The sequence below is a fragment of the Calliopsis andreniformis genome, chromosome 5, assembly GCF_051401765.1.
Source record: "Calliopsis andreniformis isolate RMS-2024a chromosome 5, iyCalAndr_principal, whole genome shotgun sequence".
NCBI lineage: Eukaryota > Metazoa > Arthropoda > Insecta > Hymenoptera > Andrenidae > Calliopsis > Calliopsis andreniformis.
In genome coordinates this window covers 2,912,892-3,173,372 of record NC_135066.1, presented here as the reverse complement: position 1 = coordinate 3,173,372, position 260,481 = coordinate 2,912,892, and the positions used below count along the sequence as shown (strand labels likewise).

The following is a 260,481-nucleotide window of genomic DNA, read 5'->3' as shown; positions in this document are numbered from 1 at the left end:
ATTGGCAAACCTCATGAATGCAGCCAGGGGACTAAATCTTCCAAACGGTGGTGACTCTTTTAAACCTTGCGCTAGTTGTCGCTCCCTTGTCACGGAAAGATGACAAATATACGCCCGTTGATTCTCGAGGCTTCCCAGAACGCCTCTCCTGTTCGCTTAAAATAAAGAAACCACCTTTTGAAAGGTCGCGTGTCCTCGAACCGCTTCGAGACTCTTGGCGACCCAGATCCTTTTCTGTTTCTCTTTTTCCAAGGAATTCCCGAGATCTTTCTAGCTCTCTCTAACTCTCCAGAGCTTTGCCATGCTCTAGCAAGATCTTCCAAGCTCTTCTGAGTTCTTTCAAGATCCTTCTAAGTTCTCTCAAGCTTCCTAAAGTTCTCCTAAGATTTCTGAGGCGCAAGCAAGCTCTTCCAAGCTCTATCAAGCTATACCTAACTATTCCAACTGCCTCCAAGGTATCCCGCCATATTCCAAGCTCCTGCAAGCTCTCTAAAGCTCCTTCCAAGCTCTTTTGAAGCTTCTCCAAGGTCCTCCAAACTCTGTCAAACTCTCTTAAGCTCCCTCAAGTTCTTCCAAGCCCTCCGAAGCTCTGCAAAATTTTATAAATCTCTGTAAACCTCTGTAAAACTCTCCCAAGTCCTTCGAAGTTCGTAAAACCTCTTGTCGACGCGGCTCCTCTCAAGCAACAATGTTAATTCGTGACGCTGAGGATTATTTCTCTTCTGAACGTTTCCACCGCCTCGTTTTCATCGCGTGCTCGTTAAAAAGTTTTCGTCGGACCCGCGACCGGCTCGCGTCGGCTCGAGAGCCACGGTTTATTTTTACGTGCGGGATGCCTGCGAGGATTCCGTGGGAGCTCCTCTTCGTTTGGCCCCTGGTAGTCGGCCAATTCGCCGATTTCCTCGTCGTAGAAAAGAGCCTTTTTTCGCACGGTCGCCAAACTGACCCCTTCGCGACTTATTCCACCATTGATTCTGCAGATTCTTCAGCCTTTGCTTCTTGATCGCCAAAGAGCATCGACTAGTGTATAGTCTACAGTCTATACACCTTAGCTTGACATATTTCTTCGAGGGGATTGTCAAACGTGCTCCTTCACATCTGTTTTGCGTTTAACCTGCGCAGCTTTCTTGGATCCCTCAGCACTTTTGAGCGCCGAGCACTCAATTCACATTCACTGAGGTATGGAGAACATGAAGCAGGGCAACTGAGTGTGTCTAGCGTGGATTTGATTTGAGCTGGTTTATTTGGTGGTTCGTTCGTTTTCGGGAGCACTAGGATTTAGACAGTACAGCGAAAGTCCCTCGTTGAATGACAAATGGCTCCCGATCGTCGTTGATTCGCGATAATCGTCAGCGACGGGCCCTATTTGTCTTCTGAAGGCGGTTCAGCGTGGCAACTGTTTCCACCTCGTCACTTTCACCGATCCTCACCAACCACCGCCGACCATCTATTTTCACGCCGGTGCACTGCACTCTATGTCAGACCACGCCGTTTCGCGGAAGACGATGAATTAGGGGAACTCGAAGAGAAATACGGCGTGCGCGCAGCCCCGATCACCTGTTCGCTTCTTTCCCCGACACTCTTCCCGTCTCCACACAAACAGGAGATTCTAGAATTTCACCAGCCTCGTCGATTCACCGCCGAAATTCGTCACTAGAAAAACTGTCCAATAGAGGCTCCCAAATATCACGCAGAGACCAGTGCACCTTTCCTACCAACTCCTTTTCTCTTCAGCGTCGTTCGTCGTTCACTGCCGAGCATGATCGCCGCGACGTCATTCGATCGATGGGGAATAGTAGCGAGGAAGAAGCGAGGAAGAAGCGAGGAATCGAGCTCCACGTTTTCTCGGCTGTTTGTTTCGAGTCGTTCGTCGTGGCTATTCCGCGGATCACTGGCACGAGGACCGAGTCGGGAGGCGCGTCATGTCGCGCACGATTCCCACCGAAATGCGTATTGCGATACGCGGCGAACGCCAGACTACTCGATGTACGAAGTGGCTAAGAGCCGTTTGCGCGACGAGTCTCTCGGCTCCCCGCGACCAGAAATAGCTACCCTTCTTACACTTCTCCAATACATCTTTAGAAACCGGAGTACGCGGGCCTCGGGCCTCTGACGAGGAGAGCACGAAGGGTGTTCGAGAGTGAAGGGCTGAGGTGTCTTTTAATGTTATTAACTCGCTAGGATCGATAGATTTCTATATCCCTTTAGAATCGGTAGATTTCCATATACCTTTAGGAAGATGTTGGTTATAGGTAATCTAGTATTTTAGTTCTGAGCAAGTAGGTAAATTGAATGGGTGAGTTGGAGAAGACTGTAAGTCTGAAAACTATATTTTGAGATATTTGATCACAGTGGGTGGTTCTATGGATTTTATTATATGGTTTTGGGGCTATTTGAGAATGGGTAATTTTGGACTCGCACTGTTCTCTCGCTCGGTGATTCGATTAATATATTTCTGTATCCTAGAGCCATCGTGTATTAAGTCGCACTGAAAACAAGAGGACTTAATACACTTTTTTTAATGATCCACAGAAAAAATGTTAAGCTGAAATAATTGAAGCCTCTTGTAGAATTTACAAACCTACTCTAACAATCCTACTCTCACTGCAATCAAACTATCTTTGCTAAGTTTTATAGGTATATAACAGATCCTACCAAAGTCCACCCTGCTTAAATCTACATAAAAGACTTCTGCAAGATCTCTATGACCATTTTTCCTTTGTAAGTGGTCACTGTAGTATCGACTTGTGCATGCTTGCCAAGGAATGCAGAGACTTAATTCATGAATAAAGACTACAATCCCTCTAACAATGCATAATACGAAACTACCTTAGCCAATTACAAAAGTATTTTAACGAAATGCTAGAAATACCAAGAAAACTGTCACGAACGTGTCTAGGTTTATTTTCAGGGCATCAAAGAAACGGCACGCAAGCCAGCGCATATTATCGACAGTTCCACAGACGGTTGCATCAATTATTGAACAAACAACGAGGAAAAGGGCAATGTTGACGCCGGTGTCTATTTAAAGCGATCCGATTGTTGCCACAAACGCCTACCGCAGGCCCAATTTCTTTCTTTAGGTCCAGTTGCGTCATTATTTGATATAAATCGCGCTGCTTTCTGGCCTATACGCGTGGGAAACTATTCTCGACCCAGTTCAACCACGATATGAAACACCGAGGCCGATTCCAATCCTCTGAAATTTCGCGAAGCAGCACACTCCACATGCAAACTCCAAAAGAAAGAGAAAATCAGAAATAAATAGGGGATCTGGTATTGTCAGGGTAAGTGTCATCGTGGACACTTTAGTTTATTTATCCGGGTGTCTATCGAGTGACACAAGTGATAGAGTGCGCGATAAATCTGCCGCGCGAGCGTGGCACTGCGCGCAATTTGCGAAAGATGAATAAGACACCTGTTACCATTTTTCAGTCATGCACGGGGGTGACGATCGGATTCGTATTCTCTGTTCACAAAATGCCAGTAAATTTCAACGCCCGCGAATGCCACGAGGTGCCAACAGATGGAACACTTTCTGCTCGCGATGCATTGTAAAATCATAATTGTTCTCGAGTCGGAATTGATACTTTGCCATTGACGCCATGAAGACGCGAATTTCCTGAATTTCTATTAGCTACCTCTGTGAAAAAGAAGCTGATAAAATTACTGGATTTTTTTGCTTCAAAATTTAAGTACTAATTGGAGTAGATAAATCGTGCGAAGCTATTTGGTTCAAAATGTGAACTGATTCCCATTCATTAAGAGACTCAAATCTGTGCTTATAAGTGAACAGATTCTTTAAATGCCTTTTCCTGCTTCTGAAAGTACAAATTCTGTATTTTAGATCTTAATTAAGACATTAACTCGAATTTTCTCCAAAATATGGTATAGCTCGTTTTGTTTTAGACTCTCGGAAATATAGCCTATGGTTTCTGGGGAAAGAGCAGGAGAATCTGCCTACAAATACTTGCATATAATGTACAAATGAGAAGAGATTCTGGAATGAAATTTGTTGCTACTAAATTACACCTTGATTTCCCCCATTACACGCAGGTTAACTCAACCGATGCAGCGTGGAGTAGGAAATATTGTACATGGTTACGGCGAAGAGAGTGACGGCGAAATGTTGAAATAGAAGCGCCACGACAATGTGCACCGTCGAATAGATATTTGGTTCGTTTCGGTTGTTAATTTTCTGACGACTTGCCGAGTGCTGTGACGTTGCCAGCCACCACTGCATCGTGAATAATAATGTTTATGCCGAAAAACGAGCAGAACGTGCCTCTCTTGGTCGCCAGCACCCATTAGACTAACTTCAAATTAAGCAGAACGATCAGAATCCGCGAATAACGATATTCAGCAGCACGTAGAGTCTTTCAGAAAGGAATTTACGATATGAAACATTTTTCTTTATTTTTTAATCCCAGATTAACCATCCATGCAGAGTGTTCGATTTTAAGGAGCGATTTTACAAGTCAAAATGGAACAAAAATCGAGAATAACATGATTGGGTTTGAGACTTCATTATTGAAGGCACCTAAAGTGCCTTTGAAATGTGTCTGACTTGGAGACTTGTTCTACTTCTGGCGTACATCAGCTCAGATGCAGCGCTGCTAGTGAAACAAGACAGTAGAATATGTCTATTCATTGTCAGACACCTCTTATGTACATTTTAGGTGTTCCTTCAGCAATTAGTACCTCGGATACGAAGTCACGAGGCTGATTTCAGTAAAATCACTCTCTAAAATTTCTGACACTTGTCAAATATCTTGTATATAAAGAGGACTAACACTGATGAATATTTAAAGACGTTTCTAAGCTGCTTCATCGATGGTTCAATAATCCTCTTTAACCTATTCTCCACTCGAACGATTTACGAGAATAGTTCGACTTATGACCATACAATAACTGCGAGACGATTCCAAGGCTGATGTTGATTTATTGTGAATGTTTCTGTCATCGAGTTTTGGCCCGTTCCGTGACACTAATTTATGATAGTGACAAGAACTATTCGCTTGAAGCCACCCTGAGTAAGAACTCACTCGATCCACATTTCAGCTTTTGTAAATTTCATTAAACGAAGATGTCTTGTACCGCGGAAGATTCAGGGCGTCGTAAAGTGTATTTCCAACAGCGTTGAGGAGAGAAAAACGACATCGAGCAGCGCAGCGTTGTTTCCACTGCCGACAGTGGGTTTCCCGAGGTTTTTAACTTGCGAAACGCCCAGCTGACAGCGCGCTATTTCACGAAAGTTCAGTTTCCGCTTCGAGATGCACGCGGCCTCGATTGGCACTTTGACACGCTCCCTTAATCTATGATCTTTGACGGTTTGCCAGACCCTGAAATCGGTCGGTGGAGGAAACTTTCAACGTGTCAACGCCACCCCTGCGACTCGCGACGATCGAGGCATCGATAATATTTCGGAACGTGGAATTCTTCGCTCATAAATCGCTCTTTTATGACAGCTGAAGGAAATCGTGTGATTTAGACTCGCTTTAAATCATCTCACGATGTCCCCCCCCGCGCTGACGATAAATTAATTAAGCCGTCTCGGCTCGGTAGTAGGATGGTTTGATAGAATTATTCAACGTTAAGTGAAATATAAATCGAGTCACCTTGAAAACGGTTGCAGCATGGCAGATGCAATTATAGATGGAATGCTATTTCTACGGTTTTATTTACACGCCTGCATGTAGCACTGTGCACTCGTACTTTGTACAAGACACCGACTTAACCAGTGATTTACGATTAAAGAAAGCCAATTCTAAACATAACCGAGCATCGTTGCTCTGACGATTGCGATGTTTGGAGATATGTATGTGCAGTGGCTCGATCGCTGAGACTTGGGAGTGGTGGACCTTGGTGGCTTAATCTCTCGTGACAGCGAGTAGGTAAATAGAGGAATATTTTTCTCTGATTGAGGACGATCGTTTTGGTTGAAATTTGGAAGGGTTTTTGGAGGAAACACTCTCGAAAATGTATGAAGACATTTTGCTAAAATTGAACTTGTGTGAAGTTAAGAGATTTCGTCTCGGAGCTTGAGAATTCTGACTCTCTAGAATACTCTAGAATTCTGAGATTTATAAACAAGTAGATTCAAGACTGATAAACTCGTACCTTTCATCTTAGAATTCTTATGAATAATATCAATAATCTGGGATTACTCTCAAATGCATATTAATGCCTCTCAGCTTGAAGAAGTCGATACAGTTCCAATAACAAAGATTCTCAAGTCAATGCGTACCTACTTGAAGCTTTCAATTTACAGAGATCAATATCTAGCTAGGGTCAAGGAACTCGTGTCTAGCGACCTCTAAGTCGAAGAATCTTCATTCCCCATTCAGGAATGTTATCAACTATTTTTGAATGATATAAAACATTACAGATTTCCCAGAAGATTGTTGAGAGCAACATGCTCACTTGTCATTCTTAAAACTCTACATTGCACCCACACGAGCACGAGACCACACGAGTACAGTTTGTTTTGATATGCAAGGATGCATTAATATCATTCTCGTAGGGGTGCTTTACATTGTTTTCACGGAGCACAATGTACACAGTGTACTTAAGTTCTGCTTCTCGTCAGGCGTCAGTAGTATTAGTAAATGTCTAACACTTTCTCCGACAGTCTGGCGTTCAACTATCACTGGTACGATTCTACTGGTTTGATGTACTGCCAAAACCTTTCAAATACGAACCAGCTGATCTTCGATTTTCAATTGTGATCGAACAGATTGAGAAGTCAAGAGACATGAAGAGACATATACTACACATCTCGATTTTGAAAGAAGGGTGATATATCAGGCTTTGTCATCTCACTTCAGATTTACAGACAAGTGTCATTAAGGGAATGAGAAGAGTGTAATAGACCACCGATAGAGAACTACAATTAACGAACTACATTTAATTAGAGAGCTACCGAAAATACTAAAATTGGACATTAAGAAGACGCTCCAAATTCCCCCTCCTATTAGCTCCATTAATTGTCTTCCCACTACGATCTACAATTCCCTCTCCACAAATATCGACCTCCCTCTGGGTACCTTCCTCCCCAACATCCATCCATCGAGCCCGCGTTCCTCCACTTTCGAATCTTTTGTGAACCCGATAGCAAATCTCGGCTCTATTCTCGTTAGAACTGTATCACACTAAACTTCACAGCACCACGGTTTCTTCTGATCGTGGCCAGCGGCTGGACCAAAGAATTCCAGACATTTTGCAATTAATTAAAGCCTAATTAAAGGTGGAACCGAGACGTTTCGGGCTCGAGTGGCATGCGCGGCGTCGGGTGGTCGCGACGGACGCTAACAGAGGCCTAACTTCCAGGAAGCGTGAAACACCGACAGTATGCGCCTCGATATAAATCATGTCAGCCGCGGGGGGAGCCAGAGGCTGGCTAAAGAGAAAAAGAATCTCGGCCGGTAGTGAATTAGGGGGTGAGAGAGCCAGGCGAAAGGGAGCGCGGTCGCTAGAGGGGGAGCAGAGGGAGCGTGGACGATCAGCGAGAAGAATGAGAGACGTGTTCGTGCATTGCGGGAGTAGTTGGAATGGCGGTGAGTTCTTGGTTGTCTTCAGGCTTTGGCATCGAACCAGATATTCTATCTACCTTCTAGCGGTGCGCCTTGGTTTTAGTTTAATTTAGATGGTGGTATCGTGACGTAACGTATTTAACGTGGAGGCATATACGTCTAGTTAGTTGCCGTTTAGCCAATTACTCAAAAACGTTTGATGCTTTCGCCCTTTAGCCGCGGCTACTCCCTTTGACCGCGGTAATGAGCGAGAAACACCGACAGAGCGTTTCTTATGGGACGCACGAGCGCTAATAATTCTTCTTGGGATTGTTCTACTTCGTTCGAGCGCTTTCGGCGATATTTTTGAGCGATCCAAGGTTCGATTAAAAGCTTAGAGTTTCTATGAAGGAAATTTTGGGATGAACTCACCCTGCCTGATGATGTGACTCCCTCTCTTCTGGTGACTCGAGTTATTTCCGTTTGAGATTCTGTAAAAAGATTGATAGAGTTAGAATTGAAAGTAATAGAGTAGAATAAAATTAGGGTTTAGTATAATGGAAAAGAGGAAGATTAGGGTGTGTTTGAATGACTTGCCTTGTTTCGTTTTGGATGTGACCGAAATGTTGGAAGCCATTGTTCTGAATTCCACATTACACCATTATTCTGTAACAGAGAGGCAAGAAAACTATGTAAACTTTAGTTTTATAGAAATGTAGACGTTTAAAAAGATAGAAGTCTGATACTCTATTAGAATTCGTTTTGTGAAATCGAACACAGTTCAAATTTTCAAACTCGTGCTTCAGCAACACTACCGCCATCTCAAGATAACCGACGCTGGCAGGAATATCGAATTTCAGTAAAGTGGTAAACTCTTTTTCGGCCAGTTGGTAAGTTATCGACTTCAAAACGTGGGAAACCACTTCAAATCATCTCTTCGCAAGATCTCCCTCAAGCTATACTCAATTTTAATGCAATTTTTCCCCTTCACTTGAAATCTAGTCAAAAGAATACACAAGCTCCAAAGACCTTCAATTTTTAGCTCAGAATCGAAAGAAAAATTTGAATTGAGGCCCCTGTCTCACGCAACCCTCCTTTGCGTTCTTTTTCCCTCAAATTATTACAAAACAATAACACAGTTCACGCGACATGGATGTCGATCCTTCTTTCCCCTGTCTACTTTAAGAATATTCGAAGGAACCTCTTTTCTACGAACTCGATCGATTTCGTGGTATAGATAAATCGAACGTTACACGTAGATGGTCAAAGTGGCGTCGGTGGATCAACCTTTAGTTTAAGCGAAATCTATTTCCGACACGCGGCACCCGTATTCGTTCGTCCGATTGGCTGGCCTGCAGGCACCGCGCGGGGTTGGCCGCATTTTCTTGTATTTCGCCTCTAATCGGGTCACTTCCGCCATTGATTTCGACGCAGAGATCCACGCGGCCCTACCGTGAAGTCGCGAACAAATAAATGCTGCGCCTGGCAACGCCAGATTCCACGGTGCACGATCGCTGCCCTCCAACGACGCGAGTCGGGAAGTATTGTCAGAACCACCGCGATAAACACCCTGGAACCCTCTGTCTTTGATGCCTTTCAATGAAAATATACTGTGCTGGCTCAATAGACTCGGTAATCTTCACTATAAAGTAGACCTGGCTAATGGGCTGGCGAGTAGATCTAACCACGAAGTCTGACTTGCAGATCTAAACTGTATGTCTGACTAGTAGATCTAAACAGTAAGGGTAAGTGGTAAATCTAAACAGTAAGTCTGGTCAGTAGATTGAACTGGTAGGACTGACTAGTAGATTTCACTCACAGGTCTGACAAGTAAATTTGGTCAGCAGGTTTGATTAGTAGATTTGGCCAGCAAGTCTGACTAGTACATGTGACTAATAGATTTGAGTAGTAGATTTGACTAACATGTCTGACTAGTAGATCTGGCCAATCTGGTAGACCTGAGATTCTATTACAAAGAAATATTTCTATATATGTACAGAGGTACTCGTCAAAGATTCCGTCACAAAATTCCATAAGAGAGTGCTAAATAAAATAATTACAATCCTGAAAAGTTTAGAACATAAATTGCATCGAGCTCTACTATTCATTGCATCTGAAAATTTTCTTCACTCATGGCTCCTAAAATACCGACCTTAAATTAAAATACCAAGTTAAAATACCTAAAATACCTGTCCTTCAGACACAAGGAATTTTCACTTACAGAAACTCACGAAACTAATCTCCAAGTGTCTCTTCAATAACTCTAAAAAAGAATACCAATTGTGTCCCACTGAAGAGAAAATGATTTCAGTCTCAGACTTGGCAGAGCGCGGGCTTTCTTCCCCGCAGGCGCGCTCGTTTAGTCATCTTTCCGCGGACCTAAAAACTTGGCCTTCGTACGACTGGACCCTGATTTGATTCACTGGACGCTCCCCCGACTCCGCGGCCGGAAACTGTGCCAGTAAAATGGCACGGCTATTTTACGAGGCGCCTTGCGGCGGCGTAACACGGAATTTCATTTCGGACTCGCGGTGCATTTATTAGAAGAGCCGACTGTGACGTCGTCCCCGCTGCAAAGGGCGGGTCAACTCGACTGCAACCTTGTCTCCTTCCCCAAATAACGCGTCACTCTCGATGGAACGCGAAAACGCGTACTCTGGTCGTCGCGGCTGAGCCTCGATCGTAGAACCTTCTCCACTTGTTTGTGAAACTAATGCACCGTTTACTTTGTAATTAGAGGAGGAGACGGTTCCTCTCCAGGATGTGGGAATCATCGAGGGACCTAACAGCGTTTGCAGCAGTCCAAGGAGAATCAGTCGCGTGATGCAGGGTGATTAATCACAGAAGCACCGAGAGGGTGATAATCACGGGAAGATTTGTAGCAGGCCTTGCGCTTCCGCATGGCAAGTTGACAGCATTCCATACCTGTCAACCAACGACAGCTCGACCGCCAGAGGAGGGACACCTTCCCTCGGTATACACTCACGGTTCACTGGCGACGAACTCATAGCGAGGGGAACGATTCTGAACCTCACTTTTAACTAGGGGAAAAGGGAGCAGAAAGGCTTGAGAGAGAAACTCGTGCAGACAATTCAGATGTACAGGATTTCCTCGATATAGACTCACTGGCTCGAAGAGTTTATAACGTGGAGTAAGTCTATTGAGATTAACTCACATTTATGGTGTCCTACTTTGTCTTTGGTCTTTTCAAGAATTGTGAGTGACAGTGCAGGAAAATAGACTTCCTCCACTTTTACGAATTTCAAAGTGCAGGAAATTTAATTAACGAGGCTATAAGGAGGAAATACTGTAATGATTATGACCTCGAAATCTTCTCTTCAGAGAAGAAATACTATGTCCACATATTTTTCTCTCCTGGTACGTGACTGAAGACACACCATCAATCTTCCCTTCGGCTAGCTTCTATGGCTTCTATCAAACAAGTAATCACTGTAAAAATTCTTCATGATCTCTCCTCGAGAATATTATAAAAAGAACTTCCTTGCATTTTATAAATCCTGACAGATTATCAATCTCCCCCTCATCCAGCCCCTTCCACGGACCTTCAAACAACCACAGTAAAGCTTCTTCAAATCCTCTCTTCAATGCTTCTATGGACTACCAAACAAGTCACCACTGCAAAGACTCTTCAAGTTCCCTCCTCGAGAGAGAAAAAACAGCTTCCTTCGATAAAAAGTCCCGCACGCAGCCGTGACTGAAGGCACACCGTCCACGTAACCGCCTCCTATTTTTTCGGCGTCACATCGCTGTCCCGCGCGAGGAGACAGCTCGCGCACGTCGCGTCCCGAAATAATCAGCCGCGAAATTGACGGCGAGGCATCAGCCAAGGGCAAGATGCGCCGATCTCACGGGGAACCCCTCAGGGTTGGTCTCTCACCGTTCAGCTAGCGGGAGGCCGATCGAAACGGTCGAGTGAACCAGGCGGTGTTCGATTCGATCGTTCGATCCACCGAACGAAGCCCAGCGCGACGTTCGAATGCCGCCTGAATGCGTTCGACACTTGCACAACACTCACGAAAATAGCACGACTGAAGAGCTGACACGGTGACGGCGAGCGGAAGAGGAGAGAACGAACGAGCGAAAAGAAGCTTTGGCCAGCGAGAGAAAGAACGAGAGAGAGAGAGAGAGAGAGAGAGAGAGAGAGAGAGAGAGAGAGAGAGAGATGTGCAGAGATAGAGGTAGAGAGACACAGAGACTCACCTTCAGGAAAATCCACAGATCTCTGCTCTCGATGAATCTGTCAGCGTTTCTTCAGGTGGCTCTCGCGGTTGCTATTCACTCTGAGCACGATCGGCGGATCGACCACTGGATTAGATCGTTTCACCACTTTGCGCTCGGAATCCCCGAATAAATCCCCCGAGGCGGTGAGGAAGCCAGCCGGCGGCTATCTCGAGACTGCTACCAATGCCAGCGGCAACGCGTCCCGACACCCTCCACGCCGCCTCTTCTTCTTCTTCCTCACCGACGTCTTCGCGGTCCTCTTCATCGCCGTCGACGTCGTCCCTTTCCTATCCTCGCTTCTTTCGCCCGCGCCACCGCTGCTCGGTGCACCAGCGTCGCTCTGCATCCTTCTGTTTATCCCCCGTTTCTTGGTATCGTTTGGCGATGACGACGCGCTGGGAACAACGCACCTGTTAATGGAAGCAACCCAAGCGAGTCAATTTTCGGGGATCCCCGTTCGGGGCGACGACACGACTGCTGGGAGAGGAAATTACCTGACAGTTTGTGGTAGAGGGGTGAAAGAGGGACAGGAAGGGAGAAGGGTCGTTTTGGGAGGAGTATTTATGATTCTAGGGGTGCTGGGGTGGGGTATGATAGGGATAGAGGAAGTGGGGTGTTGTAAGATTGAGAGGAAGGATTAGGGTATTGTAGACTTATTTTTTTATCTGTTAGTTAAAGTAGTATTTTAAAGTTTACGTAGTTCAGGTTAAGTAAGTAAACTATTTCATTTGAAGGGCACAGAAGCCGCGACCTTTAGCATTCTTCTTCACCTTTGCTCTCGCGCCAAGGGTTACTCAGGCAATTACCGTGAGATCGTTGCACAATTGTGAATTATCGAGACCATTAAGGCAATTGAAGCCCTGCTTCCGCAATAAATATTCAGCCTCCTTATCGGTCTCAGAATTCATTTCTGATAGGTTCTCGTTCCTATTCCCGCACCAAAGAGGCGACGCCTGTACGCGCGCCAAGGTTCAATTAAACAATCACAAAACGGTCGATTACGCAATCGAGAGGCATCGATCGTTTAAAAATACCATCGATTTCACAATGATAAATCTTGACGTGGTTCCTGTTCAATCGCAGACCGATTACCTTACGACGGTTCCTAAACAGCGCATACTGTTCGTAAACAGAATTGCTTCGCAGTGACCAGCACCTTGTCATCGACGTGGTGTGCACGGAATTCGTTCTATTGCATTGGCGCATCTCCTGTTGAATGCAATGACCTATCGTTACAATAAAAAGATTTCTCTTCTCTCACAATTTTTTTAATGCAATGATTTAGAGATTGAGAAAGTTGTCGATCTTTGAGCTACTGTAACTTTGCGAAAAAAAATCGTACGGCAGTGAGCCTGGAGTCATTTTAAAGGGCAAAGCCTCTACTTTTGCATCCCTGAATTGAACTTCTCCGAAAAAAATTCTCCAGTTCATGACGCGCTGAGAAAGAGAGGGTGGATTTTTCCCGAATGTTTTCCAACTTCAGATGTCTCTCAGGAACTTGATAAATTTTTTTGGCGACTTCTCTTCAGGGGAAATTAGAGATAGAACCCTCCTCTTTCGAACGAGACCTTAGCGAGCGATCTGCGATTTTTTTTCGCTGAGTTATCGCACTCTGAGTGAAAAGTGGGCCGCAGGCCTCGAAATTGCACGGTGATCCAGAGATAAAAAAATTGCCAATCTTTGAGCTGCTGTAACTTTGCGAAAAAAAATCGCACAGCAGTGAGCTTGGACTCATTTTAAAGGCCAAAGCCTCTACTTTTGCACCCCTGAATTGAACTAGTCCGAAAAAAATTCTCTACTCCATGTCACGCTGAGAAAAAGAAGGTGGTTTTTCTGCCAATGTTTTCCAACTTCAGACGACTCTCAGGAGGTGGATAAATTTTTTTCAGAACTATCTTTGCAGCAGATTTCAAGTCTGAAGTCTCCTCTTTCCAACGAGACTTTAAAAATTAATGTACGATTTTTTTTCGCCGAGTTATCGTACTTTAAATACAAAGTAGTTCGCTAGCATCAGAAGACTGCAATGATCCAAAGATCAAAAAAATTGCCAATCTTTAGGCTATTGTAACTTTGCGAAAAAAAATCGTAAATCAGTGAGCCTGGACTCATTCTAAAGGCCAAACCCTCTACTTTTTTATCCCTAAACAGAACTTTTCCAAAGATACCTTTACACTCCAATATACAATGAAAAAATGAAGGTAACTTTTTTCCCTATAAACTTTCCTAAGAGGATTTCCCAAACATAGAAGTCGCAGTAAAAAAATCCCTATCTTTATTAAAAAAATATCCCCCAATTCCTCCCTCCTTTTCCCCCAGTTCAGCTAGCCAAAGATTTCACAGCAAAAAAGTTCAGTGGTCCAGAAGACAGAGTCGAAGTCACGTTCTGGTGCACTCGCAAACATCGTCCCCTCGGTCCGTAGAATCGGTTGTACTTTGGCTGGTTCTAATAATAATCAATGCCTACGTGTCTCCAGGGATTTCTCTCGCCGCTCCACGCCGATATGTACCTAGTCTGTTCGCGATGCCTTGTAGCGACCATAATTTCTGCGGCAGCTAGCCACCCGTGACTCGTCCTTTTTGCCGCTGCTCAACAGCCGGCTTCTGTCCGACACGGCGCCGATGGTACTTCGACGGATCGTTGGGAGAGTCTATTTGTGTTCTGACTTGGTTTTAATACCTACACCAAGCGCCTCGAACGCCGATGTACCTTTACGACCGACGAAATATGTCTCGATAACCGTGCTGTTTTCCCTTCGACGACCCTGGCCCTTCTGCTTCGGTTAGCTTCAAGGGAAATTACTCATTTTAGGCGCAGTCAGCTGACACAGTCCATGAACTGATGTAGATACAGGGTGATCAGGTTAATTAGAAAGCCTCTGAATGTTGGCAGCATTTATTGCAAAAGCTGTCAGCATTCTAAGTGCGTCTGACAGACATTAGAGGGTTTTCAGATGAACTGATCACCCTGCATGTATTATAGGAGATGAAACAAAGTCGGGTATTTACTTGAAGATGGTGTTGGAATTTTGAGTTGAGTTTTTGATGAATTTCTTGATTTTTTATGTTTGTAGTAAGAGGATTGAAGCTTCTCTTTACTGAAGAGAACTCTGGTTATTCAGATTTATATATTGCTATAGGAAGGAGTAGTCTTTTTACTTTGGCTTATCATCTGTGGTCATTGTTACCCTATTATCATATTTTATTTTTGTCTACGAACGTTCTGACTCTTCTAGGTTCTACTGGTATGAATAATGAAAGCTGAGCTGCAGATGTGTCCTACTGTTCTCTGTACCATGCTTCAGTCGCACAGTCTATGTTATAAAAGTCCCAAGTCCCTCATATTCCCTCTATCAAAGGAATATTTCCCCTGGTTTGCATTTCTTCCGCAAGAATGGCCCTTCCATCCACAACTTTACTGGCAGTAAAGATAGGTACCAGACGACCCATCAAGTCCTGCGTTGTCCCATCCACCCGCAGCCGTGAAATACGACAGGCACTTTGTACATAGTCCTCCGTCAAGGTGCGTTCGAAATCATTTCCTGTTTCCATTACAAGGAGTTTTCTACGAGCACAAAGTGCCCGCCTCCGATCTAATTTAACTCTTCGAGCGTCTTTATGGATCCGCTTTATGGAACCCGCAAAAAGGGCCTCACCGAGGCTCATGAAATGCTTAATCGATGGTAAGAGAATGCTCGCTGGTACAACTGTGCCGAAAACACCTCACCTCGGCCCACATTATCCCCGACAGCCGAGCGAGGGAGCTGAAAAACAAGTAGCCAGCTGAAAAACAAGTAGCCAACGACGCAACAGACGACTATAAGTTCATTTCCGTGTTATTAATGCAGAGTGGCCGCGTGTAGGACATTCATACGTAATATCTGACTAATTGAGGCCGACGCGTGTACTTGGCGATGGTCCAAGTCACTTTGATCACACCAGAGATCGACTCTGTGCATTGGGCACGTAGGGTGGATACGTGTGTAGGTATATATGTACGTGGGCATGGACGGATGCGATGTGATCGTGTTAACATACTCGATTTCGTGAATCCAAGTATTGGATACGTGTTTTCCAGGAGGAACAAGCTGGATGGTTTCTTCGTTGCATTCTGAAGCCTTCAAAGAGCACTTGTGTGGCGCCTCGCTTCGCAGAAGAGGTGAAAGAGGGTTTGAGACAGGTTCCTCTTCATCGAATTGCAGAAAGAAGACCTTACAGCAGACGCGAGCTGTAATTGAATGATTTCGCAGGTGGTTAATAAAGTTAATCATTAATCAAATAATCAGAGCTTAATTTAATCTACACTTGATGCTTTGTTATTGTAACACATGGATACTTCAGATTTTAGAAGAAATTTTAAAGAAGATTAATGAAAGCAGTTATTCTAGTTGTTCTAAGTTATCCTAGTTTGTCCTAATTATGTTATGACTATTTGAATATTTGAAAATTTGAAAATTTGAATATTTGAATATTTGAATATTTGAAAATTTGAATATTTGAACTCATTTGCCCCGATTATTCCAGCTATCCTAAGTTATAGTAATTCAACTTCCATATCCTTCCTACCCATCCTAAACATCAATCGTCAAATTGATTACATTGTACTCATAATCGTGAATCCCTAATGAGACCACGTTCCCTCCAATTCTATTGTACCTGACGTGTCAGGTGTGAACTAGGGTTTACTAATGGCTGGAGACAAAAGTTGGTCGTCGAGAAACGAGCATCGATCCACGCTCGAGCGCCTTTTGTATACGTTCGCCGGGGATATGTCAACGTGTGGGAAGAATTCTTCGCAGAGATCTGTGTTCGGTGTACTCGATTAACAAGGTTGCTTCGACGAGACGACAGCGTTAGGCACCGAAGGGAGAGTAATTGAGATGAACGTATGCAGAGACGAGTGAGGAAGTTGGAAGACCTAGCAGCTTGATTCAATGGCACCAGCGCCGATTCGTCGATCGATTCACCTCGTGGAGGAATGCTGCTAAGTTTATTCAGGTGAACGAAGCCCGCAAACTCGAGCTTCGAAATCCTAAAATGGAACTTATGTTGTCGTTAACCAAACAGATTGACCATGATCGTGCTACTAGTCAGCGCAGTCTGCATTGAAGTCAACGCTGAGAAACTGTCCCTCGTTTCGTCAGAAGAAGACAAATCTTTGGCCAAAGTACCTCCTGATAGTAGTGCTTTCAATAAAGAGGACTCTGAACATAATCCCGAGGACTCTCCCCTGCAGAAACGACAATTATCCAAGAATAGTGGACACTTTGACCAACGTGAATCGCAAAGACATAATTTTGGCCTGATTGAGAGTAGGGTTCCTCGATCTGGCGATGGAAACCTGGCGGAAAAAATGGCTAAAGAGGCTCTCAAGTCCCCGAAGATGCAGCAGACGATGCACAAGCTCACCCATGGGTCAGGGTCTAAGAAAAATTTGTACGCTACCGTAAAATTACCAGCATCTGCGAAAACTGGCGCAAAGTTAACTGGCGAAGAGAGGAAACATGGCAAGTCAGTGAGACTCAAGGGACGAAAGAAGAAAAAAAGAAAAAGGTAGGAAAAAGACACTGCTGAAAGAAATTATGGCATAGAAAAGTTTTGGATGAAAATTGGCCAACTTTGGCTGACGATAACTCCGCGAAAAATCGTCGCAGGATGATGATCTTTTTTTTAAATTAAAGCTTGAAATCTTTACTTTAAAGAGCTATGTATTGATTTTAGGTTCAATGGACCCATATCACTGTAACTCCTTAAAACTGAGGGCATGTTTGTCGTATTGAAAATTGCAAAGTTTAATACGATGTAGGGAGATGGTAAAATTTTTTCCAGGAATTCGGTTTCCAGTGACGTAAAGTTTGAACCTTCCTCTTTAATTTAAAAAAAAGATGAAGTCCCTGCGATTTTTTTTCGCGAAGTTACAATACTTTAAAGTAACCCTTGCATTTTGAAAACCCAGCGCTTCCCTATAAAAAGGCAAAAATGCAAGGGTTACTTTAAAGTGCTGTAACTTTGCGAAAAAAAATCGCAGGGACTTGCTCTTTTTTTTAAATTAAAGGGGAAGGTTCTAATTTTATGCCACTGTTAACGATATCCCTCGAAAAAATTCTAGCAAGTCGGTGCATGCCATCAAACTCTGGAATTTTCAGTATGACAAACATGTCCTCAGATTTAGGAGGTTACAGTAGTAAAGGTCCACTAAACTTAAAATCCAGACATAGTATCATAAACTACAGACTTCAAGCTTCAATGTAAAATAAAGATCATGATTCTACGATGATTTTTCGCGGAGTTATTCTCACTCAAAGTTGACCAATTTTTGCCCCAAATCTTGCTTCCTATTCCTATAACGTTCCTATTCCTATTCCTATCTTCAGACGAAATATTTTACCTTTAGGCACCATCGACGCTACAGAAACCAACACGATGGGTCGAAGAGGGGATCTTCCAAGGTAGGTAAGCTTCGTTCTGCCCTCTTCAACAATTTCTACCCCTACCTCGCGCACCAAATTCTACTACGCATTAGATAAACGTTTGAAAACAATTCCTTTACTCAGAGACCGCTGAGTAGCAGAAGAACCACTAACATATCCGCGAGGAAAGAGAATTCGATCAGTAAGCGTAATCAAGCCGTGACCGATCACAAATCGCGCAGCAAACCATCGGTATCGAAATCGAACGAGAAAATCACCGCTGTCAAAATAGACGACAGCGATTACGTTGACTTTTCCTCGCCACTGAATACAGAATCCACGATTCTGTCGACGAAATCGCATAGACAGAAAAGTTCTGTGAAATCGCACAACGATGAGAACCTGGTCGAGCGTTTAATGAGAACCACTACCAAAGACCCATCGAAGAAACATCCTGGAGACCAGGGGATCGAGTATTCTGATTACTATAGCGAGGACGATGTCCTCCAGGACATCGCTGCGAACAAAATTCCTCTGGGAGTCGTCGAGACAGGGAACCCTAATGATCGTTTTGCGCGTGGAATCGTGAATTCTACGTCTCTTCGTGATGATTATCGGATCGATAGAAATGTTCAGCCTTATTACCAGGATTACGATTCCCGTGGCAAAGATATTAGGTATACCGATGATTCTCTCGATAATTTTCAGAACTATCCTTCCATTGAACGTTTCTCGGGATTAAATCGGAATTCTCGACTTCACGGGCCAGACGAGATCAGTTATGAAGCGAACCGTGGGTATTTGGACGACGGAAGTGAAAATTTGGAAGCAGTGTATCCTGTCAGTACCGAAGTGATCCTGGAGCCACAAATGCCTGAACAAATTCCTGATGATACTGGTGTGCAGAGCAATCTGGATGTGCCTGATCTTAATAATGTAGACAGTGAAAATGAAATGAGAAGTTTTGATTCGAAGGAGCCTGATCAGTTCAGTCGTTTGAGTCAATACGAGACGCAGCAGGAATATCTGGGAAACTCTGATAATAATGATCCACGGAATTTCAATCTGGGAGATACGAGTCTTCAATTGGAGAACCTGAGGGTTCCTCAAAATGGAAATCCTGTTATGGAAGTGCCACAATTTTCTAATAGTTTTGATACTTCAGAGATGCAGAATCCTTACAATTATCGACAAGGGGGGACGAATCAGCACTTTGACCAGAATATGGCGAATCCATCTCAAGTGGGGAGTATAAGGCCTTCGAGTATGGAAGAAGAGGACTCTCAGAGTCAGCCACAGTTGAACAATTTTCCTACGCAAGTGAAGAATAACTACCATAATAATCAAAATAATGCAGCTTCGTTGAATGTTGCCAATGCAATGAATCTACCTTTGGGAAAAGTCCTGGAGTCTTTAGGGATCAATGTTAACACAGATTCAATGAATTCAGTGAATCAGAATTCAAATTCTGAGGAAAAACTTAAACCTGCTACTGCTTCGAACAGTCTTCTCCATCCGGTGGAAAAAACTAGTGTAGCTCTAGCTTCTAAGACGCTCAATCGACCAGTGGAACATATTTTGAGTCCAAATTATCTTAAGAAGGATCCCAGAGAGGAGTTAAATAGAGATGACGACGAGAGTAACATAAGAGGATCCGATTCCCAACCGCTGAGAATGAAAAACGACAATCTGAATTTTAGAGAGGGACACATCAGGAGGCAGTCTGGTCAAAACGGGTTCCAGAGCAATAATTTACTACCTTTCACGAACGATGACAATAATGCAGCCCACAACGTGAATATATCGATAGCGATGCACGACACTAAGGAGGTCGCCAGTCAAATACTTGACACGATAATGGAGGAGCTGGAAGAGCTAAAGTTCGATCACGCGAAGAACAACAAGAGAGAAGGTACAGTTTTCTTATTATGTCAGTCCTGCAGAGGCAATGAATTATAGAACGTGAACTGACGTTCCTCGGCACGCAGTCTTGGCTACCCCTTGATATGTGAAACAAGCGATATTTTTAGGCTTACCTTGCCGTTTGTCAGGGTCCTGGTCAACAGCACAGGCGGGGATGAAGCTGGATATGAAGGTCGTGAATCATTCTATAATCGTGACGCTTTCGGATTTCACCTCCCCACGCTTTCACGAAAGCCTGCTCAACGGAACGTGGAACATTTCCGGTCACGCCCCCTTCAAACGTGGCTCACCCTTCACTCTGATCGCCACTGATAACACCACGAACTCGCTGGCAGTGTTTGTCGGTACGAGACCTGAGTTAGAAACAATTGTAATCTCGGTACCATTTTTTCTTGTTCATTATGTAAACTGAAACATCTGAGAATTTCAAAGACTGAAAGTTGGATTTTTGAAAATTTGAAAATTTGAAAATTTGAAAATTTGAATATTTGAATATTTGAAAATTTGAATATTTGAAAATTTGAATATTTGAATATTTGAATATTTGAATATTTGAAAATTCAAATATCTGAGAATTTAAATATTTCACATTTTAAATACTTGAAAATGTGAGAATTCTGACTATTATAGAGTACCTTTGCATCAATGTTCCTACTGACTGACTAACTTATGCTAATTCGCAGGTGCCTGCAGAGTGTGCCAGGGCATCGACACTATAGCAGGGGTTTGGTCTGTGGCCCGAAAGCCAAAGGACTGCAGAGACTTCCAGGTAGCCACCAGCGTCTTCAACGACATATTCCGTAAAACGAAACTGTCCACTCTGAAGGAGAAGCAACATACTGCAAACACAGGGGAAAATGCGACAGCGAAGAGTGAGAAGAAAAGAAGTTAAAAGCAATTTGTCGTCAATTTTCCGTATGACGCGGAAAAAGACTTGAAAGACTGAAAATTGAGAAGACAGGTTTGGACTCGAGAGGTGAAACTACGGTGATGAAACTTACGCAGATTTTGCATTTAGATTTACCGATTTCCGATTTGTACCCCGAGATATAAAACGATGTAAGGCATTCGCAGCGAACTATAGAATATTTTGTATTACGATATAAGTAGTTTCTAATAAACTCAATGTTTTATACCATGTAACTTTGAACCAATATATTTCACATCAAAAGTGATGCTCTTTTGATCGGACAATTTTTACAATGTGGACAAGACACACGGACGATACAATGTGAATTTTTTTACACACTCGCGTCGCGAGTTGCTAAACGTTCGCGTATAGTATCAGCACCAGTCACGGAGATCTGCAATATTTCATTCACATTAAATACAGTTTACTCTTATATGGTAGAGATTATTGAGCTACCTTCAAGAAACCAATCTGCTCCGTCTCATCTGGGGTGTATATTGGTAACGATACGACTCTGTCACTGTCCCCTAATGCGTATTCTCTTATATTAAAGTGAGCATACCTAAGATTATTTATAGTACCCAATTACACCATCGGTAATTCGAAGTCTCAATGATATGCAAAATCACTTTCCTCTTACCCAACTTCCACGCACTCTTTCGTATCAGTGTCTTCAGGAAGAGGCTCGCAAACGACGATAAATTTGATGGTCGGACTGCCTGAATCGTGGAGCATCGAGCGTAGGATATTATCTTGCACTGAATGCATCAATGGGTCTACTCGAAACTCTACAATCGAATATTACATTTCACTCAAGAAACTCTCGAAAAGTCCATAAGACAAGACTGATATACTTTTTCGAAAATTGTACGTCAGTTTCTGATTAGGTGGCTGAGGCTTCCTCAACGAGATAGTTTCCATATCAGCCCCACAATAACCAAGAAACGAGAATTCAATGTAGAGAAGCTGTATCTCCTTATTCTCCATAACAGAGCTCTTTGGGTACAGAACCATATTCATGATTTCGATGACTATCGTGTCCCTCTCGTGTTCCTGAAATAAGCAGAAGCGTTCTGGAGTCTCGATTCCAAATGCCAGTAGGCTTCATTGAAATTGAAATTTATACTTCTTCGGTCACAGCTCCAGTATCGTTGCTGTGCTCGCCATCCTCAGCCGCGGTTTCTGTAATTCATTATCATAAATAATCCATGGATCAGACTTATTCAAAGGCTAAATAATCTGTGTACTAGAAAAAGTGATGAAACTTCGTCGTTTGAACTCCTTCCAATTTTTCTCCGAGAACACAGTGGACAAATCGTTGATCGATTCGTCAGAATCGCCCTGATCTGCAGTTTCCTCTTTCTGTATACCATCGTAAGAGGTAAACAAATATTTTAAAGTAAAGTATTCGATCATAATTCACCCTTACGTCTGTGATAACAGCATTGAACTCTTTCACACTCGATGTCTCATTGTCAGCCTGAACTTCGTCATCTTTTTCATCTTCGTCCACATCCAACACTCTCACTTGCACGCTAATCGAAGACACGTCTTTTAATCAAAAGACTTGTTAAAAGTTGCATTGAGTTTCATAAATACGAAGGTGATAATTAAAGAGTGACATAGGACTACCTGTTAGGAGCCTTTTCATCGCCAGTTTTAAGAATCCCCTTCCTTTTCGACTCCTGCTTCGTGTCTTGGGACCCAGGCTGATCTGAATTATTATCAGATTTATCAGAATCGGTGGTGTCCCTTCTCTTCAGATCGTTTTCGTGTTTAGAAAGTTGCGGGCCACTGCCTATTTCATCGGATGCCTCACCTTCACGTGACGTATGTACATCGATAAAGTTTCCTCTGTCTCCTTATACTTATAGCTCTTACATCTTAGAAGCTCTTACTTATCCTAGCTACAAAGGGCTCAGATTCGTACTGAGGTAGTTGATCCTTGGACTTTTCGTGCACGATAAGCTCATCTGATCTGTCTTTCAACACCAACAGATCATCTTCAATCGACGAAATGCCGACCCTTTTCGTTGGTCTATCTGTGACCTCGACCTCTGTAGAGCCCTCTGCAGGAATTTCTGCAGGGGTTTCCACAGGGCTCTCCACGACAGCCTCTGCAGTGGTTTCCACAGCAGCTTCCACAGAAGATTTCTCAGGGAACTCAACAATAGAGTCTCCAGGGCCCTCTGTTTGCAGCTGCAAACCGCGTTTCTGCTTGAACTCTTCGACCTTCTCAATGTTACAGCTCAGTCTGACCCACAGGGACAATTGCCCAAAATTGCTCCCCAATGAACATGGCAGCACGCTGTTCACTGGAGCTATATAATGCAATTTATTCTGAGGATAATCCAGCATGTCCTTAATGGATAGCTTCCCAGTAGCAACTGTGTAATCGTCGCAGGTATCACGGTTCACGTTCACTTGGAACTTGACGAACTCTAGGAGAACGTAGTTGAAGAAGGAGAAGAGGTCTGGGATTCGGTAAACGAAAGAGGAGTTGAAGTTGAGTTTTGGACACTTGAGCGTGGGTGTGCTGGTTGACTCTTGGTTCCAGATGTTCCAGCTTATGTAGAGGGATACGTTGCCAATATCGTTCTCTTGGAAGAGAATCTGCTTTGCCTAGTATTTGATAGATTGTTTTATTAATTTTATTCGGTAAATACAGACCTGAATTAAAGGGGGGTTGGGGGTACTAAAGTAAATTTCTGCGAATACTTAAGAGAACATTTATCTTTGATTTCTTAATGGTTTGTTAGTGGAGCTTTGGAGTTTACTTTGGTCCAAGGATTAGAAATAGTTATGCTTTATAAAATTCTCCAACAAAACAAGGAATAGTTTAGTATAGTATCAAACACCCTCATTATTGCCCAGTCCCAGGCCTCGCGAATCCTTAATTCGACCCTGCGTAAATATAACAGTGGTAGAAATATTCTTATGATACTAACAGACGTTGAGAGTTGCAGAGATATGATGTGAAGCTCCATGAGACCCTGACCATCAGTAATCACCAACGGAAACGAATCAGATATGGCGCTGGCGGAGTCGATGCACTCATTAGGGCAATTCAGGCTACAGAAGGATTCTATCTTCCGTGTTTCAAGCATTCTTAGCTCCTTGCTCGCGCGGTATCGTATCCTGTTTGCATTTTTCGCGTGATCCACTATCTCCTTCAGCTAAATATTAAGTTTTATGTTTCAGTCTTTCAACAGTTAAAGCAGAACTAATCTTACTGGCATTTCAGGAGAGTCGTTCAGTGAACAGCTGTTGTCTAGAAGCTCCCTGCACTTGTCCAGCTGCTTCAAGTACTCGTGCAATTCTGACAATGCCTTATTATCGTTGTTCGAGTCGTTGTTCTCTGAGTTCCTGTTTGACTCTGGAGATCTGTATGGTCCTTTTGAGTTTTCGTTCTGCAACCTACTTTAAGACAGTCTATATGAATTTACAACCTGCCCAGTTTCTCGAAATTGTCCTCTTTAGGAGCAACGATGATCGTTACCGTGTCATGTACATCGTTCCAGCAGTCTTCGAGCAATTTTGATTGTTCGATTTGAATAGATCATTCTGAAGAGAGTGTTCGATGTTCTGAGAAGTCTTCGTTACAGGTGCTTCATATGCAAATGGTTTCACGGAGTCTTTGCCACAGCACTGTCCATCGCAACTCGAATTAAAATTACAAGTTATTAGATCGTCACAGGTGCAGTTTTCATTATTGCTGAATTTTGTGGCTTGATTGCGTCGCCTGTGAGCGGAGACAATGTTTCTCTTCAACTTCTCTTGACGCTGTCTACTGTAGACATTCGAACAGTACCTTCTAGTACTGCAACCACCTCGAGCTTTATTGTTTTCATTCAGAATGACTGTCTTCAGAGGATGATTCACAATGTGTTGATTTTTCACTCGACCATTTTCTATATTATTGTTATTGACGTCTTGCGTGAACTGGTGCTCACTTATTGGCTTTGGGCGATATAGATTGATAGCTTCAGGGGGCATTGAACACTCAGGAGGGCACCCTCGGAAAATGTTAAACAAAAAAGACAACATTTTACTGAAATTGGTCAGCTGGATGTCCACAGGCTGATCAGGCTTTGCATTTTTATCGCTCATTTGCTGCTGACGCATGGACGTGAATAGTGGGACTTCTTGAGGCACTCGATTATGTGATTCTACATCGCTGTAACATAATCTAACGATAATTCCTAATAATAGTATTCCAAGATTTTATAAAACTGTTTAGAAGGACAAAAAGCCGAAATTTTTTGGAGACCTTAAGTTCCAATGGTTGTTATTATTACAACATCGAAATATATTACAAAATACAATAATTACCACGCAAAGTAATATTAATACATACTTTAAGCTGAACAAATTCAAGCATTTTATTATCTAATTACTCTAAACCTTATCTAAATCTTATTGAAACCCTCACTAAGCTCGCGGGTTCCGTATGAATCTGGAAGCTCCAAGATTCTAACACTATCGCTGCTCATCTCCTCCGGAAGAACAATATTAATTTCGATAAACCAAGTATGTACTAAGCCACGTTATGTTCGTTAAACTCATTAAGTTCCCATCATTGGATATCAATTACAAGCTGACTACTATGCGCACAGATACTTCGTCGAAACTAGGCAACCGATAATCAAACAGTTTTCGTCAAAGACTAGAGTCACCAAAGAGCAGTTTTTCAAGGGAGACCACTTGCCTGTGTCTCTGGTTTAAATCCATGATGCCTTTGTAATCACTGATAGCTACATCGTGAGCAAATCTACTGGTCTCCACAGGCGTATTAATCTGCGCTTGTTCCAACAGCTTCAACATCTTTTCGGGTGTCAGAGGAGTCTCTGCTTTCGCCTGCTCAACGTTCTGCTGAGGAATGGGTTCTTTGGTCTCTTTCTCTTTAACAGGTGTCATAACAGGTGACATTACCGACGTCCCTTGCTCTTTCGTGTTCCTAGAACCTAATGGAATTGCGTACTCCGTTTGCACAGCACTGTTCATTAATTTCCCAATGTCTCTTGTCACGATCACTCTGTCCTCTGCGAGCAATACCGTCTCGTTCTCCCCGCAACACTTCATGCATCTCAGCACTTGGGTGGCAGTGTCTTCGTACAATTCATCCTTGTCAATCTTAGGCGGAGTCTTCTTACCAGTCTGCTTCATCTGCGTTCCCTTCGACGAGTCCTGTTTCTCTGTCTGAGTCTGGAAAGACTGAGAAACAATGAGAACATTATTTCCTTCTGGTCCTGAACAATACACTTTAATCTTTATTTTAAATTTAGGAAAAAATTCATTCTCGTCGCATCAAAAATTGCAAAGTTTGTCGGGATGTACAGACTTGGAAAAATTTTTTTCAGGAATTCGGTTTGCAGTAGCCTAAGGCTCAAGCCTTCCCCTTTAATTGAAAAAAAAGATGAAATCGCTGCGATTTTTTTTCACAAAGTTACAACACTTTAAAGTAACCCTTGCATTTTGAAAACCTAGCACTTTCCTATAAAAAGGCAAAAATGCACGAGTTACTTTAAAATGCTGTAACTTTGCGAAAAAAAATCGAAGTGACTTCACCTTGCTTTTAAATTAAAGGGGGAGGTTTCAACTTCACGTTGCTGCAAACAGTACCCTCCAAAATAATTAACACGGTTAAAAAAAAATTACTAACTGACCGTTAACTGTACCGTTAAAGTGTCTATATTCTTCTGGAGTTCCTGAAGCTTCCCCATCAGCTGTTCATTAGAGCTCTGCAGTGCCACGATGTTCGCCTGTTCAGTATTCACAGCGGTCCTCAAGGTTTCCTGATCGTGCTGCTGTTCCGTGACCTTTTTCTTCAGCTCCATGTTCTCCAGCTCGACCTTACCGTACTTGGAACTGAGAGCAACCAACTCGTTGTTATGTTGTTGCAGGATCTTCATCTCGTTCATCAGGTCCTGTATCTGCTCGTCCTTTTCCCTCAACGACAGCTGGGACTCTCTCGCCTTCAGCATCTCTTCGTCGAGTTCTGACGCTCGTTTCCTCTCCGCAAGCAGGGCTGCCGACATCTCTCTATGGTCCCTAATCAAGTAACTGTGACAATATCTTTGCTGGTAGAAACGTTTGACAGTGCGAGGAATTTCTTCAGCAAGGTGTAGGATAATGCACAAGGTGAATTTATTTATATAAAGACGCTTGCATCCTTTGCTCAAGCGCTTTCAAGTATTTCAGAGCGCGAAGCTTGAAACAGAGGGAGGGGAAACAAAGATACCATTGCAAGAAGCGAAAAATGTGCGGTGCAATGAGCGAATAGAGCCTGTCGAGTGGTGGGTCGGTGCAGAAGGAACGCGTGAGGGACGTCGAGCATACTTGGTCGTCTCCTCGAGCTTCCTCTTCAGATCGTTGATTTGCACATTCAACGAGTCGTTCGTGTTCTGAGCGGCTATTAGTTTATCGTTCAACTGCTTCATTTGTCGCCAGACTCTTATGTACTCGACGTTGTCGGCGACTTTCCCCCTCTGGTTCGTTACGGCGCAAAGCGACAACTCTTTCTCTAACTCCAATATCCGAGATGCCATTTCCTTCTTCTGCGCCTCCAGTTCCTATTCACGATACCGTTAGGGAGTCTAGACTATTACAGTAATTAGTGGCTCAATTAAACTATGAATGAATACCTATTATAATCGCTATTATAATCACTAATTACATGGACCCAAACGTTGTCAATCTTTGAACTTGTATAACATCAAGAAAAAAAATAGTACAGCAGTGAGCTTGCACTCATTTTAAAGGGCAAAGCCTCTACTTTCATACTCCTGAATTGAACTTTTCCGAAAAAAATTCTCCACTCCATGACACGCCGTGAAAGAGAGGGTGGTTTTTCCCCGAATGTTTTCCAACTTCAGATGACTCTCAGGAACTTGATAAATTTTTTTAGCGACTTCTCTTCAGGGGAAATTAAAGACAGAACCCTCCTCTTTCGAACGAGACCTTAGCGATCGATCCGCGATTTTTTTTGGCTGAGTTATCGCACTCTGAGTGAAAAGTGGGCTGCAGGCCTCGAAATCGCACGGTGATCCAGAGATAAAAAAAATTGCCAATCTTTGAGCTGCTGTAACTTTGCCAAAAAAAATCGGACGGTAGTGAGCTTGGACTCATTTTAAAGGGCAAAGCCTCTACTTTTTCATCCCTGAACTGAATTTGACCGAAGGTCTTTTTCTAGTTGGATACAGGTCATAGAAGTGAAGGTTGTGTTTTTCCTTCAAAATTTTCTTAGAGGAATTTTTAACACTACAATAATTAGCACTCTTACCCTATTTTATTCTTCACATTACCTCGATTTTAACAAGACTGCTTCGCTCATTGTCTTCATTGATATCCCGAACGATGCAGTGGCAAGACGATACCTTAGTACGGCTGCTCTCACTTCGACACGTTCTAAAACAAAGATCACACGTCTCGTCAATTTATCGCGATACACTCACTATGAATCATAGATCGTCTTGAATCACTTGTAACACGACACCATTGCACTCACATGCGTCCAGACGACGGTCTCGCCTGTGGGTTCCGACTCCTCGACGACGATCTACTGCTTATCGTATGACTCAACAGCTGATTTCTCAGCACCGCGATTTTATCTTTCAGCTGGAAAATCGACTGTCTTACACGACTCGCCCGTGCCAACTAAACTCGCTACTCGAACGATTTCGAAAGTAAATATTATTGACCCTCGACTGACAGTGTGGAAGGAAGGCAATTCATATTCTTTTTCTAAAGTCATCTACCTGAACGTAAGTAGTTTTCTCAATGGAGTTTATCCTGTTAATTGAGGGTTATGGATATTTACTTCCTTCCTCGAGGCAACTTCGTAATATTCTATAACTTCGTCGACTACCTTGGAATTTTCGAGTTCAAGGGCAATTAGCCTCTTCTTATCATCATAAATATCCAAGGCGACGGAACATGCCCTTGGATTCGCGGTCACTCTCATCAGCTTCGTCGCCAGCCGTTTGATCTTATCCTCCTGACAGTTATACAGTTTCTTCAAGTTGCTCGCTTCTTCGAGCAACCGTAAATACTTGTCCTCCAACTCGTAACGATCAAGCTTGTACACTAAATGCCGCTCCCTGGGGTCTTCAAACCGAGAGTGATACAATAAAATACCTCATCTACTTCCCAACATATTGGTGTCAAATAGCAGAATCTGATATGCCATAATTTTTTAATTCTTCAGTATAGCTAGGTAAACTAAGAAATAATTCAATTTGTCAATGAATCGACAGTTTGCTTTACTCTTAAAGTACGTGATATAGAGGTATCGTTCTTTGCAAACTGATAGGTCTGGGTTAGGTACACGTGGAAGAATAGGTATCTCGATTTTGAAAAATTAGAAACACATAATGTATCAAATTCTGCCATCTAACTATAGACTTATCATAAAACTATAAAGAACGTATATTTAAGGAAACAAACCTATACTACTGCGACAAGTTTCCGCGCAAAATGAGTCATCCTTCACTGGCAAAATATCTCGGTTTGGATCGTCCGCCATATTTTCAAAATCCCGCTAGATTACCTACACGTAACCATTAAAAATGAAACTAAGATCTTAACTTCAACTTCAATTGCATAGTATCTAATTTCATGCTTACTTGAAATATTTCCGATCGCTAATCATCAAAATGAATGAATTAGAAATAGATGAGCAGGTGAAAGATAAAATCTGATAAAAGTGTTACGATTTCGAAATGAAAGGAGCGGTTAGATTGCCATATATGGAAGTCCGTGTGTCTCGGGCGCGAATGCGCGGTACGCTGCGCCTGGAACTCGAACCCTTTTTTTGCTCTCGTTTCGGGAGGCTATTTGAATTTTGGCGGGCGAACCAAGTATCCGGCGGCGATCTTTCAATCGAGAGGAAAATGCCTCGCCGCGGTCGGGCGGACCGACAGAAATATCCTGATAAAACGCGATATCGGCCAGAACCACGCCTGCTGTGGGCGCACACCAGAAACCACGAAGCAGGGTTATGCTCGACAAGGCTCGTTGAACACAGTGGCTGTCTCGAACCCGATCGAGATTCGCCTCTGATCATCTTCACATTTCTGTCTCTCTGTAACCTCCCTTTTTCCTCATTTTCCTTTCAATAAAATACTACATAAATTATTAAATACGTTCAACCTCAATTTAACGACAAACATAATATCTATGGTGACAGTATATATCTATATACAGGGTAGCCCAATATTTTCCTACAAAATTGTGTCAGTATGTCTGATAAATAAGCCAGAGGGAAACCCATGAGATCTTGTATCTTCAGTCACAGCAAATTTGTGAGCAATCTAAAATCTCTTCTGCATATAATTCATAACTTCCTATGATTGATAAATCCTGTATTATCATGAGATAGCATTAGAATGTAGGATCTTCAAAACGAATTCTCCATGCAATCAGTAAACCTAAGTGCGAGAAAGTACCCAAACGTGGTTATGGAACTAGCCTGAAATAGAGAACCATTTCTCCAAAAAGCATAAGCCTGACGCGTACTTAAAGAGTATAATTACTTTCTGGTGAAAGTAGGGAGAATACTCCCATGGAGGGCATCGCGAATTACGTGTACTGTTTGTGATGCGTCACCGGGTATATGGGGCAGTGCTTCGATACGCCGGTACAACCTGCACTGCACTAACCTTGGCTTGACATCGCGGAGTGTGCGTGCCAGTGGGAAAGGTAAGATGGCGGCGGACGGAGATGTGATTTCCGATCAAGAAAAAGTACGAATAGTTTCGGACTTTATACTGCACTCGCCGCCGGGCGAATTCAACGAGGTTTTCAATGACGTGAGGGTCTTGTTGAACAATGACAACCTGTTGAAGGAGGGTGCGTCCGGGGCATTTGCTCAATACAACAAGGATCAGCTCACGCCTGTTAAGGTACATCAATCGACCTTCTCTGGGGAAACACTTCCACGTTTTTTCATGATAGTAGCCACGGTGCCGCTCGATATTTGTGGTGATCGTGGATCGCGCTGTACCAGGTACCCGCGCGATCGAATTTCAACGTCTAGTCGCGTTCCTAATTGGGCGACACGCGTCCGGGACTTCGACAGGTGACGTTGACTTTACAGTGAAATTGGAGCGCGATAATGTTCATCTGGCTGCTGTGATTGTTTACCTAAAACATCGTCGAGTCGGTACACGGCGGCCACTGCGTGGATATCCTCGTGTAATTTTCAACGGGACCGTGTGCCCCTGCGGGGTTAATTTTAGTCATGGTTCGGGCTCAGTTTTCACTGAAAATCCTCGGGATCGATTTTCAGTTTTCCTTCCCTGTCGTGATTATGACCGTGGTTTGTCAATTTTTGAACGATATCTGTCGTGAAATTGCGATTAAGGGGTTTTAGTTAAGGTTAGATATTGATTTAGTATGAGGAGATTCTAGGGTAGAGTTGTTTAGAATAGATTAGCACGAATTCGAAACCTCTATTTATTAGTCTCTTCTGTTTGACTTCAGATCGAAGGGAGCGAATACTCTGCACTCATAACAGAACACAATGACTTAGGTGGGCAGAGGTTTTACGATGCTCGTAGTAAGCAAAGTTTTAAGTATGATCATCTTAGAAAGGAGGCACAGGATTATGAACCTTATGAGCCAGATCCTGTTGCCGAGCCTTGGAGAGCAGCTCTTCAGGATGAAATAACAACTTACACTGAAAGTCATTATAGATATGGTGAATGTTCAGTTTTCGGGAAAAGTCAAGGAGGTATTTACATTTTTTTGTTCAAGTAGAATCTAATCTGCTATTTTAAAAGAAGAATGGCAAATAGTAAATAGCGTTTCTCTTCCTATAGGTAATATTACATTAACAGCTTGCATAGAAGATCATCAGTTTCAACCTAAAAATTTTTGGAACGGTCGTTGGCGTTCTGTATGGACTGTAAGTTTTAGTCCAGGTTCTGGAAATGCGGAATTAAGAGGTAGCCTTAAAGTACAAGTTCATTACTATGAAGATGGAAATGTACAACTGGTCAGTAGCAAAGAAGTAAAAGAAAACTTACCAATTTCAAATGAAAAGCAAACAGCGAAGGAATTAATACGACTTGTTGAGGAATCAGAAAATGATTATCAGACTGCTATTTCAGAAAATTATCAAACAATGTCTGACACAACCTTTAAAGCCTTGCGAAGGCAATTACCTGTTATGCGAACGAAAATTGACTGGAACAAAATTGTATCGTACAGTATTGGCAAAGAGCTTAAAAGTCAATAGAAATAGATTTTTTTATATAATATTAAGAGAAATAATTAAAAAGCGCATTTTGCTGCATGGGTGAAGTCTGGAGGTGTGATGTGCATGGGAGCAAATGTAACAGTGCTATATAAAGTTTGGTTGACTAAAACTCATGCATGCCACTCAAGGTTCCTCTGGACCCCTTAATATATCTTGTTGCAAAAACAAAAGCAATAAAGAACAGGATATCTTCGTAATAATTAATTGCTAAAAAAAGGAAAAAACTTGAATTATTATATAATATCTTTTTGACTTATTTTTACAGGTCCTATACTAACGATTTCTAACTGCTCAAAATGTATACTTACTCTTGTATTTTATTTTTAATGAATTTTATCAGCAAATGCTTTGATATAACACTTATTTCACAACAGGATTTATATGCTGTTTAAAACAATTCACTATATTATAAACAACGTCCATTAATTTACAGTATTGGACATAATATTGGTTTACGAATTAGATTTGAATTATTAGATAAATGTTAACATTTGCTTATAAAATTAGTAGTATTTGATAATTTATACAATTGGGGTAACGGGGATCCTTGGTTTTACTTTTTGTAAGCATTTTAATTAGAATTATATTTAGTAAATCAAACAATTTAAAATCTATAACTAATAGCCAAAATCAAATGTGAATTGAAAACCTAGAGTGGAATACTGAATTCATTAATGCATTTAGTAGATTCATTCAAAGCTTATCAATTATACAGTAATTTACAGTAGTAGTATGAAATAAATATGAATTATCTAATTTATATCTTCATAAATCTGTGCAATAATTGATACATTCTTTGGTGGATTACATTTTCTGTATTTAGGCATAGTGAATAGTTAAATAAATTACTGGCTTATTGATAATTTGGATGAATATACCGTTCTACTCCACAAATTCTCTACTATGCAATTTATTACGTTCACAGTTTGGAGTTGAATCTTTATACTAGAAAGAGAAATGCCCTTGTTTTAAATCATATTGATATTGTGGTGTTAACAGTCAAAGTATAGTGTGATGAAAAATGTTGCACAGTGGGAAAGAAATTGCTGTCTTAACATGTGCATGTTCGGTCAGCCTAATGAAATCATCGAGTTAACATACTTGAATCAGTGATGATTGAAATTTCAACAAATTAGTTGCACAATAATACAATCTTTTCTAACACTTAAGCCATGTAACATCTAAAAAGCACAATAACACATTTCGTATATCTTTAAATGAATATTACCATACTGGTTTCATGCTATATATAAATATAATAGCATGCTGGGGCCACAGGTGATGTCAAAATATGTAATATCAAACAGAATAGTTATGTCTATCTTTGATTCACAATTTGGCACAGAATGCCATTACGTGTTCATACCGTTTAGTACACAAAATATACAAAGAAGAACTCAATTCTTAACAAATATCAGTGGGCAAGGCCTACTATTTTTGTCCAACTTTATATTTCATAAAGTATAAATTTATACATTTTTGTTAAGATGTATTGTTTTATGATAAGTATGTCTATTATGCAGATACGTTGCAAAGTTTAATAATACTGAATAAAATAAATGTTAATCATTGCAACTTGATTTCTGTGTTAACCATATTATAGTCATATGGATCATTTGTATCGAGTAACGATATTCGAAGATCTTTTGGTGCTATCGCTTACCACACATTACACAACCAGACATGTACGCGGAAACGGAAACTAACAAAGTACATAATGCATTGTACATTGTAGAATGTAGCCTATAGCCTGCTGGAGCCTTAATCTGTTCACTTTACGTTGAGGGGGTATTATGTACATATGTTATTTGAATGAATGAATGCGATGAAGCACACTACCATTTGACTTTTCAGACTTTAGGATTCGAAACGTGTTTATAATATTATTCATATTTTGTAAGTTACATCGTAATTCAAAAAATTTTATTTAACTATGCCATTTGATAAACTTTTTGGAGATATTTGTCAAAAAAAAAGCAAGAAATACGCGAAAACAATTTAAATATAAGACTATAAAATCGTTTCATTAGTTGTGGAAAGGAAAATAAAAAGAAGTTGAAAGAAATGTGCAGGGATACGGATACAAAGAATTAGTATACTAAATATCGCAATAATGAAATTTTATATGTAAATATGAATGTGCATATTATTTGAATATTGTAATTTGTGTTACGTATGTAAATTACAAATGAAGCGTTGAAGTTTCGAATCTTATCAAACTTTACAGAAAATAGTTGCCTATGATAATAAAAAAAAATTAGGTATTACCTACAATCGAATGTATCGTAAAATAAAAAAAACGCATGTCCTTATGTAAAAACTTAAACACAGAATACATTTATCAGTTAAATTATGTATTATTAAATGTTATGATTGATTAAATAAAGTGACATGACACTTTATACTTTGACTATCAATTTCATTCCATATCATAAGTAATCAGCACTGTTATATAATACAAGATAAGTGAAAAGAAGAAACCATACAAAATTACCTTGTAAATTTCATTTCCATTAAATAAGAATAACTCTAATACCTTACCCTTGAAATCCAAATAGAAAAAAGTGATAAAAAGCATGAATATACAACTCAACTACCTTTCAAGATTACGTGCTCCAATTTGCCTTGTTAATTGCACAACCTCTATACTCAATGTAAACAATCGCAGTGCACATGTGCTGCAGCGCATCTATAAAACATTGCTTGCTACGTGATTCAACAATTCTAAATGCTTACCTTGCTTCGTCACACTATAAACTTTCGAAGCGCTAAACATGAGCATGGAAAATGATTCATCTATACGTATAATTAAGAGACTACTCTCGGAATGATTCCACAAATTTTGACATTCACAGCCATGTTTGTTTACCAATGCAGTGGTTGCTAACGCGCCACGGTTTGTCAGTCACGTGACACCGCTGCTGTTCATACTTTATATTCAGGAGGGAAATGATCTCCCCCCACTCTGCCTCTTACTACTGTGCACATGAATGATAGTCGATGTTATGTTTTCTCGTGTGCATTTTACACAAGCGTAATATAGTACAGAGAGGGGATGAAACGAAGTGAGGGGTATCAATGGTGGACAACACTTGAAACAAGATCACATGACGTAGTAGCTTGATTGAGAGAGTTGACGTAATGCGTTGTGGTTGTACGCGAGTACGAACCGGGTCATAATTTCCATTTTAAGATCAATTACTTTTAATTGTTAAGTGAACGTACTGTGATACTTTTCCTACAATGGCTCTGATGCCGAAGGAATCCGCGAAATTAATAGCAAGGTTGTCTAAAAATGTTTCCATCGAAGAAGAAGGCATCAAAAACCTTGCTTGTATGGTAAGTAATTTTGGACTTCCAAATTTATTTGCTTTTTCTTTCTTTTTTAATTACAATTTATCATCTATAAATTTGCTGTTGGTTTGGAATTGTTCCATGGTTATATCGAGTAGAAAGTGGAAGAGATTATGACTAAACGTGGTTTGTTTTCTTTACAGATTTTAGTTGGCCTGAAGGATCACACTGTGAGTGTGAATAATTTTTCTCAATGTCAATTTCATCCCTCTTCTGAGGACCCAAGGGCTGTGGATTGGATATTTGTCTTAGATACATTGAATTATTCTTTTTGGAGTAAGAAGGAATCTTTGAAATGGACTGTAAATGGTCATACTGGATACTTTGCATTATGCGCTGCTATTAAGAGGGCTATAGATGTAAGTTTATGCTCATAATTTTGTTTGTAGTTGAGTAGAATAGATATTACCCCTAGGTTTGTTCAGAAATCTTGAATAGCGATGCTATGTTGTAATTGCTCGTATGTCTTTAATTGCTTCACATCTACACTTTTCTTTGGACTCAACAGATTCATCAGAAACTTCAGAAACTTTTGCAGCTGATTCTGATTCCTCTACTGTTTCCTCAAACTTTTCTTCAGATTCATCTCTTTGCTTCTTCCTTCTCTTTTTTCTTCCACCCTTCCTCTTTCTTTTTTTACCACCTTTTCGCGCTACATCTGCTTTCTTTTTCCTTGAACCTTTGCCTACCTTGAATCTTATATCCTTGGATGATTTTGTACTTACACCTTTATCCATTTTGGTTTTATCCCTGAGTCTCTAAAAAATTCCTTAGCATGATACTCTATTTTCTAAGGACCTCAACCATTACCTAAGAGCTTCCAACTCTGATAAGATATGCATGATTATTTTACCTTATCTGACATTGTTTGAGCTGAAGACATATCCATTTTAGATAGAGAACTCCTTTTATCATCTTTTCTTGCTGATATTGCAAATTGGTTCTACCATATGAATTTATGATCGTTTGTAACATGTTTATGGAAGTAAAAAAACAAATAAAAAATTTGTTGAATACGAATATAAAACATAAAAAATACCATGTCACTATCATGCAGGAATGTTTTACAGCAAATTCGTTCCTTGCTCCCTGCAGCACGTCGAGCCAAGTAACACTTTATATACATTTTCATATCTTTCAGAAGTCCTACAAAATTTTTTGTACGTATTAATATACTGCTCTGAATTTTTAATTATTTCGTACACACATACTTTCCATTCTTTCTGTTTCTTTATTTACTTTTTCATTATACGATTCTATAAACTTTTTACGTTGATCTTCTATACACTGCAGTAAAAATTGTTCCTTTTCGATTTGTTTCTTCTGAAATTCCTGCCTTTCTTGCCATCTATAATACGAATAATTATTATAAGGGGAGATTACACATTTTGCTATTTTTTAATATACTTTTGTTCTACTGTTCTTCGCTTTTCTTCTCGTTCCTGTGTCAGTCGCATCTCCAGTTTCTTTTTACGTATCTGTTCCTTTCTCCTCCAGTCCAACAAAGTCTGAATAATTTTATCCCGTTCAATTTCCGCAGCAGCTTTTTGCTTCTGCCGAATCTCTTCAGCACGTGCCTTAATTTGAATACGCTGCAAAAGTTGAGCTTCCCTTTTCCTCTGTATCAATGCCTGCAATCTTTCTTCTATTTTTCGTTGCTTGTCCTTCTGTTGCTGAAGCCTCAGTGTCTCAGCCATTTCTCGACTTCTGATAATCGATCTCCTCTTCTCCAACAACTTTTCCCTTTCCTTCAATCTGATAGAATTTCATGCGTTATTTTACATACATAAATCAATAAATATTCTCGACATTACTTTCTCACTTCCTTGTCCGCCTGTTCCTGTGCATACTGAATAGCTCTCTCCTCGGCGGACCATTTCTCCCTTCTATACAATTCCTTTTTTATACTGTCACAATGCAGTCTTCGTAAATACTTCCTGTACATGTTATAATCCCGCAGAGAACACTTTGCATCTAGATTCTTCGTGATCAGGCCAGCTTTTATCAAATTTCGAAGGTTATTCGGCCTGGAGAAGTAAGGAACTAAATGCTTATCGTGGAGGGAGTTGTATGTAAATTCGATTTCGTAGCAATAGGGATCGCTCAAGTTGAACTCTGCATCCTCTGCAGGGATCCATAATCTCTTCCCAACTTTACGACGAGTGAAGTTGTAAGCTCCTTCTGGTCCCGGTACCATTGGAATTTTCGATTCTAACGGCATTTCCTTCCATCGTGGAAGCCCAAAATTTGGTATCGCACCTTTTGGTTTAGGAATAGTTTCGGCGAGCTTGTCCAAAGCTCTGATTCCATAAAAAGTGTAATAAGAGCACGAGAATAAGATTCTTATCTTTTAGGCGAAGAATACTCACGTAGGTCTTCTCAAACTAACAATATCAATTGCATGTTTATCGCACGATGCCGATGTCATCGTAGCGACTACGAAGAGATGCCTTCCCGTAAACGTTCTTTGAGAAATTTGTTCGCTGATGACATTTTTAGAAGTGGTTAGATTGAAATTTCACGTGATATGCCGCTACGTTACTTCTCGCCTATGTCTAGCTTTCTTTTGTCCACGAATCACACATTTGCCTGCCTGTGCTCCGTATATATATATTTCTTTTCATTCACGTCGAACAGGAGGGGAAACCTATAGTCGACCCCAAGTATTATGCTCACATAACGAGAAGCGACGCTGAACAAATTTTTCGTGGCGATAATCACGCTAATATCCCACTTTTAGACGAAAGAGTGAAGTCCTTGCGAGAGGCTGGAAAGATTTTGTTAGAAAAATACCAAGGTACTTGCTTCAAATCGCTTCCTGAGACCCTTATGTACACGTATCACGTTTTGAGAATCTGGTGCAGAACTTTACTAACGTTTGCAAAGTTCAAGAGAACTTCCAGAACTTCCAGAGAATCTAATTGAATCTGTAAAGTTGTACACTAGAGAACAAAGTGCTTTGTAAATACGCGTTCTAACACATTTTTGGGGCCCAGTGTTCAATTTGCTAGATATTATTTAGTAACAAAATAGATTAGTGAAGCTTGTCGAATCGTAGGTACTTTTGTGGAGTGCATTAAATCGTGCTCAGGCTCCGCTGAGAAATTGCTCAAACTTATCGTGAACGAGTTCGAATCGTACCAAGATGAAGCAGATTATGAAGGCCACAGAGGTAAGTTAATTAATTTATGCCTGAATTCAGTCGTGGGAAGAGTATTATGGAATCAGGAATATCTCTGCTTGTAGTGAGCTTCTATAAAAGAGCTCAAATCCTGGTGGGAGATATCTGGGCTTGCTTCAAAGGACAAGACATAGGTGCATTCCACGATATAGACTACATCACGATGTTCGCTGACTATCGCATTCCTCAAGTTCTTGTGCATTTTGGTGCAATACGTTATAGTAATCCACTTCTTAGCAGACTTCAGTGTGGTAAGTCTCTGATTAAATTTTTTGCTTGAGAGATAGACGAACTGTTGCCTAATTCTCCAGCTCTATGGGAGCTAGGACTTTAAACTAGCTTTAATCCAAATTTCTTGCTGTAGAGGATTCTCTTGGCTCTGTTTCTTAAAAAAAGTTCTTCCAAAAGATTCTTCCAAAAAAAATCTTCTAAAAATGTTCTAATTAATTCCCATAGTTCTGGAAGCATAAAGTATGTGACAGTAAAATCAGCCTGCAGCTCAAGAAACAGTAGTATTAGCGTGTGATATGATATTTGCAGATGTAGAATTAGAAAATGGTAGCGACGATGAGATAGAGATTCGTGGTTGCTCCATAGAGGCTGTGGAGCGAGTGAAGGACGAAGTTAGAACGTTGATCGAACGCTATTCTCACTTGCAATTAAATAAAGCCGACGTGAACTCTATAATGATTGATCACTTCCTATGGGACTATCGGCGAGAACACGCTGCTGAGCTTGAACAGATACCATTCCACAAAACCAGATGCATATATTACTGAGTGCATCGTGTTCCCATCGCTGTCGAACTTATCGAAACGCTTTGGGAAGCTTTGGGAACAGCTTAAGGAGACTTCTGACGATTATGTTAGTTCCTAAGGATGTGTATGTCTGTTTAATACAATAATGTGTACTGTGATCACGTTTCACTAGATGAAGTATTTTTATGATCAACTCGAAGCACTGATTTCGTGATGCACTGATGTAATCTCGAATGCTCGAATAAAATGGAACATTTTTACGAAGGATACCCATTTTTTTCATTTATGATCCTTTATCCTTTTTCTGCTTTCTGTTTTGCGATTTTAAGTAGCAGATTTTAAGTTACGATTTTTATTAGACTGAGGGAGTAGTCTTCTATGTTATACAATATATTTGTATAATATCGTCATCGCACAGTTTTAGTATACAGGGGGCTTTAAATTGATACAAATTTTATTATTTTATAGAAGGACAGCTCCTCGTTGACCATCGAACTATTATATGTATATACATTGATATCAAGTTTGGATATTAATAAATAATAAATAATAGTTACGGTATACAGGAATATTACGAGTTCCTCACATATGTATCTCGAAAGGGATTCACACAAATTACCATAAATTTCATTCGCCAGAAATTTATGCAAATTTCTACGAATCCTTATGTACACGATTTCAACGACTCAGCTATATTTACACTCGATTGCAAACCGCGCGTCGAATTTCGTAGAATGTTTTCGATAAGAAGAAAGTCAGAGTAGAATTTAATTAAAATTCTGTGGCGTCGAAAATAATTCTTCTTTGGCTAATAAGTTTGCATTTGGCACGAACGCAATCACGTTGAGTATAATTGCTCTTCACCTTTTCCGATGCACTAGAGAACGAAAGTTCATCGACTATTCATTGAGCTCCATGTTGTTAATGACTAATTGACTGTGTTTACATGGCGTTGAACATTCTTGCTCTCAGCAAGGATGGCAACTCGTCCACTGATCAATTTCCCAGATAATTGCCTCAATTAATAAAAATTCTTTTACATCCTACACATTGCAAATAAATTTTTTTTCTATATTCTCTCCACGCGATATTTTAATTCGAATCTCAATTGACTCTTAAACTTATCTTAATTCTACTCTAAGTTTCTCCTGCGCTTCCTCTCACAAGACTTTCATAAGTCAATTGCAATTTTCCTGGGCAGTCTGCTTAGAGCCATTCAACTCTTCTTTTGCATCTGTTCCCAGAATATTATATTCGACTTCAGTTTCCCAGGCAAAATCACATTCGTATCGTCTTCAATCTTCGCCTGCACGATTTCTGCTGGATTCTCCGGTATCTTGCCCTGTTCCATGGCTACGTGGCTAGCTGGTGGAGAAGCCACTTTGTTCGGGATCTGCCTCAGACCCTCCCGAAACTGTTTCGAAAGCGACCTGGCAGTCAAACTGTGCATCTGCCTTGGCGTTTCGACTATTTGTATCTCTGGCGTCGAGGACCGCTCTTTATTAACATTGCTCGACTTGGTTACCTAAGAAAAAAACAGCTGAATTAGTCTGAAATCCTCAAAATATACTATTTAAAAAAATTGTGGCATAGAAAAATTTTGGACAAAAATTGAGCAACTTTTACTGATGGTAGCTCCGCCAAAAATCATCGTCGGATCATGATCTTTTTTATAAATTAAAGCTTGAACTTTCTACTTTGAGATAGCGTGTCTCGATTTTGATTTTAATTTTAATGCACCTCTGCAACCTTTTAAATGTAAAGGCATGTTCGTTACATTGAAAATTTCAAAGTTTGTCGGGATGCAGGGAGATGATACAATTTTTTCCAGAAATTTGGTTTACAGTTACATAAAATTGGAACCTTCCCCTTCAATTTAAAAAAAAGATGAAGTCGCTGCGATTTTTTTTCGCAAAGTTACAGTACTTTAAAGTAAACCTTCCATTTTGAAAACTTAGCATTTCCCTCTAAACAGGCAAAAATGCAAGGGTTATTTTAAAGTGCTGTAACTTTGCGAAAAAAAATCGCAGCGACTTCATCTTTTTTTTAAATTAAAGGGGAAAGTTCGAATTTTAGGTCACTGTAAACCGTATTTGCGAAAAAAATTTTTTGAAGTCGGCACATGCGGTCAAACTTTGCAATTTTTCACGTAACAAACATGCCCTCAGATTTAAGGGGATGCAGTGGTAAGGGTGCATTGAACCTAAAATCGAGACGCAGTATCTTAAAGTAAAGATTTCAGGCTGTAATGTAAAAGAAAAATCATAATCCAACGACGATTTTTTGCAGAGTTATCATCAGTCAAAGTTGAGCAATTTTTGCCCAAAAATTTGTCTGTGTCACAATTTTTTTGATCGGTACACAATAGTCCCAAGAATATTAAAAAAGAAGAGTACTCTACACATCTCTCATCACCTGTTCTCATTTTACCTTGGAAACAGGTGCAGCTGCAGGTTCGGGCTGCTTGCTGAACGCCTCAGCAAGCCTCCTAACCGAAGGCATGGGAAGTACCTGATCTAAACCACTATCATTCGAAGCCCTCTTATCCCCATTAACCATCGGCTGTTCCCTCTCAAACGAAATATCCGTCTCGTTCCCCGACTCATCGACAGAGGAATCACTGCTCCTAATGTTACACTTTTCTATACTATAATTATTAGCGATATTCCTGACAGACCCATTCTTGATCACTCCCAATTCACCATACGAGCTCTGACTGTTACTCTCAATCTCGTCGTCCTCCAGGTTGCTACTTGCATTCGAGTAACACCTGGCGATATTTGGCACCGATTTGGCGGACTTCAAGCCGAAACTGTTATAAGTCTCGTCCTCGAATTTATTCAGAGCCTCTGTACTTTGCGTCAAGTTGTTGTCTCCAGAGGCTCGTGTCTCGATCGTTTTATGATCCTCTTCGTAATCGTGGTTGCGACGTAGGTTAGACTTATTTGTCACCCTCAAGTTCCTAGGTTTGAACTCGTTATCGTTTACAATGCTGTTGAGATGGATATTCGATTGTGTTCGTCGAATACCACCATCATAGCCAAACGACTTCAAATCTAGTTTATTCACCACCCTGGGGGTTGAAGTCTTCGCGCTATTGGTGTTCAAGAAGAACTCGTTCTCGAACCCATACGCCTTCAAGTCGATCCTCTTGATTTTTCTTTGACTGTCATTGGAATTCGCTTTCTTCGTTTCTATGGTATCGTAGTTCTCCTGTCTGTTCAGTTTTGCGTTGATCTCGTTCTTGCTGTTCTTCCTCTCGTTCTCCAGGATCTCCTCCATCCTCTGCTCCTCCCATGCCTTCTGGTTTTCGTTCCTCCCTCTCTCGAGATCAATCGAGCTCTCCCTGGACCTGGCAGGCGATTGGTACTTCGTGTCCAAGTTATTGTTCCTTTGCCACCTGGCCACCTTTGACTTCACGTCGTTGCTGCGGTTCAGGAGGAACTCGGTCTCTTTGTACTGGGTCTCCTCCTGGAACAAAAAACAGTTCCCATGGAGTTAGATATTGAGATATGGTCAGTCTGGATACACGACGCCTCTTTTTTAGTTTTGGATAGGGTTAGTAGGGTCAGTTTCACAGCCAATTAGTTCCATGCATGTTTAAGCGAAATATATTCGAATATTCGAGCAATTCTGAATATTAGGTATGCATGTAGGGTACATACTAGATTCAAGTTCGAAGTTGTTAGCGATACACAGACACCTGACTGAGCAAGATAAGAGCAAATGGTGAAATTTTTAAGCATATTCTCCAAGATATCATATATTATTGGACTATATAATTTGTTAATCGCCATTAGAGATGATCCTGTAGGGGATCCCGAAAATATTGGGTATCTGCTCGGGATGAGTCGGGGAGAAATTGGATCTTCAGAATTTTGCAATTCCTCAGAATCTGCAGAAAATTGAATCTCGATAATTTCGGGATTTTCCAAAATCATTAAAAAATTGGATCTTAAGAATAGTGGAATTCCTCAGAATTTTAGGGTTCTCTAGAATATAAAGAACTCTAATCACCTTTGAAGACTACTAATTCGAAATAAAATATTATTAAAGAATTTTTGAGATCTCACTTTTGGGAACCCAACCCAATCCCATAAAAAATTCTTGACTCAACTGAACCCGATATTTTCAGATCCTCCCACACCTCTTGTCACCATGCATCGAATCGTAAACAGTACTTACCAGTTGTGGTACCGATTCTCGCAGGGTTCATGCAATGTGCACTGAACGTTCGATCACGCTTCGACAGCGTTTATTACGATCTACTGGTACTGTGTAAACCTACATATAAGAGTCGTTTATCTTTTTGTACAAGGCTGATATTACTCGTGCATGTATCTACAAGAAAGAGTCAAGGAAATTGATTGACAGTTTCTGCAAGGATGGCGGCGTAACCTTGGCTTAGCTACGATCCTCCTTCAACGTGTTAAAAAGTAATCGAAGAGCAGTATAAGTTCTACTAGGATTAAAATAGGAACGAAAACCTACACCACTAGAGTGTCATGCACTTCGTATAGAATCGAATTATTTAGGAACAAATATATATTTAAAAACTTATAGCATACATTCCCTTGGGTGCTCCAAGCAGAGCACACCACTTACTTCATTCCCTAACTCTTTTATATAACACTAGATCTATTTTAATTTCCCATAAAAAATAAATATAAGGAACTTCGTCAACAATATGGCACTGCATTCTTAGGAAACAAATTGCAGACTTTCAGTCCCACTATTTCTGAAAAATTAGTCTTCAATCAAACTATATAATTCACTTCTATCGTTCACCATATCGTAACGTCGCTCAAACTTCTCACTCCAATCTTTTTGCTCGAGCTTGGCTCAACGCTTTTCTGTTTCTTCTTCTTCTGGTTCACTCGAAGATCCTGCAGAGTTTCAAAGGTCCTCTGGACAACTTCAGGTACTATTGGCGGCTCCAGCTTCAGGCTTTCATTGTCATCAGAGAAACGATGATTGTTCTGCATTTTGGTTCTCTTAGAACTATCATCGAACACCCTTCTTCTGGATGTGTTGAGAAAATACATGGAATCGTCTGAACGTTGTCGCGATTTTACTTTCTTCGAGGCATCCTTGAGGAACTTTTTCATTATCATTTTGTCAGGCACGTAGATGTCCTCGTCTTGCCAGTCGTCGTCAGAGGATGATTGATAGGATGAAAAATGCATGAATCTCGATCGTCCTTCGAAGGATTCAGTTATCTGTTCCTGTTTGCAGTCTGTGTCGAAGAGTTTCGTAGTCTGTCCATTCTGTCTGTCAGTTTGTCCAGCAGGTCGCAGGTCAAAATTTTTATACGACGTGTCTTTTACTTGAAAATTGTCTGTAGCGAGTATTTTATTACTATTTCGCGATACAGTGCCATTCCTAGGAGACCTCGTGCCCTTATTTTTATTATTTCTGCATGAAGACGTCAGTTTAGCTCTCCTGTAAGTGGGTATCCCTTTTCCATCGATCTTCTTGCTTCTTTTTATTCCTCCAAATGTCTGAAACTTCAGCTGACTAAAGTCTGTGTTCTCAAGGTTCAAGAATTCCTCAGAGATCTCAGGCTTTAAGTTATCATCGTCAGAGTCAGTCGGAGACTTCCAGTCGAAGACCTTTATTCCGCCAAAGGTGTGGTACTTGCACCCATTGAAGCCCCAGTACCTTCTACCATTGGACGAAGGTATCTGACTCTCCTTCGTCTCATTGTCCCAGTCATTGATCCACAATCTTCGATAGCGTTCCTGTCTGCTGTCTTCTGTATCGATGGAGTACATCCCTGAATCGCGGTCTGGGTTACTTTTCTCTGACAAAGGAACACTTTCAGGCTCGAACAGGGGATTGAAGACCACTTTCTCAGTAGAGTCACTCAACACAAAAGGCTCCTGTGATATTTCCTTCCTCGTCAAATTCGGGTCATCAATTTGCAGAGATTCGATTATCCTCTCACTACCGAAACACTCAGTTCCACCGTTTCTGTCTCTGAAATCATCTCTGTTCGTTACTTCCCCATTTCCCACCTTTTCAACGATCACGTCACTCTCATCAAACAATAGTCTCTCGTCGCAGGTGTCAGGGCTCTCGACGCGATCGTTAGTCTTTTCAGGAGAGCTGTTCTGTTCTTTATCATCGAGATCCATGCGCAGAAGAGGGTTGATCGCGAAGTGAGGACTGGAGTATGGATCGCGATAGGTCCATCTAGAAAGGCTGCCGCGCAGAGAAGCCGCCTCGAACTTGTCGAGCTGGAAACTCACCTGTTGTTCCTGGTCGGCACCCGTGGAGCTCGATCGTTGGGACAACGAGCTGCTGGGTCTGCTGCAGGTGGACGCAGCCGATCTTCGCCCTTTCTCGTTGCTCGACCCTCTCGAGTTGTTGATGTAGTAGTCCCTGCCGAACCTGGATGGTTCGCCAAGTCGTTAGATAAGTGTCAGAGACGAAACATTTTGCATTGGGCTGCTTGGAAAATAAGTGCTTATTTTTTTTTAATCGTATGAACCACGAAATTTTAATCCCTTGCTATTCTTTGACGAGGCAGCGAAGGTGATGGCAATACGAAAGAAAATTGTACGGGAAAGGGTTAAGTATCTCACTAGTAGACTGGATTTTGAGGAAACTAACTGAGAATATATATTTCTTATTAAGTGTTTTCTGAGCAGCCCAATATAATTGAAAGGGAAAGTGGTACCTTTTAATGTCCGGTTCTTGAGGCGTCAGAACCACTTCCAAATCCGCCCCGTTGCTCTTTGGCAATTCGGTGTGAATTCTGAGAAAGAAAATTAATTATACAAGGTGATCAATTTAACTGGAAACCCTCTAATGGGCGTTGGCAATATTTGCAACCTAACAGCATTTAGAATAAATGCTGCCAACACTTGGAGGGTTTCCAGACAAACTGATCACCCTGTAGTGAAGACTTTGGGTGTAAATGGTCTTTTAAGTGTATCTGAGGGTTGCAAGAACCCTTACCCAGGAATGTCGGACGATCTTCTCGAGTACTGTCTCTCCCACAGCCTCTTCTGGATGTTCTCCTCGCTGTAAGGGTTGTTCTCGATCGGCGGAGCATTTTCCCACTTTTTGTGCTCGCGCTCGGCGATTGTGCCTGGTCCAAGAAGAAATGACGAGATTGGAAAAAAAAGAAAATCTTAACCCACACAGTAGAAGTTCTTCATTAACAGAGTCTCAATTATTCACAGTTCCTTTTATCCAGAATTCCTACTATTTAGTCATAATGACAGCAAGTGTACTACAGAAGAGAGATATACCTGTTTCTACTGGTCCAGTAAAAGTGACAAGTATTGAAACAGAGAAGATAGTTAAGAAAAATGGAATTAGAATGTTTGATCACCTGGTCTCGGAGGAGTAGCAAGCTGAACCTCTTCCTCCGACTTCCCGTTCCGCAGGGACTGCTGGAAAGCCGACTCAGCCTTGGCGAGCGCCACAGCCTCTCGGCACTTGCTGCACAGTGGAATGTTGAAGATGAGTTATAATATCATTGGCGGAAAAGAAAGTCCCTTGGAACGTTCGGCAGAGACGTTAGCGTTGACGTTACGAAACGAACGTTGCTTCGAAACTTCCGGTAGAAAAACAACCGAAGAGGTTGCTGAAGGCGCGTTTTCATTGCGCCGAGAAATTCTGATTAGCGTTCGTCTCGTGCGTTCAACAGATTATGCGGTAAATCAATTCAAAGTTCACCAAAAAGATACTAATTCACCCACGATTTCGCCCCTCTATTCAGAAGGTCCATACAATATTCAAACTCTTTTCTTAGTATATTTTAAGATACTCTATCTTTAAGCTGCTATAACTTTGTGAAAAACAATCGTGCTGTCCTGACCCATGTGTGGGTCATGTAGCTCTGGCTCTCTTAAACTACACTAGAAATCAGTTTCCCGAGTAAATTTGTTCTCTTACCTTTCCCCAGTCTTGTCACCATTCATTATCCCATTTTCTAGCACACTAACATCAGTTTTCGTCAAACTGTCCAAGTGTCTTTGGATCGCGATGTCGTAGTGCTCGGTGTACTCGCTTTCCTGCTGAATGTCCTCAGCTAAAGAAAAAACAGAGCACATTTTTAGTGAAATTTTTCCAGTAGATCATGCTGCAGGAACGTACCATGAAAGTCATTCTTCTGCTGAATAGATTCGACTTCCTCTTTGGAGGAATCCACGTCTATGGATTCTTCATTCACCGCCATCAGCTTTATCTTAGCGCATTCCAAGGAGTTCAGGACACGCTGCTCCTTCAAGGTGTTCATGTCTGCGTCGTTTTCACTCTCGATGCAATCAGTCACGGAAATCCTAGTCGGCGTGGAAGTAGGCGTCTTTGGCACGTTTGAAACGTTTTCCGCCAGCGATGGGACCAATGGCGATTCTATCGCGTCAGAGGAATTTGATGAATCAGGTTCCACCTCAGCAGGTTTTACCTGCTCTAACCGATGCACATTAGTCGAGTCGTGAGCTACATTTTCTGTGTCTTCTTCGAATCCTGTGTCGTTGATTTGTTCTTCCGCTTCGATTTTCATCGAGTCTTCATTGATTACACTTCTTGCCACCGAAACTGGTTTTTCTTGTTCTACTTCAACTTTCTCGGACTTCTCTGTGGATTCTTTTCTGAAGATATGGATAGTCGAGTTTTCGATTTCTTTGGCTTCCTCGACTTCAGTCCCTATTTTTTGCTCCCTGTCTTCTTCTTGAGCCTCCGTACAGGTCTTATAATCTTTCTTTTTGGTTTCTTCATTTTCTTTCTCCTGAATACTAGGGACAGTTTTCTCCATGTCTTCAGTCTCTTGATTGATCATGCAGATGCCATTAGAGACTCCTTCCACGTGATTCTGTTTCATAGAAGTGACGTGGTGTGCTTCGAAACAGTTCTTCATGTCATTCTCGAATTCTCCTTCCTTAGGAGATCGTGGCACGACGTTGCTGATGGCTTCCATTAGCTCCTTTTCAATTTCTTCGTCAGATTGTGCTGAAGAACACTCAGAGAGGTCTGAGGTGTCCTCTGCATCTTTGTCGCCTATCAGAGCCTTGAAGTCAGCGCTGGGGTTCGGTACCAACATGGCGACGGAGTCAGCCTGAGTCTGGACCCTCTTCTTTTGGAACAACCAGTTCTCTTCCCATGATTCGATGGGGGAAACGAGGCCTATGTGAGGTGTTGGCGTGTCTGGCTCATCCTGACTATCTTCTGAGGATTCCTGCGAAGCTGGACATAAACCATTTCCATAGAATTTTTAAAATAATTCGCAAGACTCTGGACTAAAATTTAATCACTCTTATATCTTCCTCAATTCTTAAAAGATTCCTAAAATAGTAGCTCTCTTCAAAATTAGCCAATTAATTTTTTCTTAATGGAAGAGGATTTCAAGAAATATTAATAACATCGAAGACCTCGTAAAACTCAAAGTTACAACACATAAGACGACCTAATCTTCATCCAATTAGACTGATTACGAGGCCCTGACGACAGCTTGTAGTACAACCATCAAGTTACGTCAATAATAACATCAGGAGTCAACTGATCGTGATTGCTAATTGGACGTGTGTTTAGTGTCTGTAATTGGCCGTCAATAAAAAATGTATCTATCCAAGGTCCTTTCACACTTACACCGTGATCCTCCTTTAAATCCAAAGACATCCTTGTACACAAATTAACTAACATAAGCGCGATTTCAACAACTGGTTTCCAATTAGGTGTAATAGGAGCTTATTAAGTGGCGAACACTTACGATCGATGATATCCATTCCGAGTTCTGGAAATGGCACTCGATGAGCGTTCCTAATAGCAAGAGCATCGTTATCCCTGGGATCTTCGTCAGATGCATACGTTGTCGTCACTTCCTCTATTTGTTCCTCTATCTGAAACGATAAAACATTCCACTTGACGCCCATGAATTCCAGGAAACAGAAATCGATAGAATCTTTTCTCTTCTATTTTCCCTATCGCTATGCATATTTCCATAAGTGGGGCAGTAATCTTAGTACCAATATCAGTATCAATTCTCCACCTTGTTAGCCTATCATTTCACTCAGATTCCTCTGAAATTGTTTTATTGCTACAATAAACATACGTCCTTGAACTCATATTTAATACATGTAACTAAAAGACAGAATGACGTATACATATATGCACACTTAATAATAAGTTCTATTTTAAAAAAAAAACTCGACCTGTGCCTCAATATTAATCATATCAGAATAGGAGAAAGAATAAGGAAAAATAAAAAATTTGAAAATAGTAATAAAAATACGTGAACCCTGCAATTTCACTTTATGACAACAGATATTCAACAGTTTCAACACCCTTTGAAGAAGATAGACATAAAGATCTCCCTAGGTCTCATCCAGTTCCCATATTCAGCTTATCAAACTCCAGAATAACCTTCGCTTCGTTTCACGCATTCCTCCGCGCCTAAATGATCCAGATCAAGCCGAGGCCTCAAACCAGAACAATTCCCATCCCCCCCATGAATTCCTCGATCCTCCCCGTCGCAAGAAAACGATCAACTTAAAGAATTACCCACCGTGAGGGACAACGACTCCGGTTGGTTTCTGAGATGCCTGCGACAGGACGCGCTGCAGACGCTGTTGCACTCTTCCTGGGACAAAGGCTCCAGACTGCTGCATCCTTCTTCGACGCTGTCGTCGAAACCTGGCTCGCTCTCGCCTGAAAAAGGACAGGGGAGAGGTAATCGCCTTTCACCCTCCTCGCTTTCCTAAATCGCGATTCATCGTCGCAAAAAGACTGATTGTCGCTTACTCAACGCGCTTTTGCTCGCCGACACCGGTTTCCCATGGAGAACGTTGCTATTACCATCCACCTGTTCCTTTTGGAACTTCTCGATGACCTAGAAAATCCAGTGCGTACGCTCATCGATTTGCCCAACGTCGAGGCGCGACGCCTCGAATTCCGCGAGCCTCGAGGACGATCCTCGAGACAGGTGGAACCGATCGTGAGAGGAATTAGGATTTTTAACCTTGTTGAGGATCGCTGTGGCTAGAAGGTCCTCGTAGCTGTTCTCCGCGATGTCCTTTCTTTCAGGGAGCCTTCCTGTCTCGCTGGGACTTCCGGCGAGGCTTGGCAGCTTCTTTGCTTCCTCCACTGCGCGCTCGACGATCTCGCGGAGCGCTGTGTGGGCCATTGTTGGTGAGTCCTCGCTGGGGGCGTCTGGAAATTTCGATAATGGGAGGGGAATAATTTAGAGGGTTTGGGAGATGCTTTTTGGGGTGCAGTGATGTGTTGATATAAGCTGGTGACGTACTGGGTGAGCAATTTAACTGGAAACCCTAATGAGTGTTGATAACACTTAGAAGGCTAACAGCATTTACAATGAACGCTGTTAACACTCAGAGGGTGTCCAGTTAAACTGATCACCCTTGTAGAATTAGGGGATGGTGTGAGAAACTTGGCTAGGTAAAGTGGAAAAATAGTTCCAAGAAAATATGCTGCTTAATTATGAAGAAAAGCAGTATCTACTAAAAATATTCCTACCACCCAGAATAAAGATTTCTGGATCCGCCCCTGTGAGAGTATTTCAGTAAATCACTGAAGGAATGGTCTCTCGACCTTGAATAATCAGTAGACACTGCCCTCACTCTCCTAGCTATAGAAAAATGAATCGATGCTTCATTCTTCTTTTTCCCCACCATCTAAAGAAACGCCAATGATTAATAGCGAAAGCAAAGAATCCTGTCACTTCTTCCATCTTTCCAAGAATCTACCCAATGCCACATCTCCTACAGCTTCTTTGTGGAAGATCAAGCGACACTTGTCGCAGGGGTAGGTAATCGGCATCCTCCATTCTCAGAAAGATTCTAATTCCAACTTTCATAAAGAGCCTTCCTCTACGCCAAGGTAATTCCAGATAACAGCTGGAGAAGGAACGAAGTTCCTTGAAGAGGTCAACAAGCGCGATGGGAAAATCGGTAGCCCACGGCGCACTTTCTTCGAAGCGGTAGTCAGAGCATCGATAATGGACCGAACGAGCTCGCTCGAACGCGTCAGGGTAATTTCACCAGACACGGCCTTGTCGACCATTCCTCGTCCTTCTTTTTCCTCGATTCCCTTCGCGCAATAGTCGAGTGAAATTCGACGGGACGACCTGGTGAACTCTTTCCGCGGGAAACTCGAAGCCTCGAGATGGACTGTTGACTAACATACGCTCGTGGAAATTCTCTGGTGCACCTGTCTGCCGCTGAGCTGGCTTAAATGGCTAAGCTAATGGCTGGTCTCTTGCGTGGTCGTGAGCAATAACTCTCGAGATTGAAGTTTCTTGGAACCCTGACGCTTATGGCTGCCGGTGAAACTTTATTTGTGGTAAAAATGGCGAAAACATGGGAGACGACTGCAGTCTGTTCTAATGAATCGTTGTGAAATAGGAATTGAGGGACTTGTAACAAAACCAAGACTTGAACATTTTTTTTTGAAAGGAGTAAAAAATACTATAGCTTTGAAAACCAGAGGGGAAGAACTCGATGAGTTCATTTTTGTTGATTGTCTGTTTTTTGTAGAATCTAGAATCTTGTGTTTCATAGTTTCAGAGTTATTAATTGTTGAGAAAGTGCCTAAAGTATAAATTAAATGTGTCTGACTTGAGGCTTGTTCTACTGACTTCGTGTGTCTGACTCGACTGATGCACGCCGACAGTAGAATACGTCCCAAGTCAGACACGTACCACTCGAATCTTAAGCGTTCTCTCAGCAATTAATCACTCTGAAACGAAGACTCAAACACAGTTTCATTATCCTTAATTTTCATCCTATTTTGGCATGTAAAATCACCTTTTCAAATTTCTGACTCCAGTTGTCAAGCACCCTGTATAAAAAGTGATCCACTGAAAACATATTCTTATAATTCCAAAATTTGATAAGGCTTCTTCTTACGAGCCACTCGCTTACAGTGAGAGTTTCCAATGCTTTTAATATAGTTAATGCAATTTACTACCCAAAAGCTTTTGATCCAAGAAAACTGAATTAGGGATCCCGAAATTAGTGAAAGGGTTTTGTCGAAGATGCTCTGAGCGTTACAAGGCTTCTAACATGGACTCTAGAATTAGTTCTCAAATAGAACAAAGGGACCACCTACTTCCATTGTCATCTCAATTCAGTAATCGAGCGATTCGTCTTTCTATTACTTCAATACAGATCTATTAAAATTCCATCTGACTTTATCGGTATCGAAATCCCCGCTAAATTTAGAACGTATGCTAATTCGCATACCTCTGTTCGATTAGAAAGACGACTTTTCGCCGCGTCCATGTACCAAACGCAGAGATTCTATCTATCGATGGGCTTTCTAACCCTGATCTCCCGCTAGAAGGTGAAGGTCGCCTACATTTATTTCCTCCTCGCTGTCACCATTCGACTAGCTATCTCTATGGCTATCCATTAGTCACAGGAAACACGACTGTTTCCTGATTAATTAATCCCCTTTTAATTATCGACATTGTTCGTGCTCTGAACTGATGTTTTCATTCCTAATGGATCCTCGATGGATTTATGGATATCGTTGAGTTCAGAGGAGCGTGAAGTTCTGACAGAACACGTGACACTGCGACACTCTGCTAATTTGCATTTGAATTCCTCTACATGTCTTCTACTTTAGCAAAAATGTTACTTCGCTAACAGTAGGTTAATCATTTTTATGCAAATTCACATTTGCATGAGCAAGACTAAAAAAATGAAACTTAAATACAGGTCTTATACATTTTAAAATGGATATAAATATTTAGATTCTGCATATTTTTGCAAACTTAAGTTTCCCATAAGTGCATACGAATCTAGAGTCCAGTTATCATCATTATTATTAATATCCACAAGCAAAAGGACTTCCAAGTAAAGATGGATGACCTCTCGGTCATTTTTTACTGTATCCACGTCGCATAGTAATGACCTTCACCTTTTTTCCCACTTTCGATTAATCGTGTATTCATAAACTGACGCAAACGGCCGACGCTGCTTAGCTTCGTAATGAGTCGCGTAAGAAGCGGCAGTAATGGATTTGTACTTGAAAGTATGCTCGTTCGAAGATTATTACATCGATAATCGATTATAAATATTTATAACTGTCGATGAAACACGTACTTTAGGAATGCTTGATTTTCTTCCCCCTAGACTTTCTAAAAATAAATAACCCGCTGCCTACATTTCGAAACCGAGCGAGCAACATCGCCAGCGAAATGCCTTGCTCTTAATTTCAACGCAATCACGCGAAGTCGAGCTAATGACCGACGAATTAAAACAAGCGCGCCCGCTCGACTTGACCCGCGGACGTAAACCTTCTGACGTAACAAAATTATAGTGATTATCGAGTTGCCCGCGTAATAGTCGCAGCGGAAAGGCTTCCTCTTCATTTGACAGCCCTGGTATTCTCGCGGTCGACTCGAAGAAAGGGTCTCAAAGATTAATTTAATAAAAAAAAAGACACACAGTGAACCTTATAGTTAGGCTCCACGAATGTGGTCGCTGATGAAATTACAAGTGACGTGTACTGTCTGATAGTTTCTTAAAATCCTCTAAGACGTAGGCAATCAGTGCACACCTGTTTTCATACAGTGATAAGCCGTTGTCTTTACTGATAAGATAGGTAACGTAGAGTCAGGCAGAGATTGTGCTGGAATATATAATTTTGTTGGACTTTGCCAGATTGCTAATACCGAATGAAGTATAATATAAATCATTGCGATAGATTCGATATTTATGTAATTGTTAGAAAAAGGTACTCGAGATGTTTCAAGATAATTGTTTTTCTATTTTTAGTGAAATCGATAGATCTTAATTAACTTCAACATTGAGGAAACAGTGAAGCTTCAGGGTTGTACCAAGGTAAAGATAAAGAATGAGTGAATTGTGAAGCAACCAAGCAAGAAAAATCGCACAGCACGATGATTCGCGATAATCTTGGAGCACTATTCGAGTCGAATAGTGTTATCGCAATGGCAGCTGTGTCGTTATTCCTTCGATCCGATTACAATCGAATAATCGAATTGGTGCGACAATAATGCACCGATTGTCGAGCGTGCGAGAAACCACGGAGAAACTTTACACGAACGATACAACGAACGATTATAAACATTGTGTCGATGTAGATAAACAAGATGTACAGGGTGGTTCAAAATTGGAGGTCGATTGAGCAGAGGTAGATAGAAACCAGAAATAGAAAAATCTTTCATCTAACAGACAGTTGTCGATTTTTTCCTAGGCTTCAAAAAATGGTCAATGCCTCAAAAAATGGCCAGTGTCTCAAAAGATGGTCGATACCTCAAAAGATCTACTATCATTATAAATATAACAAGAATAATTTCTTTGGTCTGAATCCAATTGCAGGTTCAAAAAGAAAAGATCAGAATCCTAAAGAAACGAGGATCAGTGACAATGATAGAATGTCTCGTTTCGAGACTCGTTTTTCTCGAAACGCGACCAACTATTATTACGAGGTATCCTGTGAAGCCGTAAAAGGAGATGGCGTGGATAAAAGAGGAGGGAAACGATGGCAGTGGCGAGATCTTCTCGCGACAGATTATTACGGTGCAATGCGGGCAACCGTGCCAGGGACGCACAAATAGTTCACCAGTGACAATTTGCAATAATCGCGATGAATCTGTGCCGATGACAGTGCTTTCACGTTGCTATCTGGTTCAAGATTTTGTAACGCTTCTGCTCTGTCGATATCGTTATCAACAATGCAGGAAGACGCTTCTTAAAGCCTCTTGAAGCGCCTTCCAATGGATAGTACTTCTCTAGAACCTCCAGCTGAGGTGATTGAGTATTGTCTCTGAAGAGAAATCTTCAGATTTATGGAAATAAGATCTTGACTTTCGACTTATTGAGATTCGATGACTATGAATTTTACATGCTAAAGGAATTTTTAATGTTACGTAGTGAACCTAAGTTAGTGTTATAGAAAGTGAAAATAGTTAATCCTACAGCTTCAGGATATTTAATAAATCGGTCCCAATTTCCTTGAGACTACGATCGATTATATTTACCATCTTTCTTAATGATCAGAACGTAGACGAAATAGGCGACGATCAGGCCGCCGATCAACGTCAGCATTTCACCGATGAATTCCAGCAACATTTATCAATCGTTTCACATCGTACCCTGGCTAGTTGACAATTCTGTTCATTCACACTTTCCACTGTTCAGCGTGCTGCGGGTTCGCTCTCACGAGCAGCATCTCGTCACTTCTTCTCTCGGTCCATTGGTCCAGTCTTTTCGATTATTAATTACGCCACAGAATCTATCCATCCTGTTCGGTTCCCTCTGTGAAAGTTTCAGACATTCTTTCAGTTTCTCTGACCTTTTTTTCGCACTTTCGACCACGTTACCGATAGCTCGCGAATTATCTCTCGTATGTTAATGAAATCCTTTTGTCGTTTTAGGCACGGAGGAAGTGTCGACGCGGAAACCTCGAACGATCATCGCGAACGCTTCTCACTCGCGTCGTTTAGAGATGCTTCCTAACTTTCTCGTTTTCTCATGATCGGTTAATGCTGGAAGATTTCAGGTATTCTCAGCGGTTACCGGTGGCCAATTTCTGCTTATTGAGGAAAAAATTGCCGCTCTGTGCGGCGAATTCGACGGCGAACACGGAAATCATCTCTTGATCACGAAAATTTCGATATCGATTGCTACTTTCTTTCATCGTGATTGCTCTCGCCTGACATTAATCAGTGAAAATCACATCTTCTTCCCTATATCATTATAAATAATCATTCTTGTAATGATCTGTCTCTTAACAGTTTTCTTGTACAAAGAATCTTTCAGATTTCTACACAAACATTCTCTCAATATTGTATGATTGAATAGTCATATCAAAAATTGCAATAAAAATTAAGATACATGGGAAACAGTAAGTATACCTAGTTCAGACTTTAAAGCCTCGCGAATTTTCTCGCCGTCTTAATCAACTTTAATCTACTTCATTAACAGATCCATATTTGACAAACCGATGGACTCCACAAAACAGAAATATCTATTTAAATTTACTTTGAACATAAGGAATGAAGCATTAATGAACTGCTTTGGGTCTAAAATGTTAAAAAATTGAGAAACTGATACCGAGCTAAACACTGATATTAAAACAAGTGAAAAGTCTCGACGAACTTTGTCACACCTTTGGCCATCGTACACCTCTGTACGAGGCCAAGAATGTGTGCAACACACGCGCCTGCCAGTTCGTGCAGACGAACGCACACGAGGCAGCGCGAACGGCCTTTAAACCCTCATTTGAATAGTCGTCCGACAACGGTCCTCTGAACTTTGAAGTTCCACGCACACGACGGTCCGTTTTTTACGAGAAATCGTGAAAGAGAATAAATTATTGGCCGCGATTGTCGTCACTCGATAATGCCCTACAATTTGTCGCGTAATAAGATCACTTTTTCCAACTTATGGGTTTCGTAATCGGTATTTAATAGTTCTTGAATATCTAATTTTACAACGTTTACTCCACTTCCTGACAAACTCCCTCCACTGTCAACGAGTTTTTGCCCCGATAACGCGCTAACGAATTCGCTGGCGATTTCCGTCTCTATATCTCGAGGTTTTTCGTCCCTCGGAACCCGTAGAAAATCACCGTCTCCTTTTTTCCCCGACTACCGCGAAATCCCACCGCGACTCTTAACGCTGGCAATCGTTATAATCGCCGCGACCGGTTGCACAACGATCGTTTTGATATTTCAGCCGCGGGTCGAGGAGAGACACGATTTTAATATTCCCTGGTTCGGCGAGGCAAAAGAACCGCTACGAAACCTGGACCAACCTGATTAGCGATTAAAAAGTTGTAATCAGAGAGAGAGCTGCCTCAACTTTTTTCCCTCCGAGCCAATTGGGGACCCATAACGAAAACAACCCTTGTTAATTTTTGCCTTTTTCCAGGGAGCAAAGGATACTCGTTTTTTATGGGACAGGTTCCACTATGTTGTGAATCTCATTTCTGAACACTAAAATTTCTTTACAAAATAAATTTCAATAACCTGTGTCAGGTTTGACACAGGTGGTTCTTGTTATGCCGGGTCCACGCTGCAAACAACTGTTTGCGAACACTTCGCGAGCAGCGAGCAAGCAGCTTACGAACGAAAACAATATCGTGTCCACAGTGGAGCTTGCGAACAGTTCGCGAGCTCTGGTGATTTCCAACTTTGATGTATCACTTCTCGAGCGAACAGTGTTTGCTGTTCACTGAGCAGCTCGCTTTTTACTGTTCACACAAACGTCTACGCTAATGACGAACACAGTTCGCGAGCTGTTCGCGAGCAGCTCGCCAACAGCAGTGCACACTCGGCATCATGAGCTTCTCACGTGGATTATCGTCTACACGAATTCTCTATTCGCAGTGGAGAACTCGGGTGCAACTGCTCCCTGGCGCCACAGAAGATTGCACTCGCGTTACGTCACGAGTGCACAGTGTTTACATCGACCAGGTCGATCGGAAGCGGGGAGGTTCGGTGACGAGCCAAATGAGGCAATTAAAGGCAACGTGAACGTGAGAAGGCTATATTGATCCTTGGAGAGTATCTCGCTCTTTCGTTTCCTCTTTCGCGCTATCTTATCTCCCAAGGGCGCGATTAACCGACAATTAGCCGACTCGATATGTAATTACGAGAATTCATTCTACACGAAGCGAACAGATGATTTTCCATCGCGATACCACCGGCCCGAGCGGAAACATCATCGAGCGTTAATTCAATTTCGCGATGGTCGTCGAGGTTTCCCATTTTCCTCAGCGTGTCGCTGTTACGAGATAAGAGGATTTCATTGCGAACCTTTCTATAGATTGTCCTTATTATTAGATTTTCTCGGTAGCTTTCTGCGCGTTCACTTCGATGTCACTTGTCACCGATCGTCGACTGCTAGGATGTGTTTTCGTTGGAGACGTAGCGTGGATGTATCCTTCGATGTTGCATGCCGAGGAGATTGGGCGTGCGTGTCTGGCTACTCGACAGGTTCGCTCGGTTATCGCGGAAAACACGAATCGGTCCTGGAACCAGCAAAATCGCCGACACACCGTGCGTGTGTAATCGCAGGCTTGCGCCGCTCGCGACTGAGCGTTTGCCAAAGCGGCCTGATACGCGAGCTACGTACCCCACATACGCCGCTGTAAGGCTTCCTTTTAGTGGGGGATACTTTTGCAAGGGAACCTACATTTTCTGAAATCGTCGGATGTCTTTCAGACGTTCACTCGTTGCACGACGAGACGCTTCGTGAAAACACTCTGAACCGTCTCGTCACTCTTGACGAGCTCAAAATGCAGATAATATTCCTGTGCTTATGCGAGGATATTGATTTCAATGTTAGGCTTCAGGGATTGCTTAGACGTTCACTTCGATTGGTACATTCTTTTCTTTGTATGCTTCTGCAAGCTGATTTTAGTATGCTTGGATGTCACTTTTTGATGAAACTTGTTGGTTGAAGACTTGGGTGTACTTTGTATAGTATTATGCAGTTGTTTTCGGTATAATGTGAAGAGTTGGTTAGATGTGGGGTGTCAGTTGAATAGGTGTTAGTGTTCGATGAAGAATATTGAATGTTTGGTGCCAAATTTTTGATATTCGGTACCATAGGTTGGATGTTAGGTGTCGAAAGTTGGATATTAGGTATTAGAGATCATGTGTCAGGTGTCAGAGGTCGGACGTTCAGTGTTCAAGGTCGGATGTTCGGTGTTAAAGGTCACAAGTCGGATGTTCAATGTGAAAGGTTAAACGTCCCACACTAGAGGTCGGACGTGTGGTGCCAGAAGCTGAATATGAGAATCGAGTATTGAATTTTACGAATTAAACATAGGATGTTCTGTCTCCAATATTGGATGATAGGTGTCGAACATTAATCACTCGATGTCTCACGAAAAAACAGACGCAGAACTTGAATTTTTCCAAGAACTACGCCGTTCATTTTGATGTAACTTTCCTCCGTTATCAACGAATATAAATGTAATCAGGAACATGAAGTTTTTTGTCATAAAGTGGTCTGACACGACTTATCACTTATTATGAAATTGTAAGTTTAACCAGGACAGATTATGAATCGTGTGACCAACTATAGAAAATCTTCTTTATCGAACCGAGTGGAGAATTTCCATCAGAATAGTGCAAGCAATCTGTTTTCACAAGTCTGACGTAACAAGTAATTAAAATAGTTGTCTTTTGATAAATCTTGGTACAGATCATTGACACAGAGTGATTTGTACTCGAGAATAAGCTTCTAACAGAAAGTATTAGAGGCCTCTCTGGAATCAATTTCCATTTGAATCACATATCTATATTTGAACAAGCAAAATAAGCGACACATTGTATGCAAAGTGTCGTCAAATTTATGTATAATAAATATTTATTGAGAAAAGTGGAGTCATGAGTGCAATTTCGTCACGTGAACTTCTTCATGAATTCACTATTTCCATACTCAAGGATCACTTTCCATGTACACCTTATCACAACTACAATTGCTGGTCTAGTTTAATTAAAAGATAACACATGAAAAGTAGTAATCATAATCATCAGAAATAAAACAACAGCAAAAAGTCGTGCCATTTGCAAGCTTATCGCAAAGTAGTTTGTCGTACAAAGCTAAAATCGAAGGTTACACACAAATTGCGCAATTCTACTCGAGTTCTGAACAAAATTAAAGCAACTAAAAACTGAACTCGTTCTGAATCATGGAAAATTTCGTTGCTCCGAGTAAATCTTCCGAACAAATACAGGATGAGCGTGGAATTAAGTTCAACCACGGTCGCTGAATATTAATCGCGAAGAGTTCCAAGGCAAAGGATGAAAAATAATTTTTCCACGATACGTAAAGATAAAATAAGCTTTCCTCTAGATCTCGACTGACTCATTTCTTACGCAACACAGCTATACAACGAATCCTACTTAAAGATTATTGTCCTTAGATTGTTTCATCTTCCATTGTTCAGAGCACGAATCAGAGTCTCGTCCTTCGACAAGGAAATCGCGAATGATTCATTTCGCAAATGGGGATATCACAAGGATAATAAAGTGAAGCTATTACGTGGAACTTAAATCATTACGAACGTCAATTCATTTTCAACGTAATGGCGCAAGTCCCGTTTTACAGGTACTTAAAGAAATTAGGACAGCTTCATCCCAACGACACATTGTTCAACCAGCTCCTCCAAATTCATGCAAAGTGTATGCAAAAGAAATACGCAAGTACACCCGTGAATACAGTGTATTTAACGCGACAATTGCTTTTACATGCAAATACGCGTCTTTCACGTCGGTCTCACGTGGCCCACAATTTGTTTGACTCTTCTGTACGTCGCCCTCGGGTCAGATACGACTGAGAAAGTACTTTGCAACGATACAATAAAACCAGAATGATATGCTTAAATGTATCAAGATTAATGCGAAAATTGGCCATTAAAAGTGTACCAATCTTTCCTTCTCCAATGAATCATGTCCGCCCAGATGGTTCTCTTTCTTTCACGGTTCTTCCCGACTTACAAGTCATCCTGCTCGACCCGAATCTTTCTTCATCGAAAGGGGGAAGAAAAATCTGAACGAATTTATACCGATGAAATTGCAATTTCGGCGGTCCAGGAACCCAAATAAAATTGCGTGAAAGTTTCTCCTGTCTTTTTTTCAAAATATCCTATCATTTATTAACTCTCATGGTTTCTACGTTAAAATTTCCCTCGTTTATCACTCTGTTCCCATTATTACGTGACTATAATAGTGACATTACTTCGTGCAGTCAGAAGACACTTCACTTCGCATTTATCCAGTTTTATGAGAATCGTAAAGTCGTAAACTTTCGAAAAACAATGTGTACGTTCCTATTAACTTCTAAGAAGATCCCTTCCCGTGAGAAACAGGATCGAAGAGAGACTGCTAGTGACAATGATTTCTATGCCGCTTATGTAAGCCGCGAGGCTAGGACGTTCGGATTTAATTGAATTGCTAGGGGGGAGAATGGCAAGATGAAGTCCATTAGGGACACTTCCCGATTAGGTGGCCACAATTAATGTTTCTCGCCGCTAAGTGTCGGCGTCTCGACGTAGTGATTGAAGGATCGATGTTATTTTGAAAGCAATAATGTGCCAGGTCATTAGCAATTATGGTAGCGAAGCGATGCTTGGGGAATATGAATCTCTGGAGTTCCCTAGAGGCTTAATGATTGTAATTTTTGTGCATAAAATTGTGAAGCTTGTTAGCACTCTGCAATACTTATTACACGTTCAGGTAGAATATTTGGAAATTACTTTTATACGCGGAACAATTTATATTCTGGTCACTTTCTCGAGGAGAGCGCCTGAAGAATGCAACCTGCATTACGTAGTGCCATTAAGAGTTTAGAAGAGTCTACCAAACTGAGTTGCGTGGAATTCGAAGTCTGCAGGAGTAATTTGGAACTTTCGAATTTTATTTGTAACATGATCATTATTTAGAAAGTTAATATGAGAGCTTGAATATATTTTGAGGGAACTTCGCGCAATGAAATACGTGGAATAAGTCTAGCCTTCACAGTTCTCATTCATGCATATTAAGATGTGGATACGATAAGATGTGCAGTGTATGCAGAGATAAGACAGAGGGATTAGTGCAATACTGTCGTGGAAGAAGAAAAGATGACTTACTTGTCAGAGATAGTTGCAGAGCCACTGCCAAACGAGTCAGGGCATCGACCAAGGGCACAATATACCTTCCCAAAAGCTTGTCATCTGTTAATTAGCGTTAGTCGAGTATTCAATGGACGCAATTAAATTTTGCATTATCACGATTGCTTCTTCGACATTTTCATTCAAATTTCTTGAAAAACTAGAACTATAGCCTGCTCCATTTTGCGTCACAAATGGAAATACGATTCATAAGAAATGAAGTAAGTAAAGGAAATGAAAGGGTCAACCAAGGTCACTATAAAGTCACCATGCATAGACATTTCCAGTTCGACTTTGTTTTTCTAGCTCAGAATTTGCATCTCTAGCTGTATGTATACCTCTATGTATACACTCCAAAGGTCAAGACTCTTCTTATTCCACGCGACCTTGTATCCAGGCGCCAGAGGTCGACCTCTGACCTTCAAACGTCCTCGAACGTTTCATTCACAGAATTCCCCCATGAAATCTTAATGGCTCTCACGACCTCTTTCACTTCCCCTCCCAATCCAAGGTACTGCCCGAGTCACATTTATTGATAGCCTCAATTTTAACATCCCGCGTACATAGTAATTATGCAGCCTGCAACTCTTCTTTCAAAAAGTCCCGTCCGAGGATATTTTGCGGCGCGCAGAGCAGCCAAGCGTCAAAGAAGCAATCGAGATAGTCGAGAGAGTTAATTGGCGAGGAGGTAACATTGCGTTTTACAAGTGGTTGCAGAAAAAGTAATCGAGAGGCTCGAGAGTTAATTGTTAAGTAGGTAAGAGATACGCGGCTGCTAGGCATATTGCTGGCGCAATCGAGAAAGGAATTCGAGACTCTCTCGGCACGTTGGTTTCCATGTTCGAAGACGTTCGAGCCTCTTCAGCAGATGGCAGCATTCGCTAGTGCGTGAGCGATTAACTCTGACCACCTTTGCAGTTTCGATTTTTTTTTATAGAAAAAGATTTTGAGAAGCAGAGAAGTTCTGAGAACCAGACTAATCTAAGTTCATTTTTTCCGAAATTAAGTTTTATACAGAATCTTATCAGAATAATAGACATTTATTTAAGTTACGTTATAGGTAAAAAGATTTAATGGTATAAACCACTTCTACATTTTGTAAAATAACAAGAAAGGACTTGAGTTAGATTGACTCTCAGGTACAGAATTCTACTCCTGCGCAGGAGAAACTTGAACGCAATTGTTTCCTTTCTCGATTGACTTGAAACTCGAAGTCAACGAAAGTAGTTCTATACTTCCATAGCAAAATACCAGAAGTCTCTCATGTCTTATTTTTCTTTTCAAAATATTGATACTCGAAAATTTGCACCCCTATTCTGTTTTATGGTCTTGTATTTTTGATATTCTCAATTCTTGGAGAACCAGTAGATTTCAACAGAGATGCAAATTGAAAATTGTTGAAAATATAATTTCTGTTATTTTGCCTTGCAGTCACAGAAGTTGAAGAATCCTCAACTTAATCTCGAAATACAAAGTTAAAGTAAAATACTAACAGATCAAGAAGTCGTACATTTTAACTTACATGCCGGATGATCGTACAATCGATTGATCGGCGTGTCGTCCACGTTGCCAATTAAACCCACCACTATGTTCTCAACAAAGTCTCGAACTGTTTCCATCGTGTTCTTTTCGTCGGCCGAAGCCACTCCTGAACTGGCTGTTGCATTTTCCACTCCTGGAACCAAGATCAATTCCCCTTAATCATCTCTGAATAAAACATCTATAGTCGCTACGCAAAGGAGAGACTAAATACAACATAAATAGAAGCAATTATACATAACAGCGTGCAATTGCTCATAATTGCTCCATCTATCTATCTACAAACCACCTATCCACTTTTATCATTCAAACGATACATCTATTCCTTTCAACACTTTCTCAATAAAAAATCGAAGAATCCCCCGTGCAATAAATTCACAAAAGTATATTCCGTTAGGAGATACATTCGATCCCGACCGAAGTTGTATATCAGAAAAGCAGGACGAACGGACACGCCATAAAGCAGCTGTTCGTACTTTGTCATTTTAAAGTGGGTCATCGGATATCGGCGACATTAGCGTAACTTTTACCTTATCAACACAGTGCGCGAACGTCCTCGGCGAAAACGTCCCCGATAAGGTAGAAAAGAAAGACACTTTCTATCGATCAAACGCAAACCTACACAATCTTCAAAAACCCAACAATCACCAAGGCTTTTTCACTTTCGTCGCGTCATCGTGTCAACATCCTTGCTATTACAGGAACCCTTCCTCCTTTTCCCAGCAATTAAACCAATTACCATTGTACCATGCGGAGCATGGCATAAAGTCCGAGGAGAGAGAAGAACTTACTCATTCATGCAGCAAAAACTTTCGCTCCTGGTGTACGTTCGTTGGAGCTCGAGCTACGGAGCGGTCCGCGTCTCATCTTTTTCGAAACTCCGCGCCAAAAAGGTCGAGCAGTCGAATTCGCGAGGTCGAGTCTCGGAGCGACACGTCGCGATGCACCGCGATCGCGAATCCCTGTACAACTGACACGGCCGAGCGCTTTCTAAACGAAAGTATCGACAACCATTAAAGATCTACCACCGTAGTCCTTTTTTCCATCGTCTTTGTAACCGCATTCTCTTAGCGAGTACCGCAAGACCGGTATATTTATCAGTTATCACGCTGCTCCTCGAGCCACGCGTTGCTCTTCGCTCGAGGATTCGCTGGCTCCACCTCCCACCTCCCACAGGTGTTAAACCTGTTGGCTAAGCGGCGGGGAATCGCGATTAGGGATCTGTCTCTTCCCCGAATTTGCGAGTTCAGTGATTTACTGTTACCGAGGGGTTTCTTGTGAGGATTATTGGAAATATTTGTGAGAAGGACGTTCCTTTTTTTATGGTAATTTCTGTTCAGAGTTATTATCCCTTCCTGACTTCTTTATTCGTAGTGGAGAGATGCTTGTACGAGGTCTCTGTGTTCCTGGATCAGCGAATACTGAAGACACTCTGGGAATCTCTTCGAGAATCTTGACCCCTTTCTTCGCGGAATATATTAAATTATTAACTTTTTAGGTATTCTGATATCAGTCTTATCGGGATTACCAGCTTCTTCTTCTTGTCTTGAGGCAAATTGCTGGATTTTTTATAATAACAGGTTTATCTAAGGATCCTTCGAGAATATTCAATATTTTGGAAATGAAGCGAAACTGAAGTCCTCTTCAATCCTTCTCTCTAAGACTCTGAGTTATTTAAATCTCTTATTTCTGAATTTTCTCCCAGCTCGTGATCCAGCATTGAGTACTTCAGTCCTCCAAAGTCCCAGATCGCTATTATCTCTTGAGGATCAAGATCACTCCTTTCTCCAACTTCGACACACTTCTCCCCGATAGGTAATCAAGTCTCCTCCGCAATTTCATGAAACTCTCGTGGAATCCCGTGATTATCGCGACTATGTTCCACCCGTCTGGCAGCTTTTTGTCCACATCAAGCAGATTTCAGGCCTTGTAAACTAGCCCCGATGTTTTTTGCCGATGTTCGTTTTCAGACTTGATTAGGTATCGCAACTTTCGCGCGTTTCTCGCGCGCTCCCGACGTCCTTGCCGGTTATTTCCCATTACCGAGCACGCGAGCCAGTCGTTGCACGAAATCGACGGCTATTCCGCGGAAAATCTCGAACGTCACGGCGTTCGATTGCGTAAAAGTCGTAACAGGATCAAATCAGGGCAAACATGCTCGACGAATTGAGTTTGCCGTTAGATACCGAGTCCAATCAGATTTCTTCGTTCCGCTTTTCAAATTTTTTTATTTTCCCGCCACTGTGCTCCCCCGTGGATTTCCTATTGCAGGATATATTGCTTAGGCTTAGAATGAAGCTTATTCTTTGCTAATGATCGATGCAGCCTGTTTGACATTCACGTTGCGACACAATTTATTATACCGATTTTTCTGTAGCTATAGTTCAAAACAACAGGAGTCACGTTTGAATCAATTCAATCAGATAAATAATAAAAAAGATTTGGAATCATATATGATTTTAGTTTCGAAATAACTGATTATTCATAGGTACCTCTAATATTAAAAGTGATGTAGGTATTATAAATGCTGTGACTCCGCTAAACCACTTAAGAATTCAAGAAGATTCCTCCTTGAAGAAACAAGATTATAAAAAATACCTAAGTCCATGACAGAAAATTAAAATTTACAGCTTCTAACGCCAGTGTTTCAAAAATATAGGTGTGTAACTTATACATAAAATATACATAGATATGTGACTTATGCTGTTTTGCCTCACATCCACAGATTTAATCCAGCCTCGTAATAGCGGGAAGTGACGCGTCGGAACTGTGAAAAGGTGTCGTTCGCGATGATGGAAGCGACTAGCCCGATGAGAACAGAGATCCCTCCGCGGATAGAAGTAACGGAGCGAAGACGTCGAGAGAGAGGAGAGAAAGAAGTAACCGAGAGGTGCGCGATGTTACTCCCATGAGTACTGGAGCAGAACTGAGGTTCGCCACCTCTGGGGCCTCGGGAGACAATAAGAGCGAGCAGCGTGAGGGAGTTCCGTTTCCAAGGGGACCGAAAACCGATCGGAATTCGGGCCCCAGGGGACTTCTAATCGATTCCACCGACGTCCCGCGATCACGGCCGCCGTTACGATTCTCCTTTTCCTTCTGATGCTACGCGATGGAAAATACGGAATCGTCTTTACATTCTTCGACGTTCCGAGAGAGACGTTGACCTGATGCAACTCCTTTTTTACGCGACTCAGAGATCTCGCGCTTTGGTCGTGCCCCAGAGATCCAACCTGAGCGGAATTACATGAAGAGGATTGCTTCTTGGGGAGAATGGAAGCTTTATGAATGAGGAGACGGTTATGAATGCTCTGTGCAAGTATTGAGATAGCGTGGGCAATCGGTATTAGGGGGTCGTTGAGATACCAGTGCACTGCTGAGCTAACGTTTTAAAGAAAATTCAAGAGTTTGAGAAGTTGGGAATTTAGGAATTATAGAACTTGAAGTTTCGAGAATTCGAAAATTTTCGACTTTGGGAATTTGAAAATTTGAAAATTCGAAAATTCGAAAATTTGAAAATTTGAAAATTTGAAAATTCGAAAATTTGAGAATTTGAAAATTTAAAAATTTTCAAATACTTAAATTTGGGCTTATCAAAAATTACGCATTACATCTTAAAATCTCATCAACAATTAAATCCTCGAATTCAGTGGACCTTGTTTTAATTCCGAGGGACCTTCCATCAGATTTTAAATTCATCCTCAGGATCTGCTTTCCTGAAATTCTGCCGAGCGGAATGCAGCGGGCGCCGAGAGAACTCCGCTCGTTTCCTAGAAGAAATAACGAGCGAGGATCCTCTGGGCCGCGAAAAACGAAGAACAGGGGCAGAAGTGTTCGGCACGATGCCGTCTGACCATGTTTGGCGAAAGAACTGAGCCTTGGAATAGGCCGTGGTTAATACATATAAACGGAGAAACCGACGTGCAAAGAATGCATCTGGAGTAGCGTCGCCAAGTCTTTTCAAATCATCCATAATTCTTCTATCAACAGGACGCAGTTTAATTAAACTTCCGCTAATTAGCGTTCGAATGGAGATTAATCAAAAAGGAATCCTGACACGTGGCAACAAATTTTTCTGCAACAATTTTCCTTATCAACTTTAACAAACTCTTCGCTATACTAGAAAGATAATAAACATGTAAAATTAAAAAACAATTTAAGAAAATAAAATCTATAAAAAAAGGAATCCAAGAATATTAATTTCTAGATACCCTAATCTCTGCTTTCAATTTTTCTCATCTCTACTGTCTCATAATCTCCCAATTTTTTTCCTCTGTTTCTGAATTCTCAAGCATATTTCACTCCAAAAATTCCCAGCACAGAGCAAGTAGCAGGATGTACCGAAAAAACAGTTATTCAAGCCTCATTGAGTTCCTTCGCGAGTTCAAGTTCCTGTAGTTCATCTTTTCGGCACAGATGACCCGCGTGACGGGTTCACTGGTCGACCGAATAAAACGAATCGTAGATCCTGTTAGGACGCGCGCATTTTTCGGCTCTCGCGAAGAAAAGCTAGTTTCCACGAGCACACCAAATAGTCTTGAATATCTGCTCAGATCACAGCTCGTTCTTGATCAAACGCTCAGATACGATTCACGCGGAAAGATCGTAGGCCTGGCCAGCGAACAATGAGCATTGCGGAGAATCCACCGTGAGATACTTTTCGACCCGTTCTTATTGTTACTCTTCCGTTACGCGACTTTTCTGCCGAGGAACAAGGACGGTCGTTCTCCGCAACATGAGATGGCACAATGAGCGCCGTCATTCAAATTGAATCAGCGTCAATTAACATTTCACCGACGACTTTCTCGGCCCTGCTATCCAGGCTAACTTTGCTTCCCCTTTTCTGGGGAAATTTCCCTAATTCTCATGTGATGTTTACTCGCGGCTCTGTTTGAAAGATTTGACGAGTGTCGAAGTTAGTTTCTTGTTGAAGTTAGTTTCTCTGCCTCGCCTAACTAGGCCTTCAAGAAGAATGCCTATTATCTACAGGATTACTGTCGATCGAAATTTCCATCCGAGACGCTTCTTTAGAAATAATCGGAAGGGAGATCCGAGATAGGTGTTTATTGTCTCGAAGGATTTGCAACAATAAGCTGCTTCAAAGTTTTACCTAAGACTTCGACGTCCCTTGGGACACTCGATTTCCGAGCTGGTGCTCGTGGAAACTCGCTTGAATTTCTCGCTGGGAGCGCTCGAATCTCTTGCAGCGATGCAATTAATTCGTTTTCTCTGTATGCACGTCGTGCATCGATTCGTCGATCGTTCACCGCGCCCACAGACTCCCACCTGCAAATCAATTCTTTTAAAGGGACGAACAATTGACCGTGACACGACGCTAAACCGCGTTCTTGTGTCGCGACGAGCATGGACAATCCTTTCTCTGTCGGTTCCTTCCAAGGGACTGCATTAGAGAGGAACTCGTAGGAATGCTCCACCCTGCACCGCCTCGAAACTGCATTATTTATAAGGGATCGCGGATCGTGGACATCGAATTGATTTTCACGACATGAGAAACATTTTCCCTCTCTCTAGGTTGCAATTTTTTTAATTGTGTCGGGAACGGCTGGTTTCTCCTTTCGAAGGAAAATTAATAGTAGTGTTTTAAAAATAATATTAGGATCTATGTACATAAGTATGTGCCGCAGGACAATGTTGCAGCCTTATAAAATATGAATTTTGTTCTGTATCAAGCTTAACATTATTTTCTCAGTACTATACTCTGTTTAGAAAAATGTTTCTAAGCTTTAAAATCGAAAGAGTGCAGGAAATAATATGACTGAATTTTTCCGCGTTGAAAAATTGATATTCCAACAATATTTTCCTGGAAATTGGTAGTCTGATGGCGCTAGAAATACTTTTACATTCGATTTACCATTTGCATGCCTACATAACACGGATCGAACACGTTTCCAGATAATCGTAACAACGTTCATCGTCGATGTTCCCATCAACAGAGAAAGTGTCCAAAGAAATACGTGTAACGAATACTAAATACTATCCACACATGAGTATTCAGTTTTCCTTCTACCCCTATTTCGCGATTTTACGAATGCTGGAAATTTCGAAAACTAGCGAGACAAACCTGCCACGTAGACTCGTGATTTAGCCGTATTGAAGTATCGGTGTAGATCTTGTTCGTCGATCGGTCCACCGGAAGTCCCGAGGCCGTTCTTGCTTAACCAGTACCTGAAAGCAGTTTTTCGTCAGAAAGATTGCTGGGATCTTCCGTGGTTACGATGGGATTGTGCTTTCTATAGTAAAATAGCTGGAGAGAGCTTTTGAAGGATTAAAGAACTGCTCGAAAGTTGTGCAAGGTGCAAACGTATCATCGTGGGAACCTTTGCTGACGGCAGAAGAGACAATGCCAAGCGTTATCTGTCGTGTCCCAACGTGCGCAGCCTTTCCTACAGGATCTTGCGCCGCAATCGTTGCACCGCACTCCGCGTCCGACGAAAAACGGTTTCAAGCAACAAGCGCAACGATTTTCCTCGAAGGGAATCTGCTTCGCCTCCTGCTTCGAGTCTCCAGCCTTCCTGCAAGGTGAGGTACGCGTTAATGCGATGATAATAATTGTTTGAAGATGGAAGAGATACAGGATATATTATTCAATAGTTCATTGTGATTTTATTCTGCTGCTTACTTACTAATGGGTATGTAATGCTCACTTATTCGCGGGATCCATACATTTAGTTTTCAAAGATTGTCTGATTATTTTTTAACGACTGCTAGATTACTAGTCAGAAACTGCTCAGGAGGTAATGGTGAGTAGTTGAGTAATTCGCGTATTTATTTGAAATTAGTCACTAGTCATAAGATGTTTGAGAGTAGTTGAGTAGTAAGTGGGTTACCTATTTCGAGACTACTCAGACTTTAAAAATTGTCAGTTGTAATAGCAGAGTAGTGGAGTCGTTCGCCAATTGCTTATAAATTACTCACTACTTACTTATTACTCAATGACTATTTATTTACTACTTATTTATTACTCAGTAACTACTCATTACTCGTTTATTAGTCAGTGACTACTCACATATTATTCAAGAATGACTCACAACTCATGCACTACTCAGAAATTATCCACTACTCACATGCTACTCAGACTACTCAATACTATTTTGCTACTCAGGGACAATTATTTTACTCTCATCAATCATCTACTACAAACTACTCACTACTTCATTTACTATTTTCTGCTCATTCCTTTCTGCTCACTGCTTCCTATTTACCACTCACTACTTATCACAATTTTCCATTCAATAGCCCGACCTCACCGCTACCCATTCAACATATTTCATTTTTTCCCACGTCAGTGTACAATAAATCCATTGATTTAAATTTCACTATCACGCCAATTAACAGCGACTGCAGTAAATCAATTCAGGAAACAATAAAATACAACTCTGAGGGCAATGCAAGTCAATGGTACCAAGTTCCACAGCGAGCCAGGAAGTAATTATTCGCACGGGTAACGATCAAGGAGTGACACGAAAGAGTACAGTTCATTCAATCGTCGAAAGAACTCACTTTATTGGTCCCTTGGATCACAGTACAGTGATCGATAGTTTGACCCGACGATACACAACGTGAAGAGGTACATTATATACAGATGGTAATTGTCAAGATACGCGTGCATGATTCACGTATTAAATACGCCCACGTTCTGGAGCGATTAATTCCTACTCGCCTAAAGCGAGAAGAAGTTAAGCGCTGCACGCACGGTAACTACTGTAACCGAGAGCGTGCAGCGTGTCGTTGCGTAATAACGGGTTTAAATTAAATATACTTTCGAAATCCTTTCTTGTATCAAAAGCCAGGTAACTTTCCTCGGCGACGCGACGATTGCGCAACAGGCGCTATTAGAAAACGTTTTCACGCTTAGCTGATGATGCATCGAAATCAAAATCCCATCGAACGCGAGCTTGGGCGACCTGTTTAGACGAGACTTGTAAATACTCCGTGCCTGTACGCTCGATTCGGCGATAATCCAAATTTCGTTTCGCAACGTGTGTAAAAGACAAAATAAAACGACAACAGCGCAGCGCAGCTCGCCTCAAACAGGGCCAATATTTTCCTCTGAAGTCACTTGCATAAATGTCAATAATTCCCCTTATTTCCGGTGCAATTGCAAAACGGCGAGGCTGCCCATCCTTGACACGGCGACTTTTGTTCGATCTTCCTCTCCTACACGCCCCGCACACTCGTTCATCAATTATTCATACGTGAATTCGATACATTACATTGACAACAGCTGCATTTGACTCTATTTTTAGTAACGAAATCGCTCGAATTCTATTTCAGTAAGTGAGAACAAAAGTGGGACTCATTTTTGTGGGTTCTATGTTAATAATTATTTCGTCTCTTATTTTTGTTGTATGTTACTTATCGTAGGATTTTCGTGGATAATTGACTTGAACTAGATTAATTTTCGTTTTCGATTAATCGGATGATGAACAGCGATTTTTGTAGAATGTTTGAGAAAATTAACAGTGATCGATAGTGAAAAAAATACATTTTCTGCAGATAATAAATAATATAATAATTATTGTTAATGTTGCTAATTAAAGATTGAGTTAAGGAAGTACCTACAGTCTTTCAACTATCCTGAACAATAGGTGCTATGACTATCAGTCACGCTTCTCTAATTCAAACCTAATCTACGCGACAGATCAAATTAATATTCTCAAAGTTCCACTTCCTATCGCTCACTATTCATCTATATCTTCTCGAAATCGTCCCCAATAATTAAGGAGCCTCTCAAGCATTTGAATACGAATAGCCAAGGCTACAAAACGTCCAATTTAAATCCAACTCGCACAGCATATAAATCGATCAAACTCCAATTACAATCACTGTCGACAAAGCCCCTCAATTAACCCTAATAGTCACCTAAAAATTTCGCTAAAAACACACAGTCTTCACAAAATGGTAACGAGATCTAGGTTCAGTCCTCTCGATCGAAGAAGGTGGCAGCAGCCCTTATCCCCGTGTGGCTGTCCTCGTCCCTCTCCATATCTGTGGTAACCACCTTGACCACCACGACCTCGATGGTAATCAACAGGAAGAGGACCATAAAGGTGGCCATGTTGTACTTCTCCTGGCCACTGACCACCTTCTCGCCCTCCACCAGCAGCGTGGAGATCACGGTCGAAACGTACGCCAACATGCTGACCCTTTTCACTTTCGATCCCCTGAACGCCCTCTTCATTCACCTCGATCTTCCCCTCGCGAGCCCACAGCGAGAAACGTTGTCCCTGTCTTCAAAGATGAAAAAATAATTGCGAACTTCCGTGGAGCACGCGATCCATCGCTGAAGTCGCTGTTAATTAAGTGGAAAACTCGTGGGAGGTTTCTTTTCTTCTCTCAAACAACCGCTACAGCTTCTTTATTCCTCTGGTTTATTTTAGGACTTTATTTCGTAGGTTCGTGTACAGCAAGTCTCGTTCTGCCCAGCCTCCGACTTCCGTTTCGCGGGTCAAACGGAAGTCAAGAAGATTCAGCGCTAACGAGCCGATGAATCGTTCAATCAGCCGAGCATCTCGAACCAGAACTGGAATCACGAGTCTATTCGTCAGAGGTCTATCGTAACACGACTACGTTTGGAACGTTTGTCCACGGTTCCGCTGTCGGCTCGGTTTTCTCTGGTATATCAATCAGCCTGATTCCTGACATCTTTCTCTGGGAGTCTATCAACCAATCTCATTAAACGTTTCTCTGTCTGGCTCGTCGTTAGCGAATTAGGTCACGGAAGTGTTACGCGAATAATTTGTCTATCCTTAAACCGTTTTAGGTTTCACTAATTTATTAAAATCCTTCTTTGATCGTAGAACAGCTCCAGGTGTATCCTCGCCAATCTCTCCTCGCCGCAACGAATTCGTTTCTCCGTATCCTGGCTCTTTTTAATGATCTTTTTGCGAGGCACTTTCAAAAGCAGCCGTGCAGTGTCCTCACGTGCGTCCCCTTTTTGTGTCTCGCTTCTCTTTCACCCACGCCTGACACTCCAGTCCTTCTCTCTCCGACAATTAAGCACCGAATGAAGCTGATTGGTTACAGAGTCTACTGGAACTAGTCTTGAACGTAGAACGACTTATCCAGTTACTATGTAGAGTTTTGCTAATTGAGTATATATTCGGTCAAAGGGTCACTGGGTTAAATTCTACCGCCCCACTACTATCATCTGGTTCCAGAGGACAGATGAAGACTTAGGTATACTAGGGAATGAAAATTAACTTTCGAAGTTCCAAACCAGAGTACTGTGGCCTCCTCGAAATTAGAATTTCCAGAAAAGTACTTCCCAAAGAAACTTTGCAAAGGTTTCCAAAATTCAAAGCTATCTTCCTCTCAGATACCAACAAACTCGAACTCCCATAGATAACTTCCTCACAGTATCCAATCGAAAACTCCTTCCAGCGTCTCTGTAATCACACAAGTTGCCCGAAGCACCACCACTGTCGATCCCAGGATCGACCTTTCTAGAACGGAATGTAAGCTCTCCGAAATCGCCTCAAGAAACTCTTCCCAATAACAGCTTCTCTTTGCACTATATTCCTCACGAAAACCTTCACCTGGCCTGGAGAACGTCTACGCCAGGTTACTTCAGTCTCGAACACTCTCCTAGGACCAAGGCGAGCTAGGTCACTAGGTTTTCTTCTCTTGGGAACGTGAAAGGACCTCGAGGGGGCCGATTTTCACCAAGGATCACTGACTATGGTACAGTCCTCTCAGGATGACCCTTCATAGACCATTTCCGCGGACGCCATGGTCTCGGTGGCGGTGTACGTTCCTTTGTGTCGGACTGCCGGTTTGAAAGTGACAGTGGACTGGTTGGTTGGGGAAACTCGGCGTTATGCACACGAGAGCCTCTCGATGGTAGGAGATTTCTGTCCAGGCCTGAGCCACGAGTATTTCTCTGGGACGAGGTTGAGCGCCACTGACCATCAATTAATATGGACTTTCACTGGATTTCGTCCGTGCTGTTTTGCCTGTACGCGACAGGGAAAAATGAAACGAAGGTTCGAACGCCTTGAGACCTCTTCGCCGATTGACGAAATTCCCGCCCGTGGGACCGTTGTTATAGGTCGAAATCGAAAATGGCGCGCAATGATGTAATGTCGAAAGCAAGACGCAATTGTTACGTGGTCTCAACCTTTCACGTGCTCGGCTTGGATCGAGGATTCTCCTTCTATGAGAGCCACTAGAGTTGTTTTCCTATTCATTTGGGCCAAATTTTGAGAACTGGAGAAGCTTATTTTTGGTACAAGAATTTATAGTGAAGAAGAAGGTTTTTTTATTAGAGAATTTTTTAGATAAGTTGATCTCGGTTATTTCTTGAATTTCTTCTGCCTTCTATTTTTCGAATACTGTTCTGGTATCTCAGAATTTGTCGAATTTCTGACTCCTCAAATTTTTCTACATTTCCTTTACTTCTCTTCCCACACGAATTTTCTTTTATTTGACCCTTGACCCATCCCATTAATCGCCTCTGGAATACAGTAGATACGATGCTTGTTCGATCTACTTAATCTATTGGAGCATAACCAAGGCATGAATGATTCGGACAGTACTTGTTACAACTCAATTAAACTGTGATCACACCTTGGACCAGCCACCCAGCGTAAATACAGTGTTAATGCTCCTAGTGTCTGGCTTCCCTCAAGTATTTACCTCGGTTGCGTGCTGGATGACGTTTTAACTTTGCAAGATCTTTGGCTATGACTGGCAAATTAATTATTCCCAAATGCTTAGCTGGTTCGATAAGAGTTTACGTCACTTTTCATAGATTCCTCTAAATGTCAGACGTTTTAAAGCGTCGTCCATGGTAGGACTATACCAAAATACTGCGTCGAATATATCTGCTTTCGCAGAATTGTCGATTATGTTGTAAGAAACATTAACACCTAATATAATTTGTTTTCGATCCTTTTAGCAACTACCCCTCACGCCATACGTGTTAAAAGGAAATCTACTTAAAATACTCAAGAAGTTGAAATCCTTCCAACTTCATCTTGCCTTGAAGTATAAACTGTTTGCTGTATATGTGACGTGAATTCTCTTGAATTTTAAGTAACTTGTCTTATGTGGACACAAACTTAATATAAAGCTCCTTCAACACAAGTGACTTGATTTCAACAAAATTGTCTAATCTGAACGAGCCCTAAATTCCTAAATCATTCATAGCAGAGTCTCCAGCAAAGACAAATGAAAATATCTCCTAGGGCGGTAGAACTGTTCCTCGCTTCCTACAACTTCGCGTCCATTTCGCGCTCCGAAGTCCTGTAACAAGTTTAGCAGGCCAACTGAGCACACGAGGACGTCTGGGCACGACGAGCCGTCGCTCCGAGAATTAGAAGATGCAAATCTAATTAGCGCTCGCGAGTTCCTGGCTAGTTTCGAAAACAGCGCGCCGTAACTCGCAAGATTGCGCGCCTCGTCCCGTGAGAACGTTCCAATTACGAGCCGATAGCGTCGACTGTGAATAATAACGCGTGTCGCGTTCACGTCGACCCCGTGTGCACAGGAAATTGATCCGTCTCCGCATTTCGTTTCGCGCAGTGTCGCGATTCCGCGTTTCCATTAGCATTATCGTAAATTCTGCCCGCTGAGCATTCAGCTCTCGGCTGACCTCGCGAATCCGCAGCTCTTTTCCTCGTTAACGCTCAGCTCGAGACTTACTACTGTTATTAATATCCCGAGCATAGTGGCGTAAGACGGTTTTGTAATTGAAAACGGGTGTAATGTCTTGGAAAGCAGTTGCTTACAAATAACGAAAATGCAGAATAACAGCGCTGTTTTAGATTCGCCTTATCTTGTCTCTGTGCTTTTAATTCTGTGATTTCAAGGGAAACCTCGGAGTTGAACCTCAGGTTTATAACCAGGATTTGAGGCTCCGAGGGAAAAGTTTCTTTCAGTAAAAATGCAAATATTATCTCGTAGATTTTAGGTGAGATAGAAATTCAAATTTGTGGAAAATATTGTTAAATGGAAATTAGGGTCTACCTCAGTGTTTGTTTTAGTTTCCTTCGTGCTAGACTGCTGCTAGCCAGCACTTGGGAAGAAGGATGTAAACGGTTCGAATAATTATGGACAGATTGCTAGATAACCGGTTTTGAGAGTGAAATCATAGGGGCAAATCAGGTTGAAATTATCGAACGGTGTGGCAAAGTCTGCCAGATGCTGTGTGAGCTACTGTCAACGTTTCATAAGTCCACGTGCTGCTGTAATCCAGTTACATAACGATCGTGTAATTTCAGCTGTCTCTCTCGAAGTTCCTCTGTTACATAATAAACACGCTCGCGGGTTGAACGAAAGGCCACCTTTCGAAGTGCCAAGAGCCTCAAGAAATTGTCAAGAATCGATTGAGAGCTTTACTCGAATCGTCAGGGACTCCTGACAAAGAGGCTTTCGAAGTGGCGAATTCCTAAGTATATATTGAACGTGAAAGTTGAAAGCGCGCGCTTGTACCTATAATTCACCTAGTGCTTTCGTGTAGGCGGAATTGCGATGCTAATGATCGCCACGATTATCAGCAATTTATTGGCCCACTTGTTCTCTCGAGTGTTTACACGACTTCGGTCAACTTTCCATAGACATATGGTCTATTCGTCCCTTTGAGTGCTCGTGCATGTCGTTTTCTTTGACCACAAGAGTATTGAATCATTGCTGGTATGATCATTGTCAAGTGCAAATGGTTCTCAATTCAAATTTACAAATTGAAATATACATATTCAAATATTCAAATATACAAACTTGTTAATTTTTAAATATTTTCATTTCTCAGCCTCTGCTACTCTGCCCCTCTCATCTACTAAATGAATAAATGCATTAATCTACCGAGAAAAAAGCAAAATCTAACACAAACACAGACCCCAAAAAGTCTACCTGTAATCACATTTCACTATCCAAAACTCAGCAAAAAAAATACAAATTGTTCCACATGAAACCATTCGTCAAGCGAAAGTCCGACAATCTTACAGCCGCCTCTCCTATTGAAACCTCGAACAGAATTGCTTCGTGATTAGGAATAACCAAGCTCCAGACGACTGACTCCACGACGACCACCTAACCGTAATTAACATTCTCAGCTCGGCGAACCGTTGAAATCACGAACCAGGGTTTAAAGCTCAGCATGCGGTCCCGATTCACGGATGTTCAATCGGCGCGCCGATTCCTCCTATCACGGGAACCGTTAACCTCGATCTTCTTGCGATCGATAGAAAGTACGGGCGGGTTCTGGCGGCAGATCGAAACTGGTCGAACTGTTCGGCGTGCTTTCAGCAAGCGAGTACGATTCTTACCGTTTCTCGCGCTTTCTGCGACAGAGGATGGTCCTCAAGAGAAAAATCTTGATCAGCCGCCTCGCCTCGGCCGCTTTCATGAAGAAGGAAGTCCCAGCTGCTCCTATCTACGTTCTCTCATACAGCACAATGGTCTTCAGGTCACAAAACCTCACAAAGGGAAGCTCATATGCAACTCAACACTTGATCTTATACATGTACCTCAGAATCACTGCTTATCAGGACGTGTCAATACTACAGTCAGGTGAGAAATGGAATATTTTCTCCTTGGCTGTTATTTGTTCCTCTGAGGTAATAAGATGCTAGAAAAGTCTCAGTCCTCTTGCTTAATATTCCAATATGGCAGAAGTTTCGGAGGATGTTTCTCGAGAACAGATCACTTCTTTCTTCGTCAGAAAGAAAACAGCGTTGCAACGACAACACGAGAGGCAGAATACCCCGACTGACTGACTATCCGCGACACGGAGCATCTCAACAATGAAGGGGGCCCGTTGTTCGGCTCCCCCGTACGGTTCCTCCTCTGCTTCCGGTCCCCCTACGCGCCGTTCGAACCTATTGTTTAATATGGTTTGATACGGCCATTGTGTAACGACGTTTTACCATTAACGACACCCGTGCCCCGTGGCCTAAGCTCGCGCATCCCAATGCTCCTCTGTTGTCTCCTCGGCGTCTTTCCACCTCGTCGTCTGCCTCGTCGCCTCCTCGTCCCACCTGGGTAACCGAAGCTGTTCAGCCGACGCGACGTCCGAGCCACGCATGACTAATCGTCCACCACACACGCTTCCGGTCTTGCTCACGGATTCAGGGACCGCTTTTGACCTCACGTGCGCGAGCGAGTTGCACGTGGACACACCTGTCTGTTGGCTGGACTACGTGCCGAGGGACCAGTGGAAGTCTAGCCTGTGTTGTTGGGGGCTTTCGGGAGATTTCTTCGTGGGGGATCTGGAGGAAGGTGTTGATGGGGATTGAAAAGGTGTTGTAGGGATTTAGAGGGTAATGGGATACTTCTTTACTTGAGGATTCCTTGGGTGTTTGTAGATGTGATTTTAATGGTGATTCTTGGGTATAGGTGGGGTGAATATTTAGTGATTATTGGGACTCTTTTTGGTTTGCAGATCTCTTGGACTTTTATGGAGCTATTGTAGTGGCGATTCTTAGATAGAGGAGTTGTAGGTGTTTAGTGATTACTGAAACTCTTCTTGATTTGAGGATTTCTTGGGTATGGTTGTAATAGCGATTCTTGGATCTAGGTGTGGTAAGTATCCAATGATTACTGAGGTCCTCCTTGGCTTGAGGATTTCTTGGATCTTTAGTAATATCATTGTAATGGTGATTCTTGGATCTAGGCGATTCTTAGAGAACTGTGAGAATCGGTGCTGTTCAGATTTAATTTCTCTTCTTTATAATCAAGATAAATTAAATTATTTATCTAATATGTCTGAAGTGCTGGAAGTTCTTGGGAAGTTTCTCGACGTAGGAGTTAGTAGATGATCATTATAACATCCCTATCTGATGATCATTGTATAATGCTTGTAGAATTCTTCTTCAAGAGTCTTTTATCTTCAAGACACTTTATCTGTCTTTCAAGCTTCAGGTTTTTTATGAACTTCAAGCTTTTAGAATGTGAAAATAAAATTGAATCCTTGAACCATGGTTCCAAGTGCAGCTTTTAGATGTATACAGCATTTCTTCTCCAATTATTCCAGTCTCCAGTATTATTTTTCTATTCTCTAAAAAATGCACAAATATTCTGAGCCTGGAATTTGACTTCTCTTCCTTGGAGTTCCACTTCTCTATTCAATTCACTGTCCTTACGTCACATTTTAGCTAATCCTTACAAGGACCTCCCAAGGCAACAATATGATTAGGCCTGACCTATTCTAAATTCCCATCGCCTCTCAAGACCATTTACCCATATTACGTCAAGGAAGCGGAAAGTTATCTAACTGTTGTCGTAACGGCCGTCAAATTTCAACGAACCTCCCCCGTTCGCAGGAACATTACAATTCCTGCGTGGGCGTAGGCTACATCGGCCGCATTCATAAACACCTTCATATTTCATATCCCAATCGTCATGGTAATTCCCTTCTTGCGTCCTCCAGCACGCTCACGTGCGCGGCTTTTGTGTCGCTAGTGCGTCGTTCGATGTGGTTTTTTCGTACGAACGGTTTCTAATTGTTCGCGATGTGTGTCACAGGAACGAGAACGAGGATCGTGAGAGCGTCACGATGCCATTGGAAAATGACGGCGCTCGCTGGTAAATGTGCATGTACGTTGATGGAACCTTTGCGCGCTCTGATCCCATCGATTTCCCGCGTTAATTGCGAGATTCCACCTCTGCGATTATCCCGTTGCCAGCTGTAGTACCCATTTACGCGTACTGGTTGCGTCATGCGAATGAAACCGAGTTGTAATCTCCGAATTAGTGCTTCGATGATCCCAATTTGGACACAATATATCATAAATGCTAATACCACCCCTTGGGAAAAGTTTTCGATCAAACGCAACAATATGAAGCTACTAAAAAATATCCTAAGTAGTTTTGGAAATGTAAAATGCTACTGTATGAATATAAAACATGAGAATATTAGATGGGTTTGGTACAATAGTATTTTACATTTTCAAAAAGTACAATATTTTTAAATAAATTCGCCCTGTTGCTCTTGATCAGAATGGTTGTACCCGAAGTAGGATTATCTTTTATTTAAATATTTTAATTGAAGTAGAGAAAGCGTAACATGAAGATGAGTATTTATTCGCAGAATTTTCCATTTTCCGTAATATTTAATACGGAGCAATATACTGACACGTATTATTTAATGCAAGGCATGGTTTAATGTAGACCTGTTCCAGCTTGATGGGCATTTACCGTGTATCGAATGCAAATTATCGTGATTATTAACGGTACCAGAGATTCCCGCTTCCGTTCATAACACTCCGACGCATTTCCATCGTTTTGCTCGGGTTCCAACATCTGCGACCCGTCAGCCCATGAAATCGCAGTGTTTCGCACTTCATCGCAAGAACTGGTCCGTCCACTCGCATCCTATTGTCCATTCAGAATGACAGGTAATATTTCTCGCTTCCACATTCTTCTACTATCAACCTTCAACCTCCAGGTTCTTGATTTTTTTACAGAATTTTATTATAGCTGGTCACGACTTGTTTCATATTTGCTAAGTTACTAATGTTTGGAAGTTCCACTGTGAAAGTAGAAAGGGCTAGAAGTAGACAGACAAGGGAAATTAGTGTCCTCAAAGACAGGGATCTCTGTGATAAAATTTCAGGCAAATTTTTACTCCTATCTCGTGGTTATAGTCACTCTTTGTCGTAGTACCAATATTGGAAGAGATCATTGTGACAGTAGAAAGGGCCAGTCGCAGTCAGACAAGTGAAATTGGTGACGTCAAGATCAGAGGTCTCTGCGGTGAATTTTCGATCCACTTGTTCACCAATATCATGATATATTTCATTCTTTGTTATAGTGCCAGCATTTGGAGACACCACTGTGCAAGTAGAAAGGGCCAGCAGTGGCCAGACAAGGATAATTAATGACCTCAAGAATACAGAACTCTATGATGAAATTTCGATTCATCTGTTCACCCATTTCGTGATTTATTCCATTCTATGTCACGTTACGAGCATCTGGGGAAACTGCAGTACAAGTAGAAAGTGCAAATAGTATCCAGACAAAGAAAATTAATTACTTCCTAGGCAGAATTCCCTACCACGATATTGAGATTCATCTTTTTACTGATTTCACAATTTATTCCATTCCCTGCCACAATACCAACACTTGGAGACGCCACAGCGCGAGTGGAAACGGCAAGTGGTAGTCGGACAAGGGAAATTAATTACCTCGAAGACAAAGCTCTCAACGAGAAAATTTCGTTTCACCCTCTCACCTCATATTTACACAAAGACCCTCCCTTTCATCTCACTGACGAATTGCACCGCGAGCAGGGCTCCTATTATTACTCCTCCCTCTATAATTTAATGATACTCCATTTGTCAAGGAAACAAGCGCCTGACGGCAGCAAACCCTCCCGACAGATTTGTCTCGTGAATAATAAAACTCTGTACTGGCCTTTTATCGCGGCGTTATCGTCGGTCGATGAATTATTGAAGAATGCCAACGGGACGCAGGTCGATCGGAAGTATTTTCGCGTCATTTATTCCGAGTGCACCAGGGTCACAGACGCTCCCCTCCACCTCGAGGATATATTCTCTCCGCGGGATTCTCGCGCTCGGCGGAGTTCACATTCGTTAAGAAATTACTTTTTCATCTGGGTCAACTTACGTCGAAACAATGTATGCTCGTTATCTCGGGACACGGGCACCTGATATCGATCTGGACTGAATTATTAAGCCGAGCGGAGACGAGAAACAAAAGGGACCGCGAATTACACTGAAGCTAGACGATTTCGAAGTTCCCGCCGCTGAATTGGTCACACGTAACGCTGTTACGAAACACGCGTAACACTGGAGCGCGATTCTCGATTCATCATTCAGGGGGATTAGTCTGGGAATTCAGTCTTTCTATTTCGATTGCTGCCTCTATGGCCTGCACGTGGATAGCTTTGTCACAATTACGTGGTTGATGAAAATTGGAATTTAATCATCGCTTGTCTCTCAGATATTCCTAACTCAATTTGTCCCTTGGTGTCGAATTGACATTCTAGCGAAGAATTAGTATAATATTGGTATAATATTGATGCATAAATTGATGCAACAAAGTGATAATTATCACTTCGTAAAGAGCAATTAGGTATCTGGGAGCTGAAGGTGAAGAGGAAACTTATCATATAAGAAAATTCTAATGAGAATTGTAAAACGGTTCGAAGCTTCCAGTTGGGAGTATAGAAAGGAAGGAAATGAACTGTTTATCATGTCTATTTTCAAGTTCAAGAAATGACTAATGTATAATTACCCAATACGAGTAACTCCACCTGCCGCTAGGCTGATTCGAAGAAAATTTTGTTCTCTGACTCAGTGTATTTACGTATCGTCTTCTGATACAGTATTCCAAGGAAAATAGAGTAAACGATGTACGAATGTAAATAGTGCCCAGTTTCACAACTTTAGCCTAGTCTATACCAAACGTTGACTATACACGTATCGAGGACTGTTGGGATGGCTGAGAGACCCGTGAGTACTGTTTAATGAATTCGCTAATTATTAACTCTTAAAAGAGCTATATAACTGAACAATTTGCGACAATCGATTGGAAAAGCTTTAGTTTAAATGACAGAGTCGACCTTCTATAATAATGGAAGCACTGACATTGCAAAGATTCCTGTGTGCCGTTTCGTTTCGCGTTTCACGATCTCCAACCCTTTCGAGGGTTCCCAGATTTTTACCATCGTCGTATCAAGGGAAATCACCGAAACGTAATTCAGTCGGTGCTCAAGACAAAAAGGAGAATATCGAACGACACCCGCCAGACTGGTTGGATCGAGAGAGAATAAATAAAAGCAAGCCCTGCATACCGAACTTCGTTTCTTGCACGTGTGCGTATGTCGTAAGCGAATATGTTCCTTCATGGACACATGTATGCGCAAAGTGTTATGAAAAATTAAAATCATCTTTTTCTATCTTCTACATATGACGCTTACTTTGTGCATGAAAATTTTCTTAAAATATCTTTAACATTTATTTTTGGGCATGTCTTGTTTACTGTTCAAATATCTGTGGTAGACGAGTACAATTAAATTAATTTCTGTCACATAAAATAGTATAAATTGTAGCTACTTCTGCATTGAATTCTTATTAAAAAGGTATTGTTTTTTGTTTAGCAAAAGTCAAATGAACTTTGATCTTTCTTACAACTACTCTGAAAAGTGCCTGACTTAGGACTCTGTCTACTGACTTCGCTACGACTGATATAACTAGTGCCCTCTGCCAGTAGAATAAGTCCCAAGTCAGACACATTTCACGCGAATTTGAATCTACTTTGCAAGAGTTCATATCTCTATAGAATCGTTCCTAAAAATGTCTGACACTTGTTGTCGAACACCCTGTATAAATATGCGTGAAAATGCGCGCGTGTGCACGCATAGCTCGCGGGTCATAACGGCCAAGGATTCTTCCGGAGGCCTTTGCCCGGACTACTTTGGCCACGGACTTGAAATGACGCGTGAACCTCGTTCCGTGGCCGCGCGAGTACCGAAGACATTCCAACGAGATCGTTAAGAAACCAGGTAGGCTTCGCTCTCTGCTATCGACGTATCGGTATCAGTGCCAAGAGAGATCTAAAAGGACGATATCGACGCTTGCCTCTAATCGCGCAGTAGATTGTTATTCGCGAAAGTCACTGCGATAATTCATGTTTACGTATTGGAGTGTTTGGACACAGTCGAAGGTGGTTTTGTTGTTATTTTTTTGGCAAATTTTAAGTCGATATTATGAGGATCTAAAATATTCAAATTTCATCATTATTTATACTTTGCTAATGAATAATGCATCTGCTTTAAATTGTTGTTTTAAATAATGAGAATTCAAGGTGAAGGTCTGGGTGACTCTCACGTGACTCTAAATACTATTTAGTAAACAGAGTCGTATGTTCGCGTTTTTAAGGGTTACCTCTATAAGGTCATAGGTCTATACTCTTTATCTCTGTCTCTCAGATAATCCCAAACGTTATCAGAATTCTGTCGAAACAACAAAAAACAACAATCACGTTTATTTACTCCCTCGGTAACCAATGAATCGTAGCTATCTCGAGTCTTTCTCCCATTGTTTTCAATTATATATCACTATCATATAAAAAAATCGCCAATACCATCGAGATTACGCCACACATAAAGCTACCGTAGCCGCCAGGAAATAAGCAATCGCTTTCTGGTTTCTGTCAACGAGGCCATAGTAATTTGAACGTTGACTCGCGATAACAAGCCTCACCGTCGATAACTTTAATTCGTCTAAATCCCATCTGGAACGAATACCAACCCAACAGTAGTTAGAAAGCACTCCCGACTTATTACACGTCAGGGACAAGAAACAGTCTTGAAAGAAGTCGCTGAAGCGTCGACAAGACGAAGAAATCGAATCGATTAAAATCCCAAAGCGATTAGGCGCGATTTCTAAATTTCACAGGCTCGAGAGACTCAGCCAGCCGATTGTTACAATTTCTAATCGCGCGAGGAGACGCAAGAAAAGCAAGAACGTTCGGCAAGAAGTCCTCGAAGAGGCTGGCGGCCGCGAGACACTTAAAGCTCATCGCAAACAAACAGCGTGTGCTCGTATCTACGTCACGCATCGTTAACACGTATCCGCGATATCGCCACGAAAGCGAAGCGTTTTCCCGCGACGACTAAAATGAAAAATCCTGCAGAACCTCGACGACCAACGATGACAGATGCAAATTAATAAGAGAGACACGATTTACGCTCCATCGACCTACTCCCATGATCTCAATTTTCCCCGACGATCTACCCCCTCCCTTCTCCCAGGCAAACAGGAAAATTAATGAGGAAGGTCCTCGAGAAATTGCTCGTCACTCACCCTCTGCGGATGCTGGCGAAGATAAGAAAGCAGATCCCAGAAGCGACTCCAGCAGCCACTAGGCTCATGCCAGGTGACACCATCATTCTTCAGCTCGACGAACACCTTCGAACCGAATCAATCCTCTAGTCACTGAAAACACTGCCTTTGGACGAGGCGTTTAATTGCTGATGGATCGGCTGGCCTGTTCCTGTTTACCGATCCCTTCCACTTCCATGGCTCCCTCTCAGACCAGAAGGGTTGCCCAAGGGAGGGTCGAGCTTAAGAGCTTTCAGGAAATTCGATTCCTGCTTTTTCCACGAAGCGTACTCGCAAGAGGACTTCGGACACTCGCTGTCAAGACACTGGCTACGCTGATGACTAGCTTGATCGATGCCTCGCGGACGATACGCTGGTTATCTGATACGGTCGATAACGAACCCTCGAACAAATTCTGGGTGGAGATTGATGCTGGAACAGGGCATCACGAGTCTCAGAGAAGTTTCAGTGGCCTTTGGACTTTTGATGAGGGGAAGGTTTTTCTACGATGATGGAATTGGTTGAGAACTGCTCGAGACTAGGTGGAAGGAGTTGCTCTTCATGTTTTTGGTAAACACTTTTCTTGGAACTTATCAAATTGAGAGTTGTTTTGGGTTAGGTTTGAGGATTCTTGATCTTCTTTATGTTGGTCCAGTTATCACTGTGGGAGGGCAAGAAGCAGGTATTAATTTTAGTTACTTGCTTTGAGATTTTTCTTGCAACTAGAAAAGTCCTTCAAAATGTCAAGAATTGGGAAAGTTTCGAAGCTATTTTGAACCAAAGAAAAAGTCACAAACTGGAGAGTTATTACAAGATAGGTCTTTAATTCTTCAAATTCTCCCTTTGGTTCAGTCCAAGTTCAGTTCAAGACAAGTAACTAAGCTTAAGTCCCTCTCAGAGTAAAAATCTCAGAAAAAGCTCGAAAGCTTCGAGGCTTCCAGTGTGAGAGAAATTTTGGATCAGCTGGAACGGCGAGGCACTTTCACGCACTTTTCCCAGTCGAAATTTGGAAGTGGTCAGTCGAGAGGCACGGTGGTTACCGTTAGGGAAATGGTAACTAGTATATCCCAGGAGATGTGAACGGACCGCACGATAAGATTGAACTGAAGCAAAGCTAAGGTCTCCGCGTGTAGACACGCGTGCACCTTCTCGAGATCCTCGCGTTCTAACTATCGCGATGGTGCACGTCACACACATGTTGCTTCATTTTGTTTTGGATCGTTTAGAAAATGCCACGCTTCAACGACTCGCTGGTGAACCACTTTAATCGTCTGAATTCAGCACTGTTAAGTATTCTGTACTGTAATATTACTATTTAAATGAAATATACGTGTTCTCGAAGAAGTTGATAGTCACGTTAGAATAATGGATGGTAATATTTCAGTTCAGTGCAGTAATAAAAGGTTCGAAGTATCATGATTTGAGACTCTGAAGATTTATAGAAGAATTTTGAGCATGGAAGAGTGAAACTGAAGAATGCTCGAATATCAGCGAGGTTCTCTGAGAAACTGCGAAGACTTACATAATAGCAAATAAGGAATGTCTAAAATGATGACAAGAATTGAGGCTGAAGTTTGAAATATCGATCTGGGATTATTTTGTAACAGCTGTTCTCTCTTGCAGAGGAAATACCTTGAAATATTTATTCTTAAAATGGAATACATTATTTGTCAATGACATGAAATAATTAATAGCAACCTAGGAAATGAAATACGCGAGAGAAATCCTAGTTAATAACGTGAGAAGAAAAAGAGGGGTAAAAAGAGAATTATCTTTTTTCGTGAACTCGAGTGCATCGATTAAAATTATAATGCAGGACAATAGATAAAAGAGCTTGAGAAAACGACAGAGGCACAGTAAAAACTGCAATAAGTTATGTAACTTTTTATCTGGCTCGTTGCATCAGAGTCGTCTTGGCCCATACTGATTGCAAATGAAGTAAAAATGATTAGTGTATCTAATACAGCACTAGGCGCACTGAGAAGGAGACAAGAAGTTTCCTTGAAATCCATTATTCTATAGAATCTGAAACTTTGTATCCTAGATTTCACTAATCATCATAAAAACAAGGTTCGACAAAAATATATCTCTCAACAACGATTAAGATATAAGTATACACATGTACCTTTAAGATTGCACGTCTCATTTCTTTGTAGTGTAATTACTACTGCACTTATTAATGTACGATAGAAATCAACACATTGATAACCTGTGTGATTAGCACTTATTTGCAGATTAGAAGTGGATTCACTTGTTGCTCTGAATATTCAAATACCTATCATGTATATTATCTCTTTCGAAAGATAATGCAAATATTCGTCGATGTTCTGCACGCCTGCGAGATGAGTGCACGAGCTGCATTTCGTTTCCTAAGTTGCCTATAACACAGGCGCGCCAGACTAACACTGTCGGTAACCACTGATTAAGTACAGACTGTCATGGAACGGGACACATCTACTTCGCGACGCAAGAAGACGGCAGAGATCTGAGAAAAGAATTCTTCTGACTACAATTTTAACATTATATTAAGCTCTTAAATTATTCTATTCTTTAATCGTTGAACAGTGTCTATTATCTGTGTTATTTAATTTTAAATGATGTAGACTCGTACGTCGTATCACCATGTTGCAAGTGACACTTATCGTAATTGTACTAAACACAATGTTGAGCGCTGTGAAAAATATATACTTCAGTAATGTATCATGAAACAAATTGGTAAAGTGTAAAATACCAATTTACGCGAAGATTGCTGCTATTTTGCTTTCACAGAATTTATGCTATATTTTTATATCAATTTTCGTGGATATCAGCTACGGTAGACATTAAAATATAGCTAGTGATCAAGGACCAAAAAAACAAATTATCATACGCCACGTAGGCTGAAGGTTAATAGATATTTCACGAAGGTTAAGAAATTTAGAGGCTATCGAACAATGGCGACGAAGGACGGTATTTTGCCCATGCATGAGCACTCTCATTATCATATCAAGCACGTTCGAACTGATCACCGGACGTCACCCTAATAAACAGACGTGTTTTAATAGCGTCCGCTACAGATTTGATCCCTGAAACCACTGAAATTTTGATATTTTAGCGCATATCATGTCGAAAATTTAGAACTGTGATAGGATCTTAAAAACTAGTTACAAAATCAGACTTGCTTCCTTCAGAACATTATCAAACAAAAGGTTATTTCGAGTTTTGTAGATTAGTGCTGACCCAGGCGGTAAGAAGTTTAAGTAGAATCGACCAGTCGTGGTCAGACGCCACTTAATTGACTCCAGAGGGTACTAAATGTATACCGACTTGCATACTGACTTCAGATGCTACTCAATCCTCATGCAAGATAAGACTAGCATACATGTTTACAGGTGTCACGTTAAAACCATTGAATTGTGAAGAAATCTAGGACACATCCTATCACTATTAAATCCTAGCGATTAAATTGTTTCCACGAGTTTATACTAAACACTCGAAATTTCTTATCTAGTGAGCTCAGTTTAGTTGAATCGCAAGTATATTTAATATGGAACACAAATAAACAGAGATAACTATTATTTTTAAGAAAAGCAAAGATAACGTAACAACTGGAGCGAACATATAATCATGACTCAATTTAAACTATTCCTCTCTGGCAAAAGTTGAATGCCTCTGATGACACAGAAATTTCCTTCGAATCTTTTGCCGACATTCCTCCTTCCTTCCTCCAGCCGTCTGTCTCCCATGCTAATGGACTCAATTCCCCCTATATAATGAAGTACAGTTAAGCACGAATAACTAAGAAACAGTGATCCTTGCCCAACAAAAGTGTTGATACATGGAAATTCGTCACCACCGATACAGCGTCACCAAAGTTCGCGATACACTAAGTAATCTTAAGCTCGCATATCAGCCGCTCCGCGCGTGCTCATTTCAGTCATTGTAAACACGTTTCCACTAGTAAAATTAATATTCCAGTTTGACGCTGCTTCACTGACAAGCGCGCCGGTACGAGCATCGAATACACTGTCTCTGTCTTTGGCTATCGACGCCCACTAAAAATCAAGAATCAGAAATTCCACGTGACGTCTTGCTGAACGAAATCCTCTGTCTTCGCAGAGGTTACGGTTCAAATCCAGTAGAAATCCAGAGACGCAAAGTCTCGTCGAGATTCATTCTGAAAAGTGGTCAGCGAACTTAAGGAAACTTTCTCGAATAAATACCTCTGCGAAGGCTAACAAAGTAGTTGTGACGCGATAGTATTACGGAATAGATTGTGTAAGATTCGAAGAGCTGCTCGATAGATAGGGAGATTCAGTAATCGAACATGAACGGAATTCGACACCTTCCAGAAGAATCGAATGGCCTTTTATTCCCCAATCAAATTGCTCATCGGCCACTATCTCAGGTATGGATACTTTTCCTTTTTATTACGTACTGTATTGATTAGATAACACCTCGTGCAAATAGTAGCGAAAACAGTTTACCTATTGTATTCGAGTTTTATCAATGATAGCCGAGGGCAACTGGGGGGAGTGCTTCCCTAAGGGAATTGTTTTGGGGAACAGCTAAACCCTTTTATGTGTACTCAAGGACCTCTTACGGAGATAAGAGCATTCTTGTTTAAAGGAACTCTGGTACTCACTAATTACAGTGAGATTAATGAATATTCAATTATCATTCTTAATCATTTTGGTCGTTGACCTGTCTAAAATTATGCCCAAAAGATTGCAGAAACTCATTTGCTTTGCAAGAAGTCTGTTTTGTATGCTTTCTACTCAAGCCTTATTAATACATTAAGCACATATGGATATTATTAATTCATTCATTTCTTCGAACTTGTTACTCACCATATCTTGTCTCATTGATAATGCCATCTCATTTTTTAGCCTTCTGTGCCTAATGCTTATAGTAGCAGACAAATCAAAGTTTAAAAATCAAAGACAAAATTTAATTAAAAAGAAACTATGAATTGTTTATATTGTAGTGGATGAAGAGATATCCCTAAGTCTCAAATCGCATGAGTGTCACAAATATAAGATAAAACATCTAGTATGGAAATTATTAACACTAAAACATAGAAATTTTCTATGTTTTCTTCACCCTTTAATAAATTCCTAACGCTACCACATACTAAGTAAATAAATAAGACCTATTCATCAATTTCAATACTCTCAAAAAATCCATAAAACTCCAATACCCCCGCAAAATGATCCCTAACTGGTACAAACATCCCCAGGCATCAAATATTAAGACAAAGGGGATGACGTTCCAATTCTTACACTTTTGATCGGGAGAGAAGCTCCAGGGAGATAAGAAGATCCGACGCATCGGGCTTCTTTTGAAATCGTCGGACGTGGGATCAAGTGTGCCGCTCGTTTAATATTTATGGGACTTGTTATGCGCACCCGCGGACAAACGTTGCATAACTTATGTTAGTCCCGCGTTAGAAGCTCGCGCGCTTCTCGGTGAACGTCATAATTTATATCGTGCAATACACCGCGCGCGGAGATAATGTCAATAATGCTGGATCGCCACTAAACGTTTTATCAATGACACGACTTATCGGTACGCTGTTTGACTTCGCGTTTAGCGAGACGAATCGGTCTGCTTCGTGCCTTAGTTAGTATAGGTTGCGTCGACAGCGAAGAATGCGATCATCTCCTAAACGATTCGAGGAAAACTTCGTCTTTTCATACCTATAACAATAGGAAAATGTGAAGATTTGTTAAACTCTTTTTGAAGTTTTGAGTTAAGATAGGAATTTTAACAAATTTTCTTAATCCTCTTAATCGATCGGCAATGTGTTAAAAAGGAGTCATGTGATTTTAATTAAAGATCCAAGACGGGTGTAATTACTGGAACCATTAGGATTTGTTTATCCCTAGAATTGGTTAGTGTCTGGAGTAGATGAGTTAATGAGATTTCTGGCACGTTCTCGATCGACGTGAGCTGATTCTTTTCGTTATCTCATCGATGATATAACTTTGATTCGACGAAATCGGTGTCTCGGGCAATCGCCTCAGGATTTCAGACGACTAAACGCCGATAACACGAGGACCTGCACAGTTTAGACAAAATTCGTAAATAAGCGACTCCTAGTGGAAAATTCTTCACGAATGGCCACTTGTCCCTTATCTACGCCTCTCGAAATAGCTAGGCTAGCTATTACGTGGAAATCATTGGAAAACGATTCAACTCAACTTCCATGGATCCATATAAATCTTTGGTATCGTTACAGCAAGTTGCCAGATAGAAAATCGATCGTAACGGAGCCCTAGATTACTCTAGCTACTGTTTATTTTTAATGAAAAAACTTCTTCAAATTTTTAATTAATTAAAGTTCGATACAGGGAATTACAACGGCAGGAGAAACTTGTTTTCGTGGTCTAGTTGCTCTTGCTTCGAATTAATAAGAGTATAATACAAAAATGCCTCTCTTTTGAATATGTAAGATTTTTCTACTCGTAAAAAATAAGTTATTACTGGAAAGCATTATACTTAATGTTACTAGACTGCAGGTGTTTATGCATTTATGGCAAATTTAAGTACCAGATGAATTTAAGTACCAAATTGAAGTTTTAAATTAAAAATGTAAAATAGAGAAACTTCTGCTTAGCTTCCATTCAACTAGCTGTGGTAATAAAAATAAAAATTCACATGAACGTCCACATTAACATCTAAAAGAAGAAATGAATATTTTCTTTTATCAATATAAATTCTCACAAGTAGAATCATCCATACCCCAAATTTTACAATAAACATTTTACTTCCCGCCACTAGCTCCGGTGTAGCAATAATTATATAGGTCCTATAACTGCTGATAGGAGATCCGCTGCCAATAAAATCGGATTTGGGAGCTTAAATCGCGATATTCTCAGAAGATCCTGTTTGCTCGGAGCAGTATCACGCTCCAAACACGAACACAGGTAATCGGTACGTCGTCATTTTGTACACCTTTCGGCAAACAGTTGCTGCACGTTACTTTTTCACCGACAAAGTCGAAGCACGATAATGGCTGACGTCAAGTCCAAGCGAACGCGCTTTATGACCGCGAGAGATTTAGTGCTACATCGGATCCTTAATCCGATCATTAGATCGAGACGTTGTTGAACAAAAGAGACCTGTCTGTGGAGCGATATTTGTGTTTAGTCGTGGGAGATTAAGAATATATGATGAGTTTATTACTTTCTCTAATTGGCTGTCTCTAGAGACAAGGAGAATCGTCGCGCCTTTGGTCAGACATGGTTCCTTGAAGGAACGTTGTAGAAGAGGCGAGAGTCTTCCAGAAATTCAAAGAATCTTTCAGAATTTCTAAATGCAGTCTCAAGATTTTTATTGTATTAATAGAAGAGGTTATTCCTGCCTTCGAATAGTATCGATGTCAGCAGCTGAGTAACTTCAGGTTTAATAGTTGATGAGATGAATAGTTAATGGAGATAAAGTATGCAGGTTGGAAAACTATTCTGGATCGACCTTAGCAAAGAAAAAGAGAAGTTGAAGCTAAAGGTTAAATAAGTGGTCCATCGGAAGTTCCATTCCATCTGTGATGGTCTTAGAGTAGGTCGAGAAACTATTATTATACAGTGTTACTATCTTGGAAACGCCTTTTTTTCTGTTTGCAATATTAACACTGTTTCTCGCTCTATGTATCTACTCGTGTCGCCACAGAAGAGCCTGAGTATCCTATTGATCGAAAGGGTACCTATAAATCATTCCCAGAAATCCTGCAGGACATGGCTGACTTCCCAGAGCAGGGAAGTCAAACTTGCATGAATCTCAATCACATGGAAATCTTCGTTTCTCAGTGAACGATGGAGAAAATACACCATCGATCATTCCAGTGAAAGAGGAAGAGCCAGAAAAGTAATTCCCTAAGATACCTAGACATACTAAAATCATCACTATTTCAGTATAAATAATGAAATAAAATAAGTTCAGTCTAGCAAAAACAAGACTGTGGCCACCCAACCAACTGTGGCAACCACTTTCAAAACTCATCATCCCTTCAGAAGTAGATCCAAACCCACCCGAATTCATATCATTCTCTCACCAACTCCCTCTCAATTTTATCTCAAGAGAAGTCTCAAACGATCTAAATTAAAAGGTTGAGTTGAGATCTCATCCAACCCAAAGGTCCTCAAAGACGAATCAGTTTCGCTTCCAAAGGACCCAGCCTCCTTCAAAGCAGAAAGCCAGGAACTGTCGAAATCACAGATGGACCGAAACATGGTCAGGCCATCAGGAAAATTAGAAGGAAGCGAATGTGTCGCGTTTGTTATCGCGTGGCTCGTAATCGGGTGGCGGGCTCCAGCACATCGGAAGTCTCGCGCAGAAGCAATAGAGCGGCTCGGACGATGCGCGAGACAAGCTGCTATCAGACGAAGGACGTAGGTGGTGCGAGCCGCGCCGAATCCATCGGATTTAGTTAATGTCCAGCGCTCCGTGGACTCGGATGTCGCACAGCCTCGGCCGAACCATGACACAGGAGCTTCTGCGACGCTGAACCCTCTGAGAGTCCCTGCATCGTCCACCTGCTGCTTCGTTCCTTCAATCGAGACCCATATAGGCACTGCGACTGATCGATACATCGTGGTTCAGACGTACTGAGAAAACAGCAAACCTCGTGGAACATTCCCTCCTCGTGGACACGATCTCCCATACGGAAACTTCCTCAGCGTCCGAGTTTCGAATCCACTTAGACTCTCTGCAGGGCAGAGATCGGCTGTTCTTGGGATCGATAGATCGCTCGAAAGATATCGATTTAACGTTTTAGTACGACTGAGCGAGTCGTTTGGAGGAATTTTTTCTCGCGCCTGATTCAATTAGCGACGGTGTTTTGATCGTTCGACCGGCGTAGATCAGTCACGCGATCCACGTGGACTCGCTGGGACTCCGCGTCGCGGTTCCTGCTTGGAACAGGAGGATTGTGGGATTCGTGTAAACGTCAGCTGACTGAGAAGTTTGGTGAACGATAAGGCAGCGGTTTTATGGTACACGCTGAAGCGGAAGCGGTCGGGGCGAGTGGCTCTTTTGTCGATTGCTGGATCGAAGTTGCTGGTCACTTTGAAGGTAAGTTATATTTTTCTTCTTTTATTTTTCAAGCTGAAATTAGAGTATTTTTTGGGACTATGAACGTTGTTAGAAGACCCTTGTTTTAATGGGAAATGGAGAATATTGGAAAATATTCAATTGTGATCGGAAGAACAATTGAATATTCTCTATTGAGAAAAAATTACATCTTTTTTTATTGCATTTCTTATATGGCACGCTTTGTTCGTTCTACTTGCATAACAACCAATTAGTGGCACACGGAACTGGTTTGAAAACTATCGACACATCTAAGTTGATACTGGAACTACCAATGATTAATTTGTATCTAATAATAAATATAGAACATTATAAAGTAGAATAATTTTTAGAAGAAATTCCAAAGAATAGCCACACAATAAAACTCCCCTCTAGAATATTATTTCTAAATTTAAGAAAAAGGAGATCAAATTATACTCACGTCCCTGAATAGAATATCTCGCGAGAAATCTACCATTTATCAATTCTGTTCACGTCATCGAAAACCCGTAAGTTGCTCCTGAAATCCATTTCCAGGGATTGTGATCCACAGAGTCCCAAGACACACTAAATTTTCCCGACGATTTATGTATCGTATAGGGCACGATTCATCGAGCTCTAAAATTTTTCCATTCAGCAGAGCCTTAGCTCCACACTCGCTCGAGTAGGTCGATATTTCTTTTCGTAGTGGACCTGTGGCTTTGATATGCACAGAGCAAAGTAGTCAAGTGTTCCTCCGGGGTCTCTTGAAAGATCTGAGAGTTTGATAAAGCCCAATATCAGTAGGAACCACGTTGGTTTCCGTAATAATACGATTGAAGGTTCTCTCGACAGATCAAAATCTAAAGCTTCTCCCAACTCGCGCTGCGAATTCAGCGGCGATAGATAAAACAGAGAGGAAGACGTATCTCTGTATTCATGTCGGACGCGTAAACGCTTCCTCCAACCCTATGGTCCTTGACCTTAAAACCTCGAATTCCAGGCGTCTCTCGCGTTAAATTCACGATCTTCCATCGATTTCCTATAAATTCGTCGCGGCTTGGGAAAGCTCGACCTTTTGAAAAATCCTTCGGTCCAGGGACGCGGGTGTCTTTCCTGCATTACCACGCCGCGCTCGACGTGATGGAAATGTTGGGGAACGTATAGAAGAAAAGAATACTTCTTTTTCTGTCGTTTCGTGAGTAACAGACTACTTTGTCAGTACTACGTTTAACACCTATCTGTGTTACACGCGCGATGAAGCACGTCGTTATCGCCGACGGAATTGCATTTTTATCAATTATCGTCCAGTGGTTAATATTTTTACTCTAGTACCCGGAAACTTCGCTTAAATAAACCTATTTCGCAAATTTCTGGAAGAGAATTATCGAAATCACGAGAAAGAAAATATCCGTATTAGTAACATTATTAGTCACTAATTTGCATTTATTTGTCAACTTTTATGAAAATTATATCAAATAAAAAAGTTTCTCTAGATAATTACCATGCTTTGTATTTCAGTAGAATTAAAAAAATATTATTAGAAAGATAATTATCTGTAATTATTTAACTGTCTTTAGCAATTAGAGAAATTTGCTTGATTGAATAACACTTCAAGAAGTACATAATTGAAGAGTAATTCATATCTCATTTCTACTAGTTCTCGCGTTAATGAATTGGTCATTATACGATAATCATTAATCTCTCTGTGCCTTCACGTATATAAGATAACCCCACGTCAAGTTTCTCTTCAAACTACTCAATATTGATTTTTCTATTCCAATCAGTCAGTGATTAAGATCTTTATCTGTATTCAAAAATTCAGTTCATTATATCACACACAGTTTTGTACGTGAATTATTTATTGGCAAAGGTGGGCGGCGCCCTCAGCCATCAAATTTCCCCTAACAAGTCAGGTGAAGATGATGTTCGAATAGCTGTATCAGAATAGTTCCCTCGAGGCTAGATATTCTCGAGAGCCTACGACACAGATCTAATAAGCGAAAAATATTGACTTCCATGTCATTTATATAAATCAGCTGAGCGGAAGGCGAGCTGTCATATAGAAATACATTCGAAATCAGATAAACCGTTTCCCGTCTAAAGATAAGAATAAAATTCTGTAGGACAGAAATTCGCGACCAGACACTTTAGTAACGTATTCAAATGAAACACTATGGTATTTTAAAATTCGAGAATTTCAAAATTTGGAACTTTAAAGATCTGTAATTTTAAAAATTTGAAGATTTATAGAATTGAAAATTTAGACATTTTGGCGGTTGAAAATTAAAAATTTTGAAATTTTGAAAATTTGAATATTTTAGCAGTTGCAAAAATTTTAAAAAATTTGAAAATTTGAATATCCTGACAGTTGAAAAGTTTTGAAAATTTGGAAAAACCGCGACAGTTGAGAGTTAAAAATTTTCAAAATTCAAAAATATAAAAGTTTGAAAATTCAAACACTTTGACAATTAATATCCCACAATTTCCTATTCATGAACGTAAAGGAAAAGCGAGATACAGAGGGTCAATCACAACCACCTAATCAGAATATTCAACAAGTCTTCCCCGCGTATTTCAAACCTTCCTCCGAAAAACCTGGCTCCGTTTCCAGTTTCACACAAAAAGAAAACACTTTAACCTTTCTCGAGAGTGCTCAACGAACCTCCTAGACATATTGTGTCAGCTGATGCAGGCCGAACTCATTACGGACGCCTTCGAAGAGGAGCGTTGAAACCGCGCGCCACTAATTGGTACTGAAAACCGAGCAAAATCATGAAAATTTTCGTAGCTCGGTTTATCACATTCAGATTCAGGACTCGAATGAGGGGAAACTTAAATATAAATGTCAACAAATGAAATGGGGAACAAGTGAGGAAGCCAATTGCCATCGTCTGCTCGTAATCGAGTCGTCGGGGACGCCAAATGGCGTTATTCGTGGCGAATGCGTTAACCCTGAAGACCCTTAAAGCTAACTGCTTTCACGCTATGTCTAACTGAGTGAAAATCCCTTTTCAGGCGGCCAGTTCGACTGGAAGCTAACATTTTGAAGAGGAACATTCCAAAGACGAAGGGCAGCTGAGGAAGAGGGATCCTCAAAAGCTCGAAACAGATTTCGGCTGGACGCTTTAGCGTTAGCCAGTCCTCGAGTGGATTATGGAACAAGGGCAAGATCTGAAAATGGTGAAAGCTTCGGCAGAGTACGTTAAGGCCGTGGAAAGCGGCGTTCAACCAACTCAGGTGACTAAGAAGCACTTGCTCCTGAAGGAAAACATTTTCTGTTGATTCTGTTCGACAATTACTGTTGTCTTAAATGACAAGTACTCTTGTGTTTGTTCTTCTCCTAGAATAACATTAATAAAGTACTTTTAAAACAAAACTGTTTAGTCCTTTTGGGTGGAAAAACCTTGAGTATTGCTTATTTGAATCATGAATTCAACTGGGATACTTAAGTGAGAATAAAGGTGGCTTTGAAGAAACGAGTTTCTAATGGAAAGAAGAAACCATTAGTTTCGCTCCGACCTTCTAAAATACTTTAATCACATTATTCTTATCTCACTTCGTTATAGAAGTATAGGAGAGATTTTCTTCGAAATGTCGAAGGAAATGAACGCTGGTTTTATTCCAATGAAATAACTCTCTTCGAAAATTAGTGTCTAGTTTCACATATTGAAATTGAGAGGACAGAGATTCCAGGACACTTAATTTTCAGAGATCCCAAATTTAGGAATTCCAATAAAACCTAAAGGAAGTTACATTCGATATAAATTTTACTTTGAGTTTTCCATTGCAGGTAGTCGAAACGAAAGTTTACAAGAGGCGATGGCTGATCCTGATGATCTTCGTATTCTACAGCGCCAGTAACGCGATGCAATGGATCCAGTACAGTATTATCGCGAATATCGTGACGTCTTATTACAATGTGAGCAGCTTTACAGTGGACTTGACCAGCATGATATTCATGATAACTTACATCCCGTTCATATTCCCAGCGAGTTATCTGCTCGACAGATTCGTAAGTACAAAGCACTTAATATTTTCACGCTACTTAATTCCACTAAACTTCACTTATCTATGACCATTCTAAAACAACACAATATTTTTTAACCCCCCAACATTGGAGCAAAAAGAACACTTTTGGATGGAAAAGCACTATGCAAAAGGAAATGAAAATTACAACCCTAGAAAGCTTGTGTTTTCTGACTGAAATAATTCGTATACATTTCCTAATCAATGAAAAATTGTGTAAAAGAATTTTCCTAAGTAGACCTGTAGTATAGTCCATATTTGATATACTTAAACCCAAGTTCGAAAACTTATCGCAATCACTGTTATTTACACGTCAACAATTGGTCAAACTCCAGCAATAAATAACTCGAACTAACTAATTAATCTCAATCCGTGTCTAATCTAATCGACTGTTACATCAAAGTCAGCTGTGTATCACGAGTACAAAAACTGTTGCATCTCTCGCGCTGGATGATCATCGATAAAAGGCACAGACAAAAAATGCAATGAAAGGTATCAATAGGAAGACAGATTGTGTTTGATATTGCAGGTGATTCATGAAGTAGACACTTGAACGCAGGTTAAAAATGGAAAACCTTTCAGAGATTTTATTTCAACCCTTTCCTTTTCATCGTGCCCCTCACAAGCGCAGCTTTAATCGCTCGATTTATTCTCGCTATACTTGAGGAAAGTTTCGTCATTTCAAGACGTTCATCCACAGGTAAACTTGTTTACGAGATTAGTGGATTGGGACGCTGCACTTGAATTTCGCGCTGATATTCTATCCAGCGATAAACTGATTATAAATTATGTAAAAAGCAGCTGTGTTCGATACTTCAACTTACGAAAGATTCGAAAAGAAAAGCAGATACAATTTACACCTGTAAAGATTAATTATATTTTTCTAAAATTCACGTAATCAAGAGTACCAAGTTTGATAAAAATATCCTCTATAGCTACTACTGACGCAGGCTACCTAGTTTCAGGGACCTCAATGCTCTTCAAGTTCCCCTATCTTTACTATAATACTATAATATAAAAAACACCAAATTTCCCTTCCCGAATGAACACATTTCCAAATCAGAAGTACTTTCCACAATTCCTACCTCATACTTTAACTTCAAACGCCAAAAATACCAAGGTTCCCAGAATCTTTTTCAGACTTCAAAAAAATGGTCTCATGGACCAACTCGTCGTTCCCAACCAACCACACGAAATCCCAAAATTATGCAAGAAATTTGTTTCCAGGGGCTCAGGGTCGCAGCACTCGCAGGAGCAATCGGCACAACGCTCGGCTCCTGGATCAAAGTGTTCAGCGTCCACCCAGACCTCTTCTGGGTCACGTTCGTCGGTCAGACAGTGGTGGCTGTGAGTCAAACCTTCATCCTATCGGTACCAGCCCGATTAGCTGCTGTTTGGTTCGGCCCGGACCAGGTCAGCAGCGCGTGCAGCATCGGCGTTTTTGGAAATCAGGTCAGTCGCTGCTTCATCCGAGACTTTTCAATGAGCTTTCTAGTGGCACGCCTGTGTGTCGTCGTTTCACGTGTTATGGCTTTGCATATCGCCAGATGCACGGAATTAAACGAATTCCGAATGGAGAACCATCGTGACAGCCACTGTACACGCAAGTGTTCTAGGGCGACGCGATCATTCATGTGAAGTGAATGGACAAGATCAACACCAGCTCGAGGACTATTTATTTTTATTTCTACTGTGCCTTCGTTCCATTTTCTTATCGTGGGTCGCAAATCATCGTGACAAGTTTATTAGTAGATTGATTGAATATTGTACCGAGCCTCTTGAGGACTATGAAAGATATCGAGATTTTGAAAAAAGTTAAAAAATTTGTAAAAAGCTTCTCGAATCAAAATCGATTGATCGTTTTGAGTACAGCTTCTTAGAAATTTATATACATCTATCTTAAAAATTTTCTTTATCTTAGATTTCCTATTAGAAGAATTTCTCTTTAGCTTCAGAATAAGATCGAGTCGCGTTGTTTCTCGTGTATACTAATGAATGAGTGAGTAAACGAATTCTGACATCCCTGTTGACAGTATTAACGAGTGAAACGGGTCGTAAATGAGACTCGAGTGCACACTACCTGTTGGCTGGCACGATCAAATTCTAATTCGAGGGACAGTCTCCGTCACGAGTTAAGTTGTTACATTATTAGGTGGGAAATCGAGCCGAACTGTGCACCCACGTTTAATTCCGCTACAGTGATGGGGATCGGACCCCTTCCCGCAAATTAAACTGCCATATTTCATAGACCATGCCGCAGGTCCACCCTATTCGCCAGTATCTTTTCATTGAGATGCAAATTCAACTTGATTATTTTATTCCAAGTTTCCCGTTTAAAAACAAGCACAGGAAATTTCACTTTTTATGGTCACAAAAAAGTTTGAAGTTTAGACATTATCAAATTATAGAGTCTATATATCCTTTTCTGAATTACTAATAAAATTGGTTGTCATGAGATCCTCACGTCGAGCTGATTTAGATGTAGCCAAACGAAGGATCCAATTTGAGTGACCACCATTTGAATATTTTATGCGACACTCGGAGCATCAAATGAATGTGAACGATCATTGGCCTTGTCAATCGTATGCTCCTCGTGTCATAGAACTTTGTCCATGGTTCTCGCAAGCTTTCGAGAGCGGAACTCTCGTTGGAATCGACCGTGATGGGCTGAAAAGAATAATGATCTCTTGCTTCCTTGAAACAAGTTAATGGACCAACAGAGCGAGTCTGGCTGGCAGTAGCTCCAGGAAGAATTCAGATTAACATATACCTGAAGCTAATTTAAAAAACTTTTCAATCTCTTCGATATCCCATCAAAATATAGTACTTATTGATTTTTCATAAATGTTATTAGAAGTTCGAGAAAAGAATATTGTCCTAGATCTCATTTCATTATCTGAAGTACATGTTTGCAACTATTTGCAGTTGGGTATAGCAATTGGTTTCCTCTTCCCTCCGATGCTGGTAACAAGTAGCGACGATCCCAAAATGATGATCCCAGTCATTGGAAGAGGCTTGCAAGTTATGTTTTATATCGTGGCCACTTTCACTACGATCATTCTGGTCCTCATTCTCCTCTGTACGTAAAACAATCTTAAGTTCAATCTCGATACTTTAGCTAATCAGTTCCATCTAATTTATAGGGATATTTTGTTGCAGTTTTCAAGGCTGAACCGCCATTACCTCCAAGCCCAGCCCAGGCGGTGCAAAGAGAAGCTGAGGATACAGAAAATTTCTTCCAGTCTGTGAAGAAACTGATGACAAACGTTGGCTACTTGTTGCTTCTACTGAGTTACGGTATCAACGTCGGTATCTTCTATGCTATCAGTACACTTCTCAATAATATTGTCCTTCAATACTTCCCAGTGAGTAGTTTTCACCTTTTTCTATAATTAAAATCATTGATCTATGAGGAATAGCTCAATTTTAAAATATTCTTAATTTTGTCATCCTCTCTGTGCAAAAGGGTCACGAGAAAGATGCTGGAAGAATTGGTTTGACGATCGTTTGCGCTGGAATGTTAGGTTCTGTACTCTGTGGCATCGTGCTGGATAAAACGCACAAGTTTAAGTAAGTGAAATCTCCTCTTCTTGAGATAAACCTACGATAAGGCAACACGACATAAGCCACATATCTGGAGCCCAGAAATCAGTAAACTTAATACACTTTGACTCTGGGGTCCAAACATGTGTTTCCAATTTCCAAATTTCAGAATCCTAACTTTTTCTTATTTCCATCTTATATTATATTCACTTTTTAAAGAGAAAATTCCCTTCAACTCAATCTATTTATTTCCAAAATATAAAGTCTCTCTTATAGCCTTCAATATGCCTACTACTTGTTTGCCTCAGCCACAGCTATCTCTAAGCTACATTCTCACATACTCTCCCACACTTTTACAGAGAGACAACGCTGGGGGTGTATCTCTTCTCTTTCCTCGGCATGATCATCTTCACGTTCACTCTGGATACCAGTTACATAAGCGTCGTTTATATAACAGCTGGTATATTAGGGTAAGTATACAGCTCAAAATAATTCCTCCCTTTTTTATCTCCCTCGTAAACTGTCTTCTAAATTTCTAATTGTCCATCATCTGCAGATTCTTCATGACTGGTTACCTCCCAGTGGGCTTCGAGTTTGCTGCAGAACTGACATACCCAGAACCAGAGGGAACGTCTGCTGGTCTGCTGAACGCTGTCTGCCAAATATTCGGCATCACCTTCACGACCCTCTACGGCTTCTTGTTCCACAGTTGGGGCGACTTTTGGGCGAACATTGTCCTCTGCGTCACCCTTGCCTTCGGCGCATTCCTGACGACTATCATTCCTAACGACCTTCGAAGACAGAACGCCAAGTTTTAAGCTTCATTCTTCTCATCTTGGATTCGAAGGTCGAAGTAAAGGATATCACATGGTTCCACTTATCCTCTTCAGGAAGGATCAAAATTTTAGAGAATGGATCCCAAGAGATTTTAACGTTCAATTGCTATACATTCCGAGATCGTCGCGGTATTCTGCTAAACCGAGGATTTCGAGTTCCATTCTGCAGCATCATCAGTATTATTGTCTCTTTTAACTCTGATGAAGCTATTATACTTAACAAGATTGGTAGAGATGTTTTCGAAGATGATTATTGCGATTTGAAGCCCTCACACGATGGGAATTACGATGAAAAGACCTCGCGAGTACAAGGTAACACGTGATGAAAGAGTTAGATGATATTTTAGATAGTCTTTCGTAGAGAGAGGAACAGAAACGGTGATATTGACAATAATAATATTTGTAGCGTCTAAGTTCTTTCAGAGAAGTTCGGGATGCTGTGCATCCGAACGATTATTCTCGTTACAAGTACGTTTTGATTGAACAAGTAGAATAGTTCTTCGTGTTGAATGGTTGATTAGCTAAAGTGCTTTGAGGAGAGTCTGGCGAAGCAGAGATTGCTGTGCCTGAAGATTACGAGTCATATCAGGAAAACGTTCGTGCTTCCCCAATTTGGTTTATCGACCATGCATTCTATTCGATGTACAAACTTGTTGTGTATTGTGTGGAGATTTATAGAGTTTATAGAGTAATGTTACAGATGATGAATGTAATATGTAAATTCAATGACGTGCTTCTCTTGGTCGTAATCATTGCGATGGAAATTGATATTTTTAATTCGATGACGCGTAGTGATGGAGATAAATTGTTTATTTATGATAAGGTTGATGCAAACTCGGCAAATTTTTTTTAAGTATTTGAGAATTAGAAATTTAGAGATTCTCCTTTTTTTAATTTTGAGAACCTGTAGCTTTCAGAGTCGTAGAAATTTAAATCTTTCGCGATTAAAACAGTTTATAAAATATGATAAGAGACCAAGAATCGGAATCAACGAGTTCAAAGTTCCAGCTGAACTACTGTGTGCCATAGAATTACAATACTCTTCTGTCTGTGTCTCTAAAGAGACGGATCATATTTCCCTGAACAATTTTCGATAATCTGATGGCCTAGAAACATGTAAAATATGCGAGATATTGAAAATTCCGATATTACAGCGCGCCTCCAATAACCCAGCAATTTAATTTACGAGCCTATCAACTAGCGTGTCGATTAAACTTTGTTAACGTAAAACCGGGGAGAAAAACGATAATCGTATTAAATATACACGAAGACCAATTTAGTGAAGTTAATAAGCATAAACTTTCGACCGATTATTCGTTCAAATTTTGATAATTCATAGACTTTGCTTCGAGATTGCGGATTACGATATCACCATTCGACTGCCGACGATTTCAACTTCCCAATAACTTTTATTATTTTACACATTCTTCCTTTTTCAAAGAACAAATAATAGTATCGATAATATTCGCGCACGAAACGAGTATTAGCTACACTCATGATCGAAAATCGTAAAGGAGTTAGTCAATTAATTGTTACGAATACTTCCATAGTCGACGATGTTGAACAATTTAAATATTTATTAGATACGTGTATAGATGTATCTGTATATATTTTCAAAGAATCGAACATATATATTTCTATATACGACGTAGAGGTATGTTCTTCGTGAACAATAATTGGACAACAGGAAAAGGTACAATTGCAAAAGTATTCGATTGTTACCGAAATGACAGTTATTCTATTTTTATGCAACATAAAGATTATATCACGTTGTCTGTTGATGCACGTTGAATTTTTATTGTGAAATAATCTGCGATAGAAGAGACCATCGAAGATCTTTTCTTTCGACAACAAAATTTTAGAGTACTGAATAGAAGTCACTGTAAGATTCAAGAATTTATCGTAGAAATGATAATCGCAGATTGTATTGTAATATATTTTAATTAATTTGCTGTATCAGCAATTTGTTACTCGAATTTGTTCGTATCTGTGTATTTTATTGAATAACGCATAATTTACAGCACAAACTGATGATTCTATTTAATTCGTTCGAATGTGACTTTCGCTTTCTTCTTATCTTCACTGAAGCCGTACTTTTTTACACGAGACACTTTGATTAGAGCATCTTTTTTTAATTATTCATGCCGAAAAGGAAGAATAAAGCGAAAATCCAAGTCGAACGATTTTTAGCTACGACGAATCCATTGGTCTTCCGCTCTTTTTGATTGTATATTTTTTGAACAATATATTTGTCTTATTATTTGTTCCTCGTTTTGTAAATAAATTGTTAAGAATCTAAAATGTTTATCGTTTTCCTTGGAATGTAAGAGAGAAAATATTTTTAGCGCCCTAAACAGGAAACGCGCGACAAACAGAGAATGAAAGTATCTGTGATCGTTGACAATATCCGCAATTTTAATTAATATCTGACTGTGTAAAACGATAAGAAGCTTCGAAGATATAAAGATTTACGATTGTCTGTATATTATTAGCATGTAGCCTTGTCGGAAATGAATGGAGAAATAAAGAAATTGATAAATATTTCCGATAAAAATTAAACACTACACTTTTCTTAAAATACCCTCTCATTCTTCTTTCTCCAATATAGTATCCTAATATAAAATTTTATTTCCGATCTTTTAAGGTCACTTAACGCCACTTAACGAGGTCTCTTTTCTAATAACAGCAATAGAAGACTATGAGTAGATAAGTAGTATCAAGTGCCTTCCTTTCCAAACGTATTTCCCTAATGAAAAATTTTGTGGCACATGTAAGAGAAAACCATGAAGTCGTAAGAAGGTTTACTATAATCTAAGGTACTCTAATATTCTCGTATTTTCCTGCATAGGAAGTGAATGCAGTAATAAGAGAATATGAATGGTGGAGAGGTTTCGTGCGACTTCCTACGCTGTTATACGTTCCTAGTTAGAAAATTCACTTTTCGCCGCTTGAAGAGCGCTCGACGGAACCTGTCGTAATGATAGAGTTGGAAAATACAATAATCAGAGAGAATCCCAACGAATTTCTGTGGAGACATGCTCTCCTAATAGTAAAGTTCATTTTACAACGTTTGAGAACGCCCTACCAAGCTTTACCATCGATGAAGTATAGCCACCGACACAGACGAGACGGTCTGAAATACCGACTTCTCGGAAAACCACTGGTTTTCAAGCGCCCTCTGTGATTTATGAGTGGCGGATGAAGTCCCAATATACGAAATGTCCCACTAAGCTACCCTCCTTATTCATGCCTATCATTTTAAGCAATAAGCGAAAATGCTATTTACAAGAAATATATTGTTGCAACAAAATACTGACAACAAAAAAATCTAATCACTGACCAAGCTGTTCACACTGGTCAGAGTGCTTCAAAGTACCCTATGGTAGTTCACGATAATCCAGGAAGATCATCCAAAGAATCGCCAGGACGATCCGCGCCCTTCGGAGCCTCCAGAGTGAGTGACCAGAACAGGAGAAACCAATGACTCAATTGCGAGATTAATCGAAGCAAAAATATTTGAGAAAACATTAATATTTCCCATTAAATAATTACTGCAATAACAATTACTACTAACTGTATTGTTAATAACAATCGCAAACAGTGATCGATGCAAGTTATTAACATTTATAATTGTTAGTTAAAGAAATATTAAGAAATTTTCGAGAATTGCGAGATTAATCGAACGAAGAATAATGTACGAAATATTAATAATTTCCACATTCGTTAATAAACAATTACAAATATTAATAATTTCCACAAGTGCACGCTGTGTGTGATTGTTATTAACAATATGTGTACCAGAAATTGTTGCTGAGATGATTATTTTATGCAAAATATCAATTTATCGCTAAATATTGGTGGTTAGATCGGTCTTTAAATTCTAATCAACCGAAGAACTTCTCTGATTGGTTCCTCATCTTCCTCGAGACAGTATAAATACCCCTGCAGGAGCAGGAGTAGCTCAGTTTCCGCGGGTCCTCCGGCGGGAACGGACCTCCTCGGGATCCTGGAGGGACTCCTGGGCCTTGGACCTACCTGGACCTCGGGTCACCCTGGACCCCTGGACACCCCTGACCAGTGGTCAGCTGACCGATGACCAGTGGTCATCTTGGGCAACCGGTGAGTTTCTGCACAAATTTTGAATTTATTTTTCTGTTAGCCCTATTTTGCTAACAGAAGATTTTATTGCCCCCTTTCTTCTGCTTCTCTTATTTTCGTGTACTATTCCCTTCTTTTCTACTTCCCCCTACTTTCATCAATATCAATCAAATATTTTCGTCAATATTTAACTATTATTTTAAACCCACACATGGTTTAAATAACCATCGAATCAATATATTAAAAAACGAATTCGATTAATATTTCGAATTCTTATACTTGTTTTCTATTCATGACTTTAGTTTACTAGTTTTAAGTTTAGACTTTAAGATTTTTGTAAAAGAAGATGGAAGAGACTCCTTCAATCCTTTATATATTACAGTTGATACCTTGTTCTGGTTTTTGCGATCATTAATATGCTTCTGTTATTCGTTCCTTCTTTCATTGCTGCAAGTTTCTCTATTCTCTTGTGAATTTCATCACTGGTTACGATTATCATTCCTGTTTCATTCACATGAAGAACATTCATCGAACGAAGACATCGTATCCCCCGAGGGATTTCAAACATCATATCCCCCGAGGGATTTCTGACATCATATCCCTCGAGGGATTTCAGACATCATATCCCCCGAGGGATTTCAGACATCATATCCCCCGTGGGATTTCAGACATCATATCCCCCGTGGGATTCCAGACATCGCATCCCCCGAGGGATTTCAATTCGATTTCTAATTTTTAATACTTCAAGATACAAGTGAACATCGAATGTAAGTACTGAAAGAAGAATTCAATCAAATGCCAACGTCGTTCAATTTTGTTTTCTGTTTAAAAATGTTTTCTCTTGATTCGGGGTTCGGATTGTTTCGTCGATTCCTTCTCATTTGTGTGATATTCCTAAAACGATTCAATCAGTCATTCAATTATATTTCCTCCTATTTCTTGTAAAGGAATTGTTCATTCTCTTCGAGGGTTATGGATCGTTCGATCTATCCTCTATCATTCGGTAAAATGCTGTTCAGTACCCCTTCCTGATCCTAATATTTATCGCTTTTGCGACCCTTTAATTTTAGTATTATCTACGATTTAGGTGAACATATCTACATCAAATGAAGACATAGCAACCGCCGAGGGACTTTATTGCTTCTAATTTGTAAACTTTTGTCTATACTGTCTTGTCGTTGGGGAGACACCCCCGTTATTAATATATTTCTCATGATTTTCTTTTAATTCTACGCTGGCTTACGCTGTCCTTCTTATCCAAATATTACTCAGCGAACGAAGAAATTGCATCCACCGAGGGATTCCATCGCTACTTCTTTTAAACTCTCTTAAGATTTAGACTTTAAGATTTTTGTAAACGGAGATCGATGGAACTTTGATTCCATCTATCTCCCTGTGGATCTCCAGCACAGCAACCTCCTCGCGGTGAGACTCGGGCCGGTTCTGTCCGGGCCAATCGCTGTGCCATCGCTGGGGTATTCTTGGGGAGGCTCCCCCAATAATTGATATATGCTTCTCTCTGTATTTTTAACCTGAAGATTGAAGAATGAAGACGTCGCATCCGCCGAGGGATATATCAGTTCTAGTATATAAGCTTTAATCGCTTAGACTTTAAGGCTATCTTTAAGATCGTATTTTTAAGACTACAGAAGACATCTCATCCGCCGAGGGATTCAGCACCTTTGGTTCGTAAAGTTCTGTCTTTACTCTTTATTGTTCATATGAACGAAGACGTCGCATCCGCCGAGGGATTCACCGCTTCTAGTATATAAGTCCCAATCGCTTAGAATATATTTGAAACCCTACTTCTAAGTTCCTATTGTAAATTCATTGTAACACTGCCAAGTTGTCATTTCTTAACTCTCTTTGCTCGGTAACTTCCTCCTCACCTTCTGTGAGGAGGTCATCTGCTTCCCTTAGTAGAAGCAAATGTCCAACTGTGGAATCGGCGGTCGACGGAGCTTGCTCTTCTTCCCTTGGGGGTTTGTACTAGCGAGAGACGATGTGGACACCGAATGGTGTGTGGTATGACACACTTGCAGGTGGAAACCCCACAGTTCAATCAGGCAACTGATTGGACTGTGAGGTGCCAGTCGCCTTCTCTTAGTACCCGCCTTCAAGGTGGAAGGACTCGCACCACCGATCGTCTATTTCATGGTTGCCTTACGCGGTAGACTCTAAATATTCCCAATCTCCATTCTATGATTACTTGGCACTTCTCTACTTTAAGTTCCACGGCAAAGGCGTGAATGGAACCTGGCTTCCATCCATGTCTTTGCCTCTCTAGCGTAAAATTACTGTGCAATTGTCGAGTTGTCATTTCTTAACTTCTTTTCTTGAAATTTGTTCCTCATCTTTGGTGAGGAAGTCACCTCTGCTTCTCTTGGTAGAAGCATGTGACCAACCGTGGAATCGTCGGTCGGTGGAGTGTGTTCTCCTCTTGGGGGTCTGTACTAGGAGCGACGCGACGGACACAGTAGGGTGTGTGGAAAGACACACTCGACTGTGGAAACTACACGTTTCCGCCTTTTGCACATTCTCTTTACCAGCCTGTCGGAATTAGGTCTACTTCGGTAGCTCCTATGTGGCAGCAGGGAGCAATGGACAATTGACTGAATCATGTAGTGCCGTGCGCCTCTCCGACCTACCGGCCTTCAAGGTGGTAGAGCTCACACCATCGCTCGTCTATTTCACGGTTGCATTAGCGGTAGAGTCTAACTTAACCAACCCCTTCCTAATGATAACTCGACAATTTCCTACTCTAAGGTCGAAGCTAAAGGCATGCATGGAACTTGGCTTCCATTCATGTCTTTGGCTTGTTAGTTTAAGATTTTTGTAAAGGGAGATCGATAGAACTTTGATTCCATCTATCTCCCTGTGGGTCTCCCACACAGCAACCTCCTCGTGGTGAGACCTGGGCGGCTTGGTCCGTGCCAATGGCTGTGTATCATGTATTAGATATAAGAATAGCTACGTAGGAGTGTGAATTAATTTCTACGATGTCTAGAACATCTGTGGTTGCTTAATTGCTCTTGGGGGGGGCTTCTCTAAACATTTGTTTCTGTCTCTTGATCTCTGGATACTCTCGTGTTTTTCCAGTCATTGATATACTTCTATTATTCGTTCCTTCACTCTTTGCTGCACGTCTCTATATTTTCTTATTAATTTCATCGCTGGTTCTAATTATCATTCCTATTTCATTCACATGAAGATCATTCATCGAACGAAAACATGGTACCCCCGAGGGATTTCATTTGTATTTATAATTTTTAATATTTCAGGGTTCAGGTGAACATCGAAGAAGAATTCAATCAACGTTGTTCCGTTTTGGTTTCTGTCTAAATATGTTCTGTCTTGACTCGGAGTACGGATTGTTCTGTCAATCCTTTCTCATTTCTGTAATTTCTATATGGGTCTCCAGCACAGCAACCTCCTCGTGGTGAGACCCGGGCCGGTTCTGTCCGGGCCAATGGCTGTGCCATCGTTGGGGTATTTTCGGGGAGGCTCCCCCAAACGTTCATATTAACTTGAAAATTGAAGAACGAAGACGTCGCATCCGCCGAGGGATTCACCGCTTCTAGTATATAAGTCGCAATCGTTTAGAATATTCTTAAGACCCTATTTGTAAGTTTCCATTGTAAACTCATTGTAACACAGCCAAGTTGTCATTTCTTACCTCTTTTTGCTCGGTTACTTCCTCCTCACCTTCTGTGAGGAGGTCACCTGCTTCTTTTATTAGAAGCAAACGTCCAACTGTGGAATCGGCGGTCGATGGAGCTTGTTCTTCTTCCCTTGGGGGTTTGTACTAGCGAGAGACGATGTGGACACCGAATGGTGTGTGGTATGACACACTTGCAGGTGGAAACCCCACACTTCAATCAGGTAACTGATTGGGCTGTGAGGTGCCAGTCGCCTTCTCCTAGTACCCGCCTTCAAGGTGGAAGGACTCGCACCACCAATTGTCTATTTCATGGTTGCCTTACGCGGTAGATTCTAAATATTCTCAATCTCCACTCAATGATTACTTGGCACTTCTCTACTTTAATACCAAGGCAATGGCGTGTATGGAACTTGGCTTCCATCCATGTCTTTGCCTTTCTAGTTTAAAATCACTGTACAATTGTCGAGTTGTCATTTCTTAACTTTTTTTCTTGAAATTTGTTCCTCATCTTTGGTGAGGAAGTCACCGCTGCTTCTCTTGGTAGAAGCATGTGACCAACCGTGGAATCGTCGGTCGGTGGAGTGTGCTCTCCTCTTGGGGGTCTGTACTAGGAGCGACGCCACGGACACAGTAGGGTGTGTGGAAAGACACACTCGACTGTGGAAACTACACGTTTCCGCCTTTTGCACATTCTCTTTACCAGCCTGTCGGAATTAGGTCTACTTCGGTAGCTCCTATGTGGCAGCAGGGAGCAATGGACAATTGACTGAATCATGTAGTGCCGTGCGCCTCTCCGACCTACCGGCCTTCAAGGTGGTAGATCTCACACCATCGCCCGTCTATTTCACGGTTGCATTAGCTGTAGAGTCTTATTTAATCAAACCCTTCGTAATGATAACTCGACAGTTTCCTACTTTAAGATACACGCCGAAGGTATGCATGGAACTTAGCTTCCATTCATGTCTTTGACTTGTTAGTTTAAGATTTTTGTAAAGGGAGATCGATGGAACTTTGGTTCCGTCTATCTCCCTGTGGGTCTCCCGCACAGCAACCTCCTCGTGGTGAGACCTGGGTCGGCTCTGTCCGTGCTAATGGCTGTGGATCTTGTATTAGATCTAAGGGTCCTTAGGTAGGGATATGTATCAATTTTTTCGTTCTCTTGAACGTCCATGGTTTCTTTATTATTCTTGGGAAGACTCCCTTAATGATTTATGTATTTCTTTTGACCTCTGGTTCTGCTCTTCTTCTTGGAGAGGCTCCATCATTCATTTACCTCTTGTTGATTTCATCACTAATAACACTTATCATCACTTGAAGATCATTCATCGAACGAAGACATTACATCCCCCGAGGGATTTTATTTGCATTTCTAATTTGTAGCATTTCAGGGTTTAGGTGAACGTCGAATTAAACTGTGAAAAGAAGAATTCTATCAATGCCAACGTCGTTCAATTCTGTTTTCTGTTTAAAATGTTGTCTCTTGACTCTGGGTTTGGATTGTTCCGTCGATTCTTTCTTATTTCTATGATCTCCATATGGGTCTCCAGCACAGCAACCTCCTCGTGGTGAGACCCGGGCCGGTTCTGTCCGGGCCAATGGCTGTGCCATCGTTGGGGTATTTTTGGGGAGGCTCCCCCAAACGTTCATATTAACTTGAAGATTGAAGAACGAAGACGTCGCATCCGCCGAGGGATTCACCGCTTCTAGTATATAAGTCGCAATCGCTTAGAATATTATTAAGATCCTATTTCTAAGTTTCCATTGTAAACTCATTGTAACACAGCCAAGTTGTCATTTCTTAACTCTCTTTGCTCGGCTACTTCCTCCTCACCTTCTGTGAGGAGGTCATATGCTTCTCTTAGTAGAAGCAAACATCCAACTGTGGAATCGGCGGTCGACGGAGCTTGCTCTTCTTCCCTTGGGGGTTTGTACTAGCGAGAGACGATGTGGACACCGAATGGTGTGTGGTATGACACACTTGCAGGTGGAAACCCCACAGTTCAATCAGGCAACTGATTGGACTGTGAGGTGCCAGTCGCCTTCTCTTAGTACCCGCCTTCAAGGTGGAAGGACTCGCACCACCGATCGTCTATTTCATGGTTGCCTTACGCGGTAGACTTTAACTATTCCCAATCTTTCCTCAATGATTACTTGGCACTTCCCTACTTTAAGGTCCAAACTAGAGATATGGATGGAACTTGATTTCCATCCATGTCTTTGGTTTACTAGTACAAACTATAGACTTTAAGATTTTAATTTAAGATCGTATCCTTAAGACTACAGAAGACATCTCATCCGCCGAGGGATTCAGCACCTTTGGTTCGTAAAGTTCTGTCTTTACTCTTTATTGTTCATATGAACGAAGATGTCGCATCCGCCGAGGGATTCACCGCTTCTAGTATATAAGTCCCAATCGCTTAGAATATATTTGAAACCCTACTTCTAAGTTCGTATTGTAAAGTCATTGTAACACTGCCAAGTTATCATTTCTTAACTCTCTTTGCTCGGTTACTTCCTCCTCACCTTCTGTGAGGAGGTCATCTGCTTCCCTTAGTAGAAGCAAATGTCCAACTGTGGAATCGGCGGTCGATGGAGCTTGCTCTTCTTCCCTTGGGGGTTTGTACTAGCGAGAGACGATGTGGACACCGAATGGTGTGTGGTATGACACACTTGCAGGTGGAAACCCCACAGTTCAATCAGGCAACTGATTGGACTGTGAGGTGCCAGTCGCCTTCTCTTAGTACCCGCCTTCAAGGTGGAAGGACTCGCACCACCGATCGTCTATTTCATGGTTGCCTTACGCGGTAGATTCTAAATATTACCAATCTCTACTCAATGATTACTTGGCTCATCTCTACTATAAGATCCAAGCTGAAGGTGTGGATGGAACCTGACTTCCATTCATGCCTTTGGCTTGTTAGTTTAAGATTTTTGTAAAGGGAGATCGATGGAACTTTGGTTCGATCTATCTCCCTATGGGTCTCCATTCGCAGTAACCTCCACGTGGTGAGACCCGGGCAATCGGTTTTGTCCGAGCTAATGACTGCGACTTAGTTATAAGATAGTAGTAAGAAAGATGTATGAGTTTTCCTTTTTGGTTAAAAGCAGGGTACGAATTTTCTATATATGGCGACTTTAGTTGTTGACCTGTGTCAGATCCACAAGCCATCGCCATATTCCAGAATACAGTATCGCTGGACAACTTTCAGATGTAACGTCAATTTATCCGTGGGATAGTAGAATTGTCTGATTGTTAAGTATTTGAAATTTTTTTGATTGAAAATTGTTAATTAGGAAACTCAGGCTAATTAGAAAAATAAAAATTTTAAGTTTTATGTGAATTTTGTCGACCACATGGCTTTCTACATTTACTTTATCAATTTGTTATTGACTTATTAGGGCACCCTCTATTTAATTTAGCATCGGTATTATAATTGAATTATAATTCTTATATTCTTATACATACTCGAATTGGAATCACCAACTCGTAAGTGTTACTAGAAATTGTAGTAAAATAATATGGTACTTACATTATTCCCCTCGTTCCATCGCCAGAATTCTCCAATAGTGGAATCAGTCATCATTGTTTCCATAAGTGTCAACGGGCTTGTATATCACTGACTCTACTCGCGTCATTAGAACAACAGAAACTCGCGGTGCTCAACAAGTTTTTTATAATACGTCAAAAACACTGACTCTAATATCATATGTGTCTAAAATAAGAACGAACACTACACCACAAGAGCTATTATGCTCTGCCAAAAAAAGAAAGACTGTTCTTCCATGAAACAAACCTAAACTCTACGACCGCATTGCTCCCAGTCACAAAATAACTAATAATAAAAATTTCTCCATGAAAACTGAGTAACTCAGTCAATAGAAAGTCTAAAACAGAATAGAAATACGAAGAGATTTAAAACGTTATACGTTAAACGTTAATAAATATAAAACGTTGTATGAACTCGAGATATATTAAAAGAAAATAGTGAGAAATTTACCTTTGTGAAAGTCTAACAGGACAAGAGCTACACACATCTAACCTTGAGCACGCCAGGAACAAAGTAACATTGCGCGCAATCTGAGAACAAACATGGCTGCCGAATTCGACTTCAATGGCGGGACAGGGAGCATATTTAAATGCGAAATTGATATTGCAGTGTGCAGCGTTCTTTCAGAAATTTAAATTATAGTCTATTCTGATACACGAAATGCATTAATATAATTGTTGATCTCTAGGACCAATTAAACAATTACATAAATGCTTCGTAAATTTCTCGCGCCAAATCTATTTTCGCGCCTGCGCAGTGACACCGCGCTTGCTATGAGAAGCTCTCGCTTCCTACTCCGAATTCTGGAAGCTGCGCGCGCAGTTCCTTTCGAACGAAGTGACGCCGGAGTACAGAGCTCTCTGCAAAGGTAAGCTTCTCGCTATTTTCTTTAGTATTATTGCGAAATTTATCGAATAGTTGTATAATCAGCAAATATATAAGATCCTCTCGTATTGGTATGCAATAAAGTTACATGTGTCTCTCAATATGTCCTTCAATTATATATAATATTCGTGTCTTGTTTTTTAATGGTTACAATACAACAATAGACCAGAAATAAATGACTATTATTCTTAACTTTCTTTTGTGATTTTATTGTATTGTGCATTTTGCAGAGCCTTGCGAGGTTCTAATGACGTGAGTAGAGTCAGTGTTGTACGCGCCTACTGATGCTTATAGAAGCAATGTTGACTGATTACGCTATCTTCTGGCGCCGGAACGAGAAAAATAATGTAAGTATCGTTTTATTTTATTAGAATTTTAGCTTAAATTTATGAATTAGTGTTTTGAATTTGAATATTTGGAAAGTGATTTTCTAGTTTGTTTATTTATTTTATTTCTTTGATTTCAGGCCCAGCAGACACCCCCTGGGTAATTCGTCGAGCTGCCTTCATCCCGTGGGTGTTAAGGTAATGCATGTTTATGGTTTCTCCAATTACTCAATTGTATTTTGGTAGTTCTCAGATGTGTGTGACAGTGTATACATATTGAACTCACACTTCTTAAAAATTAAATACACTTTATATATTTTCATATTGATTACATTTTATGTATATATATAATTTCTTTCGTCATATAGTAAATGACATACATAAGGAAACTAGTAGCTTCATTCTAATAATAAACAGTAACTAGACTCACATTCATGACCGTAATACAACATTCATACATTATTTACGACATCATAATGTCACACCAATTTTGTCTCTCAGTATTATGATATTATAATATTATAGTGGTACGTATACATTATTACATAATCTAATATTTATACGAAAAACTAGTCCTTCGCTGTATAATTTTATGAACAGATAACAAAGTTACTTTTTCCATCTGCATTCACACGTGAATCTCATTGATGACTAGTATCGTAAAGAAATTGAAAATTTTCAGTACGTATATATGATAGTATCATAATAGTACACTGCCACTGGCATCATTAACAAAAAAAAAAAACATGCAACTCGTATAGCTTCTATTTTTCATATGCAAAATCAATATAAATCTGAAACACTGATTTATGAATAATAATAAGAAAACAAAATTCTTATAAAATTCATTAGCTGCGTATATTTACTATTATTTTATATATAACAGTAAATATTTAGGAATAAGCACAACAGAATATAACTCGAATATTTACACAGTAGCTTATTCTAATACAAAAACAATTGTTCTTCGGCTTGCATCGAATGAAAAATAATGCACTGAGATCCAGAAGTCATCATAAATATATGTATATACGTATATAGATAGATATTACTCCTTTCATTCTGCAAATCTCTACATCGATTATAATTCATGTTATATATACACAACAATAATGAGAAAATATTTTTCATATCGGGCATGTCAATCTTCATTATCTTGATCGTGAGGTTTACTTTAGGCTAGTCGAACTGTTTTCTATTACATGGTCCATGTGTTCCACAACTAAAGCGAAAATATCGTGTTTGTAATTAAATTCGTATCATTTTACTGGTTTAAGTACAGAACGTAAAAATTCTTCTTTTTTTGTACAAATACCTCGCTGTTCCAATTTGTAAATTACTGTTTAACTCGAACAAATTTCTTCTTTGATATCCTTCTATTACTTTCTCAATTTCTGGATTCTATCAATGTTGTTTGCTCGATTTCAATCAGGGATCGTTTCTGAAAGAATTTCAAGAAATTGTGTTATTCAATACATTTTGAAAGCGAACTTGGGACCAATATATACGAAAACTGTTTCATTCTCGACAATAGTTACACGAAGAATATTTACATCACATACGACCCTCGATCTTTTAAATGGACGTAGAGTCATCGGAGTCCGTGTCGTCGCAATCGTTTCCATACAGTCCATGAATCTCTCCGTCAGTCCAATTGTTGTTCTCCACCTTCACCTCGTACTTATTTTCATGAGCGTTGGTCGAGGACACGATCCTCACGTACGTATTCTTCATGTTCTTCAACTCAGATTGTATGCTAGTGTTCCTCAGCATTGGACTTCTGTCCCCGCTGCTCACTGACTTCGAGCGCACTTTTTGCGTGGCCTTTTCGCTTTCCAAAGATTCCAAGGAGCTCTTCCTTCGACTCCTCTTCTTATTCTTCTCCTTATTACATGTCATCTCATTATTACCCATCACTTTTCTCCCAATTTTCGGACTTTCGTTCTCTAAATACTTTCTGATCCATTTTGGAGTATCGTTCGAATAAGAAGACTTCTTCGTGTACTTTGGATTAGCCATTATCATCGGCACATCAGTTTCTATTACCGTCGTGATCACTTGTTCATTCTCGTCGAAATTACTTTCCAAAAACTTCTTCTTCGGCAAGGCAGACATATTTAATTTACCTAGCACTGTGTTACCCTCCTCTGCGGTCTCATACGTATACGAATAATGCTTCTGAATGTGTTTCGGCTCATCGACGATGTTAACAACAGTCTTCGACCTCGAGATCTCATTCTTCCTGTTCTCCTCTTTCTCGTCCTTACGAAATCGTTCCAAGGCCTCTTCGAACAGATGCTTCGGCGACATCTTCTCGAAGTCGAAAGGCTTGATCGGTGAAATGATGCCGTACCTGATATTCCCAGTAATGCTATGCCTCTGTCTAGTCGGTGGATCAAGCAACCGACGCAGACTCGAGTTCCTTATTTCAGGCACTGACATCCTCTCTCTATTAGGAACCGGTGAGACCGATCGAAATCTTGACGTTGTCTTCTGCTGCGTGATCGTCTTCTGCGTCATTGTCGACATGAAGGACGAATTTTCAGGAATCTTCTTACTTAACTCAGTAGACAGAAGCTGTCTCTCATCTGCTGGTAATATAGGAGTGGTACTCGTCACGAGAACACTCTCAAGCCCTTCTCTCGTAGGACTCCTCAGCTTACCTCCAGGGACTCCTGTATGCTCCTCTATCTTCATCTGCTGATGTTCACTGATCGGTGAACTAGCAATCGGCAGTAGCCTAGACCGAGTGATATCCTGATTCCTCGTCAACTGGCTGTCCAAGCTGAACCTCTGCTTCGGCGTGCCAGCGATCAGCCTAAGATCGTTGTGAGTCTCTAGCTCTGGTATCGAGAACCTGTCTCGATTGAACTTCGTCACAGCAGACTCTTTCAAGTTCCTGTACTTAGAGCCAATGTCCAGCTGCGACAGACGATCTCTCTGGCTAGCGTGCAAGGCAGGAGTGAATCTCTTGTGCTTCATTGGCGGTGGGGAAGGCGATTGGAACACCATCGTGGGTAAATGTATTTCTTTGCCAATGGTCAGGCACGGTTGAGAGAGCCTCTGCTGGCCACGACCAGGATGATAGTCCCCAGTGACCAAAGTGGGCTGAGATAAGCGGTCCCTTTTCGCTGGGACGTCGTGACGCAATGCAAATCGTCGGACATCCGGTTGAGACAGCCTCGAGGAGCCTTGATCCATCGTCAAGCTTCCTCTAGAGCTTCCACCGAACCCTTGCACGCTGGGCGCTGATAGTCTCTCCGCTTCGTTGATGCTGTTGTCTCCAGAGGCTGCTCTGAGACTAGTGTAAGAGAGTCTACTACCACGGTTCATTCCAGCGAAGTTAATGCCGCTGAAACTGGAGTTCAGAATGGGCTGGGACATTCTTATACGACGATCAGGTGACCCACCAGATCTTCTATCGTAAGATATTAGAAGAGTAGGTAGATTCGGCTGGGAATAACGACTTCGTTGGCTCGCTGGCGAATAACTGGGTGGACACGGTGTCGTCGAGTGGGTTCCCTCGTAGGTGGCTGAGTCCTGGGACTCGATGCTGGACTGTGATTGAGGGGGAGGCTTCACTGGGGTGATGTGAAGGTTTGGGTGGGACAGTCGATTCTTGCGACCTTGGCTAGGTTTCTTTAAGTGGTCGATGAGGTTTGGTTGTGAGAGGCGGATGTAGGGAGTGCGGGGTTTGTTCAGGTACCAGAGGTCCCGGCGGGAGTACGGCTCGCATCAGAGGGTGCCCTCCTCTCTTAGACGGCGTATGAAAACTGGTCGTACATCCTCGAAAAACGAAGGCAAGTCCAACTCTGCTGCACGAGCAATTCCACCGTCTTTGCATTCTAGCCAGTAGGTGTCCATTAAGCCTTTGCCCTAGTAAAATTGAAGATGTTAGAGTATTGCACTTAAACCATTAAGGTCTAAAGTGGGGTAAATGGAATATTTCATCTGCTATTTATTACTATTATTTTCTTTTTACCATATTACTATGGTAAAAGGATTACTATGTATATGCAAGAAAAATCTGAAACTTCTCTAAGTGATTACTTTCACGTCCACTAATCCACGATGTGCGATTTTAAAGCCTCCCACGGCGTCCAAAGCTTTCTTCATCTCTAGACTAATGTGTATTCGCAGAGCTGTGCTCAAAGAGAACAAATATTTCAATAACCAGTTTCCAAAGCTGATTTATGCTATTAGTCACAGTAAAAAAGTACCTTCTCCAGTCGATTCCATGCGACTGGCCGTATTAACTGTGTCTCCAAAGAGACAGTAACGAGGCATTTTGCTTCCAACGATTCCAGCGACTACAGGGCCTGTGTGAGCTCCGCTTCGTATTTGAAGCCGTTCTCCTGGTCTCTTTGGTACTTGGAATACCGACGACGCTGCTAGGAGATCCAGGGCCATTGTTGCGATCTCCGAAACGTGTTTATCCCCTGCAACAGCGGGCACAGTCACTACAACTTTTACAATACGACAGAAAGGAATTGTTACCATTCCTGACTGGTAAGCCAGAGGCAACCATGTAAGAATCGCCAATCGTTTCCACTTTGTACACGTCGTAACATTCGAGGCGAGCATCGAACAGTTTGTAGATCGAATTCAGGAACGTTACTACCTGAAATTTAGCGACGAATTAAAGTATCGAACGAAGGGAATTTTTTCCAAGTTACGTGGGACAGAAGTTTACTTCTAGGGGAGTGTTCTCTGCAGCGATTTCGGTGAATCCAACGATGTCGCTGAAGTATACGGTTACTGCTTCGTAATACTCTGCTGGAACCTTCGAAATAAAGAGATATTTATATGTGAGTGAAACAGAATGAAATTGGAAGCCAGAGATATCGATTCACCTGTTGAGTTTGCTTCAGTTGTTGAGCTACGCTGGGTGGCAACATTTGGAACAGTAAAGTATCGCTCTTCCCCTTCTCTTGCTTCAGTTCTCGCGCCTTCTGCGCCAGATTCGCCGCGTACATCTACGATATTTATTAGAATTGATTAAAAATCTGTATTGAAGAGGGAGAATCGAGACCACACGATAGAACAACAATAAAAGTCTTCGATTTCATCGAATCTCCGCGTTCTGAGAGCGACGATGCAACTAAGGGAATTATACCGTCGAATTGAAATTCAATCGAAAGGAACGGAGCACGCATCGCTTAATTGGAACTGACGCTGCGGCTTCCGATTGAACGGTTTTCCATTTGCAAGATTAAAATAAAACCACACTCGAATCCCGCAACGCTGCAAGAATCTCTCCAAAAGAACCTCCTAAAATTCACTTTTCTTTAAATACCCAGTATCTGGAGATTCAATGAAGCTACTGCATTGCAAATTCTTCTAAAATCGTCTCAAATTTTTAAATTTTTGTAAAATATGTCTGACTTAGAACTTACTCTACTGTCGACGTGCATTAGCTAGGTCAAACACAGCGAAATAGGAATAATAAGCTCTGAACTTCTTAGACACAGAAAAATCAGTAGAATAACTCAATAACTGTCTGTACTGAATTCACCCTAAACGCCTCATTTTCACTCACCTGTATGGTAGCAACCGCGTTGCGTACCAATATTATAATAATAGGAGAAACAACCAACACTAGGACGACTATAGCTATTCCGGCAGCTTCCTTGTTGCTCGCGTCTTGCAAGGTTGAATTCACGTAATCCCTATTAAAATAAATTGCGGATTATCCTTCTCGAAGAAGTTTCAGCTTCTTAAACATTCATGTACCCGTTCCCTAGTTAACGTGGATTATGTGTAGCCACATGTAACTCGCGCAACTTGTACATATTTCCAAGCTCGATGGCTCGTAGATCCACGGAGCAATTCCATTAAGAAAATTTACCTTATCATGTGACGTAATTCTCGCTGAAGTTTGCGCAGCTCGTCCACGTAAGTTGCCATCGAATCGAAATAAGCGATCGCGTCGTCCACGCTCGGCTCCCTTTTCTGGTTCCGCAGGATTTCGTCACGTCTGCAAGCGCATACGTTTTCTGGATCATCCCCTATCCCTCTTTCCTCAAGCATTTCACGTGTCTACGGTTCAAACTTTTTAACTGGGTTCTAGCTGGCAGATCGAGGCTTTACATACTTTGGATTGCTCCTAGCGCACCGAGGCTAGAGATTTTGGGTGGATTTTCAAGTGTCTTTTGCATGCTGTTCGCGTACCTAGACTTAATTCTCCCATAGTCTGGCATACTGCGGGTGAGCTCCTCGTAAAAATGCTTGAGAGAAGGCACGTATGTGAGAGATCCGGTTAGGAGGTCACGTCCCAGGGCGTCGTGGCGTACGTAGCTGACGTAATTGTCCCCGACGAGGATTCCACGGCCAAAGTAATTGATCCCGTACACGGAGGAGATCCCGAGGCTCTCGATGCTCCTCAGAAGATTCTTAAACGCTATCAGATACCTGAAACGTGAAATCGAGGCGCTCTGTACGCGTGAGTCTCGAGTAAAAGAGGGATTAGATATAGATTCGAAATGCTTTTTTTAGGATTGAATTAATCTTTAGCGAAGCCCATATTAAAATATTCCTTACTCATTGACAGACTTTTATAAAAAATAACTAAGCGTTTTCAATCCTTGAGCCAATGTAAGCGACGAAACTCTATAGTAACAGAACAGACTTTCCAAAAAAGAACCACAATAAATCGAAAATAATTTCTTTTCTTGAATATCTGCAGAAATTTATTTGACTAGCTACACAAAAAAGTGAGACTCTTAAAGGGTAAGGGCTACGACTATAGCTCCCCCTCAATCCAGGCTCGCTTCTCTTTCATGTCTTCACCTCCAAACACCGCTGTTATCTGTCTCCTTGATCTGATTAGTTAGATGGTCCAGCATCGCTGCGTTCACGCTCGTGTACCAAGCCATCACCTCGATTATGCTGCTCTCCTCCGAGCTTATCTTCTGCCTGCGAAACGACAAACTTTGTAATCGGAGGAAACAGGCTATCGATACGCCGTGAATTGATTTCTTCCCGAGAGCTACGGAATTAGTTTCTCCCAGCCACTTTTGCGTTCAATTATGGGCGAAAAGATGGAGATAGAATACAGAATTCTCGAGGTATAAGCTTCTTTAAAATAGACAAACTTTGCTTTTATGCACTCTCGCTTAAAAGAAGTGTCAAGTAGGTACTATATTTGTAATTGTAAAACAAAATAGCAAAAGTCCCTACATTTTTATGTTTGAGTTATTGGCACTTGAAATTTGTACCCCAATAAAATTCTTCATCATGGAAAGGTTCTACAAATTCAATTTTCTTCAGCTAAAAGTACAAATTCTATCTCATAGATTACAATCTGAATATAAATTCGAATTTTTGAAGAACACGACTTATGGCATTTTATCTTACAGCCATGCAGAAAAAACTGATTTCTTCTTGTTTTAACAAGAGGAGAGGCTTTTATAATGGTAGCAGACTTTCAGTGACTCGATCGAAAGGGAGCATCGATGACGATTTTGTTGTATCAGGCCGTGGCGGAGTGGTTCAATCGAGTTGACAGAAAATCGACCTAAACGCCGTATCGAGCCAGCTTTTAGCTGAAGACACGATAGTCTGAGCGACAAAGAGACCTAGACGAGAGGGTTGGAGGGAGGGAGACTGGCAGAGGGGTCTAAAAATATTGTCTACTGCTCCAAATGGGCGATCACGCGCTCATGTGTGACAACCTCATCCATTGCTCATAAAGGTGGTTCGACAGGGAAGGCCGATACGCGACAGAGAAAAAAAGAGAGGTACAATTTCTTTGAGGGGGTTCGAGGGGGTTCATGAGCATCGTGGAGCAATTAGGATATGAAATTTCAGCATTTCCTCTTTCGTTCCTTCGTTCCTTAAGCAGCAGACTATCGATTCAAGCCCAGGGATCCCACTTTTTTATAAACCGCAGGGTAAAAACTTCCACAAAGTTTCTAAATCAGACACATCGATTCTTTCTAAATAAGCGACTGCTAGCATTCTACAAGGTGTTTCTAAAAAGGTGTGGCATTTTTGGAGGGTATGTTCTAGACACTAGAACAGCGAAAAATATTTATGAAGCTGGTATTCTTTTATGTGCACATGAACTTTTCTCATTGTCTTCATGTCTGTAACCTACCTTCAAAAAATATCCCACATGTTTAGAAACACCCTGTACAGTGCACACACCTCAGACTATGTGTCTACCTAAAAGTATCTCGAATTGCCCTTGAGTACGAAATTTACCAATGCACAAATTATAGAGAAGACTCTCGAGAGCAAGTATCTTAAAAAATTCTCAAGTGGACAAAACCCTTCGCAAGACTCCACCAAGAGCAACTCACGAAAGCTACTTCCACAGATAGCCAAAACTTGCGATGGACGAAAAAGAAAGCGCATAAAAGATTCACAAGGGAAGCAATCTCGATTAAAGTTCCGCCCCATGAAAGTTCCTCCGCGACAGACCAGCCGACATTTCGCGTGCACCAATTAGATTTAGAAAGCCGCAAAGTGGAGGCTCGGAGGACCCAGTGCAACAAGTACGCGGCGATAGTTCGATTGTTTCTGCATTGGCTGGCAACACAGAGACGCCACGAAACGAGGGCCATTAGGTCCGTTAATTGGGCGAAATGAAACGAGGCCTGGGTCACAGAGGCCCGTTAGAGCGTCGAAAGTAATCAGCTGGATAGGTTTGTGCGCTAATTAATTCAGTCGGCGGCCGATCGATCGTGCTGGAAGATTAATAAACCGCCAGGAATCGAATCGGTTTTATGTCGTTCGCGATGGGATCTCTAGTCAACACGTGCCCGCTCCTTCGTCTCGTCCTCGTCTTCAGCTGCGCATATCTTGCTGGTGGAAGGCGAAGAGGATTGTTAGCGGCTTGTTATAGGCGCTCCCGCTGACAGAAATGCGTCCCATTGTCTGACACGCGTTCGATCGATGGAGGATTTCCTATAAAGAATCTAACGCTTGCTCGCTTCGCTGCCGATTCGATACGTGGCGACCCTTGAGGGAACCGCCTGAGAGATAATCAAGGGTGTATGATAGGAAAGGAAGGGTTGAAGAGTCGAGGGTTAAGACAGTTGTGTCGCCGATGTCTCTGACTTTGTTTCATGCATGAGAGGGGCTGGACAGTGCTCCAATGCCAATGACACACGCGTGTATGGAAAATATCCATCATATTAATGGGACACTCCTTGTAATTTGCATGAAGCAGGAGGGGCCTTAATTAGCCTGTTGTGTCATCTCTTGTGTGATATGATAGAAATCGTGAGCAGGGATTGCTCTTCCATTAGTGTTCCTCGAAAACTACTAGTATTTCTTCTTTTGCTAAAAAAGTAGTCATTGTCTGAATACGCAGACTTTTTAATTAATTTATATATTTTTTCAATCCAAGGAAAATAGGTTGAAATAGAGTTTACTAGTGGAAGGAGCTACAAGTGGGGCTTGGAAGGCAACAGGTTAAGAATCATGCTGTATATTTTCGCGAATCGACGACTATGCCAGTTTCACCGATAACGAGGTAGAATTTTGAAGCGAGGAGTGCTCTGTATTGTCTGCATCGATACTTCCAGCTGATATCGATTTTATCGGGTATACGTGCCCTGATGACCAGACTCGTTCTCGTTTTCAATTTGACCAAATGAAAAACGTGCCTCTTGCAAATATTCCAGATCGAAGCACATTAATATTGTTTTCCCCCGTTTGTCCTATTTTCCTGTTGTCTTGCTTGCAACGCGAAACACGTTCGATCACTCTTTTTCCCATGCATCAACGAGTTTGACGCGAACATGGCGATACCCTCGACCTGCTCCCCATCATTGAGAAGGAAAAATTGACGGATTTTTGACGTACTGATTTTTGAGTACCTACTCCTTCTATCTGTTACACGATGGCTTTGATAGAATTATGCTCTCGTTACATAGGTATTTTTATATCAAATCGATCGATGGGACAAGAGGAACATGATAGTGCTCTTATGTAGACACCTGTCGATTACTTGTTGAATCTTCTGCTATTATTTTGTTACAGTACATGTTACTATGTGCATTGCAACAATTTAGCTTAGGATTTCTCAACCCTTATTGACTTATGACTTTCTTTCTAGCTTCTCTATAGTACCTGTCCCCATTTCTTTCTTTTGAGAAAAGCCATCTTCTTTTATTCCGCCTGCAGCCGAGTAAAAAATTATCTACCGAAAAATTCAATCTAGGGATGAGAAAGTAGAGACTCTGCTCTTTAAAAAGAGTCCAGACTTACTTCTGTACGACTTTTCTTTGCAAAGTTACAGCAGCTTAAATATCGACAATTTTCGATCCAAAATTTCGATAGGGTCTGATCCCCAGTAAAATCAACTATTGAAGAGATTATTAATTTTGTTCCTGAAATTCTTCAATTCCTAACTTAGTTTACACCTAAAAGCTATACCATTCGAATAGTAGTTTTAAACAGGTATAACTAAAAGCTTCAGAAAGTGAAGAGAAGGTTAAAGCATCGCGGAGGACTTTTTACATAAACCAAGATCAAAGCCTTCAACGAAATTCACCAAGTTTCTTTCAAAGATCCATTTTAACTGTCTTGGGTATCTTGATACTTAGTTTCACAAACCAAAAGCTCAACTCGCGAAAAGCCCGAAGAGAAAAGTTCTCGTTGCATTAACTGGGAGAGGCTCGCGGTCGAGGAAAATTCTCCACTTCGAGGCTGAATGGAAATTCAACAAGTGTCGGAACGAAGACTCGAGAGAATAAAGGGCTCTGCCCGTAACTTTCCACGCAACCGAGTGCTGCCTGGTCGAAGGGTGGCTCGAGGATTATCCGAACACATAAACGTCTTCCACCGAAACCTAAACTTCCTTTCCGTCGACCCCAAAACATTCGTCACTCTCCTAGCTCGGTTATTTGAACTTATGAACTCTTTACCCTACGCCATTACCCTCAACTCCTCACTCAGAACTCCAACCTGAGGAAATGAAGCATCCACGATTTTTGATAGTCAATTTTTCCCTTCAATATGAGGAAATGGAGCATCCACGATTTTTGAGAGTCAATTTTTCCCTTCAATATGAGGAAGTGGAGCATCCACGATTTTTTAGAGTCAATTTTTCTCTTCCACCTGGGAAAATGGGGCATCCATGATTTTTTCGAGTTGATTTTTCCCCCCAACTTGAAGAAATGAAACACCCACGGTTTTTCAGAGACGAGGGAACCGCGACGGCGATCGAAAAGGAATCGTCAGGCACACGAGGAATATTCTGACGTCATTAGCGCGTGAAACACGTGGTGTGTGAAGGGAGGTCGAGTATTTACCGATCGATCGGTTACCTGAAATCCTCGAGGCGTGCTTGGAAGGCCTCTTTGCTGACCACGTCATAGGTTTGCGTTTTGCTCTCGTCCCTCGGCACCGAGACCAGGGGCCACATAGTCATGTTATGAAGAGCTTGGTCGGTTATGGCGAACCTCTGCGTCAAGTTCGACCTTCAACAGGTGCAAGAGACCATGCTGCGTTAATTCTACGTCGATAAATTGGCGACGATGTTACTTCTTCACCCATTTCACGTACATACGCGTGCACACGTGACATATATAATCGAGGTGTTTTTTTTTTTTTTTTTTTTTTTTCGAAGGTATAGCGAAATTATTTTCCCAGAGAAAGTTTCATTGATGTTCCTCAGAGTTCTCCACAGGTCTATAAGAGAACTGAGGCGGAAGGGTCAGGTCAACGTGTTACGTCTCGCTGATCATACGGTTTTAATCGTTATCGCGAACCTTGAATTCACGAGCATTGATAATTCCTCGAGGGTGAATTAAACTACTCGCCGAAAGCAATAGGAACGATTTCGTTTAGCCGTTGGTCGTAATCATAACGCGTTAAAATGGATTTGTAGCCATGGTAAGCGGGAATTAGGCGGCGCTTAATTTCGTTCTGGCACGGTATTTGGAGCGAACTGCTCTCGTATTCCGTGACGCTTCTGGCTCGCTGAAATACCGGGGAGATCGTATTGCTTCGACGGTGTCTTGATTAGAGAACACCCTGTTGCCCATCTGTTTTCATTCAGCAGTACGGTAAAGGGTTCCTCCTCTACAGGGGAATGCTTTGTCGCTGAGTCACGTACCTCGAGAGATTTAGTGACTTTCGAAAACCAATAGCTAAATGAACTTTGCTGCAGCACCTTGCACGGCTCTTATCAATAAATAACATGCGATACGTTAGTGATAATAGGGTCAGTTGCTCTAACATGAAATATTGAATATCTATACAGTCAAGCTGCTATATGTCACCCTAGGGTCCTTGTCTGGAATATGCTCCCATAATGTGATTTATAACAAGTTCCATACGTACATCCGCGATTCAAGGAGGGTAATTTATATTCCTTCTGAAAATATTATTGGTTACGTAGAAACATCTGACCTCAGCTTTCAGATAGGCTTTAGTCTAAAATTAGCCAATTTTGACTGACGATAACTCCGCGAAAAATCGTCGTAGGATCATGATCTTTTTTTTAAAGTAAGGTTTGGATCTTTTACTTTAAGATATCATGTCTCAATTTTACGTTTAATGCGCCCTTAGTACTGTGATCCCTTAAATCTGGGGACATATTTGTCATACTGAAAATTGCAAAGTTTGACGGAATGTAGGAAGGTGGTAAAATTTTTTTCGGTAATACGATTTACAGTAACATAAAATTCGAACCTTCCCCTTTAATTTAAAAAAAAGATCAAGTCCCTGCGATTTTTCTTCGCGAAGTTACAGCATTTTAAAGTAATCCTTGCATTTTGAAAAACTAGCACTTCCTTACAAAAAGGCAAAAATGCAAGGGTTATTTTAAAGTGCTGTAACTTCGCGAAAAAAAATCACAGCAACTTGATCTTTTTTTTAAATTAAAGAGGAAGGTTCAAACTTTATGCTACTGCAAATCGTATTACCAAAAAAAATTTTTTCAAGTCGGCACATACGGTCAAACTTTGCAATTTTTCACTTAACAAACATGCCCTCAGATTTAAGGGGATGCAGTGGTAAGGGTGCATTGAACCTAAAATCGAGACACAGCATCTTAAAGCAAAGATTTCAAGCTTTAATTTAAAAAAAAGATCATAATTTTACGATGATTTTTCGCGGAGTTATCGTCAGTCAAAAATAACTAATTTTTGCCTAAAATTTGTAATAGACGTATCAAGATATTGCAATAGCACCCAATAATAAAAAGGGTTTTATGTTAGAGCAACTTACACTAGAAGTAACTTTAGCTTAAAATCGTGTGACATCTCATACAATAAAGTAGTTTGACGATCTGCAAAAACTGTTAGCGTAGAGTTGTTTTTGCGGTAGTACCTCAGAGTGTTGCCATTAGTGTAGATAAAGAACGCAACCTCGGATCTTTCGAGCTGCATCCGCGTGACTACCTTCCCCAGGTCCGTGGCGATTGTCACCTGAAAGAAGATGAACATTGGATTAAAACAGGAATACTAAAAATACTCCTATATAATTATACATTTTATAAGATGCACAATGGTAGGGTGAGTTATCCCAACATAGAACACTTCTTACTTTTTATTTCTTCTATGTATAACCTAGCAGTCTCTAGATTCCCTAACACTCAGATACCTAATAATAAACGCCATAAATTAGACGTTTATCACGGTTACAATCTACTAGGGCGACTGACCTTAGAGTTTGCCCTAGTTGAAATACAGTTCGCTTCAAAACTGTTTCACTCGGGCGATTACGACATTACAAGTTATAATACATAGCCCATGTCTGGCTAATGGTGTCCTCAAGTCCCTGTGGGAGTTCCGAAAAGAGATGGAATTAATCGTAAGAGGCAAAAGGGACAGAAGGGACGATATGGAGTGACCAAACACTTCCTGCTTGTACTTCCAACTTCTGAGCACCTAAATGGCCTTCTATTATACTTGCGACAGCTTCTACGTCTCATCCTCCTATAGCCATTCCGATAATTATAGATCGCCTATCGCGGCAACACGTGCGAAAAGCGTAAAAGTGGAGTTAACGAGTCGCGGCTCTTTCCTCTGCGTTCTTTTTATACTTCCTGGTCTAATGAGAGGCTAAAATCGCAAGAGCTTAGTCCAATAGTGGAGTTTGAAAGTTCGTCAACTCTAATTGATATCCAATAAAATTGGTTCATGGCCCATTATCGTCGTGCTCGCGACAAACGCGTTCATCCATCCAGAGCAGGAAATATCAAACAAGATGATGTCCGTTTCACGCGTCTGGCCTAGTAACGCTTCATCTACTGCGCCAGAATTAATCACGACAGCGGATGCGTCCTGTGACCGAGCGGACTAACGACCACGGATTTTTAGGTCGCTTCGAAATAGAAAAACACATGCACTCTTTCATACTTTGTCACATTCTGTCCAACAGAACACAAGCGTTTTACTTTTTCTGCTTTGACGTGAAAATTAACTTCGTGGAAAATTTGAAAGACATACTGTTCAAAGGAAATGGATATATCCTTTTAGAGAAGTATTTTCTGTTATACCTAAAATTATTATTCTCAGTTTGTCCGATGCCTGTATCTCCTGAATAATGCACTGTTTTCCTCTTTGTACAATCCTAGCTTGAATTAACGCTTCCTCAAACTCTGAATCCCACAACAAAACCCTCGAAATCCTGTACATTTCCTCCGTCAGTTCAATTCTAGTTCGTAACTCGCTCGAATAGCAGCTTCGTCCCGCTTCAATGCTAGTTCAATAGTCCTAACGCAGTTGTAAGCCGAGCTTAGTCACAGTACACTGTAACTGTGCCACTTTAATAGTCCTCTTGGCGAACTTGTCTTCAGTGACAACGTGTGCTCTGTGCCAGCTCTTCGCAGCTTCTTTATTTGGCAATCTAGAACGTTCAGGAATAGAGCATCTTTTGTTGGTCGATTATTAAAATGAAATATGCAGTACGCGATCGTGTTAACTCCCAATCCTAGTTTTCGATTTTTAGTCCTTCATCGAGCTACTTCAATGCAATTGCGCTGCAACGCAACGAGAATACTGAAGCTCTGACAGAGAATTACAAAACGTGGAGTTTTGTTACAGAATATGTATTAATTTCGATCACTGTATTTTCATTTAAATTCTCAACAAATTAATGGAAATATTGTTCCCTTTTTAGAGGCAAAATTCTCGTATGAGTGGTTGATATGAAAATTATCGAGAAATTCGAATCAGTGGCGGCCCTTTCGCGACTGACCTCGATTCTTCGTTTTCCACTTCGTTGGCTCCTTTAATGCATAATCGCTTTCTCTAACGACGGATACGTTAAATTTCTGTTACGTTATTACGAGGCAAACGTCGGACAACTTTACACCCTTCGAAAATATCGATCTCCCTGGCCTGACGTCTCAAAGTTAAATTTCTTTCGTTTCACTGTGTCCTTTAGAGATACTCACTTTTGTCCTTTAGTTAACCCTCGTTTACTGGATCGTTCACACGTTTAAAAGTGAATTTGACGATCACGATATGACGATGTGTATTGGTCAGTGGATTCAAGGCGTTCAATATCGAGTTATCGATTCCAATCAATTTTATTTTTACTATGCGCCAACAAATGAAAACAATGTAACAGTAAAGAATGCAGCTTCGAGTGTAGTTCATATTTCGCGATAGCGCAATCGAGGAAGAGTCTATTCGAGAGCTTATTTCAAAGCAGATTGCCCTCTCACCTCGCGGGGAATTAAGATATGTTAATGAGATTTTGGATGACTCGTTGCTCCATTTCCGGGAATGCGCGTGGCAACGAACTCCGAGAGGAAGGGGAACAGGAGGAATTAGAATTAATAGAATAGTTTTTGTCCCCCGACTTCTTTCAGAGTAGACGACTTTTCTGCGATGTCGTCGAGATAAGTTTCCCCCTCAGGAAAATATTTGTCTTCCATGGAATGAGAAACGATTCGATTTAGCTACGGTTACCGATCGATTTATCAATTACGCCCTGTCGACGATGACATTCTACATTGCGATGTAAATAAGCTGCAATAACCGATTCTATTGTAGCACAATACACTGCTGGACAAAGACGAGCCAGCATTGTTTCATGAAACGATGAGTGTTTTTACCACGAGTCTTCGTACAAAATTCTGTTCACTGTCAGGAACAATACTCTGGTGTAGATAGATTTTTAATTAACAAAAGGACGACGATCAAGAGAAAGCGATTCGATTTACTGTAGGGACTAGTCTGGTCCACTGACTCTGTTTTTATTATTTTCAAACTCGATTCAGAATCAATTAGCTAAATAGGAAAGATTAAGGATGAAGGATAATACAAGTACTCTCTTTTGAAGCACAGTTAAACAATATTTATCCAAATCAATCGCCTATGCTTCTACTGTGACTGTAATTTCTTTACTGACTTCCCATCTATTAATATTTCGATGCTTCTAAAAAAAATTGCTAGCTACACTATCAATTTAGAAGCCTAGAGTATTTAAAGATACCTAGTCGAAACAAGATGAAGCTCGTTTCTCGCATGACTCGTGCCTTCTCGCCGCAGTCGTCAAAAATCGACCGTTTTGTCAACAAAGGGCTGATCGTTGCGTAAGCGAGCAGAAATGGTTAGGCAAAGAGGATTAACGTCCTTTAGTTCCACCCTGAGGGTCGAAAAAATTTCCATACCAGAATGAGGTGGTCGCGGCGCGTTCGACGGTGAACATTACGCGTAACCTACGGAGGGTGGGGACGAGGGGGGTCGATGGTGGTGGTGGATCAGATCGAAATTCATCGAAACGGGGTGTAGCCTCGAGTAGATCGGGCTCGATCTCGAGTTACTTGTTTGACGAGCACGGTGGCGTGGCAGCGCGAAAGGCGGAAAAAGAATCCACAGACGGACGCGCGTTCTCTTTCTGTCCTCTTGTCATCTTCATCGTCCTCCGTGTTTGCAGTCGATCGTAAGGCTGTCAAGAGTTTTATACCCGTTCGCGTTCCGAGTTCTGCCACGCCCATCATAATTAAAATCCATAGAAAAACTGGGCAAGAATCTCCTTCGCGGTTCGTAAGGCGAACCTGGCTCGATTGGCTCTCAGAGAGCTTCGGGGTTTTCTGTATAATTTAATTCATCGCGAAGCATGAATGGGTGAAAGCAATTCTATCATATTATGTTATAGGTAATATTAACACCATATCGATTACGGATTAAAACTGATTTAATTTCAGGACGCGCTAAGAATATGGTTCGTTTTTTAAAGCATCTCTTATTTAGAAATATATTCAAATATTCAAATTTTTAAAAATTCAAATTCTTAAGTTTTAGAATTTTCAAATATTCAAATATTCCAATTTTCAAATATTCAAATATTTAAATAATCAAATTTTTAAAAATTCAAATTCTTAAGTTTTTGAATTTTCAAATATTCAAATCTTCGATTCCTTCGACAGAATTACGTAGAATATAATAAAAAACTTTCTTCTTATGCGCACCTCTCATGATTTCATCGACAATTTACAATCAGATTGGTTTCACACCCGACCTCGCCGATACCATTTTTACGAAACTTTTCTGCCGCCACTCTTTCTTTTTTCTCGATAGACCCATTGAAATCCTGAAATTCCGATAAATAACGATTTCCCGGGGTAACCCTCGTCGCGCAATAGGCAGGGTCGCGGCGATTTATGCGTGTAATTCGATGTAGGGGGAATCATTCGAACGTAAGCTATCGTCGAACGCAAATCGAAGGGCGATCGTTGTAAATCATAGACAGAGGGCGATCCGTTATCTTGATCTATGTTATGGGTGCAGGAGCGATCGAAGGAATGAAACGACACGGTGAGCAACGCATCGGGCACAGTGGAGAAAGGGACACGGTGCGTAGGTGTGGTAGATGTTTACTCATTCCTTCGTTACTTTTAGACGGTTCGTCGATCGATTGCCACTGAATTATACAAGTCCGACCTAATTACGTAGTTCACATAATTACGTGTAAGGGAAGAATACGCGGCAGGAAGCGTCGTTTGCCGATCCCGAGCGAAATCCCCAAGGGTTGCGAGGGAAACGTTTCCAAGGAACTGTCACGAGTGAATCGTCGACTGTTTTCTTGGTTTCAAGTCCCTTAACCCTCTTAGTGCCAAGGTACCATCCAACTATTGGAATTTTCAGCCATTGAAATTCTTGACTATTAAAATTATCGACTATTGGAATTCTGAAATATTGATCCTCGAATAGTGGTACCCTTCAATATTGGAACCCTCAAATATTAGAATTCTCAAATATTACTCTGAACAAAAGTACAACTTTCTCTTATTGGTACACTCTGCAAGAATTCCTCGCCACATAGAAAAGATTTTATTCACCACTAACAACAGTCGCAGAAGTACAGAATTTTTCTTCATGCTTGAAAATTAGGTAAATATTGGCCTGGCAATTCTTACTGTACCTCTGGTGTTAGGGGGTAGGCAGTAAAAGGGTTAAGCTCTGAAACGAAAGAAAACAAGAGACAGGGACTTCGAACAATACCATTTTCTACACCTTGTCCCACCCTCGTGTCTACTCTGTACGCTCCCCTAATCCTTGCGTTACCTGGGTCTCGATATCCGACACCTCCTGCCGGTAGATCAGGATGTCGTGGAGCGTGTTGGCAGTTTGAACGATCAACGCTAGGATCGGTATGAACGGCAGCACCAGCATTTGCAGCAACTGGATCCGACGTCCACGACGATGTGCAGGATCCGTAGCGCGAGCCCAGCAGGATTTCTTTCGGTGCGCCTTCGTCGCCGAGACATCGTCCGACGACAGGCTCCTCACCGAGCTCACTTCCGCCACGCACGAACCATTACGGGGTGACATGCTGAAATCATTCCGCCCTCCTCGGTGAATCTCATGCCGAAAGGGTTCGAAACAGCGTGATGGGTGAAAGAGATATAGTAAGGTACTTATGGCTCAAGTGTCCCCAGCGATATCCTTAAAGATAGAAGCTGGAAAATGTGTCTTTGACGCTCGTTGAAAGAGTGTTCAGGTTCTGAGGGTGTACTTGACCCCTTTAGATCTTTGATGTTAATATGGAACATTAATTAAGTGTATTATAATCCTTTCCTGTAAGTGATTTCAATTTTCAGATACTCGAAGCTTCAAATATTCAAGTTTTCGAATTTCTAAATATTTCAATTCAAAAATATTGCAAGTATTGGAATTCTTAAATATTGGAATTCCCAAGTATTGGAATCCTCAAGTATTGAAACTTTCAAATCTGTCGTTTCTTTAAAAGATAAATGTATGGAAATATTATAATAAGAAACACCCTCTTTTATATAGAGCACAACATACAATATAATTTTAAACTTCCTACCATAAGTTCCAGATGTCATACAAGATAACATACTAAACACATCGTTTTGTGTAACACTCTAAAGTTATGATACAAAGTTCCATATTACCCCATATAGAACGTTCTTAGAATCTTGTTATCTTCACTTTCGACAGTCTTCCGCCCTCACGACCTTTCTATATTTCTTCCAGTCCCTTACGACCGCCACGTTTCCCTGGATCGTAGTGCCACAATAACAACAACAATAATACAGTAACAATAACACTCGTACAAGTGGGATAACATAGTACACACTCATGGCTGAAAGCTTTTGTAACGATAACGATGCGAAGCCATGCGTGGGTGGGCGTGCGTGTACGCGTAACAAGAGAGGCAAGCATTGTAATTAAACTATGCGAGCTATTTTACACTTAACTACATTAAGAGGAGACTATTTACGCTCAACTGCACGGCGCGCAAGGGTCATTCTTTAACCGATTGAAAGTTAGACATACACTTAACCGATGAAAACTGTTTACCAGTTGGGCGTATCGCTGGCAAACAATATTTCGACCGAAATGTTTCCAATGATCCTCGACATTTCGAACTGCTCCAACATATTTTACACAGTCCACCGTCGACCTACTCTCGTTCCCTTCTCTACCGTCGATTTACCATTTGATTTGCCATTCCACAATTTTCCAATCACGAACAAAGACGTCGCGCTCTCCCAGTGGTTTCCTCTGTAATTCGCGCGAAAGGAGTGAAACAATCCAGCAAACGAATCGCGAAAACACAAGGTCTCTGGAACGAACGAGGGCCTTTGATGCACTCGTTCCTTGCTCGCCTAGCCGTGAAAAGAAATCAAACATCCAAAGAGAATCGAACGCCATCCAACCGTTGAATAGCAGCTGATTGTCGGAAGTATACGTTCAGGAGTAAATTAGTAAGCTCGTTCCTCGAGCCACTGACGAAACGCTAGCTATCGCGGCGATCCTCTTTTATTTTCGACCATTCTGACGGTAATCCCTCAAAGACGAGAAGCAAGGTTTACTTGAGAAACATTTCCCTCTAGTTCCTCTCCTGGTGAACCTTTCCATTCGATTAATTGGTAGCACCGAAAAGCAAGATTGTTTACATTCGCTTAAGGGTGCTAACGTGAGAGATGCTGGTGTCTGGCTTTCGTGTGCAGTTGCTCCAGAAATATAGTGTGGTCGTAAAATTAATCAAACAGTAAAATGAATGTGTTTGGGGGACTGGGATAAGTGATAGAAATGAAGTGATAGAAATGATAGAAATAATAATAATAATAGCTGAAGTGATAGAAACATTGCAAGATGAGGGCTTCTTGAGGAACCACGAGCACTTGTTATTATCTATTTATATTAGATGGCACTTCCACTTGGCGCCTCAATTTACTACGCTATACTTCTGGGCAAACTGTACAGGAGAACAAAGTGATACCTCTTGATGGTACACGTCACCAGCCTCAATGCAATAATCCAAGAGAAGACAAAGTTTGAAACAGTGGTTGGTCCCCTTCGACCGAACAATACCATCGAGCACCTTCCCTTTTCTTTCTCTAACTCCTGCCGAAATCAAATCTCTGGCGAAGGGGAAGTTCTCGTCCCGCTGCTGCATCACATTTACTCGAATTTTCTGGAACAATAGCGACGGTGTTTTATCGAGCTTAGGAAAATATTTGAGGGTTCCTATGGGACACTCGACCCAGTTTTATCGCAAATCGTGCATTATCCAGGCCATCGACTAAGCCTCAACAATTATACGGCTCTTTCCCTTAGGGTGATCTGACCCTCCTATAAATGTCGCCTCGTTATCAATAACTGTCGTCGTTAAATACTCTTGGCTGAAGTTTGCACATGTAGAAAATGTGTACATGAGCTATTCTGAACACTGCTCTTTGCGATTAAATATTGTTAAAAAGCGACGATTCAGACCTTCAAGCCTTAAGCAAAGCAAGAACCAGCAAACAAAGTTCAATGTGCATGGATGAATGCAAACGTGGACAATGAAAGAAATGAAATGAGCGCGCATTGTATATTAACGCGAGTGGATAGGAGGCTGTCACGCGATATTTTTTGTTGACACGGGCATGGATCTCCAGAGACCACAAGGAAGTCGAATTTACCTGCACGATTATGATACCTGTGCTGAGACATGAAGACCACAGGGGAAGAAATTGCTAAGTCCATTTTTCTCGATTTTTCCTAAAATTTAGAAGATGTGATTTACCAATTCTTCCCTATGAAATTATGGACACGAGAATGCCAGTAGTTGCACCCTCTTGAAAGAAGCTCGAAGAAGCAAACGCAGGAGAAAGTAAGCAGAACTGCTCGAAGATTGCTTCCTCTACTGAAATTTCATGTACAAACATGCGTGAAATCGGCGAAATTCTCCTGTGAATCTTGAAACTCTCTTCACGACAGAGAGCTTGGTTCAAAATCGAAGACTCATCCCACGCTTCAACTATCAGACACGCTCTTTCCCTGCGATCTTTATCAAGGAAATAGCCTAAGATTCGAAGAGCACTGTAGCAAACGACAGCAATTTGAGAGAAGAGTAGTCATGGTAGATATTTGTAGAAGCTGATGCAGCAGAGCTGGCACGTGTCACCACGATTTTCCCCTTCATCCTTTCGGTTACCATTGCCTCGACGTTCGGAGTAACGCGACGCAAACCGAGACCAGGTTGCAATTAATGAGCCACAGTAAGGCATGGTGGCGTCCCTCTGCTGTCCCATACTTGTCGCATCAGCCAACGTGCCATTAGATTATGCGCCGCCACTGTGCTGCTTTATTGCCGCGTTGCTGCACACGATGCAAAGGGAATCCATGTTGTTTAGAGGAACCACGTCACGGCTTCCTAATTGCTCGCGTCGTGACTACTCGTGACACGGATAGGGTCCTACAACGAGTACTTGAGAAGCCCCTAGAGAGGTGCAATTGTTATTTAAGGAGCTACATACCTTTGACGCAGTGAAAGAAAGGACTTTTTTCAGAAGTTATTTCAGAAAAACTACCCCATGAAGTGATTGATTTTTTTATTAAAAAGGAGTATAGAATCTGTAAAAAGAAATTACTTTCTGTCTGCACAATAACTCTGTCAAACTTCCATGTATTTAAGAAGCACCGAAGACAACTGCAATTTTTGTTTGACTAAAATTGCTATGCAAAGACTTAAGTCTTAATCTACTTCTAATCTTCGCCAAGTGGCAAGCTGCTACGATATATCTATTCTATACTCTGCGATGACGTCTATTTTCCTCTTATCCTCGATTTCTGTGACGTGTCACCAAACTGGAATTCATAAAACCCTCAGCACTTTCCACGAGCAGTTGCCAGAAGCGAGATAATCATAGACGATTGGTAACCAAACATTGTTCTGTCTATGTACATTACTCCAGCACGAAATTGAAACTGCAGAAAACATGGATTAACCCAGTCCAAGCAACGAAATTGGAAATTTGGGATGTCCGAAGAGCAGACGGTCATATCTATGAATCATCGATCGGTGGACTGATTAAACTGAAGCGATCACCTTATCAAGAATCTTGTAATCGCGAAACCGTTCGCTTCGGGGCTTCCCACGTACTCGTTTGTAAGGACCTCGTAGCTAAGCCGTATAATCATCAGGGAACCACGAACTCATAACAAAAGTAAGACACCAGGATCGCCTATATTCAGGCGCTGAAAAAAGTTTCTATAAAGCACCTCCAAAGAAAAACGAAACTAGCAAATACAGAATCTCTATTAAACGACCTAAAAAGATATAGAAACTCGGAGCAGTAACACATTCAGCAGAGAAAAACGACAGGACGTGGCAAGTAGAAAAAGAAGTAAAGACAGACCAGGAAAGTTTGCAGATCGATGGAGAAATGAGGGACCAGGGTCTACTTAATTCACCCTGGATAAGCTCGACAACCGCTGAAAAGTCATGAATCGTGCGGCGACCCCTGAAAGCATCGCGAAGAGGCTCGCAGCAGCATGGCGGCCGTTTCTAAAAAGCTGAAGCAACGAGCAGGTGTTGCACAGTTAGGCCCGTGCAACTGAACGATCGCCTAGCGAACGATATATCGCATGCAAACCCGAGATATACTCACTCGTTTTGTATGGTGAGCATGACTGCAGGGGCCACGGTGTCCACCCTCACCTCGCGCGATCTCTCGCGATTCGATGGATCCGACTTCGGGCCTGAATGGCTTAGGCACAACCAGGCGTATTATCTCATAGAGGAGGCTGCTCTCTCTGTCCATTCAGTCTCGATATAAAGGTACGCGGGGAAGGGGCTACCATAAAACCATCTCAATGGCAACGACTACAAATAATCTACCGACTGCAATCTTACGTACGTACATAGGATGGTGGACGTGCTGTCTCGCGAGCACGATTAAAATACGCTTAACACGAACTGCGATTTTAGTCCAGGGACCCGCGAGCTTTTCGCGTTATTATGCTCAGATCCCCTAATTAATGGAATACTCTTCTAATATGAGGCGCGTGCTTCTATGATTTTCGTAATTTTGAGGAATTCATTTTAATCGGTTCAAGTAACCTGCCGAAACAACGAAATTCTGGATCACCTGCACTGAAGTGCCCGCACACTGGAACGCCATTAGCTCTTCCGTAATTCGACTCGAGTGTACCTAAGTGGTCTTTTAAGTCTAACGTCTCGGAACAAAAAGTAATTGCGTGCTGCCTGCTGACGGAGTTTTTGCACCGGGGTAAATCGTCTTCGTGATGGATCGAGAATGCTCTGCGTTTGAGAAAACGGAAATATATGATAAGAGGAAGTACTTTTGACGAGGAAGGTCTTAAATACCTAACTATAATACGTTCCTAGGTAGCTTCGTATTATGTACTAGAAAAATACTTTGCAATATTAAGCTGGCTAGGGTCTAAAGTAGTCATATTCCTCAATTATCTGACAAATAGAAACATTTTCTTTAAATATTAGGAAATGGTTCTTTAATTACTTTAACAAGTCCTATAATAGAAAGGGAGAAGTACTTCAGACGAACTCTATCAAAAGCCGATTACTCTCACAAGTAGATATCCCTTTCATTGCCTAAGATTCTCTCCAGCTCATGCTAACTTATCCTAACTCAGGGTTTTGCGCCCTCTATGCAAACTTCTACAATCTCGATCTTGAATCGAGTCTTACAATGAGAATCGACATTTCACGCGCGAGATCCAAAAATTCGATACTCTGAGCCACGGAAAGGGGGGTGGTTTTCGAAGACACAACATGCACGATTCAATCCCAGCAGCCTTAATACTGTCCAAGTACGTACGTTAGTTGCATGCCGGAAAGAGAAGAAAAATAGAAAGGGAAAGTCTGGACCGAAGGGTCGATCACATCGATTCATGCGAATGAGAACAGAGTGGAGTGAGTTATCTGGAGTGGTCTCATGCTCGAACTTTCACGCGAGCGAATTTCGCGAAAAATTCGTGTCTCGAGGAGGCAAGAGAGTATGGTGTCCGTCAATACGAGGGGTCACGAACAACCGGCGTACATCAATAGAGAAAATTGCTCTTACGCGTGTTTAAACGAGGACCACGAGAGACACGTGGTGGAAGTCACGAGGACGTTCCTCTCGCGGCTAAATCTCTTCGTCTCCTTCGCTCTTTCCCTCCTGTTCTCTTTCTCCCACTCGACTCGAGACGTTCTTCCTTTACGTCCCTCTCTATCGTTACCTACGCGTTATACACAGATGTGCCGCTAATTATGAGAGTGATCTAAGTCAGAAAATAAGTCGAATTTATCACTTATTTTATAATGTAAATCGGAGCAATACCAAGTAAGTAATAAATTCAATTTTTTTATTTTTTTACTTAGATTACATTTACAATTATAGGCACACATATAGTGTTTCCTCGATATAGACTCGTGGCTCACTGACGAGAGTATAACGAAAGATATGATTCTGAACTCAAGCCATGCTCATGGTAGCTCACTTTCGCAATGCACGAAAATAGAACTCGTTCACTTCAAATACTATCGTGTTCTAGTGGATACGGCAACGAGCTTATAACGAGGGAATACTGTACATCACGTGATCACAGACGGTTCTATTTATTTGAGAATTCTTTTTCCCTGCTCCGATCTCGGTCGATAATCTCTGACGTTACAGACATGATGCAGGATAGATTTATCATTCGACTCAGTTTTTTTCTTCATGAAGGGGAACCCCCTCGTATTACCGATTCAGAATGGAATATGATAGCAACGCTAGAGGTGGATAGAACTAAAACTACAGACGGCAAGGAAAAGTGAAAAGGAGGAGAGTTTTGAATCACTGTTAACTAACTTCTAACTATAATTATTAAACTTCTCTCAATAATGAAATTACAGAAAATGTGTTTCACACAACTATCAGTAATCCTAGGTGTTTCGTAAAATCGGTACCTCAGCTTCTACTACACAAATCCATATTAAATAATAGATCTATCCTACACCTTGTTTAATTCATATACTAACTCGTTTTCGTTTCTTTTATTTTGATTCAACGATGCCTCGCGCGTTTCGAAACGAATTTAAGCGATTATTTTCTCTTCTCCTTCGCTTTCCTTGAATTTTGACCCCGATAAAGTTGAACAGAGCGAGTTTATACTCCTCTGCTTGCTGATCGACGATATAGGCTTGTCTTTTTTCGGTATTTTTATTTCGGTTGAAGTTCGACAGGCACCGACGATAGTCGACGCGACCTGAGACCGAGAAAGCGAAGGGAGATACGACGAAAGAGCAAACAGGTGTTCCCGCATGGAATGCGCGACCGCATACTGACGAGGCGATCCAGGAACGTCGACCAGTGATACGCGACAGACTCCTTCGACGCCCAATGCGCATCCACAGCAACCCTACCGACCACCAACGATATAGCGCAACCCTCTTTCCCGACTTCTTTCTACCAAATAGACGGAGCTTCAATTTTCTTTGAAGTTCAGAAAGGCGAGGACTTGGAATAACTAGGGTGCTTGGATATATTTCTGTGCTTGTCCTTATTTCCGTCTTGGGACTAAAACTTCGGCACATAAATTGAGGAATTGTCTTCTTTTATTTAGGCACAGAAATATGGGCAAGTACCTTAAGGGTGAGCTTCTCGAATCATCGAAACCATGAAACTACTAAAACTCTAAAAAAGTTTCGAGTTTCAAAGATTTGAAACTTCGCGCTTTTTTTAATTTTAAAATCTTGAAACCACGTAAGAAAAAAGTATTCAAATTTTGCTGAGACCACAGTTCTTCCTTTTCGAGTTTTGAAAGTTTCGAGAGTCTCGAAATCTTTTCCTAATTTCCCAATTCAAGTTTCGCGAATTTAAAAATTTAGGAGTAAATTTTAACCCATAATCTCTTTACTCTCGGTTTGAAATACCGATGGAAAATAACAGTCGAGATAATTCCATCCGAACTTGAAATTTATTCTTCGTTTTAGTGATGAGTTCCTAATCGATTCTTCCTCGTCATTTTCGTGACGATTATATCGAATGATTTAAAATACGGGAACATAAGAATCACTTGAAACTTTTAAACTGATTAATAACGAGGTTTTAGTTCTTTGAGTGGATAGATATCGCGTGAAGTAAATGGATCTGATAACAGGTAATTTCTATCATATAGAAGAAATGTAGACTTCTATGAAAATATAGCTAACCTTATTAATATAATAGTATAAATGTTTACGTAAGATTTGATCACTGCAGGACTGCAGATTTATTAATATGCAAATGTATACATACCAATGCATACCTAATTGATAAACACAGTCCTGACGAACTCGTACGAATGATTGGTTGCTCATTTAAGTGCATCGTCATGCCATCTCTGAAGAGATTCATAAATAGTTTTCATCGGTGAAAGTTTTCACTGATTTTCATTTAAATCGCAACTTTTCTTCATCTGATACACATACTGTTATGCAGTAATATACTTAATTTTTTCTTTTTTGTGTGTTATCACGCCCATGTTTATTTAAGTTTTTCTAAAAAGATAAAAAGGTTCTTGAAAAAGATAATTCCAAGAACGTTCATTTTTGTGTCATTTATTCATTCCTAAATGAGTATTATTACTTATTTACAAGTATACCTTTGCAACATATGCTAGCATATTATCTCCCTTGATTCATTATTCATATAAATGCATCGTCTGCAATTCAAATACAAAAATGTCGATTATGCGTTATACATAAATTCTTTTTGCCATTAACCGTTTACTTTAGTGTCATTTATTATGTGTGAGATGCATATATAATGCACGCACGTAGTGTAGTTAACATTTAAAGTATAAGTCGAAAGAAATGATTATCTATATTTTTTATCGTATCTATATCACTGCTATTACGTGTTGATAACAAACTGAAAAATTACGATGAGTGCATTTATCTAAAAAATTATGTTTTGATATTACCGTAATCGTAACTACACGAAACGAATTTCTTCCACTCTTATGAAATAAGGTCATACACGGACACGTGATTAGATAAAGCGAGGTTTTAAGAGCGAAATTACATTCGGCTTCTCTTCAGTCCTTTTACTTCTCGCGAATGATATAGTTAGTCTTCTTTTGTGCAAGGAAAGTTTTTATTACGGTGAGTGTTGTCTTCATTTCGTATTTTTTAAGTAAGTTACCTGTCATTTTTCTCAGTACATTTGGAAATTCATTCTTAGTCACTGACCATGGCTACTTTGAAAGTAAGTGAACTGGACATCATTAAAAAACAACTGCACGTACCTGCTCTTACTGAAATAAAAGATGGTAATTTTGAAAAAGTGTTCAAACATAACTATAAATTGATAGAAGAACCAATGGTATAGTGTATGCCTTATTTTGCAGTTCTGAAGGAAGGTTTGACTAAAAATTTTGCTGAAGCTGAAGTAGATATTGTTGACTGTCCAGATTTAACACAGGAACCTTTTACGTTAGCTGCTCCAGGTAATTTTTGGTTTAGATATAGAATTCTCCTGATAAATTGATTTTGGTTAATACATAATATTGCATTTTAGGATTGAATGGTACTCCAACTGTGTTGGAAGTTGGTGGCCCATCTTTTCTTCTTCCTACTCCACAAAAAAACAAGTTATACAACGTCAAAGAGCTTCTGAATCAGTTAGAGTACCCCAAAAATTCCCTTGTAATTGGAGCAGGTGCTGGACCATGGCCTCACATAAACAGCAATTGTGAGGTATGATAGTAAACTGAAATTCTTAATATATGTGAAATATGCCTGTCATATTTATCACATAAACATTTTTTAGCTCATGATGAACATGAAGGTTTCACCCTCAGGGGTAGAGAATGATACTCATATTTCATCTGTTGACAAAACAAATGGAAAGTGTGTACTTCAGACTTTGCCTAATGATGAGACAAGATTTGCCTTGTTAGCCAACCTATTTGTTAGCGAAGGGAAACCAGGGAAAGTATTGAAAGTGCATGCCAAGAAACGTACTGGCAGTGATGATTTTATTGCATGCATGCAGAAAGCAATTGCACAGCATTATAAAGATAATCTTGTTGGTAAATATATTATATAGATTCTGATTAAGTTATGGGGTACATCAAAGTATCAGTACTAAAGCTTTGTAATTATAGGATTGGGAGGAACATTCTTAATGTGTGATGGAAAAGTTAAACAGCACATTATGCCAGATTTTTCTACAACCCCTCTTAATACTGAAGCAAAACTTAACAACTGGTTGCAGTTCTTTAACATGTCAACACCTCTTGTAGCTGTTGGTACATTTGTCAGCTCTGAAAGTGTAAGTGCATTACATTGAACTCTCATTTTATTATTGTTCTGTTTCTTAATGCATTGTGGTAAATATAATTTTAGGATGTGGATTTACGAGTCCAACATTTCCATAGTTTCTCTAATCATGGAGAAGGAGGGCACTATCATATTGATACAACTCCAGAAACTATAGAATATTTAGGGTACTTTAACTTAGGTACTACACTTTATCGTGTAGATAAACCAACAACCACTGTACAGTTTGGTAAAGACTGATCTCTTTTATATGACCATATGTTCTGTGATGTGTAAAGAAATTATTGAATTATTAATGAATATGTTATACATTATAGAATCTTACTAATTCCTAATAAAACAAAAGAAATATTTTACATATGTGATCGTATTAACTTAAAACTAAATCAAAAGACTTTAGCTCCCTTTAAATGCTTATTTATCCTGTAGCTTTTATAGTTTTATAGTCAGATGGATCCCAATCCGATCGCTGTTATATTTTCCAAATCTTCCTACCAACATTAATCCTCAATAAGCTGTTTGACGTACAAAGCTGTATGTTAATTCTACCAGACGGCAGATGTACTAACGATGTACGCTAGTATACGACCGATATCTCGTTCAGTTTAATCGTGTAGCTGTTAAGAGTTGCCTAAACGATGAAATTCAGCATTGAATCCACCGCTTCTTATAATAGTATACACCCAGCTTACCATTACACGGAACAATTTGCTAACAATAGTGAAACTTATCAAGAAGGTACCAAGTGGTATGGCGTGTTTTTGGCATTCCTCTCAGGTACATTTTTCACAATTAGTGCTTCATTAGTCAAAGCAATTCAAAATGTAGACCCTATGATGTTGCTGGCTATTAGAGCTGTTCTGCAAATGTTAGTCATGCTTGGTGCAGCAATTAAAGCTTCAAAAAGTCTCTTTGGTCCCAAGGGTCAGAGACTGCTTATGCATTTCCAGGTATGTTAGTTATAAACAATAAATAGAATTTGAGTGGTAAATTAAGTTTAATAAACTGTGTTATTTTCATAGGGAATAGTGGGTGGTGCAACTCTGTCTTTGTTATATTATAGTTTTCGTAAGCTCCCTATAGGAGATGCTACAACCATCATATTTAGTTCTCCAGTAATAGTTATTGCATTATCTTTCATCTTCTTGAAAGAACCATGTGGAATACTGCGGGTAGTGGTGATGTGTGCGCTTTTTGCGGGTGTTGTGTTTGTATCTAAACCTCCATTTTTATTCCAGGTAAAAAAATTAATTTGATACCATTTTTTTTAACTGACAATTTTATAAAACATATTTGTTGTTTTAGATACATAGAGCTGAGCCATACAATGTTACGGGATATGTATGTGCTATCCTGGCAACCCTATTCACAGCTCTCAATATAGTTATTATGAGAAAGTGCTCAGAAATTCATTATTCAGTGATTGTGTTTAATTTATCTTGGTGGTCACTTGTCAATGCTGTAGTTTTTTTCTTCCTTGTGTCAGAGCATCATGAACAAAAACTTAGACTATCAATTGATCTGTTTACTTGGGGTAAAATACTACTAGTAGCACTTACTGGATTATGTGGGCAAGTTTTAGTAACTAATGCATTAAAGATAGAAGGTGCAGGCAAAGTATCAGTGACAAGATCATTGGACATTATATTAGCTTACATTGTACAAATATATTTCTTTGGAGACCACCCTACAACAACTAGTATCATTGGAGCATTCTTAATCATAATCTCTGTTATATGTATGGGATTTGAGAAAGAAATTTATAGTATTTGTGATTTTATTCCCTAGTCAAAGATACAATATCTTAAATTATTTATCTGCTCTTAGCATAAACATAGATAATATTATACACATTTTTATGAATGGTGAAAACATTGTTATTATACTACTAATATTGGTTTAATAATATAAAGTTTCAAGACTTTACACAGTATAAAGTCGAGTTATATGCAACTACCATTCATTTACATTTATCGCAGTTTGTACCTCGCATAAATTTTCATTTTATATAGAAATAAATGAGTCAAGTACTTTATAGAGCAGTTCAACAAAATTATCATATGATATTATGTATCCATATCTATAATCTGAACTTCTCTCAAAACTCTTTTATAAGATAGAAATGATACTTTTACAAAATGTCGAGACATCTGACTGGATGCATATTTACAATTGTACGTACATTATTATCATATGTACTTTTAATTATCCGTGACTTTGTGCGGATGTAATTAAATTTATCTTTATAATTGCTGACAATTTATTTAAAAAAAATACATCTACGATTAACAATAAACCACCGTACCATATCCGAGATAATAATATGTACAGTTTTTTTTTTTCATTTACCTACTACATCCCTAGCAGATACAAATATAATCGTATCAAAGAGATGCTAATTTAGTGCTTACAAGTCTATACATATTCTTAGAGCTTAGTGTACAACTGAAGTAATACATATAGGTTCTTCTCAAACTGTTTGAAATTTTATCATGCAACATAGTATCATATACTACACTAAATATTTTTAGTTTACTTATCATTAGAAAGAAGCCACGGATACTTACATGTGATCAACTTTTTGCAGTTGAAAGAAAAACGATTGTGTACATGTTCTTAAACGCTCTTTTAAATTTTTTGGCCTTAAGTTTCGTCCGTCTTACAATTTTCTTGCAATTATTGCCACCTGCACTAGCTGCTCTATGCACGCGTTAACTAAATAAATTTTCAATAGTTCTGAGTCGCGCTTAAATAACATTAAAGCTACCGTTAAACGGGAATGTAAGTGTCTGTAACATTGAAGTACAAATTATTTATACATAGTATATCAATTTTTTGTATGAATTTTTAACATCTCCTATGTAAATATATATTTACATATTTCATTTACCCAAAAATTGTTGCTTTACATTGGTCGTATAACTTTTCTGTTCCTAAATATCTTATATCATAATTTTGAGACTGTACAAAATGTGACTCGTAGTCTGTCATTCTAAGTATTTTCAAAACGGTTCTTAAATACTTTTTCTTCTTCAAATAGCATCAATTTTATATGTACTGTATATATATATATATTAGTAAAGGAAGTTAGTTACTCCTCGAATATGTACATAACGTACAAAATATGATGCTGTCCTGTGAATGCATTTATTAAATGCATTCTATATCACTCAAATATATCTATAACGATTTTTTTTCCCTTGAAAAATTTCTTTTTCTTTTTTTATAATAAAAGTATCAATTCGTTTCTTTATTCATCAAATTTGTTTCAAATGATTTCATTTATCCATGAAAAAATAGAAATGAGTAAATAAAGGGCACTGTGCGCCATTCTTAGGGAGACATGGACAAGAACATCAAATAATAAAATATATATATACATATACATGTATATACAGCTTTTGCAAAATGCTACAAATAGTGTGAGAATTTTCTTTATATTCAAAATATCTCTTGACTACAAAAATAGGGCACACACTGCTTTTGATTGATTGCCACACATAATGCCATTGAAATATAATTAATATTTTTTTTGAAATACATACATACAGATATATACATGCATCACATTGAAGCTGAGAAAGGTACCGCTAAGGTACACACGATATTTTGTTGCACTGAATGTATTAAAAACAGTAAAACTATATGAATCATTTTATATAAAAAAAATACATATATGTTGCAAGAAATATTTAAAAAGATATCCAATTACAGAATCCTGAAAAATTTCAAGTAATTTCAAACGTTAAACACATTTTTTAAAGTTTTTGAAACAAATGAACCATAAAACATCAACAAACTGATAAAAAATCAATTTTTTATAAGTAAAACCGAATCTAATTTTAGGAAACGAAACACCCACTCTTATTTGCTTATTATTAAAAACCGTTTCTAAAACTATTATGAAAGAAACTAAAAATTGATATGGTTTTTATATTGATCATTAACACAAATTTCTCAATTATAATTAGAAGAAAAACTGTAATGTTTGTCTATTATTATTTATTTGTATGAAAGAAAAGTTCAAATGCTAACTGTGAAAATATACCTAAAATATTGGTGTGAAATTACATTACAAAATATTAAGAGACACAAATCTAAACTCTTATATGCCTATAATCACGTATAAATTTATATTAATGGAAACGAGATTATATAATTCTGTTTGTTTTTAAATAGTATTATTTGATGTAATGCTGTAATAGCACCCAACTATAGTAAATAATCTTGTAAAAGTACATACTAGTATAACAGTGCCAATATGAAACATAAACACACAGGCAGTTAAGATATATGTACAGATTGAAAACTTTTGAATTTTCTATAAAATTAAGAATCAGATCTGGCTGTGTATAATTTATCAAAACATAAATTAAATAATTTCAAACTTCAAAACATTTAAATTTTAATGGTTCTTTCTTGATAGAATTCTACACATAGTATTTCATACAATTCATCATGTACAATACCAAATTTAATGAGACAGTTTTAGCATTCGTTAAAACCGTTCAGATATGTTAATACAAACAAAGTATATCGTAATGAGGAGCGTATTTTTTTATTTTATAATAAATATTAATGAAACAGTAACAATATATTCATGTCCTTTGAGTTGTAAGACATTCGGTAAAATGAAAAGTAATTGATATAGATATTTCTATGCAATGTGTGCAACGTGTGTAGTGGAATCATTTTATATAGAATAAATTGGCGCATTAGTAAGTGCCTTTAAAAAATTTAATATCTTTTGAAAATGAAAATCAAACGATCAACATGTTATCTCCCAATTACCCTACCTTGATGTTCAAGTATTGTTGTGAGTAAAAAATGAATTTATGAAAAACAACCCAGTGTCAGATGATAATATTGCATATAAATTGTCTATTGGGATGTTTCAATGCATTAGTTGTCACGTATCTAATTACCTAAAAATTAAAAGCAAATATAGTAAATTTAATTCATATAAAGGGGTAATATTACTATAGAACACACTCGTATCAATATTTAGAATGCCTCAGCATTTTATGTACAGAAAGTGCCATTATCTCCTTTTTTATCGTCATAAAATTGCGAATAGCAAAAGAGTGGTTTAACATTTTTACTCTTTAACCAGGGTAACTGACTTCGTAAATTGCAAACGTACAAAATACTTGTAATATCGCTCTCTGTATCATGATTCAATGTGAATTTTGAGCCAAATAGTATTTTTCTCTTTTTTAATGGAAACATGAGTAGTATAAAAAGGATATAATGATATTGTTAATTGGAAACGGTTACGTTCAAAAGTTTCTTTATACCTTAGAATGACACAATAAACTTAATGACAGCATCAACTTTAAAAATATATGTCAAACACAAAAAATCTAGTGCACTTCATAGAGCAACGAGTAGAGGAGATTTTTTGCCGGATAATATAATGCCAATTCGAATAAACAAATAAACTTTCTTTGACCATGTTAAAATATGGCTCGATTAAACAAATATTCTCAGAATAGAACAAATTCGCATACCTCCTTTAATTGCATGGAACAAATTAAATCAAATGTGTATCGGAACATGCACCAATAATTCTGCACGACTGGAAAATACTGCGGAACACATCTCACATGTATATTCTACAGCATCCGGTATTATAGTTTCTGGAATATCATCCACGGGTGGTATGACACTATGAACAGCCAAAAGTCGCTGAGGCGTTGATTCCACTTTTACGCTAAGCTTTACATTTCCAGCTCCAACATCTCCAGTATTATTTACTTCACCTACGCCACTAAGATATTTCTCTTCCTCAGCCGTAACATTTGCTTCAAAAGCAACTTCCAGATTACTTCCATCTACTGTATGTTCCATTAATCCTGTAGAATCCACGTTCTCTGTATTATTATTGTTTTGTATTTGTTCCTGGTCTATATCCATTGGTTCTTGTTTAATTCCATGTTTTTGCTTCTTAATCTTTTTCATTACATTCGATTTTCTCTTAGGTGTTGGTTCAAGTTTCTCATTATTAATGGCAAGAATATTACCGTTATTACTTCTATGATTGTTGCTTGATACGTTCTGCAAATCTGGTTCCAGTTTTATATTTGGTAAAGGCGATTGTTGATGCGTCGGTGTCGGAGCTTTTGGAATCTCTTCCTTTGGTTTTGCGAATGTCGCAGGTGTTGGCTGAAACTTCCCTTCGATATGATAACTAACGTTTTTCGTTCTTGGTCTATTTCTTTCCCCTCCTGGAAAGATCCCTAACTTATGTTCATTTGGCATCACTTTAGGAGTCCTCGTTACCATAGTTTTAGTTTTTTGTCCCTTTTTAACTCCATCACTACCTATCTCTACAGGCACTCTTGTTTTTTGTGTGTGAATCATTTTTGGTCTACCAGGTTGACACGAAGCTTGAGCCTCGTTCTTTTTCTCTTCTTTTCTAAGCTTTTTCTTAGAGAGCTTCGACTTCCCTGGATTCAACTTCGAATTACTGACAATTGAATTTATATTTTGTAAAGAGCTCTCGAAGCTCTTAAGAACATTTTGGTACCCCTCTTCAACGTTCGAACGATGTTGCTTGTTTTTTCTACCGAGTTTTCGTTTCGTATTATCATCTGAATCGGAGCCCCCTTCCATCATGTCGTACTGCTCAGTCATACGCAACATTGTATTACTTTCATGTGGCTTAAGTTTACGTCTCCTTTTGTATTTACGCGGCCCAGTTTGTGGTTGGCGTCTTAGCGCAGTATTATCATCGCAATGTTGTACAATGTGAGCAACTATTTCCTCCGATGTTCCATATGCATCACCACATACTTTACATAGGTACGGAGTAACGCTACCTACGCACTTAGGATCAGGACCTGAATGATGAGCACGAACGTGTTCTCTAAGAACAACCTGAACGAATTAAGAAAAAATGATATTACAATGTAAACTTTGAACGAGAAAATGAAATATATTTTAAATAAACGATCTTACTCTTTGATTGAAAGCACGTGGGCAAATCGCACATCCATACGGCTTTTCACCTGTATGTATGCGTTCGTGTTTTCTCAGTGTTCCACCGTCAGCAAATGCTTTCCAACAAAATCTACAACCATATGGTCTTTCTCCTGTATGAATACGTATATGAATCTGCTGTGAACTGCGACTTCCAAATGTTTTTCCACATTCTCTACATGGGAAAGAACGACCGCCCAAATCTTTATTATGCGAGTGACGATGGCTGACAAGAGCTCTACCATCGGGAAATTCTTCTCCACATTCGTCACACGCTACCATCTTATTACGATGCGATACCATGTGTCTGAAACACAGTAATGAAGCAAAGGTTAATTTTAAAAATATGTGTATTTGCATTTAGAAGCATAAAATGTTATAAATACCTCCGTAATCTAGCTTTGCTGTGAAAGCGTTTTCCGCACTTTGTACATCCGAACGTCTTATCAACATTATGAACCCATGAATGCTTCAACAAACTACGTTTATCTTTGCATGTCTTTCCACAAAGTGTACATGTATTGGGTGGAGCATCTTCGGCATGATTTTGTCGGACATGTTCCGCTACTTCGGCGTCATCGCGACACCTTTCGCCACATAATAAGCACCGACGACTAGGTGATCTGAACAGATCAAAACATACATTAGACAGACATCACTGTATTCTTTTACTTTTCATTTCTAAATTTATATAAAGTTTTGTAATTAATACCTAGCGTGAAGTTCGGCATGAGCTAATAATGCTAAAGCTTCTTCGAACCATTCTCCACAAACATTACAAACATGATGTTGACTTGAACCTTCAACTGTATCAGCTTCTTGCTTGACATGAATCCTAACATAATCAACATTAAAATTAATATGATAATGTTACTAATTTTCCTGCAAATTAGCAGAAAATTGAAATAAAATGTAAATTTTAAAAATCACTTGCAATTTCAGTGAATGAAACATCTATGTTTATGAATTAATCTTACTTTTGGTGACGTTTAAGTAAATCCAAACGATGAAATGGAACACCACAAGTGTTGCAATAGAATTCACCAAATCTTTCATCCCCTGTGTATGTAGCATCATTATCATATTCTTCTGTATCAGAGTGCACAGCACCACCATGTTTGATACGAACATGCTCTCTTAAACTATTAACATCCCAAAACATATCCCCACATGATGTACATTCAAATGGACTATCACCACCATGTATACGTGCATGAGATGCAAGTGCCTTTTCCCTCGCGAATCCAACGCCACAGTATTGACAAACATATGGTTTTGTTGGATCAGTTATAGGCCATCTAGGTGCTTGAGGCTCAGTTGATACAGATGTCATTTGTTCATTCCACCTTGAGCTTGATGCATAATTACCACTGTGTGTAGAATTTCTACTAGTCATTTCTTCCAAAAGACTCATATCCTCGTCAATATAATCATAAGACTTATTGACGTACTTGCCCATTTCAATTTTATTATCCTCCAGACTGCGTTTGGGAACGGCAGAATTGTTTTTGCGTTTCCTAGGTGCACTAGATTGAACTTTCTTACGTCTACCTTTGGTAGACTCTTCCTCTTCTGGTACCAATGAATCATCATCATTTAAATCATCCTCCAGACTATCTCGGGATGGTGCATATGCATGAATTTTCAAATGATTCATAAGATCACATTTCCTAGCATAACGTGCTCCACATAGGTTGCAACCATGAGGACGATCTGTTTGATGTGCCACCATGTGATTCATTAAATTCGCTTTTTTTCTAAACCTTCTACTACAGAAATCACATGGATAAGGTCTGGTATTAGTGTAAGAATCTTGATCAATCGGTAAGGGTATTTCCATGTCATCATATTCAAGCAGGTTGTCATGAGATACTTTTGTATCTGGTATTTCAACCCTTTAAATTATAAAAACAAATTATTAACAATGTTCTACAGTTTAATTAAAAGTATTTTCTCTTTAAAACTTACCCATCTTCTGGGCCAGATCTATCCCAGTTATCAGTAATCACTTCTTCCGTAACTTGTATATTTAGGTAATCATGACCTTGATCTTGTGGTACAATGTAGATAGATTCCATATCACTGGACTGTGGTACCATTAATATCTCCGACTCTGTTGTGGAAGTAACATTGGGAACAGATTCCACTGTTTCTTCGACAGCTACTTCCTCGCATGCTCCTATCACTTCTTCTTCTGGTGCAACTAATTCTGCCTCTAGACCACATATTACTTCTTCGTGAATAACATTCCCCACCTCCTCGACCCATTGTAACGTCAAATCTCCAGCAACATCCATTTTGTTTCAATATAGAATTATTTGATCACTGAAATCACTAGAATATAAAATTATCATTAATCCTGTGAAATAATTTATTATATTTCAAAATCATTTTGCTCTTATTCTAACTAATGAATTTTCTTATTTAGGCAATGTATATACAAATGCATAAAAAACTACATAATCATCACAAACATTAAAAATACAAGCACATAGAATATTTATTATCCCAAACTAAAAAATTTACATTTAAAAACTTTGAAATGAATTTGCCATAATTTCATTTAAAAAAACTATTCAAATTGCAAATAAAAATAGAGCAACAGACTGAATTAAAATAACTATGTTTAATCCTCTTGCATTAAGAAACAGACTGCTTTTACCTATATTTTACACATTTCAGTGAACCATTTGTCTTTAAAAATGTTTGTCCAAATTCAAATCATAATTTACAGAAATTTATCGAAATATATCTTAATACTGCTCATATACGATGCAATGTCGGAAAAAAATTTCATCTGAGCCTCACTTAGGAGATATATACTTTTTAAACTAAAAACTACACATCAATTGCGTTCCTTAAATTCTCCAACAGCATTCGTAATAAACTTTCTCAACAAACGAACATTTAAAATGTTGACATCTAAGGTTATATTATATAGGTTATGGCTTTAGAGGTTATAAAAAGCATTTCGAGCTAGAAAATTGTCTTACGAAGAGAATTCGAGCAAAAGAAACGCCGGAAAGATCGTCGGTGAAAAACAAAGAGTGGCCGATCGGGCAATAGTATTTTACATATGATCAAAGTAGTAGCCATAGCCTCTCTTTACGCCAAACCTCCTTCCATCCAATTACACATTACGAACTATGTCTAAAGCGGCACTTATCCACGCACGCATAGAAGTTATTTATCTCGATACGATATTAACGGGAACCAGCTCGATCATGATGATTTACTTACTGTTAAAATATCTTCTACACAGCTATCAACCTAACCAAAAATACTTTATCGAGATCGAGAACAGCGTCGACCTTCGGTTGTTTTCAATTTGGAGGGGATACGTTTAGAAATAAATTGAACAAAATGGCCGGTAGATGTGAGTTCGGGGGATAGCCAACTGTAGATAAGAAAACTGCGCAAATTATTCACAGCTTGAATGTAACATTTATTTGTAGAGAGTAATCAATCGCTTCACATGTTTCATATATGTGTAACGGTTTACCGAAATTATTGTTGGTTAATATTTTACTCTATGTTTACAATTGATAAAAATTTGGAATAAGCGAATACAGGGTGCGTAAATTTAAATCTGCGATTTCTTCATTGGTTTATATTAAAAGAAGCGCAATGTAAATGTGCCATTGCATCATACCAAAGTGCATCCTCGAGTTTACTGTCTATATATTCTTACAGTTTATGGTCATAATTCGTTCAACTGCCAAAGATTTGAATTTTCTTCTGCACCTCTGTTTACAATTGTTAAAGAATATTCGATTACTGTCATGTGTTGTATGAAATGTTAAAATCTTAAATTATAAACTGTGATGCAAGATAATATAAAATTACCAACAGTTGTCTTTCGTTCAATACTTTAAAAATATCTGTTTTTTTAAAAGAAAGCTGAAAATAATGTTTATGAAATCTAGTTCCACGGTAAGTGTTTGCTAACATTGTCAATAAATAAATTATTGACAAGTATTTCTTTTATATTATTATACGTTTCATCAGGGGAAATCCAAGTCTAAGGAACCACAATCAAGACTATTGACAGAACATTCACCTCATTCAAGATTAATGTCGAAGAGCTCAAGTAAAAAAAGTAATGTCAAAGAAGTACTTTTTTCATTGTAGTGAAAAAAATGATAATAATCATTTATATATTTTGTAGATTATGCAAGGCCTCAACCAATTAAAATTGCACAATTACTTTATGAGGCTGAAAATTTAAAGAAAATTCAGAAGGATAGTGGTTGGTACATATATTTAATTTTTTTTGTTAATTTTAAGAAGGTATTGGGTGTATAATACTATGTATGTTTTAGTACGGAAAAAAATATTACCTGAAAAATTAGGTCGGCCTTCAACTGTAAAGAGTTCAAGAATAAATGAAAAACAAAATGGTGAGTATGTTACTGTGCTTTTGATGTACTAAAATATTTATACAGATATGTAATGCATCACTTTCATTTGGAATAGGTATAAGCAGTCAGGGTATATGTATAAATAAATGTGTACGAAGAAATCTGAATTTTAATGACAGTGCTATAAATATGAAAGATACTAATGAGAATGAAAAGAAATCGAGCCAGCATACAGTCAATCACTCAACTCATACGAAAGTTTCTGAGTCAACACAAAGGAGAAGCTTGTTGTTACCACCAAATACTATAAAAGACAAACATTTACAAAAACATACTAATGAAACTAGTAAATATTCAAAACTGCCTCAGTTATCAAAGAAAAGCATATCTAACAATAGGAAAACTGATATGCATGTTTACTCTGCCATTCAAGAAGACAGTAAAGAAATGGAAGAAAATGTTACACCACTATTAAGTAATAATTTGCCTGAGAAAAGCAATCCTTCAGAATCTAAACATATAGAAGTACCTAAAACGTGTGACACTATTGCAGCTCCTAATTATACAAGTTCACATAGTACTGATGTAATAAAATTTCCATCTGAATGCTCAGATTATCCAAATGATGATTATATGCCAACTGAATCATTGCATAAGGATATGTTCATACTAACTGAAGTTAATTCTGAAAAAGAAACGTTTGCAGAGTTGAAGGATGAGAATAAATTAGTAGAAGATATACCTAATGATTTCCAAAATACGAAATTAATGGAACGTGAAAACAATACAAATGCAAGATGTATTTCATCTCAGACAATTTGTGTAGACATAGACGAGATCATCTGCTTAGAAAGTGATTTAAAAAATTTACTAAGTGTAACAGAAGAAAACGCGTTTAAAATAAGGTCTACACTAACATGTATTACAAGATTATTAAGCAGTAACAAAATTATGCAAGATCAGTATTCTAAAGAAAATGTTGTGGTAAATAAAGAAGTTCAAGTAGGAGAATCCAAATTGATGCAACAGATGGAGGAAAGTTTGTTAGCAAACAAATTACCTCAGGATGATGAAAATAAGGAAAACAATAAGAGCATAAATGTAAAACATATTTCTGATGTTCCAAAGATTACCATTCAGAATGGCTATATTGAACAAAAAACCCCTATAATGAATAAAAAAGGACGATCACTGAGAGAATACATGGCTTTAAAGTCATGCATGAAATTTTTGGAAACTCCAGATGGCAAAAAATTGAAGTCCTTATATAGAAAAGAACCTGAAAGTACACCAATTAGTAGTAGATATATCTCAAATAAACTGCTCACAAATCTTCATAATTTATATTCTGACACACCAGATTCTAATTAAAATCGAAATATTTTCCTTTAAGTAATCCTTAATATGATATGTTTTGTAAAATGAAAATATTTATTTAATTTGTTATCATTCCCTTGTATATATAAATAGTAAATAATTAATATATTTTTAGCGACATCGATTTTTATCAATGAATAAACGCGTGTATATGTAATATGTAAAATAGAAATGAAGTTTTTACCAAATAAAGATACCTATATAAATTTTTAAGCAGTTTACTCATTAAATTGCTAAGCATTTATCGCATTTATCACTCTTTAAAATCGGAATTACATTGTTAGTTTTTAATATTGTAAATATATATATCGAACAGAGCCTCAAAACGTTATAACTTTTTTAATAATCTCAAGTAAAAATAGACAACAGGTTAAAGTAGCGCGGGCGAAAGTGCATCGTGTGATTTCGTGTCTTCTAGGATGCTCGATCAATGGTGCAACAACCATCTCAAGCTCGTTCGGATGACTCCCTGTCACGGTTGAATTATTAATAAGCATACATATAATGACATCGAGAGTCAGGCTTCTTGCTTTCCAGTTCTGTCCACAATATTGTTATTCTTAAAGCAAACCGTGCATTATGTTGTTCTTTTTAAACGTTTTCTAACTAGTCTGAGATTATCGAATAAACTGACGAGATAAAAGGTAAAGAGAATGGCTCGGCCGAAGCATAGAGTTAATACGGATATATGCGCTGACTGTGGAGCTCTTGGTAAATGCATTCTTCCCTTCTAATGATTTATTTCGAATGCTATTTTTCTTATTCTTTTTCTTTAACTGTTTACACCATTGCATAATCAGATGAGAATAGAAAAAGCTTTTTTAATTGACTGAAACAGTCGGGTAATCTACTCGAGAAAGGTTAATGTTAATTACATATATTTACATTTTTCTTATGTTATTTTCACGTATGCCTCATACAAATTGAATGATATACATTTAGGAAAAGTAAACTGTATTACATTTATAATATTTGGATTGCTAATGGATTTGATGGTTGCATTGAATTAATTTGAACAAAAATTTGCATTATTGAATGTATGCTTTATTTATATTTATTGTGATGGTTGTGATGTGTTTTAGAACCAGGATGGGCTTCATTAAACAGAGCTATTTTATTATGCGATGATTGTAGTGGTATACATCGTAGTCTTGGCCGTCATGTATCACATATAAAATCACTTCATAAAAGTGTTTGGCACACAAATTTACTCAATGTTAGTAAACAATAATGCTACTAGTAATTAATATAGAATTCATAGATTGATAACTAATATTTTATAGATGGTGCATACTTTAAATGATAATGGAGCAAACAGTATTTGGGAACATTCCCTTTTAGATCCTAGCAACTTGAAGATTAGTAGAAGGAAACCACAAGCTAAAGATCCATTGCAGTTAGTATAATTTGTATTATAATGTATAGATAAAATATTTCATTTACAAGTTCATTGTTACTCCTCAGCCCAGTGAAGGCAGATTTCATTAAAGCCAAACATCAACATTTGGCATTTATATTACATCCAAGTAAAGAAGAGTGTTGCAGTGAAGAAGAGTTAAGCAGGCAGCTACATAGTAGTGTTCGTACAAGCAATTTAGAAACATCTTTAAGATTGCTTGCACAAGGTGCTAATCCAAATTATTTTTACAAGGTATCCCTGAATAAAATATTAGTATGTAATTTAATTATATGAATGTAAAATGTAATGCATTATTTTACAGGAGAAGGGAACAACACCTTTACATGTAGCTGCTCGTGCAGGACAAGCTTTGCAATTAGAGCTTCTAATAGTCAATGGTGGTAATCCTAGTGTAACTGATTCAAATGGACAAACACCTGCTGAAATTGCCAAGTATGCAATTATATAATATATAGTATGCAATTATAAATGAAAAAAAATTATTCAAATGTAATCATTAAATTTTTATTTTTATAGAATGGCAGGGCATATAGATTTGTCTGAGCGCATAATTGAATGCATGTATGAAGTAACAGACAGACTGACATATTACATATGTTCACGTAAACCAAATCATCGACTGGATGAGCACATAATTATTCCTGAATGCACATTGTTACTAGAACAAAGTGATCTGTGTTTAGAAGGAAGAAATAGATTACAATTGGTAAGTATATGATTTTCTTAGAAGTATTAAAATATAATATCTAGACTTTCTTTATTCAGTTATCAAACCATTTACTGGAAGAGCTAGCAATGGATGTTTATGATGAAGTAGATCGACGAGAGAATGAAAAAAGTAAGTAAATTGTTGTATTATATCAATTAATCATTCTAGCAAATGAATTTATTAGCATTTAGAAATAACATGACGTCGTGTCCATAATTCTTGCGTTCAGTGTGTAGTTCTGTCTCACGATGGATGCACGTATTAATAGTATATGTGTAGCTGTAAGAAACTACATATACATTTACCAATCTCTGCTCTATATGTGTTTTATTAATATGCATGCTTTTTTTATTGCATCGCTTTTAAGGAGAGGTGAGTTGAAACATGAGATTTCAGTTTCTTTAATAATAGCTTTCAGATTTAAGTCATAGCTAATTCTGAATAGACACCTTCAAGATAGAGATATATTCATATAGAGAGACTATAAATTACATAATATACTGTATAGTGCTTTAAGAACTAGCTTATCATGTTTATCTGTCATTTATGTAACATGTACATTTTGTATTAATACATTTAATAAGAAAATTTTAGTGTATAATAACATGTTCCATTAAATTTATTAGTAAGGTATGTTGACACTTTTAATCTTGTATTCTTTGAATAGTTTGGTTTGAAAATGCATCTTCACCAGAAAGATGTACAGTACCTTTCCTGCCAGTTAATCCACAATTGTCATCTACAAGAAATCAAGGTAGACAAAAACTAGCAAGATTTACACCAAAGGAATTTGCAACACTTATCATAGATCTTCTTAATGAGGCTCGCAGAAGGCATGTACTAACAAATAATGCACCATTACAGGGTTTGTATACAATTCTATATATTGTATAATTTAACATTGATAATTTATTTGTTAAATAAACAATCATGATGCTTATTAGATCCAGCTGTTTCTATGCTTCGTAAAGAACAGACAGGGAAATATGGATCACAAATGTCTGATGATGAACCGTTATATGATAGTGTCGCTTCTGATGATGATTACGCGTTAACATCAACGGAAAACACTAGACCTGAATATTCAACATCGCGATTTAAGATGGATAATGAGGTGAGCGTTAAATTATTTTAATATAAAATGTCAAGACATCTTACAAACACGAAAATATGGTATAGAATATAATTGTATATTAATGGGAAAAAGATCGATGATAAACTACTTGCTAGAATAGATAAAATTGTATGGTAACATATTAAAGGTACCGGCACTAGTAACGAAAAGAAGAATACGGAATCGGCTAAGTACATGGCTCTTCTGTAGACAATGCTATTAGGCAAGTGCACAGGTGTGTTGGTGCATGTGCAGCCATTGCCAGAGTTACATAAATTTAAAAGCTCTATAATTAATTTGTATTGTCGCATCTTTTTACAATTCACAATTCACATATTCTACTAAAATTTGTAACAAGGATTATGTGTTTTATTTTGTAACAATCATCTAGAGTGACTTATAATACCTATCACTATCTTTATACAAATATAAAATTATATGGTGTATATGAAAAATACTATTGCAGGAGGCGTTTGCACCATTAGCTAAGGGACTTCCATCTGTTGTAGAAGTTCTTAAAAAACAATTAACTCTCTCCGAATCAACTGTGAAAGATCTTCGAGAACAAATACATAGTTTACAGAATACTATAGAACAACTTACGCTTGAAAATACCGAACTGAAACACATGATTCATGTAAGGTATCTAATTTATATTAATATGCTTATTACCAATTGAAATCTAACGCACAAAAATTGTAGACAAAAGGGTCAAATGATGGTGGTATTAATGGTCACGTCGGTGGAGAGCAAGAGCCAGAACTAGAACCGGTACTCGACATAAAAACAACTCTTACTAGAAGTAACCAGCGACCTGCATCCATGTACGAAACAAGGGAAGGTTTACGCAAACCAAATTCATGGTCATCATCTATTTGTCAGGTATTAATATTAAAAATCTCTAATTATGTCTGCAAATATCGTAAAAAAACTTCATGCATATGTGAATATAAAATATAGCCAAAACGAGATACAGAAGTAATGTCTCGTGGCAACACGCAAAGTCTGTGGGAATGTGGTACTCCAAATCTTCCTCCCAGTGAAGAAGTTACTAAAAGAACTGAACAAGTTACTAAAAGGATCCATGAATTGTGGATGGCAATGCAGGATCCAAAACAACGAGAGGCGTTTGTACCTTGTGCTGAGAGAATTCGAGTCGCTGTTGCTGAGCTCACAGCTATATTTCCTCAAGTAAGAGGACAGACATTTTTGAGATTAATAATTTTAATACTGACACATGAATTATTAACCATTTTGATCGTAGAATCCCATCGAGGAAAATATCAGATCCGCTTTGCGACAATTAAACGGTAACACGGGCAGACTTCAAGCAGAATGTTCTGGTCTTCAAAGATGCACCAGCGACGTGGAACATATGGACCGTTGTCTCCAACAAGTACGTTCGTGTGCTTACGATATTGCCAAAGCAACGAAGCTTATCGTTACCCAATTTCAAACGTAACAAATCAAAGGGAAAGTATTAAAATTTAAATAATTTTCTCTATTCATGGGATATGTATATAACTTGTACAGAGATTTAAGACAGTAATACTCAAAAGCACCACAAACATTCAATAAGTATTCGTTTTACATATATTTTATATTACGTAACAAACATTGTTGAATAATATTCTTATTTTTTATTTTAATGTAAATAACTGATAAGTTTTCACTTATCAATCATCGATATTAGAGGCCGGCCGCAAAAATGTGAAACATGACATTTTTCAACACATATATTTACGTTATGTTTAATATTTCATGAAGACTGAATAGCCATGAACCAATGAATTTTAGTAGTACGCAATTTAAGTTTGTACATTTGGTTTTATAACTGTAACTTCTGCTCGTATAAGCTGGCATTGCAATATAATGCTTGTGCAGTGCAATATAATTTACCAAAATTTGTCAAAATTCGAGGCCCTGATCATGCAGGAAATTTCGAGCTTTTATGTTACATCGTGTAAATTCGACGTAAAATATTTTATATATGAGAAATAATTGAATCTCGAAGAATATATCGAGAAAAAATGGAGGGTTATATGTATTCAGTTCTAGAGGGATAAGAAGACAATCTGAAAACAGCAAATTAATTTCAATTTCTTGACTTGTTCTTCAGATAATAAGAACAAATTAAGTTCTTTATCTCTAGGAAAACTCATGATAGAAACAATTAAACTATTTTCATACAGAATAGTATGACTCATCCCCATTCAGTGCAATATACAATTATTAAAAATGTATAAAGTTATAGTCCACATTTTTGTGTCAGTTAATCAAATTAAACGATCATCTACGATATAACTGTAAGACAGAAATGTCATTAATAAAAATGTGTTTTTATTAGCCGCTTATTTGCGACGATTTTTAGAAAGTTATCTGTTATAGTAATCCAGCTTATATCAAAGCATAACAAATGAGTGAGACATTTATCGCCAGTAAAACAAAAGTATTTCTTTTTTTTTATTAATTGTTGCAATATGCCGTATACAGCATTGCATAATTTTAACTGAGGTTTACAAGTTAAGACATTTTGTTGTAACGTTGGGACGTATGTTCAACTGTATAATAAAATTTAAATACTACGTCACTGTTAATGCAGATTACATGGTTATATTTACTGGCAAACGCAATCGTCCAAATTCAATCGTTTTACAACCATACGAAAATAATCACCACGTTATAATAATTACAAATGCGCTTCAAGTAATTATCGCTTTAATTTTCCACATTGATCGAAGTTCAGATTTTCATTTTTCGGTAAAATTCGTTACTAAATAGAAATAATTGCTCTTTGAAATACTTTTGTATATATGTAGATACTTGTTTATGCAACAGTCGTTTTTGGCGACTCAGTTATGCAATTTGTTATTCTATAGATACAGATATGTTTATTATTTTTTCAATTCTATTACATATGGAAAATATTACTTACTTCACAGCTAAAATCAGCTTACAGTCATGTATAAAGTACATACCTATATTTCGATTATTACGAAACATTCAATTTGAACGAAATCGTTAAATAAAATTAAATAAATAATATTTCGTATTTTCGTTTACCAGTTTTCAACTAACGACATTTCCAAAGTATAGAGTTTCGTGACCAATCACACGTTCGCGATAAGAAAAAAAAAGTGGAAAAGTAAAGATACTAGCACGTCCAGCGTGTAATAGAAATCGATTGAAAAGCAGCCTTTAAGAAAATCTGGTCTAGTGAATTTCGTAGGCCAATGATTCACAAGCGTTTTCGCGCTACCTGTTATGAAATCCTCGACGGATGATACAAAAACACGTGTTCTTTTGTATTTTAGCCGTAAAACATTCGAGTAATACGAGTCGCTTCGCCGAGCGTTACGTAGGTAGGTAAAACAGAACGGAATAGACACGAGAGAGGCGTCCTTTCCCGTAAGTTAATCGACGTAATACGAACATTTCTGCGGATGATTGAAGGGAAAGTGGCGAAGCAGGAGAGCGGCCATTTTATGTTAGTATGACGTAGAGGCTGGGTGTAGCTTCGCGTTCAACCGTCCGTGTTCGTTTGGAAAAGGCGAGAAAACCTGAATTCTGATGCTGGGGTCCAGGTAAATGCACGTACCACGCGCTGAACGTGTGAACGGTGAAATTAAGCTGACGGAACGTAAGGAAATTAGTTAAATACGGAAGTACACCAGGGGGTTCTGAGAGGAGCGAGCATGAGCGAAGAAAGCAATCCGCGAACGCTCTATGTGGGTAATCTAGACGCTTCGGTGTCGGAGGAACTCTTGTGCGCACTTTTCTCGCAAATAGGTGCCGTTAAAGGATGCAAGATCATAAGGGAGCCGGGAAACGATCCCTATGCATTCGTCGAGTTCACGAATCATCAATGCGCGGCTACAGCGCTAGCCGCCATGAACAAGCGATCCTTCCTGCATAAGGAAATGAAGGTTAACTGGGCAACGAGCCCTGGAAATCAGCCGAAGTTGGACACCAGTAATCATCATCACATATTCGTTGGCGACCTCTCGCCGGAGATCGAGACGCAAACGCTGAAAGAGGCGTTCGCGCCATTCGGCGAGATCAGCAACTGCAGGATCGTCCGGGACCCGCAAACCATGAAGAGCAAAGGATACGCTTTTGTGTCGTTTGTGAAAAAGTCTGAGGCTGAGGCGGCGATAGCGGCGATGAACGGTCAGTGGCTTGGTTCCAGAAGTATCAGGACAAACTGGTCCACCAGGAAACCACCACCGCCAAGATCAGAAAGGCCACGACACTCAAATAATAGTAAACCTAACTACGAAGAGGTAGGACACTAGTTTCTAACATCCTCCATTCTGGTTTCTCTGTATTTTCTCTGTTTAGGATGCACAATTTGGTTTTACTCAATTTGTTGACTCAATGTTTAGTTTTGTATAAACAATGGTTTTTTTATGGTTCTTGTGTATTGTCATTGATAGGTATATAACCAAAGTAGTCCAACCAATTGCACAGTATATTGTGGAGGTTTCACAAATGGTATTACGGATGAACTGATAACCAAAACATTCTCCCCGTTTGGTACTATTCAGGATATAAGAGTATTCAAAGATAAAGGATATGCATTCATCAAATTTACTACTAAGGAAGCGGCAACGCATGCCATAGAATCAACACATAATACAGAAATTAATGGTAGCATTGTTAAATGTTTTTGGGGAAAGGAAAATGGAGATCCTAATAGTGTGGGTCCGAATGCAAATCACCAAGCTCAACAGGTTGTGTATATGTACTTTGTGAATGATGTTTATTGAATTCAAATCTTTTACATCTAATTTCAAATACTCTTTGTATTAAAGTTGGTTTATATGTTTCGTGTTCTGTAATTATGTGGAATAGAATATATATTATTTTGCGTAACAGGTTACAGCTGGAGCTGGTCAATATGCATATGGATATGGGCAGCAAATGAGTTACTGGTATCCGCAAGGGTACCCACAAATGCAGGGTCAATTTTTACAACCTGCTCAGTACTATGGCCAATATTATGGACAACAGGCTCAATACATGAATAGCATGCGAATGCCTGCACCTGGAGCAGGCACATGGCAACCTGCACAAGCAACCGCCGCACCACCGACTGCAACTGCACCATTACCACCAGGTCAGCAACCTGCTATGGTAGCATACACCATGCCACAATACCCTACGCAATGAAATTGATCATTGATTGGCGTCAACTAATTGTTACATATGATACATTTGCCCTTGGGGCTCCTGCAAAAACTGTTCTGTCATATACCTATTCCAACAAATTTATCGGTATCTTGACTGCAACATCATATGTACAAGTATCCAGGTCTTACTTCGACTGAAGTACTACACTGTAAAAAAGTAAAGCTCCTAAATTCGGTTGTCCCAATATCGACTGACGTTAAATCGCTCTTTAAAGGAACTATTCCATCAAAAGTTCAAAGTGATATATATATATACATATATATACACATTCACACACATATAAATATATATTTCCTTTATACGTTTCCCTTGCCAAACAATAGAAACGTGTAACATTTTAACATGATGCAAGTTCATCTTGCAGTGCTCATTAAAGAATTAAAGAAAAAACATAATAAATTTATAGTAGCAGTCAATCCATCAGTGTGATACAATAATCTTTTCGAAACAGTTTATACCCATGGTGTTGAATGAGGTATATTTCTGAACTTAAGGTTGCAGCCCCTTGATGAGCCCTGCATTCGTTGTGCTGCGTAAGGTGTACGTATGTATGCGACCATTGCGTTGTTATATTTTTAATATTTTTGCCACAATTACCGATCTTTTAGTTTATTTCGAATCATTAATGAACAGGGATAAATGTTCATTTATGGTAAACATGAAGTACGACATTGAACATAGTATAAGATATAGAGAGTATAGGTAGACACGGCGCCTGTGATGTAGCTAGATTTGGATGCATGCTTTGACGTATGCAGGGCCCCTATTAAAATAAACTACGCGAGTCTGTAAACGAGTTGTAAACTTTCCTCGTTATGTGATATTTATCGTCGGTGGTAAATGTACAAAAACTTTCGTACAAAGTGTTTTAAAGAAAATATTCCAGGAAACGCGTCGAAGGCGAATTGCTTTTATATTGGATTTAATTTAATTAGATGCACCACGTTACAGATACCCTAGTGATTCCTTTACATCTGTACAGGCAAATAGTGAACCTTTGTATAATTATGACAGTATAATGTAAACGTAACGAGAAAAAAAAAAACTTCCGATAAAAGTTGGAGTCACTACTGTTCTACGTTTATCAAATTTATGTGTTAAAAAGTTAATTGTATTTTTCTTGAATGAAGTATGGAATGTCAAGAATTTGTTGTCTCGTAACAATCAGTATATAAATTGACAATCACCTTTTGATATAATCCAATGTTCTTTCATTGTTGTAATTATCGCATGGCACGATACTTATATTTTCGTGTCTTCCAGTTAATATGCAGTAGAAATTTGTTACACAATCTTAATAGCATTGCATTCCTTAATTTTCAGTAGAGTTAGCTTTAATATTTATTTTTATTTGAAGTATTTGCTTCTAATTACTGTTCAAGACATAATTGTGTTAGAAGTATAATTTTAGGTTCTCGTTAAGTTAACAAGTTGCGTGTAACGGTCAAAATAAAACATCAGAATGAATTACAATAACGAAAATTGATTAACACTTCGCTTCACCACCGACGATAAGAAGCCATAATCCTTTCAAAACCCATTTGTATAAAGTCAGTACTGAATGTAATAACAGAAGAAACACAAAGTCGAATATAGCAATGATTAATTGACTGCGATAAGTGATATCGAACGACGAAGAGCCAATTTAAGAAGAAAAAAGAACTTGTCTATGGATTAATAATAATCAGTGAACCGAAGGAAGACATACAAAAAAAAAATGTTATATAAAGAGTAATTTAGGTACAGCAGGGTGTGGAACCCTCGAAAATGCTTAGGATAATGTTATCTTATAATAAAAACAAATTGTCCTTTGAATGAAAAAAAAAAGGAATAAATATTTAAAATACACAATATTTTGTATTATTTCATAGCCCACGTTATTATAAAATATAAAGTTATGAAATAATATCAAAAGTGTTTTTTTAAATTTGTAAGAGACGTAGTACCTTCATTTATAAAACTGGTTGAATGTAAAAATAATATAAAATACGTTTTTTAAGTACATACAAGGTAATTTTATTTTACAGCTGACATACTTTTACAATAATCATTACTTACGTTAACCGAAGATATTCTTTACGACAAATCATTTTGTCAAATACTTAAAATAGTTATGACTGGATGACTTGCTAATAGAAGACAATATTTTGAGCCGACACTACAATTCAATGCTAAGTACACAATGTTTGTGACGTAGTAAAGGTAATGCAATCATTCTATATATATTTTTGGGATTAAATATAATTTAAAAGGTGCATTGTTACATCGTTTTAGTACAAAAAGTACTAAATATACTGCTATGACATAAACAGAAATATTTTTTCGCGATTATAAACAATATCAACTAGAAATACGTTAACATTACACTTAAGACATACATAACAATGCAACAAAATCGTAAATAATTTAACTGATTTTCATTTGGAAGCAACGACAATTTTTTTTAATGAAAAGCGCTAGAACAATTTGTACTATATATTTTATTGCACACAAAACATGCGTTCCTCGCTCTCGATCATACGGCGACAAAATATTAAATAGAATACATCTTGTATTTCTGTACAATAAGTGATGCTACTCTATTCAATTATATTTAAAAGTTATCATTTAATTGCATGATATCACTGAGTATATAAACGTTAATTAAGTATGCTTTATTGAGCGAAGAACACTACAATACATTAAAGAGTTGCTCAACAAAACTTCCAAATTGCAAACTACAATTGTATTCTGTCTTGTTCAACATATCCTTTTTCTATACATCTACATTACTGTTGAAAAATGAGAGGTGGATATTTAGTGAAAATATATTTCATAAAAACTCGTAGGGAATCATTCAAAAAATATAAATAAATTTTATAATTTTTCTATATTTCGTTTTGTAAATTAAATCGTGTACTTTGCCAATAATTCTGTTTTGCTGCACGTTTGTGTAAAAAAGTTTATTCGTCACCGAAGGTAACGATGCTCTGTGATTAACATAGATGTAAAAAATTATTGCTATATGATTAATCTTCTCAATGACATCAAGAGAAAGATTGGGAGTTCAAGTTTTACAGACCAAAATGCAGTTTTTAAAGAAACGTAATCCGTGTAAACATTCGCTAATATCTCTTAATCAAACCACATTTTATTTTTAGCTTAAGTAGCATTACTTAATATTGGCGTTATTCTGCTTATATTTTTAAGAAATTCCCTATTACAAGTTATAAAAGTAGCAAAATAACTTAATCAAGACTGAGCGTGTTTTTAACATGGAAGGCCAGGGTTGTAAATATATATATACCCATATTGATAACAGTCTGTTGTGCAAGATCATTGAAAAAACTTAATTCATTTTCTTATTCTACTCGTATGTATGTAAGATAATTCAATTTTGTAGTAACAAAGATCAGTGCAGATTATAAGAAAAAAAATTCTTAATTAAAATTAAACTTAATATATACACTATTATTGTATTAACCGCAAATTATTTTAACACAAAAAATATCAACATTAATTTGCTATTAGGAAGGTATCATTTCAACTAATTACATATGATAATTAGCACTGTGCATCAAACTTAACATATTTGGGTCGACGTACTACTTTAAAACTGAACGTATTTGGCATTACTTGCATCTTCAATTGTAAATTTGTGTTCTTGACATAGATTGGTGCGCACTTTGTGCTGCAAATGTATGTCTGATTCCTACATTTGTTTTTCTAAGATTCTACATCAATTACAACTCACATGGAAACTCTAACAAGTACAATTCTTTCTTCGTTAAAATGCGTGGCGGAAATGAAAGAACTTTAACATATGCCACGTATATTCTATGCGTATATATTTATTATTACCAATTAGTATTAACTATTCATCACACCAGAGAAGCTTTAAACTCGTTGCATTAATGTCATTAGAAAAGAAAAGTATACCGAATCGCTACTTTGAAGAAAGTAATCGTTTACACGCTTCTCCTATAAACAAATATATACGTCAAGTAAAATCAAGAGGACTAATACAAATAATCTCTAACTGAAGCAATGTTATAGTAACATTGAAGTTCATCAGTACAGTTTTACGATAAACGCGTTTTTTAACCAGTGATTATATAGTACAAGCACAATCACTTTCATTTGAGCATTTGAAGCAATAGAGGTAAATATCAAAAACATTTATATGTGCGACTTTCTTTGATAGCATATGATATATCGTAATATTAATTTTTTCACTGACAATAGTTACTTACAAATAATAAATATTTTTTCAATTTCACGCAATTTAGATATATTTCCAGTTCGTTGTTTTATAGAAATCTCGTCGAATCAGAACATCACACGCAATTTGATAATTATGATTGATATCGTTTTAACAATTATTAACTGAATAGTTGAGATATTATCAAACATAACAAGAACAATACTTGCGATATATTCTTTTGGTTACATCATATAATGTGTGCAGTTTACTATTTTTACAAAACTTATGTGTCCAAAAACACTTCTACTTGCGTGCTTCACATTTTCAGTACGTGCTTGTACAAGGTACCGTCAATTTCTATTCATCTTTATGCTTATCTGGCAACATGATTACATCAGTAGATAATTAGTTTACTTCCAATTATATTAACTTCCTTATTATCTGATTGGACGTGAGTCGTTTCATGTGAAAATGCAGTCTTCCTACTAATATCATTCAACTTAATTGTGCTTAATTAGTAATTAAATATTTACACTGCTTTTTTGTGATAAAAGTGCATACTGCAATTGTTATTCGAAGGATTGTACCTTTTTGATATTATAAGAACTGTATACATTTTAATGCCTAGCACTTAAATAGCAAAATGTGAATTATAGTTTGGCAGAATTAAGGCTCCTCGTTAACGAAAATATAAATAAAAAGAGGAACGAACTATAATATCTATAAAGAAATTATATTAGCAGTGCAAAGTATATAATTATGGATAATGAGTTTTTGGTATCAACTCTGCTACGGTGAAACTTAAATCTATAATACCTGATTACTGGATGGAGTATGGAATGTATTACGTGTATACATATGTACTTAGTATAAAGCTGTTAATATTACAGCACTGTTGCTGTAATATGATTTTAAAAAAGAGTACATAACAAGAGTGCCTTTCGCTTAGCGTAACATTTCTTCTTTTATATGTATATAGATGTTATCATTTACAAATTAGCTTAGAAAATGTAAAAGCAGCTGTATTTACATTCTGTAATAATTAATATCGCAGAAAGTCACTTTTGTAGTATTTTCCATTGTTCTGTTTCTCTTCTTTTCTACTTGTTATTGAACTAGCCGATAGTCGAATGTAATATAAGCCCCATGCTTCGGATTAAAAATCATAGACTTACGTCACCGTATTCAAAACTCCATTTTTCATAAGCGGCCAAGCTTGCGGGTGATACAGATCTACGAATTCTTTTGAGCGAATCACGGAAATCTTGCATTGTAATGTTGCGTACGGAGTTAAGATCCAATTCCTTCACTTGATCTGGATTCAATTCTACGTAATATTGATATATTAAGATGTCAGACTTTTTATTCTTATAGATACTCAGTTCGTTTCGTTAGACTGTCTGGCCAAAATCTTAATATCCATTCAGTCCAGTTTAAGGAAGAAAACAAGAATTGTGATAAATAATAAGATCTAATTTTACCTCTAATAGGTCCAAGTGCTGCATCTTTTGCTAAACCCGTTAGATCGCTTCCAGAATAGCCTTCGGTTAAGACTGCCATTTCATTTAATTCTTCTGGTGTCAGTGGGTCATTATGCTTAGCTAAAAGCCGTTTTAATAACATGATTCTCGTCCGTAAGTCTGGCAATGTAACATACACTCGTTTTGTAAATCTTCTTAACGCAGCCTCGTCTAATTCTTGAGGTCTATTTGTAGCAGCCATTACGAGAACCCTTTCATCTGGGTTACATGGTAACCCATCAAATTCAACTAAAAATTCTGTCTTCAAACGCCTGCATAGTAATTATTAATTCGTTAATTGTTGTGCTGCGTAACTAAGCTTGAACATAACATACCTTGAAGCTTCATGCTCATTATCTCTACGTTCACTTAACAGTGAATCCACTTCGTCAATAAAGATCACAGATGGTTGTAACTCTCGCGCTATAGCGAAAAGAGCTCTCACTAGTTTCTCCCCTTCCCCTACATATTTTGATGTAAGACTAGCAGCGGATATGGAAAAAAATGTAGCATGGCATTGGGTAGCCACAGCACGAGCAAGTAATGTCTTCCCATTTCCTGGTGGACCAAATAATAACAGTCCTCTCGCAGGTGTTCGTAAACCAGTAAACAATTCTGGTCTCAATGAGGGTAAGATCACCATCTCTTGCAGTGCTTGTTTTGCAGTCTATATTGAGAAACAGAGAAGAATATCTGTATGAAGTTCTTGCGTTGCTTTTTCTTTTTTTTTTAAAGTTGACAATATATAATAGCAGCAAACCTCTTGACCAGCAATGTCTTCCCAATGTACCGCTGGTCCTCCTTCCAAAATTTCATCGACAATTACTTGCGCTAGTTTTGGATCTACACCCTTTAAAATAGGTACTTTTCTAGTAGGTGTTCCTCTATTACTATTCGATGCAGTAGGTGTTCCTGGTCTCCTTATAGGTGAACCATTTCCAGGTACAGATAATTGTCTCTTCACTGAGGGTGGTGTAGATGTTGGTTTAACAGGCGTGACTCTATGGCAAGGCTGAACCGATGCTGAGCGTCCCATACTGCGCGGCAATGTCTGACTTTTACTTATGGCTGTGCCCACTCTTTTTCCAGGAACAGATAACTTCCTTCCAGAGGCTACAACAGTACCATAAAGTAAGCGTAAATGATAAAAATATATAAATGAAGCTCACTACTATTATTATCAAATGCAAACTCTCAACGAATCTAGTATTTAAAACTATTGCAAATAATAAATTACAAGACAAATAGTTTAAAATGGAATATACGATTAACGTAATTGATATTAATATAATAAATTTCAAACGCACTTGCTATGATAACATGAAGATCTAATATTTAAATGAAATGTTGAAAGCAACATATAGATCTTACTGTTAATAGTTTATAAGTGTGTTAATCTGTTAAAACATTTATGGACATATTTAAAACAATGCTATATTTAAACATTAAATACAGTGTGTAAAATGCATGTATAGTCTTAACTTTGTGTATTTTTTAATTTAATGGAATTTATTCTCCAAACAGAATTTGAAATTTTAATGTAAAGCATATATTCGTGCATATGAACTAATTTTTTTTTCTAACTCATTCATTGGTTCATACACATACTTTTTTAATTTACATGTAAATCATTTCTATCCTATGAAAATTTGTATTCAAATAAATACTATACTAGATTACTACAACATAGCACAGCTACTATAAATATACCAGTCAATGTAAAAGACATGCCTACAACTACTATTTGTTCAACTGTATCAAAAAATTGTACGAGTGCATGTATTAAAAATGGAATAGAATTAATATTTTTAGGAAAGCGACTATTATAAATATCGTATTAACAAATTTACAGTCAAAGGCTGCATGAAAGCCCAGAACTTCAGACAAACAGTACCTTCTGAATGGGCACAATAGTTTTTTGGTGAACGTGGCCTTAACTTGGGAATTTGGGTACATGTATTCTGCCCTATGTTCACTGTTTGTGTACTGTTTGTATTTTTTGTGTGATTTATGTTTAAAGGAGATCGTGTTGTTTGTAATGTGTGTATATTGCGACGGACCCTCAGATTCTTTCCTGGATGTTCGCTGTCCACTTTATTTCCAGGAGGGTGATATTCATTGGAGATATCCATCTTTTTCAGCTCACACACACTCACTACAAAAAGGAAAAACATTCTCTGCCATGCTGCAGTAGGCTAAATAACTAAGTACAGATTGAACTCATAAATTTTTCTTCGACTCTTTAGAGAATATGATCAACTATTTAACTAGGATCAAAATATGACATGGACGCGCTGATGGCTATTAAAAATGCTGCTATACGAAATTCGGCACTAGTTTATACATAAATTTATTGCACCGCTCATGAAGGAACGTAATGTGCCAAAAATAAACTTATCAAAGAAAGAAATAACGCGCGCATGCATACACACACATATACATTCTCACGTAGATACATACACACACTCACGCATACGCGTAAACATTATAGAACAATTAACACATGAGCATGCTGAATACATTAATATTACATTATTTCTTAAGCTGTTACTGTAGATCTTTGTCTACAAGTAATGTATACTTGTGTAGAAAAGATTGTGGCACATGTGTTAACAATATTAAATGCAGGCTGTGCTTTGAATTTCGTATAAAAGTAGAACAGCTCAAGAAATATGACATCTATTCATAATATCAATTTACAAACCAAGGAAGTCAAGTCTGTCTTTTGCCATTGCCAAATTAGTACGCATTTTATCATGAAGCCTTTGAGCATGTTCCCATACTTCTCCTCTACCACCAGTACATTCTATGGCTATTCCTTTTTCCAGCTCTCCAATACCTTTCTTATAGAGTTCAATCGCCAATTCTTTCTGACCTAATAAAGAGTACGAAAACAGCTGATCAGGAATCATATGTAAACATTTTATATCTATACATGTACAATTTATCAACATACTACCTTCATTATCTTCGTCTATCTTAAGTGCTTTACTGATAAATTCAAAGGCTCTACGATGATGGTGTTTCTGTTTTGCTAGCTGTGGATCACCAGGTCCATGACCAACAGGTCTTCTAGGTAACTGCGACATTCCCTCACTATCAGTCTGAACAACGTTAGTTAAGTTATTGTTCAAGATCTCCACAGACTTCTGACCGACCACCACCTCCAGTTGACAGGCTTGTTTGGAAGCTTGCCTTCGTTGGATCAGCTGAGATGTAGATGTATACAAATACTTAAACACCACAAATAACTGATAGAGAAGCGTTCTCAAAACATTGAAGAGCAGTATCAATGGGAATGAAACAATATAGAGATTACGTTTATGTACCGACGGCTGAACGTTATCAAGAAAGCGATGACTATGATAGTGATTGTGATGGTGGTTATTGCAATTAATAGTAGTTGTGGTTTTATCGCTATTCTCATTCTTTGTCACGCAAAGTTTCTTCGGCGATTTTGTGCCGAATTTTCGTATCGGACGTCCGCCATCACTGTAAGACATCTCCTATAGCAAAATTTTCAAATTCGTTTCGTTACGAATCACGCTCGTTAATCCGTCAAGGATTCTTTGAACGAAACATTCCGACATTCCCGATATTATGCGAAGATTAGAAGAAGGAGGAGTCAATTTTTAACGCCTTACACCATTTTCCCCGTTTTTTCTTCTTAAAAACTGTCACCCAATCTCGGCGAGCGCCTTTGTTTAATGATAATCGCACTGTTTGGAACGATCGTCTCCAACGACGAGCGGGCTGATAGAAACGAACGAGAGGACTCAGAATTCCGAGATTCTCGGAATCGGTGAATTACGAACAAAATCGAGCGAGTCGTGCTCTTCTTCAGCATCGCTTGTTTTGATTCGCGTTTAACTTGTATCATTGATGTGTGATAACATGGATATATGAACATCGACAAACGTCGTTTTACAAATCACGTATACAAAACATATATACACAAAGAGAAGACCTGTATTACATGATGATTACATGCACCTTCGGTATATATTCACGCAAGATGGATTATCCTTGCACTTGCGCCCTTTAGAGGAATTCTTTTGCACATGCGTGTATTTTGATGTCCCTCCTGTTCTCTGTTTTTATCGGTCTATTTGTTTTGTTTCTTTTTCATTCATAAGGCGGGCTGGAAGAGTCAGCCAATTATTTCTTTTTATAATCATTATTCATTTCTATACTTTGCTTACAACTTGAGCGCTTGTTGAAGCAATAATTCTCAAAAGAAATATGATAGAAGTACTCTCAATTTCGCAGATTAGATAGGATGGTAATTTACCTATCAGCCGAAATATTTGTTCAGAAATGAAGGTAAGTTTCAGGAGATTATAGTAGCAAAAGCGGTATGTCTCAGATTTCAACTTGAGCAGGAAAATGAATAAGTGTTGGTTAAAAAATGTCAGTAGAAATCGAGGTAAATATCAGGAGAATATGATAGCAGAAGAAGTATTTCTGAGGCTTCAATTTAGGCGGGAAAATGATGAGTGTCGACTGAAATTTCGTCAAAAATCGAAATATCAGGATAATATGATAGTAAAAGAGGTATTTCTGGTCCTCCAGTTTAGGCGGGAAAATGATCAAATGTCAGCCAAAAAGTTTCGTCAAAATTTGAAGCAAAGATCAGGAGAATATGACATCAAAAGATTTATTTCTGGACCTCCAATTTGAGCAGGAAACGGATCAAGTGTCGACTGAAAAATTTCACCACTGTTTCTTAACAATTTTAATAATTTAATTTAAAGGGCCAGGACCCCAGATGCTACGGTCCTGAGTCCACATGTTAGTGGCACCATCTACTGGCCTCTTATTCTGACAATTTCCACTTGCGCCCCCCTTGTCATAATTCTGACACGCGATTCATAGGCGTCGGTGCTGAGAATTTGCAGACGCAAAGGCGTCGCCGCATAATTCTACAAAAGCTTTTTTTGTGATGATTATGCAATATATCTGATCATAATTGAGGCGTAATAAATTATGGTGCCTTAATAAGTATTCTGGATACTCAGATTATAAATGAATTAATGAATAAAGAGTATAAAATAAATTCTGAAGTGTTGCTCGAAGATATATTGGGTGATAGGTCTATGGTCTATCCACTCTATCCTATACTTCGTCAATGGCTGTATGTTGTCAAGTAGAGTGATGTACACAAAAAGTACATATTGAAATGTAATTACGATCTGTCATTGTATCGTATAAGCTTATATATCTCGTTGTAATTAGGAAAAACTAATTAAAAATGCCTGCGGTAATTGTGGGTCCACCTCAGCGTAGCGAACAAATGTGGCAGGCGTTAAAAGCCCACATTACGAGGGAACGACAACGAAAGAAACAAGGTAACCTTATTCAAAGTAGAATTTGATGTATGTCAGATATCCTCCAGATGTGCCAGCAATTTCTCTAAAATACATAAGTGCTCTTTTATATTCCCTTTTTTTAATTTTAATTCTTTCTTCAGAGCAAGAAGCAGATGCTGAAGAAGAAAGGCAAAGGAAAGAGAGGGAGCGTCAACAGAAACAGGATGTAATGACTTTAGGTGAAACCAGGGAACAAATATCAAATCTCGAGAATGAACTGTCACAACTGAAAGATGAGAAGCATCAATTGTTCTTACAGTTAAAGAAAGTTCTAAATGAAGATGACAATAGAAGGAGGCAGTTAATTAAAGAGAAGTTTGTATTGTATTTTAATAAGGAATTAATGTATATTATTAATGTATATTATGTAAATTAATGTATGATGTCTCTGGTACTATAAAGAGATGTTATTTTCCTGCAGTGTTTGTTCAGAGGTTCTGACAGCAGTAGGAGGATATCCTGGAGCTGGTCCCAGAGTAGTTCATCCACAAGTGTTTCTTCCATCCCCGCAAAGCAGTAATTCTCTTTATAAAGTTGCTGTTGCACCGACTCATACTTTATTACCAAGTGTAAGTAAATGTAATTTGTGCTTGTAAGACATGAGAATCACATTATAGATCTCTGCTTCTCTAGGGCCCATTAAAGAGGACACATAGTCCTTCGCCACCTCCAACAGCCTCTCCGTATCATACTGGTTATGGATACAAACCAACACCTTCAATTCCAAGTTACAATCCTCCACCTTCTAGTAAGTATACATTTCTATAAAAACTATACTTTTCTATTGAAAGATATATTTATATTTGTCAAGAAAAGAAGGAAAGGCAGTATTAAACTAAGACATTTATGCTTCTATAGAATCTGAGGAAGCAGCTAGGAGATCTGGCGATTCCCGAGCTGTTCTATGGAACAGTGAGTGAATAAACCTTCTTTAATTTCCATGCTCTTGCTTTAAAAAGACATCATTACTAACATTTACATTTTCAGTTGTTCATTTTGTCATTATGTCTTGTCTTACAGAAAATAATCAATATTCTGCATCCAGTTTTTATTCAACCCCAACCGGCCAAAGTGTTTACAGTTATCCTGCACCGACGTCACAGCCTTCTAGAGAACCTGAACCTCCTAAATCAGTGTATCTCTCAGGGAACAGGGCGACGTTATCGTCACATCAAACTGGTAAATTGAAACCATATCTCTTTGATCAAATTCAGGTGGCAAAGGCTAATAAAAACATTTTTATTTGTAAGCATACGTGACGAGTTTACATTCATTGGATCATAAAGGTGCCTATGCAGAAGATAAATTTTATTTACGACCGAGCAGTCATGTCACAGTTCACGGTGGAGCTATACCGATTCAACAACCGCCTCAGGTACTTCTTATACTTAAAGAGAATATTAATTTATATAATCTGATATTTTTATGGGATGATTTTACAACAGGGCGCCAAAACTGGAGGAATTACGTCAGGGTATCCAGTAAGAGCACCGCAACCTCCGCCAGCTCCATATCCACCCCCGCCACCAGGTACTTACGTTAGTGCTTCCGGTGCAAATGTACCTGGTCGATTATTGTACACTCAACCTGGTGCAAGATATCTTCAGAGGGAAGTCTAGGATATTATTTAACACTTGCTTAAACTGAGATACCCGATCACGTTATTTGTATATATATATATATATACAGTCACCATCATACTTCAAAATATATTTGTCACGCTTACATAAGGATTGTAAAAAAGTCGTTTTTATCTTCCTCGGTTGATTGTAGTATATATGCATTGTTTAGGATATAATATATAAATGTGTATATTATTTTGGTAACATATATAATACTGATTAGTTTTATTTCTTTCCTTTTACAAAAATACTTCTTTTTAAAAAACATTATAAACTTCGTAAAGAAAAGTTATCAACAATATTATAAATGTATCTGTATGACAAAATTGCCATGTTCGTTAAACAAAAAATTAGAACAAATATGTATAGTTATAACTGGATAGTAATTATTCTTACTATTATTATCACAACGTAATACTCTGCAAAAAAAATATTTTACATTAGATACTAATTAACACAATTTTAGTTTCTTTAGTATTTGGTCAATCGTGTAAAATAATACGAGGTAAATATGATTTTATTCGTCAGTACATGTGGTTTCCTTATTCAATAGTCTTAAAGCTCTATTCCTAGACTTTTTTCGTTCTCTCTGTGTTGTACTGTGTATAAATGACCACAAAGATCGAAAATGTCAATCAAAGTGACTTTGCATAATTTACAAGGGATATTAGTGTTCCCAGGTTTCCTTGGATCTCTGTCACAACAAAAACAAATATTTATTAATTGAAATGAATTAAAAAAGTTTATATTAACATTCATTTTCCACAATATACTTACTCGATTGTTAATGCTCGTAAGTCCTTCAAATGTTTTGTCATTTCTTCCATATCAGATGATTCTTCTAAATCCAATGCATTGTGCAAACTATATATGTTATTAATGATCATGGATACCCTATTAGGTTGCAGACGTAAGTGCTCAGGGTACAGATTCCATTTATCAAAGTTAGTAATCAGTTCTGGCGATTGTGGTTTCCGTTTCTTATCGATCAACTTCAATAATGCATCTTTTATTCTGTTTTGACAAATAATCACCTCTTCCGTGTTATCAACATTTTGGGACGGATGATTTATTTGCATTCCAATGTTCATCCAGTGTCTCAATCTATTTATCTAATAAAGGAACAAAAAACAATGATCCAAAAGTGTTTAAAATAGAAAAATTCACTCTGAACATTGTACTTACAAACTGCATATCGTCCAGACCAATTTCGGCGTCAAAGTAAAGCTCGATATCATGTTCTGGATAAATACTTTTCATGGTTACAGGATCATATCCTAGTCCACACAAAGCGCCAATGTAACAAGTTCCAAAAGCATTGCGCCGTAATTCCATATACGGACTAAAGATCAATGCAATTAAGCCAGTCAGACCAGGAATACGTGGCATTAATGTTGTATTGTATAATGTTAAATTGTGACTATGTACACTCTGGGAGATGGATGCAGCCACTAAAAGTCGCTGACAAGAATCTTCTGGGTCAGTGTCCAGAAGGACTGAATTCACAGAATTTATAGCCATAGATACTCTTTTATCTCGACCAGCCACTGTGAGATTTTTCAGGTCTATTTCCAATGGTGAAAATGGCCCCTTCAGGTTTACAGTCGTGTAACAGTCAGAAGGCTTAGGTGGGTCTGGATAAAGATCTGATATATAATCCTGATTATACTGTAACTTTTCATAATGATAGCATTGCTCATCTGACAAATCTAATTGTTGCATCCTCAAATTATGATTAAATTGTGAGAAGTAGTCTGCTTCCTTTCTAAATGCAAACCCTTTATCGATTAAGCATTGATTAATGCTGATTTCTTCTTCGTTCTGTTTAAGTATTAATTCTATTGCTACCACGCTGTTAACGACAGAGAAAATGTCGCCCAAGAGCAAACCAGGTTTATTAATTAACATCCAGAAATAGTCATGTGCAGCTTCTGACCAAGAGTCTGTTAAGCTATCGGTTACAGACGGTCTCACATTTGCTAGAATGCATTCGAAGGCTAATGAAGGAATATTAGCGAGATCGTTGTTACTATCCAGACATTTCACATCGCACAGTCGGCATTCGCTCGTGTAACCATAATCGATAAAAAATACACGTACTATGATATTTGGCACTGTCACATTACCCTGAATAATACCCCGAAAGTATGTTTTGCAATTATTTTGCTCATATGGTGCAATTACCAGTGTACCAACTTCTGGAAGTTCTTCGAAGTGTTCCAAATAATCTAACATTTCTTCAATAGTTGACTGAATTTTCTCTGCCTCCTTTCTGACTTTAGAGTTCCGCAGCTGTACCCAAAAGCGGCCAGGGCTACTGACCTGAAAAGAGTAAATTAATAATAATTAATATTTGATTGTACGTAATATTAGCTTAGAATTTTAAGGATATGTACATGTTGTATTATTATGGGAATACGGGGCATACGTAGACCTGGTAATTCTGGTCTGAGATTATCCTTTGTAAAGTTTCCATTATCGAAGTAACATTTTCTCTTCAAGTTCATGTTTTCCGCTTGTGTAATGGCTACGTCTTCGTTCAAAAGAGGTATTTCCATTGGAATGTTACACTGTCTCATTTTGATAGCTTTGTAAACTAATGGAGATATTTTACTAGATGTATTAACGTTCTGATTTTCAGGTGTGTCGTTTTTAGTAAACTGTACATAAACCCGAGTAGAAGAATCGAAAGATACTTTTATTTTCTCAACAGTTGGTGCTAAATGTTCTTTGAAAATATCTTGAATTCTACGAGCATAGAGCAATCCTGGTTGTCTCAAAGGCCATCCTTGTACATAGACTGTTTTGGATGGATCCAAGCCACCTAATAGTTTTATACCAGCATATTCATGGCTTTGTCCGACTACATTTTTAACAAAGTAATTCGGATAAAAGGCACCAGCAATTGCGATTTTTAAAATAAATGGTCGCTCTTGTTCTGACCAAACAACTTTATTAACTCCAGCACTTTCTCGTATCCCTACTTTTTCCAGTCTACCAGTCAATTCTGTTATAAGAGCTTTGACTTCACGCAACACTCTGATCTGTACGAAATGTCTCATTGCCCATTTTTTTTCTGCCGCGTCACTGGTTATTCGACGATTTGCTTTCTCAGAGATCCATACTTTGTAGACATTCATAAAAGCGATGCAATCGCTGCAAGAATTGCCAGCCCAAGACAGTTTCGCATTATATGCTAATAATTTCTGTTGAAAAGGACTGCTGAACATGTCTTTCACCGATAAACTAGCAGCGATAATAATTGTGTCTTTCAAGACACTAAAGACATGACCTAACATGAGTAATTTTGTTATATGGATGTCTAATGGAAGATTAGCCATCACTCGACCAAGGTCTGTCAATTCTCCATCAAGCTTTTGCATATCATTATTTTTATTAAGCAGTGCACCTGCTTCTTTCAACAGTAGTATCGTTCTTTCCAAGTTGCTAAGATCAGGTGGATCAAGGGAGAGGGCTAAGATAGCTTTGGGCTCTCCCATGTCTAACACCTTTGCCTTGAGAACCAAATTCTCTAATGGAGCTCGTAACATTTCAGGAGGTGCTTCTCGGGGCAATATATTTTCGTAAAATGCTTCTGGTACCAATCTGTACACTCTCCCATCTGTTACACGTCCCGTACGACCTGCTCTCTGCTTACAATTTACTTTACTTGCCCATGTGAGTTCTAGGCATTGGAAATTAGTTTTTGGATCGGTAATAAGTTGTTTCGTTAAACAGAAATCAATTACATATTTTACGTCAGGTACAGTAATACTACTTTCAGCGATATTCGTAGACAAGATAACGCGACGGTAACCGTGAGGTGGCTTTTGGAAAATTCGCTGCTGTTCTTCGTTTGTAATTGATGAATGCAATACTACCACATCCCATTTTGCTTTCTCGTGTTTTGGTAAAGATAATAAGTTATGCATTTCTTCGATTTCGTGTATTCCTGGTAAAAATACAAGGATTACGTGTCTCTCGTAATATTGTGTTTCTGGATTATAGTTTGCATCATCAGCTTTCATATCCATATCGTCCAAAATTTTGATAAGATTAATACAAAAGTCCATCATTTTTTTTGAGATACATGGCTCTGAAGCAGATACATCAGGTAGCTATGAAAAAAAGCAAAAGTATAATGCAACAGGTACATCCAAATGTATTAGACCATAAATAAAATTATACTTAGTAATTGTAGTTAATATTTACCGGACCTAGTGCAGCCAAATGAGTAAGATAATATATAGCAATATTAAAGTAATTCCTCTTTGCTATATCAATAATAGGTGCAGGTACAAGTTTATTTCTCACAGGTGAAGAAAAGTATTTAGCAAATCTCTCCACTTGAAACGTAGCAGACATTAAAATAACTTTTACTGTACGTGAATTTGTACGCAATAACTTTCGAACAACGAGTAAAAGGAAATCCATATCCTGATCCCTTTCATGAACCTCGTCAAGTATAACATGAGTATAATCTAACATGTTCTTTGTATTTATTAGTTTATGCAAAAGTACACCAGTTGTGCAGTAAGTCAAGCGTGTATCTTGAGATGTACTGTTTATTAAACCCACTTGGTATCCCACAAGAGTACCTACTGGCCAACTTTTTTCCTGACTAACTCGTTTTGCAATACTTATGGCTGCAATACGTCTGGGCTGTGTAACTGAAATAATAACAAATAAATGCAGAGTTTGACCAAATAAACTTAAACTTCAGTTTTAGTATAACAAAATTACCTATTATATTACAATGAAGTCTTTTCTTGTAGCAGGCATCTAAAATAAACTGTGGCACCTGTGTAGTCTTACCACAACCAGTTGGTCCTTGAATGACTACAACCGAATTAGTTTCTATCATAGATACTATTTCATCTTTCTTTGAAGTAATTGTTAAATTAGCTTTTGGCTGATAAGCAAAGTCATAAGTTTTGTAAATCTTTAATGTATCTTCATTAGCCACATCTTGTATAGCAGCTGTGCCTTGTGACACAGTTTCGAAGTCAGTTTGACCATTTGTATTGTGAAAATTCACAGACTGGAATTAAAGCAAATTAAACAAAATTACGACTATCTTTCTGTTATCAATGTACTTACTTGTAAGAGCTCATTCTCTTCTTGTTGCACATATTCTGCTACATAATCTGTACCGCTTTCTAAACGTCGCGTAGACAAATTTAATTGTGCATCTAATAAAGACATATCCTTTGGCCTTTGTCTCCGACTTGTTGGACCTACTAAAACTTTTTTTTTAATAGTTCCTTTCGGACTAAACAGGTCTAGAACATCCATTTTAGCAACTGCCTCTAAACCATCGAACATATTTATTTCTTAAGTTTCCCCTTACGAAATTAACTACAAAACTAAAAATTACAATAATTACCTACGTGTACTTTGTCTCCGATTTCATTTAAAACTTATTTATTCATTTTACAACTGTGAAACACAACAATAAAATGTTAAGACGCTCATCAACATTACACGTGCCTCGATTCTTTTTGCTTCTCAACGATTTGAAATAATCGAAAAATCCTTGAGTTGCCCGACATCGACCAGCGTCGATTGTTACGCTTTACGATCGATTCAGTAACAATCGAAATGTTATAAAACAACTCCAAACAGAAAGTTTATGACACAAACAATTGTATTAATAAAGGCATTGTAGACCCATTACTTTATCAAATTTAGTGGCCTGACTTCATTCAAGTCTAAGTCAGTTGTTCAATATACTTGCTATTTTTATCTCATCATTTATTTATTAGCTTAGTTTTGTTTAAATTTATTGAAGATTAGTGTTTATAAATTTTTCTACTATGTGACCCAATGTATATTTTTAAAGTAGTACTGAGACTCACTAAGATTGCTGTAAACAATTGTGTTTATTTATTTTAAGCATTTTTATAATAAAATTCTAAAAATTTTATAAAAAAGGGGATGAATTTTCAGTACCCACGGGTCCAGTCTTTGATTGTTACGGCACTGTTGAAGCAATAGCGGTACTTCCTGAAATTTGTCCTGACCCTTGAAGAACTACTGGAGATTCAACAAGTAATACAAGAATCTGTGGTATGCACCGTGATTTAGAAATCATGTTACTTGAATAACTGTTTTCAACTTATTTTAATCGTTAAATAATACTCAGCATAACGTAACCTTAGTCTTGAGAGAATTAAAAGAAGGGAAACAATATGAAGAATACAAATAACACTGGAGAAGGTTCACATAAAGTAAAGAATATGCATTTGCATAAACAGTCTGTGGATCAAGAAAAGCAGGAAACAAGGGATTTGTATGTAAAATTCTATTGATATGTATTATAAGTTGTAAATATGTTATTATAGTGATAATGAAATTTATTTAATCATATTTTTATAGGAAGTGGTGGTATATTTTTGGAGTGATTTTGATACTCACAGCAGGGACAAGATTTTACAAAGTTACAGAACCACAACATGTTTGGTATATTATAAAAAAAAACATGGAAACAGTATTAAGAATATATTATTAATGATGTATTAATATTGATACTTTTATGTTATAGTTGGGATGAAACTCATTTTGGAAAAATGGGAAGCTGGTATATAAATAGGACATTCTTTTTTGATGTCCATCCTCCTCTTGGAAAAGTAAGTGGTAGCTTTATAAGATCCTGTTTGTGTGTTAAGAATCTACATTGTTAGTTTTTAGATGTTAATAGCATTATCAGGATACTTAACTGGGTATGATGGGAGATTTCCTTTTGAGAAGCCAGGAGACAAATTTGAAAATGTTCAATATGCTGGTATGAGAATTGTAAGTATTCTGACAACAAATTAGTTACTAAGAGGGATTGCAATCTAAATTATGAAAATGTTGTATGTTTCAGTTTTGTACATTTTTAGGAGCAACCATAGTTCCTTTGTCATACCTCACTGTATGGGACTTAACAAAATCTCTCCAGGCAGCTGCATTTGCAGCTTTATTTATTTTATTTGGTATGCCTTTTATATCTTGTAGATTGCCTCTTTAGTAAACAGAAAATATTAATTTGCATTATTAATATGTTCCAGATGTTGGACTGCTGACATTAAATCAGTACATCTTGCTAGATCCTATATTGTTATGTTTCATGATGTGTGCAACTTGGGGAATGGCACGTGTAGGTTCCCTTCACAATGAGCCATTTACATGGAAGTGGTGGAGTTGGCTGTCATTTACAGGAGTTTCGCTTGCATGCACAATCAGTGTAAAGTTTGTTGGCCTGTTTGTTGTCCTTCTGGTTGGGTTTTACACAGCTTTTGAATTGTGGAGGGAATTAGGAGACCTCACAAAACCTATTGTAAGTTTTTCTGTATTCCTGCGAGTCTTATGAAATTAATATCTTTTTAATATTAATACAGACGCACGTGGGGAAACACTTACTAGCACGCTGCATTTGTCTCATTGTCTTACCAATACTGCTGTATATGTTATTCTTTTACATACATCTTTCTGTTTTAAACAAAAGGTAACAAGATTACTTATAGCTAACATTATATGTACACTTTAAGAAACATGCTAATAGTTTAAAATATTTTAGTGGAAGCGGAGATGGATTTTATAGCTCCGAATTTCAGTCCTTGTTGGAAGGAAATTCATTATACAATGCTACAATGCCACGACAGTTAGCTTATGGCGCTACAGTCACATTGAAAAATCATCGTACTGGTGGAGGATATCTACACTCTCACTGGCATTTGTATCCAGAAGGCATTGGAGCTAGACAGCAACAAGTATTAACTTATTCTTCCCTATAACTTTGCAGTTACGTTTCAATAAAATACTAATACATAGTTCTTCTTTAGATTACAACTTACTCTCATAAAGATGATAATAACTTATGGCTAGTAAAAAAATTTGATACCGAGGATATTCCTTCTGAACCAGTATTAGTAAAACATGGTGATCTTATACGTTTAGAGCATATGGTTACGCGTCGAAATTTACATTCACATAAAGAAATTGCGCCCATATCCAAGAAGCACTATCAAGTTACAGGATACGGAGAAGTAAGTTTGACTTCTCACGATTATTGTGTTTCATTACATGCCAATATACATACTTTTGTTTTTCAGAATGGTACTGGCGATGCTAACGATGTATGGAAAATTATGATTATAAATGGTAAAGATGGAGATGTAGTTGAAACCGTGACGAGTAAACTAAAATTCGTCCATTATCTTCATCACTGTGTTTTAACATGTAGCGGTAAAACATTGCCTAAATGGTTAGTTATGAAATTCATTAATTAACTGAGCAATAAAAGTATTGTACCTCACATTTTAACATTTATATGTGACATACAGGGCGTATAGTCAACAAGAAGTTTCTTGTAATCCGAATATGAGAGATAAGAACGCATTATGGAATATTGAAGACAATAATTACGCAAAGTGTTAGTACATATTAATGTATAAATTATATAATGTTTTGTTAATCATCTTCATTACCATCCCTTTTTTCAACAGTGCCAAACGTTAGTTTTCAAGTCTATGCACCAGGATTTCTAGACAGATTTCTAGAGTCACACGCGGTCATGTTACAAGGAAATTCAGACTTGAAAGTAAAAGAAGGAGAAGTGTCATCTCGTCCCTGGCAATGGCCAATCAATTACAGAGTAAGTTTCTTGATTTCCCGAAGGAAAATGTGAAAATGTAACTACTAATTATGCTTTTTAGGGTCAATTTTTTTCTGGCAATACATTGAGGATATATCTACTTGGTAATCCAATTATATGGTGGGGTAACATCGTGTTCTTAATACTTTTTATCGCGTTATACATTCACGCTTGCGTACGACAGCAGCGTGGTTGTGTGGAACATCCTGCTGTACTTGCACAAATGCATAAAATAGTGAATGCTGGAAAATGGCTATTTATTGGCTGGTTATTGCATTATTTGCCGTTTTGGGGAATGAGCAGAATCTTATATTTCCATCATTATTTCCCAGCTGTGCTATACAGTTCTATGTTAACTGGCATAACATTAAACTATATCATTGACAGCCTACTTATCCTATTTCCAAATAAAATTGGACAAGTCATCTACCATACAATAGTGGCTGTTGTAATTTCAAGTACTGTATATAGGTAAATACTCCCTCACTACATAATGAATTTTTATAAGTGGTTTGGAAATGTTTTTTTTCCTTTCATTACAGTTTTTACTTGTTTTCTCCATTGGCATACGGTATGGTTGGGCCTTCTGCATTAGATCCTGAAAGTTCAATGCATTCCTTAAGGTGGATGGATACTTGGGAATTTTGAAAAGGATCGTTCTATAAAGAAATTCTACTAATTATAGTTTAGAGATAAGGACGTGACGATATAAAATGACAAGATTTGGAGTGGTGATTATAAAGACCCTTTTGATAAAGATATCTCCAAATTACTAACTGCCGTTCTAATGAGATTCTGTATAAAACTTGTACATATAAATAGACTGTTATACTTTTATAAATATAATATATATTATTTACAGATTACTTATATTTAAAACACTAATAATTCACGCAATCCTACAATCGCGGAATTAACTTTCCCTCAACGAAGTAGAGTCATCTTGTAGAGAAGATTGCATAAGCTTAACGAGTGAAATGTTTCTGTATAAATGTCATTAAGAATTAGAACACTTTAAAAAACGTCACAACGCGCGTGGTTCGCTCAGCTGATCGACCCACGTGCTGGAGCTGCGCTTCCCACGGCAACGCAACGCTTCCCTCCGATTCGTTATCGAGCATCCATTTCGAAGCATATCTTGAATCACAGAACGCACTCCCTCTCTTCACTATTTATCTATGATTCAGCAGAGTGACTTCGTAAGGCGTTCAGTAGAGTGATTTTACAAGTAAACTGTACTAGAAGTGCATTTATCCAGCAGCAATTTCGTGGCGCGAATCTCTTTACGTAGCGCGATCAATAAACGCCTCCCGGGGTTTTCAGTCCACTGAGCAGCCACGGACGCGCTCTCTCACGTGAGATCTGGAATAGCTGTCAAAACGACCACGTGTTCCCACGGAGCTCCAGTACGTGTTCGCGCTGTGTACAGTGAGCATAAAAAATTAACATCCACCTCGAACATGACATTGAACTTAGCGAAGTGCGTCTGGCCCTTCAAGCTTTACAGAAATAACCGAGACACTCATTGTCATATTATGTAGGACTGTTAGTAAATAGAAGATTAACAGTTTGTTATACATTGACGTCAATAGTAAGTAGTTCTACATTTTGTTGGTACACTATCAATGGTGAATAGGTAAACTAGCTTCCACTATTACAGAGCTATGAATCGGAGCAGGTTCAAGACCGTGGGCGTTATATAGCCAAGTAGATCAGGGTGATCTGAAAGGATTTTATGCATACTTTAGACTCTTGTCAAACATGTATCAGGCAAAGTTCGACTAATCTTATCGATGATCAGTCTGCGTAAAGATAATGTAGCGTGATAATCACCACGTAAAGATTAAGCATCGATTCCAGGTCTGCCATTGCTGAATTATTTAATCAGTATTCAATATTCAATCGTGAGTTTTTAAACACTCTACGTTCAGTGATAATGTTACAACTATATAGGTCGGTCGACTAATAGCACAGCTGGCTCCGTTCGACTAACATTGTCAAATATACTCGGTCCAGAGGAAGGGTCACAGGGTCGCTGACGAAATTCCCGCGCTAACTTCGATTGGCCGAGGTTCTCCTAGAGAAGAAGTATTGCTTGCTTGGGACACTTGTTGCTAGTGCTACAAGATATTCTTGGTAGGTCGAACTTTATCTTCCCCAGCTTTTAAACAGCCGTCGTTCTGACCCCCTTGAAATTTAATCTGTCTCTTCTGCGTGTGTAACAGCCGCATGGACAGACCGCCACTGATTTGTGTAGAAATGTGTGTGTCAATAGTTAACAGGGGTCTGTCCATATTATCATCAAATTACTAAGGCATTTTAAACTTTGAACTGGTTCACTTGTATTCTACTTCAAGAATCACTTATCAGATAATATCTTCCTAGTGTCTATATTTAAAGGAACCATGAAACACGATAATGAATCTTTGTTCCACTTTCAATGCGATACTCTTCTTATCGTGGACGCGTAAATGTTAAGCTAAGTGGACCTAATTGGAATACAATCCGCAAATTGTCCCCCACTAGCCGTCTACTATGCTACTACTAGTATAAAAAGCTTCAAATGCATCGAAAGAGGAAAGTCGGGATTAATTATTAAAGTTCAGTTCCTAAGTGATCCTGTAAAGGAAAATCGATTCCTCATCTTTTATTCAAGACTCCATTCGTCTGTTGCGAAGCCATTAATTTGTTTAAGAGAACTGCATTTCTGATGCCATGCTATATTCTTCTCTCGATTTCATCGATAATGTAATCGGTTCATAGGTCACGAGATTTTCATATTTTTCTTCTGTAATCGCTAGTCCAGATGTTTTGAAATAGATTATTCTTTTATGGGCAATAACTCGCGTTCAGTGGCAGCCTCTATTTATGTTTCAAATTGATTCAAAATTCGCTATGATCTCGTGGCTTGACAATAATCGCTTTTTCCGGAGCGCGCAAATTAACAATGAAATCTGACCTACATCGTTATACGTATGATATCAGTCGTCTTCGGGACTTGTAACAAGCCTCGTAAAGATTGAGCGCGAAGGTGTAGCTCCTATTACTATATTTCCTCGGCGTAAATTATCGCGAAGTAGAGTATTTCCTGATTTGCAGCGTTACTCATCTCCTCCGCCTCTTGTTTTTAAACCGCTTGCATGTAATCACGATGGACCGACCGTTTCTGGCTGCTGAGCCTCCGTCACAGTTTAACGGAGACAATCTTTTGATACGGTCGTGCTGAGATTTGTCTAGCGTGAGTACTTGGCAAAGCTAGTTATCCTTTGAAGACGGTAATGGGTACGAACACTCCTCAAGTATTTTTATCCAAGGATATTTGAGGATAAGAATTAAACAGAATTCGATATTGGAATTTTTTAGATTTCAAATCTGGAATTTGCAGACCTCTTTTCCCCTTTTTTAAAAGCATTTTCGAATACTTAAAAATTGTATTATTGTTTGTTACTGTAAATGTATTTTGGTTTTTAGGAAAGGTAGAAGGGAGACTTTTCTATAGAGCACCCAGCTGAGGAAGTATTTTGTTATGTGGCGGACCGCAAGATCTATAATATGCGAGACAGCGTATTAGTCTTTTCATTGGCATGGATTCTCACGATAGAACAAGGACTATGCGGCAAACTCGAGCGCGCCGCACACCGACCCAACAACGTTCTCGACGACTATTATGCATATCGTCACATCTCGATTATCCACTTCGACGTGCCAGACTGCACCGTCGCTGCTGCGTTCAAGTAAGGATCTACTGACAATTAGAGAACTAGGACAAAGTCCACTCACCGACACTTTACATAAACTTAGCTTAAAATTAAGTTTCCGGTTTGAAATTTGCAAGACTCCACCAGAGTGGTATAACTATATCATAGAATACAATTTTAGCCAGCTTAAATAGTTTGTCACGTTTTACTCGAGGTGTCGACTTCTAAGTACTTTATCCTAATAGTTCTTGTAGCTCTCTACATGATTTCAATTTCCAGGTTCACAGCAAAAGAAGAGAAAACTGGAGGAATAGGTAGGTGCTCTGCCAGGAACGTCTCCCTGTTCTTAAAGTCCGGCAGTTTGCCTTTCGTTCGCCCAGATGGGTCAAAAATAGCCGCGAAACTCATGGAACGAAGACGTCGTTATTACACCTTGAACATGGAAAGCACCGGGGACGAATATATGATCAGAATCGAAGCACCCGCGCCAGGTGACTGGTACGCAATTGCCTTTCGATCCTGGAGTGATCCTGACAATGGGAAGATCACTCAGCAAGGTCAGCACTATTACCACAAAAACTTTATTCAGGTGGCGTTGACTGCCAAACGAAAATTTAGGAAAAATTCCAGGAGGCCGTGATTGAATTAAACTATTAAACTATTGACGCTATGTAATTTACAGTTCTTAGTGTTCATAGAATAAGTTTTTAAGATAACTCGGTGTCCTGGGAATTTTAGGTGTCCCCCGAATTTGAGTGATATGACTGTTAATGTATTAAAAATACTTCTTCTTTAATACTATCATCAATCATCTCGTCTTTTTAGGCCTCGGTGCATCCTGTGACACAGTTCTAGACGCAGAGCTGCTCTTAGAATCAGCGACAATAGTGTCTCTGCTAGATCCAAAGCAAGAATACGAGGTGCATATGAACGAAAGCACAGACTCTGCTGTGATGCAATTGCTCATCCCCGACGAGTTCGTCGACTCCAGCCTAGCACTGAAATCCACCTGCGGCGAAGACTGTAGAATCGCGGTTCACGTGACAGCGGACGATCACCTCGCTGGAGCCATCGTGAACAGCACTAACGCCACTGTGTTCTTCAAGCCTTACTCCGACGCGTTCCACTACGTGACTCTTCGTTTGCTCTCCGGAGAATCCTCGAACGTCTCTTTGCAGCTGGTCGACAGTTCGCCCACTGAACCGAGCCAGGTAAAGTCGGTGGATTTGATGAGGAAATCGTTGCCAGACTTCTTCCTCTTTGACTACGAACACCTTCGAGGAAACGGGACGAAACCGTCGGCATTCAATCTCACCGCAGATACCCTTTCCGTCCTTAGCTTCGAAATTGGTCGCGTGTACGACGTCGGTGGAACGCTGACGTTGGGGTTGAAGTTGGTCGACGTCGACGAGAAGAAGAATGTTATTGTCATCGCGTGCATCTCTTTGGGTGAGCATCAGAACCTGGATAAAAACGAATGCACAATACAGGGTCTTTCATTAAGACAGATGATTAACAGATCTTTAACTTAAATAACTTAAACTCTGAAAGAACTTGTTTCCATGGAACTTTTATTATACAGATTCTCATATACAATGGAACACCCTGTATACTCTAGTGGCCAAAAATTCATTCTACTGTAGAGTACACTTTCAATGATGAACCATACTGTTTGAGGGTTAAAAATGGTCCCAATGGTAACAGTTCCTTCCATACAAATTTCATAGGGAACAAGTACTTTTTCAAACAAAAGATTTAAGTTCGAGCAGAATTTTTTTGTAAACGAAAAATAACTCTATTTCGATCCCTAGTTTTAATATTATTCTTTCTTCCGCAGGTTACTACTCTAACATCACTGCCGGTGGAAGCTGCGCTCGCCTGGACAATACAACTGTGGCAGACATTTATGTGAATTCTTCTGAACCAGCCACCGTTCATGCCCCTTTTCCTGAGCCTGGTATCTGGCACATAAGCCTGAAAGCGTTTTGTATAGAAGAGAATTGCCATTGCGTCGCAACCTGCTTAAATGGCACCGCCTGTGAGGAGTGCGATTGTATGACCCCCTGCGACGCCAAAGTGGAGAGTCGTATCTCTTCTTTACCCTGCATCGAAGGTCGCTGCAACTCCCAGGGCAAGTGCATGCACTACATGAGCGGCGGTTTCGTGTTTGCAGCCTGTCACTGCTCTGGAGCATACCGTGGCTTCGACTGTGCAGACGACACCTACGTTCTAGGCAACAGCGACATAATCGCCCGAGTGTTGCTGCTGACAGGCAGCAATCTGGCCTTCATTGCGTCTGTCTACGTGGCGGTATGCAGAGAGTACTTCACCGAGGCGATAGTCTATGCGGCTGTAATGTTCTTCTCGACCTTCTATCACGCTTGCGAGGCAGGCGAGGATGTCTACAGCATCTGCATCATGAGACTCAGTGTTCTTCAGTTCTGCGACTTCTTCAATGCTCTTCTGTCTATTTGGGTGACTTTGGTAGCGATGGCTTCGTTCGGGCCGAAGCTTACCGCTTTCTGCCAGATAGCTGGGGCTGTGGTTCTCGCAATGAGTGCTGAGATGGATCGTACGGCTCTCTGGGTGTTCCTTCTGCCTGCTATCACGGGGTCAGCTTTGATCGGGTTGTCTTGGGGCATGAGGTGTAAGAGGAGAGGGACTGTTCGATACCCCTCGCGTCCTTACAGGTGTGTATTGCTTTTTTAATTTGTGGAAGTATATTTGTTTGTGGTGGTAGCATGAAATTTGTTTCTGCTTTCAGGAGTATTTATTTCCCTGGAGGTCTTCTTCTAGTCTCTCTTGGTCTGGTTTGCTACGCGTTCCTGCAAACAAGGAGGAATTATTACATCGTTCACAGCCTGTGGCACGTGTGCGTTGCTATAGGGGTCGTGTTACTTCTGCCAAAGCGACTGTACATGAAGTGATCATATGGGGCATGTTGTTGAAGCGATGTTAGACGTTGAGGAGAAAACTTGTTGCCAATTTGATGAAAGAAACGGGTATAAGGATAGGAGTAGAATATAGTACATTGAGGATGTACTTTGAGATATCAGAGATCTTATTCTTGTAAAAGTCGAATAACGTTTATAGATAAGGAATAATTCAACAGCTAGATGAACGATTTGAAAAGCAATTCGAGTCACCTCGTGATGTTAACTGTCGATGCATTTGAGTATAACTAGAAAATACTCCATCAGTATAGTGCAATTACAATATTTTATTGTTCAAAGTATTTCGCTAAGGACCAAAAAAATGTATATAAAGAACGATAGAAAATATCCACTATTTTTTCCGTAAGGATAAAGTTGCATTTCATTGAGATGAACGTAACGCTTTATGATACATTCATTATAAATCCTTTAAGAATATCTTAAGGATTATATTCCATTGGAGTATCAACGATTTGATACTAACTTCTAGGGAATTCGTTTCACTTCTCTTAGGAATGAAAACCTCGCACGCGGATTAATATATTTAAAAAAAAAACAATATATTTCTATACGATCTAACAAATTGTTGTACATAATAACGTTTAAATCAACTGTGCCTACCTTGTTTAAACGTTGAAAGTGAAGCACAGATTGAACGATAGTAAATTGTTACAACGTGTAATTACGTTGTACGGTTTTCTTTGCCTCACTCACAAAGTGTGAATAAAAACAAGTGTCCAAGCTCGAAGGAAAGTTGTCGCGATTACACGGAAAAGTGCACAGACTAATTTCTGTCGCTTCACGCGAGAAGAACTTCACTTTCCTTGATTCACACGTGTGTAAGACATTGAAATAAAGGTGAAAAAGATATACAAAGACATCTGTTGTTAATCTGCTTTTAATTCATGACTATCAAGAAGAGTTATTTTCAGCTATTTTACTAGATCACTCCACTTGGAGTTGGTCAGTTACCTTAATTATTCTACGAACAGTGCAACCATACAAGCTTGAAATGCATTTCATTACATGGCATTGATGTATTCTCAATCACAATTCTGTACATATTTAAATCAAGTAGCGAAGAAGACTTTGCGCATACAGGTTTTAAGCTCCTGGAAACTTAACTAAAAATACCCTAATCTCTATTAAATCCCCAGTTATAATGTTCCAGGCCCCGTGGGTGCTGTTGTTCCAGTATTAACAGCAGCAGCTGCGCTAATTGCATTAGACAGAAGCGACAACATTGTCTCCATGGAAAAACCGCAGTGAGGATAAGTTCTTGAACAATTTCGCCCTGCTCTTCCAGCTTCCACGGCCTCCTGTATCGCTGTTCCTTCCATAGCCGTGTGGAAGATTTGATTCGTTGTTATCGTCTCAACTATTTTATCGAAGGACGAGACTTTCTCTTCATCGTTCAAATCATTCGCCTCTTTGACAGATGATGCTGCTTGCTGCGAGTACGTGCACACTGCTCGTTGCATGCAAGAAGTCGTGTCGATCCCATGACGAGCCAGAACATCGTCTACTTTAGTCACGATTTGAGAGACACCACTTTCTTCACCTGGAATTAGAGAATTATTTTAGGAGAAAGATATGGGAAGAGTAAATATTATCAAATAAATAAGAAAGTTCTGTCTTTTTTGATTAGTTAGTAAATGAACTTTCTATATTTTTAAGGACTTACTTCTTGCATAGTGACCATAAGTGCCAGAGAGGACATAAAGCAGCTTGGGGATAATGAGGATGGAGCCTACTCCTATAATGGCCCCTAGAAGCAGACCACCCAAGTCTATCTTTGCGGGAGCGTAGGTCGATACCCCGTAGCCCTGTATATTTTATTCAAAAATTTAATATTTAATTTTTGTATAGATATAACGCTAGTAGAAGTACTTACACTTCCTGTACTGCCAATGTTAGTGAAGCCAAATCGAGGTTCTTGACTACGATCCGTGATATCATTGGTATCGGTGTCACCGCGCTTCAGCGTTTCGCTTCGCGAATCCACTTGGGATGGCATGGCTATTTGGTCTTGGGACTTGGCTGCTTTTTCTAAATAGGCCATTGAACTCGGTACAAACCTGTTTATTAAATAAATCTGTTCATTATTCTAGATATTATTAATAAAGACACCTTTAAATTGATTCCAGATACTTTCAAGAACAACTTACCCTCCATTGTCAAATTTTGGGCTACCTCCAGTAATTGCTACCGAAGAAAACAGCAGCAAGATGAGGTTCTGATAATTGAAAGACATCTATAAAAAGCAAAGCTCATTAAGAACACTCTTAGCTATGAAATTCATTGATTTCAGGCGAATACCTTATCTGAATGTAGAAAGGAGTCAGGATGTTCGAGGATGTATCGCGTAGATGTGATCCAAGGAAACTAGACGACATGAACGTGATTTCTGGAATATATAGCGGTACACCTACTCCAGATGGTCACGAGACGACGAGCCATGGACAATAATTGGACCCGACGGTTTCGCTTTCATTGTTAGATTTTCATGGAACGTTATCACGGTGCGTGACTCGCTCGTCTCTCCTGAAGAAGCAGGAGGACGCTTCGTCCATTGTCACCACGATTTGCTCATAAAAAACGGTACACTGTCATTATGCTGAACAGTTTGTAGCTCGAACTAATTCATCTGTCGCAACGAATGATAATCGTGTGTTAACGCGTATGTACCTTGATCTCCCAAATCGCGATTACGTTCTTCCCAATGAAAGTAATTGCTTTCTATTGCACAAGAGATTTCATCTATTGCATCTCTGATATTACATCACCGATTGTTTAGTTGTAATTCATGCAAGTACTAGGCTCTCTTTAATTGAAATTCATTCGATTACTTTCGGTGGGTGATTATTTGATTCAGAAACGAATCAAAGTTTTCACGAGAGAAAAATATTTAACATTGAGTTTTGTTTGAAACATAAAGAAACATAGAAACTTCTTGAAACGGTCATTCGTTGTCTACTCGATTTGGAGACGAGGAATTCGTTCTGCAGGTTACCCCGGAAAATTCACGAAAGTCCCCGTATGCGTGCAGTAAGAACCTCACATATGAATGCACACATAAATTTAAAAACTAGCAGTCTTTCTCGGTGAACATCCGGCTTTTTCCATATGTAACTCTCAAATATTAAATTGCAAATAATTATTCTCTCCTATAGCGAAACATCAATCGCATTTATTAATAGAAAATTAGTCAATTAAAATATCTACTTAAGTCTAACTGCATATTGCATTATCTTCAGAGGAAGTACACAACTTTGGTATTTTAGGAAAATGGTAAAAATCATATGCAAATGTGAATACCTCAGGGTTCTTCACAGTGATGATAGCGAGTTAGGGGTACAAATGTAATTATGAAACATAATGCTCAACGCGCGAGTCTACGAAATTTTTCCACCGTGACGATGACTAGCATAACAGCTCTAGCGATGCCTATTTCGCGACAGTAATTTGACCAGAAATTTCTCCTGGGTTCGTTAATTTCGTTGGCTGAGAACAGAATTTCCTATTTACTTTGGGGGAAGGCTGAGTCTTGTACAAAAACTGCTGACAGGATCAAGGATTCGTCACATGTTCGTGGGCGCTCGCATGCAATTAGTCGATTCACCAGTTGCTTACAAGAGGTAAGGTACTAAATAAACATTAGTAACACTGTGAAATACAAATCACACATTACATAAGACTTCTTCCAAATTAACTTTTGTCTGCCTTAAACTCTGATGCAGTAAAATTCCCATATACGTCGACACGATTCTTTCGTGATAGAAATAGAAAGTATGAAGAACTCAGCGATGGAAGTAGCCACATTTTTACTATTCTTTGTACTATATCTCTCTGAAGCAACGGATCCTAATTTTAACGCAAAATCGAAGAATCTCAAGGCTCAAAATAAAGTGTTCGGTCATCGTCCAAGCAATGGACTGGTTACCTTTAATTCAGAGGATGATAAACTTCGTGTAAGTCCTAAATAAACATATTATAATTAAAAATATTTGAAAATTGTATATTTTTCATTTGAATAATGTTTTCAGATCGATTGGGCAGTAACCATTCCCTTTATCTCGATACCAATTCACCACAAAATTGGCGAGAACGGAGAACCTGAGCCATTGCTTAACGTTAATACCAAGGCTCTTGGAATCGTTGGAATATTAACCACCCTCTTCAGCGTAATCAAACCTCTTTTCTCGAAACCTCATCACCCTCATCTAAATTATCGTGAGTAAAAACAACACTGTAATCGTTTATAATTTATGTATACATTTTCATTAATGTCATTTACATAATAGGCTCAGAGGACAACACAGAGTGGCTACAAATGGGGAATAACATTAACGAAATGTTTTTCAATAACAATTACGTGACTCCCTGTATGCAACACATGGTTTGCTCGATTGTTTCAGTGGCTGCACACTCCGAAAATCCTACGAGTATGGACAAGATAATTGATGGTTTATCCAGGTACTATTACAAAAGAATCTAATCCTTAATTAAATGAGGTAACAAGTTGTAATATTTATATTACATCAAAACAGCCACAAGTGGTTCAAGGATGTCGTAAACGGCACGATCATTCAGGACGCTATAGCCGTGGGACGAAATAGAGACCAGAATTGCGTTCACGTTTACAAGGGCTGTTTGATTACGCCTAAACTTCTCAAGACTGTGATGAACGAATTTGGCATAATGTGATAAGTTGATTTGTAGTGGACAAAAGGAACAGACACATAGTCCTATATCCTCTTGCAACGAATGGTCCAAAACATAGTTGGTAACTTTTATTAGGTAACTGAAAAAGTTCTGTCGCTTTTGGACTTAAAATGTCGCTTATATTCTAATAAAAGTTCTGTGTTTTATAAAAAAGAAATTTGTAATAAATCTTCTGATTAAAATTACTGTATTTAAAAAGTAAGAGTGACTTACTGTAACTCCAAGAGCGACAGAACTTTTTTATTCACCTGATATTTAATGTATTCTTGTTTCGCTATATCAATGCAAATATAAGAGAGAAAGTATTTTTCTATACGCATGGAGTTTCTCTTTTGCTCGCATATTTGTTTAACTTAACCCTCCATGTAGCAAGCGCTTTTAATCGACGAAGGTACATTCATAATACTCATACTTCAAGGAAATACGTCATTCTTCCAGCGCATACAGTGTGAAATGTCGTCGCGTGACAATTACCATTACTTCAGACTTTCACTTTTTTAACGATTATTTGAAGCCCTTGGCGATGCTACTGTAACAAATAGACGTGTTTGTGATCTCCCTAGTGTTTGGTAGCTGCCATTAAAAAGTGAAAATTACTACTGTACACCATAGAATTATCTCTAAACCGTGTTGACTGGAAGAACTATTTCAACACAAAGCAAGGACAGACATTTAAGAAGACACTGACTGTATCTCATTACTGAGAGTGTTCGATGATTTCGAGGGCGAAAGCAACGTCATTGCTTCCGCAGAGCCTGCAGCTTTTGCGAGGTCGTACGGCGATTGGCCTGCCTTGTCGAGACATTCTGTCTCTACACCCTTTTCCAACAAGAACTGGATAACTGACACTTTATTGTGTAACGCCGCGAAGTGCAGAGGTGTCCTCCCAGAGATGTCGTGTTGCGATAGATCAGCATTCGCGAGGCCATACGATTTAAGACGCTTCACGTTCCCTACAGCAGCTGCGATGCACATCTTCTCTGCTATCAGGTGCGCACTACCATGCAAATGGGCACCACACTGCAGCAGAACTTTGATAATCTAGGAAAAAGAAGACTTGTGATTATTTTTTGTTCATAGTTGTGATCCAAATGATTTAGAGCAACGTATGCCTGACAAAATAATACTTTACTTCGTGATGATCATATTCGATAGCATCTGTAAGCGGTGTACGATCAAATCGATCCTTTATATGGACGTTTGCGCCCATTCTCAAAAGACAGTGAACAATGCGAACATCTCCCTCGCAGCATGCAATGTGCAACGCTGTACGACCGTCTGCATTCGTCTGTGAAATGTCTGCACCCTAAAACAGGAGACAACAGAATTATATAAATTCATATAAACGTGAAGGAAGATTCATTGGCTCCACTTACGTAGCCTTTTAAAGCTTCGAGTTTCACTTCGTCGTGAGAGAGTACAGCCGCGTTCAACATCGCTGGGAACAAAATCGTGCCCAATTCTTGAAGCTCAGACGTCGAGGAGATTCTCAGAGACCTAGCGACTGCATCCACAAGATCCAGATCCTGAAGAAACGGCGGTCTTCCTGCAGTCAGCTCTCCTCGTAAATTAGTTTGCATCATTTGCCGCTTCGTCTCTATATCCCATTCTTTTTTCGACAATACGTAAGCGAGCTTAGTCAAAGCTGCTTCAGGGGTCATGTCAAACCCTGATATCACACCTGTGCATTAAATATTGAATTGCTATGGAAGAAAGCTAGACTCTGTATGTATAAAATTATGCTATAGATTCAAATAGACTTTGTGTCCATCGCGAAGTCGCCAAGCAAACAATTCATGAAATAAAGAAAATAGATTTCGAAGATACCAGCTTCTTCCAGCTGTTTTCCAGACTCGTATACGCCCGACACGCAGCCTGTCGAACATTGCGTAATATTTACTATGATAATCCCGCGCTTGGCCGCTTCGGACAACTCTATAATTATATCCTTCCGATTCATGGGCATGTTTCCGGCTCCGTAGGTTTGTAATACGACACCCTCGATAGGGGGTTGCAAGAACGTCTTCACTAGATCCGTGGTTATGCTTGGAAATATACGAAGCAAGCCAACGTTTCTATTCAAGCTCGCGTGTACGTGAAACTTTTCCAACGTGCAAGGGCGAAAAATCGCTCGATAATCCACTGAAAAGCAAAAACAACTTCATTGAGACGCATTGAATGGAGATATCTGAAATTCACGAGGCAAAGATTCTAATACGTAGATCTACATTGAATAATAGTTCATGGAAGTCAGACGTATGCGTAATACGATTAATCAAAGGTCATAAATGATTCTTGACTTAAGATATTTAACCCGACTTGACTTTCCTACATCTCTGATAATGAGCCGTTTATCTTCCTCACATGTTCTATGATTAAAATCATAACGGTGGGGTATACTGATACAGTCTGACACTTCATTGTACTACGATTACAGAGAACTGATATAAACGTTATGCTGTCTCGAAACCGAGATTAATCAGAAACGCGAATTTAATTAATGAATAGCCTTCAGTGATCGCAGACCTTCTATTTTGATGTTAGCTTTGGCCAAGGGTGCGCAGTTCGGCGAGGAAAACGCTTCAAACGCTGTGGCTGATATTTTGCTCGTACGATTTCCTCTCATTAAGTTTGTCCCGAAATACACGCACACTTCTGGTATGTTGTAATTAGCGGCTATCACCAAGGATGACAGAAAGTTGTCCAGACCATCGCTTCTAGTATCGAAGATGGGCACTTGGGAGCCAGTTAAAATAACTATCTTTCCTAGAGCTTCGAGCATAAATGAGAGAGCGGATGCGGTATAACTTAAGGTGTCTGTTCCGTGTAGAACAACAAAACCATCAAAATGCTCGTAAGATTGCTGTAACAAGAAAAATTCGCTGCTTATTTAATATTTCGATAATTCAAGCAACGAGATTCCGTTAGAAAAGGATCTCTTCAAATGTCCTCAGGCATATTTGCATACCTTTACGTTTTTCTCCTACATTTGCATAAGTTCCCAGAACAAGTATCGTGAATATATATATATATTTATAATGACTAGCGAAGGTTTTACCTTAATATCTTCGGCGATACGAATCCAATCGTCCATCGTCATGTTGCTGGAATCGCAGAGCGGCGAGTACTCCAATACGTTGTAAATGACACGACGACTGTCTGTTGCATTCATTCTTAAAAGAGAAGGCAACGAGAGATACATAAAATTACGAAAATTGTTATTATAGGAATCATCGATTCTCGTTATTGAATAATACCTGCACTTACGGAAGCACTAGGGGACCCATGGATCCAAATCGTTCCTCCGCGTACTCTCGATCGTGCATGTGCGGATAATTCCGCAGCTTCTTCAAGAAAGCGTTCTCCTTGGGCACCAAAACTAAACACATGAATATTAAATATATTCTATTTATTTTGAGTAACTAATTGGAGGCCATCAGAAGAGAAATGAAATAAAATAAAATCAAAATCAAACTTAATCAGAACTTAAAAAAAAGAAATTCAAGTGAGAGAGGAGACATCAAAGGAAAATTTGAAAATGAAGAACTTTATAGTCCCACGACCCACATATGGGTCAGGACAATAATCTGACCGAAGATTTCTCAAGTTTTTAAAAGCTTCTTGCTGAATTTCCAACTAAAACATATGTTACTTTTAACAATAATGGAATGATCCCTCCACCTTCATTTATGAATTAGTATGTCAATTACTATGAACGTGTTAAAACTCCAAATTAGTAAGTACCTCCATTCTCGTTCCTTATCATCCCTATGGTGCCACCAGTGTAGAGGACCAGCACGCGTCCATCGCGGACAGTTTCAGTAGCCATTCGACCAGAACTGTTGTTTCTCAGCTGATCCATAGGTCGTCTTCCTCCAACATTTTCAGTCTGACTTTCATCCCGGGCCTCGGTGTTTACAGGTGTTTGTGACATACTGACGCTCAACATGATCGCAGTTGTGTGTTATCGCGGCGGTGCCTCTATCGGGAATGATTTATAATACAATTTGTGTGGGCCACACTTACGACGATCGTGGCTCTCGATACCACGTGCTTTCCAAGCTCGCTCTATATGTGTATATTGGAGAGACAGAAGCCACCTCCAGAAGACTAGCCAGCTTTTTATGGGCAAAGGCGTAGAACTAGAGGGGTCATTATAAATCGTAGAGATCTAGCGTTAGACGTTAGATCGTATACATTTCTTCGGCTGAAGTTCACTGCTCGTTTCGCGCGACAAATGAGCGCGGGTCGAACACTTTTCGGTCATTAAATGAATTCCCTTTACATGACGAAGACTTAAATGAAAGCTTACGTTTACAATTGGCTGTCTCAGGTGGAGTGTGACTCTTCCGTATTTATAGAGTATTCTACACCCTCAAAGTATACTATTCATTATCACAAGTTAGCAAATATAGATTTAGATACAGTTTCCGCATTACAAAACATAATTCTGCGTTTCTACTGAATGACAATCGAGAGATACGATATATACTTTCATAATTCTGCAGCTTTTACGTTGATAAAGAGTTTATTTCATAAAAATGAATAACATATAAAAAATATATGTACAATTTATTGACACCTCCGATATACTTCCTCCAACAGTTTCAATCAGACCTACAAGACGATGCTTATTCCCACTATTTTAAGTATTTTCTTCGCACGTCTGTTACCTCAACGGTTTTCAACTCTTAGGGACAGCCTTTCAAAAAACGCAATTTCGAGAAATCAACAGACTAAATTAATCATTGAGAAAAATTCGACGTGCGTTACGAAAAGTAGCTCGGCTCATTTGCCTTACAAAAAGTAGCATATCTCGACTATCTACGAAAAGGAATATATTTCATCCTTCCTTACAAATAGTACCATGTCACGCTTTTACCAGGAGAAGTGATCCATCTCGTCATTTCACCACGAAAAAGATAACATTTGATAGCATGTAGCTCGCTTGTACTAGTAAAGAGTACAAAAGGTTCCATTCTTTGGAAAGAAAAGCGAAACATAGTATTTAGAATCACAGCGAAGACAAATATGTTCTTTTTCGTAAAAAAAATGAGACCTGTTATTTTTCATCACGCACGTCGATGTAAATCGCGTACCTTGGAGTATCTGTATTTCTGATAGCAGTCTAGTAATAGATCGTACGACACCAGGAGCAGGGATCCGCACAGTGTTGTCAACAGATTAGTAAAAACCCCTTTGTAAAACCCGAGGAGGCCGTCTTTTCTCCTAATCGTGCTAACCTGACGATAGATAACACATGTTGTATCCTTCGAACGATGACAATTTGATATTGACGTATTACTGCATCTCTTTACCAACCACTTGTCGTATGGGCACGTAATTCTTCGAACCGCGCCCACTCCAAAGCATTTTCTGCCTTGACATCGTGTCTAAAGGATAAGCGATAAATGTTGCGACGATAGATGCTAATTGAGCGAACATTAGAGATACGAAGAACGGTGCTTTTTCGATTTGAAACGCCGAATCAGACCAGTTGCCATTCAAATATGCTCGCTTACCCACCGTGTAGATGCCAAAGTAAGTGGACCTAGAGTTCACGTTAAATGCGCTGTGGCAAACTATTTAAAAAGAGGTATAGGAAATGCTTCGTTTCCATAACAAACCATAACTCTCTAGAAAACTCTAAATACAGTCATTTAAACCTGTACAAGAACACTCCAACACAGGAAAGCGACATTCCTTGGTAAAAACCTCTGAAACCATCACTCTTGTATATTTTCCTCGCGCAATCACTCAAGCTGAGGAACTCTCGTTTGACTATTTTGCTATCGCCAACATCGACAGATATCCGGGTGGTGCAGAAGCTAAGTGGATACAGGAGCGTACAGGAAGTCATGCCAACAGCACCGCCAGTCAAAAACGGAAGTACGATGTTACTGTACCTCGTCCTGGGTTCAATTGTCTGTATAACACTGTTCGATATTTATATGCATATGCACATTTTCGTAGATCGTAGGTCGCTGAATAATTGACTGTAGCCAGGAATATCGCGGTGCATTGTTAAGCTGATGCATAAATAAGTGACATAACGCTTCTCCCTTTTTCCTCAATGCAATTACTGACATTCACGAATGGAAATATGAATGCTAATGACGAATATCGAGCTCACCCCAAACACTATACCCCTTGTTCCCCACCAGTGGGTTGCATCTTTCATTTCTCTGGACTATAATTGAATATAAAAAGAGAAGGGAGAAGTGACAGTACTTACGCATCAACCTAATATCTTCGGTGCACATACCTGTCGAAAGGCATCATAGTATATCTCATAAAAGGAGAAGTTAATCGCCTGCGTGGGAAAGTATCGACAAATGTTGAGAAAGTTGCCGCGCCACAGAGATAATAATCCCTGCTCCCGTGGAATCCTGATAACCGCGTTCAAGAAACCAGAATAGACGTCTCTCTCCGCCTTTCCTATCTGTCGGCTGCTCGCCTGCGTCTGCAGGATCAATTTGATCCTCTCCAACGGAGCGGTCATCGTTTTAAACACTATCGCTAATATCCCCGAGATAATAAAGGAGGCTCCAAAATTTCCAGCTTGGAAACTTAATCGGTCGTACTGATTGCGAAGTTTCGCGTCCATCCCGAAATCTTCGACCCAACGCTTGCCTCTGTCCATCGTCAATAGTTAATACTATCAACACGCTGTCCTTTACATTTTTTAAATTACGCGCCTCCTGAGCCACTCATATGAGTAACTCGCTTGAAAACGATCATTTAAATTTGCGTCTGATCGACTCTGTTTGGTTAACTTTATGTTGAAGTGACAATTTATGTGAATACCAATGAATACAGAAATCAGTAGGAATACAAATTTCCGAGAACGATAATCGATCAATCGTTTCTCGAAATTGTACTGTCAATGCAAAAATACACATCCCTTATCGTTTACCAGTTAATCAAATTTTGCGCGAGTCAATGATCTTCAATGCATTTATCCTTATCTCAGGTTTGCATCCTGTAATTTCTGTGTCTGACCATATTTGACGCGCCGCGTCGGTGAGATAGGTTATAAAATGTTGCAAATAATGATAGGGAATTGTTGACTCAATTAAGTTCTTATAAAACTGTATAAAACTCACCCATCAGGGGACCAGTTTGTCAACGTTGAATAGTAGTGAACGAAACGTGGCATAACTATATGTCAGTGTAAACGTCAACGCCCGTCCCGTTATGGATAGAGCTACTATACAAGAGAAACTTGAAGCTTATAGACGTCGGAAACGTAAGGAAGAGATGATAGAGTCTATTAGAAGAACGATACAAAATGTCTTACCGTGGAACGGGAATGAAACAGTCGTAGAATCGTTGGTGTTAGTGTCACCGGTCAGTGAGAAGGTAAGGTTACGTTTTTGTGATACAAAATCTGTCGATATTCCTTAGAGTGCTAACATGCGTGTCACACGTTGTGACAGTACGAGGATGTTAGTATAACGTGGTTCAGAAGTGAGAGGATAAACGTGACTTATATGAAAAGTAGCCAAAGCAATATTTATTGCAGAACATACATAGATCAACACAATTAAGAATTGAAAACTTGCAGGATGACAAAGAAGATATAGAAAGCACTTGTTCTGACGATAGCGTACCTGAAACGCGATCGACAGTGCTGAAAACGATAATATATCTACTTTATTTTCTTCTGTGGGCTACATTGTATATAATTGCAATCAAATTTGAATTTGGAGCGATATATTTTATCTTGTCTACGTTAATATGTATTTGGCTAAATACTCACACCAGACCAAAGAGAGCAGGGGAACCTAGCGCCTATTCTGTTTTCAATCCAAACTGTGAAGCTATCGAAGGAACATTTGACGCTTCACAAATTGAAAGACAAATAAGATACGGCATAGGAAGCGTACGTTGACATAAATTATAGAACCTTTAAGTTGGTCTTATTTATCACAGGCAGAAGTAATACATGTTTTGTACTTGTATGTGTATAAATGTGTGTGTATCGGTGAAAAATAGGAACTCCTAAGTGTAAAGTTAAGCTAAGTGTATGGTAACAGTGTTTAGAAATGTGTCGGTGTGTAAGAAACAGTAGCAACTGGGTCAAGCTGCCACAGTCATTTCAAGATACATTTAATGTTTAAAGTTCTTGTACTCTTGCATCTTTTCTACCGATTTTGTAAAATTTGGATGGCTGTTTCATAACATTTTGTCAGTTCGTTAAGGTACATTGAAATTACGTTGAAAGGCTCATGATTTAGTTTAACAAGCTCTACCCAATTAGTTCTGGATGAAGATTTCAGAACAGAGCATAGAAGAGTTCTATCCACATCCATCACTAAATCATTTAATATCCTTGTATCAAGGGAGCTGCAAGAAAGAGAAGGATAGATTCTTCTAGCTTTTTAAATGCTCAAATTTGTAAATATAACGATTTTATGTAAGTATTTGTAAAAATTACATACTTGGTGCTATCCATTGTGTCAATCCTTCCATTTAAAGTTTTAAAATTAGTTAACAATCTAGCAGATGTTTCCTGTATTTTTTCTAAAAGAAATATACAAACTAAATTAATATTTAAACAGCTGGATTATTTAAATATCCTAAATACCTTTGATTTCCAGAAACTCAGTATTATTTATGGAATCCAGCATTTTAGAAACAGTCCCATTAAAATAATTTACATTCCATTTCATGAGTATACATTCTGATAATCTCCAAATAGTTTGACTAACTATTTGTACTAAAACTATTTTATGTAGATCTCTTTTTTGTTCATTTGCTTTAATTGCAGCATCATTGTTCTAAGTTCATAAAAAAAATTTGCAGTTTTACAAAAAATAATGGAAACAATTCTTCAGTGTATCTACTTGCTACTTACACTTACCATGAATGACAATACTGCATAAGGCATATCTAAATTAAAGTGAAAGTTTGTAGTATTATAAGGCACATTTGAAGGTATCAATTGGTCCTTATAAGAGAACAATCTTTTTATATTACTAGCAGCATCAAGAACCATAGATTGTATTACATCAGACCCAGACACAATAAAAGGACCCTTGTCTGCAACCAATTGAGATAAATTAGATACTGAAACCACTTATCACCTGCACAAAAAAGTATCAACAAACCTTGCAAAGTATGGTAACGTATAACAAGGTAAGCTAGAACTCTATGATGCATATAAGTGGGCAATGTTTCAGAGCAAGAATTCGAAGGTCCCACACATAAGCAGAAAATAAGAGATCTACGAGGTTTCCAACCATGCTCTTCGTGAATCTGATTCAAAATCTTCACCAGTTTTAAAGCAATACCGACACCCTCACCGCTAACTGATAGAACTACATACCTATCTGAAAAAGTAACAGTAAGTGAAACATGTCATTCAGTGCGCTCAAAATCAGCTTGTAGAATTTCAATCACCAGGTTCTCTGGTTCCTCTGACAGTAGCAGCGATACACGATTGATACGTAACAACTTTCTGAATGAGCGGCAAGTTCGATAGAGTTCCATTCGTTCGACGTACTTGGTCGCTATTCAAATCGGAAGATTCCCAGTTCCTAATGTTTTTCGTTAATGTTTAGGGTAATGCAAGAATTTTCACCATGAAAATGAGAAAATGAGAGAGGAACATACGTTTGGAAATCGGCATCGAGGGGTGCTCGTTCCAGTTGTCGCAGCATCAAATCCTGAAGATATTCGGTGCTCTCGAGACCATTCCCCGCTAACTCGAGACGCTTCTTTTCCGCGCGGTGTTCCATTGCCCTTTGCGTGGCGAAGCGTCCGAGCAAGAAACCGCACAACAAGCATAGGAAACCGATGGAGAAGAGTAGCGAGAAACACATACGTTTCGTCACGAACTCGCTGGACTCGCCGATCCCGCGAGCCATTTGTAAGCTAAGAACCCGCTGCATCTTTGCTGACGATCTTCAATTTCGATTCTCAGAAACTCAGCCACTGATAAAAGTCATACTGTCCGTCAGCACTTTCTTTCGAGCATAAACGATAATGCACACGAGTCTCTTGATCCTTCTTTACGAAGTCTTAGATGGTCTTAGATTCTATTGTCTGAAAAAGTCTTTGAGAGGAGAACGTTCACTGATTTTTAAAAGAGAGATAAAGGAATGAAGATTGAAGATTGTGCAAATTCATGTAAAATGATTAAAAAATTACCAAATGAAAAAAAATTCGTTTTTAAAGCACGATTGTAATATCGATAAATTGTTATAATTCGATGAATCGAAGAAGCAACTTAAATTTCAAATTTAAATTTATATAAAACACATGGAGATTTAATGTGAAACACAGGAATGAAATTTTTTTAACAGACTCTCGATTCCCTCGATGCAAATTTCCATGACTGTCCTCTTCCGTTGTCTCTGGTCGGCCACTTGCTTTAAAACTGCGTGGGCTAAGACTGATATATTTGTCAGTCCGTCTCGTCGGCTTTCCACCACTCTAGTGTCTCGTCGATTATAATATCCTCGACAGAACAAGTGCAAATAAACTCGAAGAGGAAAGTCAGAAGTGAAAAATTATAAAACTCTTACAATCCCACTCTAAAACGTGTACTAAAAGTTTGGAATAAAATTATTTTGTCTAGACTTTCGTTTTTTAAATAATCACCTTCTTTAAAAATATGCAAAGTACGCGCCCACTCGATTTGTATTTTAATGAGGTCTATTAGAGCAATTTATGATCCCATACCTGTTTTGCATTCTCAAAATTAAACATTTTATATTTTTGTGAAACATTTATGCAGAATTTCTGTTCTATTATAAATTTTAAAGCTTCCTATTATATATTCTTGCAATTTTTAAATATTTTTTGTTGCCCGAAGTTTCTCAATCTAGTCAGTCTTCGATCTATCAATATATTCACAATTTTCTAACTGATTTGTCATCATTAAGTTAGCGTCGTCTCCCGTTACAGAAACACTAACAGAGAATGGATCACATAAATGATATTTATAATCGTAACACCATCGTCGCTGAGTTTGTGCTGTGAAACTTATTTCGGGCAATAATATGGTGACGATGTTTCGCTTATAAATAGTTTTCGATGTATTACGTGCACGTGCAAGGTTGTTTCAACTATAGAGCGTGTTTAAGTCTCAAAATATACAAAATTTGTCCAGTGGCTGCAAGTCCTAATAGCCTTCTCTTCAAAGAAAATAATTATTGTAAGAAACTTATAACTGCCATCAAAGTGGTTCTTTTTTTATTGCGCAAACATAGTATAATCGTTACTCTTTTACTATTCAAGATGAAGATTTCTGCAACAACGATATTCCTACTTTACAGAAAGCAGACACACGAGAAATCCTATATAGTCTATTTGTAGGCTCTTTATTATTAGAGTCAGCAGTAAAATAAACATTTCTTAAGCAATGAAATTCTCGATACACCTCTCGGAACAAAGCTGGCGGGTTTAAACCGCGAAGAAGTAAAAATAAATTTCGAAATGAGAGATTTCTCCTCGCGGGCATTTACGAAAACCCCAGTGGTTGTAAAGATTCGTTTATTTCTTTAAGCGTTCTTTTTTGAGACTGAGAAAGTACATTTGGAATGAAATCTTAAAAAGAAACAAAACATTTAAGTGCGATTCTCGGAAAAAAATTGCCCAGACAAACATCACGGAAGTGATGTCATCGCTGCGTTGGTGTTTTGTTTCTTTGAAAAGCACTTCCTTGAATTTTCAAACCACATGTTCTGCGAAAAAGGATCCCCCTATCGGGAGACATATGCAAATAAAATATTCATCTCTCCTTCAAGCATGAAGCGGCATTTGACTTCAGTTACGCATTAGGTAGAAGCACGTGGAGTCTTTCCCGCGCTTGCGAGTCTTGCGATTCCTCGAAAGCGCTCTTATCCTATGCTTTTTCATTTCAAGCAGGAACGCAACGTGTGCCCTTATTGCGTCGTTTCCGGGAATCGCTTCAAAAAGTAAATATGACAACTATAGATCCAATATTAACGTGTCCTTACGATAAAGTTCACCGAATTCGCAAGAGCGTGTTGCCATATCACTTGGTACGCTGCGGCAAAAACAATACCTCTTCGGGAAAGCTACACTGTCCTTTTGACGTGTTTCATCTGGTAGATGAAATCTATTTGGAGGTAAGTTGAAGCTTGTGGACACTGTTTTTAAGCATTTTTCCGGTATTATGTATAATATTTGATATATTAGAGCCACATTGAAAATTGTGCAAGCAGTGGGAATATAAAAAGTAGCCAATATGATCTAGAACCAGAGTATGAAGTGGGAACAGTGCCATTGGAAGTGGTTAAAAACTTAACTGTGCCTGTGATGACAGATTGGAATGAGGTTTCAATGACCTATCATTTTATATGTTTTAGTATTTCAATGTTGTTACGTATTATTTGTAATTTAAGGAATACACAAAGCCATACGATCCTTGGGAAAGTACAAAAGACAGAAACATTACACGATGTGTAATAGGGGGCTCGAAGTCATTCAAAAAGAAATTTAAATTAGCAGAGCGTAAAAGAATAAAAGAACTTGAAAGAAAAAAAGTAGTTGCTTCAAATCGGACAAAATGCATGGTATGTTTCAATTTATGTTTATGAGAGAATTAATACTCATGGGGTCTTACAAATGTATAAATATTTTTTGCTTCTCCTTTCAGAAACACGAAATGCAGGAGAAATATGTAAATGTGTCAAGTCTTGTTCATAAAATGAGTAGATTGTATTTAGAAGATTTTGATACTTTATTGCAAAGTATTGACTTTAGTAAACTCTGCATCACTGATATTAATAAAACTTTTAGTAAAGAAAAGTGTACGTCAGAGATCATTGAAAAGGTAATAAATACATGTTTTATATAAAAAGAGATAGTGTAAACCAGTAACACAAAAAAATGTTGCAGGTGTTAGTTCAGAAGTTTAAGAAGTTGTTGTTGTATCATCTTCACAAACAAAGTTCCTAAATGTGAAGACAAAACCAAAAAGACAGAAGAGCATTATATAATTTTTTTATATGAATTGGACCTATTTATAGTTCATAAGAACTGCTTAGATAGCAGTATTTATTACTTCTATATTTTTGTATTGTTATAGTTCTATTTAACTTAAATGTATCAGCATGAAAAAAATGAAGAAAACATATTTTTCTATATAAAATAATATTTTCCTAAGAATTTATTGTTTTCAATATAAAGATCATGTTCACTAAATGCATGTCTCGTCTTTTATTTTAAAAATCACTAAACCCGCGACCTTCGAACTTTTATCTAGTAATTATATATTTGCTACCCATTAAAGCAAGTTTTTAAATTATATTTTCACGATAGCGCTTAAAACTTTGAAAGTACATGAATTACTTATGACGAGTGAAATGAATATTGCGTGTGCTTTATATCGATAAAAAGTTTAATATAGAACGTACTATTTTTTAATTTATATACATCGTAATACGTTTATTTCATTTATCAAACAATTTCAAAATAAATATTAATCATTAAATACGTACATGCACGCAGTTCATTCGATTCTAGTCACATAACTACAGATGCATCACTAATTTATCCCATTATATACACCTCAAAACGTCTAAAATTGATTTTACACGTTTCCATCTGTATGCGATTGGTCAAATTAACGATGCACTTGTAGCTTTGCAGCTACGATCTATTGAACTGCAGGTGCACGCAGCAAGGGAGAGGTCGCATTTAACGCACAGTATACTGCCACTGCAATTTAATCGATTTTAGACGTATAATATTTGAAGACGACTTTTATCATACAAAAATTACATGACAAATAAAATACACCTATCTGACTGTACATATAAGCTATATAATATCCGTAAAAAACTCTTTAAGGTCATTTCCAACGAGCTGCTCCTCATTTACTCGCTACTAGCTCTTGATAGCAATCACGAGGATGCCTCTTTATGATGCTGTTTTATGTGGCTTTTCAAGTATCTTTTTTGACCAAATTTCATGCCACATTTACAGTCAAATGGTTTCTCTTCGTTATGTGTCGCTTTGTGTCGAACAACTTCCCCCTTCACCGAGAAAGATTTACCACAGATTTCGCAGACAAAAGCCTTGATGCGCGTATGCGTGGTTTCATGATTGGTCAATCGTTGCCTGCTTCTAAAGCATTTCTCACAATACGAACATTTATGCGGCTTGTAATCCGTGTGTATGCGATTGTGGACGTAAATCGAATTCAGGGTACGGAACATCTTAGGGCAGTGTTCACATGCATACGGCCGTTCACCAGTATGGATTCTTCGATGATCATCTTTCGCACCTTTGTTCGCAAACGCACGACCACAGATGTCGCAGGCATATTTCTTCAGCCCATCGTGAACGTCCCTTATATGCCTGGCCAGGTCTTGCTCGATCCTATACGATTTCCCACATAGGTCGCATGTGCAGGGACGTTTGTCGAAATGAACGCGAATGTGGCGTAAAAAACCCCGTTTCGTCAGTATAATTTTCTTACAAGTATCACACTTGTAAGACAGCCGATTATTGATCTTCTGCTGCGCCTTTCTCACCAGCTCCGTTTCGCTTGTATTTTCTCCCCAATTTATTTCTGTATGCCTGTATATGTGGTTCTCCAGCACCCACTTCTTCCTGAAAGTTCTTCCACACAAATTGCAAGTAAACGAAGAAAATTTTTCTGTTTCTTCGTTTGTAGCTTTCTTATCCTGTAGACTATCTTTTTCTACATCAGTCGAGCGTTCTACTGTGTCGTCTTTCGTAGCATCCTTTGGCTCCTCGTAGCTCGTACCATGTGTCTTCATGTGTTCTTCGAAGTCTTTACCTTGACTATAGGCTAGCTTACAATACTGACAATAGTGAATCTGAACCGAGTGTTCAGTGTTCATATGATCTATAAAATACTGCATGTTCACGAAGATGGTATTGCATCGAACGCACTGGACGTACTCGATCCCCTCCTTGTTTGTACTTTCGTTTTTGATCTTCAGTATACGCGCAACGCCGCTGGATTTAGTCTTCCACCTGTAAAACAAACAGACATCCGATATCAAACCGCTGAACGCGAAGCTTGGTGCAAGTTCTTGTTGTGACTCTTCAGGTAACGTTCTTGGCTGAATCTCGCGTCGCACACGCTACAAATGTACAAGCCCCGATTCTCGCTATGGACCCGCTTGTGGCGACTGATGCAGCCTTTACTGCGGAATCGTTTGTCACAAATGTCGCAAGGGTAAGGTTTCTGCTCTGTATGAACGAAAACGTGTTTGGTCAGCTCCTGCTTGCGACGGAAGCTTTGCTCGCAGAAGGGACATTCATGGGGGAATCTGTTCGAGTGAAAGGATCTGTGAACGTGCAGAGATGCCTTTTGCTTAAACGATTTCCCGCAGGTTTCGCAGACGTGAGGTCTCTCTCCAGTGTGAGTGCGCCTGTGCTCGTCCCGCGAGGCTCTTGAAGCTAAACAACGACCACATATATCGCAGGGGAACTTTTTAATTCCTGTATGGACGTCGCGCACGTGTCTGTTCAGGCCTGATGCAGAGTGAAAGCTTTTCCCACAGACGTGACACGTGTAGGGTCTCTCTCCAGTATGAGTGTTGCGATGGATCAGAAAGTTATAGGAAGTAGACAATGTTTTCCCGCAGTCTTCACATTTATAGTAAGTGAATCCATTATCAGTGATCCTGGATCGAGCTAATTCGTCGCGCTTCTGCAGAGTTCGTCTCGACAACGTAACACGTTCCATACGTTTCTCGGTGGTAGATGTTCCTACATTCTCTTTCAATTCCACGTTTCCCTCTTGGACAGCGTCGTCAGTAGGAGAAGTTGATATGCACTTCTTCGAGTCAGTTTTTGAAAGCAATTGCACTCCTGAAGAGTGACTTTCTCTGTCCGAATGGTGACTGCTTTGCGAGTCGTTCGACTCGAGTTTCGCGTCGAGTTCGGCTTGATCTTTACACCTGAAAAGACAGTTATCTCCCGTTATTTGGCGGCAGCCACCGACGAGCTCACGTTATGCTTAATTCTCTTATGGCTAACTAGGTAACGTTTCTGACGAAACGAGAGGTCGCACTCGGTGCACTGCCACGGTTTCTCGTCGAAATGAATCAGCCGATGACGCTTCAGCTCGTGTTTAATGCGGAAACAGCGACCGCAGATGTCACAAGCGTGGGGTTTCTCGCCTGTGTGTTTAGTTATGTGTATTAGCAGCGGCGGTCGAGTGCGGAAACTCTGATTGCAGAAATTGCACTTGAAAGGGAACACGTCTGAGTGGGTGCGATTGTGCACGAACAGAGAAGCTTTCTGTTTGAACGATTTCCCGCACACGTTGCAGACGTATGGTCGTTCTCCTGTGTGTATGCGTCTGTGGTCCTCAGCGTTGCGCTTGGTGGTGAACATTCGACCGCAAATGTCGCATGGGAAATTCTTTATGCCTGCGTGGGTGTCCTTTAGGTGCCTCGCTAAGCCCTGATTCACGCGAAACTGCTTCCCACAGAGATGACAAGTATAGGGACGTTCTCCAGTGTGGATTCGTATATGCCAGAAGAAGGTATATGGTGAATAAAGGTTTTTGCCACATTCGTTGCAGTGATAATACACTTTTCCATTGACTTCTGTCTTAGCACGCATCACCAAATCTCTGTCGATGTACCTCAGTTTCTTGTCTTTCTTCTCTGTGAATTCTGGATGTGATTCAGTTAAGTGAATCTCTAATTGCTTCTTCATCCTGCTCGTATAATCGCAATACATACAAGGATACGTTTCATATCTTCTTCTTTTGCATCTCTGATACAATTGCCAGTGTGGCTCATCTTCATCCTCTGTACTGTCGTCCTCGTTTTTGTCTGAATCCTTTGATACATTTTCGTCTTCACCGTCCATGTCTTTTGTGTTTATATTACTGCATGCTTCTATGTTACTTTCGGATATGTGTCGTATTAAGTGACATTCTGTTCCAAAACTTTCTTTACAGTTTTTATATGTGCGTTGATCTTCTGATGAATCGGTGGATGTGTTTATTGACGATACAGTTTCATTTGTGCAATTTTCAGGGGATAGCATGGTTTTCACGATTTCTGACATGTTAAAGTCTGTGCTGTTGAAGTTTTTAAAAGAATCATTGGTCTTTTCTTTTATACTTTCTTCAGTATTCGTTCTAATACATTTTCGAGGGACTGTAGATTTGATAGTGGGTTGAATTATATTATTTGTACATTTCGTTGTCATATGCCACGAACAGTATGCCGAGAAGGATTTCTTCTGAGGTAGACCAAACCTGGAAAAATAATAAATGTACCAGATTTGAATGTTTTCGTTCTGCATCCAAAGTAGTCAGAGTTATCTGTGTAGAAGAAAATTATAAAACGCATATTAGCATGTTCGTAAAGTTTCAATGTGTCTGCTTTTATTGTGATTGTTCAAGTAACGTTTCTGTCGGAATGCCAATCCACATTTCAGACAAACGAATGGTTTATTATCCGAGTGAACTAGTTTATGCCTAACAAGCTCCGATTTCACTCTAAACTTTTTCGAACAGATGTTACAAGCATAGTTCTTCTCTCCTGTATGAGTGGTTACATGAGCCAGCATTTCCTGCCTTCTACGGAATTTTTTGTTACAGTGAGTACACGAATGTGGAAACTCGTCTGTATGTAATTTACTGTGAATATAGAGGGAAGCTTTTGATTTGAATGTCTTCCCACACGAGTCACATATGTATGGTCTTTCTCCTGTGTGCGTCCTACGATGATCCTCTTTCGTAGCTTTGGATGCGAAACATTTGCCACAAATATCACACATGAAGTTTTTCAGCTTTGCATGAACATCTTTCACGTGTCTCGAAAGGCCACCAGAATCTCGGAATTGCTTTCCACACGTGTGACAAGTAAATGGTCTTTCGCCTCTATGAATCCTCATATGTCTCACGTATGAATCTTTTAATTTAAAGCACCTTCCACACTCAGCACATTTATGAGATTTCTGGACGTCAATGGGACCTTTGCGTTTCGTATGATCGCAAGGGCCTTCATGGGTTTTCTTATCCCTCGAGCAAAGTTTACATTTCCCTTTCGTCTTTCCATTTCCATCTTTCGAATTCAAAGACTCTTCTGGTACGCATGCTACATTTTCTAGATCATTTATTTCGTATAGTTGGGAAACCTCTTCCTTCCAATCAATATCATTATTTTGTAGTGGATCAGAAGGCACTACAGCAGGTTGATCGAACGTCGAATTCATAACCGTGATCCATACCGAATCGCAATCTCCGTTATCTGTGGGTTTTCTGTCTTGTTGCTGGCACTTTTTTCTGTGTGGCTTCCGAAATACATTCTGCGTGTCTAGAAACACCTTAAATGGTGTTTGCATCTTACTGCACCTGCAAAACAGTCAATGCTTGACTCCGGATTTGCAGCTACTGTGTAACGATGCGGAAGATTGTTCTTGTTCAATCCAATTATCAATGGCACTTGGGAAGAATGATCTTTCTCGATGATTTTTAAAGTCTAACTCTTGTTATTTCATAGGTACGCGTATTATACATGTTTGTTTCTCTTTATGTCCGCATAGACAGAACAATCCTTGTCCCATATTTCAAATAGAAATAGTCAACGCGGAATGTTTTCTTTGAGAGTTTTTACTTGTTTCACGCAGTGAATATATATTTTATGGATTTTGACAAAAGATTTAATTATAAAAGGCATATTTTCTGCACGTTCAATTAAATGTATTGTAGTTCCAGTGTACTATCTATGTTCTTTTTTTTAATAAAGGAAATTATTACCTGTCTGGATTATTGACAGCTGATTCTTCATTAACTTCATCCTTTACAGCTTCCTGTTGTTGATGCTACAATTAAAAGAATTAAAAGAATTTTTGAAGGTATATTTAAAACTTAAATTCTCACAGGAGTTTTACACTTACTAGAGATTCTGTAGCATTAGATGCTGATGTAATATCTTGCATGGGAGCTTCCAATACTTCTGAATTCTAAAAAAATAATATAAAAACTTTATTATCTATCATTTTTTTTCTTTTTTATATTTATATGTACCTGTTTTTCCTGCAGAGCATCATGTATTTCTAACAATTGCTTTTCTGCAGTTAGACATCCTCCTAAGAGTTCATGCCATGCTAATAATGTAGCAGCACAATGGTAACACAATTGTAAAGGAAGTATATCATTTTCAGATATCTATAATGAAATGAAATGTATGTAACTGTGGTATAAATACATATGTAATGTATATGAACCGTTTTTTCAAGTACATACACGTATAGGTAGATGTTTGTGGATTTTACTGCATAAATCATGTTGCAAACCTTCTCCTTCAAATATCGGAATTAAATGGTCACTAGTATTAGCACATATTCTACATAAATTAGACCATGGCAATCTTTCATTGCACTGTGTTATTGTCAACTCTTCATTAGGAGCTTCTGTTACAGTTTCTTGTTCATTCTGAACATCTGTTACTACGAAAAATCTTTCTTCTTCGGTTGTTAATGCAGTATTTTCTGTGACCATGTTCTTTACAGTTTGAATTAAAATTGAATCCTCTCCACAGGACTCCAACGTAACAGAATTTTCAGCTTCCATTGTATCTTAAATAAAACACTATTATTATTGCATTATTAAAGATTGTATCGATTTTATTAAGCCTTTACGAAAACCCACTTACTGAGAAAAATGGAAGTATCACAAAAAATATACTTTTTCCCAAAAATATAAACGACGAGGACTTAAAAACTAATAAATTAATTTCGTTCTTGTCAAAGTCTCATTTCTTACTGTGCATCACGAACACTGTTTCGTCGAATTTCAATTACTCAATACCTTGACAGATGAATTATTTTCGCGCGCATTTTTTTGTAAATCACTTGAAATCATAATATATTCTTCGAATGCCTCGCGTTCCAGCCATTGTCATAAATATTTACGAATTTTCAGCTTGCGTGTCATCCTACTGCCGCCGAATTTCGTTCGTGGATCAAACGAGGGAAAAGTAGGAAAATATTCTGTCCTTGCAGCGTAGGCAATTCATTTAATCGAGTTTTTCCAGAAAACTCTGTTCTGTGACTTTGTTCAGCGTTCAAATTCTGATGTAAATCTTAAGGAGATAATTATACGCAACATTAATGGCTAAATTTTAGAGAAAAGCCGACAGGCCACTGATCTTTATCTACTGAACGCGACATAGAATTTATATTGTATTTGTAGAAAGGCTGCGTGCAGACATTTTTGAGAAACAAATAGTTGCGCCACCTATATGACGATTCTGGTACTACGACATTCTACTCTTTGCGTAGCGCGGGTTTTTTGGATGAAATGTCTGTAGAAAATTTTTGAAAATGTAAATACGAATTCTGACTTACTACATTTTATTTCGAGTACTTGAATTTGAAGATAATTTTACAATGCGAAAATACGTATGCTTATAGATACATACAATCAATGCTTTCCAGTATTATTTAAATATTTAAGATCTAAGAAGGCTGCGCAATACTCAACTTTATAACAACTGATGAAATTATAAATGTAATTTTCCTGCCCGTCATGTTTCGATACACGTTCTCATACAGTTGTTATATTGCTGATATATTGTAAATTGTATAATTGATTATAATAAAATAGTTGTACATAGCAATTGTTTTATTTATAGTAAATGCAGTAAGCTGACTAGTAAATTTTACAAATCACAGGTAGGAAGGGAGTGTTGTATAGACAACACAGAGGTATTAACAATTTTCTTTTTTTATGTACATTTACTAAGTTTAGCATCCCAAATAATAATTTTGCTATTATTTCGATTCAATGATTCTCTCATAATCAAGTATTCTCTAATCTCTTCTTTTATTTTTTTCTGTTTAAACCGAATCATTGGATGTACTGCTGCTGAAAATACTGATACAAAAGAACCTTTGATTGTGTCAAGACGATTTACAAAGTTTTATAAGCAGCTATGCCCTTGAAACAATTAACTTACTGCATAAAGATAAAAAGCAAAGTTCTACCTATATCTTCCTTGCATTTTTCAACCACACATTGCGTTACAATACAATAAATAACTCACATCACAAAAATACATCAGCACAGATTTTTTCGCTTATCAGATTGTGAACATTTAAGTACAATAATAATACGAAATAATTTCATAGTTGCAATACAATATTAAAAGTCATACAAATGTTTATGCCTTCCTTGGATTTATTTTTGAACATAATAGACAACCTTAAAATATAATCTCTTTTTCCTAATATATTCTATTTGTCATTATTTTATTATGAAATTAGGAAATATCCGAATCTAACATTGTAAAATTATTTCTTCTTGAGATTCTTTCACTAAAATAAGAGTTTGTGCAATTTTACATGATTTACGTTTTTGGTACTCAAATTGTTTCTTTTCAAATCAAAGTTTCCAAGATATAAAAAATACATCAGTAAAGAAAAGATATGTTTATAAAATAATGGCAGTATGTATTTTATACTTGCTAATCTTAATTTAAAACATAAAGCTTGTTTTTATCTATAAATGGACGCGAACTGATATGCTCATGTTACATAAATATGAAACCAGATATGAATATAATTTCGAGCAGTAGAACGTAATGTGTGATACACATATGTAAAGATAATACTATATAAATTAAACACGATAATTACTTTCACTAACAATGATAAATACTTATAGGAAATAAATACTTTATCTGATGAATCCTTAGAAATAAAAAATTCACTATATTAGAAATAAAATCCTTAACAATGAAACAAATAACTTTACTGAACTTATTATTTTTATCGACTTGTAAGATAAAAGTAAGAAAGAAGAAAAAATGTAATATGATAAAACGAAGCATATTAGCTACTATACTTTTAACTCTATTCGTTGTATAGTCCCTTTACAATAATATATTCAATTTCGAAACAAAAATTACTAATATCATATTGAACTGATCTCAGCAAGTCAGATTATGAATATAATAATGCAGTAACAATATTCTCTTTGTGCTTATTAAAGAATAATGTTAGGGCCTTTGTTTTCATTTATTTCATGTGAGATCAACTCACTGCGATAACATGTATAATATATCAAATAGCCACGGTGCAACATACTATGCTTAACTTATGCTTCATGTCGTCATATGCACTTGTATCACAGTGAATGAATTGAATTTATGTTAACCAACTCTTCAGATCTGATCTGGTAACACATGTGTTACAAAGCATGTAAAATGCGAATGAAATATATTCTTTGGAACTATAAGCTGCAAATCCTTGTATTAAATATTGACGGCTTTATTTGGATGGATACGACCTATGTAAACTTCATTTTAATGGATTGGTACCTGCCAACCACATCGACAAACATTTTCCATTTTTTATCAGCAACCACTTTTACAACTCAATGTACTTAACATCATTGTGTATGTTACTGAAACACGATTTAAATCATTGTGCGAGCAGATGTACCGTTATCACTATACAAACTACTTTTTTTTATCTTATACTGACTCCTGTTCGAATTCATCAAACGTTCTGTTTAATTATTGCACTTCAAAAATTGATCTCGCAAAAATTCTGCTACTGTGTGTTCACATTAATTAAATTCGTTGAATTCTGTGTAAATTGTTAGCTAAATCTTAGGTCTAACTACTGTATTCTTCATGGACGAATTCAACTTTTCGAACAAAATGCTGTAATAATTCTATGCCTTTACCTTTAATTTGACTAGAAGAGGAAAGGCATTCAATTGAACTTTGTATAAATAAAAGTATTTGCTTTAACTAAATTAAATTATAGTTTAAATAGGAACATGTTAAGTAAAACTATAAAAACCGTACTTATTAATATTAAGATGCTTCTGAAATTTCTGACAACAAAACGTATGTAGTAAATAATAAAAAATGAAACAATCAATTAATGCGACTAAAACTATACACATCTCAATAAACTTCTCGGTAAACGAAGCTTTCTTTTACTTTTATAAAGTTGAAAAATGTTTCACAATACCACTAAACTTGACATGGTATTTTGTTTCAAGATGTAACTATTAATAGCCCCTTAAATAGGCCGACAATATGTCTTCGTTAAAATTGAATAATTGATTAAGACCCTTATCCTTTATCCTACAATGTTTCAATCTTAATTGGCCACCTGTTTAATATGATAGAACTCACGCAACCTAAATCCAAGACTTCATTTTCTTTAGTTTAAAATATTCCTATCTAGCTTTGACGAATGTTTAATATTCAAAACTAGGTTTTTTAGATACAATTATAGTCGTAAGAACACGAATTCGACTGTAGATACTAAGAGAAAAACTTCTTTAAGAAGGCTTGAGATATTAATTCATTAATAGTATTGACAATAATGAATTCTCCTAGCTTAATAAATAAGCAAATATTAGTAAAGCGCTCTGAAAGCGTACCCAAAATATTCTGTGTTACGATTTTCTTTTCCTGTGCTATATTTACGATGGGAAATGTTAATATCGTGTATATGTGTGGATGATTGTCCACTTGTACTTGGGAAGTCCTATAGCAGCTGTACTTGATATTTTAACAACAACAAATGCAGCTATGACGGATATTCACACATTATATATCTATGTACGCGGAGCTTTTGTAGGCCTAGTAATCGATTGGTTACATTTACATTGTTCACTGGTAGCAGCATTAGAATACACGCGTGACGTAATATGAGGCAGAGAGCCCAATAAATTAGGACCTGGTAGACTACCTGCGAAACCGCTCCTTCCCAAGAAACTATGGGCACACTTGTACAGTCTCGTTTGTAGAATGAGTATATCATCCAAGTCTTGTTCACTGTTCGGTAAATAAATTGCATGCGTGAAAGTATTCTACAGAAATATAATCACGATATTAGACATGTGCCTACCTTGCAGCAGCCAAGAACTTCTGAAAAAGTCGATTAGGGACAGTACGAGGACGATCCACTGTATCCGCATATAAATCCGTTTCTCGGTTGTACAGATGTAAAAAGTCTGACAGTTGTTTAGCGGTGATGGCAGCTCGATCTTTGTCGCTCAATTTACTGCTCGGTAGCTGAATGAAAAATTACAAAATTAAAAATGTGGGGCCTTCAGAGGGTACACTTTATTTAACTTACTGTGAAGAAGAAGGGGGTTCTTAAATTACTAGCTGACTGCTGAAGAAATTTCATTACGAGGTCGCAACATGCTGGATCCGCGTTGGACTGGGATATTTTACGCAGTACATGTCCTAAATATAGGCCGAAGGCTTTCCTAGCTTCTCCAGGACTAAGAAGAATATTAATAATCATACAATAAATATATTTCTTCGAATTGGTAATCTTGTGTTATAAAATAAAGGGACCAACCTAAGTTTATTTCCATCCTGCATAGACTGGACCACTTGAGTCTTATACTTGTGTTTATCTGTATCCATATTTTCTTTACTATCCCCGCGATCCAAACTCTGTTTGTGCCCTTTCACTAAAGCTCTCTCATATCGTTCATACCTAGAGAGCCTGTCCAGGGTAACTTCAGGAATGATGAAACCAGTAGTTCGACTGGCTGCTGGAAACAATTGTTCATGTAACATCAAATTATAATTCGTGTTAACGTGTTGCGGGACTCTGCCTGGCCCTAAGGGATCCGAAACTACTGGAATCCCTGTTGTTGGATCTGTAAATTAAAAAAAAATGCCAGATAATCGAAGGAGTATTTTACAATAATGATAAATAGATAAAAAGTAGTCTCAGTCACCTAAATATTGCGAATACATCTCCCAAGATTTTGGACTAGGAAATATACGAACAAATCCTCCCCTGCGCTCGAATTGCGCTTTCGCAGACGCTACTATACGTTGCTGCTCAAGGCTTAAACCTGTTTTATTGATATTACTTTTGCTCACATTCTTCTTTCTCTGTGACAATGTTTCAGCCGAGTGTACTCTTCTACACTAAAAGTAGCGAAATGCTGACTTGTGTGATTGTGTATATTTGCTCAACGATGTGTTCGTGACGAGAAACTTACACTAGCTACTTTTTTGGTAGAGGCAGCTGTGGATCGATTGAGATTCGTAGTTTGAGGCCGTAACATGGGATCAATTGCTGGAATACCAACAAGTGTAAGTAGATCTGCTATTAACGCCGATTTCAGTCTAACATCCAGCGGTGAATCGCATCCCAGCGATGGGGTTAAGTTGACTTCCAGTAACCAGGGTTTCAATGTGTCATCAATAAGGATATCAAAGCCGAATAATTCTAAACAGACGTACTTTGTCAAAATAAGAACTTCCTATCTCTCCAATTTAATTTGTCTACTAAGGCTCTCGATTATAACCAAGAAATTACCGAAACAAGTCTCCGGATGCTTGACAAACTGCTTGATACCACTGACAATACCAGAAGCAGTTGCAAGAATCGATTTTATTATAATATCTTCTACACGTTGCATCAATAATTCTGTATCTTGTCCCATCGAACGTAAATGTCGAAGCAATGCTGACAGTGTCCATTTATGACCCACATCCTCCGCGTCTGGATCCTCGCTTCTGCAGGACAATTAAAAATAAATGAGACAATGAGCAAAAAATGGAGTCTATGCGAAAGTGACTTTGCTTACTTCACGTAATCCACGTGGAATTTGTTGATACTATAATTACACAGGTGCATACAAGGATTCCACACGTACTGATTACCACCGTCGTACTTGACCGTGGCAAATCTTACTAGACCCTCTTCGTATAGGTAGATTAACAGAGGATCGTAATTCGTCACGGCGACGTATAATCGTAGATCACATTTATGCCCATCGACCAGAAGGGGATTATTTATATATTGGGCCACGATCACCGATTCATCCGTCAGGATCTTTTCTGGCTGGAAGTATAAAAGGTAGTATTTAAAATAGCTGCTCGCATGAAGTTACAGAGGTGCCTGGTAATACTAACAATTTCTATCTGTAAGTACCATTTTTTTTATTTTCTTAATATGCACGATTTAAAATTTTTGAATTTTCAAATTTTCAAATTTTCGAATTTTCGAATTTTTGAATTTTTGAATTTTCAAATATTCAAATTTTCAAATTTTCAAATATTCAAATTTATAATGTGTCGAATTTTCAAAATTTAACTATGAGCAAACACCTCTGTTCAAACGAAGGACAATGTTAAATCGCGTGAAATACAAAATTAGACAAGTGTGCAGCAATAGCTAAACATATACTTTGCGAATTTCCCAGTAAGAGTTACTTTTACAAACTAGAGCTTCTTTTAGGTCTGTATTAGAACGCAGAGCAGCTACAACACTCTGGACTTCGCACTATAAGCGGGAACGGTCACGATTTACAGACGATGCGTGAAGAGAAGCATGCTTGGGTGCAACCCACGTTATCTAAACTCATACCTAGAAATTATTATGCTCACACTGTTAACGATATAAATGCCACGTCCGCGGGAACTGGCTTTGGGTTTGACAATCCAGGGCCCGCGATACCTGAAATGCGCTGTGAGCAATTCCCTCGATTCGCTGGGCAGCAGGAAGGTCTGGGGTATGAAGTCCAAGTTTCTTAGCCCTTTACTGCGTTGCATCGCTTCGATGTTCTTGTACAAGCGGTCCTTTCGCGTGATTTCATACGACCTACGATCGAAAAACAAAATCTCAGACCTTGAACACGTGCGAATTAAAATTCAATGAGTTGCACTGCTGAATATAACTGCAGTATAATTAAAATACCTTGGAAAATGATTCACTTTTTGGTGAGGCATCAGATTGCGTAGGATGTCAGGCTTTGGGTGGTTCCCCATCCAAAGAATGTTAAAATCTGTCTCGTTCATGGGAACCTGAAGAGAAACGGTACCATGTTATTCAATTGTTAAGCTTATTTCTTTCTCCCTATTCCTAGGGTGTTCGTGGTTCGCGTGAACAACGCAATTCGAAATTTCTATGCTCCATGGCAGCTGGTCGTAAACAGGCTGGCGTGGATTTACCGGAACGTGGAAGCGATTTTAATATTCTCGCCGCATTGACATTCGCCGTGTATCGCCTTCATCGACCTTGTGGTCACTTTTCGTCGGAACAATACGTATATTTGCGCGAACGGACTGCTAATCACCAAAGCGGACACCTTTGTGTGATAAGAACGAACCGCGCGCTGAGCACAATGCTCGGTGTCCTTTTCTTCTATTGTTCTCCGCAGAAGAGATTAGGATACACATCCTCTTTAGTTCTAATCACAAAGTCGCAAGAATAGCTTTAACTCGTAAGTCGGGAAAAACAAAGAACAGTTTTCTTACGTATCAGGATAAACTATCTACTATTTTTAAAGTATTATATTCTTAGACATCTATAGAGGAGAGGAGCGATTTCTCTTACATTATTAACACTTTCATTGAAAAATAAGATAATATATTGTCTCAAGAAGCTTGTAATATGCAAGTCAGAAGTGTTATTTCTTCCTCTCGGTACACAAGCTCACAAAAGTACTCGAACACTGAATCATCAATTTTTGAGTAATTGTACATAAACTTCTTAGAGTCATTTTAAAGAGCGAATCCTCTACTTACACACCCCTAAGTTAAATTTCTATGGAAATGATTCCACACTAGGAAGCAGATAGAAAACAAAAGATAGTTTTTCTCTAAAAAATTGTTAAAATTTAAATAGCTTCAGTTTCCTCACAAAGTTTTTTTTCGCGATTGAAATCACCATGAATTTGAAGTCTGAAGTCTCGCATTTACAGAATCTTCATAAAAGTTAATGTGGGATTTTTTCTTGCTTAAGATACTCTATATACTGTGCCTAAGAATTCCTCGGTATTTTAATACGGTAATTCAAGGCTCATACAGTCCTTTTATCGTCTAGTCTACGTGCACGCGATACTTGTGCTCCCTTTGTGAGCGCACATAATCGCAACTTTTCGTTACGGTACTCGCTGTAACGAGATTTAAAGCGCGCGCCGCGACGGGCTTAATTAATGAGTCGAGTTTAATTAAGACCGTACAATCGACCGGAATGTAGGACGAAGCGACGTTAACGATATAATTATAATTAAAAGGGGGGAATTAGAGGCCCCATGGTAGCAGTAATTAGATCATAATTCGAGAAAATAACGTTACAAAATATAGAGCGCCGCTTGGAACGTTGTATGCTCGAAAAAATTTCCATGTACGAGCATTTCCTTTGACTCGTCTGATCTTGAAAATGTGAGTTACAGGAAAAGCTGGAAAAACGTCGCAAACAAGAGAGCCATTAACCCTGGGAAGGAAATTCACTACGTTCGTCACGTGGAAGTGAACGTGTGAAACGGTAACGTTTTTACGAACTGTGTATAAATCTGTGTAAATATATCGTACTATAGTGAGTCACATGATAATTCTTTAATTAATTCAAGCGTTCTAATTGAATCGACATCAGTAATAATTAAAATCCTGTATAAGTCCAGCAACTTGGAATGATCGCCACACGATCATCGAAGATGCCCTTCTGATCAAGGAATTCGAATTAGTCACGGGAACTTCTTCCCTCTTATGCTATTCCTAGAAACAGACAATTAACTGCAATTGTAGTACATAACTCGTCCAGATTGAAATAAAGTCTGAGATTTCATGCAAATTGCCTTGTATCTCTGTGTTAATCGATGGCGACGTAAATCCGGATAGCTTGTGACGTAGAAGTCTAATTATATCAGTTCGAGATTCTCTGTTTTTGCTCCAAAACTTCTGTGCAACTTCAGTTGATGCATATGAATCTTTAGTGTCAGTTTTCTGACCAGGAGGAAGCAGTCTTATGTACAGGGTGTCCTAAAAGGCTCGTCTAAAATCGATCCAAGTCCTCGAGCTTCAGTTTTCCAGAAGATACTTGGGCCTTCAAAGCTTCTAGGCTATTTGCATACTGCAAGGAGTCTTTTCATCCTCGTATGGCGACCTAAACTCGACGATTGAGCACGATGAACCGTTCATGTGATCCATAGTGAATGTAGATCATATCAATTGACTCCGATGAAGATCGACTTGATCGTAATTCGATACCAGCTCGGTGACAATCCGTCCCTACTCTCGAAACTTAATAGAGTTTGACGCAATCGATGCTTCCATGGAATCATCGTCCCATGAGCTTTTATTGATTGAGGGGAAGAAAAGGACGACACTGATTGGCCGCAAAAAATGTTATAATAGTTGAGAGTAATGTGCTAGTAACCAGTTGCGACTATACTACTGCGTCAATCACTATGCAGAGGGATCACAGTACTCTGATAACAATCGTGGGAGGCAATGGATCAATGACACCAGATTGAATCTACTCTGCTTTTAATAGATGACACAGGTCGAGTGGATCTAATCGCCAAACACTTAGTCGAATTAAGTTTCTTTCTTGAACCGAACTCCTTTTATTTTCTAGGGGAGTAAACGTTCATGACTACGCAAGTTCAATCTCTATTCTGTGTACTTTGGTTTGAGCAGCTAGAGACTATCAATTGTAACAATAGCAATAGATAAGAAGCTTCTGGAAGCTTAGTTAGGTATTTACTAAGGGAAGAATCACGTAGCTAGGGGAAGAAATATCGAGAAGGGTCGATGATGAGTGTTTAACTTCCCCATTGGTCTACGTGACCATAGTCACGCGACTCATCGATTTCTCATTCATCGATGTAGACTCTTTGGTCCCATCATATTCTGTAATGGACTTGCTTTTGCGTCACAAACGCGTGCGTTCTGTCGCGGAAACAGGATCGTTAAGCGATCAAACGCTCTGCATGTGAAATATTTCGCAATCAGTCCCCTCTACCCTTTCATGTTCCCTTTCTTTTCCAAGAGAGGGAATGAACTCTTAAAATACACCTTTAAACTTCATTTCAACAGTCCTCAGGGTGTTGAACTCTCGATTATTAACACTTTCGGTCAGCACAAAGCACGAATAATTTTACTAAAAAAGTATCGCACTGAAGACTAGACCCTGAGGGCAAGAGGATGGTCCAGGTGATAACGATGATGCCAACAGCGAAACGACTATACCTATACAGAGGACCAGAGAGGCAGAGGACCAGTTGGGAGCATTGTACCAATAGAGGCTCATTCGCCAACAGTGGACCACTTGGATCAGCTTCTCAGGAACTGAAAATCTGAGAAGCTGTTCTCAACTGAGCACCAACAGTGCCATTCTCTCTATACCATAGTAGAAATTGCATACAATAGAATATGAATGAATATTCCCTGACCCAATGACAAAGCCAGTAGAAGTATTTCAAGCGGAAAGCACGCGTCAACCAAAAGAAGCAGTGCCAGGAAGTGAGCCTAGAATGGTACCTCTCAAGGACCATGTTCGATTCGCTTCTATCCCAACGACCCCGTCACCGTTCTCAATAACGTACAAGTCGATCGGTGTCGAGGATCGATCGGAAGGAACAGCCGCGGCGAAGCAATGCGGAAATCGAGGAGGAAATCTTAGGCAGCGGCCAGGGACGTGGTACACATTGTACGTTTTCAACGAGTCACCGCCGACGAGACAGACGTTCAGAGGGACAGGTTAGCTTTTCAGTCACGGACATTTCCGAGCGAACGCGTGACCCTCAAACCTTGTCCCACCAGAGACCACTCTCGTGTCCTCACCTGTTTCTTTACTATAATCTCTCGCGATGAAATATACCGAGCTGAAAATTACGACCGTTTTATCGCCTGTTTATGTTCCTCAAGAGTCTCGCGTCTTTCTTTCTTCCCTTCTTCTCGCGCGTTTTTAGTTTTTCCTTCTTCTGGAGTCGAGGTTAAACTGTTTTTAGGCGTCGTGTCTAGACGACGGTTTTAGAATCGTCAGCTCGATGAAGGTGGCATCAATCCTCTGTTTAGCTCAGTGGATTAATTTCTATTGAAAGAAATCCTGCATGTCTCTGTCTCTATTGCCACACTTTCCATTGATCTAGAATCAAAATACTAGAGTATCGAGTTCAGAGTAAATATGTGTGTAGAGTGTTAAATTAGTGGCTGAGAAATCAGAGCTTAAAAGCTCCCAAAAATCTCGAGGCTATAGGGCATCTCGAAACCTCGCTGGCCTGAAAAGCTCAAGTGCCATTGGATTATTTCTGGCAGGCCTGGGTTGTAGGGCATCCCAATACATCAGGGCTCAAAGGCCGAAGGAATTATTCGACTATTCTGGGATTTGGTACCAAGGTCTCGACTCCTCCGCTCTATTTCAGTCTGTTGCACAGTTCGAAGGGATTTGCGATAATTACGAATCTCCTTGCACATTTCGAGCTAAAAAGATGTTCAATTATCACAGGTCTGAGGTTGAGGTCGACTCACTGAAACTCTAATTACCGTTTCTCTGGCCATTCGCACTCCCAAGAAGAAAAAAGAGAGGAAAACAATCTCAGCGTCCCGCCTCCGTTCCCTCGAGCCTCCCAAGCCGACAGGCTTGTTATCCTTGATCGGTAACGCAATATGTGTCTCACGTAAAAGCGATGACCGTTTCTTGGACCCTTCCCCCGCCCCTCTCAAACAATTAACAGCACAGTTCACTCTTTAAACAGTTTTCGTTTAAAGCTTGAAGCAGCGTTTATCTTGTAACTCAACTTGCAAGAGCAGTCTAGCGTAGAATATAAGATTCCTCAGACTTGGACGGTTCTCAAGTTATTATTATCGCCATAATTATAATCACGTCCTCGTTAACACGTGCGCTATCTATCGACCTCTCCCTTTGATCGTTCTAATAGGCTGTGTCTCATCGTCACCTGCTATCTCGTCCATGATTTATGCATCGTATCAACTATGTACTAGTTCCTCCTCGACTCTCAGAAGCATCTTGTCCTTTCCCTCAAGATGTTTCTGATCTTTGACGTCGTTTTGTCCTTCTGTCTTGTCCTCTCTTTCAGTTCTGAGCCACCGATAAAGCCAGTTTACGGTGGTCGAGGTTCTCCTGCAATTACAGGGGATCGCAGCCGACCGATACGAGGTGAAAGCACACGTTAGCAGTGGCGTGCACCTGAAGAGACGATCGAGACGGGACCAGAGACGATGGTGCTCGTAACTTCTCGCGCCGCCTCGTTCTAATTAACGTCTTCTTAGCTGCTCGACAGTGGCGAGGACGCGAAGGATCCTCGCGCGACGTTTCCGCACGTTTCCCAGAGATCGCCGCGGCCAATTACGCCTGGCTTCGTCGTCCACTGGTCACATTTTTCTCGTGGTTCTGACGTTCGTCAGTGAGGGACTCGTTTGATACGTCACGAGGACAGTGGAATCGCGCGCAAAAAGGAGCGATACTATCACTATTCGGGTAAAATAGGATGTCTCTATTGACTGTGGCTATGATTCATCGAGAAAGACAGAATAATGTGAATTCTTCTTTTGTGAATCCCCTGATATGTAGATAAAGAGGATGAATTATGAGGCTCTAAGTGTTCTGTTAGTAGGTATTGATGTTGGAGGATTACATACTCTCAGTGGATCCCTAAAAAATGCTACGACAGATTAAATTTAAATGCTTAATGAGAGTTAGCTAACCGTTTTACTCCGTTTTAGTATCTAATTAAGGAACACATTTACCTGAAGGTTTTACCTCGAATAATTATCGTGAATTATTAATGTACGTAGCGAGTCGTTAGAAGTAGCCATAAATGGACAAATGACTGTACTTTGTAAGCTTCAGGCCAAACGTAAATATCAAAGTGAAACATTTCCGCGTAGTTAATGTTAGCATGTAAATAAAATTTTTGCAATCCATATGAGTCGCAATATCGATACTTTGTTTTTCTTAGGGCACGTTTCAAGACACGAACTGGATAAGCTACTGCTAGAGCATTTATAAATAGCGTAATCTTTAGACCAAACAGTAAATAGTAAAGAATGCTCAATGGCCCTTGCGTGAATAAGACTGATAATACGCAATTAGAGTACTTTCCAATCATTGACCATAAATCACGAAGAATTCAATAGCACTGTGGACATCTTCTTGCCATATAGAGCCATGGGAGAGTGGATCAACTTTCATCTCACTGACGGATACCGACACCCTTGAATACAGGTTGTATCCTTTTTATAAGAGCCCCAGAAATTGAATTCTACTTTCAGGTAGCTTCGAGCAACTTTCTGGAACTCTGGAAAGTAGACTCCATGTGTCACTCTCTTGGATCATACCTCAAGCTACCTCGGGCCACCTCTCACAGGCTACTATTCATGTCTCACAAGATGTCTCGCAGAATGCATTAGGAGCAATACTTTCCACAAGACTTCTCATAGGGCATGACCTATACCTCAGGGTCAGATAGTCCTGGGAAATTCCCACACTAAACAGAACCCTCATAGACCTTAGCATGTCCCCATGTCATTAAAGGAACTAGCCTCTATGTCAGTCAGAGTGTCAGAGTTTCTCATAAGCTCGCTTTTCTCAATCGATCAGAGGCGACAAACGGTTTTCCCGCGCGAGAAGAGGAAGCCAGCGCGTTTTCCACGATAAGTGGCATCGTGGCGGCGTAACGCGCGAGATATCCTGTAATCGTAAGTCGGCGCGTCGGTAAATAAATAAAGGCGAGCGTATTTTAAGGCCTCTCGAGGTTGAGGGGGAGCCGAAGCTGTCCCGCGATGGACGGGGAAGCGTGGCGCCGTGTGGTGGGCGAGCTGAAAGCCGGACGACGAGGTCGCGAGCTGCGCCGAGCGGAGTCGAGCCGATCAGACGCATACAATTTCGTGGCGGCGGCAGTCTAGCACGAGCCGCCGCTCAGGAGACACCCGTAGGAGACTTGCTTGTTTCAAGGTAGGCACCTGACGCCTTGCTGCCTCTTCTGAACATGCATCTGAGTATTCGAGCTTCTCTGCTTCTGCTCTGAATCCCTTTTACTCGATTCTGTTATTGCCTGCCTCCTTCAGAACCTCTTGTACCTTTCCTATGAACTATAACTTTTTCTTAATAACTTCAGACCTTTGACTTGCTTTAGATTCAACTGCTTGAAACTTCTGTCTTGCTGTTGCTAACTCTTCTGTGATCCTTGTTTCTTTCTGCTTCTGCGTCTTCATTGTCACACGATCCTGGGAAAAGAGAGTTGTTTGCTATAGAATTGAAACCATTATTAGAGTTTTAGGGATATTGAATTGCATGTGGTTATTGGCTTGCCTGTAGTTGGAGAAAGGAACATCTCTTCTCCCAGTGTTGTGAAGTTAATAGCCAGAATACTGCGCTTTTTTGTAACCTCTCATGTGGTCCTGGAGAGAGGGAGGTCACTCCCTTTGAAATTTGGTGGACGGTTGGAACGTGAATGCTTCTTGGATTCTCTCTTGGTAGATACTTCTTTTCTTTGCTCCCTTTGCGTTGAGTAGCTATTCAAGCCTTTGATTATGCTTCACCGTAACCTTGCACGTGATCTTGGGAAAGGGACGTGACTCCACGTCAATTGGAGCGACGATTGAAACCTAATTGCAACTGATCATCGACGCCACTTTCCTTGCCTCTAATTAGACACCTGATCTCTTCAGGATCTATCTGAAAGCGGTTTTCTTAATAGGTAGTACGTTGACTGTGGTTTCCACGTGATTTTAGAGAGAGAGACTCTTCTGTGATATATGAGACACGAATAGGGATTTGATTATTCATCTTCTGATCTAGCTCCTAATTGGAGAAACCTGATTCCTTCCTCTTCAAATAGTTATTTAAAAGTTCTTGTTAATTCCGTGATCTTGCATTTGGATCTCGCCTTCGGATCATCTGTGTGATTACAATCGATGCTCTTTGACTCTGAATGAGGTGTTTATGTCTACCTTTGACCTCATGTCATCTGATACTCCATAGAGGTCACCTCATATTTTCAATTCACTTCAATTCGCTCTTTAAGACTTTCGAAGGATACCTTATCATTTTAAATACTTTTACCATTCAGTGAAACACCTGCTACCTTAAAAGTAGTAAACAACTTAGACTCGTTCCTCATTAAAATTCATGTACAAGAATTAAACTCCAGTCTCAAGTTTCATTCAATAAATTCTACGAATCAGATGCCCATGTTTATGACAGTCTGTACATACATAAAACAAAAGCAGCCTTTAAAATCCATCGTCCATGTCCGAAAGAGTTAAAGTCTTGTTTGGATCATCGAATTCCCGTTGACGTATCGACACGTGGACAGCATACAGTCGATCTGCCTTGAACCGCAAGCATGCAAAATAATCGGAGAGGACCAAGCCAAATCTTGCACACAAAGGAAGTGTCAAGGTCCTCGATGAATCTTCCGCTTCATACTGTGCAAGTGTCTTCTGATGCCTCAGAGAATGGAGAATGTTGATCCAAGAGAACAGAGAAGCAAGAAACTTGAAAAATGGGAGAACCATCCAAAAGTTTTCAACGAATCCTCTACTTCGTCAACTGCAAACGTCTTCCAATGATTTCGAGGGACGTAGAAACGTACGCCGCGTCAACTGTCACTCGTTTTAAATACCGTTACTAGAAAGTAGCAGACGTCGATTGCTCGAATGAACGAAATAAAATTTTCAAAAAATGGTCCAGTGAAAGTGTCGCAGCAGTGTATGTTCGGGATTCGTTGTGTTTGCCTTTACGTAACCGAACGTGTGAACGACTCCTCGGTCGGCTGAGCGGCTTTGCAATATTTCTGCCCGAATTTTCGGCGTGTCACGTGCGCGCGTCTCGAATTTCTACGCTTGGGTCGAGGAAACTTTCTGCCGTGAATTCCATCAACCCTCGACACTTTAACGCTGGGTTCAAGTTTCAGCAGCGAGGGTCTCAAAATCTCATTAACTGACCACTGTTAATGGTCCTTGAAGATTCCTGTAGGAGACCTTTAGCCAGGCTGTTTCAGAGCCACGCTAATGAGCATTGAAATCCGCTAATTAACATTGAAATATTCATCTGCTTGTTGTACGGATTAGCAATTTTTACTTAAAAGCTTTCCAGTGCTGCTCAAAAACAATTAAGTCAAAAGTTTCACGATATCAGTTAAAAAACATAAATATATCTCACAACTGCTTTTGACTACGCACTTGTGACCCTGACAGGGTTAAGAAAAACCTCGGAGGGAAAAAAAGAGATAAGATAACTGAGCTACAGACTCTTAGAAAATTCAAGTTCGCGTAACCCTGACGCAGTACATGTCACAAGATCTCCAATAGACCAAAAATCTCTGAAGCATGTGGTTCCCCTACTACTAGCTTCCTCCTCGCGAGAGTTTACGTAACTCGTAGAAAAATATTTATTCCATAAATTCATCGTCGCGTCCTCTCTGATCTCGTTCACGTGCGCAGATGGCTATCTCGCGGCTCGTGCGAAATTGCATTACGAGGCGTTAGTTAATTGACGAGAGCCCGTTCTCTCTCTCTCTGTCCAAGCGTTTTCGCAATTGCGGCGTGCCTCGATGCCACCTTTCTGTCGCTCTCTCGCAATAGACGCTACGTGAACGACTAGTGACACGCATTCGCGCTTGAAACGCAGGGAAATAGAAATCGGCATAAATAGACGGGCGACGCGCGAGGCGATAAAGAAAAACGCGGCTAGGATAAAGCACGTTTTCCCGCTGGCTAGGCTCGACCGTGGAAATCGCTCGAATTATCGTCGGTCTATTTATACCGTCTCGTAGGCAGCCAACGTGTGCGCCTACCTCAAGTTTCAGCCCGAGATGGAATAGAGGTGAAAGATTGACAAAGATATCGACCAAGGATTCGATATATCATTGCCTACGATTTAGTCAATTACGGGACTTTTACGCAATCAACGCGGAATTACGCGTGTTGCGTTAGGTAATCAATTAGCATTCCTTCGGTTATCGAAAGAGAAGAGGAAAAGTCGGGTCTCTCGGTTGTAAGAAATCTGTTTTAACCCTTGAGGATGCAGAGTTTTCATCTATACTGCCCAATTGTGGAGAATACGTAGTTGGGCAGTACAGTTTCTTATTAACACATTCGAGACTGATGACCTATCCCCTGACCTAGGGGACCTTCTCATCGACTGAACGTACACTTGAGTCATTTTTATACTTAGAAGACTGTTGTCGGTTTCTGAGGTCAGTTTTGGCAAAATACACTGATTTCAAATGTGTTAAGTTGGTTAAAGATTCAAACATTGGAGTCTATGTAGCGTATTGACATCGTCCTCAAAAGAGTGATTTCATTTACTCGCGACGAGTGTAATTTGCAAAAGAACCGAAGACAATGCATTGCGTCGCGTGAGACACGTTTTGAGTACGTCTCCTTACACCTCGTTTTCTTGATTGATATATCGTGACACATAGAATGACGGAGAGCCAAGCACGTGCGCCTTGCACTTAAACACCTTGTCCCAAGCAATTTGATAGGCTTTAATGAATATTGATTCTTTTTTTTTTTGTCAAGTGTTGATTGTTTTCAATAATTGAGAAGTCAGATTATAATAATATCGTGCAACCAGGAAATTGATTAGCATGCTCACGCGATGTTCAGTTTGTTTTGATGAATACCAAAGCGTATTTTTTGTTCTTCCAATGAGTATTCTAGAATATAGCGGAATCTTGATCAGTGTTTAAAACTTGTAATTATTTCTCGTAAGTACTATGTTTTGGATCGAGAAATTACGTTTTATTGTTCGATTTACAATTCAACAAGCTTTGATGTAGTACTGTGTTGTTTGAAAATTATTAGACTTTGAAGAGTTCCGTTTCAATATATACTAATACATTAGCTTAAGATTGATAGTTTAAGATTGATTTATGTTTCAATATTCTAAAAAGTCGCTTCCCCAATTGTGTCTTTTTTTCAAAAATAAATAAGGAACAGCTGCTACAGAGGCGAAAATAGCCAAGGCATAAATTTGCATTTCAATTTAAATGCCAAGGTATCCGTTTTGTCGCTTCTCGTTAAACATCGAATATAATACTTGCCACACGTGTGTCTTTAATGAGTTTTAGTTATGTTCTGTGATTACGGATTTTAAAATAACTTTGTAAGTCTCCATTCCCAATAAATTCTTTTCAATTTCATAGCAATGAGACGATAAATTAATGCGAAGGACTCGGCGCATCAGTGTCTTCTCTTTGCCAATTGAATAACTTTGCGAGAAGCGCTACTTCAGCTATTTCTAAGATTGATAGTCAAGTAACTTCGAAATTTAAATTTGAATCTACTAGTTACAAACAAAAACAACAGTTTGAAGTGAAGTTAACTACTTTTAGTCTTTTACGAAATAATGAAACAAATTTCAAAAACACTTCCATCATTTTTTTAAAGAATTTCGGAACTAACACGGAGACGCACAAATTTTCTTTTGGATTTTTTAAATCTAGAATGGTAATTTTTTAACGCAATGATAAAGCAGTCGGAAAAAAGCGTCGGCGCGTACTGTCGCGCGAAAGTTTATGCGCATAGCAGCAACAATTCTTCAATGCTAATTGGTGCACAGGAAAGTTGTTTACATGGCTTCTTCCAATTAATATTCTCCCGATAACCCTTAGAAAATTTCATAGATAATCCCGATAAACTCAGATAAAGACTTTACGTTAAGACTATTTCCGTACTCAGACGTAGTTAACCTCAAAGTCCTCGTATTATTATTATTTTAATTTTTGACCACGTATACGTAATTCCTAACATGCATGATGCTTAACACTAATATCCTTTTTTCAACATACAACTTTTTACAACTTTTTCCTGATCAAGATACTCTCTGATGAATATGAAAAATTTCCTGAAGCAAATATATTCATTCTTCCTCTGTCCTAAGCCTTCAAATATTTCCTCATTAATCAATTTTTTTCCTACAAATGGAGTTCATGTTAACAGCTTTTTATTAACTTTTTAGCAAACATTAAAGTTATTATCACCTCATTATTATTATTAATTGTATATTAACAAACATATTAAATGTTACAGTGAATGAACAAGAGAAGATGCCTGGCCACCGTCAGCCTAATTCCCTGCAGGGGCTTAGTTTGGGACGTGTGTGTCAGCAGCTCGACGGGACGTGCCGAAGGCTGCAGGTACTCTCACAAGAATCATCCGCTGCACAAGTTTTGGCATATGCGAAGCAGACTATCAGGCCTTACTATATAAATGCTCTGCCAGCGCGTTTGCGAACGCGAATTATCGAGGAGACATCAAAAATGCTATATGGGCCTGCATCAGATGGATCAACTTTAATTTCTGGACCAGCTCCTTTGTATTTATTGGCCCTCCTTCTTGGCCACGATATAAAGCAGTTAAAAGTGAATCTTTGTTGCTACTATGGCTGTAGTCATCAGACATCACTATTAAAACTGCTGGCATCAGAAGGAATTGGACTAGAGTCTTTGGAGCTAGCTCGTTCAGCTTTGCTGAGACTAGATTGCAAATTGCTCAGGTCTGCTCTTCTGAATATGAAAAATCTGATAAGTCTGACACTTCGCAACATTGCCAGCGATGCAGTGCTTCAAGTAGTGGGAAAAGCTTGTCCAAAGCTTGTGCTTTTGGATGTTGCTTGTTCCAGACAAGTTACGGATGTAGGAATGAAGCAATTACTGTTGCAAGTAGAACTCAGAGACAAAATACCTCACGCCACTATGCAAGAGCCAACTAGTTGGTCACGTATAAAAACACTGCTCTCAAAGTTGAAGATAAAGAATTCCAAGTCAGAAAAGAAAGAGAAACAAGGAGTACTATTGGAGTATTGTGAAAGTAGAAACTTTCTCTGTGATACACTCAGAGTACTTAATGTTGCCAATACTGGGGTGACCAGTGCAGGAGTACTTCTGGCTTTGGTGCATGTTTCACGACTGGAATCCTTGGCAGACTACAGTCATATGGGAAGAGTGGTAGAGATTATGAACAAAGGACTCATTGGGTTCAAAACACCTTTTAGTCTGACCCAAGCAAGAAGTTGCAGAACTACACCAGTTCGATTAGAACTTCTGGCACAGGCATGCCCAAAAGTGGAAAAATTACATATATCTGAACCTCATCACCCTCCTGAAGCTTTGAGACTATTTCCCTATGTTACTTCCCTGAGTATACATAGTATACCACCACAGAGAGAATGGTTGGAAGGTTTCTACGATTATCTCCGCACAAACGGTCACAATCTGCGTGAACTGAATCTCAGAATAACTCAGAATGAAAATCCTGTACAAGTGGATTTGAAAGAAATATTCAGTAGCTGTTCTAATCTCAGAACATTCACGAATGACGGTTCGAACATAGTTTGGACGGAAGGAGTAGACCCTCCTCCACTAAAATATTTAAAGAAGATACAGTTGGGTCGCATAGTGAGTGCTGTTGCTATCACAAAAATTCTTTTATTAGCGCCGGAGTTAACAGCACTGCATGTTCATAGCTGCTTTGATCTCACAAATGAACACTTAGAGAAGTTGTTGAGTGTATCGACCAAACAAAAAAATCCAAGAAAGTCTGATAAGTGTGAAAATAGTTTAATACAAAATTTAACGTGTTTCTACATATACGAGGCCAGTAAAGTGTCGGCTACTACTGTTCTTAATATGTTCAAATACTGCAAAAGATTACGAAAAATCGGCAATTTAGCAAACTGGGGTTTAGATTGTGAAGGTGTAAGAATGTTAAGAACGACGCTCACACGCGCAAATTTGGACGTGGATCTGTGTCCAGGAGCACATTGGTTCTGGAGTAATTGTATCCAGTAACAGATTTTATAAACATTCTACTACAGTTAGAAGCAGCTATTCAAATGTTTAGTCCACGACACAATCGGCTGCTATTTAATTTGAATCTGTTATACTTGAATAGACTGTAAAATTGTCAGTATTAAAAATCATCTTAATAAATGTAAGAGAATTTGTATTTGGAAACGCGCAAACTAATACTTGATACACATTAAGGGTATACGAATTTAATATAATTAGCAACAGTGATCGGTCATCTTATCATCCTATAAAAAATTATTTTTCGTTTTCTCGATTTTATAAATTCAGAACGAAATAATTTGTATAATTATATATTTTGTTATTATTAATGCTGAAATGATATGCAATAATATACTAAATATAGCATAAAAAGAAAAAAAATAAATCACTATGCCATGTTATAATAACATATCTTACAGTAATACTGTTCTAACAAATAAATCAAAATATATAATATCAAATATAAGATTTAAATGCTATGTGATCTTTTATACTATAAAATGTTAATGTTTAAACAGAAATTCAATATTTTGGCAAAAATACAATGCCAATAATGTTGGTATCTCTTCTTTCTTTTTTTTCGAGTATAAATTATACTATTATTTCGTAATAGCATTAGTAAGTACTTAAAAACTTGGAAGAAAAAAATTAGTTTGTAGTATGGCGAATGATAAGATCTAACCTTTGTACATATTCATAATGAATTGCAATTAAAAACCATAGCATATGCTGTGCATTTATATTACTGATTGCAATAAAAATTCTTCAATAAAATCTTTCGATTATTTAACTCCCTTCACAGTAGTATATGAAATTGTATAATTCGTATAAATGATAAAAAAAACTTACCTCTGTTAAGCCGTGCGATTGTAGCAACAAATTGATGAGTTTAGTATCCGTTTGAAAAATTTTGTAGGTCATATGCAACATCTTTGCAGGTGGTTCTTCGGGAGGAGTTGCTAAGGCAGAACACCTGTAAAATAACGAACAAATTAATGTAAAAAAAAATGACTGAACTGTTCGAACAGATTCCACGCTAACATAACGTCGAGACTATGAAGATAACTTAGTTTTTTAAGTAAGTTTTTAAACTCACTTGAAACGCAAAATAGAGGCCTTGTTTCCACTTGGTCCATTTAGTAGCCATTCGTTGTGTGGCGGACTTTTGTCCTTCGTTGTGCTGTAAAAATATGATTTACACGACTTTTACGCCTCCTCGCCATTTCACGCAGGTGCGTAACTGATGTTTTAATATACACGCGCGAAAATTCAAACGCTTGAAATAAAGAAGCGACATCTAGCGTGCATCCTCTTTCGCGAAAATTCGCCTGTAATGTGGCGCCATCAGGTACTAGTCAGATATCGGTAAAAAAGAAATCATCCCTTTTGTACTGATCTGCTCTAGGTAATCGTTGCATTACAGTTTTTGTTATTGAGAAATGGAGTCATTTCTTATGGATAATGAAGTCATTTAGAGGGTGTGAAGAATCTTATAAAAAAATTCTCTCAAAGAGAGCTCCGTAATTAAGACCTCGCAGTCACTATACAAATTTCTTTCGATTATAATATGGATTAGTTTTCGACAAAAACCAAAGACCTTTACAGGAGGCGAAATTTAAGTCCTCATTCTAAACCTACTCATTGAAACCAAGAGATGAACAGAAAATTGTAATAAGTATCGCATATAAATTCTTATTCATCACGCACAATAATTAGTAGCATCGTGGTAATTAACTCTACGAGCATTTTCGCTAATTACATATTTAAAGCGCACGCGTTTACCGAATAGCTTGACTTTCGCATACTCATTAACATTCTCTAAAGAGCAGCTGCCAGTCAAGGGCGTCTAATTCTGACTGGGCGTTCTACTTAAGAGAAAGTTTGAAGAGTGTTTCTAATCAAACGGTTCTTCGAACTTTCATTCAACATACCTTTCCGACGATTCTGATTTGTGCGGTTTGTGTACGAGAGGTTCCAGGGTCTCCTCGCTGCTATTGGACAATTGCGACATACCGGACAAGCTGGAAGACGACATCAACTCCTTCGGTCGTTTCCCTTCCAGCTTTCCAGTGGAGATGGTCTTCATTTGGGACAGCATGATTTATCTGCAATTCAATACATGCAACGGTGACTTTTAGGGAAAAGGGACAACCTTTTACAAGCAGTTACCCCCAACTAAAGTTTCTCAAGGCAACGCGTTGCACAACGCTCCGAAGCGGATATCTGGCTGCAAAAAATTATATTTCTCCATAAAAGTGTATGAGTCATTGAGAACAAGTCAGCTAGTTACCGATTAACACTTTTTTGTAATTACTTTTTGACAGAATATGGATATAAATTTCACGATAAATCAGACTATACTGCTTTGACACGTTTTACAGATTCTCAGAGATCTAGGATCCTCAAAGAGTTAGAATGTTCAAAGATTTAGGATCCTCAAGGACTTAGAAACTCGAAGACACCAAAAATGAAACGACTAAAAATGATCAAAATTCTGAAAAAATGGCCAAATAATAATTATGAAGTATTGTGCATAGTCAACTCGGCGGAGGACTTTCTCAAGCACGTGACAATGCATAATACGGGCCTCGTTAGCGACGCGTGAAAACAGCGCGTCTAGCGCTAACGGGATGCGCCTGTTTCACGTTTCCCGCATTGTTTCGAAACGTGTCATCTCGTGCATCGACAGAAAACGTCGATAACCATTGGCGCGAAAGTCAACAGTGTAAACTTTCACCGTTACATCGGTGGTGAGCGACACATTGACACGGTAGATACGGCTCCAAACTAATTAAATTCGACCTAAACTAATTCAATCTCTGAAATGGAAAGAGAGTAACAGAAGTGGTATCTTGATCAGCTGGTTGAAGAATTTTTCTAGAAAAGACCTAGGATGAAAAGTATGAAATTCTCTTTACATACTATAATCTAATTTTTCTTTCTCAAGAAGTTTACAGCAATTATCAAAGAGTAGAACCGGTGGTGAGTATAATTGATTCCGTGTCGACGACAATTTTACAAGAATGTAAAAAGAAGCAATGTCTGCCGTGTCTGTTCGCATAAGTCTCGTACTTATAAATAAGCAGGCATTGATTTTCCGGCACGCGTTATCGTGCACTTTGCTCTTCTGGCGCTGGAATGTTAATGGGTAGCGAATATAACCACGATGGTAGCCTGCACCTTGACTCTTGCCAGACTCGCCGACTTTATGTGGGTAATCGGATCAAGGTGCGCTACAAAAGAAAATTAAAGACCAGATCGGCTCGAACGTTCACTCGTGACTATTTGGGGTCGCGTGACTACGACACTATTTGGGTAATTACTGGCTGAAATATCACGTTACGATCAAAGACGGTCGCTTGGAATAGCACCCTGGCTTGCCCGAGTGAAATATTAGAACGCCGTGCCGCGACATCATTGATCTCTCTCCAAATATAAGTCGCGTCTAAGATTTTATAAGTACGCTCCTTCATTATTTTAATTATTAATGATGACTACTTCCAAGACTATTCAAGTTTCACGATAAGAAGTATTCTTAGCAGTCTTGTCTGGAAGCAGAACTTTATTCAAAATAACGAGCTTATAACGAAAGAGTGGACGAAATTAGATAAGTAGGATATAGTCCCTTTGGTCCATATTGTGAGTCACTCATGAATCAATAATTCCATGCATAGCAATCGCTAGAAATCAAAGTATATCTAAAAGGATAATCTCTAGTATTCTAATCTCTAGAAATCTAATATAAAACGAATTCACTTGTCTCCCACCCACATATCCCTCATTTGTTACAAACAGTGACACAACTAAGAAATCACAGTTTTTCGAGAAATAAGGTAATGATTTCATTTCACACAAGATCTGTTTTTTCATATTAATATCTTATTTAGAAATCATTATTTTTTAGTTATATCATTATAGCAGCAAATGAGCGACGTAGTGACATGGCAGGCAAACTGTTAAAAGTACGCACGTAACTCCTTACCAAAAAAGCAGAATTGGTCGTGTTATTACGGTACCCCTCACCGTCCAGAATGAAAAGCAGGTGACCGGCGAATGGTCAGTGCATGAGTCACTATCGTCACAGACAAGGTATGAAGAAATATTCGCCACTCTTATACAAGTTCCCTGCCACAATAGAACCTTTGCAAACAGCATTTTCGCTTATCATGGTTCCTAAATAATTAAAAGATTCAATCGACGACACAATTTTTAAAAGTCACTGAGTATCACTCCAAAGTGTCCACTACAGAAACTATACACACGAAGTCGACAAACTCGATAGCCATTGAATATCGAAAAAAAAACAGCAGCGGCGCGTGAGGATCCGACAGATGTCAAAATTCTAAGTCACGTCAGGCATCTAAACATAGAGTAACCACGCAGAAAGGACGGTGGCGACGAGCACCGTGAGCAGAAGAATCGGCCGTGGCAATCACGCTCTGTATAGGAAGAAGGCGATGTGAGAACACGAGGCGCGTAGCGATGCCGGAAATGGAAACACAACGAGGATGGATGAGTCTGCAATTACACCAGAACCCATTAGGAAGCGTGCCAAAATTGGTAACAAGTGTGACGCGTCGACCGTGGATCCGACAACAGCGTTCCCCAACGCGGGAATCGTTTTCCTGCCTGTGGAAATCATTTCAGAAATCCTCTCCTATCTGTCCTACAAGGACCTCTGCGCCACCAGACGCGTGTCCAGGTTCTTCGAGCGAATCGTTTGCGACCCGTTTCTATGGAGAACTTACGAGGTAATCGAACCTTGAAGGAACCTTCCCCCTAAAAACTGAAATGCATGCTCATGGGAGAGTGCTTCAGAAGCTACCTCTTCGAATTTGTGAAGTAAAGTAGGTGTGCACAATTTCGCCAGTGTCTTCAAATTTCCCACCCCCACGAAGGGGAAATTTCCTATTCGTGAAATAGAAATTCAGTGGAGTCCTTATTCCAAGCATCAGAAGGGATCCTAAACCAGGGTTTCTCAACTGAGGGTTCTGAGACTAAATTTTCGGACCCACTTGAGGAGAAGGAAGACAGAGACAAGAAAAGAAGAAAAGGGAAGGAAGCCATAGAGGTGGCTAATGTTTGAAAGAGAGCCATAAGCCAGAGGTCGAGAAACCCTGTTCTAGACTAGACAAGACATTCGAAAGATTCATGAAATAGATATTTAGAAAAATTCAATACTGCTCCAAGGATTATCATGGCGAAATTGTGCACACCTACCTTACCTCTTCTCCTTGAGATCAGCAATTATTTATCTGTTCTTCTTTTCCTTGCAAATGGTCCAACGTCTCAATCAAAGAGATTCGGCCTTCAATTGCAGGTGACGGACAACGAGCAGGACACGGTGGAGGTGATCAAGGAGCTGAAAAGGATGCCACTGCTGAAGCGGTTCAGCATTAGGGGTAGAAAGGACTGCGAGCACATCCTGCGGCAGCTCTCGTTGACGAACAAGGAGCTCGAGGAGCTTTACATCTTCGGCTGCACCCGCGATGGTCGTAGCCCAGCAGTCTGTAATTAAGTTTTTATTTCCCGCTGAGTAGTATCGGTGAAGCGGGACGGCGAACCTTTGGCTCGGGTTCAAAAAACTCTACAGAGCTCTTTTTACCTCGTCTGTCTACCTCTCTTTCCCCTTGTCCTCTCTGCTTTCGTGTCCCGTCAGATACGCCGAGGTCGACGTAGCGAGACACGCTAAAAATGATGAAAGAGAAAGATACGAACGGGGAAATAGAATAACTGAGGTTGGAGGGGGTGGTTTTGGACACGTGTCAAACAAGAAAAAGCAGAGCGCCGTAGTCGCCGTCCTCTAATGGATCATCAAGGCAAATTTGTGCTTTACACTTTAGATGTGCATCGCGGATGATTTGTCCACGGTGAAAGGTAGATTTTCATCTGCATCTTATCCTAAGTGGACATTCAAAGTGAATAGTAGGCGAAGTAGGGCCTCTATTTTTCGTAATCTTTACTTTTGATGAATTCCTGGCGAAGCAGCAGAGATAAATCTAAATTTGCCTAGAATATGCCTAGAAATAAGTGAAGTGCTGCAGCTAGCCATTGAGATCTTATTTGAAAACTAGTGAAATGAGTTCAACTATTGAACTAGTATAAATACTCCAATTTTCTGGATCCTTTCTCTACATTCACTGAGGATCATCAATGATCTGCGATGCACATCAAAGATGAAACAGTGTAAATCTGGTTTTACACTGTGCATCTATTCGTCGCGAATCGTGTTTCCAGTTCCCAGCTATGGAGAACATGCGTTTCATCGGCTCGTTTCGCGCCGACAGTAACCACCCCGTCACAAAGGGTAGAAAATTCGTATCGATTCGCGGGGGGAAGGTTCTGACGATGATTCACGGGTACCATGCACTGGCCCAACCTGGCAACCGTGTTTACCACGGGTAATTAGTATTCCAGAGGCGTTTCATTGCATTCATCTGCAGTCTCTTGGGACGCCTTGAATTATTGTATAGAAAAAAGGGGTCACAATAGTTCGACCAAATCATGCGATCCTTCCTTCAATTAAAAGTAAAACTCGTGTCGCAGAGGCGGGGCTCGTTCAAGTACTCTCAGAATTCTGGTATCTAGAGATGCGAATAGATTATACGTACACATTCTCATGTAGAGAAAATTATTCAAGAATTCTTCTTGCGTGCCTATTGAAAGTATGCAAGTATCTAATCTTTCATAATAAATTGCTGAGCAACTGCGTAAACGCAGCCACTATCCTCCACATTTGCATGCTATTTCAATGCCTAATTGGACGCAGCACTCCCTCGTGTTTGCATACATCTCCATGCAATCTCATCGAATCGATCGACTTTTAATGCAAAATTCCAAGGAAAGGCGCGTGGATCGAGCTGTCTTTAGTAATGGGTAATTCTACTCTCCATCTTTGGATACGCTCGGTGATAGTTTACCATATCCCAAGATAGTTATTCCTAAGACAAACTAGTCCCAAGATAGTTTAGAAAAATCTTTTTAAAACTTCAGCGATGAGAGAAAGGGTTAATGCTATTACCTAATAATCCTCCTCCAATTACCCCATTCCCCATTTACCGATAAAGTTACCACGATAACCAACCATCGATTCACCTCAAAATTTCACCCCCTCCGCAGGCACGAAGTCCGAATTGTACCTACGCTCGAGCAACTTGATCCGCATACTAAAGGGCTGCCGCAATTTGCACACGATCAATATAGACTGGAACTGTTTCCGCGGGCAGAACTTGTATCGGCTACTGGGCAACATGTGCCAGCAGCTGAGGGTCGTCCACGTGCCAGCGATCAAGTCGCAATTCTTCACGTTCGTCAAGCACGTCCCGCAGATCAGCGAGACCGAGCGCGAGACCATGTTCAAAGAAGTCAATGTTGAGGGTGTTTGCCGATTAACACAGATAAAGCAGGCTGCGGCAAAAGATCGCGCTTCCACGACCCTGATCCACTATGTTGATAATGTGATGCTGATGAGACGCGGTTCGTAAGGAGTACTATACATGTATAGAGAGTACACTCCTGAGGAGGATCACCGTGAAAATGGCACTCCTAACTTTGTAATTGTACAGAGTGATTCAGGGCTACTGTGAAAATGGCAAATTAAAAGTTTTGGACAAAAGTCGGGTAACTTTGACTGACGATAACTCCGCGAAAAATTATGCTAAGATCGTGATCTTTTTTTTAAATTACAGCCTGAAGTCTTGACTGTAAGATACTATGCCTCAATTTTAAGTTTAGTGGACCTCTACTACTGTAGCGCCTTTAATCTGAAAGCATGTTCATCGTATTGATAAGTCTAAAGTTTAATAAAATGCACGGACTTCCAAGAATTTTTTCCAGAGATTTCGTTCAGAGGAGCATAAAACGTGATCCTTCGCCTTTAATTTACAAAAAAAATGAAGTCGCTGCGATTTTTTTTCGCGAAGTTACAGTACCTCAAAGTAACCCTTGCATTTTTGCCATGTATTGACACTACCCCATGTGCTATCAAAATGCAAGGGTTCCTTTCAAGTACTGTAACTTTGCGAAAAAAAATCGCAGCGACATGATCTTTTTTTTAAATTGAAGAGGAAGGTTCACACTATATGATACTGCAAACGACATCTCCGGAAAAAATTCTTGGAAGTCGGTGCATTTCGTCAAACTTTGGAATTTTCAATACGATAAACATGCCTTCAGATTTAAGGCGCTACAGTAGTAGAGGTCCACTAAACTTGAAATTAAGTCATAGTATCTTACAGTCGAGACTTCAGGCTGTAATTTAAAAAAAAGATCATGATCTTACGATGATTTTTCGCGGAGTTATCGTCAGTCAAAGTTACCCGATTTTGTCCAAAATTTTTGTATGCTATAATTTTTTTGACGAGTGTATTTATGTACCTGAGAGCCTACCTAATCCAAATCTCTTTTTCTTCTTTTTCAGGAAAGCAAAGAAATAGATGTGATCAGCCATTTATTCCTATTCGAAGAATATCATTAAGAGAAAGCAGTAGGATATTGCACAAAATTTAATTTTGGAAAAAGAAATCGAGAATAGTCTAGCTCTCAAATACAGATTTGAAAAAGTAATTGTACAGGGTGATCCAGGGTCACCCAAAAAATGAAATATCATGTAAAAGTGTTTGGTACTTGGAGAGAGTGAGTTTAGAATCAAGAATATTGCAATAGAGAATACTACAAGCTTGAATATTTTCCACTCACATAATGTTTGTTCTTCTTCTAAGACCTAAACTCACATCTCGAAGTACTTACGTCCAATTAAAAGTGCCCCATTGTGCAACATAAATACATGTATACTTCGTTCAGCGGAGGTCAGTTCCTTTAATCCTTCTTGTGATCTAGGTTCACAGTAATCTCGAGTCGATCTATGTGGGTCGATTCGCCGTCGAGCACGAGCTTCCCGCGAGCTTTAAAGCGGTTAATCGAATGGAAAACTCGGGACGTTGATACGATGAGTCCTGATTGATCGGATTAGTCTGTCTGATGAAACGCGACAGACTTTAACTACCACACAAGCGTACATATTAAAGTGAACGAAACGTCTGAAATAATAATCCCTCGAGACCTCGTTCCAGAGACCAATTTTCAAGATTATTTAGTTAAGTAAAGAAGCAAGTGTCCCACTTGGCTAGCGTGCTTACATATTACTAGATATTTCTACTTCGTCGCGATTGTTGGCAATAGCGATAAGTATGCCTCGTGAATAATTTCTGAGCAGGTAATCCCAGGCTCACGTGCACTCTGTTAATCCTCTATTCAATTAACTGAATCGTTATCGCTGCGAGGAGACCAATAGAAGCGGAGGGGGGCCATTTTTCCTCCCATTTTCGACGGGTAATTAAAATCCAAAGTTTCGCGAAACGTGGGAGGCACGCGATCCTCGTCCCTGGCTCGAATCCTCGATCGATTTCCAGTACGCAAACGCTAGGTAACGAGTTCCGCTGGGATATTCGCGGATGTCGGTTCGTCGACCGGACGTTTCCTGTTCTATGATCATTTGCATAGAGCTATACATCGTGTGTATTCTACGAGCATCCACGAATCTCCATATTACGCGCTCCAAAGCGATAATATTTTACACGTAATTTGCGAATCTTCCGGCGTGCAACACAGGGCCCACATGGATGGCGATTCTTTCATGGTAACGAGCGTAAACGTGGACTTCCGTTTATTAGATGCGCCGACCGAAACTGGGTCGATACTTTCAGGACCGAGACATTGATTGCGTTGCTCAGAACACGTGCTCTCATAAAACGCAGCTTGGACAGGTTTCTTATAGGTAGAACTGTTTATAGGAACCTATCGAAGAGCAAGCAAATTGTGGCTTTCTTGGATACCTACTGTGGCTTCTATATTTCGGAAATTGCCCTAGGAAAATATTTTGGGAAAAACAACCTTCCCTTTCTCGGCCTGCAGCCGAGTATGAAAATTTTTCTGAGAAAATTCGGTTCAGGGATGAGAAAGTAGAGGCTTTGCCCTTTGAAATGAGTGCAGGCTCATTGTCGTACGATTTTTTTTCGCAAAGTTACAGCAGCTCAAAGATTGACAATTCTTTCGACCCCTGGATCATTGCGCTCTTCTGGTGCCAGAGTCACACTTTTCACTCAAACTACGATAACTCAGCGAAAAAAAATCATAGGTCACTCAGGAAGGTCTCGTTCGAAAGGGGAGGCTTCAAGCTTGAAATCTACTGTAGAAGGAGTGGCAGAAAAAATTTATTCCGTTCCAGAGAATCGATTGATTTTGGGAAATATTTTAGGAAAAACAACCTTCACTTTTTCGGCCTGCAGCCGAGTATGAAAATTTTTTTTAGAAAATTCAGTTCAGGGATGAGAAAGTAGAGGCTTTACTCTTTAGAATGAGCGCAGGCTCACTGCTAAACGATTTTTTTTCACAAAGTTACAACCATTTAAAGATCGAGAATTTTCCAGCCTAAAATTAGCGATCCTTAAATTTTCTGCTTAGTGTCCATTAATTAAAGTCCACTTTTTTCATATGACTTAATACATTTTGGCTCTGGGGTCCTAATACAGTCTTGAGATGGTTTGAAACTGTCTAATTATGACCTTCTACTGTTCTTCAGTTCACTAATTCAATAGGTGTCCACTTAATTCCTCCCACCTCAGTTTTCGTTAAATTACCTAATAGTTCAACTATAATTTAGCTAACTTCTCAGGTATTTCGAAGCAGTACCGCAGATGCAGCTCCAAAACTTGGCAACAATTTTTGCCAGTCTTCTGTATCTGATCGTCAAATGCACTCGGTTTCGAGGGAGCAGAAAACGTTTGGCTGGCAAGTAGACTGCGGCGAGTTTTCGCCCGCAGTATTTCCCTCGTGTTTAGGCCCGAGGAGAAGCATATCGATTGGACTGCTTTTCGATTTCCGGCGTGCACAGCGTGGCTATAGCCAAATGGCACGCGTATGTTCTCCTTGCCCAAGATGCCAGGCGTTAGAACCAGAAGGAATTTTACCTAACCTGAGGGAATCCTGAATTGAAGTGGCTGCCGCAATAAATCGGCAACTCCACTATCTAGCAATTTCAAAAAGCTAACAGAAACCAAAGAAAACTTCGAAAAGATTAAACATCCAGTTCTAAAATTAGATCCGATATCCTTCGCGAAATAGAAATCGAAATCCTAGCATGATGCTCAGGCACTAAGATCGCGATAACTTCAGCCTTCAGTTAATGGAAACTACTTCCATTAATCAGATCAGATAAGGCAAGAGTTTTCCTGCAGATTCTACCCACTTGTTTAAAAAAAGACTACAAACACGTGTGCAAACATATTCCTCATCCTGTACCAAATTTCCCACACCCCTCTAATCCTTCAATAAACCTCGCCTCAGGAATCCTCATTAATGCACAGGGTAACCTACCCCCTCTGCAACCTTCCTCTTTTTTTTCATTCCAAAGTTCTCGCGTCCCAATAAATCCAGCTTAACGAAGGATCTCGCTGCGCCTCCTAGGATAAAATAAATAAGGGAGGAAGTGTAGGTCGAGCATGGCGCATTTAAGGGGAGGGGGGAGATCGATCGAGGCGTGACCCAAAAATTCACGCTTCAGAAAAGGCGACGGGGCGACACGTGTTTAAACGCCGCGGCGAAAAGCGTAATTAGCGAGCAGGGGAGCGTGCAATTAAGTAGGAGACGCGAGAGAGGGCGGAAGGGCTAGCTCAGTAATGATGCGATGGAACGGGGACTCGACGAAGGAGCCAGCGAGGAAACGAGCTACCAGGGAAAGTGTTGGCTTTTCGGCCGACACTGGAAAACTTGCGTCATTTCGCTGCGCCCACAACCGCGCCAGCGAACGAACACTTTCGAACGCGTCAGCCAGGCTTTTCAGAGCGTATCCTTTTGCTCCGACGTTCTCTGAACTGACGCTGGCGTCTGCTGCTTTGTGAGGGAGGAGAGAGACGATTTTCGCTCGAGTATTGTGAATGGCGATTCAGTGTGCAGATATACAGGGTGTAAACGAGTACATAGCAATGTAGCGAGGGGTGGGGATGGACCTTAAATGGAACACAAGATATCCTATGATATCTAATGTTCTGTATAAAATATCCTGTATGTCTGATCTGCCTCTATTAGTTTGATCTGAAGGAAGACATTATGTGTTCCATTTAAGCCTTTATCACCTTATATCATTTTCATCCAGTATACAGGGTGATCAGTTTACTTGGAAACCTTCTGAGCGCTGGCAGCACTTACAGTGCTAAAAGCAATTACAATAAATGCTGCTAACACTCGAAGGATTTCTAGATAAACTGATCATCCTGTATAAATTCTGCAACAATCACGATTTTCATTGCCTAAGAACAAGATAATTAACGATAAACTACTCTGACTCTCTATAAATTACACATATCTCATACTCAGTTAAAGTAATAGGAACTAACAGTACATTAAAAGCTCAAAAAAGGATATCTTTCCTCAGTAATTCTAGATACATTACCCAGTAACAGCTTCGAATAAACATTCTGCACGCTGAGCAGGACGGAAGTATCAGTCGATAGTTTTCCGAAAGGGAAACCTCATCGAGCTGGATGTAATTACATCCAAAATGCTCAGCTAGGATGGATTAACACAGGTAACCGCGGTCAGGTGCTACAGGTGCTCGCGAACAGCGACATTAATCAAGCCACTAAACGTCAGGTAGCGCTATTAAATCAACGTTACGAGCACTGGATCAATCAGATCGAGTTCTCTGAAAGCGGCTAGCCAGCCGGAACGATTGCTCGATAGATCGAGCTATCATTTCCGGTACGTTCTCGTGAAAAAAGCCTACTGTTCCCCGATTAGCAGGACTCGTATAAAGACATTCAATCTAGTCGCTCGCGATTCGCTCTTGTAAAGGTCGTCCATTATCTGAATCATCGATTTCCTATAAATGGGTATAAATAGCCGAGACTGACACATTTCGTCAAGGAAGCTGGAACGACCAACGAGTGGGGAGTCTGAGACAATGAAGATGTTGAGTAATTTCTAGCTGATGCTAATTCTGTACCAGTTTATGCAAGCTCTTTGCCTTTTCTCCCAGAATCTTATACTATATGAGAATCTGAATAATTGGAAAGTGAGGAGAGATAGAGATGCTGAATCTTACCACAAGAGCACAGTGTTTCCTTGTTATAAACTCGTTCTATGATTCGCTATCACTTGGAATTATTCAGAGCGAGAGAGTTTCCCTTGCCCACTGTTGCTCACATCTCTGGTAAAATCAAAATGAATTATGAGTATGAATTAATCTTGAAAGCATGTGTTTCCCTTTATAAACTCGTCAGTGAATCGCGAACTTCTGTGCACATGGATCTCTTTTTACACGATGGATCTGTATCGTATTAAAAGAAGTCGCGTAAAAATCGATTGCTAAGTTATAAAGTAATAAACTGCAATTCGTGAGTCAATTTACACGCTACAGATCCACGCGTAAAAAGAGACCCAAGTGTATACATACCTATACGAATATCAAGGAAACACTGTACCACTGTCCAAATTTCCAGAAGCAACAGAGACTCACTCTCAAGAACCAGCAATATCGATCTAGCTCTTCAGGGATGAAAATCACAGTCGGTACAATCCTTCGATTCGCGAAGGAATAATAGGAGGAACTCCTAAATCTCTGGTCTTCTTATCAGCCTCCTTGGCGAACAGTTTACGGAACTATCGATCGCGCGCGAAATACGCGGAATCACGATCACGCGGAGGAACGGCGGCCGCCCTCGAGCTTCCAGGGTTATCTATGCAAATGCAGTGGATCCTGATCGCACCCGCTACGATCACGGCAAGCCACGATATAGACGTAACCCTCCCACTCATTCACGGGACCGCCAACAGGTATTTCCGATGGGCTCCTTCGTCGAATAACAAAGTGCCTTGCAAACGTGAACCGTGTAAACGGCCTTTACCGGCCGCCACCTCTGCGTTCGGTCTGCTGGTCCCCGGAAGTGGCAAACGGTACCCTTCATCGTTACATCATCGATCGAGGACGTCGCGGAACTATGCTTCTCACGGTGGACAATTAACTGTATACTGTCTCGTTCCGTTTCATGGGTCATTCCTCTGATTCATTTCCGATTTTTATGCGGTACGGGCCATGGTACTCAGAGGTCGGACAATCGGTCTGCCGTTAAAGCAAATTGTGCAAATCAAGTCCTATCGATCATAATATTCAAATCCGAATCCAAATTTTCCAATTTTCAAACACTGAAATATCCAAATTTTCAAATATTTGAATATTCAAATTTTCAAATAATTGAATATTCAAATTTTCTGATATTTGAATATTCAAACTTTCAAATTTTCAAATATTTGAATATTCAAATTTTCAAATTTTTAAATTTTCAAATCTTGAAAGTTCTAAAGCTGCAGAATTCCACAATCTAAAATCTTCATTTTTTCAACTTTTCACTGTCAATTTTAAAGAGAGTTCCATACTAATACGAAATTCATAAACACTATTATGTATAGCTTCAGAAGAACTAACTGGTGTACATGCAAATTTTACGAGCCTGTCGATATGAAGAGTAGTTCAAGTCCGTAGACAAGGACATCGAATACCGTCAATGGAAGAAAAAGCGGTCGATTAAATTAATAGCACCAACGGACTCATAAATGACGATAATCACGTATTTCAGTAGTCGGCCGATAATTATCTAAGAATGAAGTATCTTCCCATTATCTTCGCTTAACAGATCTAATTACACTGGCGAGAGTAAGCCTGCAGAGAGCCTAAAGAAAAAGACAATTAATTTCCAGTGTCGAAAAGAAAAAGAGTAATTTTTATACGCAGTTATACGTTCGACGCATATATCAGATAATGAAGAAATCTGCGAAGCTATAGACAATATTATAATTAGAATCCTTCACTGTTCTGGCATTGTTATTGAAATTCTGTTTACATCAGCTAGGAGGAACGTGTTACGCCACTTACATTCGTTCTTGCATGTCACGTTTGAGAGAAATCATGCTTCTTATAGAGCTGCTATTAGAAAATGCACCGGATGTTCTATGTATAATCAAAAACCACAACGAACTGCATTTATTATTAACACTCGATGCAATTTACGTCTATGATTTCATCTTCTTGTATCAAATTAATAGAAGACACGCTAAATGTACCTAGGGCCACTGATTAAACATTCCACTTAAATATATTTTACCAATTCGTGTCCATAAATAGAAAGGTCTATACACTTGAGGTCTTCTACTGCCCTAAGAAAGTATGGCTTTCTTAGAAGAAAGTCTTCACAGTTTAACGAGATGTTAAACGAGCTCTCTGCCTTCGGGCCATTTACTTTTGTCATGCCAAGGTATTCATAGGGAACATGCATTGTGGCAAGGTTCAGAAATTTCGAGGGTTCGATCGTTTAAAAATCAATCGAATCTATACTCGTAACGATGTCGAGGATACCTCATTCTTAATCACGCGATTGGTCCACGAAATCGAACAATTTTCTATGGTAATTTCTATCGAGATGTAGATAACAATCGAAATAGAATCTCATTGCGCCAACAATTGTTTCGTGACGCTTCTCTTCTATTAGAATCGATTAACCGCACGGAACAGATCGCTGTTTTTCTGTATGCGTCTCAAGACGCGACAATATAAAGCTGGGTGCACACGTGTCTAACACAATACATATGTAATCTGTAATGCAACATGTAGTGTATCGTGTAATGCAACAAGATTCAAATGAGTAGATGGGAATCCATACGTAGGAGTCGCGCAGCAAGTTATATCACAGATGTACGTACGCGCCTTAATTGCATTAAATTCCAGAAATACCATAAGAGGAAGGTTCTCCACGTACATATACGGCGATAAATAATTTTTTCAAAATTTTCCAGAGAAATGAAATATCTGAAATGTCTCAAGGAACTCTCATTAGTATTCCTAGAGTTAATAAGTTCTCGCCAAGGGTCTCCTCGCGTGATCCGTAAAACAGGCTCTAAATTACACGGCAATTCGTTTTACGAGAACAGACCATGGCGAATTTCGACGAGCTGAGGCATCGTTGCCTCCCACTTAGATAATATGAAGTTTCACAATTTCCGAATTGCGTTTTTTTCTGTTCTGGTAACTCCGCCGACACGATTTTCTCTTTTAACCAGTGCACGCTCGTTAATCAAGATAGAAATCTCGCTACCGTGTACGGATCTATAATCGTGTTTCTTGGGCCGTCAGTGAAAGATGCAATTATTGGTCAACCGCGATAGAAACGACACGTGTGGCTGGTTTGACTAACACTAGGAATTACCGCTTGAGATGATGGATGTAATTGACTCGTTAAGAGATTTCAGAAGATATAACAATTCTAAAAGATTTGGAACTTAAAAATTCGACAAAATTTGAAATTTTATCAAAATAAAAGATGGGGATATATTTAAAGAAAAAAGCTTTTTTATTGTCATACTGTAGAATATCAAAAATCATAAAACTGAATTCACATTTTTTCCATGTTTCATATGGTTTCATAGATATTCACGATATGAGAATTCATCTGTATTTTTTAAAGCAGTATTTTCCCCCTTATGATCATTTCTTTAGAGGAAAGAAAATAAGTTCACCAATAAGCCACTTAAACTGTATTTATGAAAAGTTTCATTTTTTTTAATTTTCGGGTTACCGAATGTTTCTTGTTCCTAAAAATAGTGTTTATTTTCGATTACAGATTCGTAAATTGATAAGAAAAAGAAAGTATACCTTTTCTACAGAGAATCAGTAAGCAAAAAGTTGCGAACCCCTGTTCGAGATAAATACAGGTTTAAACTACCATGAAAAAGTCGAGACAATAGAGTAGGCAGTTAAAATAGTCGTAATATTTATCTCCTCTATTTACAGACAGACTACAAACAGAAACTGTCTTTACTCTAACTACATCTCGTGTTGATGTACACACACGTGTTCTATTTAGCTTTATGCCCACACTTTTCCTTTTTTAAGTCCCCAAACCTAAATTTCGTCACCGACACTTGAACGTCTCGCTGCGTGCAAACGAAGGAAATTGTATGTCCTGCATGATCACTGTCGACGCAACAGAAAATTCGTGCCAGAGATATATCGTTTTATTTCCTTAGCCTTTCAGAAAACTATTAGAAGAAACCCATGCGCCAGGACGAATATAGAACGTGTAAAAATAAACGAGGAGGATATCCGAATGAACGAAAGCAAGTATCACTGTCTGCTATTTAAACAAACTCTACGAATATTATAAAATAAAGATCCCCCTATAATCCATAAATCTCCAAGATGGCTAAAAGTGAAAATTCTATTGAAAAATATGTATACCCATTTTTTATTATAATCGTAATTAACTTAAATTATATATCACTGATCACACTCGCACTGTGTATTATCAATTCACGAGTGAAACGTTAATTTGAGGTGACTGATCGAATATCAAAAGTGTTAAAAAAGTTACAAAATAGATTAAAGTAAACAGGTCCATTCAATTCAGCTGAGAGGAAAAAGGATGATGCTTGTCACCCTGGCAGACGACGTGCTGGCCGCGTGCTCGGTAAACATGAGAAAATCGATGTATTTAAATAAATTTTGTAGCAGTACTCACCAGCAATCGAAAGGGCGAAGAATTTTCATTGAACTCCCGGCCGAATGTAACATCACTATCGATGATAGTGAAATTGTATCGGGATAAGGTGAAAACTTGGACAAACCGCAGCCATACGTATGGCAGCACGACGAAGACTGCCTCTACCAACCGAAAGACGAACTAATGCTAAGTACATGCCCGAACAAAAGTTCTGACCTTGCTGTGGAAAGCACAGCCCCACCTTTCATTGTGTCTATACACTGTTCACAGCCTGGCGGCAAAAAAATTGTCTTTTGATGATACTCCTTGGTTTATCACACCATTCATTACGATGTATTTATTATTGGCATAATGAAAGAGATGTTTTAATAGGGTTATGTTGACAGTCTAATTTACATACTGATATAGTCTTTGAATTTCTTTTTTAAATTATGTAATAGATATTAGAATAAATGTAAAGGCTATTATTTTAAAAATCTGTATATTATGTGTTTTTAATGTTTATTAAAAATAATTACAAATACAATTAGTAGTATAAATTGATTTACAATATTGTATAATTTTTCTTACAATTATTTTATTCTTTTGGCATATTTATCTTCTAATTCGTGTAGTTTGGAATCCAACTCTGCCATGGAATAGGTCTAAAATTTGTGTATTTTATTTAGCATTTTTTTTATGAAGTACAATTTAAGATCAATGTACCTACCCTTTTTCTAACTGGTTTAAAAGTTCCTTTAAGGCTGTTGATATCTTCTGACTTCTGTAAATAAAAAATTGACAGAGTAGAAATTTTAAATTAGATTATAGAATTTTGTAACTTTTATTCAGAATTTTACCCAAAAGTCTTTATACTCTGGAGAGATGCCTTCTAGATACAGTATCCGATCTTCGATATTTTTAAGTCTTGCGTACACATCTTTAGGGACTGGACGATTTAATCCGAGAATTTTTTCGGTAGTTGAAATTCTATCATCCAATGTAGATGAATAGCTATTATTTGTTTGATATGCTCCTGACATTGTAGCCTTATGCAAAGTAAACTGATCAACCGTTTGAGGTCCCCATGTATTAAGAACTCTGTGCACTAAAAAAAAAAAGTAATCCATGAAAATTTCAGTATTCCTTACCATAATTAGTCTGATGTACCTTTAACGTGGCTTTTAGAATCTTTCCTTCTAATAAGAATTGCGTCCACTCTTGCACAAGAATCCTTATTTTCATCATTTTGTTCTCTAAGATGTAAAAAGAGATATTTGTGAACACTATGAAATATTTGGTACATTTCCTTACATGTACTTATCAAGTATTATAACTTATTAAGTATGTTTACATACTCGATACTCTCGTTGTTTTCAGCAATAATGATGAACGAACCTGTGACAACAAAACTCTTGTATGTTCACGATATTTACTTGTTGACGTTTTCTTTCAATGAAAGATGCTATTCTACGATTTAATTCTTCATTTGTTGCACGAATTTGGACGAGACTTGGATCAATCATAACTTTAGGTTCTTCTTCTTCTTCTTCTTCTTCTTCTTCCTCTTCAACATCGCAAATGCTAGTACTCTCAATTATAGTTTCTACTGCTTCATTTGACATTGTAATTATATCCTCTGATTCTTGAAGATATCTTGCATCATTAGCTATATAAAATAAGTATTCTCATACATAAACATGAATATAAAATGGGTAAATGGTTGCAAGACTACAAGAATTTGATCAACAATTTATTAACATATATATATATATATTATCTATATAAAACACCAAACTTTTAAAAAACAATGAATGATACATTCATTTACTCTTTCATAATAAATGCAAATTTAGGAAGCATTGAGAATAAATGCATTTCAAAAATTAGGATACTTATATAACTTATAAAACCTCCACCCTGAGTTGCATATTCTTCAGAACTTTCTGTAATTTCATAATAATGTAAAATTATTTACTATTTGACCAAGTACATTCTTGATTCTCTTTCCACTGAGTTTCTTGTGTATCATAAACCTCCTTCTTCCAAATAGGAACTGATGCTTTCAATGTATTAATGGCATACTCCACTGCTTTCAGCGATTCTTCTCTATGAGGAGATGAAATAGCAATTACAACACTTGTTTTAGAGACTGGTACCTCTCCCAAACGGTGATATATAGCAATATGATGAACATTCCATTGAGATCGAATTTGTGCACAAATATTGTTCATTTCTTTTACAGCCATTGGTTCATATGCTTCATATTCTAATTTCAAAACCTAGAAAACAAATGAGTAGTAAATATTTGAATGAATACTGAAAAGTTTAAAAAGATATAAATACCTTTTTATTGCCAAAATTGTCACGGGTAGTTCCAATAAAACTAGATATTGCTCCACAATTAGGGGATATTACTAAATTAATTATTTCACCCACATTCAGCTCTTCTTGCTGTAGCTTTATAATATTTCTTGGGTTCCCCATTTTAACCTAGAAAAATCGCTTTTATAACATTCACAAATATGCACATAAAATAAAATTTTTTACTGCACTTATGCCAAAAACTAGACAAACCTCCGCTAAGTGGTGGAATAACAGCGATTTCGTCTTTTTCCGAAAGCTCTAACACAGCGTCCGAAAGAACAAATTCTTCGTTCACTGCCAAAATTAAAGTATCACGTATACTTTCCAACTTGAATTTCCCAATTACTTTATCTACTAAATTAACGTACGATAATTTCCGTGGAACAGTAATTCTGCATTCTTTCTTTCCCGTTATTTCCCTCGCTTTAGCAAAAAATAAAATCTTCACCTGCGTTTCAGCAATACTGTCATCCATTACGGAGCGTCTGAATCTGATGATAGTATAAAATCACAGAATAGTTCGACATCTTTATCACAAGTACTATGAAGCATATAATAACGCGTTACATAATTAAATCACTATCTAAAGACCACTTCGTTGATGCAAATCTTTGAACAAGGTTATGTTTTCCTCGGGTTACTGCGCTAGTCAAAATAGGGTTTTCAAAGAAAATCAAGAAAATACGCAAAAAAAATATTTGACCACAGGAAACTATGGTTTCATTAATGCGAAATAAAATATCTTACACGTGCGATACACTTTTTGCGCTGAACCTTTTAATTCCCTTCATAAATATAACATTTGATTATGCCACAATTCATAACATAAGCCGCTTACTTTTAAGTAATAAGATATAGAACAATTGTGCACCTAATTATGAATAAAGTAGAAGCATATTTCTTATTTAGATTATTATCTTTCATAAAGACAGATGTTGTTCATAATCATGCTATATGAATGTACCTACGGTTTTCCAAAAACTTTATAGAACGAAGGTGTTATATAGATCGACTTGATGTACCTTGTATGATATTAAGGTCAAACGAGAAATGAGGTCAACGTAGCTGGGAGTCGTACTGTTCCGCTTGCATAATATTCGATGCGCGGAAGCTAATATATTTATTGAATCATACCTAATAATTACATTTTCGACGATACATTTTATCTGAAGCTCAGTAAATTCGTATTGAATCATAGAATTTCGAAAAGCTTGCATGTATAAGGACAAACATCGTTCGTCTATTTGGAGCCTTCGAAAATCTATACAGTTCTAATCTTATCGCCAATAGAAATGAGAAACTTCTTAAGTGTCAGTAAGCAACGGCCTTGAACAAGCATTTAAATGTATCCATCGTGCGTGCAGGCACAATATGCGCTCACGCTTAAGTATAGATGGATAGCCTGCTAACCCGGAGTCTAAAAGAGTGCAAGGGATCTAGCTCGTTCACTCAAGTCGCTGTGGGACAAGGACAATACGTTAAAGGAACTTATTCCTTTAACGGTTAGGTAACCGTTCCTGAGAACTGTCCACTTAGGTATCACAATCAGAAATCGCGACGTACGATAAACCGGTTAGGGATAGTTATACGCATATATATATATTTATTTAGAGACGCTGCCTCATCCAACCGCTGGACATGTGACGCAATGGAAAAAAAACCTCGAAGATCGTTACTCAATCATTTAGATCGAAGAACCTAAAGAATTCGAGTCTAGTACTTTGTTGATCATAATCCTTTGTCATAAGTAGCTGTAAGTAGCCCAATGACTAATTCGATC

General features: G+C 39.2%; 34 protein-coding genes and 1 long non-coding RNA gene across 58 annotated transcripts; 18 read left to right on the top strand and 17 right to left on the bottom strand.

Annotated features, from left to right (window-relative positions):
• Window positions 1-17,906: 17,906 nt before the first annotated feature.
• On the top strand, window positions 17,907-21,070 carry LOC143179561 (uncharacterized). The gene is made up of 5 exons (XM_076378859.1): window positions 17,907-17,998; window positions 18,145-18,247; window positions 18,305-20,072; window positions 20,191-20,427; window positions 20,767-21,070. Exons 1-5 carry the CDS (start codon window positions 17,907-17,909, stop codon window positions 20,973-20,975), a joined length of 2,409 nt encoding a protein of 802 aa, XP_076234974.1. The 3' UTR covers window positions 20,976-21,070.
• LOC143179560 (uncharacterized) lies at window positions 20,989-35,116 on the bottom strand. The gene is made up of 26 exons (XM_076378858.1): window positions 34,990-35,116; window positions 29,439-29,541; window positions 28,861-29,099; window positions 28,501-28,610; window positions 28,298-28,400; window positions 27,333-27,565; window positions 26,660-27,044; window positions 25,659-26,207; window positions 25,588-25,594; window positions 25,426-25,530; window positions 25,326-25,382; window positions 25,227-25,263; window positions 24,493-25,170; window positions 24,227-24,410; window positions 23,942-24,169; window positions 22,892-23,615; window positions 22,626-22,812; window positions 22,417-22,528; window positions 22,241-22,355; window positions 22,120-22,175; window positions 21,848-22,046; window positions 21,634-21,781; window positions 21,450-21,555; window positions 21,331-21,387; window positions 21,220-21,262; window positions 20,989-21,161 (listed from the first exon to the last, which is right to left on the bottom strand). Exons 2-26 carry the CDS (start codon window positions 29,515-29,517, stop codon window positions 20,989-20,991), a joined length of 4,914 nt encoding a protein of 1,637 aa, XP_076234973.1. The 5' UTR covers window positions 29,518-29,541; window positions 34,990-35,116.
• On the top strand, window positions 30,698-32,640 carry Cpa (F-actin-capping protein subunit alpha). The gene is made up of 3 exons (XM_076379428.1): window positions 30,698-30,895; window positions 31,476-31,725; window positions 31,814-32,640. Exons 1-3 carry the CDS (start codon window positions 30,698-30,700, stop codon window positions 32,230-32,232), a joined length of 867 nt encoding a protein of 288 aa, XP_076235543.1. The 3' UTR covers window positions 32,233-32,640.
• Window positions 35,117-35,205: 89 nt separating the features above from the next.
• LOC143179960 (queuosine 5'-phosphate N-glycosylase/hydrolase) lies at window positions 35,206-39,903 on the top strand. Its single transcript, XM_076379427.1, has 6 exons — window positions 35,206-35,592; window positions 35,751-35,966; window positions 38,245-38,404; window positions 38,666-38,779; window positions 38,854-39,039; window positions 39,329-39,903. Exons 1-6 carry the CDS (start codon window positions 35,497-35,499, stop codon window positions 39,565-39,567), a joined length of 1,011 nt encoding a protein of 336 aa, XP_076235542.1. The 5' UTR covers window positions 35,206-35,496; the 3' UTR covers window positions 39,568-39,903.
• LOC143179962 (uncharacterized) lies at window positions 35,708-36,500 on the bottom strand. The gene is made up of 2 exons (XM_076379430.1): window positions 36,461-36,500; window positions 35,708-36,365 (listed from the first exon to the last, which is right to left on the bottom strand). The coding sequence occupies exons 1-2, from the start codon at window positions 36,494-36,496 to the stop codon at window positions 36,051-36,053; spliced, it is 351 nt and encodes a 116-aa protein (XP_076235545.1). The 5' UTR covers window positions 36,497-36,500; the 3' UTR covers window positions 35,708-36,050.
• LOC143178948 (uncharacterized) lies at window positions 36,551-37,858 on the bottom strand. Its single transcript, XM_076377895.1, has 4 exons — window positions 37,422-37,858; window positions 37,015-37,362; window positions 36,819-36,955; window positions 36,551-36,753 (listed from the first exon to the last, which is right to left on the bottom strand). Exons 1-4 carry the CDS (start codon window positions 37,826-37,828, stop codon window positions 36,551-36,553), a joined length of 1,095 nt encoding a protein of 364 aa, XP_076234010.1. The 5' UTR covers window positions 37,829-37,858.
• Window positions 39,904-40,099: 196 nt separating the features above from the next.
• Window positions 40,100-58,477, bottom strand: LOC143179959 (uncharacterized). The gene is made up of 14 exons (XM_076379426.1): window positions 58,307-58,477; window positions 55,526-55,802; window positions 50,516-50,706; window positions 50,299-50,386; window positions 50,063-50,205; window positions 49,268-49,397; window positions 47,656-48,744; window positions 47,455-47,590; window positions 46,889-46,998; window positions 46,510-46,642; window positions 46,229-46,306; window positions 45,798-45,939; window positions 41,977-43,017; window positions 40,100-41,071 (listed from the first exon to the last, which is right to left on the bottom strand). Exons 2-14 carry the CDS (start codon window positions 55,614-55,616, stop codon window positions 40,763-40,765), a joined length of 3,681 nt encoding a protein of 1,226 aa, XP_076235541.1. The 5' UTR covers window positions 55,617-55,802; window positions 58,307-58,477; the 3' UTR covers window positions 40,100-40,762.
• Window positions 58,478-89,805: 31,328 nt separating this feature from the next.
• On the top strand, window positions 89,806-102,916 carry LOC143179324 (choline/ethanolamine transporter flvcr2a). 2 transcript variants are annotated; one of them, XM_076378508.1, is made up of 9 exons: window positions 94,294-94,550; window positions 97,545-97,766; window positions 98,320-98,541; window positions 99,783-100,007; window positions 101,481-101,634; window positions 101,715-101,920; window positions 102,022-102,125; window positions 102,458-102,568; window positions 102,655-102,916. In XM_076378508.1, the coding sequence occupies exons 2-9, from the start codon at window positions 97,683-97,685 to the stop codon at window positions 102,914-102,916; spliced, it is 1,368 nt and encodes a 455-aa protein (XP_076234623.1). In that variant the 5' UTR covers window positions 94,294-94,550; window positions 97,545-97,682. The 2 variants fall into 2 exon arrangements, with proteins under 2 accessions (XP_076234624.1, XP_076234623.1); XM_076378509.1 differs by lacking the exons at window positions 94,294-94,550; window positions 97,545-97,766 and adding an exon at window positions 89,806-89,886.
• Window positions 102,917-116,767: 13,851 nt separating this feature from the next.
• LOC143179003 (uncharacterized) lies at window positions 116,768-119,080 on the bottom strand. The gene is made up of 2 exons (XM_076377965.1): window positions 117,006-119,080; window positions 116,768-116,893 (listed from the first exon to the last, which is right to left on the bottom strand). The coding sequence occupies exon 1, from the start codon at window positions 118,834-118,836 to the stop codon at window positions 117,028-117,030; it is 1,809 nt and encodes a 602-aa protein (XP_076234080.1). The 5' UTR covers window positions 118,837-119,080; the 3' UTR covers window positions 116,768-116,893; window positions 117,006-117,027.
• Window positions 119,081-119,087: 7 nt separating this feature from the next.
• LOC143179002 (uncharacterized) lies at window positions 119,088-141,204 on the bottom strand. Of its 6 annotated transcripts, none has more exons than XM_076377960.1 (14): window positions 140,213-140,360; window positions 133,932-134,199; window positions 128,740-128,837; window positions 126,732-126,884; window positions 122,242-122,367; window positions 121,624-121,863; window positions 121,301-121,429; window positions 120,992-121,121; window positions 120,306-120,428; window positions 120,146-120,235; window positions 119,950-120,073; window positions 119,673-119,891; window positions 119,503-119,594; window positions 119,088-119,328 (listed from the first exon to the last, which is right to left on the bottom strand). In XM_076377960.1, exons 2-14 carry the CDS (start codon window positions 134,196-134,198, stop codon window positions 119,188-119,190), a joined length of 1,932 nt encoding a protein of 643 aa, XP_076234075.1. In that variant the 5' UTR covers window position 134,199; window positions 140,213-140,360; the 3' UTR covers window positions 119,088-119,187. The 6 variants fall into 6 exon arrangements, with proteins under 6 accessions (XP_076234075.1, XP_076234074.1, XP_076234078.1 ...); XM_076377959.1 differs by lacking the exon at window positions 140,213-140,360 and adding an exon at window positions 138,776-138,893; XM_076377963.1 differs by lacking the exons at window positions 133,932-134,199; window positions 140,213-140,360 and adding an exon at window positions 141,154-141,204.
• Window positions 141,205-142,930: 1,726 nt separating this feature from the next.
• Window positions 142,931-144,796, top strand: LOC143179004 (ester hydrolase C11orf54 homolog). The gene is made up of 7 exons (XM_076377966.1): window positions 142,931-143,259; window positions 143,339-143,426; window positions 143,505-143,603; window positions 143,675-143,853; window positions 143,927-144,188; window positions 144,264-144,430; window positions 144,505-144,796. The coding sequence occupies exons 2-7, from the start codon at window positions 143,348-143,350 to the stop codon at window positions 144,676-144,678; spliced, it is 960 nt and encodes a 319-aa protein (XP_076234081.1). The 5' UTR covers window positions 142,931-143,259; window positions 143,339-143,347; the 3' UTR covers window positions 144,679-144,796.
• A 115-nt stretch (window positions 144,797-144,911) lies between these two features.
• LOC143178878 (solute carrier family 35 member G1) lies at window positions 144,912-146,386 on the top strand. The gene is made up of 3 exons (XM_076377793.1): window positions 144,912-145,388; window positions 145,461-145,676; window positions 145,744-146,386. The coding sequence occupies exons 1-3, from the start codon at window positions 145,077-145,079 to the stop codon at window positions 146,224-146,226; spliced, it is 1,011 nt and encodes a 336-aa protein (XP_076233908.1). The 5' UTR covers window positions 144,912-145,076; the 3' UTR covers window positions 146,227-146,386.
• A 2,519-nt stretch (window positions 146,387-148,905) lies between these two features.
• On the bottom strand, window positions 148,906-154,743 carry LOC143179770 (uncharacterized). 2 transcript variants are annotated; one of them, XM_076379118.1, is made up of 8 exons: window positions 154,660-154,743; window positions 153,388-153,753; window positions 152,397-153,314; window positions 152,132-152,254; window positions 151,806-152,042; window positions 151,399-151,726; window positions 149,949-151,317; window positions 148,906-149,363 (listed from the first exon to the last, which is right to left on the bottom strand). In XM_076379118.1, exons 2-7 carry the CDS (start codon window positions 153,714-153,716, stop codon window positions 149,977-149,979), a joined length of 3,276 nt encoding a protein of 1,091 aa, XP_076235233.1. In that variant the 5' UTR covers window positions 153,717-153,753; window positions 154,660-154,743; the 3' UTR covers window positions 148,906-149,363; window positions 149,949-149,976. The 2 variants fall into 2 exon arrangements, with proteins under 2 accessions (XP_076235233.1, XP_076235235.1); XM_076379120.1 differs by lacking the exon at window positions 148,906-149,363 and having other exon boundaries at window positions 149,977-151,317; window positions 152,397-152,789; window positions 152,871-153,314.
• Window positions 154,566-157,195, top strand: LOC143179559 (uncharacterized). Its single transcript, XM_076378857.1, has 10 exons — window positions 154,566-154,635; window positions 154,682-154,789; window positions 154,875-154,931; window positions 154,992-155,048; window positions 155,113-155,203; window positions 155,316-155,352; window positions 155,428-155,518; window positions 155,588-155,668; window positions 155,742-155,819; window positions 155,896-157,195. Exons 1-10 carry the CDS (start codon window positions 154,566-154,568, stop codon window positions 157,149-157,151), a joined length of 1,926 nt encoding a protein of 641 aa, XP_076234972.1. The 3' UTR covers window positions 157,152-157,195.
• A 421-nt stretch (window positions 157,196-157,616) lies between these two features.
• Window positions 157,617-163,003, top strand: Git (ARF GTPase-activating protein GIT1). 3 transcript variants are annotated; one of them, XM_076379129.1, is made up of 13 exons: window positions 157,617-157,868; window positions 158,240-158,373; window positions 158,441-158,553; window positions 158,622-158,808; window positions 158,879-159,009; window positions 159,094-159,283; window positions 159,343-159,415; window positions 159,954-160,151; window positions 160,231-160,400; window positions 160,867-161,037; window positions 161,103-161,282; window positions 161,361-161,591; window positions 161,665-163,003. In XM_076379129.1, exons 1-13 carry the CDS (start codon window positions 157,811-157,813, stop codon window positions 161,860-161,862), a joined length of 2,034 nt encoding a protein of 677 aa, XP_076235244.1. In that variant the 5' UTR covers window positions 157,617-157,810; the 3' UTR covers window positions 161,863-163,003. The 3 variants fall into 3 exon arrangements, with proteins under 3 accessions (XP_076235244.1, XP_076235245.1, XP_076235246.1); XM_076379130.1 differs by having other exon boundaries at window positions 157,618-157,801; XM_076379131.1 differs by lacking the exon at window positions 158,240-158,373 and having other exon boundaries at window positions 157,618-157,801.
• Window positions 163,004-163,678: 675 nt separating this feature from the next.
• Rox8 (TIA1 cytotoxic granule associated RNA binding protein Rox8) lies at window positions 163,679-165,721 on the top strand. The gene is made up of 4 exons (XM_076379137.1): window positions 163,679-163,762; window positions 163,854-164,683; window positions 164,837-165,133; window positions 165,279-165,721. Exons 2-4 carry the CDS (start codon window positions 164,096-164,098, stop codon window positions 165,570-165,572), a joined length of 1,179 nt encoding a protein of 392 aa, XP_076235252.1. The 5' UTR covers window positions 163,679-163,762; window positions 163,854-164,095; the 3' UTR covers window positions 165,573-165,721.
• Window positions 165,722-168,703: 2,982 nt separating this feature from the next.
• On the bottom strand, window positions 168,704-174,931 carry Spas (spastin). Of its 3 annotated transcripts, XM_076379124.1 has the most exons (8): window positions 174,626-174,931; window positions 174,256-174,505; window positions 174,001-174,171; window positions 173,191-173,451; window positions 172,057-172,409; window positions 171,632-171,963; window positions 171,258-171,568; window positions 168,704-171,103 (listed from the first exon to the last, which is right to left on the bottom strand). In XM_076379124.1, exons 1-8 carry the CDS (start codon window positions 174,797-174,799, stop codon window positions 170,940-170,942), a joined length of 2,016 nt encoding a protein of 671 aa, XP_076235239.1. In that variant the 5' UTR covers window positions 174,800-174,931; the 3' UTR covers window positions 168,704-170,939. The 3 variants fall into 3 exon arrangements, with proteins under 3 accessions (XP_076235239.1, XP_076235238.1, XP_076235240.1); XM_076379123.1 differs by having other exon boundaries at window positions 174,256-174,931; XM_076379125.1 differs by lacking the exon at window positions 173,191-173,451 and having other exon boundaries at window positions 174,256-174,931.
• A 1,342-nt stretch (window positions 174,932-176,273) lies between these two features.
• LOC143179780 (uncharacterized) lies at window positions 176,274-178,530 on the top strand. Of its 4 annotated transcripts, none has more exons than XM_076379139.1 (9): window positions 176,274-176,430; window positions 176,532-176,644; window positions 176,767-176,980; window positions 177,087-177,234; window positions 177,299-177,413; window positions 177,524-177,577; window positions 177,686-177,844; window positions 177,916-178,040; window positions 178,111-178,530. In XM_076379139.1, the coding sequence occupies exons 2-9, from the start codon at window positions 176,548-176,550 to the stop codon at window positions 178,282-178,284; spliced, it is 1,086 nt and encodes a 361-aa protein (XP_076235254.1). In that variant the 5' UTR covers window positions 176,274-176,430; window positions 176,532-176,547; the 3' UTR covers window positions 178,285-178,530. The 4 variants fall into 4 exon arrangements, with proteins under 4 accessions (XP_076235254.1, XP_076235256.1, XP_076235255.1 ...); XM_076379140.1 differs by having other exon boundaries at window positions 176,287-176,463; XM_076379138.1 differs by having other exon boundaries at window positions 176,288-176,644.
• A 67-nt stretch (window positions 178,531-178,597) lies between these two features.
• Window positions 178,598-184,381, bottom strand: Spn-e (tudor domain containing 9 protein spindle E). Its single transcript, XM_076378855.1, has 14 exons — window positions 184,311-184,381; window positions 184,240-184,269; window positions 184,103-184,153; window positions 184,021-184,023; window positions 183,965-183,986; window positions 183,772-183,902; window positions 183,638-183,653; window positions 183,388-183,594; window positions 183,031-183,334; window positions 182,500-182,957; window positions 180,684-182,405; window positions 179,473-180,609; window positions 179,065-179,399; window positions 178,598-178,981 (listed from the first exon to the last, which is right to left on the bottom strand). Exons 1-14 carry the CDS (start codon window positions 184,379-184,381, stop codon window positions 178,843-178,845), a joined length of 4,626 nt encoding a protein of 1,541 aa, XP_076234970.1. The 3' UTR covers window positions 178,598-178,842.
• Window positions 184,359-187,779, top strand: Twisted (Protein O-mannosyl-transferase 2). 2 transcript variants are annotated; one of them, XM_076379122.1, is made up of 14 exons: window positions 184,359-184,579; window positions 184,666-184,749; window positions 184,832-184,916; window positions 184,978-185,082; window positions 185,156-185,264; window positions 185,340-185,608; window positions 185,670-185,776; window positions 185,849-186,041; window positions 186,114-186,317; window positions 186,384-186,535; window positions 186,615-186,703; window positions 186,777-186,925; window positions 186,987-187,396; window positions 187,468-187,779. In XM_076379122.1, exons 1-14 carry the CDS (start codon window positions 184,479-184,481, stop codon window positions 187,571-187,573), a joined length of 2,163 nt encoding a protein of 720 aa, XP_076235237.1. In that variant the 5' UTR covers window positions 184,359-184,478; the 3' UTR covers window positions 187,574-187,779. The 2 variants fall into 2 exon arrangements, with proteins under 2 accessions (XP_076235237.1, XP_076235236.1); XM_076379121.1 differs by having other exon boundaries at window positions 186,114-186,535.
• An 8-nt stretch (window positions 187,780-187,787) lies between these two features.
• Window positions 187,788-194,429, top strand: LOC143179773 (transmembrane protein 8B). Of its 3 annotated transcripts, none has more exons than XM_076379127.1 (8): window positions 187,788-188,516; window positions 188,604-188,785; window positions 188,879-189,061; window positions 190,397-190,659; window positions 190,903-191,180; window positions 191,449-192,072; window positions 192,461-193,313; window positions 193,388-194,429. In XM_076379127.1, the coding sequence occupies exons 4-8, from the start codon at window positions 190,478-190,480 to the stop codon at window positions 193,548-193,550; spliced, it is 2,100 nt and encodes a 699-aa protein (XP_076235242.1). In that variant the 5' UTR covers window positions 187,788-188,516; window positions 188,604-188,785; window positions 188,879-189,061; window positions 190,397-190,477; the 3' UTR covers window positions 193,551-194,429. The 3 variants fall into 3 exon arrangements, with proteins under 3 accessions (XP_076235242.1, XP_076235241.1, XP_076235243.1); XM_076379126.1 differs by having other exon boundaries at window positions 188,586-188,785; XM_076379128.1 differs by lacking the exons at window positions 187,788-188,516; window positions 188,604-188,785; window positions 188,879-189,061 and adding an exon at window positions 190,085-190,163.
• LOC143179782 (uncharacterized) lies at window positions 194,430-196,655 on the bottom strand. Its single transcript, XM_076379142.1, has 5 exons — window positions 195,876-196,655; window positions 195,725-195,810; window positions 195,451-195,634; window positions 195,241-195,382; window positions 194,430-195,117 (listed from the first exon to the last, which is right to left on the bottom strand). Exons 2-5 carry the CDS (start codon window positions 195,808-195,810, stop codon window positions 194,714-194,716), a joined length of 816 nt encoding a protein of 271 aa, XP_076235257.1. The 5' UTR covers window positions 195,876-196,655; the 3' UTR covers window positions 194,430-194,713.
• A 351-nt stretch (window positions 196,656-197,006) lies between these two features.
• Window positions 197,007-198,263, top strand: LOC143179785 (uncharacterized). Of its 2 annotated transcripts, XM_076379146.1 has the most exons (5): window positions 197,007-197,194; window positions 197,337-197,527; window positions 197,603-197,789; window positions 197,861-198,032; window positions 198,107-198,263. In XM_076379146.1, the coding sequence occupies exons 2-5, from the start codon at window positions 197,348-197,350 to the stop codon at window positions 198,261-198,263; spliced, it is 696 nt and encodes a 231-aa protein (XP_076235261.1). In that variant the 5' UTR covers window positions 197,007-197,194; window positions 197,337-197,347. The 2 variants fall into 2 exon arrangements, with proteins under 2 accessions (XP_076235261.1, XP_076235262.1); XM_076379147.1 differs by lacking the exon at window positions 197,007-197,194 and having other exon boundaries at window positions 197,289-197,527.
• Window positions 198,264-198,355: 92 nt separating this feature from the next.
• LOC143179776 (L-asparaginase) lies at window positions 198,356-205,623 on the bottom strand. 3 transcript variants are annotated; one of them, XM_076379134.1, is made up of 9 exons: window positions 205,582-205,623; window positions 202,026-202,262; window positions 201,549-201,660; window positions 201,340-201,454; window positions 200,808-201,144; window positions 200,109-200,423; window positions 199,658-199,962; window positions 199,414-199,587; window positions 198,356-199,322 (listed from the first exon to the last, which is right to left on the bottom strand). In XM_076379134.1, the coding sequence occupies exons 2-9, from the start codon at window positions 202,228-202,230 to the stop codon at window positions 198,954-198,956; spliced, it is 1,932 nt and encodes a 643-aa protein (XP_076235249.1). In that variant the 5' UTR covers window positions 202,231-202,262; window positions 205,582-205,623; the 3' UTR covers window positions 198,356-198,953. The 3 variants fall into 3 exon arrangements, with proteins under 3 accessions (XP_076235249.1, XP_076235247.1, XP_076235250.1); XM_076379132.1 differs by lacking the exon at window positions 205,582-205,623 and adding an exon at window positions 203,381-203,518; XM_076379135.1 differs by lacking the exon at window positions 205,582-205,623 and having other exon boundaries at window positions 201,539-201,660; window positions 202,026-202,044.
• On the bottom strand, window positions 202,504-204,676 carry LOC143179784 (ADP/ATP translocase 2). The gene is made up of 4 exons (XM_076379144.1): window positions 204,547-204,676; window positions 203,948-204,217; window positions 203,604-203,832; window positions 202,504-203,524 (listed from the first exon to the last, which is right to left on the bottom strand). The coding sequence occupies exons 1-4, from the start codon at window positions 204,573-204,575 to the stop codon at window positions 203,354-203,356; spliced, it is 699 nt and encodes a 232-aa protein (XP_076235259.1). The 5' UTR covers window positions 204,576-204,676; the 3' UTR covers window positions 202,504-203,353.
• Saysd1 (SAYSVFN motif domain containing 1) lies at window positions 205,231-206,223 on the top strand. 2 transcript variants are annotated; one of them, XM_076379148.1, is made up of 3 exons: window positions 205,231-205,254; window positions 205,395-205,643; window positions 205,849-206,223. In XM_076379148.1, exons 2-3 carry the CDS (start codon window positions 205,479-205,481, stop codon window positions 206,173-206,175), a joined length of 492 nt encoding a protein of 163 aa, XP_076235263.1. In that variant the 5' UTR covers window positions 205,231-205,254; window positions 205,395-205,478; the 3' UTR covers window positions 206,176-206,223. The 2 variants fall into 2 exon arrangements, with proteins under 2 accessions (XP_076235263.1, XP_076235264.1); XM_076379149.1 differs by lacking the exon at window positions 205,231-205,254 and having other exon boundaries at window positions 205,362-205,643.
• A 140-nt stretch (window positions 206,224-206,363) lies between these two features.
• On the bottom strand, window positions 206,364-209,264 carry LOC143179778 (uncharacterized). Its single transcript, XM_076379136.1, has 8 exons — window positions 208,971-209,264; window positions 207,900-208,341; window positions 207,687-207,823; window positions 207,395-207,616; window positions 207,148-207,326; window positions 206,872-207,064; window positions 206,726-206,807; window positions 206,364-206,630 (listed from the first exon to the last, which is right to left on the bottom strand). Exons 2-8 carry the CDS (start codon window positions 208,175-208,177, stop codon window positions 206,429-206,431), a joined length of 1,293 nt encoding a protein of 430 aa, XP_076235251.1. The 5' UTR covers window positions 208,178-208,341; window positions 208,971-209,264; the 3' UTR covers window positions 206,364-206,428.
• Window positions 209,265-210,055: 791 nt separating this feature from the next.
• LOC143179783 (uncharacterized) lies at window positions 210,056-211,291 on the top strand. The gene is made up of 5 exons (XM_076379143.1): window positions 210,056-210,382; window positions 210,453-210,590; window positions 210,659-210,829; window positions 210,913-211,089; window positions 211,155-211,291. Exons 1-5 carry the CDS (start codon window positions 210,215-210,217, stop codon window positions 211,212-211,214), a joined length of 714 nt encoding a protein of 237 aa, XP_076235258.1. The 5' UTR covers window positions 210,056-210,214; the 3' UTR covers window positions 211,215-211,291.
• Window positions 211,292-211,448: 157 nt separating this feature from the next.
• On the bottom strand, window positions 211,449-213,981 carry LOC143179557 (uncharacterized). Its single transcript, XM_076378854.1, has 2 exons — window positions 213,409-213,981; window positions 211,449-213,352 (listed from the first exon to the last, which is right to left on the bottom strand). The coding sequence occupies exons 1-2, from the start codon at window positions 213,979-213,981 to the stop codon at window positions 212,162-212,164; spliced, it is 1,764 nt and encodes a 587-aa protein (XP_076234969.1). The 3' UTR covers window positions 211,449-212,161.
• Window positions 213,982-214,094: 113 nt separating this feature from the next.
• LOC143179556 (uncharacterized) lies at window positions 214,095-218,396 on the bottom strand. Its single transcript, XM_076378853.1, has 7 exons — window positions 217,916-218,396; window positions 217,507-217,838; window positions 217,288-217,428; window positions 217,158-217,223; window positions 217,018-217,082; window positions 215,610-216,612; window positions 214,095-215,552 (listed from the first exon to the last, which is right to left on the bottom strand). Exons 2-7 carry the CDS (start codon window positions 217,831-217,833, stop codon window positions 214,218-214,220), a joined length of 2,937 nt encoding a protein of 978 aa, XP_076234968.1. The 5' UTR covers window positions 217,834-217,838; window positions 217,916-218,396; the 3' UTR covers window positions 214,095-214,217.
• A 2,324-nt stretch (window positions 218,397-220,720) lies between these two features.
• Ttll5 (Tubulin tyrosine ligase-like 5) lies at window positions 220,721-256,502 on the bottom strand. 2 transcript variants are annotated; one of them, XM_076378210.1, is made up of 14 exons: window positions 256,374-256,502; window positions 240,741-240,914; window positions 239,906-239,989; window positions 239,659-239,782; window positions 224,958-225,064; window positions 224,648-224,861; window positions 223,846-224,102; window positions 223,575-223,774; window positions 223,255-223,484; window positions 222,985-223,180; window positions 222,597-222,903; window positions 222,366-222,516; window positions 222,135-222,301; window positions 220,721-222,061 (listed from the first exon to the last, which is right to left on the bottom strand). In XM_076378210.1, the coding sequence occupies exons 2-14, from the start codon at window positions 240,905-240,907 to the stop codon at window positions 221,842-221,844; spliced, it is 2,424 nt and encodes an 807-aa protein (XP_076234325.1). In that variant the 5' UTR covers window positions 240,908-240,914; window positions 256,374-256,502; the 3' UTR covers window positions 220,721-221,841. The 2 variants fall into 2 exon arrangements, with proteins under 2 accessions (XP_076234325.1, XP_076234326.1); XM_076378211.1 differs by lacking the exon at window positions 256,374-256,502 and adding an exon at window positions 252,323-252,334.
• Window positions 231,822-239,227, top strand: LOC143179148 (uncharacterized). Its single transcript, XM_076378212.1, has 2 exons — window positions 231,822-231,962; window positions 237,050-239,227. The coding sequence occupies exon 2, from the start codon at window positions 237,067-237,069 to the stop codon at window positions 238,807-238,809; it is 1,743 nt and encodes a 580-aa protein (XP_076234327.1). The 5' UTR covers window positions 231,822-231,962; window positions 237,050-237,066; the 3' UTR covers window positions 238,810-239,227.
• On the top strand, window positions 243,242-247,568 carry LOC143179149 (uncharacterized). Its single transcript, XM_076378213.1, has 4 exons — window positions 243,242-243,560; window positions 244,130-244,319; window positions 245,929-246,285; window positions 247,229-247,568. The coding sequence occupies exons 1-4, from the start codon at window positions 243,318-243,320 to the stop codon at window positions 247,315-247,317; spliced, it is 879 nt and encodes a 292-aa protein (XP_076234328.1). The 5' UTR covers window positions 243,242-243,317; the 3' UTR covers window positions 247,318-247,568.
• On the top strand, window positions 255,719-256,737 carry LOC143179150 (uncharacterized). Its single transcript, XR_013001900.1, has 2 exons — window positions 255,719-255,811; window positions 255,883-256,737. It is a non-coding gene; the product is annotated as an uncharacterized LOC143179150 (long non-coding RNA).
• Window positions 256,738-256,831: 94 nt separating this feature from the next.
• On the bottom strand, window positions 256,832-259,239 carry Mocs2b (Molybdenum cofactor synthesis 2B). Of its 2 annotated transcripts, none has more exons than XM_076378656.1 (9): window positions 259,150-259,239; window positions 258,912-258,995; window positions 258,681-258,827; window positions 258,313-258,616; window positions 257,733-258,003; window positions 257,505-257,590; window positions 257,195-257,442; window positions 257,065-257,118; window positions 256,832-256,999 (listed from the first exon to the last, which is right to left on the bottom strand). In XM_076378656.1, exons 3-9 carry the CDS (start codon window positions 258,819-258,821, stop codon window positions 256,928-256,930), a joined length of 1,176 nt encoding a protein of 391 aa, XP_076234771.1. In that variant the 5' UTR covers window positions 258,822-258,827; window positions 258,912-258,995; window positions 259,150-259,239; the 3' UTR covers window positions 256,832-256,927. The 2 variants fall into 2 exon arrangements, with proteins under 2 accessions (XP_076234771.1, XP_076234770.1); XM_076378655.1 differs by lacking the exon at window positions 259,150-259,239 and adding an exon at window positions 259,070-259,123.
• Window positions 259,240-260,481: the final 1,242 nt, after the last annotated feature.

Coding starts and splice junctions, on each gene's coding strand:
- LOC143179561 (XM_076378859.1), top strand. CDS start 17,907: ATGTCCTCAGATTTAGGAGGTTACAGTAGTAAAGGTCCACTAAACTTA. Junction 20,073..20,190: donor GAAGAACAACAAGAGAGAAG/GTACAGTTTTCT, acceptor CGATATTTTTAG/GCTTACCTTGCCGTTTGTCA. Junction 20,428..20,766: donor CTCGCTGGCAGTGTTTGTCG/GTACGAGACCTG, acceptor GCTAATTCGCAG/GTGCCTGCAGAGTGTGCCAG.
- LOC143179560 (XM_076378858.1), bottom strand. CDS start 29,517: ATGGCGGACGATCCAAACCGAGATATTTTGCCAGTGAAGGATGACTCA. Junction 28,401..28,500: donor AGACCGTCGTCTGGACGCAT/GTGAGTGCAATG, acceptor TCTTTGTTTTAG/AACGTGTCGAAGTGAGAGCA. Junction 23,616..23,941: donor CTCTGCAACTCTCAACGTCT/GTTAGTATCATA, acceptor ATCAAATACTAG/GCAAAGCAGATTCTCTTCCA.
- Cpa (XM_076379428.1), top strand. CDS start 30,698: ATGGCGGCGGACGGAGATGTGATTTCCGATCAAGAAAAAGTACGAATA. Junction 30,896..31,475: donor ATCAGCTCACGCCTGTTAAG/GTACATCAATCG, acceptor GTTTGACTTCAG/ATCGAAGGGAGCGAATACTC. Junction 31,726..31,813: donor TTTCGGGAAAAGTCAAGGAG/GTATTTACATTT, acceptor CTCTTCCTATAG/GTAATATTACATTAACAGCT.
- LOC143179960 (XM_076379427.1), top strand. CDS start 35,497: ATGGCTCTGATGCCGAAGGAATCCGCGAAATTAATAGCAAGGTTGTCT. Junction 35,593..35,750: donor TCAAAAACCTTGCTTGTATG/GTAAGTAATTTT, acceptor TTTTCTTTACAG/ATTTTAGTTGGCCTGAAGGA. Junction 38,780..38,853: donor AGATTATGAAGGCCACAGAG/GTAAGTTAATTA, acceptor CTCTGCTTGTAG/TGAGCTTCTATAAAAGAGCT.
- LOC143179962 (XM_076379430.1), bottom strand. CDS start 36,496: ATGGATATGTCTTCAGCTCAAACAATGTCAGATAAG. Junction 36,366..36,460: donor CTCAAACAATGTCAGATAAG/GTAAAATAATCA, acceptor GGAATTTTTTAG/AGACTCAGGGATAAAACCAA.
- LOC143178948 (XM_076377895.1), bottom strand. CDS start 37,828: ATGCCGTTAGAATCGAAAATTCCAATGGTACCGGGACCAGAAGGAGCT. Junction 37,363..37,421: donor GCGGACAAGGAAGTGAGAAA/GTAATGTCGAGA, acceptor AAATTCTATCAG/ATTGAAGGAAAGGGAAAAGT. Junction 36,754..36,818: donor AGAAACAGAAAGAATGGAAA/GTATGTGTGTAC, acceptor AAAATTTTGTAG/GACTTCTGAAAGATATGAAA.
- LOC143179959 (XM_076379426.1), bottom strand. CDS start 55,616: ATGTTGCTGGAATTCATCGGTGAAATGCTGACGTTGATCGGCGGCCTG. Junction 50,387..50,515: donor CCACAGCGATCCTCAACAAG/GTTAAAAATCCT, acceptor TGGATTTTCTAG/GTCATCGAGAAGTTCCAAAA. Junction 46,307..46,509: donor AGATCGTCCGACATTCCTGG/GTAAGGGTTCTT, acceptor TTTCTTTCTCAG/AATTCACACCGAATTGCCAA.
- LOC143179324 (XM_076378508.1), top strand. CDS start 97,683: ATGGAACAAGGGCAAGATCTGAAAATGGTGAAAGCTTCGGCAGAGTAC. Junction 97,767..98,319: donor GCGGCGTTCAACCAACTCAG/GTGACTAAGAAG, acceptor TTTCCATTGCAG/GTAGTCGAAACGAAAGTTTA. Junction 98,542..99,782: donor GTTATCTGCTCGACAGATTC/GTAAGTACAAAG, acceptor ATTTGTTTCCAG/GGGCTCAGGGTCGCAGCACT.
- LOC143179003 (XM_076377965.1), bottom strand. CDS start 118,836: ATGTCCCAGCCCATTCTGAACTCCAGTTTCAGCGGCATTAACTTCGCT.
- LOC143179002 (XM_076377959.1), bottom strand. CDS start 138,795: ATGCTCACCATACAAAACGA. Junction 121,430..121,623: donor TATGGGAGAATTAAGTCTAG/GTACGCGAACAG, acceptor ATGCGCTTGCAG/ACGTGACGAAATCCTGCGGA. Junction 120,429..120,991: donor ACGCGGTTGCTACCATACAG/GTGAGTGAAAAT, acceptor TAAATATCGTAG/ATGTACGCGGCGAATCTGGC.
- LOC143179004 (XM_076377966.1), top strand. CDS start 143,348: ATGGCTACTTTGAAAGTAAGTGAACTGGACATCATTAAAAAACAACTG. Junction 143,604..143,674: donor TTTTACGTTAGCTGCTCCAG/GTAATTTTTGGT, acceptor ATTGCATTTTAG/GATTGAATGGTACTCCAACT. Junction 143,854..143,926: donor ACATAAACAGCAATTGTGAG/GTATGATAGTAA, acceptor AACATTTTTTAG/CTCATGATGAACATGAAGGT.
- LOC143178878 (XM_076377793.1), top strand. CDS start 145,077: ATGAAATTCAGCATTGAATCCACCGCTTCTTATAATAGTATACACCCA. Junction 145,389..145,460: donor GACTGCTTATGCATTTCCAG/GTATGTTAGTTA, acceptor TTATTTTCATAG/GGAATAGTGGGTGGTGCAAC. Junction 145,677..145,743: donor AACCTCCATTTTTATTCCAG/GTAAAAAAATTA, acceptor TTGTTGTTTTAG/ATACATAGAGCTGAGCCATA.
- LOC143179770 (XM_076379118.1), bottom strand. CDS start 153,716: ATGGATGTTGCTGGAGATTTGACGTTACAATGGGTCGAGGAGGTGGGG. Junction 152,043..152,131: donor CATGCCGAACTTCACGCTAG/GTATTAATTACA, acceptor TGATCTGTTCAG/ATCACCTAGTCGTCGGTGCT. Junction 151,727..151,805: donor AGCAAAGCTAGATTACGGAG/GTATTTATAACA, acceptor ACTGTGTTTCAG/ACACATGGTATCGCATCGTA.
- LOC143179559 (XM_076378857.1), top strand. CDS start 154,566: ATGTCTAAAGCGGCACTTATCCACGCACGCATAGAAGTTATTTATCTC. Junction 154,932..154,991: donor AACGGTTTACCGAAATTATT/GTTGGTTAATAT, acceptor AAGCGAATACAG/GGTGCGTAAATTTAAATCTG. Junction 155,204..155,315: donor GAATATTCGATTACTGTCAT/GTGTTGTATGAA, acceptor TTTTTTTAAAAG/AAAGCTGAAAATAATGTTTA.
- Git (XM_076379129.1), top strand. CDS start 157,811: ATGGCTCGGCCGAAGCATAGAGTTAATACGGATATATGCGCTGACTGT. Junction 158,554..158,621: donor CAAGCTAAAGATCCATTGCA/GTTAGTATAATT, acceptor GTTACTCCTCAG/CCCAGTGAAGGCAGATTTCA. Junction 159,416..159,953: donor TCGACGAGAGAATGAAAAAA/GTAAGTAAATTG, acceptor TTCTTTGAATAG/TTTGGTTTGAAAATGCATCT.
- Rox8 (XM_076379137.1), top strand. CDS start 164,096: ATGAGCGAAGAAAGCAATCCGCGAACGCTCTATGTGGGTAATCTAGAC. Junction 164,684..164,836: donor GTAAACCTAACTACGAAGAG/GTAGGACACTAG, acceptor TGTCATTGATAG/GTATATAACCAAAGTAGTCC. Junction 165,134..165,278: donor CAAATCACCAAGCTCAACAG/GTTGTGTATATG, acceptor TTTGCGTAACAG/GTTACAGCTGGAGCTGGTCA.
- Spas (XM_076379123.1), bottom strand. CDS start 174,799: ATGTCTTACAGTGATGGCGGACGTCCGATACGAAAATTCGGCACAAAA. Junction 173,452..174,000: donor AGACAGACTTGACTTCCTTG/GTTTGTAAATTG, acceptor TCCTTTTTGTAG/TGAGTGTGTGTGAGCTGAAA. Junction 172,410..173,190: donor CTATTGTGCCCATTCAGAAG/GTACTGTTTGTC, acceptor GTACTGTTGTAG/CCTCTGGAAGGAAGTTATCT.
- LOC143179780 (XM_076379139.1), top strand. CDS start 176,548: ATGCCTGCGGTAATTGTGGGTCCACCTCAGCGTAGCGAACAAATGTGG. Junction 176,981..177,086: donor AGGCAGTTAATTAAAGAGAA/GTTTGTATTGTA, acceptor ATTTTCCTGCAG/TGTTTGTTCAGAGGTTCTGA. Junction 177,235..177,298: donor CTCATACTTTATTACCAAGT/GTAAGTAAATGT, acceptor CTGCTTCTCTAG/GGCCCATTAAAGAGGACACA.
- Spn-e (XM_076378855.1), bottom strand. CDS start 184,381: ATGATTTCTAAATCACGGTGCATACCACAGATTCTTGTATTACTTGTT. Junction 183,903..183,964: donor AGGCCACTAAATTTGATAAA/GTAATGGGTCTA, acceptor TTCTGTTTGGAG/TTGTTTTATAACATTTCGAT. Junction 183,335..183,387: donor AAGAGAATGAGCTCTTACAA/GTAAGTACATTG, acceptor AATTTGCTTTAA/TTCCAGTCTGTGAATTTTCA.
- Twisted (XM_076379121.1), top strand. CDS start 184,479: ATGAAGAATACAAATAACACTGGAGAAGGTTCACATAAAGTAAAGAAT. Junction 184,750..184,831: donor ACAGAACCACAACATGTTTG/GTATATTATAAA, acceptor TTTATGTTATAG/TTGGGATGAAACTCATTTTG. Junction 185,265..185,339: donor AGCTTTATTTATTTTATTTG/GTATGCCTTTTA, acceptor AATATGTTCCAG/ATGTTGGACTGCTGACATTA.
- LOC143179773 (XM_076379127.1), top strand. CDS start 190,478: ATGCGAGACAGCGTATTAGTCTTTTCATTGGCATGGATTCTCACGATA. Junction 191,181..191,448: donor TGGGAAGATCACTCAGCAAG/GTCAGCACTATT, acceptor TCGTCTTTTTAG/GCCTCGGTGCATCCTGTGAC. Junction 192,073..192,460: donor CATCGCGTGCATCTCTTTGG/GTGAGCATCAGA, acceptor TTTCTTCCGCAG/GTTACTACTCTAACATCACT.
- LOC143179782 (XM_076379142.1), bottom strand. CDS start 195,810: ATGTCTTTCAATTATCAGAACCTCATCTTGCTGCTGTTTTCTTCGGTA. Junction 195,383..195,450: donor ACATTGGCAGTACAGGAAGT/GTAAGTACTTCT, acceptor TAAAATATACAG/GGCTACGGGGTATCGACCTA. Junction 195,118..195,240: donor TTATGGTCACTATGCAAGAA/GTAAGTCCTTAA, acceptor CTCTAATTCCAG/GTGAAGAAAGTGGTGTCTCT.
- LOC143179785 (XM_076379146.1), top strand. CDS start 197,348: ATGAAGAACTCAGCGATGGAAGTAGCCACATTTTTACTATTCTTTGTA. Junction 197,790..197,860: donor TCACCCTCATCTAAATTATC/GTGAGTAAAAAC, acceptor TTTACATAATAG/GCTCAGAGGACAACACAGAG. Junction 198,033..198,106: donor ATAATTGATGGTTTATCCAG/GTACTATTACAA, acceptor ACATCAAAACAG/CCACAAGTGGTTCAAGGATG.
- LOC143179776 (XM_076379134.1), bottom strand. CDS start 202,230: ATGTTGAGCGTCAGTATGTCACAAACACCTGTAAACACCGAGGCCCGG. Junction 201,455..201,548: donor ATGGGTCCCCTAGTGCTTCC/GTAAGTGCAGGT, acceptor TTCTCTTTTAAG/AATGAATGCAACAGACAGTC. Junction 200,424..200,807: donor AGCTAACATCAAAATAGAAG/GTCTGCGATCAC, acceptor TTTGCTTTTCAG/TGGATTATCGAGCGATTTTT.
- LOC143179784 (XM_076379144.1), bottom strand. CDS start 204,575: ATGAGATATACTATGATGCCTTTCGACAG. Junction 204,218..204,546: donor ACTATGATGCCTTTCGACAG/GTATGTGCACCG, acceptor AATATCGAACAG/TGTTATACAGACAATTGAAC. Junction 203,833..203,947: donor GTTGGAGTGTTCTTGTACAG/GTTTAAATGACT, acceptor CGTGAACTCTAG/GTCCACTTACTTTGGCATCT.
- Saysd1 (XM_076379148.1), top strand. CDS start 205,479: ATGGATAGAGCTACTATACAAGAGAAACTTGAAGCTTATAGACGTCGG. Junction 205,644..205,848: donor TGTCACCGGTCAGTGAGAAG/GTAAGGTTACGT, acceptor GAAAACTTGCAG/GATGACAAAGAAGATATAGA.
- LOC143179778 (XM_076379136.1), bottom strand. CDS start 208,177: ATGCAGCGGGTTCTTAGCTTACAAATGGCTCGCGGGATCGGCGAGTCC. Junction 207,327..207,394: donor ACGTTACCATACTTTGCAAG/GTTTGTTGATAC, acceptor AATTGGTTGCAG/ACAAGGGTCCTTTTATTGTG. Junction 206,808..206,871: donor TGAGTTTCTGGAAATCAAAG/GTATTTAGGATA, acceptor TATTTCTTTTAG/AAAAAATACAGGAAACATCT.
- LOC143179783 (XM_076379143.1), top strand. CDS start 210,215: ATGACAACTATAGATCCAATATTAACGTGTCCTTACGATAAAGTTCAC. Junction 210,383..210,452: donor TAGATGAAATCTATTTGGAG/GTAAGTTGAAGC, acceptor TTGATATATTAG/AGCCACATTGAAAATTGTGC. Junction 210,830..210,912: donor CAAATCGGACAAAATGCATG/GTATGTTTCAAT, acceptor TTCTCCTTTCAG/AAACACGAAATGCAGGAGAA.
- LOC143179557 (XM_076378854.1), bottom strand. CDS start 213,981: ATGGAACGTGTTACGTTGTCGAGACGAACTCTGCAGAAGCGCGACGAA. Junction 213,353..213,408: donor GCATCAGTCGCCACAAGCGG/GTCCATAGCGAG, acceptor CGCGAGATTCAG/CCAAGAACGTTACCTGAAGA.
- LOC143179556 (XM_076378853.1), bottom strand. CDS start 217,833: ATGGAAGCTGAAAATTCTGTTACGTTGGAGTCCTGTGGAGAGGATTCA. Junction 217,429..217,506: donor ACAAACATCTACCTATACGT/GTATGTACTTGA, acceptor ATTTCATTATAG/ATATCTGAAAATGATATACT. Junction 217,083..217,157: donor CTAATGCTACAGAATCTCTA/GTAAGTGTAAAA, acceptor TTTTAATTGTAG/CATCAACAACAGGAAGCTGT.
- LOC143179148 (XM_076378212.1), top strand. CDS start 237,067: ATGCCTGGCCACCGTCAGCCTAATTCCCTGCAGGGGCTTAGTTTGGGA.
- Ttll5 (XM_076378210.1), bottom strand. CDS start 240,907: ATGCTGTCCCAAATGAAGACCATCTCCACTGGAAAGCTGGAAGGGAAA. Junction 223,181..223,254: donor CTACCAAAAAAGTAGCTAGT/GTAAGTTTCTCG, acceptor CGCTACTTTTAG/TGTAGAAGAGTACACTCGGC. Junction 222,302..222,365: donor GAACCCCCTTCTTCTTCACA/GTAAGTTAAATA, acceptor TTTTTCATTCAG/CTACCGAGCAGTAAATTGAG.
- LOC143179149 (XM_076378213.1), top strand. CDS start 243,318: ATGGATGAGTCTGCAATTACACCAGAACCCATTAGGAAGCGTGCCAAA. Junction 244,320..245,928: donor TGGTCGTAGCCCAGCAGTCT/GTAATTAAGTTT, acceptor CCCCCTCCGCAG/GCACGAAGTCCGAATTGTAC. Junction 246,286..247,228: donor TGTGATGCTGATGAGACGCG/GTTCGTAAGGAG, acceptor CTTCTTTTTCAG/GAAAGCAAAGAAATAGATGT.
- Mocs2b (XM_076378656.1), bottom strand. CDS start 258,821: ATGGGGAACCCAAGAAATATTATAAAGCTACAGCAAGAAGAGCTGAAT. Junction 257,591..257,732: donor CAAGAGTTTTGTTGTCACAG/GTTCGTTCATCA, acceptor TTTACATCTTAG/AGAACAAAATGATGAAAATA. Junction 257,000..257,064: donor TTAAACCAGTTAGAAAAAGG/GTAGGTACATTG, acceptor CACAAATTTTAG/ACCTATTCCATGGCAGAGTT.